At 37.2% G+C, this 205,000-nt stretch overlaps 8 protein-coding genes and 1 long non-coding RNA gene across 13 annotated transcripts; 3 read left to right on the top strand and 6 right to left on the bottom strand.

Annotated features, from left to right (window-relative positions):
* Positions 1–12,684: 12,684 nt before the first annotated feature.
* LOC114461305 (rheacalcin-1-like) lies at positions 12,685–15,809 on the bottom strand. The gene is made up of 8 exons (XM_028443304.1): positions 15,766–15,809; positions 15,083–15,140; positions 14,936–14,992; positions 13,611–13,664; positions 13,420–13,511; positions 13,220–13,345; positions 13,010–13,109; positions 12,685–12,938 (listed from the first exon to the last, which is right to left on the bottom strand). Exons 2-8 carry the CDS (start codon positions 15,135–15,137, stop codon positions 12,865–12,867), a joined length of 558 nt encoding a protein of 185 aa, XP_028299105.1. The 5' UTR covers positions 15,138–15,140; positions 15,766–15,809; the 3' UTR covers positions 12,685–12,864.
* A 14,400-nt stretch (positions 15,810–30,209) lies between these two features.
* ddt (D-dopachrome tautomerase) lies at positions 30,210–38,190 on the bottom strand. The gene is made up of 3 exons (XM_028443327.1): positions 38,035–38,190; positions 34,183–34,358; positions 30,210–30,425 (listed from the first exon to the last, which is right to left on the bottom strand). Exons 1-3 carry the CDS (start codon positions 38,140–38,142, stop codon positions 30,353–30,355), a joined length of 357 nt encoding a protein of 118 aa, XP_028299128.1. The 5' UTR covers positions 38,143–38,190; the 3' UTR covers positions 30,210–30,352.
* Positions 38,191–39,296: 1,106 nt separating this feature from the next.
* Positions 39,297–45,167, bottom strand: chchd10 (coiled-coil-helix-coiled-coil-helix domain containing 10). The gene is made up of 5 exons (XM_028460255.1): positions 45,126–45,167; positions 44,093–44,211; positions 43,240–43,468; positions 39,483–39,630; positions 39,297–39,397 (listed from the first exon to the last, which is right to left on the bottom strand). The coding sequence occupies exons 1-5, from the start codon at positions 45,165–45,167 to the stop codon at positions 39,378–39,380; spliced, it is 558 nt and encodes a 185-aa protein (XP_028316056.1). The 3' UTR covers positions 39,297–39,377.
* On the bottom strand, positions 42,353–43,233 carry LOC114461327 (uncharacterized). Its single transcript, XR_003673825.1, has 2 exons — positions 42,986–43,233; positions 42,353–42,941 (listed from the first exon to the last, which is right to left on the bottom strand). It is a non-coding gene; the product is annotated as an uncharacterized LOC114461327 (long non-coding RNA).
* A 10,781-nt stretch (positions 45,168–55,948) lies between the features above and the next one.
* On the top strand, positions 55,949–84,512 carry LOC114461247 (zinc finger and SCAN domain-containing protein 21-like). Of its 2 annotated transcripts, XM_028443214.1 has the most exons (7): positions 55,949–56,409; positions 60,144–60,265; positions 68,657–68,818; positions 71,324–71,390; positions 81,933–82,032; positions 83,402–83,525; positions 83,698–84,512. In XM_028443214.1, exons 1-7 carry the CDS (start codon positions 56,145–56,147, stop codon positions 84,340–84,342), a joined length of 1,485 nt encoding a protein of 494 aa, XP_028299015.1. In that variant the 5' UTR covers positions 55,949–56,144; the 3' UTR covers positions 84,343–84,512. The 2 variants fall into 2 exon arrangements, with proteins under 2 accessions (XP_028299015.1, XP_028299007.1); XM_028443206.1 differs by lacking the exons at positions 83,402–83,525; positions 83,698–84,512 and adding an exon at positions 77,482–78,580.
* A 3,556-nt stretch (positions 84,513–88,068) lies between these two features.
* LOC114461262 (zinc finger protein 358-like) lies at positions 88,069–97,042 on the top strand. The gene is made up of 4 exons (XM_028443224.1): positions 88,069–88,367; positions 88,533–88,609; positions 90,312–90,414; positions 94,581–97,042. The coding sequence occupies exons 1-4, from the start codon at positions 88,127–88,129 to the stop codon at positions 95,537–95,539; spliced, it is 1,380 nt and encodes a 459-aa protein (XP_028299025.1). The 5' UTR covers positions 88,069–88,126; the 3' UTR covers positions 95,540–97,042.
* Positions 97,043–102,419: 5,377 nt separating this feature from the next.
* LOC114461236 (zinc finger and BTB domain-containing protein 49) lies at positions 102,420–136,369 on the top strand. 3 transcript variants are annotated; one of them, XM_028443180.1, is made up of 8 exons: positions 102,420–102,901; positions 111,856–111,956; positions 112,044–112,140; positions 117,348–117,484; positions 122,985–123,075; positions 126,285–126,397; positions 133,721–134,072; positions 135,538–136,369. In XM_028443180.1, exons 1-8 carry the CDS (start codon positions 102,595–102,597, stop codon positions 136,044–136,046), a joined length of 1,707 nt encoding a protein of 568 aa, XP_028298981.1. In that variant the 5' UTR covers positions 102,420–102,594; the 3' UTR covers positions 136,047–136,369. The 3 variants fall into 3 exon arrangements, 2 of the variants coding, with proteins under 2 accessions (XP_028298981.1, XP_028298994.1); XM_028443193.1 differs by lacking the exon at positions 102,420–102,901 and adding an exon at positions 109,997–110,706; XR_003673820.1 differs by lacking the exons at positions 133,721–134,072; positions 135,538–136,369 and adding an exon at positions 130,133–130,571 and having other exon boundaries at positions 126,285–129,869.
* Positions 136,370–146,131: 9,762 nt separating this feature from the next.
* Positions 146,132–183,365, bottom strand: tmem132a (transmembrane protein 132A). The gene is made up of 14 exons (XM_028460175.1): positions 183,297–183,365; positions 168,807–169,013; positions 163,618–163,830; positions 163,407–163,555; positions 155,151–155,279; positions 154,242–154,484; positions 153,924–154,076; positions 152,493–152,688; positions 152,283–152,426; positions 149,860–150,062; positions 149,568–149,787; positions 147,618–147,809; positions 146,774–147,016; positions 146,132–146,743 (listed from the first exon to the last, which is right to left on the bottom strand). Exons 1-14 carry the CDS (start codon positions 183,363–183,365, stop codon positions 146,132–146,134), a joined length of 2,973 nt encoding a protein of 990 aa, XP_028315976.1.
* A 3,206-nt stretch (positions 183,366–186,571) lies between these two features.
* vps37c (VPS37C subunit of ESCRT-I) lies at positions 186,572–197,121 on the bottom strand. 2 transcript variants are annotated; one of them, XM_028443268.1, is made up of 5 exons: positions 196,997–197,121; positions 195,332–195,441; positions 193,636–193,807; positions 193,185–193,267; positions 186,572–189,238 (listed from the first exon to the last, which is right to left on the bottom strand). In XM_028443268.1, exons 2-5 carry the CDS (start codon positions 195,422–195,424, stop codon positions 188,537–188,539), a joined length of 1,050 nt encoding a protein of 349 aa, XP_028299069.1. In that variant the 5' UTR covers positions 195,425–195,441; positions 196,997–197,121; the 3' UTR covers positions 186,572–188,536. The 2 variants fall into 2 exon arrangements, with proteins under 2 accessions (XP_028299069.1, XP_028299059.1); XM_028443258.1 differs by lacking the exon at positions 196,997–197,121 and adding an exon at positions 195,726–196,300.
* Between the last annotated feature and the right edge of the window lie 7,879 nt (positions 197,122–205,000).

Raw genomic sequence — 205,000 nt, 5'->3', positions numbered from 1 at the left:
CTACTATTATACTACTATTACTACTATTACTATTATACTACTATTACTATTACTATTACTACTACTACTACTATTATACTACTATTACTACTACTACTACTACTATTACTACTACTATTACTACTATTACTATTACTACTACTACTACTACTACTACTACTACTACTACTACTATTATACTACTATTACTACTATTACTATTACTACTACTACTACTGTTACTACTACTATTATACTACTATTACTACTACTGTTACTATGACTATTACTACTACTATTACTATTACTACTACTACTACTACTACTACTACTACTACTACTATTATACTACTATTACTACTATTACTATTACTACTACTACTACTGTTACTACTACTATTACGACTACTATTACTACTACTACTACTATTACTATTACTACTACTACTACTACTACTACTATTACTACTACTGTTACTATGACTATTACTACTACTATTACTATTACTACTACTACTACTACTACTACTACTACTACTATTATACTACTATTACTACTATTACTATTACTACTACTACTGTTACTACTACTATTACGACTACTATTACTATTACTACTACTACTACTACTACTATTATAATACTATTACTACTATTACTATTACGACTACTACTACTACTACTACTGTTACTATGACTATTACTACTACTATTACTATTACTACTACTACTACTACTACTACTACTACTACTACTACTACTACTACTATTATACTGCTATTACTACTATTACTATTACTACTACTACTACTGTTACTACTACTATTACGACTACCATTACTATTACTACTACTACTACTACTATTATACTACTATTACTACTATTACTATTACTACTACTACTACTACTATTACTACTATTATTACGACTACTATTACTATTACTACTACTACTACTACTACTACTACTACTACTATTATACTACTATTACTACTATTACTATTACTACTAAGCCTACTACTGTTACTACTACTATTACGACTACTATTACTATTACTACTACTACTACTACTACTACTACTACTATTACTACTATTACTATTACTACTACTACTACTACTGTTACTATGACTATTACTACTACTATTACTATTACTACTACTACTACTACTACTACTATTATACTGCTATTACTACTATTACTATTACTACTACTACTACTGTTACTACTACTATTACGACTACTATTACTATTACTACTACTACTACTACTATTATACTACTATTACTACTATTACTATTACTACTACTACTACTGTTACTACTACTATTACGACTACTATTACTATTACTACTACTACTACTACTACTACTACTACTACTACTACTATTATACTACTATTACTACTATTACTTTTACTACTACTACTACTGTTACTACTACTATTACGACTACTATTACTATTACTACTACTACTACTATTATACTACTATTACTACTATTACTATTACTACTACTTCTGTTACTACGACTATTACTACTACTATTACTATTACTACTACTACTATTATACTGCTATTACTACTATTACTATTACTACTACTACTACTACTACTACTACTACTACTACTACTACTACTACTACTACTACTATTACTACTACTACTATTACTATTACTACTACTACTACTACTGTTACTACTACTATTACGACTACTATTACTATTACTACTACTACTACTACTACTACTATTATACTACTATTACTACTATTACTATTACTACTACTACTACTGTTACTACTACTATTTCGACTACTATTACTATTACTACTACTACTACTACTACTACTACTACTACTACTATTATACTACTATTACTACTATTACTATTACTACTACTACTACTGTTACTACTACTATTACGACTACTATTACTATTACTACTACTACTACTACTATTATACTACTATTACTACTATTACTATTACTACTACTACTTCTGTTACTACTACTACTACTACTACTATTACTACTACTGTTACTACTACTACTACTGTTACTACTACTATTACTACTACTATTACTATTACTACTACTACTACTACTACTACTACTACTACTACTACTATTACTACCTCTACTTCTACTACTACTACTATTACTACTATTACTACTACTACTATTACTACTACTATTACTATTACTACTACTACTACTACTACTATTACTACTACTACTATTATTACTACTACCTCTACTACTACTACTACAGGGCGACCGTGGCTCAGGTGGTAGAGGGTCATCTTCTGATTGAGAGGTTGGGGGTTCGATCCCAGTACCTGACTATGTGTCGAAGTGTCCTTGGGCAAGACACTGAACCCTAAGTTGCTCCCAGTGGTCGACTAGTGCCTTGCATGTCAGTCCTGTCCCACTGGTGTGTGAATGTGAGAGTGATTGGGTGAATGAGCTGATATGTAAAGCGCTTTGAGACTGTTTCAGTGGTGATAAAGCTCTATATAAATCAAGTCTATTTACCTACTACTACTACTACTACTACTACTAATGTTGTGTTGTGACTGAAAGAATAATCCCAGGAAATTACAACGTTACTTCTGTATGTGTCAGAATAAAGGCTGTGGTTGAATACATTCTGACACCACATTCAGACTTAAAAACATGAGTGGAATTTAAATTTTTCACTTTTTTGGCTTTAATAGAACAAAACATGCAACAGGTGATTGACCTGATAGATGATACAAGCAGCACCCTGGCCACTCTGTACTCCATATGTGTTTTAAAACACAGGTGTAAGGTGTACAAAATATGAGGCTGGGAGTGCTCACCTGGATTACAGAAAGTATGTTTTAGAACAGGAGCTCTTCAAGGTCCTTTTAGGGCCTAGCATGAGATAAAAGGTCAAAGGCACTTTGAAAGTGAAGCCTTTTTATTAAAGGACGACTGATCCGTGTAAAGGAAAGAATGAATGAGACCATGTATCGTGAGATTTTGAGTGAAAACCTTCTTCCATCAACAAGGACATTGAAGATGAAACGTGGCTGGGTCTTTCAGCACGACAATGATCCCAAACACATCGCCTAGGCAACAAAGGAGTGGCTTCATAAGAAGCATTTCAAGGTCCTGGAGTGGCCTAGCCAGTCTCCAGATCTTAACCCCATAGAAAATCTTTGGATGGAGTTGAAAGTCGGTGTTGCCTAGCGACAGCCCCAAAATATCACTGCTCTAGAGGAGATCTGCATGGAGGAATGGACCAAACTACCAGCAACAGTGTGTGAAAACCTTGTGAAGACTTACAGAAAACGTTTGACCTCTGTCATTGCCAACAAAGGGTACATTACAAAGTATTGAGATCATTTTTGTTATTGACCAAATACATATTTTTCACCATAATTTGCAAAATAATTCATAAAAAATCCTACAATGTGATTTTCTGGATTTTTTTTCTCATGTCTCTCATAGTTGAGGTTTACCTATGATGAAAATTACAGGCCTCTCATCTTTTTAAGTGGGAGAATTTACACAATTGGTTGCTGAATAAATACTTTTTTGCCCCACTGTACATATATATATATACATATATTCATAACCTAAGTACCAAAGTTCTATCCTCAGCATTGAGGTCATTCAGCTTCTAGATGAAAACGTCTGGATTCTTCTTCAGCTTTACTTGCAGCCAACAAACACACATTCAGCTTAGACCCCCCCACAAGTGTGTGTGTGTGTGTGTGTGTGTGTGTGTGTGTGTGTGTGTGTGTGTGTGGTGTGTGTGTGTGTGTGTGTGTGTGTGTGGAATGCTTTGCTTTCTGGCGTCCAATCACAAACTGTGGAATTTGGGCTGATATGAAAATAAATGCGTGTCTTTGGCTCAGACGTTACTTCAGACGTGCCGTGTTTGTCTTTCCACTGATTTAGAAATAAAAAATGTGCTAAAGCTCAGTTTCACTATGACGACGTATCGTTTCCTCTGTGTTTATCTACCTGGTGACTCCTACATGGTTCCTCACATCATACGTCATGTTTTTCACTGGTGTTGTGGTGAAACAATGAAGGAATTTTTAAAAAATGTTTTGAAAAGGAAATTGCTCGTAACTTTTTAATTTATTTGTTCCTGGAAGTTTGTGACCCCAAAGAACAAAAAACCTCCCCCGCCATGCTATTTCCTTTAAAGAACCGTCTTTCTGAGCTTAAAACACTCATAGATATAGATACAGAGATGAGAAACACGTCATCAACCTTTACATTAGCATTTAAAATAATGAGAAATCTGAGCAACAAAGTGTGGTGTGTTAGTCTTTGTTTTTTGATTCTTCTGTGTTATGTGTTTTTATTTTTATTTAGTGAATTTTTGTTTGTGTCTATTTTTCTGTGGGTTTATGTGGTTTTAGAGTAATTTTGTGTGTTTTCAAAGTCATTCAATGTATTTTTCTTGTCATTCTGTGTATCTTTCTCATTTTTTGCAGGATTTTGAGTCTTTTTGCATATTTTTCTTATCATTTTGTGTTTTCAAAGTCTTTTTGTGTGCTTTGTATATTGTTACAATGCTCTCTGTTCTGTCCCTCCTAAATGAACTAATAAATGAATAAATATTTTCTGTTTTCTGTCGTGTCAAAATAAATTCTCGGATTACAATTTTTGGGAAGATTTGGGTTATAAAAAATGCTCCAATCATTTCACACCCACCACACAATTCACTGCTTCATGTAAAAATACAAAATGCTCCCTTATGTATTAATCCAACCAGATTAGATTACTGTAACTCTTTACTGTCAGGACTTCATTTGGGGTCACGAGACACTGGGAGGGATGTCGCCAAATTCCTTCAAGAAACTAAGGATATTTTTGTACCAATTAAAGCCCATTTTTGCTTATTTTTCCTCTTTTTCTGCAACTCCACCAAATTCACCATATTTTACCGTTGTTTCATCATTTTTTCTTGCCATATTTTTGCTCCTTTTAATGTATTTTTGCTACATTATTACCATTTCTGACACTTCTACATCACATTTTAATGTATTTTCTACACATTTTTCCACTTTCCAGACATGTTCAGCACTTATAAACCCTTTCTACCACTTTTACACCTAATGTCACATATGATCCATTATTGTCACTTTTAACCTCTTTTCACCAGATTTCATACTTATATTTGCCAGTTTAACCACATTTATGATTTGTCATGCCCGTTATAACTAAACTGGACAATAATAATAATTCCATTTCACCTCCTTTTCCACCATTTTTGGTCACTTTGAACCATTTTATTAGTGATTAAAACCAGGATTTCCATCTTTAAGATGACTATAATAATAATAATAATAAATGTTCCTGGATAACAGTGGATATTATTCAGATGAATAAATAAATGTGGTTATCACAGATTCATAGAACAATGGACCATCATTTTACTGACTTTATGGATGGACCCCAAAAAAATCTCTCCTTTATTCCCCCTTATAGATGGTCCTGTCTCCACATGACTGTTCTTCAATGTTCATGTCTGTGTTCAACCACCTTCAGCTACAGTGGGGGTCCCTGGTCTCTGGAACCTTTATTTTGGGGGGTCCCTGGTCTCTGGGACCTTTATTTTGGGGGGTGAACAGGTTGAAAACCACTGCTTTAAAATGACGAAAATGTAATGAGGAATTAATTGGAGTGTGGACAGAAGTCAAAGGTGTTTGAATGTGTTGTTCTGGGATCCTGTTGTTGTGTGTTTCCTCTATATATTCACCTTTGTATAGTTGGATTATAGCTCATCAATATTTCACAGTTTGAATTAATACAGGTTCCTTCATCTCTAATCTCACTGCTAAACTAACAGTGACACCTGGTGGTCAACTGACACACATGCAGTTCAAACCAGGCCTTTCTTTCACTTATAAATGACTAACTTGGATAATTCCTACATGTAAATGTTGTGACAGAATTTTTAGTTAAACTTGTCCCTGATCTGAGGTAATCTGCACATTTAATTCAACACTTATTTGGTTTTCATTTCTCCCAAAGTGTCTGAATAGTAGCAGAGATATGAATGGAATCCCAAAACTAGTTTGTGAACAATAATATTTTTATAATGAAAAAAACAGGCTGTAAACTGCCAATAGTAACAGCCTTCTGATACCAAATGATATAATAAGAACAAATCATGCACATACAGCCCGTAGAACAGCAGCCTGTTGGTTAAACCTATAATTAGATCAAACAAAGGAAACATTTAATTAAGACGTTAAAGATAAAAACACAAACATCACTTCTTCAAGGATCTAGAATAAAAAAACACTTTAAAACATGAAGAATATAAAAAGATGAATGTAGTAGTAAATAAAGCTGGTGTTCCTCAGCAGCTGAACAGGTTCTTGGAGCAGATGAAGGGGAGACCACTGCTACACACAGTGTTACTCCAACCAGCTGCAATTACACACACTCACACACACACACACACACACACACACACACACACAGACACACACACACTGTGTGGTTGACTTACTGCTAGATCTTAAGTAGATACATGAGTGTGTGGTGGAGGACGCCTGAGAAGACCAATAGTTGTAGTAGAAACCCTGGCGGTCAATCCACATCCAGCGACCCTGAGACACACGTTAAAAATACTGCTTTACACAACCTTTACAGCCCCCAGGGACCCCCAAAATAAAGGTTCCAGAGCCCAGGGACCCGCACTGAATAATATCCACTGTTATCCAGGAACGTTTATTATTATTATAGTCATCTTAAAGATGGAAATCCTGGTTTTAATCACTAATAAAATGGTTCAAAGTGATCAAAAATGGTGGAAAAGGAGGTGAAATGGAATTTTAAAAACCACAGAAACTGGTTGCAAATTATAGTGAATAAAAACAGACAGAAAAAGTCGAAACAATTAGTTTAAACTGGCAAATAATGGGCCTGACAAATGGTGAATGTGAATAATTGGCAAAAATAATCATGAAATCTGGTGAAAAGAAGTTAAAAGTGACAATAATGGGCCAACATACAGTATGTGATATTAGGTGTAAAAGTGGTGGAAATGGTTTATAAGTGCTGAACATGTCTGGAAAGTGGAAAAAATGTGTAGAAAAGTCATTAAAATGTGATGTAGAAGTGTCAGAAAGGGGAGAAATGTAGAAAAATACATTAAAAGGAGCAAAAATATGGCATGAAAAAATGTTTACCTGCAGGGCGAAGCCCCCCAACCACACATTGGGTGATTTGCTGGAGGTAGTTGTATTCCTGTGGGTTGGTGACGGAGGCCAGGTGGCCCCCCATATTGTTACAGTTTTCCTGTTGGAAGAATTAAACATTATTATTATTGTTATTATTGTTGTTGAGTAGTCTTGTTTTCCAGCCTGTGGTCTGTGGCCCTGGATGCTTTGTGTGAACCAGCGCATAGAAGAGCTGATGAACCTGAAGCAGCGAGAGCCATAACTGATCCAGCCTTGACCACACAAGTTCAAAGGAGCTGCAGAGGAGGGAAAGGTTTAGCTCAATTCATCTAAATCTAAATGTTAAATCTAAATCACATTCTCCTCTGAACCAACACCATGAAGGACTAAGCTGTGACCATGGCTTCTAGTAGCCTCAGTGATGAGAGAGGAACACCTACCATCCTCAGCAAGTGGTTCCTCCTCAGATACAATATTTAAAATTTAGATTTAGATTTTACATTTAGATTTAACATTTAGATTTCACAATTAGATTTAACATTTAGATTTTACAAAAAGATTTAACATATAGATTTAGATGTAACATTTAACAGGAACACCTACCAGCAGCAGCTGCTGCATCCTCAACCCCCGGTTCCTCCTCAGATACAAGGCCTGCACACAGAGACACCTAGACATGAACATGAGCTCCTCCACTCTTTCTATCTAACACAGATCTTTAATCGAAATGTTACATGTTTAATCTAAATGTTAAATATTCAATCTAAATGTTAAATCTAATTCTAGATCTAAATCTTAATTGTAAATTTAAATGTCAACGGTGAAACTAGATAAATAGCTAATATTAGCTATATTAGCTAAATATTTACTTTCACCTTTGACGTTTAGATTTAACATTTAACATATAGATGTAACATTTAACTGGAACACCTACCAAAAGGAGCTGCTGCGGCCTCAACCACTGGTTCCTCCTCAGATACAAGGCCTGCACACAGAGACACCTACACATGAACATTAGAGCTCCTCCTCTCTTTCTATCTAACACACAGTGACGTGCCGTCAGGGTAGGCACAGTGCCTACCCAAGGGTGAATTGATATTTTGATTATTTGTTTTAATTATAATATAATTCTAAATTATTCATTTTTCCATTTCCAATAGCCTACAGTACCTATAGGTTTGAAAGTGTCTGCATTTTGTTCATTTCATAGTCCAAATTACTAAACATCACTATTTCCTGGAACAGCTGCAGTCTTTTTTTTTTTTTTCACTCCGCTGTAAGGCAGAGGGAGGCCACGCCCCCTCCCAAAGGCACGTTGCTCCTCTGCCTCTGTTCCCATTGCGTGTTTTTACGTGTTCGTGCATGCGCAGTCAGTTCCCCAAGATGAAAACCATTTACGTCCAAAGGCAGCATAGAGAGCTGCCTTTGGATGTAACTGCGCTATGCTAAATGCTATAAGTTCACAGTACATTAGTGAATAGATGACACGTGACCGCTGCTGTTACGTTCTCTAGCTAGTGGGCGGGATAACACTACAGTCAGGATGACAGCACTAGAGATGATAGAGAAACTTTGTTTTGAGGAAAAACAACAGTTTTTAAAAGATGGAGACCAACACCTGAGCTACCAGAGCTTCAGCAAAGGTAAAGTCAGAACATTGTTGGTACTTTCTACAGTGAATGGAACAAAAGGAAGGATTGACTTTGTGGATGATCCTCACTGAGGATGTTCTGAGTTGTTGTTGTTGTCATTTTCTCCATGTTTCTGTGTTTCCAACACAAACAACAGATGTGCTGTCGTGTCATGAGATATATGTTGTTGGGAGAGTATGGAGGCTATATTAAATAATTGTTTATGTTTCTTTAATGGTGTTTATGATGTTGATTTTGTTAGATGATAAATACTTGTTCATGTGGATCTTGTTGGGTTTTTTCTTTCTTATTATGAATTTTATATTTTGATAAGCACATTGAGATGACTTTGTTGTAAATTGCTTTATACAAATAAAATTGATTTGAATTGAATTAACACTTGACAGCAGAAACATATGAAATTGTCATTGGTGGTCTCGATTTGCAACGTGCCTACCCAGCCCTAGTGGTCACGGTACATCACTGCAGATGTTTAATCTAAATGTTAAATGTTTATTCTAAATGTTGATTTGTTGAAAGTAACATAAACAGTTTTACATATGTTTTTTAAACATAATTTTTTGCTAAATGTTGTTGTTTATTTGAGCATGTGCAGCTTTCCAATCAGCGTCCCATAACTCTGAGACACAATGTAATTTCAATTACGACAGCAACAGATTTTTAAAAATTACAATTAAAATTATGATGATACGCCATTATTGTCATTAATTATCAATTACATGCTTACAATTATAATTGATCCCAACCCTGACACACACACACACACACACACACACACACTGCTGAGTCATGAATAGTGTGAACCAGAAGAAAAGGAAACAGGATGGAGGAGCTGCACCTTCTACTACAGCCACGTCTAACATCGGGGACTCTACGGCTGCCTCTGAGGAATCAAACAGCAGAGCAGCTGTTACACAAGTGAAGCTCTTTGTGTGTGAACGTCTACATCACAGCAAACTCACCTGCAGCTGTTTGGAGTTCAGCTGGAGCTGCAGAGACAAAACATGTGTGTGAGGAAGAGGAAGAGGAAGAGGAAGAGGTTGGAGGCTCTGGAGTAGAGCTGTAGCTCCTGATGATCTCACCTGCAGATGCAGCCCAGAGGAGAGCAGACAGGAGCAGGATGTTCTTCATGGTGATGATCACAGGATGATGTGTGTGATGTTCAGCTATCAGCTGCTCTTATATACACACCCTGAGCTGACTCAGCACAACTCACCCTCCCAGTCGTATGTCATTGGTTTATAAGTGCTGACAGTGTCTGGAAATGTGATGTAGAAGTGTCAGAAATGGGAGTAATGGAGCAAAAATACATTAAAAGGAGCAAAACTACGGCAAGAAAAAGTGATGAAAATAGGTTAAAATATGGTGAGTTTTGTGTAGTTGCAGAAAAATGGTAAAATAAGAAAAAATGAGCTGAAGTCAGCATAATGGGAACATTTTAAATCCTTTTCTTTAGTTCTTGTGACTGACAGAGAGACTTTGGATCATTTACTGTTTAATGTTCAGTAAATGCTGCACCTTTAACCATGTGACGCACATTGAATGTCTTTGTGTATGAAATGTGTTGCACTAATAAATCAGCCTTTTTTCCTTTTATTATTTTTAATCTCTGTGATAAGAATGTGTTTAACATGAGCTTAAAGATCAGACTTTGCTCTCCTGCTGAATAACAGTGCACACCTTACTGTAAACATGACTTATTATCAGGCTTTGGTTTCATATCTACAGTATTCACATAAACCATAAAGAAACATTTGGCCTCACATAGATTAAAGTAAAAAGCATGCATGTTAAACCAACACATTGGTAGTTCATTAAATATTTCACACACATAAAATCTCTTTCTTCCAGAATATTCTAAGAGTTTATAGAATACACTTATTGTACAATGTGATTTATTTTTAGCTTGACAAATTGTGTCAATATCATTTATTATTAATACCCTCTGTTAGAATAAAAAAAAAGATTATTTTAATATGTTTAATAGCTATAAGGAGCCATTGCAATAGAGTCAAAGAGCCACATGAGGCTCCAGAGCCGCAGGTTGAAGACCACTGGACTAAACCATGAAGAAGAATTCAAACAAGGAAACAGATCCAGCCCTCTGATTGGTCAAATAAATCAATGAAAACTTTCACTTTTTTCACATTCACTGTTTTAATAAAAGTGTTGATTTAGTTTTTCATCATGTTTTTCACAATGATGTTGTTCAGATAAACTTAAAGTTATTAAACGTCTTTCTTCTCTAGACGTGTAGTTAGTGCACATAACAGGAAATGACTTGTTTATAGAAATACAAAAATAATTTAAAACACGTCACTGACATATAGACAATCTGAACAGATCATAGAAGTACATTAGTTAAAAAATGTAATCATGGGAAATGAGGAAAAATGTTGTAAATGCACGCTTATTCAGCAAGTATGAAAAATAATTGAATGAGTACCTTATTGATTATTGTTTACTGAAATTGCTCTGTTTTGCCCTTTATTATAAATGTAATTTTGAGTTCTTGCAAAAAACATGTTTTTGTTGCTCACAACTGTACATTAATTGCTCATAAATGTGGCACAAAAATAACGGAATAGAGACGAGAAGGTCTGCAGAGTCAGGGCTTCTTCTACAGTCACACGTTTATAGCACTTATCATAGACAGCGCCACCTACTGCCACAGGTCATCACACAAGCCAAAAATAGTAGCACATGCAAACCCCTATGATGCAGACCCCTATGATGCAGACCCCTATGATGAGGACCCCTATGATGCAGACCCCTATGATGTGGACCCCTATGATGATGACCCCTATGATGCAGACCCCTATGATGAGGACCCCTATGATGAGGACCCCTATGATGCAGACCCCTATGATGAGGACCCCTATGATGCAGACCCCTATGATGAGGACCCCTATGATGTGGACCCCTATGATGTGGACCCCTATGATGAGGACCCCTATGATGCAGACCCCTATGATGCAGACCCCTATGATGAGGACCCCTATGATGCAGACCCCTATGATGTGGACCCCTATGATGAGGACCCCTATGATGTGGACCCCTATGATGTGGGCATGAAAATGTTTTTATCGTGTTATTATCAAATCCTTTATCATTGATCATTGATAAGTGTAGATTCTGATATTGTTGAAAAGGATGTTAATAATGTTTAGGATGTAAACTCGTTAAAATCAGTTACAACCCTTACTTACACTGAATGGTACAGTAGTACCAGTGTTAGGAAGTGACATCATATTTTTTACAGCGGGAGTCACATACAATTTATAGTTATTTTTGTGTGTTCAGCTTCTTTTTTTATGATTGTATAAAATGTATTTTCTCATTCCTGTATTTCCAACTGTCATGTTTGAAATAAACCACAAAGGCCATTAAATATGATTCCACTATTATTTTACCTGATAATTACACAATTTGTATAAATGCCATTCTCAGCAACCAAGGCATGATTTTATAATATTAATAATTACTATTTGGGTGAATTAAACCTTTAAAATTGTAGGTAGAATATGAGTCGTACGTTAGTGAAGTGTAGTAAAGCCTCAGCTCTGTAGACAAACTAGGGTTAGAAATGACAGTTTAATACTCGCTGAATAAGCCTTTTCAATTCTAAGTATACAATATTTTGAGTGACATCATCCTTTAGTAACTCTGTGATTTAAAGTGACATTGTTTATGAAAATGTGTCCTTTATTCTGTTTCCTTCTAAACTCTATCATTCAGTGGGATTTCAGTGTAAAGGTTAAAGGTCATATTTACATGACCTATAAATGTTCTATAACTCACAGTCAGTGATGCACACAGAGGCCTTTAAATAGTACTTTATTAAATACACAATTAATGTAGTGCGGTAGTTACTTATTGATTTACATACAAAATTTAAAATAAAAACTGCTGACAATATTTAAAAATGTAGAAAATGAGTTTAGAAGACGGAACAACAAAAACACTTCATAAATAAGTGAAACGTGGATTAGATAACTGTGTATGTTAGAAATGACAGAATAAAGAGATTAAGATGGAGGTGTAACTGTAACTAACAGAACAGTTTCCGTTTACAGACAAAAGGAAGACGTGTAGTGCAGTCGTCACCGGACCAGCCGCTTTGAGCTGAAACAAGAACAGAAATTACTGTGTATGTTAACGTTAACGTTAACGTGATTAAATGAGATGTTTCATACCGTCAGAGGCCATAGACAGACACTGGTGAACACTGCTGTGGCTCATGTTCTCAAAGTCATAGAAACTGAAGAAAGAACCGTCCTCCCATCTCCACTCACGCTGGAGAAAAGGAACGTTAGTGTGTGTGTGTGTGTGTGTGTGTGTGTGTGTGTGTGTGTGTGTGTGTGTGTGTGTGTGTGTGTGTGTGTGTGTGTGTGTGTGTGTGTTACCTGGAAATAAAAGCCTCCAGTCCAGGCGAAGTCATAGTCTGCAGTCCTTAGCAGTCTCTTAATGAAGCTCTGTTCCCATTGGTTGGTTATAGAGACCAAACTACTGTCATAGTCTGAACAATGTCTCTGTAGAACGACAAAGAGACAGAGATAGTGATGCACTTTCCACTTCTTCTCTCTTTTCTTTTCTTCAACACTACCTCAGCGCTGGTCCAGCTCTGAGCGTTGTTCACTAAGAAGTAACAGTTTCCTCTGTCAAACAACCAATCATCGAGACAGGAACTGAAACGAGCTGAAAGAGGAAAAACATCAACCAAATAAAATCATTTCTTTCAGAATAAAACTGGCGACTCTGCTCATGTTTGGTTTTCATTCCAAAGGTTTTCGTTACCTTGAGGAAAAACATCAGGATTTCCAGATGTTGCCGTAGCGTTAGCCTCCACCTCTGGAAGAGCACACACAGCTGTTAGCTTAGCATCAGACGTAGCATTAAACAAAGGAATGAGGAATGACTTTAGGAATCAAAGCTCTGAACGTTTTGGACTAAAACTAAAAACTGATAATGAGTTTTTCTTCACTAACAGTGAGTGAGCCGTGCACCAGAACACTTTACTAGTGAAGCCAAAAGTGTCACTAGTTCTAATAGTTAGCATCATATGCTAATAAGGGGGCGGGGAAAAGCAAATTCAGGCTTACCATTGGCTTTCAAAAATGTAATAACCAATCAGAGTGCTGGATTTGGTTGTAATCCCTCCTACTTCTTTTACATTAGTTCTACTAGTGAGTCTGTAATCTTTAATAATACTACTAGTAAACTAAAAACTCTGTACTAGTTGTACTAGTACAGAGTTTGAGTTTACTGGTAGTTTGTATGTTAACCTTATTAGTTAAACAAATCATTAACTAGCAGACATTTTTATGTTACTATTGTTTTATGTTGTGCTAGTGAAGCTTTGGTATTTAAGTCTACTTACTAGTAGATTTAAATATCTTAAATATCTCACATAGTACAAATATACAAATGACGTAGGGATTAGAACCAAGTACTAGTGAATGGAACCAGTTTGAGCATTAATGTGATATCAATGATATAAACCATTATTAAGCTCAGTTCTACTAGTGAGATATTATAAGTGTACTAGTAGTAGTAGAAAACAAAAACATTGTTTTACTAATAAAGGCTTTTACTAGTACTAGTGCATGAGTAGACTTTAAAAATCATCTACTAGTAGACCTGAAATATGGTACTAGTATAAAAGCTTTACTAGGACTACTAGTAATACTAGTTATAGTAGTTATAGTTTACTAGTTAATGATTTTTGCTTTACTCATAAAGTCTACTCACACCAAAAAGCTTTAAAACAATGTTTTATTTACTAGTAGTACTAGTAGACCTATGTAAATGAAGTAGGAGGGATTAGAACCAAATCCAGCTCTCTGATTGGTTGGAAAATGATCTAAAGCCATTAGCAAGCCTGGATATCCTTTCCCCGCCCCCTTATTAGCATATGATGCTAACTAACGACACTTTTAGATAACCTAAATTGAGTACGTGTACTCTAATGTTGAGCACTAGTAGGTCTTAATAATGATTTATATATCTATATCTAAGATCAACTATTTCTATAAATCTAGTAAAATCTTTGACTAAACCTGGTTTGTGATCAGATCATTGTTTGATAATAATATAATTATTAATCTCATGTAATGTCTGACCTGTATCTACAGATGGTTCTTCTGAACGTTGCGTCACATGTTCCTCTGTTGGAAACACTGAAGGAATAAAACACAACATCCTGTAGGTTTTACTCATCAATAATCATCATTTCAGCTGAGATACAGTCCATGTTCATTCATTCCTACCTGTAGCTGCATCCGTGAAGAAAGCAGCAGAAAGAAGAAAAAGCAGGATGTTCATGATCTGTAGGAGCAGAAAAATCATTTCATATTTATTCCTCCTTCCATCCAGGACAGGTGTACTGGGACAAAACATCAGCTGTGGTATTTTCGATCCAGATTAATGTAGAAGTCAGTGATTCTCAACATGTGGTTCTTTATGTCTTCATTTTAATTATTATTACCCCAGAAAACCTTACACTTTTTTTCAGATTTTAGCTCCTTATGCCAATAAATATCCTGTTTTTTCCCATTTTTGGTCCATTTTTTAATTATTTTGGCCATTTTTCATCCATTTAAGCTACCTTTGGCCCAATAAATACCACTTCTTTCCTTTTTTAACTCCATTTTGCCTCTATTTGTTCCACATTTTTTCCCTTTTCACAATTGTTTAGCTCCTTAAATCTATTATATACCACATGGTTCCTCTTTATTTGCCCATTTTGTGGCCATTCTTTGTCCATTTTAGTCATTTTTCACTCTTTTCTTGCCACTTTTGGACCATTTTTGACCATCTGTTACCATGTCTGCCTCCACTCGCTCATAAAGGAAATAAAAATAAATAAAAATGTAGCAGTCAGTTATTGAACAAAAATGACCAATCACTGAGGGAGAACATGCAAACTGTCCCACATGTGTACACATCTCACCTGCAGCAGCGTTGGACGGTTCAGTGGACGTTCCTCAGAGATGTTTGATGATGGAAGAGTTCTGCAGTGATGGAACGAGCCTGTGTTTAAATGCAGAGCTTTGACCAATCACAGCTGGTTTCACTCCTGGACTTTGTCTCCTGTGTGTTGGTGTTTCCCTGAGTGATGAACGTTACCAGTAAACGTACTGGAGACTTCCTGTACACAAAACATCTAGGTCAGTAATTAGTATGTGTGTGTGTGTGTGTGTGTGTGTGTGTGTGTGTGTGTGTGTGTGTGTGTGTGCGTGTGTGTGTGTGTGTGTGTGTGCGTGTGTGTGCGTGTGTGTGCGTGTGTGTGCGTGTGTGTGTGTGTGTGTGTGTGTGCGTGTGTGCGTGTGTGTGTGTGTGTTAAGGCGTATAATCATAATTGTATTTGTAATTTTTATAATCTGTTGCTGTCATAATTGTAATTAAATTGTAATTGAGTTCAGATAATTGACTTTGTAATTGTAATTGCCATGAAAATTCTATAAAATATAATTGCACTGGTGAACTGTTCCAGTTCTATGTAGAGTTCTGCACATATGTAGTTAATAATTATTACAATATGTTTCATATCAAGCTTTCACATATTTTACCATGAAAATAATTTAAATCTATGGGTATAGTGACACAAAAAAGGCTCAGACGCCCACACCATAAATATTAAAACCTATATTTTCATTGATTAGGAAGCCTAACAAGGTAATCAATAGATAGGAAATAAATCAGATGATAGATATTAGTTTTTATTGTATTTTATAGTTGATTTAAGACCCGTTAGAATTAGAGATGCTAACTGAAAGCTTTTTTTAGGTTATTTATTTCAGGCTCAGTAGTTGTGATTAATTGTAATTGAATGTTTGTAATTAAGAATTAAAAATCAGAAATCAGAAAAGTTTATTTTGCCAAGTACAGTTTTAAAAAACAGCACAGGGAGTTTGACTTGGTAGTTGGATAAAGGATATAATGTAATTGTAATTGACTTTCAGAGGATTCAAAAACTATTGTTATTTATATGTACAGTATGGTCACTGTAGTCATAATTGAATTGTAATTGAACATGGGTAATTGAAAACGTAATTGTATCTGAAAAATGCGTAATTGACTCCAACCCTGGAGTGTGTGTGTTGACAGTACACTTTGGGGGTCACAAACACATGACTTGTGTGGCCCCTCATTTTTTAATCCATGTTCTTTTATTACATCCAAACAGAACAAAGTGAGTGACTTTAATATATTTTGTTCCTGTTCAGGGTCAAAGGTCAATGGAAGCTGGACACAGTAAACAGAACCATCACCACATGACACGACACAATAATATTAGTCATTTATCTGGACAGAGCCAAGTTTGGTTCAGGTCTGAACCAGAACAAAGAGGTCAGAACACATTACACTGGCTCCCAGTCAGCCTCAGAGGAGACTGTAAAGTTCTGCTGCTGGTTATAAATGTGTGAATGGGTTTGGTCCAGAATACATCAGTGAGATGTTAGTCAGGTATGAACCCAGCAGGTCTCTGAGATCTATGGACACAGGTCAGATAGTGGAGCCCAGAGCTCACAGTAACCATGGTGATGCTGTGTTTAGTTGTTATGCTGCAAAGAAGTGGAACAAACTGCAGCAGAGCTGAAGTCAGCATCACATGTGAACATTTTTAAAGGAACTTTTTTTCTCTACTGCGTATGATTGACAGAGAGATTTATGGTCACGTTGTTGTTGATGTCATGTGTTTGTTGATGATTTTAAATTATTTTAATGATGATTTTAAATCTTATTGATTTTAAGCTGTTGAATGTTTTCTGTTGCACTTTTTGATCATGTAAAACACATTGAGTTCAGTTGCCTTGTGTATGAAATGCATTATACAAATAATAATTTGCCTTGCCTTACATTCTCACCATTTCACTGTCATCATATCCATATTTCACTGGTCTCTACTAACTTTAAATCATCATAAAACATGTAACATGTTTGTATAATGTAACCATTTTGTTATATGTAATACTTTACAACCCATACACCTAATCTGTGACATCTAAAAACATTTGTCAGAATATTTTAATGAAAATAAAGATTTAAAGATGGTTGATTTAATACTAAAACGTATAAAGTGTGTAACTCTACTAAGGCTCTGACTACGTCTGCATTTATCTGCGTGGGTTTGAATCCTGGAAAGCCTGAGGGCCCCTCACATGGTCCATGAAGGCCACCTGGTGCCCACAGGCACCATGTTGGTGACCCCTGTCGGCCCTATAAGTTCCCAAAGTGGGTTACGGCAACACCCAGGTGTGAGTCAGATTATTCTGGATTTAATGATCACTTTTTAATTCCCTTTAATCTCTCAGTAAAACATCACATGATTGGCTCCTCCCTCTGTGACGTGTTTTGGACTCATTTAATCAGAATATCAGTAAACTCCTCCTTCTTTCTATTATTGAAACATATTTAATCTCCTTCTATAATAACCAGGTCTGTTTTTATCAAGTTTTCATTTTCTGTGTTTGAACTTTTCTAGTTTGTGTACGTCTATGATTGATAGAACGTTATCTTCTGGTGTTTCAGTAAATGTCCACGGGGCGTGATTAGTTTAGTTTATAAAGTGATGATGTTATTTGACACACATGTGACTCACTGATAACACACACACTTCCTTCAGGGAAACGTGTTCCACTTCTTTATCTGATCGTTAGTGAAGAAGGAAGTGGAAAAGACATTTAGCCCTGACTTATTTTAGCTCATTTTAAATCTTCAATTGTTCAAAAAACTCAATTTTCCTCAAATTATTTCACATAATTATCCACAAATTAAATCAAAATTGGTCACAGAACCAATAGAATAATAGAACTAATATTTGTCACTTATTGACAGGACATTGTTGGTGCTTTATACAAACTTCATGTATCATTTATGTCCAACTGTAACCTGCCGACCAATCAGATTAAACGTAACATTATTTTATTTAAAATATAATTGTACATTTTGTCAAGGCTTTTATTTTATACAGATGCCTTTGTGGAAAATAAATGAAGTTCTAATTGTGGTAAATTGTGTCTCTTTCTTTATAAGTTTCTACATGAGATGTTTACTGTATGTAAGGGACCCGTACCAAGATTTATTACCAACAATAATCTAAAGTAACCAGTAACTTTTACTATTAGTACTATTTAATTGAGCTTTTTTTACTTGTACTTGAGTATCATTTTAATCTAGTAACAGTACTTCTACTTTAGTAGATATATCTTTACTAATGATTACATTATTTAACTAATGTCTATGATCTGTTCAGTTTGTCTATAACTATCACCATGTTGAACATTTTAGATTTTCTGTTTTTATTGAATGTAACACGTCTGTAACGTGTTATTATTATTATTATTTCTGTATTTGTCCAAAGCCTTGATTATAAATAAATAAAGGTTCATTTCCTCTCCTGTTATGTGCAATAACTACACATCCAGAGAAGAAATACAGTCTGAAAGTCTTTTATTTGGTGAACAAAGTTCAGTTTAATAACTTTAAGTTTATTTAAACAACATTATTGTGTCTAATTCTAACTCACATAATCTTAATCATCCTCTGCACAACAGCGACATCTGGTGGAGAAAGAATTTATATTTAAAAATCAACCATTTGCTATCAACAATATATGTATTTTTTATTATTGCCTGAGTATGATTTGTTTTTGAAGTACATAACATTTATGATGCTAATCCTGCTGTATATTCTAGAGAACCATCCATCCATCATCCATCCATCAGTAAATCTAAAGACTCCAACCAACCTACCCTTGTGTTGTTGGATTGTGGAGGAAACCCACGCAGCACAGAAAGGACCAAAGTGTCCACCCCAGGAATTGAACCCAGGACCTTCTGCTGCTCTGTTCCTTTTGATTTGTTCCAAAGTGGGTGTTTTTTGTTATTTTTTAAAGTTTTTCTTCTGCCATTATTTCTGTTGACTTTTTTATATTTATGAATTCATTTTGTGTATTTTTTGTTGTTTCATTTACTTTAGTTGTTGTGTGTGTTTTTAGAGTTATTTTGTGTGATTTTATTGACTTTTGATATCGTTCATTTTGTTTGGGGGCCAAAGTTGGCCCCATATCTGCTCTATTGTGAGACGTTAATATTTAATCCCAATAATTACAGTTAAACAACTTAGAAACAAAGACTGAAAAACTAAATCAACACTTTTATTGAAACAGTGAAGGTGAAAAAGGTGAAAGTTTTTATTGATTTGTTATTGGACCAATCAGAGGGCTGGATCTGTTTCCTCATGGGGAATGAAACCAAAGCCTGATAATAAGTCATAGTTACAGTAAGGTGTGCAGTATTATTCAGCAGGAGAGCAAAGTCTGATCTTTAAGCTCATGTTAAACACATTATTATCACATAGATGAAAATTAACACATTTCATACACAAAGACATTCAATATGCGTCACATGGTTAAAGGTGCAGCATTTAGAGAACATTATGTTTAATGTTTGGAATCAACATTACAATATTTCATGAACAATTTGAGCCCATTTTTGCTCCTTTTAATGTATTTGTGCCACATTTCTTCCATTTCTTACACTTCTACATCACATTTTAATGACTTTTCTGCTCATTTTTTCACTCTCAAGTACAGAAGCTTATTACATTCACAGAAGTTTTGGTTTTTCGGAATTGATTAAATAAAAACAAGTAAATAAAAGAAATTGCCCTGTTTTTCTGTTTTTAAATGAAATATTTTTTGAAGTTAATGAGATAAGTTTTAATTTGTTGTAGGTTTAGGAGAAATGCTCTTTCAGCTGCTTGTTTGATATCATGTCCCATCATCTTAGTTGTGTAGTGACTTCCCCAGGTGATGATGTGGATGATGAAAAAGGTGTAGTGTGGAAAAAAGGTTGTCGATGAAACTGGCTCGCATATTAACACAAAGTTTATTAAAACAAGCAGAATCAAAAAACCAGGCCAGAGACAAAAACCAAGGAGGTCAAATCATGTTCTCAGGCCAAAACAGGAGAAAGGCAGAACTCCTGTGAGAGCACTGATGGCCAAAGTGTACTCTGAAGAAATCCAGCTTGGTGATCACATATACAGGCTGACGAGAAATTTGAAACCAACAAGTGAAGATAAAGACAGGAAGCCACAAATGTTTATCGGTGGAAGAAAGCAAAGAAAGCTAAAGTTAGACTGTTTTTGATATTCTGCTGTCAAGGAGGAAAGATAAGTCTGGTACCAGGCAACTTTCAAGGTTCACAAGTCAATCAACATTCCAACAGCAGAGCTACAGAGAAACTGGCTGAGATTGTAAACCCTATATGTTGAAGCCATCTGTTGAAGGCCTATACTCAGCTTTAAGTGAAAAGGTATATTGCATAGAATGAATATCATATTGGCTCAGTCAATACACCTCAGTTGTAACTGCTTTTATTCTCAGTTGGGATTAAGACGTTGGGAAATCCTTGTTTGTCTAAATAATTTAGATGTTATTATCGACTCTGCATAGACACCTCAAAGCTATGCAGTTATTCAGAAGAAAGGAAGCATCTGATTTGCTGGACATTCCACTGTTTCTTCTGGATCAGATGAGCCAGCATGGCCTGGTTCATGGATGTAGAATGATGCATCTGAAATGCATTCCAGTTAACTTTGTGGTTAATCAAGATACAATCAGGCATTTATTGGAAATACTTGATCCCCACAGAGTAGAGCTATGGCGTCGGAATCACCTCCACCGAAGAAGGTACACAAACCCAGGTCCAAACTTCTTATGGCACATAGACTTATATAACAAGTTAAAACTACTGTATTTGGGATCTGCATTCATGGTGTGATTTTCAAGAATGGTGATGTGGCTCCATGTTTACTCTGCTAGTAGTGAACGATCCCAAGGTCATCTCAGGATACGCTATGGAGGAGGCACTGCTACTCGTATATGATCTGATTGAGGGACAGAGAACCGTTATGTGGAACAGATGCAATGTTTCATGAGATATGACCATAACGACCAATATTCCAGAAGATGTTATTTGTATGGCTCAACCAATGGATAGAGCAGTGCTGGATCAATACATTTCAGCATTTAAAAGACAATCAATACTTTTCTGGTGACTTCCTCGACAAAAGCCTGATACAGTCCACATTAAAATAATGACGGTAAGATACATTTAAAGGTTTTGTTTCATGATAACATTTTTGCATAACTCCACACAGAATGATTAAAGGTGCACTGCCTCCCAGGGTGTTTTAACTCTATGGACTCTGAGGCTAAATAATACCCAGTGCATCACTGTGGTGCCTGTAAACAAAGCTAATGCCCTAATAATGCAGTTACTGTATGTTTAGTTGTAATACTGAGACAGAAAAATGCTTACATCGGACTAACACTAAGAAATGTATGATACCGAGTACATTAATCAAGTTTCATACCCAATAATATTATAATACCCTGTGATAACATATTCAAACTTGTATTTTTCAGCGAGAGCTTTAAGATGTTGCTCACCTGTGGAACACATGTATCCCAACAGAAGATACAGACATGCAGGAGGACAGCATCCCTGTGATGATACTGTGTTTGAAATGTGTTGCCATGGCAGAACATGGCCTCTATCACCTCCCTGTGCAGAAGAAGCTATTGAACTTTACAATTTTCTAAATGTTTACAATAAAAAAACACAATAAAACGTCTGTAGGTTCTTCAAGTGCATTCAGTAGGCCATAACACGTTCTATTGATTTATATTTATTAATTGTTGGCTGTGACAGCAAATTCAAGGTTGTAATTTTTACATATTTAATAATAATTGTGGTTTACCCAGTTTTTCCTTTTGCCAACATGTCACTTGAGTAATATAAGACATTAAAAACAAAAAGGATTGTCTTTCATCTGAATTATTTTGTTTACACAACAATAAATAAAATGTTTATTCTTTAATTGTGTAAGACATTTTTTTTTTAGGATTTTATTATGAATAACTTTAGAACCACTTTTGAGAGCAAGTCCTGTCAATTAAATCAACTTCCACAATGATTTAAAAGTGATATAACTTTTATTATACATTACAATAAAGGGGTGCTATTAATAAATGTTATGAACAAACCGGCTAGAAACATGTCATTATACAAACTATAAAGTGACATACTTTTGAAAATTGAAGCAGGCCTTTAAAATAAAAGTTAAAAATCTATGGCAGAAAAAAAATACATCAAAAGTCTAAGCACATTAATAATAAAACTTTGTCTTAAAAAAGGCCAGTTTCATACATTAAAATCTAACAACAATTAAAATATAAAAACTTGTGTGAGAAATTTAGGGTGTGTCTATGGTATACAGTAAAGGAATAAGAAATATCCTGCATTCAATCTTTATAAACAACTACCTTTTTATGTAAACAACTGCTTGAGACATCATTCAACAAGTGAAACATTGACATGTTTTCAACATTGAAACTTTAAACAATGAATGCAAATATTTTCCATCTGTAAAGATTATCAGTCACAGCATGACTTTTCAAATAGTGAGTCAGTGAACTCTAAATAATATCCATTCATAGTATTATTATTATTATAACATATAGTACAGCCTCCATCTCAGCTCTAAGCTCTGGATAACTGTTATAAGTAGATGGTATTTCCAAAGTTGGGCAGCATGTGGAACGCTGTCCCAGCCCTTCTAAGCACGTGAAAGTAACTTCAAAGTCTTTAACATGGATGACATCAGATCCTGTTACAAATCTTAACATCTTACGGAGGCTTGTTTCATCCAATCCCCTGATGTACTGGGTCAAGAAATGCTAACTTTGGATCTCTGCTGGATTGGCAGGAGAAGCATTGATCAGTTTTAAAACCTTTTGTGTTGTTGGTTTCAGATCATCAAACTTTATTTTTATATCAAGAGCTTCCTGAGATATGGCCCTGCAACTGTTGCAATGTTGTCAACAGCATATTTTGGTTCCTGAATTAATTGCTTGTGGGTCACTTGGAGAAGAACAACTTTCAAATTCTCATGCGTTGGCAGTGTTGTGATAGTTACTGAAAAAAAAGTAACTATTTACCATTCCTAGTTACTTCATCCACCAAGTAACTCAGTTACTATTTTAATTACTTACACCAAAAAGTAATGCGTTACTGGAAAAAGTAACATTTGAGTTACTTATAATTAAAGAATGTATAATTTATTTTGGGTCATTTGTGTCCATACAGCTTCATATTAGTGCTGTAATAATATAATAATCCACTGTTGATCAACTGCTATAAAACAACCATAAATGATGTGCATATAAAGCACAAAACAGCTGCTCCAAAATTAAAACAGTAATTTTTCAGCCTTAACACAGTAATGTACAGTAAGCTGTGCATATTCCAGGTGCACATTCTGCTGTTAAAAATGTTATAAAAATAAGTGTGGAAAAACTAATTCACAGCATTTTTCTCAGCTACACAATGCTAAACATATCAGGCTAATGAGCTGCTGTTAGCAGTGACTCAGCAGTAGCGACAGGCTGCATATTTACAACAACATACCGTGCAATAGTTTAGCTGACCTGTCCCTGGATAACAGTCACAGTCCGTTAAAATCCAGTCGTAGCGTTAGCTTAGCTTCACTGATGCATCTTTTGAAGGCAAAAATAATACGTGTATTTCCACTCTGAGAAGCTCGTCCTGTTCTTGCATTGACTCGCAATGATTGGTGCATGTGATGTAAACAGAAACACGCTGACGATGCTTCTTCTTCTACTGTTTTACCGTGTTTGGCACGGCATACCGCGAAAATATGTAGCGCCACTGTAAACAGGAAGTACACTGCAGCTAGCAAAGTAATGGACAAACGCACCATATTGTAACGGTAACGGCGTTATTTCTTTAGAAAAATATTGCGTTACATTACTAGTTACTGTCAAAAGTGACGTGGTCGTGATACAAGTATATAAGTCAGGCCACTTCCGGCCCTCCGTTTAATTTATTGCGGCTCCCAAAGTAAATGTACAAAGTGACAGAAAAATACACAAAACATGAGCAAGAATAAATAAAATAAAAAAATAGAATTAAAACATGGCAGGAAAATACAGCAAAAGACCAGAGAAACACAGAAAATACTCCAAAAACACACAAAACTAATAGAAAAATGAACAAAACAACAGTAATACACAAAATGCCTCAGAAAAATATACAAAATTACAGAAAATGACAACTAAAGTACACCAAAAAACAAGAAAAAAAACTCAGCAAACCCACAACACTAACAATAAAGCAAGACAATAAAAATTACTCCAAAAACACATGGCAGCACAAATACACAATATGACTCTGAAAAACATATTTTACGGAAAAATACACAAAATGCCTCCTGTGATAATGCTCAGATCACTCATTATTCTAAACTAGTACAGTGTCTGTTGGAAGTATGCATTCATGTGGGAGCATAAGGGGTATATTTGCGGGTGCAATTTTCCTGGTTTAATTCTATGGGACATGTGCATGACTTCATCATCACTTTTATATTTTTTTGTTCTGTGTATTTTTTTTGCATTTTTGTGTATTTTTGTATCTTTTTTAGTGTAGTTTTGTGCATTTCTGTTGTTATTTTGTGTATTTTTGTATAAATATTTAGTTTTGTGTATTTAGAATCATTTTCATATTTTTGTTGTTTGGTGTATTTTTCTGTAATGTATGTTTTTTGGAGTCATGTGTATTTTTTATTCTTTCAGTTGTCTTTTTGTGCATTTGTTGTGTTTTATTTTACTCATTTAGTATTAGTATATTTAAATAAATAAATACCGTGTGTGTGTGTTCCCATGAAATGTTTGAGACGCTGATAACCAAACTCCATAGACATTGTAGTGCCAATCAGAAAAGTAACAAAACTGCGCAAAACAAAACGTAAAACCCCAAACTACATGAGTGAGTAAGTAAATTAAAGTATTATCTACTATTCGGCTGCCTTTTAAAAAAATACAAAAATATTTTTTTACCTTTGAACCGAGTGGTCAGAGCTTAGCTTCCATGCACGGCACCACAGAGAATCTGCAGTTTACCAGATGGAGAATTGAACAGGTTGAGGTCAAAACCGACTCTAGTGAAACAGTGCGTTATTGAACAACAGTAACGTGTCTGTAAAAGACTCACCAGTGGCTGATGGTTTCAAATGATCTATTCAGAGAGCTCTATGTCTCAGTCTAAACTATCTTCTTCTCTATCGCTCGTGTGTTTACAGTCTGTGTCTGCTTGGCTGTGTGCGCAGCGATTGGCTCTGGCCGCACATGTGACTCTTGCTCGGGTGAGGAGCTGTGCAGTGAAATAGATATAGATGGTGCGCTAGCGCCCCCTCACAATCTGAGGTCAAAAGTTGAAAAGGTTTCATTTCGGGGACGTCCAGAAGTGAAATAAAATTAAAATAAACATTTTGAAATGACCAAATTACTCCAAAATAACAGATACACATACTTGGGGTATTTGGAACCCGTCGACCAAGTTTCAGGTCGAACTCGCACCGCGTCGGGGAGATATTTGCTCCACACACACACACACACACACACACACACACACACACACACACACGCACACACACACACAGACGTCCCTTGCTTTTATAGGTAGATGCTGACATTAATGTTGATCATGTGACCCTCTGATCAAATGCATTTTTGTGGCCCCGCTGTGATAAAAGTTGTCTACCTCTGATATAAGTAAAGAACAACATATTAATCACTAGAGTTCAATAGGGGAAAAATAAAAACACTTACCACCACTAAAAGTAGGAGATTGTGGTTCCACAAATGAGGAGATTGAGGTCTGAAGAGGCTGAAGGCTGAAGACTCTTCCGCGTAGTTAGAAAAATGTGGAGGCGCTCTACACGAAAATGTTTCCGCATAGAGTGCCCACGCGGGGGGGGGGGGGGACTCTTCATTACAGCTGGCATGAAGTGGGTTAATCAACCCTGAGTACGTAAACCTTGGGTTACTGACGTGCATGTGTGCGATAAAAAGCCATCATCAATGAATCAGAGAATACTCAAACTGCCATGACAACCAAACAGAAAATAGTGATTTATTCACCGTAATGGTGAAATAAGCCGGTGTTAGAGGAATATGAGCCTGTTCTAAAGGTGTGTTCAGTCTTCAGTGATTATAGTGACTTACATCACCCATAATTAGTCACACTTTTTGGTCATGTCATCAGTTTATTGCTTCAGTGACGTGACAAGTGGTGAATAATATGAATAAAATGTGTCTGAGGAGACGTGTCAGCAGCATAGGATGTCTGCATAGAGAGTCCTCCTGTTACACTGGATATAAACACAGTGACTGCTGCTTCATATCTAATCATTTATATTCTTCCTGAAAAATGTCATAAAAAAAACACTGAAGCGGGACATGAACCCACGACCTGTCATTTCCAAGAGCAGCATCACAATTCACTGCACCATCATATCTTCAAAGATGTCTGAATTACAGCTTTAACTGTATAATAATATAAAACAACAATTGAGCCTTAAAAGTGTATTAATTTAAATGATCATCTCCTCCTTTATATTATCCACAGGTTTGTATTCAGTGAACTTTACTACAGACGTCAGTAGATGTTTTAATGTAGATCAACCTCTCAGTGTGTTTCACTTAATGATCTACATCTACAATGTTAGAAAGAAAACTACCGTTTGATAAAAAAATAAAAAAACATAAATCAACACAACATTAGTAATGATGTGAACACGTCTGTGGTGTGTGATGTCACTAATGTGTTTCAGAGAAAAGTGTTAAAGTTTATTAAAGTGTTCAGGTGGGCGGAGCCAGGTAGAAACCCAGGGTTTCTTTGATAAAACCTGCCAGTGACCAGGTTTAGTTCACGGACAATGTTGCCATGGTAACATACTCAGAAGATCATACCTCACGTTTAGGAATGAGATACTCAGAGTTTTCCTCATTTGAGCCTGAACATACTCAGAGTTTGAACATAACCTGCTTTATGGAATAAACCCACAGACCATACGCTGGGTAACAAGATATTTCAACAACAATAATAATAATAATAAGTCATACTTTGCACTTCCTCATTTAAGTAAAGTATTTAAAACAGCGACAATATCAGTGCACTAAGTGACAGATTTCAGTCTAATAATGATAGCAATAATACTAATGCAAGGTTAGTGCTAATGCTAGGTTCACGAGTTGGCTAATGCTATTGCTAAGTGACTGCTAATGTTTGGTTAGTGCTCATGCTAGGTTGCTTGGTTAGTGTTATTGCTAGGCTAATGCTAATGCTTGGCAAATGTTAATACTGAGTTAGTGTTAATGCTAGGTATTGCTATTATTAGGCTAATGCTATTGCTAGGTCAATGCTAATGCCACATCAATGCTAATGCTAGGTTAATGCTGAAGCAATGCTAATGCTAATACTAAAGCTAGCTAATGCTAATCCAAGCTAATGCAAGTTAATGTTAATGCTAGTTGATGCTTATGCTAGTTAATGCTAAGCTAATGCAGTGTGACGCAAGCCAGCACCTGCATCCTCACTTGTATTTTTTTCAGGAAATGCAAATATTCTCATTGTTATTTAATTTAGGGAATTTTGTGGAATATTTTGAGTAAAATTGAAAGATTTTTGAAAAAAGTTTGATTTTTTTTCACAATTTAGGTTTTAAAAATGATTACCATCATGTGAGCACTGGAAAATATTGTGTATTTGGAGGGACTGAGATATCTACAAAGGAATTAGTTGTAATTTACACACTAGGACTCAAAGGCTCTGCCTGAGTCAAAGTCACCTGACAATAAGAGTTCACTAAAAGCTCTTATTTTCTATATTTAACCATCAAAAATAGAACAAGGAAAAAGTTTACTTACTACTAATTTTACTTAGTTACTAATTAAAAATAAATCATGATTGACTTTAACAAAAACTGTTAATTTTCTTTTCAAAGTATTTTCTTACAATATTTTCTTACTCCCAGGCGTGACGGAGGGCTTGCACTCCCAAATTTTAGGCGATACTACTGGGCAGCCAACATCCAGAAACTCCTATACTGGATGGATGGAGGCTCCAAGCCCCACCCCGCCTGGGTGCACCTCGAAACGGCAACCTTACATTTCTCACTACGCTCTGTCCTATGTTCATCACTTCCTCTCCCTTTAAAACTTAAAGGTGTTAACACTATGATGTTGATCTCCATGAGAATATGGTGCCAGCTCAGGAAATACTTGGGTTTACAGGGCCCCTCCATACTGACCCCGCTACTTAAAAACCACTTATTTAAACCTTCCCGCACTGACCCCACATTCATAACTTGGCATCACTGTGGTATTGCCGCTGTGAAAGACCTCTACAGAGATGGAATCTTCTCATCTTTTGCGGAGCTCTCCTCTAAATTTAATTTGCCAAACTCCCACCTTTTTCGTTTTTTTCAGGCGAGAGACTTCGTTAAGAAGCTGTTTCCACACTTTCCAAACCATCCTCCGGAAACTCTGATCGATATTTTGCTATGGGCCCCAATCATAAAAAAAGTATCTCTGTGCTATACACCTCCTTAGGTTCAGTTGCCCCGAACTCTCTATCATTAATAAGAGCCTCGTGGGAGAGCGATTTAAGTATGAACATATCTGATCAAATCTGGTTCATTCCTCCTCGATGTGTGCCCACCATAGCCTTATTCAATGCAAAGTCCTCCATAAAGTTCACTACACTAATGCAAAATTATCCAAAATCTAAGCCACTGTCAGCAATACCTGCAATAGATGCAAACACTACCCTGCCAATCATATTCATATGTTCTGGTCATTTTTGACACAATAGGAAGGGCATACGGCCAGACCACCCCACCTAATCCACTATCAGCCATTTTCAGCGTTTCCCCTGATATCACCTTCTCTGTGTCACTAAAACACGCTATTGCGTTTACGACACTGCTGGCCAGGCGATTAATCTTGTTCAATTGGAAGCTGGCACGCCCCCCATCACATGGTCATTGGATTAAAGAAGTTCTTTATAATCTAAAACTGGAAAAACTTAGGTTCTCGCTAAAAGGCTCTGCTAAAGCATTTCAGAGCTCATGGAGTCCCTTCCTGTCGTATGTCAACTCTCTTGATTTATCTTCAGATCCCGATGGGGAATAGTTTCCCCTTCTGTTCTCTCAGCCTATGTCTGTCTCCTGCGTTGTGTGTGTGTGTGTGTTTTATTTATTTATTTATTTTATTGTGCCGTATGTCCCTGGTTGATTTGACCTGAGCGGGGTGGGCGGGACAAGGGAGGGGGCGTAAGGGTTTTATCAAACTTCAGAAATGTACCATTCCTATTTGCACTTGTTTTTGTACTGCCTAAAAAAAGTCAATAAAAAGAGTTAGATTAAAAAAAACTGCAAAAGTGGATTTTTCATAATATGTCCCCTTTAAAATGAATGGAATGTCCCTTTATTTAAATGTCAAATGGCAAAGAAACACATAAAAAGGGTTAAAAAAGAGATTTATTTTCTGCTCTGCAACACAATGAGAAATAATGTGTGTGTGTGTCACTAACATGGTGTGTTTTCATAGGAGTACTCCAGCTTCTGATGTTTAGACGTAAGAACTCAGAACGTTCCTTCAGCTTCTACAGGAAACTCATGACGGTTCCTTTCTTTCCAACCTGATGAAGCTGCAGAGCGTGGAACACAATCACAATCCTGAAATGACATCACACTTCATGAACCAATGGGAAAGCAGACGATAAGAAGACGTCATTACATGGTTGTTGATGGACAGGTTTGATGTGAAAGTGTAAAAACACACACCCAACATCTCACACACACACTGCTCTCCTGTCATCACTTTTTCTCACCATATTTTAACATATTTTAATGTATTTTTGCTACATTTCTCCCATTTCTGACACTTCTACATCACATTTTAATGACTTTTCTACACATTTTTTCCACTTTCCAGACATGTTCATCACTTATAAACCCTTTCTACCACTTTTACACCTAATGTCACATATGTTGACCCATTATTGTCCCTTTTAACCTCTTCACCATATTTCATGATTATTTTTGTCAATGTAAAGACATTTATGGTATGTCATGCTCATCTATCTACAAAGCAAGGAATCTCTGTCTGTCTGTCTGTGTGTCTGTGGCTCAAATATCTGCGGTTCAGGGGCAGAGCTGAGAATTTCAACATGGCTGCTGCTTGGTTCAATAGTGTGCAATGTCGAATTTGTTTGGACGCCCCATCATACTGCTCACACTGCTTCCACCCCTAGATCATTACATGTGACCAGTAGAAGATGAAACCTTGTCTGTAATGGTAACATTTCAGAACATGGAGGATACTGCCAGATGTTTAATATTAATCTAACCACTAGGAACGAGTGTATCATAGTGTATCATGTTGTTCTGCAGTCTGTGTCTTCTCCTCTCCCACTGAGGGTTCTCTTTTCTGTTTCAGGTGTTTTGATGCTGGAGCTGGTGGTTCCTGATCAATGGTTCATAGCTCTACTAGTCTAGAACACTCTGATGGTCTATCCTTCTATTCTATTCTGTTTGTCCTTCTGTTCACTAACCCCAACCAGTAGAACCAGATGTTCTCCACCTCTGAATCTGGTTCTAATGGAGATTTTTTCCTATAACAAAGAGGGAGTTTTTTCTTCCGAATGTTGCTAAATGTTTGTTTATGTGGATGTTGTTGGATTCTTTCTTTCTTACTATGACTTTATATTTTGTTCAGTGCTTTGAGATGATTTTGTGGCATTTTGCACTATATAAATAAAGTTGAATTGAATTGAACCTTTGTGTGTGTTGACGGCTGCCGTTAGTTGCTAGCGGTAATATAACGTACAAAATAAATATATATTTGCTGCCCTCCAAAAAGCTGTGTAATTGTTTTTGCAAAAGTGTCAAAGGGTAGAATTTCTAACATCTATTTGACTGTAGCAGGAGATGATAGACTGACCATGGGTGAGTAAAAGACAGGACAAGTAATCAGTGAAAGAATGAGACCAGACAAAAACAGGACATCTGGAACATCTGTAATCAGTCTACATTTGATCATACATAATAAAATGTTTGATCCAAAATAATATGATTTCAGTAGCTGGTATTTTTAAGATGACATTATAGCAATGCTTTTATGGTGAAATAATAAAAAGATTAAAAAAATAATAATTATCGCATTAGTTTTTAAAATCTCAATGAGCTTATCCAAATAAGTAATAAGAAAACGTTTGACCTCTTTGACAACAAAGGGTACATTACAAAGTATTGAGATCAACTTTTGTTATTGACCAAATACTTAAATACATTCATTCATTTATTAATTATTAATAAATGAATTAATTGTGATTTTCCATGATTATAGATGGAAAAAAACCAGATCACGTTCTGAAATTAAAAAAATCAATCATCCCGTCTTTTTCTCTCTTTATTTAAAATCAGGCTTTAATAAGACACAGAAACGCCTCACATGGATGTTTAAGAACAATATCACACATTTACATGACCAAAAACTGGTGATACAATGTCTAGAAAAGCTGACAAACAAATTTTACTCATAATAATGTTAAAAATCTAACACTCCATGTCATGGTTCCACGAGTGATCATGTTATTCTGTGACTGAACTTCATCTGAAGTGTGTTTTTAATGGCTCACATTATTATGGTTTATCTGATGGTGTATTAGCTGGACTGGTGATCAGTTTACCTGGTGACATGTCACAGCAGAAACATCTCCAATCACACACTGATGGTGATTCTCCATTAAGTCATTCAAAGTCTCATAATGTTTTAGGATCATATCACACATTTCTGTTATTTTACAAAGGTGGTTCTCAAACTGTTTTTGGGAGTATTTCCCACTTTGAATGAACGTGAACTTTTAAAAAATACAGGAATTAAAGAAACATCTACTTATAAAAGCAAGAAAGTTCTGTGTGTGTGTGTGTGTGTGTGTGTGTGTTGGTTTTTCTACCCTGGTTGGGTCCACCTCCTGAAATATCACTCACACCGTGGGGGCCGAAAATTCAGGTTTGAACTTTTTCAGTGAGTGTTAGATGTTTCAAGTGATTTGTGTGTTCCCTTAAATTTTTCATGATTTTAGAAGTTAAAATCAGATCTGTATGACCTTCAGAAAGGGTGGATCCCATAAGACACCATTCTGTTATCACGGTGTGATAAAAACGGGTGTGTGTGTGTGTGTGTGTGTGTGTGTGCATGTGTGTGTGTGTGTGTGTGTGTAGCGAATATCTCCCCGGCGCGGTGCGAGTTCGACCTGAAACTTAGTCAATGGCTTCCAAATACCACAAGTGTGTGTATCCATTATTTTGGAGTAATTTGGTGTTGCAAAACATTCACAATGTTCATTTTAATTTTAAGATTACAGCTCCCTCTTGGTATTGCGTGCGCTACTTCTGGTTCCGGTTCACCGGTTCATGACGTCACTGTGTCGCAGTTTGTTTGGGTTTAAAAAAGATCACTATTAAAAACGTTTTTGTACTGCTAAAAGTTATTAAGTTAATATTTCATGGTTATTTGAAATTTTTCCCGTAATCCCAATTTTCCTTTAAATCGTGGGTCACGGACTTTACTTCCTCCTCCATCTCCAGAGGAATGTAACGTTTTTGTGAGCAGATGGGTCCACAACACGGTATGATTATCATTTGTTCTGCACAAGGGTGAGTGTTTCTTCTTATATTATTCTGTGTTAAGATGCTAACAGCTAGCAGTAACAGCTATAATGTGCGTTACGCACACAAGCACGCACACACAGTATTTATAATAAAAATATACTAAATTAGTCAAATAAAACAAAAAACAATTACAATATTTATACAAAAATACACAAAACAACAAAAGAACAAAAATATACAAAAAGGCTCCAAAAAACATTACAGAAAAATACACCAAATGACAACAAAAATATGAAAATGACTCAAAATAATACAAAACTAAATATTTACGTATACAAAAAATACACAAAATGACAACAAAAATGCACAAAATTACACCAAAAAAATACAAAAATACACGGAATAAAAAATCCAAAATCACACAACAATGGCAACAAAAAACAATAACTGTACAAAAAATGCACAAAAAGACAACAGAAAGATAGAAAAATACACATAATGAAAACATACATGACAGAAAAATACACCAAACAAAAAAATATATGAAAATGAGTAACAAAAAAAACAAACACATTAATCATGTTCATGTCTCATAGAATTAAACCAGATAAATCACACACACTATTTTACACCCACAAATAAACCCTTTATAACACTACAGAGTACAGAGTATGTACACCTCTATGTACATCCAACCTTCAAACACAAACACATTTGGCCATAATTGACAACTCTACTTAAGCTCCTCCCACTATATATATCAGGGGCCGCGCCCCACACTTTGAGAAGCAGTGGTTTACAACCATGGTTCGCTCACCTGTCCTCGGTCAGGTTCAATTCTTTGGTCAGGAACTCAAACAACTTGGCGCTGTGTTGTTTGTTCTTTTCTGCAGAATCAGTCACAGCTACAGCTGACACTGATAACATGACACATGGAGAACAGGAACCAGAGATCAGCATCGCTAGGTCAGGCTTCACCACCACGTTCATCCTCTGGAACACAAACATTACAGTTTTTAACAAAATAAAAAGGATATTTCTAAAGTTTCCACAAAGTCTAATGCGTGTTTGAAGGTGTTTCCATTGATTTACATTTAGAATTTAGATTTAACATTTATATTTAAATGTAACATTTAGCATTTAGATTTTTCCATCCATCCATCTTCTGCCGCTTATCTATAATCGGGTCGCGGGGGGCAGCATCCTTAGCATCCTTAGCAGGGATGATTTAATTGAGATTTAACATTTATATTTAACTGTAACATTTAGATTCAACATTTAGCATTTAGATTTACCATTTAGATTCAACATCTAGCATTTCGATTTAACATTTATATTTAAATGTGATATTTAGATTCAACATTTAGCATTTAGATTTAACATTTATATTTAAATGTGACATTTAGATTCAACATTTAGCATTTAGATTTAACATTTATATTTGAATGTAATATTTATATTTGAATGTAACATTGATATTTAAATGCAACATTTATATTCAAATGTAACATTTACATTCAACATTTAGCATTTAGATTCAACATCTAGCATTTAGATTTAACATTTATATTTAAATGTGACATTTAAATTCAACATTTAGCATTTAGATTTAACATTTACATTCAACATTTATATTTCAATGTAACATTCAGATTTAACATTTAGCATTTAGATTTATCCATCCATCCATCTTCTGCTGCTTATCCATAGTTGGGTCGCGGGGGCAGCATCCTTAGAAGGGTTGATAAAAATGAGATTTAACATTTATATTAAAATGCAACATTTAGAATCAACATTTAGCATTTAGATTTATCCATCCATCCATCCATCTTCTGCCGCTCACCCATAGCTGGGTCGCGGGGGCAGCATCCTTAGCTGGGATGATTAGATTTAGATTTAACATTTATATCTAAATGTAACATTTAGATTCAACATTTATCATTTAGATTCAACATTTAGCATTTAGATTCAACATTTAGATTTTGATTTAACACATATTTTTACGAGAAAAATAAATATCACAAATATCGCTGTAAATCTGGTCAAAAGAAACGTTCCACACATACCGTGCCATATTTTCTCAGAGAAGTTGTCATGTGACCAGGTATTACATAATTGTTAAAAAAGTGTTTCCATCATTAACCATATATTTAATATGGAAACATTTGAAAAACCTTCTCATGGAAAAATAAAAACTTTTTAGTGATAATTTAATGCTTTTTTTTTCTAATTTCAGGTGTTTCCATCACTAGCTTTTATTGAAAAATATTTGATTTTCCACATTTCCAAGAGTAATGGAAACACAGAACTGTTTCACCATAAACAGAAGTTTAGTGACAACACGGGCTGGTATTCAGTGTGTGTGTGTGTGTGTGTGTGTGTGTGTGTGTGTGTGTGTGTGTGTCCCAACATTTATTAACTACAGTCAAAGTGTGAGCTTTGACTTTACTACACATCTTATGTGGTTACACTATCACACTGTTTTCACCCTGCAGCAGTTTTTACATCCTGACTTTCAATAAGTTAGCAAAACAGCTAAAACTGTTGTAAATAATAACAAGTAGAATGTTTATTTTGTAAAGTTCTTAAATTATTATTTTTTAATTAACCTATCAAAGTGTCCAGTATGTGTTATGTAAATAAAGCTTAAAGTCATAGAGAGTGAGGTTGTTTAAAAGGTCTGATGGTGCGTTCACTGTCATCTAGTGACTGGGAGTTCATGTGCTATGCTAATGTTAGCGACATTAAACGTTGTTTCTTTAAAACATGATTAAAAAATCCGATTTGGACACTTATGGGATCAATACGATAATCGTGCAGTGAAACATTGCGACATATGTGAACATTTCAATTTAACTATTTCAGATGTTTGTAATAAAAATAAACTTAAAAAGTACCAGTACTAGTGTTGAATTTAACATCAAATGTGCACATTTATTTTTGATTGTTTTTAAAAAGGAAGTACTTTACTGCATTGAGACGGTCACACTTCATAGTGATACAGATCAATCAACCTGATATTGGATGATATTAATGTTTGTAAACACACACACAGACGCATGCACACGCAAAGATCACATGATCACATGAGTTCTGATTGGATTACGTCAGGTCCCATGAGACGATAAGGGATCGAATGATATCTGGTTTTTTTTTTAGGGCCGGTGCCGATACCAATTTTTTTCCCATCAGCCTTAGCGGATGACCGATACGGACCGCCAACTTTCTTTAGCCGACATTACTTTTGCTCCTTCAATTTACATCATAAAAATTACACAAAGATTATAACAAATGGTACAAGTCTCAATTTTAAAAAAGGAACATTTATTGAAATTAACAAAGATGAACGACAGGTGATATAATAAAAACAGGGGATGTAGAACAAAAATATTTAACAAATAATAAAAAAAAATAAAAAAAGGGAATGTAGAACAAGTAAAAAATAAAGTCAGACATCTCATGAAATATTATGAAAGAACTGTTCGTCCTTGTCCTGAAAATAACTTTGACAAAAGTTTGTCTGACTGAAGTCCAGGAAAACTAATCGATCTGAAGGATCAAGCTGAGGTCCAACCCACTAGCTTTGATTGACAGAACAAAGTCATTCTGCTGAAAAACGACATAATGAAATAAAAAGACCGTTGTGGAAATAGATATTTAAGAATAAAACGTATTTCATAATAATATTATCTTATTTAACAATTTAATGGCCATATTATATATTTGTTTGTTATTTATCAATATGGTATTATTTCAAAATGTTGTTTTTATTTATTTAATTATGACTCTTTTGGGCTTCCATAGTTATTGTCCCTTTAGAAAAAATGTAGTCGACAAAAACTATGATAAAAATATTTTCTGTTAAGAATGTTAAAATTGGCGTTCAATCGCAACAAAAGTTCAACAAAACTGGCAAAATTTTAAAATGTAACCTTTATTAAAAAGGTAAAAACAATAGTGACTAAACTTCTTCAAAACTCATAGAAATAACATAAAATGTGCAATTACAAATTTAAGAACTGTAATAATAAAGATTTTTGAGTGAAAAGAAAAAAGTATTTTTTGTTCTTACACAAAAGGACAAGGATTTGGAATTTTCATGAAACATTTTATACAAAAATTTAGATTCTTAACAATTTCCTTAGATTTTAAAGCATTTCAAATTTATTTTAACTTTTTTAAGTCATTGAAAACATTACAAAACAGAAGTCCTTATGTTGTATTGTTTACTTATTTTTTTGCTGCTTGGATACGTGGATTGATTTATTATTGATGTTTGATTGTTTTTCTTTTTTTTAAAGGTCTACACTGGTGTGATGTTTAAATATTAATGTTAAAATACTTGATTCTTAATAAAGCATCAAAAATGTATTACATGAACAACAGTTTGTTTTTTTTTTTTACTATTTTATGGACCTCCAAGGTGGGGCTTGAGGACCCCTGAGAGTCCTCGGACCCCAGTTTGAGAACGCCTGGTTGTCTGTTTTAGAAAAGTTTAATGACTTTGTAGCTCAGACACTAAAGCAGCAGTTATTAATATTAATGTTAATAAGTATGAAGTTCCTTTCAGTTGTGAGAGTTTCACACGTGCAGCAGTCTGCGGACCCTGGTGGTCCTGGTCCTGGTCGAGGTCTCCATCCACAGGTTGAGGATCAGTTTCTAATCTTACCTCCTCAGGTTTCCCCAGAGCCTCCGCAGCACAGGAGCTCAGTCTGCGGACAAAGTCCTCCTGGAAGAGGGCCAAGGGAAGGTTGGTCTGGAGCTCGATGAACGGCATCTTCTTCTTCTACGACTTCTTTTTACAGTCTATGGGAAGGACAGCCACTTCCGGTAGGAAGCCGTAAAAAAGTGCACTGCTTCCGGTTTCAACTTTCAGAATAATATACTGAAGTAGTAGGACCCCATTGGGATCGCGAGACACTAGGAGGGGGTCGCCAGATGCTTTTAAAATTACAACTTTATTCTTGAAATATTACAACATTAATTTTGAATATTATGACTTTAATCTCGTACAGACCTAAATGGTTTCTATTAAAAGCCTGTTCTCTAATGCAGGGGTTCTCACCCTTGGGGTCAGCACCCCATTTGGGGTCACTAGACACTGGGAGGGGGTCATCAGATGCCTTCAAGAAACTAAGAATATTTTCTGGATATTTTTACCCTTTTTTCTGCAACTCCTCCAAAAGTTCCATGTTTCAACCGATTTCATCACTTTTTCATGTCATATTTTTGCTACATTTCTCCCATTTCTGACACTTCTACATCACATTTTAATGACTTTTCTACACATTTTTTCCACTTTCCAGACATGTTCAGCACTTATAACCCTTTCTACCACTTTTACACTTAATGTCACATATGTTGACCATTATTGTCACTTTTAACCTCTTTTCACCATATTTCATGATTATTTTTGCTAATTTAACCACATTCACCATTTTTCATATTCATTATTTTTGTTTCAACTAATTGTTCTAATAACAATTTTTTTTTTAAATCATATTTCACCACCTTTTCCCCCATTTTGCTAACTTTCAACCCCTTTTATTTCTGAGTAAAACAAGGATTTGCATCTTTAACATGACTATATACTATGGCCCACATCACAAATGTCCTGCCTTTTCTCCACAAAAAAGTAGACTAGGGGCCACATGTGGCCCCTGGACCACCAGTTACTGGTGTCTGATCTATTGGGCTTCCAACACACAGTGATGTGGAAACCTCTGAGGCTGATGTTTGTCATTTCTTTCCAGATGTGTTTCCTCCTCCACATCTGTCCATGTGAGAATATCTTAGCTGACAGTTTTAACTCCTGATGATTGTTTCATCATTACTCTGTGGGTCAGTGGATTATAAAGAGGCACCTTTAAAACTTAAAAGTGCTGCTAAAACTAAGAAATGATCCTGTCCATAAAAAACACACAAAAGACAAAGAAATAGCAGCTGTTTATTAAAAGGTATTCAGTGTAAATAATCAGAAGTGTCCACGGCCTCATGTCTTCTTTGTCAGGGTCACACCAATGATGTAACACCTGGAAGATATGAAGGTGATGATGATGATAATGATGATGATGGTGATGATCTAGTTTCCTGATTAAAGACAGGCCCTGAACTCACCGTGGGAAAACTTGCACTGTTTGAGCGCCTCATTGAAGCCCTCACACAGAGTCAGGTCCGTCTGGTTAGTAGCACAGTCCAGGAACTGTTTCACCTCATAGTGACAGGGACCAGGGGGGGGCGGGGCTAGGGCTGGGCGGGGGGGCTCCTGGAAACACAACACACAGAGAAAGAAACAAAGAGGGGCCACTTTAACAGTTTATCAGTGCAGGGACTTCACATTAATTGCGATTAATTAATTACAGAAAAATAATGCACGATAAAAAACAAAATCAAAGTTAATCACTTTTTTTGCAATCCAAACTGCACGAAACTTCTAACAACTAAACATGTAACAGCTAGCACCTAAATGTTAAACATTTAGCAGCTAGCACTTCAATGTTAGACATGTAGCTGCTAGCACCTCAATGCTAACATGTTAGCTAATGCCTCAATGCTAAACATGTAGCAGCTAGCATCTCAATGCTAACAAGTAGCAGCTAGAACCTCAATGGTAACCATATAGCAGCTAGCCCCTCAATGCAAACCATGTAGCAGCTAGCACCTCAATGTTAGCATGTAACAGCTATCACCTCAATGCTAACATGTGTTAGCTAAAACCTCAATGCTAACATGTAGCAGCTAACACCTCAATGCTAACATGTAGCAGCTAGCACCTCAATGCAAACCATATAGCAGCTATCACCTCAATGCTAAGTTGTAGCAGCTATCACCTCAATGCTAACATGTTGTAGCTATTACCTCAATGCTAACATGTAGCAGCTAGCACCTCAATGTTAACATGTAGCAGCAAACACCTCAATGCTAGCATGTAGCAGCTATCACCTCAAAGCTAACATGTGTTAGTTAACACATCAATGCTAACATGTAGCAGTAAGCACCTCAATGCTAACATGTAGCAGCTAGCAACTCAATGCAACCATGTAGCAGCTATCACCTCAATGCTAACATGTATTAGTTAGCACCTCAATGCTAACATGTAACAGGAAGCACCTCAATGCTAACATGTAACAGCTAACATATCAATGCTAACATGTAGCAGTAATCACCTCAATGCTAACATGTAACAGCTAGCACCTCAATGCTAACATGTAGTAGCTAGCATCAATGCTAACATGTAGCAGCTAGCACCTCAATGCTAACATGTAGCAGCTAGCACCTCAATGCTAACATGTAACAGCTAGCACCTCAATGCTAACATGTAACAGCTAGCACCTCAATGCTAACATGTAGTAGCTAGCATCAATGCTAACATGTAGCAGCTAGCACCTCAATGCTAACATGTAGCAGCTAACACCTCAATGCTAACATGTAGTAGCTAACACCTCAATGCTAACATGTAGCAGCTAGCAGGGACAATGGTCCTAGTGGAGCAGACAGTGTCTCTAATCCACACTGACACTCAGACAGGGTTCAGAACCAAAATGAATAAATCCATGAGTAACAAATGAACAAAGTCAGTGATAAATGATTGTAGTGGACAGTAGAGGATGTGGGCGGGGCTAGAAGCGCTTCTACAGATAGCAGAAAATGAAAAAAACAATTTCAAACTAAATTCATCTTCATCAGTTGCTCTGTTAATTTCATGATATCCACAGATATTCTACTTATTTTACACTGTTAAGTTTATATTTCTCTGGAATATTCTGGACTAAGTGATGTTTTTATTTTAATACAAAAACACATTTGTTTTAGAAAGTATTTTTGTTTTTGTCATTAGGCTCGAGCGCCACAAGTTGGCGAAGGGCCTCTTGCTCTCAAAGTGGCCACACTACAAGGGAAGGGGCGGAGCCTATGCGAAGGCCCGTCAGTGACCAGGGACCCTTGTCATGCCGTAGACACGCCCCCGCACTTTCCAAGAATGTATAGTTCATGGTATTCAAAAAGGGGGAAACACTGTTATTGGGTTGGATTATTTTTCTTTCTTTCTTTGTGTCTGAACAACTACTTTTCACACACTGAACTATTATGTAGAGTCACAAAAAATCTAACAAAAGTAAATCGCCTGCTTTTCTAATTTCTTTCTAAAAAAAAAAAGGGCAAAAATTTCACGCACCAGCGCCCAAAGTACGCTAAAAATGCATTACGAAATAGGAATTGCCAAAAAATTAATTCATCGTAGAATTATGAAAATTGACACAGAAGTCGACCATGACAAGACAAGTAAAAAATATTATTAAGACCACACCAAAAAACACACAGGAAGTCTAGAATCTTGAATTGAAAATTGCTATTTTCGCTCATGTATTTTAACGCATTTCTCCTACGGGCGTTTCACTGACAGGGTTAAAAATCACTGGAGATCATCTAGAGACGTGGGACATCAAAATAATCCATGGATTTTTGGTAACTTTTATGGTGTTTTGTGGGGCGGAGCCGTGAATTTTGGGCAAAAATTAGAAAATATTACATTTTTGGAAAATGCTCCCATTTGCACATACTAACTCCGATTTGCGTCAAATTTGAATCAGTTGTTAAATTCCTGGGACGTTAGCGCCCCCTACAGAGTGAAGAGAATTTAAGGCAGGACAAATGTCCTATTTTAACGCACTTCTCCAAGGGTTATATTATTGTATGTCTTTGTATGAGCTTGAGGCAGCGTGGCAAAGGCAGCACAACAAAGGCCGTGAAGGCAAGGGCCATTTATCGCCGCTTGCGGCTTTATTCTATTGTTTTCATTAATTCAGTGATATACCAAAATAAATTTAAATTTAAAAATGTTGCTTCTTGTGTCAAATATTGTTAAGCCATTAATTTAGATTAATCAATTACAGAGTCTGAAAAAGTTGCTAAATGAGCTAAAAAGAAGGCTGAATATTTCACTCTACCTGGTATATGTGTTTCCTGGTGTGTGTGTTTCCTGGTGCGTGTGTTTCCTGGTGCGTGTGTTTCCTGGTACGTGTGTTTCCTGGTACGTGTGTTTCCTGGTGCGTGTGTTTCCTGGTGCGTGTGTTTCCTGGTGCGTGTGTTTCCTGGTACGTGTGTTTCCTACCTGGTACGTGTGTTTCCTACCTGGTACGTGTGTTTCCTACCTGGTACGTGTGTTTCCTGGTACGTGTGTTTCCTGGTACGTGTGTTTCCTGGAACGTGTGTTTCCTGGTACGTGTGTTTCCTAGTACGTGTGTTTCCTACCTGGTACGTGTGTTTCCTGGTGCGTGTGTTTCCTGGTACGTGTGTTTCCTGGTACGTGTGTTTCCTGGTACGTGTGTTTCCTGGTACGTGTGTTTCCTACCTGGTACGTGTGTTTCCTACCTGGTACGTGTGTTTCCTACCTGGTACGTGTGTTTCCTGGTACGTGTGTTTCCTACCTGGTACGTGTGTTTCCTGGTACGTGTGTTTCTACCTGGTACGTGTGTTTCCTGGTGCGTGTGTTTCCTGGTACGTGTGTTTCCTGGTACGTGTGTTTCCTGGTACGTGTGTTTCCTGGTACGTGTGTTTCCTACCTGGTACGTGTGTTTCCTACCTGGTACGTGTGTTTCCTACCTGGTACGTGTGTTTCCTACCTGGTACGTGTGTTTCCTACCTGGTACGTGTGTTTCCTGGTACGTGTGTTTCCTACCTGGTACGTGTGTTTCCTGGTACGTGTGTTTCCTGGTACGTGTGTTTCCTGGTAAGTGTGCTTCCTGGTACGTGTGTTTCCTGGTGCGTGTTTCCTGGTAAGTGTGCTTCCTGGTATGTGTGTTTCCTGGTACGTGTGTTTCCTACCTGGTACGTGTGTTTCCTGGTAAGTGTGTTTCCTGGTACGTGTGTTTCTTACCTGGTACGTCTGCTTTGCTGGCTCTGCACTGGTACTACTTCCTCCACTAAACACGTTGGTCAGAGCTCCGCCCACAACGTGACCCACGGCCGAGCCGACCGCCACCCCTGCTGCTGTCGTGGCCATCTGGGCCATGAGGCCGGGACCCTGGGAGGGGGCTGTGGGTGGGGCTGGGGCCAGAGATGCAGGAGGTGGATGAGAAGGGGCCGGAGCATGGGAAGAAGGTGGGCTACAAGTCAGAATAACAAGAACACAGAGGAACATGTTACAGCTGTTTTATAGACGTGAACTGACTTATATACATGAAGGTTTACAGCCTGAGTTACCCACGTTAGTCAACATTTTTGCAGATGACTCAAATATTTTATGTTGTAGAGAGAAAAAGACTAAAGATGTGGGATTTGACGCAAATCCGACTTCGTATGTGCAAATGGGAGCATTCTCTAGATGATCTCCAGTGATTTTAAACCAATCAGTGAAACGCTCTATAGGAGAAATGCGTTAAATTACAACGTGAGCTAAAATAGCAATTTTCCATTTTCAATTCAAGATTCTGGACTTCCTGTGTGTTTTTTGCGTGGTCTTAATATTTTTTACTTGTCCTTGTCATGATTCTACAATGAATAATTTTGGCAATTCCTATCTCGTAATGCATTTTTGGTGTAGTTATGGACGCTGGTGCATCAAATTTTTGTATTTTAAAACTGGAAGTAGTCGTAAATTAGAGAAGCGTGCGATTGAATTTAGTTTGAATTTTTAATACTCTACATAATGGTTCAGTGGGTGAAAAGTGTGTGAGTTGGTTCCGAAAAATATTCCAGCACAATAACAGTGTTTCCCTCTTTTTGAGTACCATTCACTATACATTTTCAGAAAGCGCGGGGGCGTGTCTACGACATGGCAAAAGTCCCTGGTCACTGACGGGCATGTGGCGTATTCATAGGCTCCGCCCCTTCCCTCGTAGTGTGGCCACTACAAGAGCAAGAGGCCCTTCACCAGCTTGTGGCGCTCGGACCTAACTATGTATATAATGGTATAAATATATTAATACTTAAACATAATAAAAGGTTTTTGTTCATTTATATATTGCCACTCTAAATTGATGAAATTTGTGTCGTAGATATGAAATAGTATAATATTAATATTATGTAGATGTCATAAACATGTATGTCTATGTATGTATATGTGTGTACATATGTATATCTGTTTGATGTGAATGTATAAACTGTATATATAAAACTTGTGCAGAATATGTATTGAATGCCTATAACTTATAAGGTCCGTACAAGGACTAGAATATGATGGTAGGTGGACATGTGGATGTTGATGTTATGTAAGTAGGTAGGCCTATGAATGCTTGTTTTTGTTTAAATTTGTGTGTATTTATAAATATGTATATGTATATGTATGCATGTATGCATTTGCCCAAATGTCATAATTTTGTTCTGAGTGAAAAAGCTTGGAAGTAGGGGCCTCAAACATTGCTGGGGCTCTTTTACGTGAGCAATGGTTGCTTTATATTGTTTTATGTTTGAGATAGATAAATAAATAAATAAATAAATAAATAAGTAAATAAATAAATAAATAAAACAATGTAAATGCAAAGAATTCTCTCGTTGTATTTTTTTTTATTTTTTTTTAATCTGTATTAAAGTTGAGAACACGTGCCACCGTTTGTCCTCTTTCACTTTCAATAAAACAGATTTAAATAAATTAATTAATTAAAATAAAATAAATGACGCAACAATGTCAAAGTTTCCCTCCGGAGTCCAATAAGTGACGCACACAGTGTCCTTGTTGTGTAACATGTAACATGTCGCACTGATTCTAACATGTAACGTGTGTTTAATAAAGTGTAACTATGTATAAAGTTTGGTTAATAATACCTGGATGATGGAGCTGATGACGGCTACGGCTCCTCTGGCCATGTTTACCCCACCACAGATACGCTTGTGGTCGGATCAGAGAGAAACGGAGAGTCGCTGTTTAGCACCCAGCTCTCACGCACGGACACGCACGCGCTGACCTTGTGAGGACCAGACTCGTATTATCGCGCTTACACACCGGAAACATCGCGATATCTTATATTTAAATACAGCAGTTGGTTCCAAACTTTTCATCCAGTCCCATACTCCTTCAGACTACAGTCATGTACACTGTAAATATGGATTATATCATGGTTTCTTTCTTTTTAACTTACTATAATTAAATAGATAATATTTAACTATAATAAAATATATTCAGGTCAACTTTCTCACAGTCTGGTTGTTTTTTGGAACAAACAGTTTGAGAACATCTGATATCAACTTAATCTAAATCTAAAGATAATACCAACCATGTACATTAGCAAAGAGACAAATCATATATAAAATAACTGGGGACACTCAGATTAACACTAAAAAACAGTTTTGAACAAAATCTAAATAATTAACAAATGAGAATATTTCTTTTCTAAATATTAAACTTAATAACACATTAAACAACTCATATACATATACCTAATAAATCAACACAATAGACCCCTAAACGATAAATAATAACAAATAAATCAATCAATAATCTTGAACATAATTGTGTTTTGCTTTAATCAGCAGTAAATGTCATCTTTATCTAACTATAATAACTGATTGTTTGATTCTTAAATGTTAAAAACATCTTCTTAATTAAAAGAATACTGTTAGATATAAACTTTATAAATCTATGCTTTGATCTATATAATTACTGTATGTTTTATCTTGATGAGCTCATGTTTGACCCTGACAATCATAAAAGTCTTAGTATATAATAAAAGAAAACACATGTGCAGCCATAAGAGGATAAACAATAGATAACAACATGGAATAAAAATGCTCAGAAAACTAGGTTCGAGGCCCAGGAGTGAGTCGACCCTGAGGTCCACAGCTGTGTGTTAGATGAGTGTCTGTTAGATTCTATTAACTTGATATTGTTATTGATTCATTTATGTTCATCTGTAATAATTGATTGATTGATTCAGCAAAACCTCTGATTATATCTGTGTGTATGTAATCTCAGAACTCTAACATGTCTCAACCACTACACACTTAAAAAAACATAATATGATGTACAAAATACTAAAGTGCTTAAATACTAAAAATGTATATATATTTTTATGTTTTAATTATTCTTCTTTTTAAAATGATAACACCACACACAAAACAATCTTAAATAACTGTTTTCTATACTTTCACTTTCTTAATTAAGAATCCAGTTAAAATAAAATGCAGTGTAAAAAATATCTGAGCTGTCACATCTTTGTGCACTAGTCCTGGCAACAACAAACATTTTTAAAGCTAATTCTAGAAAGAAAAAAGTCTCTGGAGAGGCCAAAAAAATGGTGATTTGAATTATTTTATTTTTTTTTACCATTTGTTCTGTGATTATTCAATATGTTTAGTTTGATCTGATCAATACTTTCTGAGATATGGAGTATTTGGGTCTGGAACACTTTTGGGTCTTCAGTAAACTACTTAGTATACTGTATATTTTACCAAACTCTTCTCCTACAAACCTCCACAGAGAGACGCCTTCACTCATGTCTCCCTTCAGTCTTTTTTAACACATACACATCATACAGTTCCTACAGGGAATCATTTTGGCAGAGGTGTAAAAAGTACTGGTATATTCTAAAGTACAAGTAAAAAGTAGCTCATTAAATAGTACTCAAAGTAAAAGTTACTAGTTACTTTCACCCCCATGTTTATTGTTGGTAATAAATCTTGGTACGGGTCCCTTCATACAGTAAACATCTCATGTAGAAACTTAAAAAGGAAGAAACACAATCTACAACAATTTGAACTTAATTTATTTTCCACAAAAGCTGTATAAAATGAAAGGTTTGTCAAAATGTACAATTACATTTTAAATAAAATAACACCAACTGGGCGAGCGAGCAGGCGATGGAGTAACGCGTGTTTTGTCAAGCTCTACTGAAAATTTTGTTTAAAAGCTGTAACGAGGAATTTTTTTTATCATCTTTGTTGACGTTATATCGCTTTAAGTGTCTCCTTTGTCCGTCGCTGCTCATTATTTTCTGCACCAATGGCTAATAACTTAAGAAAATACAAGTTCACCGGAGGATCCTCTGCTCCTGGGCCTAAAGCCACGGCCTCGGTTACTGATGCTGGCGGACGGAAGTCACCGCGACCGCATATGACCAAATGGACACGGAAGACATGAAAGCTGAAATACTTCGTTCATTGAAGAATGAAATAGTCGTGCTGCTTAAGTCGGAGCTGAAAACCGTGCTTGTTGAGGAGCTAGAAGTCATTAGAAATGACCGACAAGCTGTGAAATCGGAGGCGACTAGCAGCACGGCTACAATCCGGGATGAAAACAACCATATCCGAAATGGAACGTGGATTGTCAGCGTGTTCTGACGACGTGGCTTCACTGCAAACTAAAGGGACGGTTGGAGACTGAAGTAACCAGTTTGAAAGAAAAATGCCTCGACTTTGAGGGAAGGATGAGAGGCTCCAATATTCGGATCTTGAACGTGCCTGAAACACCCGGTTCTAGCCCTCCATCTGCTGAGAAAGGTGCTGAACATGGACAGAGACATTCTGATCGACCGGGGTCTGCCTGCAAAGAGATCAGATAAACCCCGCGCCATTGTAGCTAAGCTACATTATTATCAGGACTGTGTGGAGATTCTCCGCCGTGCTCAGGAAACCGGCCCGCTTCAAATCAACGGAGCTTCCGTCTATATATTCCCGGATCATCCCCCCAGCGTGGTGCAGCATTCACGGAGGTAAAGCGGCTGCTGCGGGGACCCCAAACATCCGATACGGCCTCTTCTACCCAGCGAGATTACGGATCACACACAAGGGGACGGAGAAGCAGTTTGTAAAAGCGGAGGAAGCCCTGGCTTATGTGAAGGCCAAAGTTCTACCAGAGACGTCACAAAACTGAACATGTCATGAAGATAAGTGACAATTTACCTCACAAATATGAACGCTATCATCTGTCCTGGTGAGTAGTAAAGACACGCTAGTTGTCATTGTAAGGACTCAACATGAAGATGCTTATATTTTGGCGGACATAAATATACTGTTAATATGATTAATGTCAGAAGATAAAATCTGAACGACACTTTAGGGGTTTGAATATACTTTCTCTAGTTACCTGTTTTACTAATGTTCCTGATAACCCATTTTCTGCTTGTTTTTTTTTGTTTCTTTTCTTTTTTTCTCTTTTCCCTTTATAAATACTTGAATATATCTTCTGATTAGTCCTAGTAACAATTCTTTGACCTCACAAAACTATTGTGGAACCTTTTCATCGAGTTTATCATTGCTTTAGCATTATTAAATCTTTTAAACTTTTTTTTTTTTTTTTTTAGTTAATTTTCCTTATTTTTATTTTATTTTTTTATTTAATTTCTGATTCTTAAACACTCAGTAAATAACTTAAAATATGTCATTAGATGCTTTATTCGTTTTTGCTGGTGTATAATTTACTTATCTTTAAGCTATCTTTTATCTTAAAATGTTTGTTTTTAATTAGGTCATTTAATTTATATTATTATTTTTTTACATTTCATTTATTGTTATAAATATTATTTAAATGACCATATACATCTAAAAAAATTTTTTTTATTGTTTTTACATTATCAATATTTCCAACCGTTGTTTCCTTTTATTTGATTATTATTATTTTTTTTTTTTATCTATCTAATTTTCTACTCATACGTATTTTTTTTTTTTTTTGTATTTTCTTTCTTTTATTTCCAACAAAAAGGAAATATGAATGGTTAAGCTGTTAAGTTTGAATACAATATTATAGTATCATTATTTTGTTCAGTCTACCTTATGCCTTTTATCAAGTGGTTTTATTTTATTTTTTGAACTCAGTAGAGCTTGTTCAGTAAGGTTAGTGGAGTTGCCCTAAAAACACTTAAATGTGTGTATATCATTGCAAAGGGGTTGGGGAACACCTCGTTCTAATGGGTGTTGGGGTTTGGGAATCTGATGTATCTAAGTCGAAGTTCTGTCTTTTTTTCTTTTTTTTTCTTCAGTGGGTAAATTATCAGCTCTCTTAAAACACAAGTCTATCCTGGAACAGAATGGTGATAATATTTTCTCTTATCTTATAAGATAATGACTACACACAATCTTTCAAATGGACCAGTTGGCTGCGATGTAACCTTTATTAGTTGGAATGTGAAATCCTTGAATCACCCTGTCAAACGCAAAAAGGTATTATCTCACCTGGAAAAGCTTAATGTAGGTATAGCCTACCTCCAGGAAATGCATTTGCGTACATTTGATCACTTTAGGCTCAGAGGTGGATGGACTGGTCAGTCATATCATTCAAATTTTCACCATAAGTCTAGAGGGGCAGCCATTCTTATCAATAAAAACATCCCATTTGTGATGTCAAAGGTTGAAACCGATTTTTCAGGTTGCTATATAATAGTGGTAGGCAGGCTTTATAACACTCCAGTCATCCTTGCTAATGTTTACGCCCCAAACTGGGATGATAGCTCTTTTTTCACAAAGTTCTTTTCTTACCTTCCAAACATGGACACGCATCATCTCATTCTGGGCGGGGACATGAACTGTGCTATGTCACCTGCTTTAGATCGCAGCTCATCTAGCGTTTCAATCAAATCCAAAACTGCTCATACAATTCAGTAGGGATGTAACGATTAATCGTAAGGCAGTTAAAAATCGATTCATAGGTATCACGGTTGATATCGATTTTCTGAAAATTGAATCACAGTACTTTTTTTAACCAGCAGAGGGCGCTATCCACAAGTGTAGGCGGCGGGCGGAGTCTGCTAATACTTTCTTTCTGGCCGCCTTCTACTCTTAAATATGTTAATAAATGATTCATTACCCCTTTAGCACCGAAATAATATCTGTAATATTACGTGAATATCTGTAAAAGTCACGTTTTTCTATTAGCTCTGTCTGCTAGCATAGCTTCTCTTCTTCACTGCAATATATCTGCATGCCAACCGATCACTAGGTTACCAGCGCCCTCTGCTGGTCCAAACAAATATGGCGTAAATCAGTGCAATGATGTTTTTTTTTTTTTTTTAAAGTCCAATTGTTAAGGCACAAAATACATTTTCAGTTGCACTTTTAAAAAGAAAAATAACTATTATGCAGTTTTGCATTGTTTATTATAGAACCAGAATTTAAATTAATAGGCTTCATTTTCATTTGTATTATTCCTTTATTTATTTCATTCAAGATTTATTTTTAGTTAAATTGCATTGTTTTGAATTGTTTATCAAGGAATTCTTTTGACAATGAAAAATAAAAGGAAAATAGTACAATATTTTCTAGTTTTTTTCCCAAAAAAAAAAATTTGTCTACAGTCCCATTTTGTAATATAAATCGTGAGAGAATCGTATCGTGAACCCAGTATTGTGAATCGAATCGTATCGGGAGTTGAGTGAATCGTTACATCCCTACAATTCAGTCATTCCTCGATATAAATGGAGTAGCTGATGCTTGGAGCTTCTTGAACCCCAAATCTAAGTGTTATTCTTTTTTTTCACCTGTCCATGGTACATATTCACGTATTGGTTATTGTTTTCTGGACAAAAGGCTTCTTCCATGGATAATTAAATGTGAATACAAAGCAATAGTCGTATCTGACCATGCTCCATTATTAGTAACTTTACGTGTGCCGACTTCTCATACTGCGTATCGTCCTTGAGGCCTCAACTCACTTTTATTATCTGACGAAAACTTTGTTAATTTTATATCATCAGAAATCCCAGGGATGTCAGCATCAATAGTTTGGGAGTCGATGAAGGCATATCTTAGAGGTCAAATTATTTCATACAGTGTGAAACTCAGAAAAAGTCACTACTCAAGACTGGAAAAGCTGACCAGTGATATTTTAAGTTTGGATAGAGTTCTCGCTGCTACTCCATCTAATGACTTATTTAAACAAAGATTAATCCTCCAAACTGAATTTAACCTTCTGTCGACAAGAAATATTGAAAATCTAATTCTCAAAACGCAGAGTAGAACTTTTGAATCTGGAGAGAAATCCGGAAAAATTCTTGCCCATCAGCTCCATCAGAAATCCTCAAATCGAATTATAGCAGAGGTGAATGATGAATTTGGGGTGAGGTAGGGCTGGGCGATATATCGAATATACTCGATATATCGCAGCTTGTAGTCTGTGCGGTGTTGAAAATGACCATACCGTTAAACTCGCGGACTTTTTTTTTTTTTTTTTTTTTTTTTTTTTTGAAATGTCATCTTAATGACAACATGCACAAAAGGGCACTATTTGTTTTAAAATATTGTAGTGGCATTATGTACAAAAAGTGCACTTTAATTTTGTGTTTTGAAATGCCATGTGAGTTGCATCCTGCACTATTGTCTTGTTTTGAAATGTCTCTGTGACAATTTTGCACAGAACGTGCACTTTCTGTTGACAATTTTATGTTTGAGCCACTCACTGTTTAATAAATACAGTTATGTCAACTTTGACTTAGTTGTGATATCCCCTTTTTTGCATGAAAGTTTAAAATTGGCATATATTAATGCAGTATGATCAAGAATGTTTTAATGTAGACATATAGAATCATCATACTGGTGTGATTTTGTGCATCAAAGTGTTAATTCAAGGGTAATGCAAAATATCGAGATATATATCGTGTATCGTGACATGGCCTAAAAATATCGCGGTATTTATAAAAGGCCATATCGCCCAGCTCTAGGGTGAGGCATAAAGATCATTTAGATATCAACACCTGCTTTCATAAATTTTATTCCAAATTCTATACTACAGAATCCCTGAAAGACGAGTCTTTGCTTAGTTCATTTTTTAAAGAATTAAAGATACCTAAAATTGATAATGAAGTTGCTACAGATTTGGAAAGACCGTTCTCCACAGCAGAAGTGATAAATGCTATAAATTCAATGCAAAATGGAAAGTCTCCAGGTCCTGATGGATTTCCTAGTGAATTTTATAAAAGGTTTGCTGCCCAGCTTGCCCCTGCTCTGCTCCCTGTGTTTGAGGAATCCTTTACCAACTCCTCACTTCCCCCTACGATGCGCCAGGCGGTTATATCGCTAATCCACAAAAAGGATAAAAATCCCTTGGAGTGTGGTTCGTATCGCCCTATTTCCCTTCTAAATGTGGACAGCAAGATTCTAGCCAAGATACTGGCATCTATGACCCCACTCCATCCAACATCACAGAGATAGTTTTATCCTTGGATGCTGAAAAAGCTTTTGACAGGGTGGAGTGGGATTATTTGTTCTATACCCTTAAACAATTCGGCTTTGGCTTCAAATTTATTTCATGGATAAAAGTGTTATACTCCTCTCCAACAGCTGCTGTACGTACGAACAATAATCTGTCTGCCTATTTTCCACTGTCACGTGGCACCAGACAGGGATGTCCACTATCGCCCCTATTATTCGCTGTAGCAGTTGAACCACTAGCTGTTGCATTACGTAGTAGAGCTGATATGAAGGGGATATGGCGAAATGGTTCGGAACATAGGATATCCCTTTACGCTGATGACATACTTTTATTCTTGTCTGAACCCATGACTGGCTTACCGATCATACTGAACACATTGGGAGAATTTGGCAAAATATCAGGGTTCAAAGTTAATTTACAAAAAAGCAAAATCATGCCACTTAATACTACTGCCAAATTGATTAATTTTGACCTTTTTTCCCTGAAAGCTAACACATGCAAATTTAAATATCTAGGAATCTGGATCACACATGATTTTAATGACATTTTCAAAGCTAATTTCCCCCCATTATTGTGTCATTTAAAACAAGACTTGGAACGGTGGAGTCTGCTGCCTTTATCATTAGGAGGTAGAATCAATATAATTAAAATGAATGTGCTGCCTAATTTTTGGTATGTTTTTCAGAGCATTCCTCTGTTCCTGTCGAGATCTTTTTTTCACATCAATTGATAAACTAATGTCAGAGTTCATTTGGAATAAGAAAACACCTAGAATACGTAAAAATATCTTACAACGCCATTGTCAAAATGGTGGATTTTCCCTCCCGAACTTTCAACAATACTACTGGGCTGCTAATATACGAAATATACTCTACTGGAAAGGATCCCAAAACTCTGATTCAACCCCTAAATGGCTTCAATTGGAACATTTGTCCTGTCATTCTACCTCTTTAGATGCATTGCTTTATACAAATCTTCCTTTACCTAAACGTATATCTGAATATTCTTCAAATCCAATAATTAAACACTCTTTTAAGATATGGACGCAATTTCGAAGAGTTTTTTCATTAAAAGATATTTCAATCCACGCCCCTATGACAAAAAACCATCTCTTCAAACTATCAATCATGGACAAAGCGTTCGATGTCTGGGTTAAAGGAGGAGCCACTACAATTGGAAATATGTTTATTAACGACACTTTTGCATCTTTTGATCAATTGACATCAAAATTCAATATTCCAAGGTCACATTTCTTCCGATATCTTCAGATTCGTAATTTTGTATCAACATTTATCTCCTCTTTTCCATCCACACAGACCAGCTCTCTCCTAGACTCCATTTTGAAACTGAACCCATGTTCTAAAGGCTCCATTGGACTTGTTTATTCTTTAATTAACACTCACGACTTGAAACCTTTGATCAGGTTGAAAAACTGTTGGGAGGAAGAATTGGGGTTAGAACTTTCTGAGAGAATCTGGGAAGAAGCTGTGGTAAATATACACTGTTCTTCCATTTGTTTAAGACACGCCGTGATCCAATTTAAGGTTCTGCATCGCCTCTATTGGTCCAAAATCAAACTGTCTAAAATGTTTCCTGATATTGATCCCTTGTGTGACCGTTGTAGGCAAGCACCAGGCACTCTTACACACATGTTTTGGTCCTGTCCAAAACTGGATGGGTTTTGGAAACTGATATTTTCAACATTTACAGATGTCATAAAAACGTCATTAAAACCCACTCCCATAGCGGCAATATTTGGGGTCATACCACCTGACTTGCATCTCAGTCGTCGGGCCAAAACTATGGTTGCTTTTGGTTCTCTCTTGGCACGCCGACTGATTGTTTAAATGGAAGGACAAACATCCTCCGAGTTTTCAATCATGGCTAAATGATATTGTTCATTTCTTGAAATATGAGAAAATACGATACACCACAAGGGGCAGTGCCCAGAAATTTTATACTAACTGGCGACCTTTTCTCACTTACATAGAGAAAATGGAATCTAAGGATACTGTAAATTAGAGCTGATGATTCCACCACTTTTTGGGTAAATTATTTATTTTGTTGTTCACTCATTTTTTTTCAATTCGTTTTTAGTTTATGTATGCATATATGTGGGCATGTGTGTATGCATATATTTATTTTGTATATTTTAAATACTTTCTTTAATTTACCCTTTCTCAGCATGTTTGAACTTCCGTTATTGTTTATAAAACATGAGAATAGCTCAGCTGGAGCTATGGGGTGGGGGATGTTTCACTGTTCTTAAATGAAACATCATTGATGTTAATGTTTTTGTTTATATGTATGTATAATTGAAAAAGTAACAATAACAATAAAAAAATAACACCAATTAATTCAATTCAAAATGAATAAAAATAAAGTAAAAATACTGATTTAAAAATATACTCAAAAAAGTACAAGTACCAATAAAAGCAACTCAGTTACAGTAACTTGATTATTTGTAATATGTTACTTTCACATTAGGAATAATTAGTTTAAACTGACAAATAATGGACATGATGAATGGTGAATGTGGTTAAATTGGCAACATATGTGACATTAGGTGTAAAAGTGTTAGAAAGGGTTTATCAGTGCTGAACATGTCTGGAAAGTGGAAAAAATGTGTAGAAAAGTCATTAAAATATGATGTAGAAATGTAGCAAAAATACATTAAAAGGAGCAAAAATATGGGAATAAAAAGCAATGAAATTAGATTAAAATATGGTGAGTTTGGTGCAGTTGTAGAAAAAAGGTAAAAATAAGCAAAAAAAAATAAAATTTTGACTTTATTCTTGACATACCGGTAATATTTTAACTTTAATCATGTTTAATATCGTGTTTTTGCCTTTAATCTCAACATTATATTTCAATTTCTTTCATTTGGACATTTTGAGTTTTTCTTGAAATTTGAACTTTATTTACAAAATTTCAACTTTAATCTCATCTTTTCGACTTTATTCTTGTTTTTTTTTTTACTCTAATATCTTTTTTTTTAATTTTTTACATTAAAATTTCAACTTTATTCTCAACGTTTCAATTTCACTCTCAACATTTCAATTTTAATCTAATTTTTCGACTAATCTCGAAATTGAATTTAAACAGAAATGGGAGAAATGTAGCAAAAATGCAGTAAAAGGAGCAAAAATATAGCAAGAAAAAAGTGATGAAAATAGGTTAAAATATTGTGAGTTGCAAAAAAACGGTAGAAATAAGCAAAAATTGTCTCAAATTGTCAAAAAAGAAAAAAAAATATTTATCTTGTTTTATTTCTTGTACATTTGTGTTTAATCCTAATTCAATCAACAGTCTTTTACTTAATTATGTACATTTTTCTTTCTCTTTCTATGTTTAATGTTCATTCTTTTTATTTGAAATACTTATTGAGCTTCTGTACCGAAAGTATTTCCCCCTGGGGTAAATAAAGTACTTCTGATTCTGATATGTGGGGACAGTCCTCTCGTGCAGCAGGGGGCGCTGCTTCCTGTCCTTTACCGGAAGTCCCGCCACCACTTCCTGTTTGGCTTTACGATACAAAGAAATCTTGTTAAGAGCCAAAGATTCGTCTCAGATTTACTTCTCAGCGCGTTGTGCGTTTAAAACAAGGTGTAGAACCTTAGTGACCACTTGTTTTATCATCCCTAGTGTTTGTGAAGGAGAACTTAGCGCTGTTTGGAGGACGGAAGTGTGTTTTTCAAGCTGTTAGGATGTCGACAGCGGTGGACTTCCACTCCCAGGTCGCCTCCATCATGGAGGTTCTGGCCAACGCGGCCGTGGTGGAGATCTGTAAGGTGGTGGATGAGAGCTACGCGGTGGTCCAGATGGAGGTGTCCCGGAGCCAGAAGGAGAGCGAGGCCCTGCGGAGGAGGGTGAAGCTGCTGGAGCTGCAGATATCCCGGTACCGGGCCGAGAGAGGGAGGGCCACGGAGGGAGGGAGGCTCCTCAGCCGGAACAGCAGGGACCCCCCAGCCGGTAGGAGAACCCCTGCATACATACACAACCACAGGTGTCAAGAGTACTAATATATCTATTCTAGTACAAGTACTGGTACTTGATTGAAATTGTACTTAAGTACAAGTAAGTCATACATGAAATACTGAAGGACAAGTAAAAAGTAGCTCAATAAATAATACTCAGTAAAAGTTACTACTAGTTACTTTCATCCCCATGTTTATTGTTGGTAATAAATCTTGGTACGGTTCCCTTCATACAGTAAATATCTCATGTAGAAACAGTTTCTATTTCATTTTGTACATTATTCTGTCATTTTGTGGTTTTTTTTTTTAATAATTTACTGTTTCATTTGGTGGGTTTTTTGGAGTCATGTTGTTTGAATTCCAAGTAATTGGTACATTTTTGTTGTCATATATTTTTTTTTTAGCCATTTAGTGTTTTGTAGTCCATGTGTGTTTTTATTATAGACATTTTTGTGTATTTTTGTTGTTGTTTTGTTGATTTTCCCTCTTTTTCCTGTGTTTTGGAGTCGTTTTTCCTTTGTGCCTCCAGTGTCCCGCAGAGTAAAAAGTACTGATGTACCCTACTCAAGTAGAAGTACCGTTATTTGATTGAAATTGAACGAAAGTACAAGTAAAAAGTAACTAAATAAATAGTATGGTTCCCTGAAAAGGTTTGTCAAAATGTACAATTATTTTTATAAATAAAATAACACCATAAATTCAAAATAAACAGATTCTCAGGATCTAAATATAGATACATTTATGAACTCTAAAACTGAGAAAATAACCTCCATTCAATGCTGTTTTAGTGGCATGCATTATGTTTAATCTGATTGGTTGGCTATAATGTGATGCATTTGATTGTTTTCTGGTCATTTCATTTTTTTGTAGTTTCACAATGTCTGTTGATCATTTAAAAATAATAAATAATAATGTACTCTTAAAAGATTTTATAACGTGCAAAATAAACTGCCCGTAAAACAGTTTTTTGTAAAATTTTCCTCACGTCAGCCTCACAGTTGATAGTCAGTCACCAGATTATCTGGATACTGTTTGGATTGTAACACCGCGAAACAAAACATAAATGTGAGCAGCTTTTTACGAGCTAAAACATCCACAAACTGAATGAAAACATGAGCAGAACCAGAAAACTGCTGAAATAAATCCTAAACAGTCCTATCGTGTAAGGAGACGTCCTGGACCTGGTGGGGGGGACAAAACGAGGTGCAGCACTTCTCTAGAAAGTCCCCTAACAGCCTCTGTCTACAACTTTAACCCATTTACTCAGAGTCATTGGACACAGAAGAAGTGTGAGAACATGAGTTTGAGCTGGAGCTGATACGATTGAAAAGATCACACAGTGTCTGTCTGTCTTTACCTCTTCTGTCTCCAACGATATAAATGACTACAAAGATGGCGTCTGGGTTTTTCATATATATATATATATTAAGTCTCATATATATATATATATATTATTTCCTGAACGGCTTGCCATAATATATATATATATATATATATATATATATACGTGTTATGTGAAGTTTCAAGTCCCACATGTGCCCATTGCCCCCAAATAATCCTGACAAATAACACGTTAAAATGTGTTGAACCATCAGGGAACAAGTAATATAATATTTCATAATAAATCAAAAACTAAATTGGCACTAAAAAGATTGGCATGAAATTGAAAATGTCCACCTGTCATGTCTCCATTCTTTACCACATACTGTGAGAAGCTCTGCTCTACTAACAGGCCTGTCTCTCCTTAAATGTACAAACATTTCTTTAGAATTGGGGATAAATTTGGGTGAAAGTTGCAAATCTGTAACGCATATGGTTGAATTGTTATGAAATTTTATAAATTTGAACTTTAGACAAGAAGAAGCAGAATGTATGTATGCATCTGGTGCTGGCCCCGCCCATCTGTCAATTTTAAAAAGTCCATGTGACCCCGGAGCCTAAAAGTTTGCCCACCTCTGGTTTACTCTATGGTCGTATGTTGGATGCACATGACATGTTTGTGTGTAATTCATTTTCCCACTGGGTTTTCTGAGTTTGTCTTTGCCAAAGGAGGGTCTAAAGGACAGATGATACACCGGGACATTTATTTTCTATTTGTTTAAGTCCAGCAAACATTGGTACAAACTTTATTTATCAATATATCATATTCATGTCTCATAAAATTAAACCAGATAAATCTCACACACTATTTTATTTTACACCCACAAATAAACCCTTTATAACACTACAGACTACAGTATGTACACCTCTATGTACATCCAACCTTCAAACACATACTCATTTTGGACATAATTGACAACTCTACTTAAGCTCCTCCCACTATATGAATACATACTTCTGACGGGCGCTGGACTAGTGCGCGTGCGTGCGTGTGACTCAAAGACGAGCTGTATGATTGTAGAGCATCGATGGTTTCCTGGAATTTAGTGAACAAAACAGAGTGTTTTTATAACTGATAATAATATGTATGCAAAGACTGTCTGAACTATAAATGTATAATTATGTGTCTAGACATAAAACCTCCACACACACTGGTTATCATCAGCATTAGCACACTGCTCACATTCACACTGTGCAGCTCTGATTCTAACATGTTAAACACTAAGTTTGACCACGTAAAACATATGATAAATTATCACATTTTCTCACTTTATATCCTTTGTTAGTTTAAAACATGTAGAAATGAATAAAACGACTCCAAAGCCAAACAACACAACATGGAAACTTGTTTGAATGCTACAATGGCTTCATGTAAAATATTTTCAGTATTCACAATAAATGGTGAAATAACCCAAAGTTTGGGTCCAAAATAAACTAAAAAAGTCACATCAAAAAAATAGTTTTATATCCCAATAAAGAGTAACGTTTATACTATAAAGTAAAACAGATCAGATGTTTTCTTTCCCACATGCAGTTATGGGCCAATGAAAATAGTAAATAAAGTATATGTTCATATTTACAGAGTGTGTGAGCCTCGAACCAATGCATATCTGTGACAAATCATTAGTGATGTGAACAGTCTATGTTCATAGCTCTAAGCTGATCACATTACAGGGAGCTGAGACATATGCTAAGTAGTTTACTGAACATGTTCCAGACCCAAACACACACTGACTTTGTGACTATATATATATATATATATATATATATATATATATATATATATATAGGCTGAACAAACATGACATCATAACCTAGAATAACCAGTGTAACAGAATCACCACAGTCTCATTATAGAGGCTATAATTATCAGACTTAATTCATGAAATACTGGAATTAATACAATTCATTTTAAAAATTCTTGGTTTTACTGTTTTAACATTCTTATATTTCTTTTTCCCCCAACTGAAATAACTGATGATTAATGGATGATTAAAATGTATTTCAGGAGGATGTAATAAACATGTATAAACATGAATAGAATACCGTTCCTTTAATTATGTCTTAATGTAACTGAACTAATGTTCAGCTAAAATAATTGAGGTTGTTGCTAAAGCATAGCTAGAAAATAAACTACCATAAATGTTCACTTTAAAAACATCGACTTTAGTTTATCTTTCTTATTATCAATATTAATCATTTCAGGAATGTTTTTTAGAGAACAGACTTTATTCATCCTAAACCTTTTCACGGTTCCTGTAATTGACATATTCACTGTGCGTATGATACAATGATGAGGTAATTGGTCATTGAACTTGTCCTGTGTGTACCCCCCCCCCCCCCCCCCAGGCCCCTCCCCACAGGGCAGGACTAAGTTCCTGAACAGAGGACCTGGAGCTGTGCAGAAAGACCACAATATAACCCTGGACCAGGACCCTGACCAGGAAGTGGTCACCACCACCAAAACTGAGGTAATGTCTTTTTTTTTACAGTAGGGACAGTACATATAATTTCTATCTGTTGTTCCGAGACAGGCTGATGTAAGAACATGTTACACTTAACAATGAAACATAGTGAGACACAAAACAATCTACAAAAGGATTATATATAGGCCAGTATGGTGAGAGGAAGGATGATCATTTCTATATTTAAAGGGGACACATCATGTTAAATCCACTTTTTTAGCCCTTAAATGCATTTTGTTGTATATTTAGAGTGCTTAGAAGTACAGAAAAGTTTAAATTAATCTCTTCAGGTGCTCCGTAGATATCTTTATATTCTGTTTTGGTCATATTTTTCAATCTGTTTCGATTTTTCGATTCTCTATTACTTTTTTGAACAATAACGTCACAGTATTTGCAGCAGAACTGCCAAATTAGTTCATCAACTCCAGGCCCAACACTTCGAGCAATCCACCATTTTTATTTCTGGCTTTTATTTTGTAGTCCAAGCTCCAGGATGCAGAAGTTACGAGAGGATAAGTCAAAATGTTGGGTTGTTGGATGTAGTAACCCACACGCTTCATTACACCGTCTCCCAGCATCAGAACCTTTTCAAAGTGTCTGGTTGAGTTTTATTTTTTATAGAAATGTACCACATCTGTGGATAAGGTCATTTTTGTGTGTGTGAAGCACTTCAATGATGATAAGTGTGATGATAAGACGTCCCTGTCATTGTTTTGTTAGCATTAGCAGTTGCACCGTCTTCATATGTTAGCGCTGTGTGCTCGTTTTAGATCCTTGATGATATGGCCTACGTGATTTAATTTAAGTCTAAAGTTTTCATTAGTCATTTCATTTTGACGTTTTTGTTTCAGAAAAAACTGTATTAAAATGCATTTAGCTTGGTGCTAGCGTTAGCTCGGTGCTTGTGTTAGCTCACTTGTTAGGGTTCTGCAGGTTCATCATCTTCATTTTCATCTCACTCCACTGGGTCAGACTCTGGCTGGAACATGTAAGGCTGGATGGACAAGTCTTCTGTAAATAACGTGTGAATAAAAAGTTTCTGCGCCGCTACATAGCCGTATCTCTTCTCTCAAACTACAAAAATGGCCGAACAGGGTGGAGTTGAACCAAGTGTCACCTCTGCAACCTGGAGAGGGGGCGGGGTATGAAGTGTCTCATTTGCATTTAAAGAGACAGCACCAAAACGAGTTGCTCTCAGAAGCACATCAGAAAAGGGTAGAAAAGGGGTGGAGCTATAATAATGAGGAATTCATACCCAAGCATTGCAGTTCTGCTTTATATAAACCATAACTGTATGATTTATATGTAAAAAGGAAGGATTTAAAACTATGATATGTCCCCTTTAACATGTTTTGTCATTTGAAGAAGAGCTTCATAAAGTATCTAGATGTCTACTCTGTATTTATAACACACTTTAATAAACATGAGTAAAAAGTTATTCGAGAAAAAAAATGTCTGCGATCGTTTGACATTTGTGATATCAGAATGGAGTCATGGGAACTTCTGGGTTAATGTGAAGAAAAAAGAAAGCTTATAATAATAATAATAACGCTAGAATACTAATATAGTTTCAGACAAAGAAAAATTGTAGATACAGTAGGAGCCCAACAAGATGGTTGGGGCCCAAAATATGGTGCTACACCCCTGGACATACACAGCACCTGGTCACATGACCACTTCTTAATAATGATTAGTGATTATTAAACTTAAAAATAATTAGTGATTATTAGACTTAATATTGATTAGTGATTATTAGACTTAATAATCATTAGTGATTATTAGACTTAATAATGATTAGTGATTATTAGACTTAATAATGATTAGTGATTATTAGACTTAATAGTGATTAGTGATTATCAGACTTAATAATAATTAGTGATTATCAGACTTAATAATGATTAGTGATTATCAGACTTAATAATGATTAGTGATTATTAGACTTAATAATAATTAGTGATTATTAGACTTAATCATAATTAGTGATTATTAGACTTAATAGTGATTAGTGATTATTAGACTTAATAATGATTAGTGATTATTAGACTTAATAATAATTAGTGATTATTAGACTTAATAGTAATTAGTGATTATTAGACTTAATAATAATTAGTGATTATTAGACTTAATATTGATTAGTGATTATTAGACTTAATAATAATTAGTGATTATTAGACTTAATAATAATTAGTGATTATTAGACTTAATATTGATTAGTGATTATTAGACTTAATAATCTTTCGTGATTATTAGACTTAATAATGATTAGTGATTATTAGACTTAATAATAATTAGTGATTATCAGACTTAATAATAATTAGTGATTATCAGACTTAATAATAATTAGTGATTATTAGACTTAATAATAATTAGTGATTATTAGACTTAATATTGATTAGTGATTATTAGACTTAATAGTAATTAGTGATTATTAGACTTAATAATAATTAGTGATTATTAGACTTAATAATCATTAGTGATTATTAGACTTAATAATGATTAGTGATTATTAGACTTAATAGTGATTAGTGATTATCAGACTTAATAGTAATTAGTGATTATCAGACTTAATAATGATTAGTGATTATCAGACTTAATAATGATTAGTGATTATCAGACTTAATAATAATTAGTGATTATTAGACTTAATAATAATTAGTGATTATTAGACTTAATAATAATTAGTGATTATTAGACTTAATAATAATTAGTGATTATTAGACTTAATAATAATTAGTGATTATCAGACTTAATAATAATTAGTGATTATTAGACTTAATAATAATTAGTGATTATTAGACTTAATAATAATTAGTGATTATCAGACTTAATAATGATTAGTGATTATTAGACTTAATAATGATTAGTGATTATCAGACTTAATAATGATTAGTGATTATTAGACTTAATAATGATTAGTGATTATCAGACTTAATAATGATTAGTGATTATCAGACTTAATAATGATTAGTGATTATCAGACTTAATAATAATAAGTGATTATTAGACCTAATGATTAGTGATTATCAGACTTAATAATGATTAGTGATTATTAGACTTAATCATAATTAGTGATTATTAGACTTAATCATAATTAGTGATTATTAGACTTAATAATCATTAGTGATTATTAGACTTAATAATGATTAGTGATTATTAGACTTAATAGTGATTAGTGATTATCAGACTTAATAGTAATTAGTGATTATTAGACTTAATAATAATTAGTGATTATTAGACTTAATATTGATTAGTGATTATTAGACTTAATAATAATTAGTGATTATTAGACTTAATAATAATTAGTGATTATTAGACTTAATATTGATTAGTGATTATTAGACTTAATAATCTTTCGTGATTATTAGACTTAATAATGATTAGTGATTATTAGACTTAATAATAATTAGTGATTATTAGACTTAATAATAATTAGTGATTATCAGACTTAATAATAATTAGTGATTATTAGACTTAATAATAATTAGTGATTATTAGACTTAATAATAATTAGTGATTATCAGACTTAATAATGATTAGTGATTATTAGACTTAATAATAATTAGTGATTATTAGACTTAATAATAATTAGTGATTATTAGACTTAATAATGATTAGTGATTATCAGACTTAATAATGATTAGTGATTATCAGACTTAATAATAATTAGTGATTATTAGACTTAATAATGATTAGTGATTATCAGACTTAATAATGATTAGTGATTATTAGACTTAATAATGATTAGTGATTATCAGACTTAATAATGATTAGTGATTATCAGACTTAATAATGATTAGTGATTATCAGACTTAATAATAAGTGATTATTAGACCTAATGATTAGTGATTATCAGACTTAATAATGATTAGTGATTATTAGACTTAATAATAATAAGTGATTATTAGACTTAATAATGATTAGTGATTATTAGACTTAATAATGATTAGTGATTATCAGACTTAATAATGATTAGTGATTATCAGACTTAATAATAATAAGTGATTATTAGACCTAATGATTAGTGATTATTAGACTTAATAATGATTAGTGATTATCAGACTTAATAATGATTAGTGATTATTAGACTTAATAATAATAAGTGATTATTAGACTTAATAATGATTAGTGATTATTAGACTTAATAATGATTAGTGATTATCAGACTTAATAATGATTAGTGATTATTAGACTTAATAATAATAAGTGATTATTAGACTTAATAATGATTAGTGATTATCAGACTTAATAATGATTAGTGATTATCAGACTTAATAATGATTAGTGATTATCAGACTTAATAATGATTAGTGATTATTAGACTTAATAGTGATTAGTGATTATTAGACTTAATAATGATTAGTGATTATTAGACTTAATAGTGATTAGTGATTATTAGACTTAATAGTGATTAGTGATTATTAGACTTAAAAATAATTAGTGATTATTAGACTTAATATTGATTAGTGATTATTAGACTTAATAATCATTAGTGATTATTAGACTTAATAATGATTAGTGATTATTAGACTTAATAATGATTAGTGATTATTAGACTTAATAGTGATTAGTGATTATCAGACTTAATAATAATTAGTGATTATCAGACTTAATAATGATTAGTGATTATCAGACTTAATAATGATTAGTGATTATTAGACTTAATAATAATTAGTGATTATTAGACTTAATCATAATTAGTGATTATTAGACTTAATAGTGATTAGTGATTATTAGACTTAATAATGATTAGTGATTATTAGACTTAATAATAATTAGTGATTATTAGACTTAATAGTAATTAGTGATTATTAGACTTAATAATAATTAGTGATTATTAGACTTAATATTGATTAGTGATTATTAGACTTAATAATAATTAGTGATTATTAGACTTAATAATAATTAGTGATTATTAGACTTAATATTGATTAGTGATTATTAGACTTAATAATCTTTCGTGATTATTAGACTTAATAATGATTAGTGATTATTAGACTTAATAATAATTAGTGATTATCAGACTTAATAATAATTAGTGATTATCAGACTTAATAATAATTAGTGATTATTAGACTTAATAATAATTAGTGATTATTAGACTTAATATTGATTAGTGATTATTAGACTTAATAGTAATTAGTGATTATTAGACTTAATAATAATTAGTGATTATTAGACTTAATAATCATTAGTGATTATTAGACTTAATAATGATTAGTGATTATTAGACTTAATAGTGATTAGTGATTATCAGACTTAATAGTAATTAGTGATTATCAGACTTAATAATGATTAGTGATTATCAGACTTAATAATGATTAGTGATTATCAGACTTAATAATAATTAGTGATTATTAGACTTAATAATAATTAGTGATTATTAGACTTAATAATAATTAGTGATTATTAGACTTAATAATAATTAGTGATTATTAGACTTAATAATAATTAGTGATTATCAGACTTAATAATAATTAGTGATTATTAGACTTAATAATAATTAGTGATTATTAGACTTAATAATAATTAGTGATTATCAGACTTAATAATGATTAGTGATTATTAGACTTAATAATGATTAGTGATTATCAGACTTAATAATGATTAGTGATTATTAGACTTAATAATGATTAGTGATTATCAGACTTAATAATGATTAGTGATTATCAGACTTAATAATGATTAGTGATTATCAGACTTAATAATAATAAGTGATTATTAGACCTAATGATTAGTGATTATCAGACTTAATAATGATTAGTGATTATTAGACTTAATCATAATTAGTGATTATTAGACTTAATCATAATTAGTGATTATTAGACTTAATAATCATTAGTGATTATTAGACTTAATAATGATTAGTGATTATTAGACTTAATAGTGATTAGTGATTATCAGACTTAATAGTAATTAGTGATTATTAGACTTAATAATAATTAGTGATTATTAGACTTAATATTGATTAGTGATTATTAGACTTAATAATAATTAGTGATTATTAGACTTAATAATAATTAGTGATTATTAGACTTAATATTGATTAGTGATTATTAGACTTAATAATCTTTCGTGATTATTAGACTTAATAATGATTAGTGATTATTAGACTTAATAATAATTAGTGATTATTAGACTTAATAATAATTAGTGATTATCAGACTTAATAATAATTAGTGATTATTAGACTTAATAATAATTAGTGATTATTAGACTTAATAATAATTAGTGATTATCAGACTTAATAATGATTAGTGATTATTAGACTTAATAATAATTAGTGATTATTAGACTTAATAATAATTAGTGATTATTAGACTTAATAATGATTAGTGATTATCAGACTTAATAATGATTAGTGATTATCAGACTTAATAATAATTAGTGATTATTAGACTTAATAATGATTAGTGATTATCAGACTTAATAATGATTAGTGATTATTAGACTTAATAATGATTAGTGATTATCAGACTTAATAATGATTAGTGATTATCAGACTTAATAATGATTAGTGATTATCAGACTTAATAATAAGTGATTATTAGACCTAATGATTAGTGATTATCAGACTTAATAATGATTAGTGATTATTAGACTTAATAATAATAAGTGATTATTAGACTTAATAATGATTAGTGATTATTAGACTTAATAATGATTAGTGATTATCAGACTTAATAATGATTAGTGATTATCAGACTTAATAATAATAAGTGATTATTAGACCTAATGATTAGTGATTATTAGACTTAATAATGATTAGTGATTATCAGACTTAATAATGATTAGTGATTATTAGACTTAATAATAATAAGTGATTATTAGACTTAATAATGATTAGTGATTATTAGACTTAATAATGATTAGTGATTATCAGACTTAATAATGATTAGTGATTATTAGACTTAATAATAATAAGTGATTATTAGACTTAATAATGATTAGTGATTATCAGACTTAATAATGATTAGTGATTATCAGACTTAATAATGATTAGTGATTATCAGACTTAATAATGATTAGTGATTATTAGACTTAATAGTGATTAGTGATTATTAGACTTAATAATGATTAGTGATTATTAGACTTAATAGTGATTAGTGATTATTAGACTTAATAGTGATTAGTGATTATTAGACTTAATAGTGATTAGTGATTATTAGACTTAATAGTGATTAGTGATTATTAGACTTAATAGTGATTAGTGATTATCAGACTTAATAGTGATTAGTAGACTTAATAATTAGTGATTATTAGACTTAATAGTGATTAGTGATTATTAGACTTAATAATGATTAGTGATTAATAGACTTAATAATGATTAGTGATTATTAGACTTAATAATGATTAGTGATTATTAGACTTAATAATGATTAGTACCACATTAGAACAAAATGTTATAAGAAGGTTCTACGCGTCCATCTTCCTGCAGAGAAATCTCACAGGATGAGATTTCACCAGAGTTACAGGCTCCACCCCCAAAACAACTTTCAGTGGAAACCCGTTGAAAGTTCACTTACACTTTATTGACATTTAGAAATTTTACTTTTATTTTGTGAAAATCTGTAATGGAAACCCAGCTATTGTCACACTTTCACAGGTAAACTCAGCATTTCAGGAAGTTGTAGGTATACGACAGAGCGTGCACGACCACGTGCACAGCTTACCATCTTCATAGGTTAGTGAAAGGTGCAGCGCATCAAACAGCTTTCCACTGCAGTCTGTTACAGACACACAGACACTGCTGTGAGTCAGTACATAGACAGTGCATCAAGTTTGTTACGGTCCATGTACCGGTACATGCATTCATTTTCACTCAGATATATACATATAAACATTTAAATCCATGTTCACATCTGACACGCAGCAGGCTCAGGTATGATTATATGGATCAATAACTCTGATATGTGAACACAATAAATGTATGAGATGAATCTCTACACGTTTCCAGGTTCAGAGTTAGAGCACCAGTGCCACATTCTTTTTTTATAAATCACAACTTGCAAAGTGGTGGAAGCTTTGTAAAAGATGGTCTTCTGAAGACGTACACATTTACACATTGTTAGTTTGTTTTTAAAGGGATCCTATACTGTTTTTACAAATGTGTCCTAAAACCTTTGAAATGTTTTTATTAGTAGATATATGTCTAATTAAACACATTATTTTGCACCATATTTGTTTTATTAACTTTTAAAAATGGGATTAGTTTACCGTTTGAGAGCTTGTGCACTGCCATGTTGAAATGACGTCGTTGATGACGCCAATCGTCCCTTCAGTCCGTTGAGTTTTATATGAGGTGAAGCATTGTTGAGCTTTGGGTTGCTCTAAAAATCAGTAAAAGTTAAAAAAAGTGTCAGTATGAGTGCGTGTGGTTAAGTCCATGTGTTCTTTCAGGCCATAGAGACCAAAGAGGAGAACGAGGCAGAGCTGGTGATCATCAAGGTGGAGGAAGCAACAGAAAGTAGAGCTGAGGTCCCTCCAGTGCTAGGCCCCGCCCCCGATGACACCACCACCAGCACCATCAACCAGCTGAGCTCACAGCGCACGGAATGGGAGGTCAGTGGATCTGATGTCATCACTGACTGCATCAATGTGGATGTCCCTGGTTTATCACAGCAGCAAACACAAAGTCATATCTGTGACGATGCGTATCAGAGCTTCACACCTCCTATGATAGTCCTTGTTGGAAAGGAGGCCATAAGTAATGGGACGGTGAACGCAGGTCAGACCAACACTGGGAAAGAGAAAGTGATACAGTGTGTGAACCTGGAGTCCACAGACGTCCAATCAGAACCTGCTCCAAACGAGCCTTTAGGATCCGTTGGTTACGAGTTATTTAACCCTCCTCATCATCATCCTCAGCAGGAGAGTTCCCAGCATGCATTTCCCCACGCTGCTGTCTTGGAGCGCCCGTACAGCTGCCCCCGCTGCCCCAAACGCTTCTTCCTGGAATTTGACCTGAACAGACACCTCTCCCGTCACGACAGGCAGCGCTCCTTCATCTGTGCTCTGTGCAGGAAGAGCTTTGTGTGTCAGAGTCACCTGGACATCCACCAGAACGTGCACACGGGGGAGCGGCCTTTCAGCTGCTCTGTCTGCGACAAACGCTTCTCTGACCCCAGCAACCTGAAGAGACACCAGAAGATCAAGCACTGATTCACCCCCCCTGACCTGGGACAGAACCACGTTAACCACAGGACAAGAGACTCTAACTGGGACTATGGTTTAACCCACCAATCAGTGCGCACCACACACACACACAGACACACACACACACACACACACAGTATTTTTGCACCATATTCATACTTTACAGTTTTAGAGCCTGTGTTCCTCCATCTTGAAATCATGTGATTGATGATGTCACACGGCCTCACTGCCTGTAAACATCCCATTTTTTCTATTGTGATGAAACATTTAGCCGGATTTATAGATTATTTAGAAGATTTTTGATAATTTAACAGCTTTTTCAGTCACAATGTCAACTTGTGCTGTTTTTAGTTGCTCTAAAAATCTGGGAAAATTTAAAGAGCATAAGAGAATAAAAACAGGACACCCACCCACCCAAACGTCCTTCTATCCTCAGGGTTTACTCTCTAACTTCAGCCACCAGAGCGTGTCAGCACATTGTTAAAGAGTAAAGGTCTGGTAGGAGAGCTTTTCTTCCCTGCTTCATTGTCTACAACCAAACCTCAGTGTGTGAACTGTCGCCCCCTTGCGGTCATAACTGTTTTCATCCTCTGTGTGGCCTTCGCTACCATCGGGAAATCAATGAGATATTTGTATTGACAGTTTTCATATAAAATTATTTTACCAAAATAAAGTGTAATTTTTCTTGGGTTCATGGTCATGTCATTAAAAATGTTACAGTATTCCATTAAAATGGCATTAAATGAATTTACATTTGGCCGACTGATTTCTGCAGAAACCCTGTCCTAGGTATCCGCCCCATCAATAATCAATACAGTCTGAGCTACTGTACTTTTCTCTCTATTAGTAATGTGAATGTTTGAATTGATTTTCATGTAGGTTGGTTTTTTTCAGGCTCTTGATTTTAAATCTGTCATATCTCATACTTAAACCAGTTTAATATTAGATTCCGTACTTCTGCTCTCCCCTGAGCGACTGGGCCTGAGTTATGCTGCTGTCTGCAGACTTTCTTTGTGTGAAGTCACTGAATGTTGTTAATTGTATTTGGTAATTGAAAATTGCACAAATGCATTGTTCTTGTAGGAGTTTTTATTATTTTTCTTCCACAACTTATTTGTCGTGGAACTCCTCCTAGGCTATTAACGCAGCACTAATGACATGTATGTCAACTCATACGGACAATGTCAAAGTCACGTGACGGGTCAAAAACCAAAATTATCCATATCTCTACGAATGTTTATCATACAGGTTTAATGCTTATATTTATGAAAAGCTCATCTCAAGTAGATTATTTTATTTCATTGGACCAAAGTTGTACGACCTACCAGTAAAAAGATTGATTTATGTCAAAGTTCATGACATCACACAAAAACAGCTTTTTTCCCTATAACTAGGTTGTTATTTTTTCAATTGCCAAATACATATTTGCTTTGTGAATACGCCTTGCCTAGTTTACATTTTATACCATCACGGTGCTTTATTTTCTAAATACAAGAGTTGTTCCTTTTTCTTATGACATAATAAAAACCAATGGCACACACTATCTTTCAGTAATGGATAATAAATTCAGCCTATCGGCATGTTTTAATTGTCTAGAGGATTCTTTTGCATGTTGAAAAAAATGGAAATCATTGATTGTTAAGCAACATGCTCGTAGTTGAGTTTAAAGTATCTTAAATCTGTATTTCACTTGTGATTTGTCAGGGCTCTATATTGTTTAGATTTCACCTTTTTATCCCTGAAAAATACTTGACAAATTATGTGTTGGTCCATATGTGACCCTGGAACTAAATGACACGTATCGATCCGTACTGGGACACGTGTAGGTGTAAATGTGAGTCTTTTCTGGTTGGATGCAGTAGAAGGTTGGATGATATTTCCACCTGCTGAACACTTCCTTCTTCTTTCCAGGACCAGGGATGTTTGTTGGACACAAGCGCCCCACAGGGCCCGGATCTAAAGACTGGTAAAGTACAAGGTATCACCTGATTTTATTTCTCCGCATCATCATCAGTGACATTCAGCTACATTTCAGCATCCAAGAAATACCCAAATATTTCTCTATATTCTTGGGGTTTATTTGTGTCCCAAAAACGAGCTTTGAATAATATGGTTGTGGTTAGGCAATTTTTGGCACAATTGGGTAATTTTAAACAACAAGCAGAATGTAGCAAGATGAAAAAAGATGGCAATCATTCTACTTAAGTTTAGACTTGAACTCACAGTTTCTGGCTCAGACAGACAACTCTGCGGTACATGTGTTTAAAACTTTTATCCTCCTAACACTCAAATCTTTGGTTGGCTAGACCAGGGGTTCTCAACTTTGGGGTTTTTTCTGAACAATTTCAGCCCATTTTTGGTTATTTTTACCCTTTGTCTGCAACTGCACCGAACTTGCCAATTTTTAACATATTTTTATCACTTTTTCTTGCCATATTTTTTGCTCCTTTTAATGTATTTTTGCCACATTTCTCCCATTTCTGACACTTCTACATCAGATTCCAATGTCTTTTCTACACATTGTTTCTACCTTCAAGACATGTTAAGCACTTATAAACCCTTTCTACCTAATGTCACATACAGTGGGTACAGAAAGTATTCTGAGCCTTTTACATTTTTCACTCTTTGTTTTATTCCAGCCATTTGCTAAAATCAAAAAAGTACATTTTATTTCTCATTAATGCACACTCAGCACCACATCTTGACAGAAAAAAACAGAAATGTAGAAATTTTAGCAAATTTATTAAAAAATAAAAAGTGAAATATCACTTGGTCATAAGTATTCAGACCCTTTGCTCATATTTAACTCACATACTGTCCATTTCTTCTGATCCTCCTTGAGATGGTTCTGCTCCTTCATTGGAGTCCAGCTGTGTTTAATGAAACTGATTGATTGATTAGGAAAGGCCACATCTGTCTATATAAGACCTTACAGCTCACAGTGCATGTCAGAGCAAATGAGAATCATGAGGTTGAAGGAACTGCCCAAGGAGCTCAGAGACAGAATTGTAGCAACACACAGATCTGGACAAAGTTACAAAATAATTTCTGCTGCACTCAAGGTTCCTAAGAGCACAGTGGCCTCCATAATCCTTAAATAGAAGAAGTTTGGGACCACCAGAACTCTTCCTAGACCTGGTCGTCCAGACAAACTGAGCAATCATGGGAGAAGAGCCTTGGTGAGAGAGGTAAAGAAGAACCCAAAGATCACTGTGGCTGAGCTCCAGAGATGCAGTAGGGAGATAGAAGAAGGTTCCACAAAGTCAACTATCACTGCAGCCCTCCACCAGTCAGGGCTTTATGGCAGAGTGACCCAACAGAAGCTTCTCCTCAGAGTAAGACATGAAAGCCTGCATAGAGTTTGTCAAAAAACACATGAAGAACTCCCAGACTATGAGAAATAAGATTCTCTGATCAGACAAAGATTGAACTTTCTGACATTAATTCTAACTGATATTTGTGGAGAAAACCAGGCACTGCTCGTCATTGAGGGGAGTGGCCTAGTGGTTAGGGCGCCGTAAAATGGCTGCTGACTGCTCCCCAGGGATGGGTTAAATTGCAGAGGACAAATTTCAATATATATGTGTAACAACATATATACATGACTAATTAATTTAATTTAATCACCTGCCCAATACAATCCCAACAGTGAAACATGGTGGTGGTAGCATCATGCTATGGGGGTGTTTTTCAGCTGCAGGGACAGGACCAAGTACAGAGATATCCTGGAATAAAACCTCTTCCAGAGATCTCAGGTCCTCAGACTGGGCTGAAGGTTCACCTTCCAACAAGACAATGACCCTAAGCACACAGCTACAATAACAAAGGAGTGGCTTCAGAACAACTCTGTGACCATTGTTGACTGGTCCAACCAGAGTCCTGACCTAAACCCTACTGAGCATCTCTGGAGAGACCTGAAAATGTCTGTCCACCAACGTTCACCATCCAACCTGACAGAACTGGAGAAGATCTACAAGAAGAATGGCAGAGGATCCCCAAATCCTGGTGTGAAAAACGTGTTGCATCAGTCCCAAGAAGACTCATGGCTGTACGAGCTTAGAAGATGTTTCTACTCAATACTGAGCAAAGGGTCTGAATACTTATGACCATGTGATGTTTCACTTTTTCTCTTTTAATACATTTGCAAAAAAATCTACATTTCTGGTTTTATCTGTCAAGATGAGGTGCTGAGTGTGCATTAATAAGAAATAAATTAACTTTTTTGATTTTAGCAAATGGCTGCAATAAAACGGAGTGAAAGATTTAAACCCATTATTTTCACTTTTAACATCTTTTCATCATATTTCATGATCATTTTTGCCAATTTAACCACAATCATTTTTCATGCCCATTATTTCCCAGTTTAAACAAATAGTTTCAATATTGATACTTTGAACCCCTTTTACTGCTTTTTCTCTCCATTTTCTCATCCACTCTAATTTGAAATCAAATTTCTGTGGTTTTTAAAATCTCATTTCACCTCCTTTTCCACCATTTTATTAGTGATTAAAACCAGGATTTCCATCTTTAAGATGACTATAATAATAAACATTCCTGGATAACAGTCAATAGACTGAAAGGTGCACAGGGTAAATTAGTTCATTTTTAAAAGTTAATAAAACAAATATTGTGCAATATAATGTGTTATGTTAGACATAGATCTATTAATAAGGACATTTCAAAGGTTTTAGGAAACATTTGTATAAACAGTGGAGGATCACTTTAAGATGACTATATACTATGGCACAGATAATACTAAAATTCCAGACACTTCTACATCACATTTTAATGCCTTTTAGACATTTTCAGCATTTATTAACCATTTCCACCACTTTTCCCACCTAATGTTGCATATATTGACCTATTATTGTCACTTTTAACCTCTTTTCACCATATTTTACATGTATTTTTGCCAATTTAACCACATTCAAGGTTTATACTGCTCATATTTTGCCAGTTCAAACTAATTGTCTCTACATTTTTAAATTCCATACCCACAATTTGCAAATTTTAACCAATTTCTGGGTTTTTTTTTTAAATCCCATTTCACCACTTTTTCCACCATTTTTGGTCACTTTGAATCATTTAATTAGTGATTAAAACTAGGATTTCCATCTTTAAGATGACTATAATAATAATAATAATAAACATTCCTGGATAACAGTGGATATTATTCAGATGAATAAATAAATGTGGTTATCACAGATTCATAGAACAATGGACCATCATTTTACTGACTTTATGGATGGACCCCAAAAATCTCTCCTTTATTCCCCCTTATAGATGGTCCTGTCTCCACATGACTGTTCTTCAATGTTCATGTCTGTGTTCAACCACCTTTAGCTACAGTGGGGGTCCCTGCTCTCTGGGACCTTTATTTTGGAGGGTCCCTGCTCTTTGGGACCTTTATTTTGGAGGGTCCCCGCTCTTTGGGACCTTTATTTTGGAGGGTCCCCGCTCTTTGGGACCTTTATTTTGGGGGTCACAGCTTGGAAAAATTGAGAACCACTGATCTAGACCAGAGGTTCCTGACTTGTTTAGTCCTGTGTACCACTTGACTGTTTTGTCAAGTCGTACCCCTGGTTGGGAATCATTGGTCTAGACCACAGGACAAAATGTTGCTCTACAAGGGGCTGCTGTCCACATAAAGCCAATAAAATGTCATTTAAATGCTGACTCAACTGTTTGGATTGTCTTACTTTGGAATGTGAGATTTTTGTTGGCGTTGAAAAGATTGATTTGAAGATGTGGTTTAGTGACTATAGTCTTTATAGACCTGTAGGAACAGTTTATTTGCAGAGAACTTAGACAGGAAAGATATTTAAAGAACATTGTTGGTGCTTTTAGGTCAGGGGTCTTAAACTTGGATTTACCTGGGGGGCACTGGAGGCACATTCTGGGTGAGGCTGGGCCTCGTTGAGTTTTTTCCAATACCGATTATCCTGTAATTAAAAACTTTAAAATATTTGTGCAGAATCTGTACTAAATGTGTGTGAGTGCCAGGAATCTCAAGATGTGCTGTGCCAAAAATATTCTGATTGATCAAACTGTGCTGAGCTCACCTGATCACTACTTATTATAGATCACAGCCCACTGTGCATCAGGATAAATAAATCAGACAAAGCCGATCAAATACCACCACTCGTTCATTTTTTACTAACCTGGGGGGGCGAGCCCACCGACGGGCTCTCAATTCTGGTGTCAAGCGCCTGGCCTGACCCGTTTTGGGGACAGTGGTAGGTTCACGGGACGCCGTCAACAGCTCATCACCATCTCCCTACGTCTCCAAAATCTCTGTGTACCATTTTACAAATCAGTTTGATTATAGAAATTTCAGGCTCCTTGAAAGCAACACCTTAAATATGAAAATAGATTCATAACGCACACACTGGACTGGGACTTTCATCACACATCCATAAGGCGTGGCACTGGCGGCGTCTGTCCATGTGTTTGGCACCGTGTCACAGAGTTAGTCAAACTTTCAGCTTTTGAATATGCGACGTGTCACGTGTGTGCACCAGTTGTGTGTTGCGTGCTGCCGCAGTCAGTAGCTGCGTTTCCATTACCCTAAATCTAAATAGTGCAATGGAAACACCCTAACTCTGAAAAAACACTCGTATCTCTAAAAACGTTTTTACACTCTCATGAGGAGGTTTTTCAGACGTTTCAATATTGAAATGTGTTGCAAAAGCAGGACGTGACGTACCTGGTCACATGACCACTTCTCTGTGACAAAACATGACGCTGTGCGTGTGGACAGAAGAGGAGACCCAGATATTTCTTAGAATTAGACTTAATAATGATTATTGATTTTTAGACTTAATTATGATTAGTGCCACATTAGACGTGAAACAACCTATAAATACAGAATGTTCTAAGGAGGTTCTAAGCGTACATCTTCCTACAGAGTCTCACAGGATGAGATTTCACCAGAGTTACCGGGCTCCTCCCCCAAAACACCTTTCAATGGAAACACCTTCAAATACACATTAGACTTTGTGTAAACTTTAGAAATATTAATCTTAATTTGATAAAAAATGTAATGGAAACACATCTAGTGACAGACATAAAGGTCCTCTCTTGCATCAAGACCGGCCGTAGGACTGCCCCTAGGAGCCACCTACCCCACTGTGATTGGTAGGTTTGTTCTGCTCCAGCGTACGCATTAAAGGGACTTTCACAAAGTGCTATTCACAGAAAACTTGCAGGCCGTACGAACATTAAACTTTTATATCAGTGTGGGGTACAAACTATCATCCTGCAGGCCGTGTGTTTGAGACCCCTGTTTTAGGTGAACCATCTGCATTAAGATCAATTTATATAAACAAACATCTCAAAGTTTCTCTGAAATATTTTGACTGTTGCCCTTTGACCCCCTCAAACAGAACCAGCTTTAACCTCTTCTGTAGTTGGGGTCATCTTCACACACAATCAAGGAACCTTTTCATTCATCATCGGTAATGAAAACTGATGAAACTGCAAAAATGAACTGCTGCCAGCGCATTGAAAACCAGGAGGAGGTGGTCAGCTATGACTGAACAAATGTTCTTAGAGAGTTTGTTGGTCTTCAAGCTCATCTTGACCACATTCTCGATTTGGAAACAAAACCACAGTTCCCAGAACATCAGCACACATGTCACTGAAGAGGTTGGCACAACCACAGAAATGCCGGTGGAGGACTCCACCCAGCCAGAGAACATCAAAGGAAGATATCAAAGAGCAGATACTTCCTAGGGAGAAAAATATCAAAGGACACAGACCAAGAGTGAGGTGGCCCAAAGCTGCAGAGAGGAGAGAATGGGAAACAGTTAGAAGACACAAGCTCAGGCTGTGTTAAATGATTCAGATGTTCACTAAAAGTCATCTATTAGTTAGCTCAGAAACAATGTCTAAAGCAAGACTGCTGATAAAAGGATGTCACATTAGTTCTGTTACACAAAAGCGTTGTTGCGTGTTACAGCATTAAACAGTTAACTTTCACGTACAACCTCGTTGTGCCCCCAGTCCACATCTGTTCCAGAGGTTCTGTACTTCACGCTTTGCTCTGATTTCTTTTGTTTGTGTACCAGACGACGCTTCAAAGATGAACGTGTGTCCCCCAAAGCAGCAGCAGGAGTGGAAGAAGAAGAGCGAAAACGATGTGGAGAAACCGGCGTGCTCCACGTTCCGAGCTGAAAACTCGTCCCAGAACCGAAACCAAAGAGTTGTGACTCCTGCTTTCTTTCCCGTCTCCACAAAGCCTCAGAGCAACCCAAACCTCCTAGCCATCCTGTCCCACCCCCCGTCTGAGGGGGGCCGAGGGGACGATGAGTCTGATGAAGAGAAGCTTGTTTTCAGGCTGACGTCCCCGTACCAGCCAACACTCAGTGAACAAGTTCGAGAGACTACTAGAGACGTGAAGCTGAAAAGTAACGCAGCACATGGTGATGGAGATGCAGCTCCTGTTGGAAACAACCCCGACTTCTCCCAGTGTCAAGTTCTACCTTCATGGTCTAGAAACCAGGTGTTGGACAGCGGTGCAGTCCTGGACGTCCCCCAGCAGGCGTCCAGCAGTCACCACCTAGAGATGAGGTCAGAACCAAGCCTTCGCTTCGCCTGCACCTTCTGCCCTCGCCGCTTCACGCACCTCTCTGAGCTGCTCACCCACGAGCGCATCCACACCGGGGAGAAACCGTTCCACTGCACCCAGTGCGGGAAGAACTTCAGCCAGTCCAGCAGCCTCAAACGACACCAGAGGGTCCACACGGGGGAGAGGCCCTTCCCCTGCCCATTTTGCTGTAAGCAGTTCACCAACTCAGCCAGCCTTAAGCTGCACCTGAGGGTTCACACGGGGGAGCGACCGTTCCCCTGCCCTCACTGTGGGAAACAGTTTGCCAACTCCGCCAACCTTAAGGCCCACCAGACGGTCCACACCGGGGAGAAGAAGTTTCACTGCTACAAGTGTGGCAAAAGCTTCTCCTTCCAAAGCAACCTGAGCAGGCACCACACGGTGCAGCACGCCGCCGACCTGAAGGAGGATGAGGGGAGGGACTTGTCTGCCCAGGCAGCCTATCAGAGCACACAGCACGGAAACCCTCCAGGGATTGTGTAGATGGACTTAGTAGAACTGGAGACACTTGTTGGAGATGATTTTGGTCTAGATCGTCAGTTTCTCAGCAAAGGCCGACAGTGAGACACTCACAAAGCTTGCACACGCTGCTAGCATGTGCTGCTAGCATGCGCTGCTAGCCTCTTGTTAGATTGAAATTACATGAAATGTTAAATCATCCATGTAGTTGTTTAATTAGTGCATGTGCAGTTAAAAAGATGGATGATGGTCTAAAGCAGTGGTTCTCAACCTTTTCAGCCCCCGACCCCCAAAATAAAGGTCCCAGAGAGCGGAGACCCTCCAAAAATAAAGGTTCCAGAGAGTGGGGACCCCCACTGTAGCTGAAGGTGGTTGAACACAGACATGAACATTGAAGAACAGTCATGTGGAGACAGGACCATCTATAAGGGGGAATAAAGGAGAGAGATTTTTGGGGTCCATCCATAAAGTCAGTAAAATGATGGTCCATTGTTCTATGAATCTGTGATAACCACATTTATTTATTCATCTGAATAATATTCACTGTTATCCAGGAACATTTATTATTATTATTATAGTCATCTTAAAGATGGAAATCCTGGTTTTAATCACTAATAAAATGGTTCAAAGAGACCAAAAATGGTGAAATGGAATTTTAAAAAAAACACAGAAATTGGTTAAAATTTGCTAATTTGAGTGGAAAAAGACATACAGAAAAAAAGTGGTCAAAAGGGTTTAAAGTGTCAATATTGGAACAATTAGTTTAAACTGGCAAATAATGGGCATGAAAAATGGTGAATGTGGTTAAATTTGTAAAAAATAATCATGAAATCTGGTGAAAAGAGGTTAAAAGTGACAATAATGGGTCAACATATGTGACATTAGGTGTAAAAGTGGTGGAAAGGGTTTATAAGTGCTGAACATGTCTGGAAAGTGGAAAAAATGTGTAGAAAAGTCATTAAAATATGATGAAGTGTCAGAAATGGGAGAAATGTAGCAAAAATACATTAAAAGGAGCAAAAATATGGCATGAAAAAGTGATGAAAATAGGTTAAAATATGGTGAGTTTGTTGGCTTAAATTGTTCAAGAAACCTTATGTTTCTTGAAGGAATCTGACGACCCCCTCCCAGTGTTTTGCCACCCCAAATGGGGTCCTGACCCTAAGGTTGAGAACCCCTGTTCTAGTAGTGTATTCCAAATTCCAACCAGGAAGATGTTATTAAATAATATTTGATGTCTTTAAGGATATTTCCAATTGGACTACAGTACATACTCCTGAATAAATTCATTAGACCAGGGGAATTTTTATAGTACGCGTGTGCACATAAAAGGGGTGGAGTTTGCAGCATCTTACCAATCAATGGAGAACCTGTCAGAGCGAGCGTGTTCACAGGAGGAACAGTTTATGATCTTAAATAAATATAATGAATATAAATCCATGATGACAGTGAAGAGCAACAGTGTTAGTGCAGCGCACAGCAGGAGGCGGAGCTTTTGTACTCGCTCAGATCTGATCTACTTCATAACTTGGTACTGACCAGGTTGCTGAAGTTTAAAATGATGAATAATTAAATCCATAAATCAGACCAAAAATAACTGTTGTTACAGAAAAGACAGGAATGAAAGAACCCAGACATGAAGCTGCTGATACTGTTCATGTGTAAAAGTGTGAGATTATTTATGATATTAATCCATTAGATGGGATATCCCATCTAATGGATTAATATCATAAATAATGTGAGGCTGATGAAGCCTATGTCTCGATCATATGCGCGGACGAGTGAAATCATATATTAATTCATTCTTATATGACTTCACCTCTCCGTGCATATGAAGACACAGGCTTCATCAGCTGACTGTAGATCAGTCCATCAGATATAAATCTATATTTCCTAAAAGATGTCATTGGTAAATGAAAGGATCAGAATCAGAATGCCTTATTTACCAGGTACAGTTTAGAACAATACGAGGAATTTATCTTGGTAGTTGCAGCGACAGATACACATCAACACACCAGAGCAGCCATTTGGGTGAAAAAGAGATAAACAACAGGAGGAGAGGTGAGGGGAAAATGACCAGTTTGAGACTGGTTCCCTAAACAGAGAAGACAGAGTAAAACCAGGAAAAAAATCTGCCTCTGTAAACATAAATGTAAGCAGGACACAGTCAAAGAACACGAGATAAGACACGTGGGTAGGGTTGGTAGAGGTAGGGTCTAAATATTCTCTCTCCTGTCAACGTCAGATCTTTCATTGGACAGCTTGTTTTCTAAGAGATCTCATTGGTCAGGAGGCGGGACTTTAACACTCGCTCAGATCCCAGCGAGAGCAAAACCTGCTCCCGACCAGGTTAATTGTCCAGCTTAAGTTACCATGGTGATTTTTCGCCGTAACACGTTAGCGAGCTTCGTAATTCAATTCAACTTAATTTGTATAGCAAAGTAATTTCAATGTGCTATAAATAAATGAATATAAAATTCGTAATAAGAAAGAAAAAACCCAACAAGATCCACATGAACAAGTATTTATCATCTAACAAAATCAACATCATAAACACCATTAAAGAAACATTAACAATTATTTATTATAGCCTCCACACTCTCCCAACAACATATATCTCATGACACGGCAACACATCTGTTGTTTGTGTTGGAAACACAGAAACATGGAGAAAATGACAACAACAACAACTCAGAACATCCTCAGTGAGGAGCATCCACAAAGTCAATCCTTCCTTTTGTTCCATTCACTGTAGAAAGAACAAAACAATGTTCTGATCTTACCTTTGCTGAAGGTCTGGTAGCTCAGGTGTTGGTCTCCATCTTTTAAAAGCTTTTTTATCGTCTCTAGCGCTGTCATCCTGACTGTAGTGTTACCCCGCCCACTAGCTGTAGAACGTAGCAGCAGCCATGCTGGATCAATTCAATTATACTGTTGGTACTGTAGGCTGTTGGAATTGGAAAAATAACTAATTTATAATATATTATAATTAAAACAAATAATCAAAATATCAATTCACCTTTGGGTAGGCACTGCCTACCTTGCCTACCCTGACGGCACATCACTGGACAGACCCCCTAAAAAGCCAAGGGGTTTAAATAAGTAGCAGGAACAACGTTATAGTGGTTTTAAATTCAATGCTTGCTCGTTTTTTTAGTCTCTTTACATTTCAGAGCTCTATCTAAAACCCAGTGGTGATACACGGGAGGAAACTAAAGCACTTTTTCCATATCATTTCCCCTGGTCTTCATGAGTATTTTATATAGTTCAGGTCTTATTACATGTGCAGTAGGAGGGAGGTAGAATGCTTTCAGACTCATGCTGTGTGCTCATTTATTGATTGTTCCTGCTCTACAGTGTGATAGTCAATGTATATGATCATATATGGAAGTGAAATCTGTGCAAACTAAAAAAAAGGTCCTAAATTAATGAGATGACTTGAACTCGTCTCAGAAGTCCCGTCTCGTCCGGAGGATTCCACGTTACAATCAGGAGCCGCTCACACCGACCGTCCCCGTGGTCCCCGAAATACAGCAGTGGGCCCCAAAGTGTGGTGAGTTACTTTAAATCACTGATTACATGCTGAGTCACCGATTATGTGCTGAGTCACTGATTAAATACTGAGTTCTGCTGTTTATTTGCATGTTTTAGGGAAACTCTTACAGATAGTTTTGGGCAGATAAAATCTGAATGATGGGAATAAGTCTAAAAAAATTCTGAATTATTTACCAATTGTTCTTTAATTAATCAATATTTACACTGTAAATGTTGAGTTTGATCTGATGAGATTTTTTTGAAATATGAACAATGTAGTGAGGGGGTGTGTCCTTATTATTCTTCCCTGTTCATTTTCCAATATATCAGGAAGTCCATCACATAGGAAAGGTAAATGTGGTTTTGTAATAAGCTCCGCCTACTCTCAGAATATAGAAAAATATCTGCTATACATCCTATCTGGTGGACATGTCGGGTGTGCTGTGTGATTTTGTAACAACCATACATCATTATTTAGGGCCCTACAAAATCCACAGAATCACAGACGAATCACGGAATAGACCTATGGAAACAGTTAAACGCTGAAATGGATAGAATCAGCATGAAACACCGTCACCGTGAGGAAAAGGAGGTTTTTTTATGGGGACCACTCATTAGATGCACTGCCCGCCCCCTTAAACACCATCTTAACTGGCAAAAATCATCCCTGACTCATAAATCCGAGCCACCAGTGTTTGTTTAACTTTACTGTGTCTGTGAAACTCAGTCTGTTTCTCATGTAGCGCTGCATCGCTCTATGAAAACATGAGTCAGCATTAATCAGCTTCACCTGCTCAGAGCGTTTAAACATCTCATCAGAGCTACAGAAGATCTGTGGATAAAGTTGTTCTGTTGTTGTGGACGAGATCATCAATACCAGGGATTGTAAAACATGTTTTAGTGGGCCCTAATTATTACAATATACAACTACACAAAAATAAAAACCATCAGAAAAACATTTATTTTTGAAAACGATTATTTCTGAACAAATTTCTCATGTTCTACATTTTCTTTTTTTGGGGCGTTTTTTTTCTTGTTCATTCTCTGTGAGGTACAGCTTCTCGTGATGGAAACACAACATAGTATTTTTAAGGAAATGTAGAACATGATAAATTTGTACATAATTAATTTTATGTTTTAAAAAATAAATGTTTTCTGATGTAATGGTTTTTATATTTTTTATGTTACTAGTGATTTGTTCTCGTGCCTACGACCAGTGCTGATATTTCAGCACAACAGCACTCCCTCACCTGTATATTTGAATTGCCTTGTATATTAAACGCTCTATACAAATACATTGTCTTTGCCTTGGGTCAGACAAAAACAATCCATAACATTTACATCAATGATTGATTTTAGTTTGTATTTTTTTCTGATTGTTTCTGTAGTTCAACTGATCCAAATGTTACTGCTTGTGCTGAAAGGTCGCTCGTCCAAAACGACAATGTGTGGGTGTTTTCTCATAGCAGTGGAACTCCTGAAGGAGGAACTTTACAAATGCACCAGAACCACGTAAGACACAATGGGTTTTCCTCTGGAATATTTAGTTTAAATTAAAAAGTTCTCATTTTGTCATTGAATTTTTGTTGTTTTTTTTAGATGTTCCTTCTATGGCTTCTCTGTAAAACATGTAGAGAATGTGAGTCGATCATGTGCTGATATCATTTTCTGTCACTTTTTTCAGATTGATCATTTGATCAATGGAGGAGTGGATAACGTTAGCACAGCTAACAGCGCTAACATTGCTAAGATGAGTCTTTATATGGGAGAAAGAAGTGATCAAAGACCGTCTTTACTTCAGAAGCTGAAAAGGAAGTGGCCCAAAGCGAGCTACAGGGATAACAATGATTACATGATGATGATGAAGCCGTCTGATCAGAGAAGATTTCACTTATTAAACAACACATGTGCGTCAAAGATGACCAGAAAGATCGAACTGGGCTGGATTCATGAGAAGAAGCAGGTGAGAAAGCGCAGAGGAGGAGGAACCATGCGTCTGGATCTTTCTAAAGCTGCCACTAAGACGGACATCCTGGCTCACGCTCAGAACCTGTTCTTCCCCAACATGGCGTCCAGTAAAGGAACGTGGGACCAGTTCTGTCACGACATCGTCGACTTCCAGGAGACGCCACTGATGGACGGCGTGACTGTTGGAGAGCTGTACGACAGCCATAGAGGAGGAATGTTGAGGTTCTACCTGATGACAGAGAGTCTCAGTGAGGGAGACCATGTGTTCTCATTAAATAAAGTCACATTAGATCAGCTGATGGAACAGGAAGAAGATCCTCACACAGATGATCTGCAGAGCTCTGCTGTCTATTACTGCTGAACTTTAACCTTTGGTTATTTAAACCATCCAATGATCATCTTTAATCTTTAACTAAATGCTCTAAACTCTAACTACTGGAGCTCCTTGGTTTGATTCAAACACAATGAGGATTTCATTTCAACTGTTTACAGTTGGGATGTTGAACCCAAGTGTTTAGAAACACAGTTGAACTTTCTCTTACAGCTTTAAAAATGTTCCTTTTGGTTTTCCCTAATAAATGTTTTGCAATGATTTTACAAAAACAAATGTGCACCTGATTCTGCAGTCCACTTGATTTTACACATAGTTTATTTTGGTTTAAATACCCAAACATCCTCTTATTGTTACATTTTCATTTGGATTTTTCACCATGAAAGTCTATCTCTGCGCCGCAAAAATGGCTGCCCACTGCTCCTCAGGGATGGGTTAAATGCAGAGGACAAATTCCATGTATGTAACAACATTACATGGCCAATTAAAGGCGAAAGCCCCGATTTAATCTTTAATCTCTAGGACTACGGGTGCTTCACTAGTTACTTTGGACCGTCGTCAGCTCATTGGTATGTAGAAACAGCTAAAGCAACCTTATAACACTGGTAATAGGTGTTTAATGGGTGTGTTGTAATAATGCATTTATTCTGTTTCAAATTTATGACCTGTGGTCAATGAAGTTTGAATCAAAACTAACAAAGATAAACATGAGTTATGACTGTGTGCTGCCAGGCAGGCCTTTTCAGACGCCTGAAATCAAAGATCCGAACAGTCATAAACCAAGACCCAGTTCCAAGGGAATCTAGGAGCAAGGAAGACAGATGACCTGAATAGTCATTAAAGACTGCTTAACTTCTGACTGAAGCTAACAGCCCACCAATAAGGCTGTATGCTCATCTGTTAATCTACTAGCTGACGAATAAACAAGTGAAAGCCAAATAGAGGACTACAAGAGCCCATTGGCAGAAGAAAACTTATAAATTTGATAGATGCCAGAAAAGATAACATGATGGCTACAACAGAAGAGAAGCTGAAGAGGCTAAAGCAGAAGTGTTCAGCGGCTCAGTCTGTGCCGACCATCTCACTTCCAGAGTTAACGCATTGGAAGAACGTGAGATGAAAAGTGAGTGGGAAAATTTTAATATTGAGCATTCCAAAGTCAGAGATGCTGGGGTTGAGTGAAGAAGCTGAAAAGACTGATGAGATTAAACAAATTGTCCTGAGAAACTTCTGGACCAGGTTCACAGAAGAAGAAATAACCACCCTTACTAGAGAGCCATGGACCAAGCCGAAGCAGCCGCCCATCAGCAGATGAATTAATAAATAAACTAGAACGGAAGGTCCACCAGCTTGAAAGAGGATTGAATGAGTGGAAAGACTTCATTCCTAGAACCAAGGTAACTGAGTTCAGAGACCGTGCTAGAAAGCTAAAGGACCACCAAGAGGAGCTGTGGGATCAGTGGACATGGTAAGACTGGGACCGGTCTAAATACAAAGAGAAGCTGCACAAAGACAAAAGCGCCCGACTGCCTGTGACGTAGCACTACAAGAACTCCAACACATAACAGAAGATATGAAGTGGATGAAGTCACTCATCAAAGTAGAACAAGACCAGAACCAAGAGCATGTTGAAACCCCTGAGCAAGCAGCTGCTGTCAGTGCTCGGCCTGAACCTTACCAAAAGTACTCTACAGACTAGCATCCCCCTGTCAGCAGCTTCCAGCCCAGTCGGCCCCAAGGTCTCGACAACAATGTGCGCTAACTCTGGTTGTCAGCCAAAAGAGCACCCAGTCATAATGATGCTGCTAGAAGTAACAACAAACTCTGGCAATCGAGTTGGTACATTCATCGATCTTACCTCAGATACCAATTATATCTCCAATGAAGCTGCGGAGCGTCTCAAACTCAGTGGCAAGAACGTTAAGTTGGTCATCCAAGGTGTCAGAGATATGGAGAAAGCTGTTGCCACCAAAAGATATTCTCTAAGATTATGAGTACGAAGTTCCAAAGGCTTGGTGGTGGAGCATAAGCTCATCTGTTACGGCTTGGAAAACATTGCAAAGGTGAACCATTCAGCCACGCCACAGCAACTGAAAAAAATCTTCCCAGAAGTAGCACTTCAAAACTTAGTACGCCCTGAGAAGATCGACTATTGACTAGCCACAAGAAATCTCACCTGGTCTCACAGCCAATAAGAATGGTAGGAGACCCCGTCCTCTGAAATGGACCCCTGGGGAAAACCATAGGTGGATCTCATCCTGAGGCAAAGAAATGACCCTAGGAGAGGAACTACAAATGGAAAAGATTAGAGTGCCTCACCTATGTCCAAGCCGACAAACACAGCAAAATCCCTCACTGGGATGCTGCTTACCATTGGAAGGAGGACCCTGCAACACTAACAGACATGCAGTGGAAGCAACCTTTCGAAACACGGAAAGACGCCTCGAGAAAGAGCCGGAGTGGAAGGCTGCATTCAGAGAGCAAATCCATGAGATGGTCTCGAGAGGAGCTGCCAGTAAATTAACAGAGGAGATCAACAGTTGGAAGGGACCGAGGTGGTACATCAGCCACTTGGTAGCTGAAAACCCTCACTCGACCACTACCCCTGTAAGGATCGTTTGGAATAGTAGTCAAGAATTCATGAGAATAAGTTTGAACAACGGGTCAAAGTGGGAGGCCTGGAGCCACAGCTGAAACTACAACCAGTCTGAAAATCTGGTGTTACCCAACCAGATGCGAGACGAGGAAAGTAAAGCTCAAGGAGTCTGTTACAAACCAGAAACAACTTTGTGTGACGACGTCTATGAATTTCTCCAAAAAGAGAGGAAAGATGAGGATAGGACTGGATTTGTGTGAAGAGGAAGTCAAAAGTGACACTCCAAACCCCTTGACCCGTCAGATACTGCTAAACCAGATTGCTGGACTCTATGACCCCATTGGTCTTACTACACCTGTAAAACAGAAGGGAGTAATGCTTGTAAGAGAATCTTACCAAGAAACAAATAAAGGCAATCTCAATAAAAAAAACACTTGGGGAGTCCCACTCTCACCAAAACTTTAGGAGGCTTCCATACAGCTGCGTTCACACCAAATGCGATTCGGGTGTCAAAATTGTTCCTCACGCCCCTAGTTGGACACTTGGTGTTCATTGAACCAGTGAATTTGAATAAAAACTAACAGACAAACAAGTTATGACATTGTGCGCTGCCTGGCAAGCCTTTTCATAGGGTTGAAATCAAAAAACGTTTCCATCCTGGGAGTGAAACTCTGGACCTCTTTGCTTACTTTATTTATTTATTTATGTAATATCATTATTTTTTTATTATTTAAGGAGAAAAAACCCCCATAAAGGAGTTATTATATGAAGGTAGATTTGTTTTTATTCAATCAAAATTGCATATGATCACTTTTCTTTTTTGAAAAATGTTTTTTGGTTGAAGTGATATTTTTTTTTTATTAAAAAGTTTTTGTTTTTTTTATTGAAGTGATTTTATTTTTAAAAGTTATACATTTTTGATTGAAGTGATTTTTTTTTTTTATTGAAAAGTTTTTATTTTTGGTTGGTGATTTTCATTGTTTTTTTTTATTTAATTAAAGTGATTTATTCATTTATTTATATATATATATATAATTTTTTAATGTATAATAAAGACACAAACTACCTCATACTATTATAGTGTATGTCGGTGAAAGGCAGAGGTGAGCAGTAGACGCTATAAAACTAAACACTGACGTCATCATTGCGCGACCGCCGCCTTGGAGACGCAGACTTGACGCTGTGACACCGCCCGTTGCCGCTCCGAGCCCCGCGGTGATGGCGCAGGTAGCGGCTTTACAGGGTTTACAGACCCTCCAGGGCTTCCAGGCGCAGGTCGCCGCAGTCATGGAGACGTTGGCCAACGCGGCGGTGGTGGAGATCTGCCGCCTGGTGGAGGAGGACTACACCGCCCTGAGATCACAGGCCGACCGGGAGAAGGAGGCGCTGCGGACCCAGCTGAGGGACACGGAGGCCCGGCTACGGAGCTGTGAGAGGAGGCTGCGGAGACGGAGTGAAGGTAGGACACTGGGACACATGATGGAGATGATTCTACTGCTGAAGTCTCTGTAATGATGGTGACTGACAGAAGACATTAAGATGGTTTTATTCTGATGTTCTCTTCAGGCTCAGGGCTGTGACATATATTAATAAGTGTATGTGATGCTGTTCTGACTCATTTCAGGTCATGAAGACAGTTCGCCTTTAGTGACGTCACTTCCTGTTCCCTCAGAAGGAAAAGCCATGCAGCTCATTTCTAAGGTGAAGATGTAGCTGCTTTAATCTGACAGAGAAAAAGTTCAAAACTTATCCAATGAGCTCACACAATGTTAGGGAGTCTTCCCTCTAAAGCAGTGTTCTCAACCTCAGGGTCAGGATCCCATTTGGGGTCATGAGACACTGGTAGTGCGTCCCCAGATGCCTTCAAGCAACCAAGAGTATTTTTTGAACAATTTGAGCCCATTTTTAAAAAATATTTTTTACCCTTTTTCTGCAATTACACCAAACCAACGAGTGCAGAGCCAATAGGAAGTATGTATTGTTACAGTGGGAGGGTACGTAGCTTTCTCATGGATGGACAAATGAGGCTGTGTTTGAAGGTGGGCTTGATGACATCATCACAAGAGTGATGGTCTGACTGATGACATCATCACTGTAGAGGTAGGACTGATGACATCATCACTGTGGAGAATGATACCGTTAATAAATTATTTCATAAATGCTTTACAAATTTATTTTAATATTAACGTCATCATTGCAGTCCAAACAAATCAGACGTTGCACATCCTTGAACCAATCAGCAGCCATGTTGAAACTCTGAACAGTCTGATCCTGATCCACAGAGATATTTGAGACACACACACACACACACACACACACACACACACACACACACACACACACACACACACACACACACACAGATTCCTTGCTTTTATAGATAGATACAGAGAGAATGTTCTAGTGATGTGTAGAACTTAACATAGTGTTATGGAGTCTTTCCTCTATAGCAGAGGGTTGTCACCCTTTGGGTCAGGACCCCATCTGGGGTTGAGACACTGGCAGGGGGTCCCCAGATTCCTTCAAGAAACTAAGAATATTTTCTGAACAATTTGAGCCCATTTTTTTTTTTACCCTTTTTCTACAACTACACCAAACTTTCTATATTTTAACCTATTTTAATCACTTTTTCTTGCCATAAATTTGCCCTTTTAATGTATTTTTGCTACATTTCTCCCATTTCTGACACTTCATCATATTTTAATGACTTTTCTACACATTTTTCCACTTTCCAGACATGTTCATCACTTATAAACCATTTCTACCACTTTTACACCTAATGTCACATATGTTGACCCATTATTGTCACTTTTAACCTCTTTTCACCAGATTTCATGATTATTTTTGCCAATTTAGCCACATTCACCATTTGTCATGACCATTATTTACCAGTTTAAACTAATCGTTCCAATATTAACACTTTGAACCCTTTTTACCACTGGTTATGTCTGTTTATGGGGAGTGGTGGCCTAGTGGTTAAGGACGCTGGGCTTGTAATTGGAGGGTTGCTGGTTCAAGCCTCACCGGGGCCGTCACTGTGGGATGTTGAGCAAGTCCCTTAACCCCGAACTGCTCCCCAGGCGCCGCAAAATGGCTGCCGACTGCATCCTCAGGGATGGGTTAAGTGCAGAAGACAAATTCCAATAATGTACTAACATTACATGGCCAATTAAAGGCGAAAGCCCGATTTAATCTTAATCTTATCCATTCTATCTTATCCATTAAAAACCCATTTCTGTGGTTTTTAAAATCCCATTTCACCACCTTTTCCACGTTTTTTGGTCACTTTGAACCTATTTTTGATTAAAACCAGGATTTCCATCTTTAAGATGACTATAATAATAGTAAACTTTCTGGATAACAGTGGATATTATTCACATGATTTCTTGGTGCGTGTGTGCAGGAAGAAGCCAAAGTTCTTCCTCTGGTGAAGCAGGAGCGTGACGACTGTGACCTGAACCTTAAGGTGGAGCTGAACATCAGGGCAGAGTGCGGCTTCTCTGCAGGTGAGTCACTGTCGGCACTGGTGGGAGGAGCCTAATGTTGGCTTGAAACTGATCAGGACAAGCAGGTTTGGACCATGTAAACCAGATGAACACGTGTAAATCTCAAAGCTCGGGGAAGAAAACTAGTGTTGGGACTTTAGTGTTACTTAAAATTAATTAATTACAGAAGAATAATGCATTACTTCTACAGCTAGCACCACAATGCTAAACATATAGAATTAAGCACCTTAATGCTCAACATGTAGCAGCAAGCACCTCAATGCTAAACATGTAGTATCTAGCACCTCAATGCTAAACATGTAGTATCTAGCACCTGAATGCTAAACATGTAGCAGCAAGCAGCTCAATGCTAAACATGTAGTATCTAGCACCTCAATGCTAAACATGTAGTATCTAGCACCTGAATGCTAAACATGTAGCAGCAAGCAGCTCAATGCTAAACATGTAGTATCTGGCACCTCAATGCTAAATATGTAGCAGCTAGCACCTAAATGCTAACATGTAGCAGCTAGCACCTCAATGCTAACATGTAGCAGCTAGCACCTCAATGCTAACATGTAGCAGCTAGCACCTCAATGCTAACATGTAGCAGCTAGCACCTCAATGTTAACATGTAGCAGCTAGCACCTCAATGCTAACATGTAGCAGCTAACACCTCAATGCTAACATGTAGCAGCTAACACCTCAATGCTAACATGTAGCAGCTAACACCTCAATGCTAACATGTAGCAGCTAACACTTTAATGCTAACATGTAGCAGCTAACACTTCAATGCTAACATGTAGCAGCTAGCACCTCAATGCCAACATGTAGCAGCTAGCACCTCAATGCCAACATGTAGCAGCTAGCACCTCAATGCCAACATGTAGCAGCTAGCACCTCAATGCCAACATGTAGCAGCTAGCACCTCAATGCCAACATGTAGCAGCTAGCACCTCAATGTTAACATGTAACAGCTAGCACCTCAATGCTAACATGTAGCAGCTAGCACCTCAATGCTAACATGTAGCAGCTAGCACCTCAATGCTAACATGTAGCAGCTAGCACCTCAATGCTAGCATGTAGCAGCTAGCACCTCAATGCTAGCATGTAGCAGCTAGCACCTCGATGTTAGCATGTAGCAGCTAGCACCTCGATGTTAGCATGTAGCAGCTAGCACCTCGATGTTAGCATGTAGCAGCTAGCACCTCAATGTTAGCATGTAGCAGCTAGCACCTCGATGTTAACACGTAGCTGCTAGCACATCAATGCTAACACGTAGCATCTAGCATCTCAATGTCAACACGTAACAGTTAACACATCAATGCTAACACGTAGCAGCTAGCACCTCAATGTTAGCACGTAGCAGCTAGCATCTCAATGCTAGCACGTAGCAGCTAGCATCTCAATGTTAACACGTAGCAGCTAACACCTCAATGTTAACACGTAGCAGCTAACACCTCAATGTTAACACGTAGCAGCTAACACCTCAATGTTTACATGTAGCTGCTAGCATATCAATGCTAATACGTAGCATCTACCATCTCAATGTTAACACGTAACAGCTAACACCTCAATGCTAACACGTAGCAGCTAACACCTCAATGCTAACATGTAGCACAGGGGTCACCAACGCGGTGCCCGCAGGCACCAGGTTGCCCGTAAGGACCAGATGAGTCGCCCGCTGGCCTGTTCTAAAAATAGCTCAAATAGCAGCACTTACCAGTGAGCTTTTATAGATATAGATTTATTTATTTAGCTATTCTTGTTTAAATCACACTTACATGTAACTTAGAAATGACAATACATATATATAAACACTTAAAATGTAAAGTGTTTTTTGTGTTTAATACATACTTGCCAACCCTCCCGATTTTCTCCTGATTTCTGCCCGACATTGTCCGGGCGGACCATCCTTCACTGAGCGTCGTTTCCAGCCGGACAATAATAACGATTACACCGCATAAGAAGAGGAAGAAGACTCTTCTTCCTCTTCTTATGCGGTGTAATTATATTATTGTAATAATAATATTGTTGTAATAATAACGATTACACCGCATAAGAAGAGGTGTAATCGTTATTATTGTCCGCCCGGACAATGTCAGTGAGGAAATCGGGAGAAAATCAAATCCAACCATGTGTAGGGAAGTGTTTCTGTTATGGTTATAGCCGTTGTTGTATAGGCTATGTTTAATTTTCCTTTTGTTGATTATTTTTATTTCAAGCATACATTGCATAGATTGATGGATAATTTATACAATGTATGCCTTTTTTGCTTAATTTTATGTTATTTATTCTACTACTACCACCATCATTTACCATTTGCACGGGTACTGTGGAATTTGTTCTTTACTTTATATGTGTTTTTCAAATAAAAGAACACTGTGAAATTGAATTATTTCATTTTCTCTTTAAGAAGCAAACTACCCCCCCCCCCCCGCTTTATTTATTTAAGTGTGTATCAAACTGGTAGCCCTTCGCATTAATCAGTACCCAAGAAGTAGCTCTTGGTAACAAAAAGGTTGGTGACCCCTGATGTAGCAGCTAGCACCTCAATGCTAACATGTAGCAGCTAGCAGAGACAATGGTCCTAGTGGAGCAGACAGTGTCTCCAATCCACACTGACACTCAGACAGGGTTCAGAACCAATAATAAATAAATAAATGAGTGACAAATGAACAAAGTCAGTGATAAATGATTGTTGTTGTAGGAGGAAAAATAGTTTTAAAAATCATATTAAATATTATTATTTGTCACGAGTGCCATCTAGGATTGAGTAAAAGGGTTCTCGATCACTTATGATCTTATTAATTAATAATTTTTCCTTCTGATGAGTAAGTATAAATTGTGTATTTATTATACAAATGAGAACATTAATGATGTACAAGCATGATGATATAGTCAAAAGTTATTACTGGTTAAACTGGTATAACACTTTATATACATATACATGGGTGTTGATGTGACGCAAAAGGAAAAAGAAAAGAAAAGGTTCTGGTTCAAAAGAGGAAAAAGTTGCTTAGATTATTTGAAAATGCAAGATTGCTCAAAAATAAAAGTCAAATTAAAGTTGTTCAAACCACAGGTTTGAGCTGCAGGGCTTTAAGGTCAGACTGGAGACGTGGTCTGATTGGTTCAAGTCCCCATGCTCGTGTGCATGGATGGATAAGATCTTTAACAAATACTCAAAATGAATACTTAATGAATTTAATTTATCACACAAGAAGAAGGAAGGAGCACTCAGTAGATTAATAAAGGTGCATAATTTAATTTTTTAACATGTTTAACACATTTGGATTGTGTAATCTTAATTAATTTATGAACAGGAATGTTTCTATGATATAAAAGATGTAGCTACTTGTTTTTAATTTCTAACAAAACAAACCAACGCTAATGAACATTGATTAGTTTCCTCTTCACTCATAACCAGCATTTTGACTGACTTTTAAAGACCCACAGAATATTTTGTACTATGATAATCTAACACCAGATTCTGAAAGATTTTCTAATTTCATCAGAAAAAATAATTGTTTCTATCTTGTTTTGTTCTTCTGTAATCATCAGTTGAAGTTTCACACAAATCACCAGTTTGTGACAGAAAACTGAGAAAAAATGTCTTTTTCTGAAAAATCTATTAGTGACTGAAGCAATTATTTTTGTTTTAGTGAAACCTCATCATTGTTTCCTTCTATAAAACTATAAAAACAACAGAGACCAGGCTTTTGATGTTAACATTATTATTATTTTACTATCTATGTCAGAGTTGAATGGATTTCTTACTGTATTTTGGCGTTCCTCCAAGTCTCTCCCCCGTCAGTCTGCACAAACACAACTTCCTCCTCCTTCCAGACATGCTGAGTGTCACTGCTTGTCCCGTTTTTTTGGTTGTGGTCATTTCTGTTGTGTATAAAAGTTTACCATCTGTAGAAATCTCTTCATCCTACATCGTCCACTGGTGAAGGTTGTCGTCCTGTGTGTAGAGATGACAGGGTCATTGTAATTTTTTAAAGTTCCTAATGTGGTTGTAGGTCAGCGTGTGAGTCTAATCCAGTCCTACCTCTAATCCCTACATACTAATCTATTTTAGATGTGAATGCTAATGCTACGACTTTATGACGGGGGGAGGAGATGAGCTGAGTTAGACCTGATGTTTCCTCACTGATTGATCTTATTGGTTGTGTCTCCAGACTCAGGAGAAGAAGACCCTCCCACTGACATCGTCCTTGACACCAGTATCACTAACTTCAGCCCGTCCACCCCCCACTCCTCCTCCTCCCTCTCTGAGGCCACCATGGATCTGACCAGTAGACCTCGGTCCAAACGGAGAACGTGTAAGTCTGCAGGTAGCAGTGGGGGCGGGGCTTCCCACAGGGAGCGTTCAGGAGGCCTAACGGACGCCCCAGTAAAGACTGAACATCCTACTGAGGAAGACTTTCCTTCTCCACAGACGTCAACCCCTGTGGCGTCCAACGAGCCGAGCCCAGAGCGTCTGAGCAGCCTGGACCTGGCCTGGATGCAGGAACGAGTCAGCCACCTGGGGGCGGCGTACGCTGTGGCTCAGATGGGATTGGGTGGGGCGGACAGTGGGCCGGCCTCAGCCAGCTTCTCCTCACAGGGGGGGGATAGCCTGGACAGCCCCCCCACCATGCTCTTCAGTGGCAGCCACGACATGGCGGCGTTCGCTGCCTCCTTTGACCTGGCTGCAGCTGCTGCTGCTGTAGCCACGCCCACAGTAGCCACGTCCACTGCAGCCACGCCCACTGCCAACAGACGCCCCCACAGGAGCGGTGCTGCAGCTGTGAAAGACGCGGCAGCGTGTGCGGCGTGTGGCCGCCTGTTCCCCAGCGCAGCCGCCCTGGAGCTGCACCAGCGCGTGCACACGGGGGAAAGGCCGTACACCTGTCCACACTGTGGGAAAGGATTCGCTCAGCCCAACAACCTGCGCGTCCACCTGCTCATCCACACGGGGGAGAGACGCTACAGATGTTCACTGTGTGGGAAGAGTTTCATCTCCTCCAGTCACCTGAAGAGGCACCGAACCGTGCACACACAGGAGAAACCATACAGCTGTGCACGCTGCGGACAGGCCTTCAGCCAGATGTGTAGCGTCCGCAGACACCGGCAGCAGAGTCAGTGTGGTCTGTAGACTGGTTCCCACGGTCTGTAGACTGGGTCACATGGTCTGTAGATGTGATGTTTGTCTGTGAACTCAGCAGTAAATAAGGTTTCAGCAGCTCTGCATCTCCTCAACGTCTGAAGAACATCACACATGTGTCGTTAAGTGGCCGTTCACTGACTGATAAACATTTCCAGTGTGTTCGTTCCCGGGCTGACACCACCAATCAACTGCATTTGGAAGGACGTGAACCTATCATCTGAGGAGAAAGAAAAGGAACAGAAACAGCAGCTGGATCACGTGTGCAATGATCATTGTCCTAAATCCTGTCTACGGTGTAGATTTAGGACATCCTCAGGTCTCAGAGAGGTATCAGGTATCAGGAAAACCTCTGTCATTGGTCAGACCATTTGGACTCATGACTCAGCAAAACCTCCTTCAGATGAAACGGCATCAGACTTCAAAATAAGTCAAATAAGACTCAACGTTCTCAGGCCGTAAAACACGAAAGTACACATGACGAAGTAAGTTGAAAAGCTGTTCTTTACTTTTATTTTCTAAAAGTTAAGATATATCAACTTGGGGTGCACCGATTAAATCCTGACTGGCCAATACCGATTTTGGCCGATCCAATTTTTTTTTTTTTAAATAGAGCAAACACCTTGAATGTTCCAAACTTATTTTATTGTAATACATTGAACAATACAAACATGTTGTTTTAACTGCACATGAGGTCTGAAATATAAATTGAAAGTTTAGAACATTGCTGTCCAAAATTCTAAATGATATCACTTCCTTTAGTCTTTAATTTTTCACATTTTAAAAACGTGTGCGTGTGTTTGTTCCAATATTACTACAGGTCCCACATAGTACCTCATGTCAATTTGTAAAGCGCGTCTTGGAATCAGTTTTTTTAATCAAATGTTATGTGTTCAGCCCAGGGTTCTCACCAGGAATTTTTCACAGCATAGGGGGCGTGGCCTGCGAGTGAGCGCTGGCGGCGCAGGAAATTTTGAAATGTATAACTCTTTGAGGGCCAAACTTAGTGAAGTAAAGCTGTTTTTTAATCTTTGTTACTGCCTTTACTTTTAGGGGTGTGTCATCTAAGGGACCTCATGATTCCATTTCAATTCAGGGTGCTACGACTCGATTAAACAACGATTAATACGATAATAACGATTATCACAGGTTTTGATGCACTTTATTTTTCTTTTCCTCACTTTGTGACTATTTCATAGTTTTAAACAAAGTATGTTTGTCAGTATCGAATCATTAAAGTAACCAAACAAATGTATCACTAATCTTTATTTATATTAAATCACCAAATCCAACAGTAATAATCAGATTACAAAAGAAATAAATATATATATATATATATATATTACTAATATATTATATTGTTCAGATAATTCAATCTGATCTAACACAAAAGCTTATTCAGTAAAAATAAAGACTTCTAAACAAAACTTAAATGAGTAAATCACAAGAAACTAAACATGTAGCTGTGCACAATCAAAGCAGAACATATAAAAACTTATAAAACCTATAATATGAGTTCTCATAACACTTGTAGAATTTGGGTTTTTAAATAAAAGATAAAACAACACAATGAATTATTAATGCCAGGGACTGTAAGTGCAGCTACTCATCATCGTTGTCTTTACTTCTAAATGATTGTGTTAGAAAATGAGCTGATAGAATAGAATAGAATAGAATAGCCTTTTATTATCATTACATAACATGTAATGAGATAGAGCTCCCCATAAAAATACAAACATAAGAATAATAATAAGAATACAATATAAATAGATTTAAAAAAAAGTTCACACACTCATATCAGTATTAACATAATACTGTGCCAGCATATTGCATAGAAACTATTGCACATTACCCAGTATATTGCACCAGTTAGATAATATTGCATAACAGTGTATGGTATTGTAGATTTAGTGCATATGAGAGTTCAGAATGGTTATGCCTTTCGGAAAGAAACTGTTCTTGAGTCTGTTTGTTCTAGCTTTGATACATCTGTAGCGCCTACCAGAGGGCAACAGGTTGAACATGTGGAAACCAGGGTGTGAACTGTCCTTGATGATGCTATGTGCTCTGTTGAGGCAGCGTGAGGTGTAGATCATTCACTGTGTTCTGCTGTACAGTTAGTGTTTATCACCACTGTCATAAACAGGTCCCTGTGTCGGGGATGAGGGGGTGTAGTGTAGAATAAACCTACCGTGAAAGTTTCCTACGGTAGACACTGGGCATGCGCACCTGGCAAACTGCGAACGCGCGTCCGTCATTTAAAAAAAAAAAAAAAAAAAAGTCATAATCTTTCCTTTCATTTTTAGGGTTTGAGTTAGAATTAGGGTTTATCATAGTAGGACAAATATTGTAGGTATACGTGTAAATATTTACTACGCTATTAGTGTGCATGCGCCTGTAGGAGGCTTTCACGCATAGGATCATTTTTCACTACAGGGGCTCCGCCCCCACCGGAGAACGGAGAGGGCTCAGCGAGGTAACCATGTCAACAGCCCCGGTAAGCGGTGGGTTAGAAACCGGGCGTTGGGTTAGGAACCGGGCGGTGGGTTAGGAACCGGGTGGTGGGTTAGGAACCGGGCGTTGGGTTAGGAACCGGGCGTTGGGTTAGGAACCGGGCGGTGGGTTAGGAACCGGGCGTTGGGTTAGGAACCGGGCGTTGGGTTAGGAACCGGGCGGTGGGTTAGGAACCGGGTGCTTCCAGGCCTCGGTATGTTTGATCCTCCACACACAGCGGAATCCAGACTGTCCGCATTCCTCGTAGCTTGCATACGTAGACGGTTATTATGGTTATGTAAGTAGAGGATGCACACAGGCAGCATCAGGGGCAGCTAAAGGGCTGCAGAGGTCCTCAGGTAAGAAGCCAATAGCCTGTATTGATTAAAAAGAGTTTAAACAACCTGTGCACACCTGAGAGTCCCTTTAGTGTCATAATGTGCAACAGTTATTACAATAGTACCGATTAAATAAGGAAAAAACAGAAAACTATCCATACGTGGCTGGAAACTGAACATAGGGGGCGCCACTGCTCCATAGAGCTGGAGAACCCTGGTGTTGTCTCTACAGTGTGTGTGAGCATTTATTGGTGGAGGAACTAAATATATATGTATACTGTATATACCAAGCTTGAGTTACTATTACTACATTCATCATCATCATCTTCACCAATTAAACAATAACGTTTATCTTTAAGGTAAGGTTGGAACAAAAAAAAAACAAACAACTTTAGCTTTACTTCACTAAATTTGTCTGTTATACATTTCCAAATCGATCCCCCTATGCTGAGAACAATTCCTGGTGAGAACCCTGACATATCAAAACCTTTAAGAATAAATGGAAAATAACAGCTTTCAACTTTTCTCTCATATAAGAAGCAGAACATAGATGACGAGTATTTCCTTCAAAATAAAATGTCATGGTTTATGGCGTGAGGTGGTTTTATTAGAGGACATTCAGTCTGATGACTTATTTTGAAGCCTGAAAGTGTTTGGTCTGACCAATGACTGGTTTTCTTGGCACTTCCTGAATGCATTTTATTTCCACTCTAACATTTTCCTTAAAAACAAAACGTGAGAAGATGGACACAATGTTTGTTTCATTGTTGACCAAACATTCTAAAGTGCCGTAGATTGGTTTCAATCCCATACAGACAGTTAAAGCACCAGGAACTGGTCATTCCTAAAAGATGTCCAGTAACAGTGGAACCAGTGGAACCAGTGTTCAAGGGATCCTCCACTGTTTTTAAAAGTTTGGCCTAAAAATCTACTTATTAGAAGATCAGTGCGCTGACTCGCTCTGGTGGCTGAAGTTGGAGAGTAATCACAGACTGTTAAGACACACACACCCTGAGGATAGAAGTACTTTGATTTACTCTCTAACTTCAGCCACCAGAGCGTGTCAGCGTACTGTTTAAGGGAGAAACTAAAGGTCCCTTAGAAGAACTAAGGTAGGTAAAATCTACTAAATGATGTAAAAATCAGGCTGAATGTTTCACTCCAGTAGAAAACAATGGATGTTTACAGGCAGTGGGGCCGTGTGACATCATCAATCACATGATTTCAAGATGGAGGAACACAGACTGTAAAACTATCAAGTAGTCCTATTTGATAAAATGAATATGGTGCATAATAATGTATTTGTTAGACATAGATCTACTAATAAGGACATTTAGAAAAATGTAGGACATTTGTTAAAAAACTGGAGAATCCTTTTACACTGACAGGATGTGAGGTGGTTATCAGGCGTTAAGGCAGAGCTACGTGATCCTCGTCCATCAGATACTTTCATTAAAGCACTTTACATGTTCTCATTTCACTGCTCTTTCTTCTTCTCTTGGATTATTTATAAAGTGGCCTTCTGTGGAGCCCTTTGGAAAGTCATGGTTTTCTATTCAGCTTTGCACCTTCAGCATTACAAAAATGTTCCTGACACTAACCATGCTGTGTTTTGCACTGTTGTAACAGGCCTACACGTATTTACCCTGAGCCTGATGATGTGTGTTGGTCTTTTATAGTGTCCAATATTCTGTGTAGCCTGTTTAACATTGGAGGAAAAGAAAGATGTGTAAAAAAATGTGAGTTTTTCTGTGTTGTGTGGTCGTGGTCGACGTTGGAGCTCAACCGACGTGTTGCCTTTCAGCTGCTGCCTGAACACGTCAATAAATGTGATGATTTACAAGCTTCAGCCTGTCACGTCATTATCTATGGGTTTGTAATGTATGACATTACGACTTTAATCCAGAAATATTATGACTTTAATCTCGTACAGACCTAAATGGGTTCTATTAGAAGCATGTTCTCCAATGCAGGGGTTCTCAACCTTGGGGTCAGCACCCTATTTGGGGTCACTAGACACTGGGAGGGGGTTCTCAGATGCCTTCAAGAAACTAAGAATATTTTCTGAACAATTTTTGCCATTTTTGCTTATTTTTACCTTTTTTCTGCAACTTCACCAAACTCACCATATTTTAACCTATTTTAGTCACTTTTTCTTGCCATATTTTTGCTCCTTTTAATGTATTTTTGCTACATTTCTCCCATTTTTGACACTTTCTGCACTTTTTTCCACTTTCCAGACATGTTCAGCACTTATAAACCATTTCCACCACTTTTACACCCAATGTCACATATGTTGACCTGTTATTGTCACTTTTAACCTCTTTTCACCAGATTTCATGATTATTTTTGCCAATTATTCACATTCACCATTTTTATATTTACCACTTTGAACTAATTGTTCCTTCTTATTGTTCCTTTAGATTTTTTACTTATTTTGAATATGTAAACAAATAATAAGAAGCAAAGAAAACAAAACGATGCTCAACACAATTTCACATAAATGTGGAAAAATTGATTTTTAATAAACTGTCGACATGTAAACTTTTATTTTTAATTGAACAAGTACAGATACAAACAAAAAGGAATGTTTTCACATGAAAACAGATTATAGACAAAGTTAAAAGACTAAAACAAAAAAAGCTAATTAATGTACATAGAATCAAACAACAGATTGTGCTATTGAAATAAACCCAGTTTTTCATAAATGAAACAAGTCTAGAGGTATTTCTGCCATGAAGAAAAGATTAAAAAACTGGTAAAAAGTTTAAGCTTGTTCCTCTAGTGGGTAAAATTAGGCACAGATTTGAAGAAACATTTATGAATATAATAATTACCTAACAAAACAATGTTATTCACACAAAAAATCAACCATCTTATCATTAACAAACAAGCCAAATTTGACATCTGATACACAGTGAACATATAAAGTTGAATCCCTTTAGGTTGAAACCAAATCTGAAAATCCCTCCGAAAAATCTGCACTATGTCACAAAATACACAATAACCAACATTTAAGTTAAATCTCTGTCTCAGTAATTCTTTTGTGGGGTAAACATCATTAATAACCTTAAACTAAACTGAAGTACTTTCACTTTGGGCAAAACTGAATGAACTAATTATTTGCATCTTATCTTCTTCCTTTCATCAATTTTAAAATCTTAGAGGATGTACAGGTAATTAGTTAGTGGAACAGGAACTCAAATAAGTGTTTCTTATTAATGTGTTTTTACGTTTAAGGTTTCAAAATTCAACATAATTAATATAAAGCTGTCTTAATTTAGGGATAACTTTGGAATGTCTTGTTTATTCATGTTTAAAAATTTTGCTTACACTTGAAATAATGAAAATCAAACAGAAATATCTAAAACTAGTGTTTTCGTTCTCCAATATATCAATATATTGAGAGATTTTGAAGCTGGCCATGTAACTCTAATAATAACTAAATATTTAAAATCTCCACTCCTTCCAAAAGTTAAAGAATTCAACTTTAACATTTTAAATTAAATTTATCCGACTAATAATTTTATTAGACTTACAGTAAATTGAATGGAGAGGTGGAAGGCTGCACACTTGGAGAATCTTTTTTTTAATTGTTCTGTGGTTCGTACATTTTGGGAGGAATTATGGAGCTGGCTACGGCGAAAGGGAATAAACTTATCCCCTTTAACAGTTGATTGCATTCAATTTTGTCACTTTTCTAAAGATAAGAATATAGACTTTGCTGTTAATAATTTAATATTGACAGTCAAATTCTCCATACATAATATCCTAATTTCTTATTTTGGAAAAACGACTTTAATCTGCATGTCAAATCCCTGAAAATAATGAAAATTGAGTCTGCACTGAAACTATGTACACTGTTAGAGCAATTTATGTTAATATAATTTAAGTTATGTCCTGACCCCGTTACGTTATTGGTGTGATTTTTATTTATTTATTGTTTGTTTATTAGGTTTTTTTTAATTTATAATTTCTACCTCTTTTTGATCATGTGTGGTCAACCTGTGGCGATAGCATCACCGGAAATGATGCGTGCTACTTCCGGTTCCATAGGCTTGTGTCGAGCAGCTCCTGTGAGCCATCTTTGTTTGCTGAGGAGTGGATGTTATTGGGCTTTGTTTCGCTGCTGTAATGTTGTGACCTCCATCACATTAGGGAATTAATCCTCTCCTGCAGCCTCAGAGGAGTTGTTTAGCGCCGTGAAGGTGAACCATGTCCCGCCGTCTGGCCTTCCAGACCCAGCTAGCCTCCATCATGGAGGTGCTGGCTAATGCCGCCGTAGCAGAGATCTGCAAACTGGTGGACGACGACTACGCGGTGGTGAGCTTCCAGATGTCCCAGTGTCAGAGAGAGAACAAGGCCCTGAAGAGGAAGCTTCACCTACTGGAGCTGAAGCTGGCCCGGGGCACCGCGGAGAGGAGGCACCGGGACCTCACCGGGAACCACCCCGGGAACAGCAGCCGAGCGGCCGGACTCAGAGCTGCTGCTGAGCCGCTACAGGAGCCGCTGCCCCCCGCCGGTAAGAACCAGGAGACTCACTTACTTTTTATATCCTCCTAAAATAAAATGTTTCTTAACATTCCTTAGGGAGGGCTGGTGATGGTCACAGTTAACAAAACATGTATTTGTCTCTGAAAGATTGCACTTCTTTTACTGTTGACCTTTGACAACATGTGCAAAAAGAAAAAAAGAACCAGGAGATACTGTCCATCAGCAGTCTGATCATCACTGAAACATAACATTACAAAACAAACACTGGATCAACATTAAGTAAATACTGAACAAAGATGGAACTTCTGTCCATCTAATCTAATCTCAGCCATATTTAACTAACATTCCACTATTTTATCTCAGTCTGATCTCTACAGCACTGGTGTCAAACTCAAGGCCCGGGGACACGTTCAGGCCGTTGAGAGCAGTGTTTCTCAGTAGTGGTACGCATACCCTTAGAGATTCTCGATTGTACTACAGGGGGTATATATATATATATATATATATATATATATATATATATATATATATATATATATATATATATATATATATATATATATATATATTTGGGATGCACGGAAATGAAAATGAAAAGTTTTTCAATATTTTTTTTAAATAGTGCATAGATAGCATAGAGTACATTTTTAGACCTGTTTTTTTAAAGAAAGTAAATGTTTATTCAATATTATGACATTTTTTAAATATTCCAGTAGTCTTTACTTAGGGCGACCGTGGCTCAGGTGGTAGAGGGTCGTCTTCTGATCGAGAGGTTGGGGGTTCGATCCCAGTACCTGACTATGTGTCGAAGTGTCCTTGGGCAAGACACTGAACCCTAAGTTGCTCCCAGTGGTCGACTAGCGCCTTGCATGTCAGTCCTGTCCCACTGGTGTGTGAATGTGAGAGTGATTGGGTGAATGAGCTGATATGTAAAGCGCTTTGAGACTGCTTCAGTGTGGTTATAAGGCGCTATATAAAGTCAAGTCCATTTACTTTTCATAAAAAGCACAACAAAGTTTATCATTTATATTAGCCCTTCAAATAAAACAAAACATGCATTCCAAAAAAAAAAAATAAAGTGCATTAAAGGGGAGGTATGATGAAAAAATCATTTTCTAATGGTTTATCTACAGTGATAAACATCCTTTAGCCTCATTCAGAGGAAGTGTAAAAAGTTCTGTTTCCTCCCTTGTTATTACACATTTTGTAGAAAATCAGTTTTAAACGTGACAGTTGGATTTTGCCCACGTTGGCAGGTGACGTCACCTAACATGCCTCCTAGAATGTGAGCTCCTCCCTCTCCAACTATCTAACGGCTAAAACAACACTGGTTTAATATATAATATATTATACTTTATTACCATATATGTAAATTAGGGATGTAACGATTAATCGTAAGGCAGTTAAAAATTGATTCATAGGTATCACGGTTCACATGATGCTGTGAAAATTGAATCGCAGTACTTTTTTAAACAGCAGAGGGCGCTATCCAGAAGTGTTGGCGGCGGGCGGAATCTATTACTTTCTTTCTGACTGCCTACTGCTCTTAAACATGTTCATAAATGATTCCTTACCCGTTTAGCACTGAAAGAATGTCTGTAATATTACGTGAATATCTGTAAAAGTCACGTTTTTCTATTAGCTCTGTCTGCTAGCATAGCATCTCTTCTTCACTGCAAGGATATCTGCATGCCAACCGACCACTGGGTTACCAGCGCCCTCTGCTGGTCCAAATAAATATCTGACGTAAATCAGTGCAATAAGTGTTTTTTTTTTTTTTGTCCAATTGTTAAGGCACAAAATACATTTTCAGTTGCACTTTTAAAAAGAAAAAGAACTATTATGCAGTTTTGCATTGTTTACTATAGAACCAGAATTTAAATTAATAGGCTTTTTCTTCATTTGTATTATTCCTTTATTTATTTCATTCAAGATTTATTTTTAGTTAAATTGCATTGTTTTGAATAGTTTATCAAGGGATTCTTTTGACAATGAAAAATAAAAGGAAAATAGTACAGTATTTCCCCCCCCAAAAAAATAAAGGAATACTTTTCAGTCATTTATGTACAGTCCCGTTTTGTAAAATAAATCGTGAGAGAATCGTAACATGAACCCAGTATCGTGAATCGAATCATATCGGGAGTTGAGTGAATCATTACATCCCTAATGTAAATACAAACTGCACTAATTTTTCTGCTGCTGATTGTGTTGGAAGTCACTGTTTGGAGCTACGGACCCATTGTTTACACACATCAGCTGTTAGCACTCTGTGCTAATGCTACACCAGCCTATGCAGTGAGACCTGGTGTAGTGTAAGGAGGAAACGATGGAGATGTTTACGGATTCGTGGCTCACAGCGCTAACAACGAACTCTGTTTAAAGCTGACTTTTAACAAATTGTGGAATAACAAGGGAGGAAACACAACTTTTTCCAATATGTACCTCTGAATGAGGCTAAAGGATGTATATTACTGTGTGATTTTAAGCCCATTTAGAGCCGATTGGTTTAGACAATCCTATCCTTTACAAGATAAAACGTTACTGCTTTGGTAACATTAGGCCTGGGTGATATGGACCAATATTCATATCTATATTTTTCCTCAAAATGGCATTAGGTGATATAAACTACATTTATTATTTATTTATTTTTTATCAATAGTTTTGCAATAAAAACAATAATGGGTCAAAGTCATTGGAGCCACAAAGACCCTTTTATTAATCACTAGCAACATTTTGTGTCACTTTTGACTTTTTCCTTCATTAATGCTGAAATGTGATTAAATGATGTAGTGTTGATTTTTCAGGGCAGCTCTGGGTTGTTGAAAGTAGTTTTTAAAGTAAATCACATTCAGGACACTGTCTCTTTAAGAATGTGTAAACAGCCCCGTTAGCTGCAGCAGCAGCAGATCTCTGCGACAGATAGTTATAGAAGAGAAACACATGCAGTGTTTCCTCAAACATACTGTATTTCAGTGCTTCAACACTCAGAACTGATAGTTTAACAGACAGACAGACATCTGCACTGAGCCTCTGACAGACAGTCACTGACACAGAGGAAGCAGCACAGCAAACTCTGTCTGTGCAATGGGGGGGGGGGGGGGGCATACTTCTGCTCTGTTTAAGCACTGCCTTTTTATTTTTTAATGAATGCTACCTCTGACTCTGAATGCATTATTTTGTAGTTTTATATTCTTACTGAACTTTATTTTGGAATTTTGAGTTGAAGAGCAATACACATATATTCCTATGTTAAGGAATTTGTTTTTTTTTTTTTTCATTTTAGATATATAAATCAACACGTATAAATTACTTTTAGTCAGTTAATGTGGAGATAATCGAGTCGAATCGAACTGGAAAAATGAATTATTAGATTAATTGATGCATCAATAAAATAATTGCTAGATGAATTGTTTAAAGGTAATTGTTTATCCCAGCCCTAATAGTTAACATTATTAATTATTAACTTTCTGGACCTGTTCATTTTGTTAAGTGACCTTGAGCCAAAAAATTGTTGAAATGTCTTTTTTTTTCCAGCCTATGGTCTGTGGCCCACTTCAGATCATTAGTGGTCCTTATTTGGCCCCTGAATTAAAATGAATTTGACAGCCCTGGTTTACAAACAGACTTCACTTGATTTAACCTGATTTATGATGGAAAGATGTTGATTTTCTATCTGTCTTTTTTTTAATCTAAACATGAGTCTGACTGCACACACACACACACACACACACTGCCATAAATCTGGCGATATGATTCACGATTGGAATGTCACAATACGATATCCCGATGCTAATCAATACGATATAAATCACAATATCAATAATGTCAAATGTCACCTTTACAAGTACACGATGGTATGAAATATAATTTACTTCATTTTTTTTTTTAAACTTGTGAGAACAAGTAAATGGTAACTAACTGTAATTCAAGCACAAAAATCAAAAACAAATGGAATGTTTATCAAACTGTGAAATTACATTTATATTACCAAAAAAATATCATTTCTCAAAAAAGTTAAACTTTAGCTTCACTAACATATTCTGATTCTGTTAAGTTCTTATTGTTTAATAAAAACTAAGCACATATATCTATCAAAGTGTCCACTATGTTTAATGAAAATAAAGCTAAAAGTCATAGAGGAGTGAGGTAGTTTAACAAGGTCTGATGGTGCGTTCACTGACACCTAGTGACCAGGAGTTTACGTGCTATGCTAATGGTAATTCAATTACATAGTTTTTATGTAAAAAAACAAAAACATGATTTACAAAAATACGTTTGGACATTTTTTGGATCGATGTAATAATCGTGCAGTGAAATATCGTGATATATTAGCGAATCAATTTTTTCTCACACACACACACACACATTAGGAAGGACGCATAAATAGTAGACTCAAAGAGAACATGTAAACTGCACAGAGCAGACGTATTGTCCAAACTGTTGCATGTCTTCTTCCTGGTTGATTAGTCATGAAACATGAACATGTGAGCAAGCAGAGCCGATGATGATGATAATAATATTAATAATAATAATAATAATAATAATAATGCTTCCATGCCTACAGAATCAGTGTGTGAAAAGATTTCATTTAAAGAGCTCGTTGTGTCCTGATGTTTGAAAGAAGTGATGGTACGACTGCTGCTCGTCTAACTATTCATAAAGCCAACCACAACACATCAGTGTGCCAGTAGACACACACACACACATACATCCATCTGTTGACTGAAAGACAAGATGTTCAAACTGTCTCTATTAAAGCTCCACAGAAATGGGATTTCATTTTAGGGGCTAATATTGTAGTTTTTATACAGCGTTATAACTGATTTATGAAATAAGAACATTGATTTACACACCTATCCTAAGGGTGTGTGATTTGACGATATTATATCATTGAGGATTAAAACATGACAATGATCTGCCAAATCAAGGAGATGGTAGAACTGTCTGTCGTGCACATTTCATCCCTCGCAGTACCATGTCTGTGCCATATGTCTGTTGTCTATACACAACATATCTAAAGGGTTTTAATGTGCCAAATCACACCATTTACTAATCAGGCTCATATCAGCAGTACAGACACAATAATTATTAAACACTCACAGAAAGTACATTCCCCCTCCCCCCAGTGCACAGACACACAGCTGTGCTACTTCCTGTGTGCTAGCGGCTGCCTGTCGGAGGCTCAGTGCAGATGTCCGTCTGTAAAACTGTTAAACTCCATCAGTTCTGTGAGACGGTTGAGTTAACATGGCATGTTTCTCTTCTGTAACTAACTAAACTCTACTCACAGGGCTGTTTACACACTTCTTAAAGGGACCACATCCTGAATGTGGTTTCACAACACTACAGAATTTAATCACGCATTTCAGCATTAATGAAGGAAAAAGTCAAAAGTGCCTGAAAATGTTGATGTTGAGCTGCTAGTGATTAATAAAAGGCTCTTTGTGGCATTTTTATTCACCATTATTGTTTTTCTTGTAAAACTATATTGGGAAAAAACTTAAATAATTCTAGTTTAAGTCACCTATTACCATTTTGAGGAAAACTATAGAGATATGAATATTGGTCCATATCACCCAGGCTTAATGTAACCAAAGAAGTAATGATTTATCTTGTAAAGGATATGATTGTCTAAACTGTGTGAAATGAGGCGTTCAAACAATGCTTAGAGTAGGATTTTATTAACATGGGTGTGTTACCTAAAAAACTAATGGAAATCACTAGACTGATATGCTGCCTTGTTATGTAGCAAGTGATGCTAATGCTAATGCAACACCACTTTAGTTAAAGTATAAATACTGGTTGTGGCTAAAACTACACATCAGCCTTTTTGTTTAATGTTAATTGTATTTATAACCAGTTTTGATAAATTGCTACATACATTTTTAAAAATGTTTGAAAAGTGCCCTGACTTGAATTGGTTTGTTTTATTGGTAAATAACTTGAAAATAGTCAAAATGATCTGATGGAAAAAAATCATAATAAAAATCGTGATCGATATTTTACCAAAAAAAAAAACGGGATTTTTTTTTTTTTCTTTTTTTTCTTCCCCATATTGTCCATCACTAATATTTACTGTATATCACGTGTGTCAAACTCATGGCCCGGGGGCCAAATCTGGCCCTTTACAGCATCCAATTTGGCCCACAGAAAGTTAAAATGACAGAGAAAACATGAATTAATGTGTAAATTACTAACTACTTCAGATATCTCAGTCCATACAAATGCACAAATTCAATGACACTGCACAATATTTACAACGCCCAATGTTTAGATTCCATGATGGCAGTCATTTTTAAAGTCAAATTGTTGAAAGAACTCTCAATTTTCCCCAAATCCTGCAATTTTCCTCAAATTTTTCTAAATAAACAGTTGGTCACAAAATAAAGGAACTGTAAGTACAGATGCTTTGCTGACTGATATCTGCTTGGATATTGTTGGTGCCTTACATACCATATACATCTTTTGTCAAACTCAAGGCCCGGGGGCCAAATCTGGCCCTTTAGCCTCCTAGGACCTGGCGTCCACATACGTTGACCCAACATTTTCAGTTGTCTAGACCACAATATTACATTTTGCTCTACAAGGGCCTGGTGTCCACTTGGGAGGACATTATACTGCTACTTAGTGGTGAAAGAAGAGTATAACACATTACAGGTTAGCTTCAAGATGGCTGACAACACACCCGGATGTTCAGTCGGCCACTCCCGATCCAAAAGTCGACCAGGTAAGAAATGAAATCAAATTTCATGGCTGATTCTTGTTCAGATATGTATATAAGTGTTCAATGTTCGTTAGTGAAGTTAAATTTTACAAAAGTTAGTAACTGTAACGAAATACCATGCGGTTAAACATGAGGTACACGTTTGTGGACAGAACTACTTAGTTCTGATAGTTTGTTGAACATGTCCCCAAATGTGGACAAAGGAAGTGAGTTTTGAAATTGTGATTTTGGCAGAAAAAAAGGTTACTACAGTACAAGCAGATATGGCATATTTTATAAATAAATCTACATAGATTTTTACAAGAATTTTCTCATGATGGTTGTTTTTTCCAGAGCGTTATTCTGCGTCACAAGTACTGGAGTTGCTGGGGTTAATTGGTGGAGACAAGTCAGAGGTGGAAGATTTGTCAGACACCGATGATCCCGTGAGGGATGCTGATTATCAGCCCCCACGACAGGAGCCAAGCAGCAGTGAGGAGGACAGTAGTGGGTGTGAGGACCCCATTCCACAGCCCTCTCAGCCTATCAGAGGACGTAAACGTCTCCATGATGAATATCAAGGATATCGTTCGGATCGTGACAATGACCGATCACGCACTCCCAGGCGTCGCTCTCAGGAACAGCAGGATGTCTCAACCAATGTCCCAGAAGAGACAACACCAGGACTAAGCCATCAAGAACAGTCCAAGAAAGGGCATGGGGTGCGATGGAGGGCTTCTCCACTGACACCAAATCAAGCCCAGTTTGAGCATGAGGAGGACACTGTGGATGACAGAGAGGGCTGGACCCCACTGGACTATGTAGAACAGTATATTGATAAAGATTTGATGAAATTGATCATTGATTGCTCTAATGCTATACCACTGGCCAGAAGTGGGGATGCACTCAACACATCAACTGATGAAATATTTCATTTTTTTGGTGCTTCTATTTTGATGTCTTGTGTCCCATATCCTGCAGTCAAGATGTACTGGTCCAGAGCTTTGAGATTTCCTGCCATCACTGAAAAGTTCACACGTGACAGATTCTTCAGACTGAGGAAATCACTCAAAGTGGTCGTTGATGATGATGTTCCAGAAGATCTGAAAGAGTGTGATAAATTCTGGAAGGTGAGGCCTTTTCTTAACCGCATTCTGAAAGGTTGCAAGTCTCAGGCTCGACCAGATGGGACAAGAAACTGAAACGATACGTGACCATCTCACGACCAAATATGGTCCAACTCCAAGATGGGTGGAGTTGACCTTGTCGATAGAATGATGAGTTACTATCGCATGAATGGCCGTACAAAGAAATGGACACTACGGATGCTAATGCACCAATAGCTGGTTACTGTACCGTAAAGACCTCAGTGTATTTGGCACTTCAAAGAAGAATGTCATGCAGTTCCTTGAGTTTCATATGGAAGTGGCCATGACCTTCTTGGGTCAGCATGACAATGACAACTTAAAAAATGAGGGATTTTCTCCTACTTTGGTTTTGCACTAAGAAAAAATGCACAATTGTTGTTTCCCAGTTTGTTTTGTTATGTTTGCACAAGTGTTGCCATGTTCAGGCACCAAATAAAGAGTTTTGTACATCATTACTCAATTGTGACTATATTGTGTCATATCGGAATTTAAAACGAATGTCCAGATATGTGGACATCATATTTCTCAGAAACTACATTATGTAATAAGATAATTCTCTGTATTCACACTCATCAGGTCCCAATTAGCCCAAATAGCAAAGAGAAATTTAAATTGCATGCCATTTAAGAGTTCGGGTCTTAGGAGGTTAGAGCATCTAACATGGATACATTTAAAATGAGTGACTTTCATTATTCACTACTGGTGAATGTAAAGTCTAAAAATTATTCATCCATTGATTTCACATTAGCGCACCTGTGTCAAACTCAAGGCCCGGGGGCCACATCAGACCCTTTAAAGCTACCAATTCGGCCCACAGAAGAAAGTAAAAATGACTTTTTGTGTAAACTACCAACTCAGTAGAAGATATCTCACTACCTCCAAATACACACAATTAATGAAACGGCACATTTTTTTCCAGGGATCAACAGTTTTCCTATTTTTTTTAATCACACGATCATTTTAACTTCAAATTGTTGTAAGAACTCGAAATTTTTAAAAAAAAATCTTACAATTTTCCTTAAATTATTCCCCAAATAAAATGAAGATTGGTCACAAAATCAATGACATTGAGTAGATTGAGTAGGATTATGGATTAATGGGAGTGGCTCTACTCTCTACCTGTTTGTGCAGGTGACGTGTTTGTGCAGCATATGGAGGAGGCTCTGTGGTCGTCCAGATCAATAGGAGAAGAAGCAGCTGTTCCCATCCTCTCTGACAACATCCAACCTCTGGTAAATTGAGAACATGAAGTGAAGAACGTTCTGTGTCTCTGTGAACACCTGAAACTAAATGTTCTAACCAAGCCTGTGGTGCTCCAGTCCCCAGATGTGGAGCTGGTGAAGGAGGAGAAGATGGAGGCCAACATGGTTCCAGATGCAGATCCAGAGGAAGGTTTACGACTCATTGGAGATGATGGTAGGTTTCATCAGTGTGATGGTATAAAGGCTGAGATTAAAGATTAGACATGGAGCCACGTACAATAAAAACAATTTTTGGGGGTGAGGGCTGGGCAGAGAGGGGGAGAGGGTATCCAGCCGCTAGGGGGCACGGGCGAGCAGCCAGTGGCTGGGGGGGGAGTGTCATATCTGTAAACATCCCTGGTGAAATTGAACATATCCGGACGTGTTGGGGGAGGCCAATTGTTGATAATGAGTTGTTTTCTTTTCAGGCTAGCATTCTTTCCAATAGCCTTGAAAGTCCTGGTCACAGTAATCCAATAGTGTGGGATCAAACAGCAATTGGCCGAGACACCCTCTCCATTCTTTCCAAGATCGATTTAATTCCATGCAAACGTTCAAAAGTAGCCTCTTGCTTCCTTCTGAGTCCGTTTATCATGATATTCTGAGAGTTCAGTGCCCTGCCCCATCCTTCATAGATGACTGGCAGCCTTCCCAAAACAGCTGCCACAGGCTTAACGATAGATCAGATAGGCGCCAGCTCCAATTAGCAGCATCCCTCCCCAATCATGTAAATATCCTCGACCTTCCACTGGCCCCAGGAATCCATCGTGTATCCGACTGCAAACGTTCCTTAGGACACGCAGGCTCACCTCGGCCTTTCTCACCTTGAGAAAATTTGGTCAATAGCACTAAGTGATTTGGATGAATACAAAGAGAGTCTCCTATTAGCTTCACAAGACAGCAGACAAAACAAGCAGGGCAGATAGGGGGAGGAAAGCAGGAGCAGAAAAATGTGACCGCCTTCACGAGAAGCAGAAGAGAAAAATGTACAGTGCCTTGCGAAAGTATTCGGCCCCCTTGAACTTTTCGACCTTTTGCCACATTTCAGCCTTCAAACTTAAAGATATAAAACTGTAATTTTTTGTGAAGAATCAACAACAAGTAAGACACAATCATGAAGTGAAACAAAATTTATTGGATATTTCAAACATTTTTAACAAATAAAAAACTGAAAAATTAAGCGTGCAAAATTTCAAGGGGGCCGAATACTTTCGCAAGGCACTGTATGTGAAAATAAAAAGTTAAAACCATAGGTAAGCTCCAATTCAATGAAGATATATAGGAATGCAACAAAATTTCCCAAAATCAAAAAACAACGATATAAAATTTAAAAGTGCACGGAATAAAGCCATGAAAAATGTTTTTAAAAAGTGCAGGGACGCGATGGCATTTGATCCTCCTGCTTCCAGTAGCAGCTACGCTGCAGTGTTTACAAGATGGCGGAAAACGTTTTGCTTTGTCGACTCAAAGATCTGTATGTAGTGATGCACTGAAAAAACAACCTGGCTGAAATAGCGAACGAGCGGTCAGTGCACGCATGTCCTTAGAGCGGCCGTATTCCAACACATTGCTTGTTCAAAGCAGAGGTTGAGACGGATCATGGAGTGAAAACAGTGATGTGTTCACTATCTGGTGCTGCTCAAAGCTACACAATAGTTAGAGCCACAACATTTAGACCATGGTTGGGAAATGAGTCCAAAGTATATAGGCCCTCAGACTAAAGATTTACTAACTTTTATGTTACACAAATAATAATTATAATAATAAACACAGTTGGATTGGTACATTTGTTTTTATTCTTTACTAGTACAGTGCCTGTCGGAAGTATGTATTTATATAGTGGGAGGAGCTTAAGTAGAGTTGTCAATTATGACCAAATGAGTATGTGTTTGAAGGTTGTATGTACATAGAGGTGTACATACTCTGTACTCTGTAGTGTTATAAAGGGTTTATTTGTGGGTTCAAAGTAAAATCGTGTGTGTGATTTATCTGGTCTAATTCTATGGGACATGTACATGATGATTTTTTTTTTACTCATTTTAATTTTTTTTCTTCGTTTGGTGTATTTTTCTGTAATGTATGTTTTTTGGAGTCGTGTATTTTTGTATCTCTCTGTTGTCTTTTTGTGCATTTTTTGTATTATTATTGTTTTTTGTTGTCATTGTAGTGTGATTCTGGAGTCTTTTTGTGTATTTATTTTTATAAATGTTTTTTTGGTGTGTATTTTGAGTCATTTTCATACTTTTTTTGTTGTTCGGTGTATTTTTCTGTAATGTATGTTTTGAGTCATTTTGTGTGTTTTTGTGCTTTTCTGTTGTCGTTTTGTGTACTTTTTGTATAAATATTGTTTAGTTTTGTTTTATTTCACTCATTTAGGGTTCTATTCTCCCATTTGGACTGAAGCGCTTTTTTGCGTGCCTGCAGTTATGTACTTCTCTCCTATGCGTATTTTCTGGTCCAGGCTGCTGACACGCCCACCATGCGTAAGGAGCCACAAAGCGCATATGTGTGAATGAAGGTGGGCTGAAGGAAAGGAGGCGGTGATGTCATTTTTCGGGCTGTCTAGAAATGACAGAACCTAGAGTTTCCCCAACGCTTGTAAATGTCATTGAAATCCGTGAAAATGATAAAGTTCACTTTTAATTTGAAACGTCTTCATTGATAAAACAGGTTGATTTGATCAGATTATTGATCAGATTATTGCAGTGTGACTGAGTTACAGTTTAAATCTCTTTCCTTGATCATCATCATCATCATCACTGTAAAGCGTGACAGTTAGATGATGGAGATATGAGGAAATAACGCGTCCACATATCATCCTGCTTTAATACAGAGGGATGTTTACAGTGAAACAGAATTATTAACTTCTATAATACACAGTTTTAATTATAAATAGTTTAAAGTGACCTGAGCTGAGCCTCATTAAAATATGTGTGTGAACAGTTTGTGTTCCATCCTCATCTGCATATGACAGCTTGTTTCATTCTGTAGTGGATCAAACTGTGACTTTACGTTGACAGTATGAAAATAGTTGAATCACTGTGACCAACGTGGACAGAAGTCTGTGTCTGTCACAGTTTTAATTAATCGTGCTCAATAACGCGCTCATTACCGAGATGGCCGTAATCTTAAAATGAACGTTTTGCAACACCAAATTACTCAAAAATAACAGATGCACACACTTGTGATATTTGGAAACCGTTGACTAAGTTTCAGGTCGAACTCATACCACGTCAGGAAGATATTCTACACACTCACACACACACACACACACGCACACAGACCTTATTTGCTTTATAGATAGATTTGTGAAGCTGAACACTCCCACACACTGTCTCACACAGTTGAGATATATTTATTTTATTTCTGTATTTTTCAATGTTAGTCTATTGTAGCCTCTGACACTCTGGACTTTGTTGGTAACCAGCATATAGCGTAAGCAACAGACACACACACTGTGCACTGTTCATATAACTCCAAGGTCATGATGCATTCGGTTGGACTGGATCATGGCGATAAATAGCCAAACACCTTTGTTCCAGCCTCCCCCATTGTACTCACACCCCCTCCCAGAGCACATAGAAGACTCTAAAAACTGTATACACACACACACACACACACACACACACTTGCTTGTGATTCTCACCATGTGTGATCTGTTAGCAGGAGCAGCAGGCCTGCTAAAAACTTTCCTTGTGACTAATTAGAATAAACACAACTGAGAAATGATGTTACTCTTGTCATCTGTCCTCAGAGCTGTTCAATTCAAAGATCCGGAAGAAGCTAGAGGAAAACCTTACAGTCAAATAGTTTTCATCAACAAAGATTTGTTATTTATTTGTTTCTCTTCATTGGGATTTTTTTCCATTTGTTTACTATCGATTTCCACCAATATAAACATTCTGTCCACGGTTTTGTTAACATGGAAATTATCGGGCCTTAGGGGGTGGCCCAGCAAGTTCCGTGTTTTGCGCTGCACATTGTGTTTACTTAATGAAGTCACTCGCATCATTTTGTAATGTAAGATCGAGGCAAATGCCTTTGCTTTCTGTAGCAAAACGAATGAGCATTCTAGATGCTCTAGTTTATATTGAACGATGCGGACAGAGGGGAGGGGTCAGGCCGCCCGCGTTAAACTCAAGGTCCGTTTGCCAAATCCGGCCCTTTAAAACACTCAAATCAGCCCACAGGGAGCAGTAAAAAATTACTGTGAAAACATGAATCATTGTGTGAATTTTCATATAATGCAGTAGTGGATATATCTCAGTAGGGTTGTAAAGGGGCATTAAGTATCTGGCAATTTTTCGTGGGAACTTAAGCTCAGGATTTTTTACATAAAAAAATAGAAACTTTTGGTGTGAGTTATTTATTGAAATTAAGCAGAAATTGGGAGAAATTTTAAATCACTGTATCATATCCAAACATACATATTGAACATGGAACTTTACAGTTAGAAAGTTTCATCGAATTTGTGGGTTCACCATGGTTTTCCCATGCTCGTAGAACACCATGGAAGTCATTTTTACTGTAAGATTGTTGAAAGAAAACTTTTTCCTAAATCCTGCACAAACTTCAAATTAATTGACAACATTTCCCCAAATTAAATAATACTAGTGCAGTGCCCGTAGGAAGCATATCTTACTATAGAAAAATGGGAGGTTAAGTAGCTTTTTCATGGATGGTTTACATGGGAGCTTTAATTCAGAATAAAAGTTTAATTATCTTTAAACTGACCTTGTAAACACTTCATTCCTAATGCAAATTGAATTCTGAATTACACACACACACCCGCACGGACTGCGCCCCGGGCTGTTGCGGCGCCTTTGCCCGGGACAGGCTGCCCCTTCCGGACACCGTCCGCCCTCTGCCCAACTGCCCACAGAGTGTTTGGTTCTGGTGCGCCCACAGGTTGCCTCTAACCCGGTCAACTGTGCCTCGTGATCAAAGCCAGCAAAGGGTCAATCCACAGTGATGTCATCAGTTCTAAAATTTGATGAAATTGTCCGCTCACGGTGAACAATTTTATGAAATAATTCATTAACGATATCATTGCAGTCCAAACAAATCCGACGTTGCACACCATTGAACCAACAGCAGCCATGTTGAAAGTATCGGGTCACTCTGAGCCTGATTTGCAGAGATACCTGAGGAACACACACAGACAGACAGACAGACATTGCTTTTTAGATAGATATTGTCAACCTCTGTGTCCTACTTGACATCAAACGTGTCTGTATTTGGCCCCTGAACTAAAATGAGTTCAAAACCCCTGCCTTAAGGGTTAAAATGTTTGATGTTTCCTGAAGAAACACCAGGACAGAGGTAGTACCATGCCATGCAGGCAGTCGTTCTAACGTGCGTTTCCTCTTCCTGTCTTTCCAGGTGTGCTGGAGTGTTCCCCTGCTGGAGCTGGAGCTGCATCTCAGAAATGTGACCTGGAGCAGAAAGACTGTCAGTCCCATTCCAAGAGTCAGATCCAGAGCAGCCCGACGAAGCCCGTCAGCAGCAGAGGAGTGGAGGTCAGTGGCTCCTCTCCTCCTCTAGTGTGTGAACCTGGTGCCCAGCACTCTGACATGCTGCAGGAAGCAGGGAACCCACCGCGGGACATGGGCGACTGTGACTCGCACTTTGACTTGTGTCAAGATAAAAGTACAAACTCACTGGTTGAGGAGATTTTTGACGGGACCTCTCATCTGGAAGGCCCCGCCCCCTCTTGTTCTTACTCACTGGCGGCTGCTGATTTTCCGTCGACGTCGTCCAGCGTTAACGGGCGGACTCGCCCCGACCCTTTGTTCCCGCTGCCGCCGGACTTTAGCGACAACGCCAACGCGCTCCTACGAACCGGCAAGGAGCGAGTGTTTGCATGCAGCTATTGTGGCAAACTTTTTAACCGGCCCAAAAAGGTGGAGATCCACCAGCGCACGCACACGGGCGAGAAGCCGTTCCGCTGCTCCGTCTGCGGGAAGATGTTCTCAGAGGCTGGAAACCTGAAGAAACACCAGCGGGTGCACACGGGCCAGAAACCCTACACCTGTGGCATGTGTGGCCAGGGCTTCGCCTGGATCAGAAACCTGAAAATGCACTACATGAAGAGCCACCCCGACGTGTACACGGAAGGCGGACCCAGTGTTCAGAAGTGATCGGAACGTGAGCGAAACTGTCCAAGCGTCATTCAGAGCAGTGGCAGGCGGCGCACCACGTTGTGTTGTCTTTGTGTTACACATATGGCAGCTGGAGCGTTTTAACCAACACAGAGAGAAAGGTGCTCAACACTAGTCTTAAACTATGGTCACAACATTTCATATGCACCGATGTGTTCTGTGAGCTATGGAAGCTTTTAGAAAACGGACCAACAGCCTAAACTAAGAAGGGAAAGCACTTTAATAATAATTTTTTTTTTATGTTGATTTGCTGATAATTAGTATTAATTAATCTCACAGATTTCATGACGATGACTGTGACCAAAGCCAACATGATGAAGATGTTTCTCTGCTGTGTTTAAGCACTTATTAATAATTCATAATAGGGTTAAGGTGTGAATTCTTCTCAAACTACTCTTCTATAACAAAACAATATTAATAACATGACAAATGGTTAAGTTTAAGCATTTATTATCAACAAGTAAATATTTATACAGCCAACACTACAGAGCACTAAACTAAAGCTAATTACGTCTGAAGTACTCAGTTGATTTCACTTCTATCTTTGCTCTTTTCAAGCTCTGTTTTTTTATTTCATGTACTCGAGTAATTAGCATTAGTGTAGCGCTCTGTACTGTATAAATATGAACTTGTGTCATAATAAATGCTTAAACTAAATCATTTGTCTGTGGTTCATGTATTAAGGTATTGTTTTGCTATAGGAGAGTAGATAGTTCGACACCCTGAGATATTATGAATTATTAACTGCTAAACAGTTTTATTATTCTTTTAGAGGTGCCACCCCCAAAATATTAAATGTATGAATCCATAATAAAACTTACTAAACCCACTACAATTGTGTCAAAATGCACAAATGGTTTGTTCAAAGTTTGTTCAGATCAGGTTGACATTATGTTTCCTTTAGATTACAGATTTAGCTCCTTAACGTATTTATGAGGTCTGCTGCAGTATTTCTATAGTCTGTACTGGGGACCAGTCGACTCGAGCTCTGACCATTAATGCAGTGACAGAATTCTACACGTGTTTTACTGGGACTTGGTTTAAAAAAGAAAACCTTAAAAGTATCTGGAATATGAACCAATCTGTGTTTATTGGACTTGAACACGAATCACTAGAGGGAAGTCTCTTTAAAGTGATCCTCCACCATTTTTACAAATGTGGCCTAAAATCTTTTAAATGTACTCATTAGTAGATCTATGTCTAACAAAACACATTATGCACCATATTCATTTTAATTGTCTTTTATAAATAGGACTACTTTACAGTTTTAGAGCCTGTGTTCCTTCATCTTGAAATCATGTGATTGATGATGTCACACGGCCCCACTGCCTGTAAACATCCATTGTTTTCTATTGGAGTGAAACATTCAGCCTGATTTTTGGATCATTTAGCAGCTTTTAAGTCAAAATGACAACTTGTGCTACTTTTGGTTGCTCTAAAAAACCAGGAAAAGTTAAAGATGCCGGTGACAACTATTTTTATCCTCTTTCTGTAAATAAAAGACAATAAAAAAAACAGTTGGGATCCCCCCCAAAAAAATCTGAGACCGCAGAGGGTGACAGTTCAAATTCTGAGGTTTGGTAGTAACACAATGCAGCAGAGAGGAAGAGCTCTCCTAAGTGACCTATACTCTCCCTTAAACGGTGCACTGCCACCGACGCGCTCTGGTGGCTGAAGTAAGCAAATAATCAAAGACTGTTGAAGGACTCCCACCCAAAAGGACTTCTATGTGTCTTCAACAGTTTGTGATTTACTCTCTAACTTCAGCCACCAGAGCGTGTCAGCGCACTGTTTCTGCTTCATTGTCTACTACCATACCTCAGAGTTGGAACTGTCGCTCCCTGCGGTCACAGATTTGTCAACTGTTTTTATCCTCTTTCTGTAAACAAAGGTTTACATCAACATCTTTAACTTTTCCTGGTTTTTTAAAGCAACCAAAAGCAGCACAAGTTATTTTGACTGAAAAAGCTACTAAATGATGTAAAAAGCTGCTAAATGATGTAAAAAGCTACTAAATGATGTAAAAAGCTGCTAAATGATGTAAAAAGCTACTAAATGATGTAAAAAGCTGGCTGAATGTTTACAGGCAATGACAATAATGTGTTTTGTCAAACAGATTTACTAATAAGTACATTTCAAAGGTTTTAGAAACAGTGGTGGAAACGATGAGGTGGTGCTGGTAGTGAAAGCACAGTCACACTAAACTAAACTTAACTTAAAGAACTTAAAACCAATGCTCAACACTTCCTCACTTTCCTCATCATTGTCGGTCTCTCGTGGAATCGTCGTCTCTACGATCCAACGAAGCCAACGTGAACCCATCACTGAAACACTAACAATAATACATTAATCCTGTGAATGGATAAAAATCGAATGAATCTTTCTTTATTATTGAGTCTTAAAGATATTTTAAACCATAAAAGGGAACAATTGTTTGTCTTTTTAACCAGTGTTAGTTAACTATACCTCATTTAGTCGTCATTGCATGTCTTCATGGGAATGATCAAACAAACACCATTAACTCATGGTCGCTGTATAGACAACATAAATACTCCTTCTAAACTATACTTTTTTAAAGAAAGAAAATCAGGATCAAGTATTCTGACATTTTGATAAATCAGCTGTTTTCTGTTGAACAACTTCAGGCGTAGATGTTTAAGGAAAACCAGCAGACGTTAGCATCGCATTAACGCAATCTTTGTCTGATAAAAGGAGCTGATTGGGTGCTAAGCTACAGTTTAAACTCGGCATGATCTCAGAGCTCACTAATGTTATATTGACTGTATATAAAATGTCTATCTTATAGTAATATAATTCACCTTTCAACTGTTTGTTCTCCTGAGCTAAAGGATAATGGCGTTTGTGTATACATGTATGTATAGATGGTCATTTGAACCTTATTCTTGAACCAATATTTTTCTGTTCAAGCATTGACCCCACCCCCTTCTGTAAGTGACTCGTGCAGGACTTGAAGCTCCGCCCACGTTGCTAATGAACACAGTGTGTGTGGAGCATGTTGGTAGAACGTGTTGCCTGTTGCACGGTGGTGTGTTTAAGAGGTTCTGAACATGTGTGTGTGTTTGGACGTTATTTAAGGAAACTTTGTTTTTATTGTGGAATACGTGACACATGGTGTAAAAATAAATAAAAACTGTACATTTCACATCTGTGGGATGGTGGTGTTTTTTACACTGATGCTGATGTGTGGGAATAAGTTGAACCAGTAAAACTTCATTAATGACGATGGTCAACTACATATTCAATTATCAATGTTTAATTATGTCTGTAATTAAGTCTGACAGAATCAGGGTCATTTATAATTATAAATGTGTAATTAATAACATATTGCAATTATGGTATAATTATTATATATATATATTATAATTAACTTTGTAATTGTTATTGGCATGGAAATTCTATCAAAATTGTTTAATTGTTAATTACAATTTTAATTAAGTGCAAAACTGTTACAGTTAACACATATGTAGTTAACAATTATTAAAATATGTTTCAGATCAAGTTATTTTGTCACTACCTGTCAGTGAATCTTTACAACTGTACAGGTGGTAATAATGGTTAGTGGGTTAGAGTTAGGATATATACAGTAATAGAGTTTTATTTAAAAAGAGACGATACAATTCAATCCACAAATTATTCATATTTTTTTTAACAAAAGTACAGCTGGCACTTTCATTTAGGGGTTCATTTTGTATGTTTGATAAAATAAAATAAAAACTTGATTTGAGACATCGCTGTCATTTGTACTTTTTGTTTTCTTTAAAACGTAGGAGGAAAATCTGGAAAAATCAGACTTTTATTTTTTGGCCATATTGCCCAGCCCTAGTAATGATACTGTGACTGTAACTGATGTTTTGTACAAACAGTTTATAGTTCTTGATAACTAGTTGGGCTTTTATTTAAGATTTATTATTATTATAATTATTATAAATACAATACAAAGTATATGTAAAGATGTTAAAACATAAAATATAAACTATAAATTAAAATTTTATTGTACTTGTCGTACTGACGTACTGACTCATACACACACATTCAGTCTGTGATTCAACCTATGGTTCAGTTTCAGACAAACACAGCCTTACATCACCTGTGTATAGATAACAGTTTCCATGGTAACTAATGGATGGACTGTTTTGCTAGCTCAGTATTGTAAACAAGCTATTTTTTAATGTAGATTTACTGATAATTAATAAAAGTTCAGCTCAACTCTCTGACGACTGTGACCAAAACCAACATGAAGATGTTTATCTGCTGTGTTTAAGCAGCTCATGGGATTAGAGAGAGAGAGAGATGTTAAATAAAGGCGTGTCTCTCACTAACACCTGCTTATAGGTTAATCTACCTGTGGTCATACACCAACCAGGGTTGGGCTCAATTATATTTTAAAATTACAATTACATATCCAATTATCTATGTTCAATTACAACTTTATGTTTACGTTGACCATTATTTTTTTCCAATTACAATTATTATTTCACCCCAGAATGTCACTTACAATTATGTTCTCAAATACTAAGTTCAAATTACATTTATTACAATTACTGAGCCTTTAATAAATACACCTTTAATAAAAGTTAACCTTCCTCTTGTGTTAGCTTTCTGTTAGCATCTCTAATGCTAACGGGTCAGTGTGACCCATGTCTTAAAGTACCTGTAAAATACATTAATAAATATTATCTATCATTCAATTAGTTTCTCATCTATTGATTACCTTGTTAGGCTTCATAATCAATGAATATATTGGCATTAATATTATGGTGTTATTTCTCCTGTTGGTGTTTTACAGACACATTTTAAGCTCCTCCCACATCACTTCCTCTATTTACTGTGTTTACAGGAGGAGGAGCCAGATGTGGTGTTGGTGAAGGTGGAGGAGGCGGGGCCAACAGCGAGGACTCGGAGCCAAACAGGCCTCAACATTCAGGAAGGTTAGCACAACATATTAATGTTTAACACTTTACAATCTAGTGTGAACTTTGTCTTAGTTTATGGTTTTTACTCCTTTTCATTTTTTTAGACTAGTATGTGTATTTAAATTCAAAATGATCATTTCTGATTAACTCGTCTAATGTCATGCTCCGCCCCTTCACACTAACTCTTTACGAAATTATGTGTAGAAAAAGTCTTTATTAGAATGTCATCTAGTTTTTATTTATTGATTAGGAAGTATTTACGTCACTCTCTTAGTCATCCTGCCTTTGTTACTTTTTAGTCATTAATAAATAAAAATAATTATTTCTTGTCATCGTATTCCTATTTTTCTTAATTGAACACGACCTGGGGTTAAATTTATACTTTTCACCTGTTAAAGTGAACCTATAATGAGTTTAAACTGCAGCTTTATCAAAGCTAATATATATATATATATATATATATATATATATATATATATATATATATATATATATATAATGAGGAACATAATTATTTGAGCAATTTTGCATATTCTCCCACTTAGAAATTATGGAGGGGTCTAAATTAATATTGTAGGTTTATTTTCACTGTGAGAGGCAGAATTAAAAATAAATCAGGAAATCTCATTGTACGCGTGTGCGTGTGCCCGCCCCACCTTTGCTGTACACCTGTGAATACGGACTATATCGCAGGTTTTGCGATGCCACAGTCAGTAATTGTGTTTGCTGCTAATGCTGATGGAGGCTTCACGTAGTTTCAGTGTGGTCTGCCTCCACAGCTTCATCTCCAACTCTCTGTAGTTGCTCCTCAGCAGTCACTGAGTATGACACGGGACTCCGCTTTAATTCAACAGCTGCAACGTTTATTTACCCAACACCAAAGAGCTGTCAAAAGACACCAGAGACTCAATAGCTGACCTCCACAAAGCTGGAAAGGGCTACGAGGCAATTGCCAAGCAGCTTGGTGAAAATAGATCAACTGTTGGAGCAACTGTTAGAAAATGGAAGAGGCTAAAGATGACTGTCAGTCTCCCTCGGACTGGGGCTCCATGCTACATCTGACCTCGTGGGGCATCACTGATGATAGGAAAGGTGAGGAATCACCCCAGAACTACAGGGGAGGAGCTGGTCAATGATCTGAAGAGTTTCAAAGGTTACTGTCAGTAGAACACTACGCCTCCATGGGTTAAAAACATTTCCCTGCTCAAGTCAGCACATGTCCAGGCCCGTCTGAAGTTTGCCAATGACCATCTGGATGAAGAAGAAGGATGAGTACCATCCCAAGATCACCATTCCTACTGTGAAGCATGGGGGCGGAAACATCATGCTTTGGGGGTGCTTTTCTGCTAAGGGGACAGGACGACTGCACTGACAGTCACAGCATTGAAGATGGGTCGTGGCTGAGTCTCCAACATGACAATGACCCAAAGCACAGTCAGGATAACCAAGGAGCTGCTCCGTAAGAAGCAGATCAAGGTTCTGGAGTGGCCAAGCCAGTCTCCACACCTACATCACATAGAAGTTCTTTAGAGGGTTGTGTTGCTCAGCAACAGCCCCTAAACCTGACAGATCTAGAGAAGATCTGTGTGGAGGTGTGGACCAACCCTGGTGAAGAACTACAGGAAACCTCTGGAATTACAAACAAAGCTTCTGTACCAAATATTAACACTGATTTTCTCAGGTGTTCATATACCTATGTGCAGCAATAAAATACAAATAAATGATTCAAAAATCATACAATGTGATTTCCTGATTTATTTTTAATTCTGAAAATGCACCTACGATGTAAATTTCAGAGCCCTCCATAATTTCTAAGTGGGAGAACTTGCAAAATTGCAGGGTGCTCAAATACTTATGTTCCTCGTATATAAATATGTTTCCTTTAACAGTCCTCATAGAGCAGCAGCAGCAGGAGGAAAACTGGGTCCTTGGGGAGACACGGTAGCCGCCGTTATTCCCCAAATCGTAGACTGGTGTTGTGACAAAATCTGTGACCTGACCAAATAGTAGTCGGCAGATAAAAAAATCCGTCCTGTGTGCGATGTCAGCGTAAATGATTTATTGGTTGTTGTTTATCCTGCTCAATGTCAAACCTGTTGTGGTTCTGTAGGTTCACTGTGTAATTGTTCACTGACCAATTGGAGCAACGCATAAAGTCACATGACTTGTGAAACGTTATGAATACATCAATAAATCACAATAAAATCTGTAGATTAAAGGAACCAGATGTGGTGTTATAAATCTACTGGTGCTCCTCGTTGCTTGTGATTAATTCCCAAGTGTTGATTGCTGCAGTTCTACGTATTAAAACAGGGAAAATATAAGTGACGTGGTTGCAGCGGGACTCTTTTCAACAACATGGGGAAATGTAAATGTTATGAAAACTGGATGTCCAATGAAGATTTTTCTTCATTTTTCTTCATTTTTGTTGTTTTATAGATTTCTGCCTATTTTTGTAGTCATCTTGTGTGTTTTTGGAGGGATTTTGAGTATGTTGGTGTTTTTTACTGTAATTTTGTGTGTTTACTTTGGGTACCACCAGTTACACGTCTGCACTCAGCGGTGATAAGTAATAAAGTACAAATACTTTGTTACTGTGCTTAAGTAGTTTTTTCTGGTATCTGTACTTTACTTATTTATTTTTTAGTTTTTTTACTTTTAGTCCTTCCTTTTTTAACAAATACCTTTACTTTCTACTCCCTACGTTTTAAAAATGAGCTCATTCTTTCTAAGACCTTCTAAGATGACGTCGCGACTTAAAAAGATGGAAAATGTTATTTTTGAGCTTTTTTCTGTTAGACAGGTCCATTAGTTTTATGCTAATATTTTCAAGTTTTTAGTGAAACTCAAAGCTGCTCTGGGTTTAATTAAGCATTTGCACTATTTTCACACGTTGTATTCATAAATTGTATTTATTATTAGTCCTAAATTCTCCAGGTGTTTAAAGGTAAGAGATTTCATTTATTTTTTTACAAGTTCTTTAAAAAAATGAAAGATATGGTTTAAAAACCCTGTCTTATTATTGAAGGGACATTTGTTTGACTTTTTTACTTTTTTACTTTTACTCCAGTAAGGGAACAACTTTAATACTATTACTTTTATACCAGAGTCATTTTTCATTAAAGTATCTATACTGACTACTTGAGTAGTGAAGACGAGTACTTTTGCCACCTCTGGCAGAATGCGACCATGACTCTTGTGGGCGTCTGTCTGTCCTTCTCCAGGATTGGTCGAGTCCAGCACAGACGACTACAGAGGAGCCGCGCAATTGGACGAAACCACACCCACCTCAGATCCTCCATCTGACCTCCAGGAGTGTGGGCGGGGCTTCTCAGAGGTCAGCTATGGCCATTCTTCGTTGTGGACTAACAGTGGGGGTTGTTATAGTGACGGCCTCGAAGGAGGGCGTGTCTCTTTTCTGCCCGGCTTTCTGATTGGAGCAGACCCTGGCTGCTCTGAAAGTGGATTGGCTGCTGAGAACGCTGCTGAGTCACCGTTGGCCTCAGAAAGCCTTCAGAGCTTTTCGTTAGAGCAGCAGATTCCAGTTATTGATCTGTCAGAGGACACCACTCCCATGTCCCGATCCCTGAGTTCAGGGCCAAACCGCGCCACCCTGAAGAGCTCCGCCCCCGACAAGAAGCTGTGCACGTGTAGTTTCTGTGGGAAAGGCTTCCGCGCTCCCGCTAACTTAGCGTCCCACATGAGGACGCACACAGGTGAGAAACCATTCGGCTGCACCGTGTGTGGGAGAAAGTTCTCCCAGTTCTGGAACCTGAAGATTCACAGGAACATTCACACAGGGGAGAGACCGTACCAGTGCACGCTGTGCCCTGAACGCTTCTCAGACCCAAGCAACCTCAAAAAACACCAGAAAAGGCAACACCCACCTGCTACGTCATTGCTAGATACGCTAGGGAAGTTAGCACGTCCAAAATGAACAAATCATATCCTTTAAATATCGAGCCAGAAGCAAAGTAAATAATACAAACAGTGTTCTTTAGTCTGTGTTACTTTTTAATAACCTACAGTAAACCTTTGTAATGAGCTGCTCTATCATGTGCTAACATTTGACTTAAAAACACTTAATCCTGTAGAAAGACAAACAACACAAGGACAAATATCATTATCTTATCATTTGGAAAACGCATCAAGAAAAACTACAAAAACCAAATTATGGCCACTTTACAAATCAATAACTAACAGGGTTCTCACCAGGAATTTTTCACAGCATCGAGGTATCGCAAGGCGCCGCTGGCACCGACAATTGTAAAATGTATAACTTTCTGAAGGACAAATTTAGTGATGTACAAGTTTAGTTTGGTTTTGTTGTTTTTTTAATATTTGTTCCAGCTTTACCTTAAAGCTAAAAGTTATTAGTTGAATTGGTGAAGGTGATGATAAATGTAGTTAGAGAGTTAATCATACTTGGTATATATATATATATATATATATATATATATATATATATATATATACACACACATATATAGGTCCTCCACTAATAAATTCTCACACACTGTAGAAACAAGAAATCAAAAGACTGATTTCAAAATGTGCTTTTCAAATATGAATGTGGGACCTGCAGTAACATTGGAACACACACACACACACACACACACACACACACAGCTTCAATCTGACCAGAATGAAGCTGATGTCTCTTTAAGCCTGAACACGCTCGATCATGTAGAATGATCTGTTGAGTTTAAACATGAGGAGCAGCTTCATGCGTGCTACATGCTACGTCTGGTTGAAGCTACACCGTTTCTATTGGACGGTGAATACGTTACCAAGCGGAGTAAGTCCACAGGCAGCATCAGGGGCAGCTAAGTGGTGGCAGGGGTCCTCTGGTACAGATGGGGGCAGCCGAGCAGATCGCCTGTATTAAATTGACGGTGCGGCTGATGTATGTGTTATGGAGATTAAAAAGAAAGTTTAAACATTCCGTGCACGCCTGGAAGTGTCTTTAGTGTCCAAGTGTGCAACTATTGATACGACTGTACCGATTAAAAAAGGAACTAGAACAACAGAAAATCACCTACTTTGCTGAAAACTGAACGTAGGGGGCGCCATTGTTGCAGAATTACAACGTTAGGGCCCCTACGCTCAACAGCGCTTGCGAGAACCCTGACAAACAACCATTAGAACAAACTGCCACATCAGCACTTCTGCAAACATATGATCTGCCATGTTTGATGGTGAATAAAAGCTCTCATTGGTCGACCAATGAAAACAGTTTATCTGAGTGATGTAGAACCATCACTTTGTTTACATTCCTCTATAGAAACTCTTCTGTTCATCATTAATTGTGGTACATCATTAAGATGTTTAATATCAGTAAATATTAGCAGGTGTAGCGCTGAAGAATAAAGTTACTACTTTAATTTGTGGCTCTGAAATCATCAGCTGAAATTTTTCTCAACTGTCCAGGTGTCGCTCTCTGATTGGTCGTCTGTTCCCATCAATGGATGCCTACAGGTGTCTATCTGGGACAGCAGGGGGCGGAGTCAAGGCTGTGATTAGTTGTTCTGTGCCTGAACAGTGTTGGGGAGTATCTGATTACATGTAACGCCGTTACATGTAATCAGATTACAGATTATGAGTAACTGTAATCCGTTACAGTTAGTGTTAGTTGGTAATCGGATACATTGTTAAAATCAATGGATTAGACGACGTTACTTCTCAGTTTCACGTTTATTCACTACCGTGTGTGTGTGTGTGTGTGTGTGTGTGTGTGTGTGTGTGTGTGTGTGTGTGTGTGTGTGTGTGTGTGTGTGTGTGTGTGTGTGTGTGTGTGTGTGTGTGTGTGTGTGTGTGTGTGTGTGTGTGTGTGTGTGTGTGTGTGTGTGTGTGTGTGTGTGAGATAATAATTCCACAGCTGCTCTGTTTTATGATGAAGTAGTAAAAGCTTTATGTTGTGTTCAGTAACAGTAGGAAATGTCACACTTCTCTTATTCTACGTTTCTCTGTTTAATTAAAATGTGATGCCTGAACATGTTCAGAGCTGAACAGTAACTCTGATAACTGATTCATTATTTGTTTTTTTTATAGTTGCCATTTTAATGCAATTGTTGATCACATTGATTATTGATCAATATTATTGCTTCTGCCTGTTGGACTGTTTATTGTCCAAATATTTGTACGTTTTAAACTAAAGAAATGCTTGAAAATATCACACATTGATTCCAGAGCTCATTGGTTTGTTTTCAGTGTGATTTTCTTCCTTTGATTCATCCTGAGGAGATACTTTGATGTTCATCAGCTGCTCGTTTCTCACAGTGTGAACATCTCACTAGTATTTAAACTAATAACTAGTTATACAGAGGATGTTTTCAGATAAATATTAAATGCATACAATATTATTAAAGACAGTGAATTGACCTTGTGGATTATTTTTGTTTAAATTGAACTTTTCTAGAAGAACCTTGTGTAATAAACTAGTCACTAGTAAATAAAGAAACATCCCTAATCTCTATTTATATGTGTAGTTACAGACACCCTACTGTCTACAGTTAGCGCTATGCTACTGTCTACAATTAGCGCTATGCTACTGTCTACAGTTAACGCTAGGCTACCATCTACAGTTAGCGCTAGGCTACTGTCTACAGTTATCGCTATGCTACTGTCTACAGTTAGCACTAGGCTACCATCTACAGTTAGCGCTAGGCTACTGTCTACAGTTAGTGCTGGGCTACTGTCTACAGTTAGCGCTGGGCTACCGTCTACAGTTAGCACTAGATTATCGTCTACTGTTAGCGCTAGGCTACCGTCTACTGTTAGCGCTAGTCTACCATCTACAGTTAGCGCTAGTCTACCGTCTACAGTTGGTGCTAGGCTACCGTCTACAGTTAGCGCTAGCTACTGTTTACAGTTAGCGCTATGCTACCGTCTACAGTTAGCGCTAGGCTACCGTCTACAGTTAGCGCTAGCTACTGTCTGCAGTTAGCGCTATGCTACTGTCTGCAGTTAGCGCTATGCTACTGTCTACAGTTAGCGCTAGGCTACCGTCTACAGTTAGCGCTAGGCTACCGTCTACAGTTATCGCTATGCTACTGTCTACAGTTAGCGCTAGGCTACTGTCTACAGTTAGCGCTAGCTACCGTCTACAGTTAGCGCTAGGCTACCGTCTACAGTTAGCGCTAGGCTACTGTCTATGTTTCCTTATATACCAAGTCCTCCATGATGTGCTAACATTGTTGACTAGACTCGTAGACTTCACACATTACTTTTATTATGTGTTATTACTGTGTAATATCACCATCAGCACCTAGAGTTGTTGTATTTACAATAGTTTTTATTCTATTCAATGACGGCTGCGTTCATACACTTAAGAAATCTAAATTAATGTAGAAGTAATCCAAGTAATCAGATTACAGTACTCTGATTGAGTGATGTAAGGGTTGCTGATTACATTTTCAAAGTAATCTTCCCAACACTGTGGCTGATGCAGCTGATCAATACATGATTGATTATATATCATATCACTGAGGAGATGATGTTTGGACTGTAACGGAGGGATCATGTGATGTGGTGATGATGTCACTTTTACACTCATGTATTGTGTCACAGTTTTGTAAAAGTGACACAATGTCACATTTTTAATTTTTTTAAGTCATTCATTAAACTTTTCTAAAATTAACTTGTGCTTTTGTGTTTTTATTGTATATGTATATATGTATGTGTATATATATATATATATATTCTACAAAGCTGTGACACAATATCAGCAAACATCAACCAGGGTTGAGGACAATTACATTTTTCAGTTATCCATGTTCAACTACAATTCAATTACAATTACAGTGACCAGATTTTTTTCCATTTACAACTAAATTACAATGATTTCTTATACACAGAAAGTCAATTACAATTACATTCTCAATTACTAAAGTTTAATTACAGATATCACAATTATTGAGCTTGAAATAAATAACCTAATAAAACTCTTGTGTTAGCATCTCTAATGCTAACGGGTCCTAAATCAGCTGTAAAATACACTAAAAACAAATGAGCCTTTTTTCTGTCATGATACCCATAAATTTATATTAAATACAATAAATAAATAAAATGATCCTAAAGAGAAGTGACAGGTATTTTAATAATTATTAACTACGTACTGTATGTATAATAGAACTGTAACAGGTTTGTGTTCAATTAAATGGTAAATTAGTTTATATAGAATTTCAATGACAATTACAATTACAAAATTCAATTATGATTACAACAGCAAAAGATTTTTCACAATTCCGATTTCAATTATTATAATTGTAATTAATTACACAATTATAATTGACTCAAACCATGGTACAAAGTCTGCCACGATCCAGTTTGATTCTAACGCCTTCAATTAGATTATATTATTTTATATTATACAATCAGTTACATTTCACTCAAAGCTATAAAAAAAACACTTCTGATGTTTTCATAGTTTTATTATTGAACATTTAAGACTTAAATAAAAGTCATTATTTTAAACAAAATAAAATAAAAGCCTGTGCTGTGCTTCACTCACAGGATCAATAGTTTCAGTTTCCATCAATTTCATTGAACCGTTGCTTAACCAAACGATCCAGAATCAGTAGAGGTTCTCAACCTTGGGGTCAGGAGCCCATTTGGGGTCCCAAGACACTGGGAGGGGGTTTCCAGATTCATTCAAGACACTTAAGAATGTTTTTTTAACAGTTTAAACCCATTTTTCTACAACTTCACCAAACTCACCATATTTTAACCTATTTTCATCACTTTTTCTTGTCATATTTTTGCTCCTTTTAATGTATTTTTGCTACATTTCTCCCATTTTTGATACATGTTCATCACTTATAAACCCTTTCTACCACTTTTACACCTAATGTCACATATATTGACCTATTATTGTCACTTTTAACCTCTTTTCACCAGATTTCATGACTAGTTTTTTATTTTTGACAATTTAACCACATTCACCATTTGTCATGTCCATTATTTCCCAGTTTAAACTAATTGTTTTAATATTAACACTTTGAACCTTTTTACCACTTTTTCTGTCTGTTTTTGTCCTCTTTTAATTTGCAACTTTTATTCAATTTCTGTGGTTTTTTAAATCCCATTTTACCACCTTTTCTACCATTTTTGGTCACTTTGAACCATTTTATTAATAATTAAAACAAGGATTTCCATATTTAAAGTGATCCTCCACTGTTTTTACAAATGTGTTCTAAAACCTTTGAAATGTCCTTATTAGTAGATCTTTGTCTAATTATTTGTTTAATTAACTTTTAAAAATGGGACTAATTTACCGTTTGAGAGTCTGTGCGTCGCCATGTTGAAATGACGTCATTGATGACGCCAATCGTCGCTTTCAGTCCATTGAGTTCTATATGAGGTGAAGCATTCAGGATCATTTAACAGCTTTTTCAGTCAAAATAATAACTTGTGCTGCTTTGCTCTAAAAATCAGTAAAAGTTAAAAAAGTCGATGTAAACCTCTTGTTTATTGAAATTTGATAAAATCCATGAGCCGAAAAAATCTGTGCCCCCAGGGGGCGACAGTTCCATCTCTGCTGCTTTCTGACTAGAACACAGTTCTTTGCATCAGACAGATTTTACTTGGGTCAGCATTAATGAGCAGCAGTGGATCCTGGTTGTCTGTATTTACATGCACAGAGCTCTTCTTCTCTTCTTCATGTCGTCTATGAAACAGCAGAGATGGAACTGTCGCCCCCTGTGGCCACAGATTTTTTTTTTTTTAAATCAAATTTTGATGAAAAAAAAAAGAGGTTTACATCATTTTTTTTTTTTTTAACTTTGACTGATTTTTAGATCAACCCAAAGATGTTATTTTGACTGAAAAAGCTGATAAATCATCCTGAATGTTTCACCTCCTATTGAACTCAATAGACTGAAAGGTGCACAGGGTAAATGAGTTCATTTTTAAAAGTTAATAAAACAAATATTGTGCAATATAATGTGTTATGTTAGACATAGATCTATTAATAAGGACATTTCAAAGGTTTTAGAAAACATTTGTATAAACAGTGGAGGATCACTTTAAGATGACTATATACTATGGCACAGATAATACTAAAATTCCAGACACTTCTACATCACATTTTAATGCCTTTTAGACATTTTCAGCATTTATTAACCATTTCCACCACTTTTCCCACCTAATGTTGCATATATTGACCTATTATTGTCACTTTTAACCTCTTTTCACCATATTTTACATGTATTTTTGCCAATTTAACCACATTCAAGGTTTATACTGCTCATATTTTGCCAGTTCAAACTAATTTTCTCTACATTTTTAAATTCCATACCCACAATTTGCAAATTTTAACCAATTTCTGGGTTTTTTTTAAAAATCCCATTTCACCACTTTTTCCACCATTTTTGGTCACTTTGAACCATTTTATTAGTGATTAAAACCAGGATTTCCATCTTTAAGATGATTATAATAATAATAATAATAATAAACGTTCCTGGATAACAGTGGATATTATTCAGATGAATAAATAAATGTGGTTATCACAGATTCATAGAACAATGGACCATCATTTTACTGACTTTATGGATGGACCCCAAAGATCCCCTTATAGATGGTCCTGTCTTTGGTACAGTGGGGCTGACGTGTGACTTCCTGTAAACAGAACAGTGATGTTCCTTCTCTTTGTTCTCCACAGTCTGCAGGTGGGGTGCGGGCGTGGTCCTCTGAGGACAGCAGCAGCACGGCTGAGGTCCAGCTGAGAATCGCTCACAGCAACGGTTCATCTAAAGCTCATTCCCAGCAGAGGAATAGCTCCTCCCACAGCTCAGAGTTAGCTCTGTTTGAGCTGGAGACCTTCTTTACCCGCTGGGCCCCTGAGAGGGACGTCCCATCGGCCCCCAGTGAGACCTCCTGCTCTGGGACCTCAGACGAGGCCCCTGAACCTGATCCAGTAGAAAGCATGGCGACGTCCCATCATGCACTGCAGCTTCCGTCCACGTCCAGGAAAAGTAACAGCCTGACTTTGTCTGAAGATTCTGCTTCACAAGGTGATACAAACGGATGATTGTGATTGGTGCAGACATCAAAGGCTTTTAAAAAAACACGCTCCAGTCATCAAAGTCATTGAGTTTCTCATATTTGGGGAGATTTGTCTCAAATATATTCACAAATAATATCTACAATTTTCACATGTGTTTTTCACATGCGTAATGTGTGTTGATGACGTTAATAAAAAGCACTTGGAAATCTAAAAAACACGTAAAAATCTATAAAGTAAACGTGGAAATCTAAAAAAACATGTGAAAATCTAAAAATGGGGTCACGACCTGAAAAAGGCACTGATTTAGCCTGTGATGTTAGCTGCTAACTGCACTGGTTGAACTCAGTATGTAAAGTGTACCTGTAGTGAAAATATATTCAACAAAAAATGTGTTTAATGTATGTAGGTAAAGCCAATGGTTGCTATGACAACAAACATTTTTTAGCGTCTCTGAGCCAAATAACGACACTAAGTCAGGGGCTAAGCTAACGGGCTAAGCTAATGGACAGAATTCCTTCACAGAAAGTTGTTGAATGCAGCTTGTAAACGTACTTGTTCAGATCACTACTAAGTCTCTGCTAACGCTTCCACCCCCCACAGGGGGTACTATGGGGGTGTCATGGCACTAACCACACCCACACCACATTGTTCCCTCTATTTCCTTGTGTCTAAATGTTGAACTCTGTCAGGAGAACTTACCTTTTGGCAAAGGTGGAAAGTAATGAATTACATTTCTTCTCGTTACTGTAATTGAGTAGCTTTTTTGTGTACTTCTACTTTTTAAAATCTGTAATTTTACTTTTACTTAAGTAATTTATGTTTCAAGTAACAGTACTTTGTTACGTTTGAAATAGAATCCGTTACAGAGTAAAATAAATCCCACACACGGACTAGAGTCTGCTACATTTGTGCTAAAATTAAGTAATGTTTACATTGAGTACATTTTAAATGAGCTACTTTTTACTTTTACTCGAGTAGATTTTTACACCAGTAACTTTACTTTTACATTAAGTAAAATGTACTCAAAGTAACAGTACTTTTACTTAAGTAGATGTTTTCTGTACTCTTTCCACCCCTGCCTGTTGCTTCAGGTGTTGACCATCATCCAATCAATGAACAGATATCCTTTCACGCTGCTTTCATCACAGTTTCTAACCAGATTGTATTTGTGCACTTCCATCATCTAACTACTCAGCCATGGCTCGTTTCTGCTGCTAACAACGGCTCTGTTAGCCCGTGAGGCTAACAGTGGGTGCAGGGAGGCTCATTGGTAATACATTAAACATTTATTTTGTTATATACATTTTCACTACAGGTACACTTTAAGTGTTTTAAATATTTGTGACGTTTAAAACATGTTTTAAGTCATTTTAACCTTTGCTTTGTAATGTTTGTTAGTCTGAGGACCTAAAGGTTCATCTCTGATGTTCTCACATCAACATGTGTTCACACTCTCTCTCTTTGTGTTCCAGGTCCGTCTTCGTTAAAGTTGGAGTCCAGACCACAGACTCCGCCCAGACCACAGACTCCACCCCAACTCGTGAACAGAGCAGCTGTGGTGCTCCAACAGACTCAGGCACCTGTCAGAGGATCCGTCTCCATGGTAACAGACCTTCAAGTGGCCTTTGCCGGGCAGCATGGAGCTAGCCTGTTAGCCCGCTATGCTAACAGCCCTCCCACTCTGGCCACGCCCACTGAGCGTAGCAGACGGTACATGTGTAGAATGTGTGGTAAGGCTTTCTCAGGCGTCTCTAACCTAGAGGCCCATAAGAGGGTCCACACGGGGGAGAAACCGTTTCGCTGTGACACCTGTGGGAAACATTTCTCTGAGGCCGGAAACCTGAAGAAACACCAGCGCGTTCACACGGGGGAGAAACCATTCCGCTGTGAGCACTGTGGGAAGAGGTTTGCCTGGATCTGTAATCTAAGGACACACCAGCAGTCGTCCACATGCTGCAGTTCACTATCTATGAACCTTTAGCTATAGCTCTACAATCATATAGATCATCTTTATATATTTATGTCTGTGTTTAAACCTGAAGCTGGAACGTTTGTCATCAGTGACTGACCATAGAGAGGCATCGCGAGCACAGTCTAGATTTATAATATCTATAGACTGCACAGATTCTGCATTTATAACATTCTGTTCTTTGGACGTTTGTTACCTTTGAGTTTAATAGATGTTCACATCTGTTTAGTATCTCTTTGCACTGTGGGATTTTTGGGGTCCATCCATAAAGTCAGTAAAATGATGGTCTATTGTTCTATGAATCTGTGATAACCACATTTATTTATTCATCTGAATAATATCCACTGTTATCCAGGAACGTTTATTATTATTATTATAATCATCTTAAAGATGGAAATCCTGGTTTTAATCACTAATAAAATGGTTCAAAGTGACCAAAAATGGTGGAAAAGGAGGTGAAATGAGATTTAAAAAACCACAGAAATTGGTTAAAAGTTGTAAATTAGAGTGAATAAAAACAGACATAAAAAGTGTCAATATTAGCATAAAAGAGCGAGAAATGGGGGGAGGGGGAGGGGTAATGTAATCTAAAAAGTAGGAATAATTAGATTAGGAAATAATGGACATGATAAATCATGAATGTGGTTAAATTGGCAAAAATAATCATGAAATCTGGTGAAAAGAGGTTAAAAGTGACAACAATGTGTCAACACATGTGACATTAGGTGTAAAAGTGGTAGAAAGGGTTTATAAGTGCTGAACATGTCTGGAAAGTAGAAAAATGTGCAGAAGAGACATAGATGATGTAGAAGTATCAGAAATTGGAGAAATGTAGCAAAAATACATGAAAAGGAGCAAAAATATGGCCAGAAAAAGTGATAAAATAGGTTAAAATATGGTGAGTTTTGGTGGAGTTGCAGAAAAAAGGTAAAAAAAATGACGATATTAAAATATTTTTAGTTTCTTGAAAGCATCTGACGTTCCCCTCCCAGTGTCTCACGACCCCAAATAAGGTCCCGACCCCAAGGTTGAGAACACCTGAATTACACACTCACACACACACTGGGAGAACATGCAAACTCCACATGCACGCACGCACGCACGCACACACACACACACACACACACACACACACACAAAGGACCAGAGTGTTTTAAACTATTTTTTTTTAGGATGAAGTGTTTGTAAAAGTGATTTTAATCAATCAGGGATCAATAGTCATCAACAGTAGTAAAACTGACCCATTTGTTATAAACACATTTTAACCTACAATTAAAGTAAATAGATTAATTCATTGAAGACCCTGAAAAAAACTTAGATCCAATAAAAAAATATTTCATATTTTAAGACGAGTGTTAATTTCTCTGATTCTCTAGTTTCTCTGACTGATCAATATAAAGGAAAAGTAACATCAGAATAGATTTGTATGTTTTATTAACTTCATCCTTTCCAACACGGTTTGTTTAACATTCATCTGAACACTTTGTATATTTTATGTATTTCTTCTTTTTTTCTCCAACCTTTTTCAATTAATAAATGAAAAAAAAACTGGTGATTGAAAAACCTGGATTTAGAAGAAAAACACTGATATCTATAAAAATAGTTTTTATTCTTTCATGAGGATGTTTTTTTCACACGTTTCCATATTAAATGTATGGTTAAAGATCAATGAAACACTTTTTACACAATTACACGTCACAAGACTTGACGAACCTGGTCACGTGACCACTTCTCTGTGAATAAACATAAGAGAAGCCATTTCTTATTATTAGATTTAATTATTATTAGTGCCACATTACAATAAAAATGAATCTACAAGATTAAAGTCATTATATTCTGAGAACAAATTCATCATTTTATGACAATAAAGTCGTATCTTTATAAACGTGTAATATCACAGCGCTCAGAATTCCCAGTTGAATTGAACACAACTAACGTTGATATCTCGACCACTTCCTCCTTTCCTCCTCCACAATAAAAGAGGCCATATCAGTCTGGTTCTTTAGAACAAACACAAACGTGTTTAAAGTGATAACAGGTGATGATTGTATTTCATCAGGTGTGAAACATAAATTAAATCTCACTAAATGTTCCACATTCTCTAGAAAGCACTAGTGACCACAACATCCTGTTTGATTTTACATTTTATTCTCACAAAATGACCACTTTAATCTCCAAAGATATGACTTTGATCTTGAAATATTACTTTTTGTTTAATTTTTTTGCTTTATTTATTGAGCCTCTTAGTCACTACATATACGGCAAAATAATAAATGTATATGAAAATGATCAGAAAATGTCCCTTTTTGATGACAATATTTTCATTTATTTAGGCCAACCTACATTAATGATGATATTAGAAGAATTTGGATCCTTATCAGGCTATAAACTAAATATTAAAAAACCTTTAACTACCAACCCACAATTGAATTAGAAAACAAGTAAAACCTAAAATGGGACAAAGATTACATGAAGTACCATGGGGTGATATGATGTAGAGATGTTAAAAAGCTTCTTGAAAAGAAGGCCATGATAGCTGACCTCTGGATAGAATCAACGGTTAAGATTTGGAATACGGTTTGCAAGGAAAATAAATTGATGTTAAGATGTTGAGTGTTTGATACACAGTTTCTAAACAACTCTAATGATATTAGATTTCAACAATGGACATCAAGGGGCCTTACCTCCTATTTCACTTTTAACCACAAGGGGGAGCTGGTGGGTTTCCAAACTCCATCCATCCATCCATTTTCATACCCGCTTATTCCCGTTTAACAGGGTCGCGGGGGTCTGCCGGTGCTAATCTCTGGCTCTCATAGGGCGCTGGGCGGGGGTACACCCTGGACAGGGCGCCAGTCCATCACAGGGCAACACAGACAGACAACCATTCACTCTCTCCTATGGGCAATTTAGAGACTCCAATCAACCTTACAGTCATGTTTTTGGATTGTGGGAGGAAGCCGGAGGACCCGGAAGAAACTCACGCAGCACGGGGAGAACATGCAAACTCCACACAGAAAGGACCCAAGTCCACCCCAGGGCTTGAACCCAGGACCTTCTTGCTGTGAGGCGGACGTGTTAACCACTAAGCCATCGTGCGCCCGGTTTCCAAACTCTTCAGGCAAAACATGGCTTTAACGATCAAGATTTTTATAGATACCTGCAGATGATAAACATATAATGAAATTGTTGGGACCAGTGTTGAGACTAAGGATAACAACATTTTAAATATATTTCAAATGGCCTATGACACAAACCAATGATTTCATGTAAACAAATCTATCAATACTTTGTATGTTAAAAAGAAATGGGATAAAGAAACAGGCTCATTAATGGATGGTGGAAACTGTGAATTCACGTGTAAAATACAATGGAAAACCACCTGTTCATCTAATAGGCCAGAATGTAAATGTAATATACTTATATTTATTACCCCAGCCCAGAAAAACATCAACATTTATAGTTTCTGGACACTATGTGGTAATCTGAAAGCTAATCATTACCATCTATTTTGGTCCAAAAGTTACCCCATTTCGACAAAAAGTTCACAAATGTTTGGAAATGTTTCTTTGTACCTGAATTCCCTTTGATTTTTTGTATTTGTACCTAAGCCTAGAAATCCCAAATACACCCATACTCAACAGATAAATATTTAATGAGAATTATTTTAATAACAGCTAAAAAACAAACCTTGACTAGAAAATGGCTCCAAGCAGACATAACAGGAATTCAAGAACTGTACAAAACCATATAACACATGTTTGTGATGAACAGACTCACACTGTCTCTGAGGCTTCAAAGGAATAAATATAGCATGTATTGGTCACATGGACCCAGAATATTAAAGAGTTAATACGTGATTTTGTCTAAATAATTATTTCACCTTAAGAAATATTAGGAGAGGGAAAAATTGCATCAAGATTATATTTGTCATAACTGTTTTCATTTGTCCAACCATTATTATTATTATTATTATTATTATTATTATTATTATTGCAATCACTTACATTGCTACAATTTGAAGTGTCTGAAATTATTTTCCATTAATGTTAAACTCCAGTGTTTCAATATTATTACATACAACAGTACTATGCATAAAAATGTTTGTAATTTTTGAATAGTTTACAGCTCCTAATGTAAATATGTGCAAAATCAATAAAAATACAAAATGTTAAAAAAATAATAATATTACAGTTTAATCCTGTAATGCCCAGATTATTGTTTTATTTTAATGTGGTACTAATACGCCGTCGCAGCAAACATAAAAGGAATGCAGAGTGTTCTAAAGAGGTTAAAGAGTAAAAATTATACTTTGTGGAAACTTTAGAAATATTGCTTTTATTTTGGTAAAAAGCTTCCACACACACACACACACACACACACACACAGTCAGCTGATCACTACACTTATATGAATAGTGTCAATAGTATGAATAGATGAATAGTATGTGTGTGCATCACTGAGGGCTGATCTTCTACAGTCGTACGTAGGGATGGGAATTGATAAGAATTTAGCGATTCCGATTCCATTATTGATACTGCTTATTGATTCGATTCCTTAGCGATTCTCTTATTTCTCATTGGGTGAGGGAATGAAATAATACAAATGAATTTGTTTTCTTTAACTCTATTATATTATTTTTGTCTCTTTAATTTCCTACAGCTCTCTTTTAATCCACCAGGTATGAATTGTTTTCACTGGATAATAATATATACAAAAGCGCTATATAAAATTGATGAATTATTATTATTATTATTATTATTACAACAAATTCAGTCTGGCTTTAGAGCCAATCACAGCACAGAGACTGTCTTAGTAAAAGTAACCAATCATCTCCTCTCAGCCTCAGACAGAGGGTTGGTCTCAGTTCAGAGGTTTATTCCATAAAACAGGTTATGTTCAAACTCTGAGTATCTCATTCCTAAACGTGAGGTATGTTCTTCTCTGAGTATGTTACCATGGTAACATTGTCCATGAACTAAACCTGGTCACTGACAGGTTTTATCAAAGAAACCCTGGGTTTCTACCTGGCTCCGCCCACCTGAACACTTTAATGAACTTTAACACTTTTCTCTGAAACACATTAGTAACATCACACACCACAGACGTGTTCACATCATTACTAATGTTGTGTTGCTTTACATTTTTTTTTTTTTTTTTTTGTGCAAACGGTAATTTTCTTTCTAACATTGTAGATGTAGATCATTTAGTGAAAGTCACTGAGAGGTTGATCTACATTAAAACATCTACTGACGTCTGTAGTAAAGTTCACTGAATACAAACCTGTGGATAATATAAAGGAGGAGATGATCATTTAAATTAATACACTTTTAAGGCTCAATGGTTGTTTTATATTATTATACAGTTAAGTCTGTAATTCAGACATCTTTGAAGATATGATGACAGTGAAGTGTGACACTGCTCTTGAACATGATGGGTCGTGGGTTCATGTCCCGCTTCATTGTTTTTTATGACATTTTTTAGGACGTTGAGATGAATCTGGCGACAATATTACATTAAAAATCAATATAAATGATTAGATATGAAGCAGCATTTACTGTGTTTATATCCAGTGTAACAGGAGGACTCTCTATGCAGCCACGTCTTCTCAGACACACTTTATTCATATTATTCACCGCTCGTCACGTCACTGAAGAGATAAAGTGATGAAGTCACCAAAAAGTGTGACTAATTACAGGTGATTTAATCCACTATAATCACTGAAGACTGAACACACCTTTAGAACAGGATCATATTCATCAAACACCGACTTATTTCACCATCAGGGTGAATAAATCACTATCTTCCGTTTGGTTGTCATGGCAGTTTTAGTATTCTCTGATTCATTGATGATGGCTTTTTATCGCACGCGTGCACGTAAGTAACCCAAGGTTTACATACTCAGGGTTGATTAACCCACTTCATACCAGCTGTAATGAATCAGATACCCAGAGTTTCCCATCGTGGGGTATGTTGACCCAGAGTTTATGGATAGACTTAGAGTTTGTTAAGCCTCCTTTATGGAACACACCTCTGGTGATCTTAGATCTCAGTGCAGCCTTTGATACAGTGGATCATCATCTACTGCTGCAGAGACTGGAAAGTGTTTTTGGGATTAAAGAAACAGCGCTGGGTTGGTTTAAATCCTAACAATCAGACAGAACCCACTTTGTTCATGTTAATAATCTGTCCTCAGCCAGAGTTAATCATGGAGTTCCACAAGGTTCAGTTTTAGGACCAATACTCTTTACATTATATATGCTTCCACTAGGTAACATTATCAGAGAACATAATATACATTTCTATTGCTATGCAGATGATACACAGCTTTATCTCTCAATGAAATCAGATGAAACTCATCAGTTATTAAAACTCCAGGCTTGTCTTAATGACATCACATCCTGGATGAGTCGTAACTTTCTCCTTCTTAACCAGGATAAAACCAAAGTGATTTTATTTGGTCCAAAACACCTCAGAGATAAATTATCAGAATAAATAGTGTCTCTAGATGACATCACTCTGCCACCCAGCACCACAGTAATAAACATAGACATTATCTTTGATACTGACTTATCCTTTAATTCTCATATTAAACAAATCACAATAACAACCTTCTTCTACCTCTGTAATATCTATAAAATCAGGAATATCTTGACCCAGAGTGATGCTGAAAAATTAATCCATGCATGTGTTACATCTAGATTAGATTATTGTAACTCTATACTGTCAGGATGTTCTAGTAACTCACTAAAAAGTCTCCAGTTAATTCAGAATGCTGCAGCTAGAATACTAACAGGTACTAACAGGAGAGAACATATTTCTACAGTAATGGCTTCTCTTCATTGGCTTCCTGTAAAATCTAGAATAGAGTTTAAAATCCTCCTGTTAGCATACAAAGCTCTACATGATCTAGCTCCTGTGTATCTTAAATATATATATATATATATATTTATTTATTTTATTTTTTTCTTCTTTTCTTTCTGCAGTCTGTGTCTTCTCCTCGCCCTCCGCTCTATTTTTTGTTTCAGGTGTCTTGATGTTGGAGCTGGTGGTTCCAGATGGATGGATCACAGCTCAACTAATCTGGGACACTCTGATGGTCTATCCTTCTATTCTATCCTATTTGCCCTTCTGTTCACTAACCTCAACCAGGGGAAGCGGATGTTCTCCACCTCAGAACCTGGTTCTAACGGAGATTTATTCCTATACAAAAGTTTTTTCTTCCCACTGTCACTAAATGCTTGTTCATGTGGATCTTATTGGGTTCTTTGTTTTTTACTATGGACTTTATATTTTGTTCAGCGCTTTGAGATGACTTTGTTGTATTTTGCGCTATATAAATAAAGTTGGATTAAATTTAATTGAACAAATGACACATTTTGGCTACAAACATTTGAGAATATTTACTGTGCTCCTTTTGAACTTGAACAACTTGATCCAAAATTAATTCAGACATAAAACAAATAATTATTCTGTCATATATCAACCAAAAGAACAGCTGCACTTATTGTTATGTATTTAAATGGTAAAGCTTTAGTTTAGCCTTTCTTTACATTTCTATAAATGGACCTTCAGAGACGCCGTCCCCGTTGTTACATGTGACGTCATCAGCTGTGTGTGTGTGTGTGTGTGTGTGTGTGTGTGTGTGTGTGTGTGTGTGTGTGTGTGTGTGTATGTGTGTGTGAGTGTGTGTGCGTGTGTGTGTGTGTGTGTGTGTGTGTGTGTGTGTGTGTGTGTGTGTGTGTGTGTGTGTGTGTGTGTGTGTGTGTGTGTGTGTGTGTGTGTGTGAGTGTGTGTGCGTGTGTGTGCGTGTGTGTGTGTGTGTGTGTGTGCGTGTGTGTGAAAGAACGAACTAAAGACAACCATCAGTACCAGTCCGTCTCCTGTGTCTGATTACTTGTTATGAGGACATAAACTGGTGACGAGGTGTGTGTTCATGTGGAACTTAGTTGTTTTCAGAAGAAAAGTCGGTGCAAGAAGCAACTTTAGCGGAAGTGTACAGAACCTGGAAGTGATTAGCGTAGCAACAGAGATGCTACAAACACAGCACGGAGGACAGCACCTGGTAGCCATTAAACTTACGGCAGCAATGGAGAAAGTTGCGAGATGGCTACATGACTCAAGTCTCACGTTAAATATTAAGAAAACGGCAACAATGTACTTTGTAAACAAATATAAAACGTCATCCTTTCCAAGCATAACTGTAAACAGGGAAACAATACAAAATGTCAGCGAATATCGTTACCTGGGCGTCACTTTAGACACAAATCTTAGCTTTAAAAAACACATCAAACAAATGTGCCAGAGTCTCAGGTACAACATAAAAACATTCAAATGTATTAGAAACTCGCTAACAATGGAGGCAGCCCAAACCTACTTTAACTCAGTGATTATGTCTCGGTTTTATTATTGTATAACATGCTGGTCCCAGGCCAGCAAAAGCACTATGAGGCCGTTAGAAAGCTTACACAAACAATCACTCAAAATCCTTGATCAAAAACCACGACAACACCATCACTGTTTAGTCCTTAGAAAATACAGACTGTTAAGTTTCCACAATATTCAAAGATTTGCTTCAATACGATTGGCCCATAGAATCCTAAATAACACTGCACCAACACCACTTAAGCGTTTTATCCAGTACACGTCTGCTATGACAACTAGAACCACACGAGCCTCCTTCATGGGGCAGTGTAGTATACCCATACATAAAACTGTTTTTGCACAATCGGCTTTTTCATATAAAGCAATAAAGGAATGGAACGAGCTCACAACGGTCCTGAAAAGTCAAACAGACCATCTTCTGTTCACAGTAGAGCTTAAAAAGTGGCTTTGGAGCACTCAGCGCTGTTCACACTGAGGTGGACACTGAACCACAGGACAACTTACAGTATGTGTATATATCCATGTACGAGAACATTTTTACCATGAAATCTGAAATGTATTATTGAATTTGTGTTTAGTGATTACAAATGTGAATGAGAAGCAGAAATTGAGAGGTGTGGCTGCACTCTACAGGTGTGATGCTGTGTATGTGTGGGTGCGTGTCAGTGAGAGGGCACGTTCTGATTGCTTATTCATTGCATGCTATTGTTTTTATGTATTCTTGTTTTTACCTGTACTTTGACTTGTATATTATTTATGTAATCAGGGACTGCAGATGGAAACTAGCTATTCAGCTAGCAGAACATATCTGTCTTTGAGCTTAATGTCTCTGTGCACTGTCCCTTCAATAAATACTACTACTACTACTACCGTTGTGGGTAGAGGAGGTAGATTCTCCGGGGTGGACAGCAAACCACTATATGGTGGGAGGAGCTTCACTTGGTGCTAGCATAAACAGGAGGAGTTTATTGTGCATTATTGCAGCGTAAAAGAAACTGATAAGCAGAATTGACAGGCAAGCAAACAAACAATCTCTAGGAATAGGATTACTGGGAACCGGTTCTCAGAAAGAATCGTTTTTTGATTCCCATCCCTAGTTGTACGTTTACAGCACTTATCGTTGGTAAGTTGTACTTACGGTTTAAATGATCAACTTACAGAGTTATTAAAGGATGAGTTCACTCAAAATATACTTAAAATGTAAAAGGTTTAACCAAGGAGTATTCCACTTTCGTTTGGCCCCAGTAAGTAGAGGTAGAGAGTGTACAGCCATCTCAGTGCAGCCTCAGCTCGACACACAGTGATGACGTAAAGAGAAACTTGTCACTGATTGGATGTCCCGACACAGCGTCACTCAAAGTTGCTTGAAAAGTTCAAATTTTTCAACTTTGAGTGACTTCCAGTGACAAAGTCGCTAGAATTGCGTGAGTTGCATCGCTTGAAGAGCGGTTATTTGATGTTGTGTCATTTACATTGATTTGTAATGTAATCACCAGAGTCACTTAAGAAATGTTTGGTGTGAACATTAACAAGCACCATCATTAAAACCACGCCCACTTTTTGTTTTTGACCAATCACACAGTTATCTCTCGCACATGTCCAGCTGTCTTGGACCTGTGGGTTCTACAGCATCTCACTGACTCTGGTTGGAGTCGAACTTTTCTCCATCTAAAAACTTCTTACTTTCTTAATGAAGAAGCTGATGATGTCATTTAACAAATGATCTCTACTTGTGGAAGTTCCTCCTCAGTTTTGGTTCTTAGGTTCTTCTGATCTTCATCGTGGACCTTTTCTTCTTCCTCCACATTGGTTTCTTCTCCCATCTCTTCCTCCTGCTCTCCCTCCCTGTTTCTCTCCATCCTGGTCCTGTTCTTACCTCTTAAAGCACTGGGCAGACAGTTGGCCAGGAACAGGACACAGAAGAGGCCGAACAGAGCCAGGACGGCGCTGATGATGATCTCCAGCTCTTGTCTTCCTTGTGTCTCCTCTTCCTCACTCCTGTCCTCCACGGTAGACGAGAAGTAAAGTGTGTCCTCCATCAGGCTTGGCATCAGCGCGGCTCGTTCCAGAGTGTTCCTCCTGACCATGTCCTTGTTGACCACCTCCGTCCACCTGCCTTTAATCCTTTCATTGTAGGCCCTAGCCAGGCTCACGCTCTGGTTTTCATCCTTTGATGTGTAAATGTCACTGTCTCCTTCAATCAGCATGTCTGAAATATCAAAGTCAAACTCCTCCTCCTCCTCCTCCTCGTCTTTTCCCAGAAAGTCTAGATCGAGGTAGACCCTCACCCACCCAGAGCCTCTGGCCAGAACTGTGGGGTGACCCTCTACCTCCTGCTTGTTCCCCATCAGCACTGGGCTGTTAATAGCATTGGAGGAGATCTTCTGGTCATCACAGGTAGAAACCAGGAGCTCAGCTCTCAGTAAAGGTCCGCCTCCATCACCCTGGGCTAAGATACGTTGTTTGGGACTGGGCGTCACCAAGACAACTGTCTCAGCCAATGAAGAGAGATGCAGGAAGAAAGGGAGGTCGGTGAAAGTGGAGAGAAGAGATGCCGTGTCATCGTTGAACTGGAGCCAAACACTGATGGATGCTTCCTGCAGACAACCAGAACTAGGGTTGGGTCAAATACATTTTAAAATTACAATTACTTCTATTATCATCCATGTTCAATTACAATTCAATTATGATTAGTGACCAATATTTTTTCCAATTACAATTATTGTACAATATTTTATTAATCTCAGAAACTCAATTACAATTATGTTCTCAATTACTAAAGTTAAATTACAACTAATCACAATTACTGATTACTGAGTTTATTTAAAAACATCCATACATCCATTTTCAAACCCACATACTCCCGTCTCACAGGGTCGCGGGGGTCTGCCGGTGCCAATCTCTGGCTCTCATTGGGTGCAGGGTGAGGGAACACCAGTCCATCACAGGGCAACACAGACAAACAACCACTCACTCTCATTCACTCCTATGGGCAATTTAGAGACCCCAACCTTACAGTCATGTTTTTGGATTGTGGGAGGAAGCCGGAGTACCCGGAGGAAACCCATGGGGAGAACATGCAAACTCCACACAGACTCCAGGGCTTGAACCCAGAACTTTCTTGCTGTGAGGAGGCCGTGCTAACCACTAATCCACCGTGCGCCCTATTTAGAAACAATAAGTATTAAAAGACGTCACCTGGTGATGGTTATATAAGACGTTATAGGCCATCACTGTCGATGTGATGATGGAGGAGTGGGCGGGGTTAGCAGTGATGGACACGCCCAGTCCACTGACCACCTGCACTGAAAGGTCACCCAGGCTGACGGGGTCAGAGGTCACGGTGAGGTCACATCGACCCAGGAAACCATCCCACTGCTCAGAGACCACCTGTTACAGACATCACAGACATCACAGACAGTCACAGACAATCTCTGGTCACAAATCTCTGGTTTTTGGAGGGAGCAGACGTGTTTTCATTTTCTCCGATAACACGACCTTGGCTACAGCTGAACAGCCTGAAAAATTGGGCCCAAGACTGAAGGAAAATGGTAAAAAAACCGCAGGGAGGCCCTTCAGAACCCAACTCGGGTTTGGAAGAGGTCAAGGAGATGATACGCGAGGGTCTACGAAACCTATCTGCCGAGATAAAGTCGTTGGAAAAGACGCTGGAAAACTCACTGGAAAACCTACAAAGCGAAGCAAAGGTACTGAAAGAAAAGAATGAAAGAAATGCTGAAGAGATAAAATTGTTGAATGCCAGGGTTGAACAGCTGGAACAAAAGGAAAAGAGAGAAAGATGTCATCATCACAGGCCTAAAGATAAAACCCAGGAGTTACGCGAGTGACGAAAAAACAAAATCGATTGAACAACAGGTCATTGACTACCTGAAGTCGAAGGACATTGTCCTGAACCCTGACAACATCAACTCCTGCCATCTCCTGCCAAAGAAAAATGATAACAGAGCTGTAAAAATAACCTTCACGAATATGAAATTCAAAGGAGAACTACTGAATTTGTGAATTTCTCTTGGAGATGAATAAAGTATCTATCTATCTATCTATCTATCTGAAGCAAGGAAGAAAGCTGAAGGAAACGAAGGTTTTTATTAATGAAAGCCTGACAAAAAAAAATGCAAGCATCGCATGGAAGGCACGCCAAATAAAAGAAGGAGGAAAGATTCTAAAGATGTGGACAATAAACTGCAGGATTTACATCACACCACTGGGAAAAGAGAACGGAAAACCAATCCTCATCAAAACGATGGAAGACTTGGGAAAATACGAAGGATCCACCTAAACAACAACATTACTGATGGTAATCATGGATATGGACCCAGATCTATATAAACACTGGAAACAAAACTCAGACTGTGATTATTTTACGGAGACTGAATTAAATGTGGAAACCAAGAGTAAAAAAGGTCTGTCATTTATTCATTTCAATTGCTAGGTGGTGGGGTGATTAAGGATTACATTAAATTTAAATTCAAAGTGTTTATTGTCATATGTGCAGTTAGAAACACGTTTTCCTGTACAATGAAATTACTACCTTGCTTATGAACTAAGATATAATAATGTGTTTATACAAGTTAAATCAAACAGTGGAAAATACAACACTGCCAATAGAACTAACAACAGCTGGATTAACCTTGATGTAGAGACAAAACAAGCTGCAAACTTGTGTGTCCAAAAGAGACATTCCCGAGTGGTGACATTATGGATGAAAAGGGAAAAACCTTCCAAACACCTTCGAAAGAGGAACTATTCTTGAACTGGAGGAATGCTAACAACGTCTGGCAGGGAACAAGGCCAACACGAACAATGATAGAGAGGACGAGGAATAAAAGAAAAAAAATAAATAAAGACAACACTGACTACAGATGAGAATACACAAAAAAGGACTGTTCAGAACAATTCAAGAATGTTTGACCAGAGAGACATGTAAACCCATGTAAATTTGCGATGGTAAAACAGGGGACGGGACCCAGATAAGCAAACTGCTTCTCTCGTCTCCTTTTTCGGCATGTAAAAAAAAAAAAATGTAAAAAAAAAAAAAGTGAATGGAACCATGTCGGAAATAAACTGAATAAATAAATAAATCACAGACGTCACAGACAATCACAGACAATCACTTCCATCTCTTACGTGCACAGACGTCTTTCCTGGCCGTAAACCAATCAGGATGTTCTGAGGGTTTAGTGAAGCTATTTGTGGGTCTTCAACCCTCAGCCAATCATGGACCAGCTGTGTTACATCCACGAACCAATCAGAGGAGCCCAGGAGATGAATAGTTCTGCTCTGTTTGTCTCGAGCTGTGAACTGAGTAAGAACCTGAACCAAAGAACGTTGGTAGACCGGCTCACACCTGGAACACAACAGCAGAGGGTGAACAAGGAGCAGAGGGTGAACAATGAGCAGACGGGGAAATGGTCCAAACCCGTGGTCTGTGGACTTGTGCCAGCCCTGGATGGTGTTGAGAACAGGGTCGGACAGGGACAGTCTCAGAGGCAGGGATGGAACCCACACCTTCAGACTGATGGACGCTCTCAGAGCTCCAAGCTGGAACAGAACCTGAGCGCAGGTACTACCCAGACCGGACTCACTGCCATCCACGAAGAGCAGCGAGCAGTTCCTGGAAACCTGACACACAAACAGTTCCATATGCATCACGTGCTACAGCTGATCACATCACTACATGTAGAAAAGACCAGATGAAGAAGAGGACAGTAGGAGTCGTCAGAAGGCTTTGGACATGTTCTGTCAGTGCTTTAGAACCCTGTCTGTCTGTTACAGACTGATAATGAGGAACAGACAAAACACATTTTACTTACTTTACTTTAAAATACAAGTTACACTGCTTTATTACACATTGTTTGACAATTTTAGCAATTGAGAATTATGTAAATGTATGCTATGGTCTCGCTCGCCATAATCTGGCGTTGTCGACAGAACAGGGTTTTGTTCTTTTTTCCCCACCTTCTGTACTGTGGCCCTCAGGCCAGGATTAGGGTCAATTACATTTTTTCAATTGCAATTACACCTTCAATTAACCATGTTCAATTACAACTCAATTATGATTACAATGACCGGCATTTTTTTCCAATTCAAATTACAATTCAAATTCAAATTATTATTTTCCTCCTGAAAGTCAATCACAATTTCATTCTCAACTACTAAAGTTCAATTACAATTCATCACAATTACTGAGCCTGAAATAAATAACCCCATGAAACGTAACCTTCCTCTTCCACTTCATCTACCGCCAATTTCAAAGCCCGTTTCTGGCTCAATTTTCATTTTCACATAAAACATGGCTGATCCTACCACTGGACTTGTACAAAATCCAGAAACAATGGAGGACTAGGCGTTTTCAGCAGTGTTTCAGGGTGACTGTAGCCCAGTTTGTAGGGAAAAAGTAGTTGCCGATTGGTTGTAGTGACACAGCGTTACTCGAAATTGCTTAAAAAGTTCAACATTTTCAATTTTGAGCAACTTCCAGCTACTCAGGTGGCGTGAGTCTTGTCGCTTGAAGAAAGGTGACTTGACTTGACGTCATTGACATTAATTTAGAATGAAATCTAGTCTCTAGAGTTGCTGAAGTTGCGTTTGGTGTGAACGTACTTTAAGGATTGTATATGAATTATGTCTAGGGATGGGTACTAAATTCAGTACTTTACTGAATTCCGACCGAATTCCTTCAGTGCTACCTGGTACAAAATCACGTAAAGTTAAACGCTACTATGTTTTGGTACCTAAACGCATCATTGTGACTGTGAGGGAGTGGAAGAGTAGGAGATTTTTCCTGCAGTACCTGAACACAACATTGTGCGCACAAGAGTGTAATGACATCAGTAGTTATGGGTTCAGCAAATACTGATAGATAGAAGTCTAAAGTAAGGTCCAGCTTTTGAAATATAAATAGCACCAAACGTGAACTTGGTTCTTTTGGCCGAAAAGGTGTCACTGAAACGCTGACTCAGGAATTCAAGTTCTGAATTTAGAGCGGCTGTTTTTTACTTTGTGCATCTTTTAAAAAACAAAGGAAACAAACACTATTTAGTTGTAGCTCAGGGTTTTCATGATGTGAAACAAATGTTGCTACAATACAAGCATTTGGATATTTGTTAAAGGTTGTTGTTATTATTATTATTATTATTATTATTATTATTATTATTATTAATAACATTATTATTATGATAGATAAATAAATGTGGTAAATTAGAACATTTTGAGATTTCATTATTTACCATTTATTACCACACAAATGTACCAAAAATTGGTACAGTTGAGTACCGATACTGACTCACAGTTACTAAGTATCTGTTAAAATGTGAAAGGTCCTCATCCCTAATCATGACCATTACTTGTTTATGTAGAAGAGAACAGGCCTTTATTTCTTCTTTCTTGATTATTGGTGTGTTGCAGCCAACTTGAATGGGTGCATATCACCACCTACTGTACATGTTATATTTCATTACTTTCAACGTTCCATTCCAAATGGCGCCTCTAGTATAGATAGTTTCCAGATGTGTAAAGATCATGTAACGACTGAAGGAGAGGTCAGTTAACATAGAGGGTGATAGATCGGTAAAAGTACAGGACAAGTAGGATGTAGCTATATGGAAAATCATCAGTTTGGTGACCAGACGTATGAAAGCTATGTACATGCCTGATTGGAGAAGAATGCTGAAATATTAGAGAATACACTTTTTGTATTTAACAAAAACCTCTTTTTATTTACTACAAACACTAAACCACGCCTATAGGAAGGACCATCAGATGTTCTCACAGCAGTACATCTCCAAAATCTCCTCCTCAAACAACTCCATTATCTGGTAAAACCAGAGGAACGTGTGGAACCTTGATGGTGTTGTCGTTGGTGGAGTGACATGTGACGGCTGAGGTAACATCTGCCATCTTCTCATGGAGGCCGACTGCCAGTACGATGACGGGCAGAGACACGGGTTGGCTGCTCAGTATGGCTGTGTTGATGATGGTGTTGGTCTGGGGGCAGAAAGAGTCAGCAAGTCTCCTCCCTCTGAGTGTGATGTGATTGTGCCGTGCTACTACCTCTGTGATGGCGGAGATGCCAAAGATGCGTCGATCGGCAAATGAGAAGAAGCTGACGGCTGTTCCATGCCGTGATTGACTATTCCTGGGCCCAGGGTACTCCACCCACCAATCAGCAGATACCGTCATAGCCACGTCAAAGCTTCGCCGCACGCCCTGCACGGAGAGACACACGATCTGCTGCAGCGGAGACGAACTACAAAGGACAAAAGATCAAAGTCAGAGGATTTACTGCAGCATCACAAGCTTTGGGGTTGGGGGTTGGGGTCGGTGGCGGGGTGAGCTGGGTTCTCGGCTCCTTGGGGCTTTCTCGGGTGTGTATGTGGGGGGCGGGGGCTGCCTCTCGGCCTGGGATCTCTAGGGCGTCATTGGGGGCTGCTCGGTCGTAGGGGGGTGGCCTGTTGTTTCTGCCGGCCTGGCTGCATCTTTGGGCCCGGGGTGGCGCTTGGGTTCTCAGAAGAGGTTCTTGCACAAACATTGGTCATTGATGCACTGTCCTTGGGCTGTCGGATAAACTCGTACTGGGCTTAACCTTAGATATGTTGATCCTAAATACCAGTTTTAGGTATAACCATTCACTCCTTCCACCATTTTACTTAACCCAAACCCAGCACAATATACACAACTATAACATCACATCTCATTATCACTATAAAGCTGTGAACTCTTCTCCACCCCTTCCATTTCTTACCCTGACTCCCTCTTCCCTGTTCCCTTCCCCTCACCTAGGTGTAACACTGCCCTCTCTTTCTTTAACCTCCCTATAATAAAGTGTTACAAAGTGTAACAAAACATGCATTGTTGTCTTTAAAAAATATTGCACTTCTTGTCGTGTTGAACTTTGACAACATGTGCAAACAAAGAAAAAAAAGAGAAAAAAATGTTTCAGAATTTAAGAACTTAACAGAATCAGAATCTGTTGTCGAAGCAAAAGTTAAACTTTTGTGAAAATTATAATTTTACACTTTGATAAACATACCACTTGTTTTATACTTGAATAATGTACTTATATTTGTTACCATTTGTACTTGTAAAGGTGACATTTGTAATTATTGATATTGCAATATATCGCGATATATATATATATATATATATATGTTTACTCTGGGAAAAACATAAAGATATACAATATGCACATGTGATCAGATCATGTGACGGATTTTGGACAAACGTAAATATTACATGTTTCGTAGTGAATCCAGGCTGAGTGTCGTACATGTTCACATGTCAGAGCGACTCACTGACTTGTGATGTGTTGTTTTATTGGAACTATAACTCGTATATTGTTTATTGAAATGCTTGATTTAATTTTTGTTTTTACACAAAGAAACTAAGGGAAATAAAATATTGGTTATTGGTTATTATTTAATCTTAATATCAGTGGAATCAGCACAGTATGGTAATGTGAACATAGCATTGTACTCTACGTACTGGTGCAATGGCGTCTGTGAGCTGTATCTGTGGAAGTAAATGGACGTCCCCTCATATTTGGACCCTTGGTTCTTCTCCAGGGTCACTGACCACAGCTTGGAGCTCAAGGTTCTCTGAGCGACCATTGACACCAAACCTTTCTTCAACTTCATCCTGCACACACACACACACACACTCACACACACACACACACACACACACACACACACACACACACACACACACACACACACACACACACACACACACACACAGGTGTGTAGTTAGTGTGAGTGTGGTGGTGGGTGATCCCTAAGGGCTGCTGTGATTGGTTAATACCTGATGACAGCAAGCTGAGCCGTGAGATTTGATCTGAGACTCACAGACACTCTGATTGGCTGACCAATTAGGACCGGCCCTCTGTGATAGCGAATCAGAACGTTGGAGTCCAGCCAAAGCTCCTCCCCTTCCTGTTCCCTCAGACAGACTTCCTTTTCCTGACTCCTCCTATTCTGTTGCACCATCACCGCTCGCAGGTAGAGGAGCTGCTTCTGGGATGAAGCCACGCCCCCCTGGACACACCTGAGAAACAAAGAGATCCAATGAGAGCGTCTGTGATCCAGTAACATCCAGCATAACTTTTAGCTAGGGCTGCACCCATTCCAATTTTCTGGTCGATCACTGATTACCAATTTCTAAAAAGCCTGACCGCCCTATTCTGATTTTTGACATTAATCACCTTGAATGTTCCAATTTATTGTACAACATTGAACAATCTTTGCTCCGCTAGCTTTAGCATTAGCTTGATTGCTAGCTTCAAATTCTGCATACTCAGTGGTGTGGTGGTATATTTAATGGTAAATTAGGAAACGTTTTGTTTGTTTGTTGAATCAAAACTTATTTCCACGTTACACAAATTACAAATTGTGATCCTTTACTCTCTTTTTTGTGTAAATCTGTCAAATTGCAGACATGTTACGTTGTGTAGCAGATGTGTGATCATGTGCACACATGACCTGGTGGGCGGAGCATGTCAGTCATCTCACAGCAGAAGGGGGCAGTAGCTGACTTTAAGATCTTTATGGAGGTAGAAAAGATCGGTTTAATATGCAAGGATCAGCCGATTCCCCGAAATCAGGGAGATCGGCGCTGATCGATCGGTGCATCCTTACTTTTAGCGTTTCCCTTCGGTCAGACACTGTGCTCCTAACTTGTCAAATGAACAAAGCAGACAGATTATGCTCGTACTCTGCTGCTGTTGTCTTCTGGTCGGCCTCAGTGTTGTAGGAGGAGTAGTAAAGCTGGATCTGACCGCTCTTGATGCTCCGCTGGAGCGTGGAGGCCTTTGGAACATTCCCGTCTACATCTGAATGGTACCTGAGGGAAACATGAGAACATGTGATACACAGCATCATCTGACTAACACACAGCTTTCCAGTAGCGGAACAAATCAGAGCCTGGCCGGGGGCGGGGCTAATGACTGGGTCCTTTAAACTTAAAGGGGACATATCATGGTTTTAAATCCTTCCTTTTTACATATAAATCATACAGTTGAGGTCTATATAAAGCAGAACTGCAATGCTTGGGTCTGAATTCCTCATTATTATAGCTCCACCCCTTTTCTACCCCTTTTCTGATGTGCTTCTGAGAGCAACTCGTTTTTGTGCTGTCTCTTTAAATGCAAATGAGACACTTCATACCCCGCCCCCTCTCGGTTCAACTCCACCCTGCTCGGCCATTTTTGTAGTTTGATAGAAGAGATACGGCTATGTAGCGGAGCACAAACTTTTTATTCAGAGGTTATTTACAAAATGTCAACAACAGAAGACTTGTCCATCCAGCCTTACATGTTCCAGCCAGAGTCTGACCCAGCGGAGCGAGATGAAAATGAAGATTTAGCATCATATGTCCCCTTTAAATAATAAAGCTCATGGCAACATAATTTTACTTGTTTTTTTTTTCTTGTCTGCACATGCTGTCAAAGGTCAACACTACAAGAAGTGTAATCTTTTTATGACAGCAATGTATGTTTTGTTATTGCAATGAAATAAATTAAATAATTTTATTGCTTAATTGTGACCATCACCAGCCCTCCCTAAGGAAGGGTAAGAAATCTTTTATTATAGGGAGGATATAAAAAGGGAGAGCAGTGTTACACCTAAGTGGAGGGGGAGGGGGAGGGGAAAGGGAGCAGGGAGGATAGACTCAAGGTAGGAAATAGAAAGGGTGGGGACAAATAGATTGTTATACAGTGAGGGTGAGATGTGAAGTAGTAGAATATATTGTGCTTATTATGTTGTGTAATCAAGCCAGTATAGTGACTAGTGTGAAGCTTAGCTATAATGGTGGTGGCTGTGGACAGGGGGAATGAGTGAGTGGTAGTACCTAAAGGTATTTGGGATTAACGTGTCTAAAGTTAAGCCCAGTATGAGTTTTATCCCACATCTCAAGGCATGCCAGTGCATCGTAGACCAGTATATGTGCCTAAAACCGCTACCGCACACCCAGGAACTGCCCCAGGCCCACAGATGCAGCCAGACCAGCAGAAAAAGCGGGGGCCACCCCCCCCAGGCCCCCCTGACGCCCCCGAGATCCCAAGCCGAGAAGCAGCCACCGCCCCCCACACACACATCCGAGGAAGCCCCAAGCAGCCGAGCACCCAGGGCATCCCGCCACCAACCCCAACTCCCAACCCCACTGTGCTCCTCAACTGGTTTTTAATTAATTTTAACTTGGAGAATGAGCGGGACACGTGACTGACGTGCGAGTGCATACTCGTACAGTAAATAGTTTATAATATTTAGAAAGTTTGTCACCTGAGGACTCGACCGCTTATTTAGCGAAACTCACTTTAAGTACAGGTGAATGATTGTGGGACACATGCAGCGTTCCTGAAAACAAGTGTTCATCAGATGTGTGCTCCTGTCCAGATGTTCATTAAACAGACATTGATACATATCTGATAAAAAAATCTCAGTGTATAAACAATAGAAAACCTAAAAGCATTAAGTCTGTAGATGTTTAGAACTGTTATGAACAGGCAGGTAGGACGGCTGCTGTACTGTTACTGAAGGTTTCCATGCATTTCTGTGTATTCTGATCAGTTTCAACGGATGAGTTTCCATGACTATATTAAGTCTTCTCCTCACTGCTCCACGTCTGCATATCAGCCCATTTACAGCTTTTTATGGTCATTTTTTACTGGATCCAGACTGAGATAACGCTCTGTCCGCTCCCGTGCACCATTGTCTCGCAGTCCTCCGGTTGTTATTCACCTAATTTCATATGCATACGTCACAACATGGATCTATACCCCTGTATAAATCTGCATGATGGGTGACTGTCTATACTCTGTGAGTCTCTGGGCACAAGTCATGGACGGCCCGCCTTCTCCATCTCCCTTAAGCTGTGGTAGAGGCCTGGTTTCCTTAAGTTCTACCTCCTATCTGGGCCCCTGTGAGGCTCGGGCTGGGGGCATGCCACCCCTGAAGCCCCGCCCCTGCAGCTTTCCTCATTCGCTGCTTTAATAATGTTCACAAACTCCTTCCTTCTCCATTTGTTCTTTACCAACAATCAACAAGTTGTCCAGCTTTTCCTGGTTTTAAAGCTCTGGTTCGGGCCCTCATCGGCTTTCCTGATTACCCACAATGCCCTGTACTCTACGTCATCTCTGATACTTCCTGTTTTTAGTCCGCTCTTAGAGCTTTTGTGTTCACACTTTCCTATGTGACGTAGTTCCTGAGATATTGGAAGCTGAAAATGGAAGAAAAATAAGGACACACCCCCTTCACTGAATTGTCCATATCTCAGAAGTGTTCATCAGATCAAAAACTAAAAATGTACAGTGTGAATATTGGATAATTAAGGAACAAATGGTAAAAATTCCAGAATTTTTTGAGACAAAAGTGTGTCTCAAAAAATCATTCTTCCTGAGCCAAGGAAGGGAGAAGACGTGTTTTCAGAGCTCTCCGGGAAAACTATACTCCCGTCTGATAACGCGACCTTGACTACCAGCGAGCAGCGACCAGCTGCATCTGAAGAGAGAAAACTGGGCCCAGACATGCCAACAAAAATGGAAGAGAACTTTAAGCTATTCAAAGAAGAGCTTAAAGAAATGATTAAGGACATGAAACAGGAGATGAGACAGGATCTCATGTCCTTAAGACAAGAACTATCTACGAAGATGGAGAACATGACGAATGCCTTGGAGAAATCATTGAAAATACTGGAGAATGATGTCAAGGTACTGAAAGAAGAAAATGTAAAGAATGCAGAAAAGATAAAAACATTGGATGCGAGGGTTGAAGATCTGTAAAGAAAAGAAAGAGAAAAGGATGTCATCATCACGGGCCTAAAGATAAGGCCAAGGAGCTACGCCAGTGCAACAAGACAAACAGAGGATCTGACCAGCGAAGACGAAAAATCGATTGAAGAACAAGTGATTGATTACCTGGACTCGAAAGGCATTGAAGTGAACCCAGACAACATCAACTACTGCCAGCTGCTGCCAAAACGCAAAGACACCAGAGATGTGAAAATTACATTCACCAACGTGAAATATAAAGCTGAAATAATGAAACAAGGAAGAAAACTGGCGGGAACGATGGTGTTTATGAACGAGAACCTGACGAAGCAGAATGCAAGTATCGCATGGAAAGCACGCCAACTGAAGAAAGGAGGAAAAATTGTGAAAAACTGGACCAGAGGCTGCAGGATTTACATCACACCTCCAGGAGGAGAAAATGGAAAACCCGTTCTAGTCCAAAGGATGGAAGACCTGGAAAAATACGAATGAGGTGCCTAAAAGTCAAGAACACTGATAAAAGTCATGGATATGGACAGAATCACTAAAAATCATCCACAACATCATCAACATCAACAACGGGAGATTAATCAAGTAGACGAAGTGGACCCAAACAACTTTTCACATTGGAAACAATACACGAACAGCCATTACTACACAGAGAATGACTTCAAAGTGGAAAATAAGAAGGAAAAAGGTCTGTCACTTGTTCACTGTAATTGTCGCAGTATGTATGCAAATTTTGAAGACATTAAGGATTACATCTCTACTTTGTATAGGTTTGACATAATAGCACTATCAGAAACTTGGATGAATGAAAAAAAAGGCATGGATTTTATGATAAAATGATATAAATTTGTCTATAAGAACAGATTACATAAGCCAGGAGGAGGTGTAGCACTATTCATAAAAGAAAATATAGATATGGAGATAATAGAGTCTTTGAGTTTAACTGTGGAAGAAGTAATGGAATGTATAACAGTGAAAATTACAAGTCCAGAGGGACGTAAGATAATAATCTGCTGTTTGTATCGTGCACCTGACTGTAAAATAGACATATTTAATGAGAAACTAACCAAAATGATAGAAGAAATCAAAAATAAGAGATTACTGATATGTGGAGACTTCAATATAAACATTTTAAATCCTTTAAAAAATACACACATTGAAGACTTTGCCAATTGCATGTACACAAATGGATTAAAACCTCTCATAACGCAACCAACCAGAATTAATAAACACAGCTCAACACTGATAGATAACATCTTCACAAACATACAAAACACAGATGTAAAGAGTGGTATATTAATAAATGACATCTCTGATCATTTACCAATATTTATGATACTAAACGCAAAAGAGAAGAAGAACCGTGAAAATCATAACACACAGACATACAGGAGACTGGAAGGAGAAAAACAACTAGAAAACTTTAAACAACAGATAAAAAGACAGACGTGGGAAAGTGTCTTCAAGGAAGAAGACGTGAACGTAGCGTATGACACATTTACAGACACAATAACGACAACATACGATAAATGCTGCCCTTTGAAACAAATAACAACCAAAAGTAAAATAAACAATGTACCATGGATTAATAAGAAAATAGCCAACGTATGCAAAAAGAAAAACATACTATATAAAAAATATATAACAGAAAAAACATTAAAAGCAGAAATACGTTATAAAAAATACAGAAACAAAGTCAATAATTTACTTAGAGAAAAAAAAAGGGAATATTATGAAAAACAATTAAAAGAGAATAAAAACAAAAACAAAAAATTGTGGGAAATAATAAACAACATAACCATGCGCAAATGCAAAGAAAAAAATGCAGACCATTTTATAATAAACAATGTAAAAGAACACAATAAAAACATAATAGCACAAGAACTCAACAGTTTTTTCATAAATACTGGAAAAGACATAGAGAAAGAGATAAATAAACACCCAACACTTAAATGGAACCATTTTGACAATGAGAAGAAAGACATTGATAAGTATCTTGTACTCGAAGAAGTAACAGAAGCAGAGGTGGACAGAATAATCACTACCTGTACCTCAAAAAAATCCAGAGACGTTAATAATCTAACTATGAGTCTAATAAAAACCATAACAGCTGAAATAACCCCGCCACTAACATATATAAGTAATCTATCATTCAAGAATGGGGTATTCCCAGAAAAAATGAAAATTGCAAAAATCAGACCGATTTACAAGGGTGGAGAAAAATGTAATTTCACTAATTATCGACCTATATCAATATTACCACAACTATCAAAAATTCTGGAAAAACTGTTCATGAACAGACTCGACAAATTTATAGAAGACAATAATATACTACATGAAGGACAATATGGATTTAGAAAAGGACGTTCAACAGCAATGGCTATAATTGACATCACGGAGAATATAAGAGAAGCATTAAAAAAAAACTATTTGTATTCGGAATTTTTCTGGACCTAAAAAAAGCCTTTGACACAATTAATCATGATATTCTAGAAGAAAAACTTCAAAATTACGGAATAAAGCGCAACGCCTTAAAATGGATTAAAAGCTATATGACAAATAGAAGACAATATGTTGACTTTGAAGAACATACATCAAAATGCCAAACCATACAATGTGGTGTTCCACAGGGTTCAATTTTGGGGCCAAAACTGTTCATTCTATACATAAACGACATTTTCAAAGTCACAAATTGCCTAAAACTAACATTGTTTGCAGATGATACAACCACTCTATGCTCAGGCAAAGACATTAACACTTTAATAGAGTCAACAAATGAAGAACTATTAAAAATTCAAACATGGTTAGATGTAAATAAACTAGCCCTAAACGTCAGTAAAACAAAATTCATTAACTTTGGAAAGAGAAAAAAAACAGGAGATATAAGACTGAAACTAAACATGGAAATAATAGAAGAAGTAAAAGAATATAGAGCACTTGGAGTGTGGATGGACGACAAGCTGACCTGGAAAAAACATATACAAATAGTTAAAAACAAAGTGGCCAAAAGCAGTTACATCCTATGGAAGCTTCAACAAATCCTACATACCAAATCACTTAAAACAATCTATTCTTCACTCATAGCATCGCACTTAAATTACTGCTCAGAAATATGGGGTAATAACTACAAAACGTATCTTGAACCACTATTTAAACAACAAAAAAAAGCTATAAGAATTTTACATAAAGTACCACACAACACACACACAAACGATTTATATGAGAAGTCAAAATACCTAAAACTGCAAGAAATAATACACTATAACACACAAATACACGCATTTAGGGCTTCATCAAAAAAATTACCACATCAAATCCAAAAACGTTTCACATACAATCAAAATCCCTATGAATTCAGACATAATAATGTGTTTAGACCAAACAGGATCATATCAAACGTTGGCAAACATAGTACTGTGTATAGAGCCATGAACCTCTGGAACAGCCTTGAGGCAGAGACACAACAGTCAGATAATCTGAAACAATTTAAGGAGAAAACGAGGAGGACATTTCTACATGCATACAGATCTCAAGACAACTCTCCATTGAACTCTACAGCGACGACATGGAACTCATCAACTGGTCATTGAGCACCATTGACAAAATCTTCTCAACGAGGCAATTGCTTCAGCACGAAATACCGTGTCCAAAGGACACATACCCAAGTGGATATGTCGTGGACGCACGAGGGAGAAGCCAGATGCTCTGTCTCTCCCAGCTGAAAGTGGAAGATGTGGAGGACATCTATCTGCTAGGGGTCATGATCTTTGGCCTGCTAATGATGGGGGTATGTGTCTGTGCATGTGCCTTCCGGATGGATCGTAAGCTGAGGCGACTCTCAGAGGATATGAAGGTTCTCAGAGAGAAGAAGAACTTCACGTTTGGAGAGTTGGAGGAACGTAAACAACGACTGGAAAAGAAAGCTCGTGGAAATACGGGGGAAAAAGACTGTGATGAGGAGTAACAGCAGGAACAATGACTGCAGACGAGAACACATCACATAAAAAAAAAAAAAAAAAAAAAAAAGGGAAGAAACGAGGTTGGATGTAAAATTATCTGTGTTCAAATTAGGGGACGGATCTAGATAAGCATAATGCTTTTTTCCGTCGCCCTTTCCGGCATGAAAAAAGACAAAAAAAAGAAAAAAAAAAAAAAAAAACAATGATGTGATTTTGCTCTGAATGTCAAATGAATTTCTGTGAATGCAACCATGTCGGAAATGAACTGAATAAATAAATAAATAAAAAAAAACATTTGTTGAAATAAAATGGAATGACCCAGTTCCAGTGTAAATCAAAGGTGAACTCTACAACCTTCTTGGTTAAACTGGGTGAATTGGTCCTTCCATCCTGACTGTACTCATACATCATGTATCAGGAACATGAACAGAGTTCTGTCGCAGCTGGAATCCTGTGAAAACTCTGACCAATCCCTACCATTCAGTCTCAATAGAAAGAGCCAATCAGATGCTGCAAAAGGACGATTCAGTGACTGATAAGAATAAAATCACCACTTCATCCTTATCTTCTGTCAGCCTGTGGCCATTAGCAGTACAAACTCAGATTGTATCTCTAACAATTTTGGAGAACAGCAAAAAAATCAGCGTTAAATGCTCTTCAACGAAGAAACGATGAGTGCATCGTCAACCTGGACAAAGATCAAAACCTGATGTCATCTAAGGGATACGGGACAGACACTAAGGTTCCTGCTGAGCTGGCTCTGGGTTATCACTCCATCCTTTATACGCCTTAAACTGGGTGCTGAGTCACCACCTCACATTTACACGCTTGTCACCAGACTGGCTGAACTGATTACACAACACAATGAGCACAATATGCACAACTATATCAACAACAACACATCTTACTCTCTCTTTAAAACAGTCGACTCTTCTCCACCTCTTCCGTTGTTCTACCCTGACTCCCTCTTCCCTCTTCCATTCCCCCTCACCTAGGTGTAACACTGCTCTCCCTTTTTATATCCTCCCTATAATAAAGTGTTTCTTACCCTTTCTTAGGGAGGGCTGGTGATGGTCACAATTAAGCAATAAAATTATTTAATTTATTTCATTGCAATAACAAAACATACATTGCTGTTGTAAAAAGATTACACTTCTTGTAGTGTTGACCTTTGACAGCATGTGCAGACAAAAAAGAGAAAAAAGAGTGAAGTCACCACTGGGAGGAAATCACCTTTGGTGGTTGATGTTGTTGTCATGGCGATGCCATCCTTTCCTGTGAAGGTGACGATGAGGCTGTGAGTCCATGTGGAGGACGTTAGAATTCTGTTGGAACCATGTGGTGGGAAGGATCAGACTGACCACACACAGGCCTAGAGGAGGCTGGAGCAGAGAGAAGAAGAATGATGATGATGTCCTAAGGAGAAGGAGGAGGAGCTCCTCACCTGTGGGACACACCAGCCTCTGTGCTCCTCCGTTTCCTGGAACGCGTGCAGAGAGATACAGGTGTGCCGGTTTATGATGTCACTATGCTGATGGAACAAGACCTGAACCCTGAAGATCTGCTGACCTTCATCATCCTCCTCTACCTCCACACCCTCAGAGAGAAGGGAGGCTGAAAGGAGGGAGGACGAAGGAAGGAGGGTCTGAGGGATGAGCTGTGGAGAAGAGAAGAGCTGAGCTTAGGAGAAACCATCATCTCACCATGTTTATACTTCCATAGTCACTGAGTTTCTACTTCCTTCTCTTACCTTAGTCACTGAGTTTCTACTTCCTTCTCTTTCCTTAGTCACTGAGTTTCTACTTCCTTCTCTTACCTTAGTCACTGAGTTTCTACTTCCTTTTCTAACCTTAGTCACTGAGTTTCTACTTCCTTCTCTTACCTTAGTCACTGAGTTTCTACTACCTTCTCTTACCTTAGTCACTGAGTTTCAACTTCCTTCTGTTACCTTAATCGCTGCGTTTCTATTTCCTTCTCTTAACTTAGTCACTGAGTTTCTACTTCCTTATCTTAACTTAGTCACTGAGTTTCTACTTCCTTGTCTTAACTTAGTCACTGAGTTTCTACTTCCTTCTTTTTCCTTAGTCACTGAGTTTCTACTTCCTTCTCTTACCTTAGTCACTGAGTTTCTACTTCCTTCTGTTACCTTAGTCACTGAGTTTCTACTTCCTTCTCTTACCTTAGTCACTGAGTTTCAACTTCCTTCTGTTACCTTAATCGCTACGTTTCTATTTCCTTCTCTTAACTTAGTCACTGAGTTTCTACTTCCTTATCTTAACTTAGTCACTGAGTTTCTACTTCCTTGTCTTAACTTAGTCACTGAGTTTCTACTTCCTTGTCTTAACTTAGTCACTGAGTTTCTACTTCCTTCTCTTTCCATAGTCACTGAGTTTCTACTTCCTTCTCTTACCTTAGTCACTGAGTTTCTACTTCCTTCTCTTATCTTAGTCACTGAGTTTCTACTTCCTTCTCTTACCTTAGTCACTGAGTTTCTACTTCCTTCTCTTATCTTAGTCACTGAGTTTCTATTTCCTTCTCTTAACTTAGTCACTGAGTTTCTACTTCCTTATCTTAACTTGGTCACTGAGTTTCTACTTCCTTCTGTTACCTTAATCATTGCGTTTCTATTTCCTTCTCTTAACTTAGTCACTGAGTTTCTACTTCCTTATCTTAACTTAGTCACTGAGTTTCTACTTCCTTGTCTTAACTTAGTCACTGAGTTTCTACTTCCTTCTCTTACCTTAGTCACTGAGTTTCTACTTCCTTCTCTTATCTTAGTCACTGAGTTTCTACTTCCTTCTCTTACTTTAGTCACTGAGTTTCTACTTCCTTCTCTTATCTTAGTCACTGAGTTTCTATTTCCTTCTCTTAACTTAGTCACTGAGTTTCTACTTCCTTATCTTAACTTAGTCACTGAGTTTCTACTTCCTTCTCTTAACTTAGTCACTGAGTTTCTACTTCCTTATCTTAACTTTGTCACTGAGTTTCTACTTCCTTGTCTTAACTTAGTCACTGAGTTTCTACTTCCTTCTCTTTCCTTAGTCACTGAGTTTCTACTTCCTTCTCTTACCTTAGTCACTGAGGTTCTACTTCCTTCTTTTACCTTAGTCACTGAGTTTCTACTTCCTTCTCTTACCTTAGTCACTGAGTTTCTACTTCCTTCTGTTACCTTAATCATTGCGTTTCTATTTCCTTCTCTTAACTTAGTCACTGAGTTTCTATTTCCTTCTCTTAACTTAGTCACTGAGTTTCTACTTCCTTATCTTAACTTTGTCACTGAGTTTCTACTTCCTTATCTTAACTTTGTCACTGAGTTTCTACTTCCTTGTCTTAACTTAGTCACTGAGTTTCTACTTCCTTCTCTTTCCTTTGTCACTGAGTTTCTACTTCCTTCTCTTATCTTAGTCACTGAGTTTCTACTTCCTTCTCTTACCTTAGTCACTGAGTTTCTACTTCCTTCTCTCATCTTAGTCACTGAGTTTCTACTTCCTTCTCTTAACTTAGTCACTGAGTTTCTACTTCCTTCTCTTACCTTAGTCACTGAGTTTCTACTTCCTTCTCTTTCCTTAGTCACTGAGTTTCTACTTCCTTCTCTTTCCTTAGTCACTGAGTTTCTACTTCCTTCTCTTACCTTAGTCACTGAGGTTCTACTTCTTTCTTTTACCTTAGTCACTGAGTTTCTACTTCCTTCTCTTACCTTAGTCACTGAGTTTCTACTTCCTTCTGTTACCTTAATCACTGAGTTTCTATTTCCTTCTCTTAACTTAGTCACTGAGTTTCTATTTCCTTCTCTTAACTTAGTCACTGAGTTTCTACTTCCTTATCTTAACTTTGTCACTGAGTTTCTACTTCCTTCTCTTACCTTAGTCACTGAGTTTCTACTTCCTTCTCTTATCTTAGTCACTGAGTTTCTACTTCCTTCTCTTACTTTAGTCACTGAGTTTCTACTTCCTTCTCTTATCTTAGTCACTGAGTTTCTACTTCCTTCTCTTACTTTAGTCACTGAGTTTCTACTTCCTTCTCTTATCTTAGTCACTGAGTTTCTATTTCCTTCTCTTAACTTAGTCACTGAGTTTCTACTTCCTTATCTTAACTTAGTCACTGAGTTTCTACTTCCTTGTCTTAACTTAGTCACTGAGTTTCTACTTCCTTATCTTAACTTTGTCACTGAGTTTCTACTTCCTTGTCTTAACTTAGTCACTGAGTTTCTACTTCCTTCTCTTTCCTTAGTCACTGAGTTTCTACTTCCTTCTCTTACCTTAGTCACTGAGGTTCTACTTCCTTCTTTTACCTTAGTCACTGAGTTTCTACTTCCTTCTCTTACCTTAGTCACTGAGTTTCTACTTCCTTCTGTTACCTTAATCATTGCGTTTCTATTTCCTTCTCTTAACTTAGTCACTGAGTTTCTATTTCCTTCTCTTAACTTAGTCACTGAGTTCTACTTCCTTATCTTAACTTTGTCACTGAGTTTCTACTTCCTTATCTTAACTTTGTCACTGAGTTTCTACTTCCTTGTCTTAACTTAGTCACTGAGTTTCTACTTCCTTCTCTTTCCTTTGTCACTGAGTTTCTACTTCCTTCTCTTATCTTAGTCACTGAGTTTCTACTTCCTTCTCTTACCTTAGTCACTGAGTTTCTACTTCCTTCTCTCATCTTAGTCACTGAGTTTCTACCTCCTTCTCTTAACTTAGTCACTGAGTTTCTACTTCCTTCTCTTACCTTAGTCACTGAGTTTCTACTTCCTTCTCTTTCCTTAGTCACTGAGTTTCTACTTCCTTCTCTTTCCTTAGTCACTGAGTTTCTACTTCCTTCTCTTACCTTAGTCACTGAGGTTCTACTTCTTTCTTTTACCTTAGTCACTGAGTTTCTACTTCCTTCTCTTACCTTAGTCACTGAGTTTCTACTTCCTTCTGTTACCTTAATCACTGAGTTTCTATTTCCTTCTCTTAACTTAGTCACTGAGTTTCTATTTCCTTCTCTTAACTTAGTCACTGAGTTTCTACTTCCTTATCTTAACTTTGTCACTGAGTTTCTACTTCCTTATCTTAACTTTGTCACTGAGTTTCTACTTCCTTCTCTTATCTTTGTCACTGAGTTTCTACTTCCTTCTCTTACCTTAGTCACTGAGTTTCTACTTCTTTCTCTCATCTTAGTCACTGAGTTTCTACTTCCTTCTCTTAACTTAGTCACTGAGTTTCTACTTCCTTCTCTTACCTTAGTCACTGAGTTTCTACTTCCTTCTCTTTCCTTTGTCACTGAGTTTCTACTTCCTTCTCTTATCTTAGTCACTGAGTTTCTACTTCCTTCTCTTACCTTAGTCACTGAGTTTCTACTTCCTTCTCTCATCTTAGTCACTGAGTTTCTACTTCCTTCTCTTAACTTAGTCACTGAGTTTCTACTTCCTTCTCTTACCTTAGTCACTGAGTTTCTACTTCCTTCTCTTACCTTAGTCACTGAGTTTCTACTTCCTTCTCTTACCTTAGTCACTGAGTTTCTACTTCCTTATCTTAACTTTGTCACTGAGTCTCTACTTCCTTATCTTAACTTTGTCACTGAGTTTCTACTTCCGTGTCTTAACTTAGTCACTGAGTTTCTACTTCCTTCTCTTTCCTTTGTCACTGAGTTTCTACTTCCTTCTCTTATCTTAGTCACTGAGTTTCTACTTCCTTCTCTTATCTTAGTCACTGAGTTTCTACTTCCTTCTCTTACCTTAGTCACTGAGTTTCTACTTCCTTCTCTCATCTTAGTCACTGAGTTTCTACTTCCTTCTCTTAACTTAGTCACTGAGTTTCTACTTCCTTCTCTTACCTTAGTCACTGAGTTTCTACTTCCTTCTCTTTCCTTAGTCACTGAGTTTCTACTTCCTTCTCTTTCCTTAGTCACTGAGTTTCTACTTCCTTCTCTTACCTTAGTCACTGAGGTTCTACTTCTTTCTTTTACCTTAGTCACTGAGTTTCTACTTCCTTCTCTTACCTTAGTCACTGAGTTTCTACTTCCTTCTGTTACCTTAATCATTGCGTTTCTATTTCCTTCTCTTAACTTAGTCACTGAGTTTCTATTTCCTTCTCTTAACTTAGTCACTGAGTTTCTACTTCCTTATCTTAACTTTGTCACTGAGTTTCTACTTCCTTATCTTAACTTTGTCACTGAGTTTCTACTTCCTTCTCTTATCTTAGTCACTGAGTTTCTACTTCCTTCTCTTACCTTAGTCACTGAGTTTCTACTTCTTTCTCTTACCTTAGTCACTGAGTTTCTACTTCCTTCTCTTTCCTTTGTCACTGAGTTTCTACTTCCTTCTCTTATCTTAGTCACTGAGTTTCTACTTCCTTCTCTTACCTTAGTCACTGAGTTTCTACTTCTTTCTCTCATCTTAGTCACTGAGTTTCTACTTCCTTCTCTTAACTTAGTCACTGAGTTTCTACTTCCTTCTCTTACCTTAGTCACTGAGTTTCTACTTCCTTCTCTTACCTTAGTCACTGAGTTTCTACTTCCTTCTCTTACCTTAGTCACTGAGTTTCTACTTCCTTCTCTCATCTTAGTCACTGAGTTTCTACTTCCTTCTCTTAACTTAGTCACTGAGTTTCTACTTCCTTCTCTTAACTTAGTCACTGAGTTTCTACTTCCTTCTCTTACCTTAGTCACTACGTGAGGGCCAAATGAGGCTTGCACAGATGGTTTGAGGACCTCATGCGGACCAGGAAGTATGAAGATGCTCTGAGAGAAGGAAAAGGGACTAGAGTTGGAGAAAAGAGGACCAAGTTCTGCCTGAGTCAGAGGAAGGAAGCTCCAGGATGGAGGAAGAGCTGACATGTGGACAGGAAGTGAGAGAGGAAGAGAATGCTGTAGGACAGAGACAGGAACTGATGGAAGGATGGAAGGAAGAAATGAGAGGAAGAATGACGGAAAGAGGAGGAAGGAAGGAAGGAAGAAAGGAAGGAGGGAAGGAAGAAGAAGAAGAGGGAGAAGAACAGAAAGGGGAGGGAGGAAAGAAGGAAGGTAGGACAGAAAGGGGAAAGAGAGAGGAAGGACGGAGGGAGAGAAAGGAAAAAGGATGGAAGGAAGTAGAGAGCAGAGGCAGAAACATCTACATTAGTTTATTATCAAAGATTTTCTACATCTTTGATTTTTTTTAATTAAACCAAGTTTTAATGATAGAAACCCTGAGATTTATCAGTTACAGTCAGAACCTAAACCTACACTGAGGCATTGGTTTATAAATGAATCAGGAAGTAACAGTGAAGAAGCTCTCTGATTGGTCAGCATCAGTGATGATGTTCTTGTTATTTCAGAGTTAGTCACAGATAATAAAGTGTGTAGTTTCTCACCCAGTGAACAGATCAGGATCAGAACCAGTTCTCCTCTGGTTCCCAACAACAACCCATCAGAACATGTGATACGTGCCATCACGTCACAGCTCCTGCAGGAAGTAAGAACCACATCATTCACTCATTTGGTCTGTAGAGTGTGCATGCAGTACAGCAGCTCTCCAGGAACAGGTACAGCCCAGAGAAACTAAAAGGAATGTCCAGACTTTGAATAGAATAGAATAAAATACAGTAGAATAGAATACAATACAATAGAGTATGCCCTTTATTGATCCCCAGAGAGGAAATTCACTTTTGCAGCAACACAATAAAAATACAGTAAAAATCAAAAATAAATATTAACATAAAATAATAGTGCAAATGTAAGAACTGTAGGTCAGACATGAATTAGTTAAAGAACAATAAAAAAACAACGTGCAGGTTTAATCTGTCGACCAGAACAATTGTCATTTATTTCAGATGAAACGGCACATTCTGAGCTGAGTATGTGTTCTACACAAATAAAGCTTTATATGTCATTAAATACAGGATATAATGAAGTAATGATCTTTAACAGATAGTTTGTTAATAGATAAGTGTCAGCAACACAAATAGGCTTAAATAAGTAGAAGGTTAAACTTGTGGTGCGTTGCCAACGCTGCGCTCTGATGACGTGCGACACCTAAGAAAATTAACAAAACTGATGCTATGGTGACTTTTAGTGTAATTGTGGCTTTTCTTCATATTTGTAGCACTTTTCTTATCATGATGTATTTTCTCACCTAGTTTTTGTTTGCATGCAATTACAAAAATCTGGTATCCATGGTAGCGATGACAAATAATTGAGCATCATCATCAGTTTACCTCTTTCCAGTGTAAAATGTACCAACTTATAGTATAGCAGTAGTATGGGGGCGTGGTCTGGTACTGGAACATATCTGTATGATTTACATCATTTATGTGTGGTTTGACTGTAGTTGGTTTTGGTAAAATATTTAGTTGTATCAATGCATATTAATATTCATAATATATCTAACACAAGCACATTCACATTCATAATATATCTTACATATAACCTTATATTTGTGATTTTCAAAACCCAGTACCCTGAACAAAGGACTTTTAATTCATTATATTGATCATGAATGTTTAAAAAAAAAAAAAAAACATAATTCCACAGAGAATTTTCAAATTTGGTCCGTGAATTATTCTTAACAGCGACTCTTTTCTTTGTTTAATCTTTATTAAAGATAATATTTATTTAATTTAATTCAGTAATGTTGTGAATGTTAAGCTTTATTATATTATTCAGGAAATGTTTAGACAGAATGATTGTTTTCCTTCAGTTACAGCCGCCAGATATTAGTTTAGACCAGCAGAGGGCGCTGGTAACCCAGTGTTTGGTTGGGATGCAGATATTCTGTGCAGTGAAGAAGAGATGCTATGCTAGCAGACAGAGCTAATAGAAAAACTTGACTTTTGCAGATATTCACGTTATATTACAGATATTTTTGCGGTGTGTTAGCATGAGGATGAATGTTAAGGTGATCAGAAGGCTGCGTCTACGTGTCCTTTGTGTTTGATCCTGAGAACAGTTTGTTCAGAAACGACAGATGACAATGATTCAGAAACTAGATAATTAACCTGTGAACACAGACTGAAGTATTTAGGCCAAACCAACTAGATTAACAACAGCTCAAATCTCATAATAATTATGAATAGAACCATATGTATATTACCTTCTTTCAGAATATCTACAGCATAACAAAATGTATTCAACCAATCAATCTTTAGACATAAAAGGAACTTCATACAAAGAAAATAACCCAAAATACATTACAAAAGCTTTTTAAAATAAATCTACTCCCTTTGATAATCCTATAAACCACTCCTAATCATATTAAGAATAATTAACTCCATAATGATAATAAGGTAAAAATAATTATATAACAACCTGCAATACCAATCAGTGTTCTACATGTTTAGAACTGTCACTGTAAATATAAAAATATCTAGAAAGCAGTAAGATCATTAGTATTAGTTGTAGAACATGACATTTAAAACAATCTAAAAGACAGAACTGGTTTGTATTCAGCACTGATATGTTACACTTTGACTGGTCACCATGGTAGCAGCAGTAAAACACTAAAAATAGAATAAAAGAATAGAAACAAAAAGAAATAGATTGTGCGTCTTGTCATGTCATAAGGCTTTAGGTTACATTCTAGTTGTTTCTAGCTCTATGTGTTTCATATGAATAGGTCTAGACTTTAATATTTACCATATCTTTATCATAACTTACCAGACTTTTTTGATTCATTGTTACTCATTGTTCCATGAGCCTTCACTGTACATATTATATATAGTTGTTAGTCATTATGTTATATCACATCACTGGATATATAATCAGCTGTAATAAACTATATTTTAGCATTTTAGAATGTTATTCATACTTCTGTGGTTATTTTGGTGAAAGTAACTCAAACGTAGTGTAACACATTACATTTCAGAGACAGTTATATTGTAACGTAACTGATTACTTTTAAATGACAGTAACTACTAATATGTAATGTATTATATTTTGAAAGTAACTTGCTCAACACTGTTAGTGTCTATGTTCATAGCTCTAAGCTGATCACATTACAGGGAGATGAGACACATATGCTAAGTAGTTTACTGTAGTTCCTGAAATATTGGAAGATGAAAATGGAAGATGAACATTTAACCATTTAAAAAATAATACATAAATCTATACTGACAAGAACAAGTCTCACACGCCCACACTATAAATATTAAAACCCATATTTTAGGTAATCAATAGACAGGAAATAAATTAGATGATAGATATTGGTTTTTAGTGTATTTTACAACTGATTTAAGATCCGTTAGCATTAGAGATGCTAACAGAAAGCTAACACAAGAGGAAGGTTAACTTTTTTGAGGTTATGTATTTCAGGCTCAGTAATTGTGATTAATTATAGATGTAAAATATTGACTGACCTTCGTCTTCGCTTCAGTTTCCATCGTTTTCTCATGAGAGAATTAAACAGTCAGACATTATCAATCGAGGAAAGAATTGAGAAATGAGAAGAAAATGCGTGTGGGTTCTAGTCCTGATGGTTCTAACCTACCCCCCCCCCCCCCCCCCCCCCCCCCCCCCCCAACAATACAGATGAATTGCTTTTAACAGTAAATAATCCTGCAGGGTTTATGTTTCTAACTGTGAGTATTAGTCACTAAGCTCTGAGCATTAACATGATCATTTATAAAGAGCTACACTCACTCTTAAAATAATATAAACATTACAAACATTATAAACTTTATAAACATTACAAACATTATATACATTATAAACATTATAAACTTTATTAACATTATATACATTATAACCATTATAACCATTATAAACATTATAACCATTATAAACATTATATACATTATAAACATTATAAACATTATAACCATTATAAACATTATATACATTATAAACATTATAACCATTATAAACATTATAAACATTATAACCATTATAAACATTATATACATTATAACCATTATAACCATTATAAACATTATAACCATTATAAACATTATATACATTATAAACATTATAAACATTATAACCATTATAAACATTATATACATTATAAACATTATAACCATTATAAACATTATAAACATTATAACCATTATAAACATTATATACATTATAAACATTATAAACATTATAAACATTATATACATTATAACCATTATAACCATTATAACCATTATAACCATTATAAACATTATAAACATTATAACCATTATAAACATTATATACATTATAAACATTATAAACATTATATACATTATAAACATTATAAACATTATAACCATTATAAACATTATATACATTACAAACATTATAAACATTATAAACTTTATAAACATTATATACATTATAACCATTATAACCATTATAAACATTATAAACTTTATAAACATTATAACCATTATAAACATTATAAACTTCATAAACATTATATACATTATATACATTATAAACATTATAAACTTTATGAACATTATACACTTTATAAACATTATATACATTATAAACATTATATACATTATAAACAATATAAACATTATATACATTATAAACATTATATACATTATAAACATTATAAACATTATAAACTTTATAAACATTTTATACATTATAACCATTATAACCATTATGAACATTATAAACTTTAAAAACATTATAACCATTATAAACATTATAAACATTATAAACTTTATAAACATTATTGACATTATAAACTTTATTTACATTATGTACATTATAAACATTAGAAACATTGTAAACATTAGAAACCTTTTTAACATTATAAACATTAAAAACTTTATAAACATTATAAACATTATAAACATTATATACATTATAACCATTATAACCATTATAAACATTATAAACTTTATAAACATTACAACCATTATAAACATTATAAACTTCATAAACATTATATACATTATATACATTATAAACATTATAAACTTTATGAACATTATACACTTTATAAACATTATATACATTATAAACATTATAAACATTATATACATTATAAACATTATAAACATTATAAACTTTATAAACATTTTATACATTATAACCATTATAACCATTATGAACATTATAACTTTAAAAACATTATAACCATTATAAACATTATAAACTTTATAAACATTATAAACTTTATAAACATTACAAACATTATATACATTATAAACATTATAAACTTTATTAACATTATATACATTATAACCATTATAACCATTATAAACATTATAACCATTATAAACATTATATACATTATAAACATTATAAACATTATAACCATTATAAACATTATAAACACTATAAACATTATAAACATTATAAACACTATAAACATTATAAACACTATAAACATTATAAACACTATAAACATTATAAACATTATAAACATTATAAACACTATAAACACTATAAACACTATAAACATTATAAACATTATAAACACTATAAACATTATAAACACTATAAACATTATAAACATTATAAACACTATAAACATTATAAACATTATAACCATTATAAACATTATATACATTACAAACATTATAAACATTATAAACTTTATAAACATTATATACATTATAACCATTATAACCATTATAAACATTATAAACTTTATAAACATTATAACCATTATAAACATTATAAACATTATAAACTTTATGAACATTATACACTTTATAAACATTATATACATTATAAACATTATATACATTATAAACATTATAAACATTATATACATTATAAACATTATATACATTACAAACATTATAAACATTATAAACTTTATAAACATTATAAACTTCATAAACATTATATACATTATATACATTATAAACATTATAAACTTTATGAACATTATACACTTTATAAACATTATATACATTATAAACATTATATACATTATAAACATTATAAACATTATATACATTATAAACATTATATACATTATAAACATTATAAACATTATAAACTTTATAAACATTTTATACATTATAACCATTATAACCATTATGAACATTATAAACTTTAAAAACATTATAACCATTATAAACATTATAAACTTTATAAACATTATAAACATTATATACATTATAAACATTATTGACATTATAAACTTTATTTACATTATATACATTATAAACATTAGAAACATTGTAAACATTAGAAACCTTTTTAACATTATAAACATTAAAAACTTTATAAACATTATAAACTTTATAAACATTATATACATTATAACCATTATAACCATTATAAACATTATAAACTTTATAAACATTACAACCATTATAAACATTATAAACTTCATAAACATTATATACATTATATACATTATAAACATTATAAACTTTATGAACATTATACACTTTATAAACATTATATACATTATAAACTTTATATACATTATAAACATTATAAACATTATATACATTATAAACATTATAAACATTATAAACTTTATAAACATTTTATACATTATAACCATTATAACCATTATGAACATTATAAACTTTAAAAACATTATAACCATTATAAACATTATAAACTTTATAAACATTATAAACATTATATACATTATAAACATTATTGACATTATAAACTTTATTTACATTATATACATTATAAACATTAGAAACATTGTAAACATTAGAAACCTTTTTAACATTATAAACATTAAAAACTTTATAAACATTATAAACTTTATAAACATTATATACATTTTAAACATTCTAAACATTATTTACATTGTATACATTATAAACATTATAAACATTATTTACATTGTATACTGTACATTATATACATTATAAACATTGTAAAAATTATAAACATTATAAACATTATAAACATTATGAACCTTTAAGACATTATAAACATTATATACATTATAAACATTATAAACATTGTAAAAATTATAAACATTATAAACATCCTAAACATTATAAACATCCTAAACATTATAAACATTATAAACATTATAGACATTATAAACATTATAAAAATGATTTACATTATATACATAATAAACGTTATAAACCTTTTAAACATTATAAACATCGTAAACCTTTAAGAGATAATTACAAACATTATAAACATGATAAACATGATAATCATTATAAACATGATAAACATTATAAACATTATAAACATGATAAACATGATAAACATGATAAACATGATAAACATTATAAACATCCTAATCATTATAAACATTATAAACCTTTTAAACATTATTGACATTATAAACATTATAAACATCTTACACATGCGTTATAAACACGAAAGCTCTCAGTTTCACATGGTTTTAACTTTCCTATTATCCTCAAATATTACCAACACATTTTACGCGTGGGGTCAATCTGACCCCAGGGATGTTTGCCTCCAGAAAACCATTTGATAAGCCATTGATAATGAAACCTTGACTTTTAGTCTTGCGCCAAACTTTTAAATCAGAATTTTTTTTCATCCATCCATCTTCATACCAGCTTATTCCCGTTTAACAGGGTCGCAGGGGTCTGCCGGTGCCAATAGCCGGCTCTCATAGGGCACTGGGCGGGGGTACACCCTGGACAGGGCGCCAGTCCATCACAGGGCAACACAGACACAGACAACCATTCACTCTCTCATTCACTCCTATGGGCAATTTAGAGACTCCAACCAACCTTACAGTCATGTTTTTGGATTGTGGGAGGAAGCCGGAGGACCCGGAGGAAACCCACGCAGCACGGGGAGAACATGCAAACTCCACACAGAAAGGACCCAAGTCCACCCCAGGGCTTGAACCCAGGACCTTCTTGCTGCGAGGCAGACGTGCAAACCACTAAACCACCGTGCTTAGAATTTTTTTTTATCGTTATTAATTTAATTTTCATGTGCGTGTTATTAGTAATTTTTGTATTTTTGTCATAATCTTGTTTGTTTATCTAAACAAAGTTCTCTTATTTTTGTGATATTCTTTTTTTCTTTTCATTTTGTATATTTTTCTGGTCATTTTGTATCATCTCATCAAAGGTCAAAAATTACTGTTCAGTTTTCATTAAGTGACAATTCAGTCATTTTTTATTTTTGTCGTCATTTTGTGTGTTTTTCAATTATTTTAATTTTGTTTCTACATTTGAATAAAGTTATCTTGTTTTGTGTGCATTTTATATTTTGTGCTTTATTTTAAATGTATTTAATTTTTTACATTTTCTGGTCAAGTTGTGTGTCTGTTGTTGTGTTGTGTGTTTACAGAGTCAATTTGTGTATTTTTGTGTAGTTCAAATAAAATGCAGTGAAAAAAAAATCTGTCACTAATCGTGGCTGCTCTGTATTTGTAATAAATTATAACAATATTGTAGAAAAAGGTTGTGAATCACTGTTTTATATAAGAAACACTTTAGTGAAGTGGTTTAAGGTTTCTGTCAGTTTGCCTGATTTAATCTGTCTTTGTTCTTCCTCTTCTGTGCCCCCCCCCCCCCCACACACACACACACACACACATCAGCCCTCTGATGGATAATCTGCTCATGTAATCTGGACTCATCTGTCTTTGTTTTTATGCATGGAATTCACAACGAGGCCAGATTATCATCTCTGACAAAATACACACACACACACACACACACTAAACCTCGTACAGGAAGCAATAAATGATCGTGTAAAGAAAAAACCCAACAAGATCCACATGAACAAGCATTTAGTGACAGTGAGAAGAAACTTCCTTTTAACAGGAATAAATCTCCGTTAGAACCAGGTTCAGAGGTGGCAGCCATCTGCGTGGACTGGTTGTGGTTAGTAGACAGAAGGACCAACAGAACAGGATAGAGAGATAGAACATCAGAATGTTCCAGACTAGTTGAGCCGTGAACCACAGATCAGGAAGTGACATCATCAGCTTCACCTGAAACAGAGCAGAGAGAGAGGGACGAGGAGAAGACACTGACTGCAGAAAAACATTATACATTATTATCAAGTCAGTCTGTCTTGGCCTTGGGCCTCACTCCTAGTGCTTATTCAGCACTTATTATAAAGGTGATCAATCTCTTCCTGTTTATTGGTAAGATAACAGTGACTCTAAGGTCTGTAAATGTGACCGTTTATAGACGAGCCCATGTCTGCTTTAGTGGTTATGTTATGTTATGTCATGTCATGTCATGTCAATCAGAACATCAAGGTTTTTGACTTGGTCTTTATCTTCTAAAGATCCAGACTCAGATACTTGCTGACAGCAGTCCTCTTTTCATTGTTACCAAAGACAATCACCTCCATCTTGTCATGGTTTAGTTGAAGGAAGTTTTCACTCATCCAGCAGTTTACTTTTTCTAAACAGTCACACAACACCTCAATGGGACCATGGTCATCTGGGTTCAGTGATAGATATAGTTGTGTGTCATCTGCGTAGCTCTGATAATCGACCTTACAGTTGTGTAAAATGTGTCCTAAAGGAAGCATATAAAGGCTAAACAGAAGAGGTCCAAGAACAGATCCCTGAGGAACCCCACAGGACATTGGTAATCTGTCAGATTCAAAGTTTACAATGTTTACAAAATAACTTTGATCCTCCAAGTAGAACTTAAACCATTACTTTAACATTTAGTCCAACCCATGTTTACAATCTGTGCAACAAAATTGTATGATCTACAGTGTCAAATGCAGACTTAGATCCAATAGAATGAGAACCGATACTTTTCCTGAATCAGTGTTCAACCTTATGTCATTGATCACTTTGATCAGATCAGTTTCTGTGCTGTGATGAGAACCAAAACCTGACTGAAATTTCTCAAATATTTTGTTGAATGTTAAGAATTGACTCAGTTGGTTGAAGACCACCTTCTCAATGATCTTGGCCATGTATGGAAGGTTCTGATTGGTCTATAGTTAGCCAGTATAGAGGCATCCAGTGTTCTCTTTTTTAACAGAGGTTTAACAGCAGCTACTTTCAGGGATTTTGGTACGGTGCCTGATTGGAATGAACAGTTAATTATCTGACACAAATCAGTGACAATTGACTTTACAACAGTTTTAAAGAAGTTTGAGGGTTTGTGTCAAGGCAACACGTTGATGGATTCAGCTGCTGAACAGTCTCCTCTATTGTTTTTGATAATCAATCTAATTGTTGATTGATTGATTGATTGATTGATTGATTGATTGTAGTTTATTAATCAGATAGGGTTAGTTATTTACAATCACATATAACATGGAGGAACAGGAACAGGAGAACTGTGGCACAGCCAGCAGCAGGGCAGAGTTCTGTTTCTTAGATGAGAAATATGGACCAGTGGGTAAGAAGAAGAGGTGGCGCTGCCCTTAATGTAGGAGTGTCTGCTGCTGCAGTCTCTCAACAGTTCGTCTCAATGCCAATGACGTGGGATGGCGTTGGCATTGAGACGAACTCGAGAGTTTGTTTGCTGAGCCAGATCCCAGGTGTTCATGGGAAAGTGAAATATAGGTCAGAGCATCAAATCAACATACCCATTAAAGAGTGTGAGAAAAAACAGACCTTGACAACAGTCTGTTCATCTCACGAGCCAGTTGAGATAAGAGAAGTTGTTTTCAGACGGGCTAGACACAACATTGACTGCAGCCCTTTTGTTCCTGGTCATTCCAATAATCCAATAATGTGACCTTTTCCCTTGACAAGAACTCTCCACTCCTCTTAAAGTTCACACGGTGGGATCCATCTGAGAGTTCTGAGAGTTCGGCCCCATTGCCCTTGGCTCTCCCATTACCCAACCTCCTCGTTGAATGATCTGACCAATAGCGTATAAAGACCAGCTGATCAATTCCATGATTTAGATTTAGGGTCAGGATGCAGATAGAGGCTCCTGTAGATTAATATAAGACAAAGGGAAAAGGAGGGAGCGAGGTGAAAGAGTCCGTCTTCTCAGAGAGCAAGGTGGAATGGACAATGTCTGAAAGGAGCATATTCATCTTTATGGTTTCTACTCTTCTGTGTATATAGAGTAAGTGACTAAGATATGTATTTATCGCACTGATTATTATAGTTTATGCCAGTCATTTAGGGTGGTTGGTATGTCGATGTCTAGATATTCTATCCCTTACAATGTCTCATATTCAGTTTATATCCTGAACATTTTCCATATCTTTCACCAAAGGCAGGCCTGACGTATGAATATTTAGGGATATATAATAATGCATCATCTGCGTATAAGGTGATAATATGCTCTACTTTCCCCTATTTTAATACCTTTGATGCTCTGCTTAGTTCTGATGAGCTTCATTAAAGGAGCGGATTTATCTTTAGTTGTTTGAATTCCTTACGTTGACCTGGATTTACATCAAATCTGAAGGTTTTCTGTTCTTAACAGAACAGTTTGTGATTTCACTGCTTTCTGTATTTGGTGGAAGGAGTTACTGTGCTTTGATTGTTGATGCTCCAATTTAAATTGTGTGCGTGTGTGTGTGTGTGTGTGTGTGTGTGTGTGTGTGTGTGTGTGTGTGTGTGTGTGTGTGTGTGTGTGTGTGTGTGTGTGTGTGTTTGTGCGTGAGTGCGTGTGTGCGTAGACAGACTACTTCTCTCTTCATTAGAACAGCAGAACATTTTGGATTTAAAAGTCTTGGCTTTTCTTGGAAATAATCTTTAATCTGATCTCTACTCTGATCATATTAATGTGTGTGTGTGTGTGTGTGTGTGTGTGTGTGTGTGGTATTTTCTAGCAGGGTTTTTAAAGTTAATCTACGTTCCATGGTTACAGTCTGGTTACAGCTACATCCACCTGCTACATTAAAGTGAATCTCCAGAATTTACTGACTTAAATGTCTTTAACAAAACTCATTGTCAAGCACCGTATTCATTGTATTTCCTTTTAAAAATGTGACTACTTTACAGTTTTAGAGCCTGTGTTCCTCCATCTTGAAATCATGTGATTGATGATGTCACACAGCCCCACTGCCTGTAAACATCCCATTGTTTTCTATTGTAGTGAAACATTCAGACTGATTTTTAGATCATTTATCAGATTTTTCAGTCTCAATAACAACTTGTGATGCCTTTTGTTGCTCTAAAAAACAGGAAAAGTTAAAGATGTTTTTATCCTCTTTCTGTAAATAAAATACAATAAAAAACGGTTGTGATCTCTTGTTTACAGAAAAAAGATAAAAAATAACACTAACCCTAACTTTCCAACTCTGAGGGTTTTGTAGTAGACGATGAAGCTGAGAAGAAGAGCTCAGTGTGCTGACACGCTCTGGTGGCTGAAGTTAGAGAGTAAATCAGAAACTGTTGTTTTGAAGGACTTCTATGCTTGGGGTTTGTGCGTTATTAACAGATATGTAATAGACACAGAATCAACTGCGCTTTAAAAAATAAATAAATAAATAAATAAAAATAAAAAACAATATCATTTGTTGCCATTGCTAATTTGATTCTAAAACCGATCAGAAATAAACCGTTTCTTAGTATTTTGTATTTCCATTTTCCAGTTTCTGGTTTTAAATTAATGGGAAAAAAAAATAATAATAATTTATTTGGTTTTGTAACAAAATGACCAATCTTTCTTTCTTTCTGTATTTCCGTTTTTGTTCTAAATCAGTCAAACCAAATTTTGAATTTTGAAGTTTTTGAACCAGATATAAAAAGAATGGATGATACTTACGTAATACTTACGTAAATGTGATTTCTTAGTTTTCTGTGACTTTTCTGGGTCGATCATCTCCATCATCAGATTTGTGTTTTTTGTTTTGTTTTTTAATACAAATTTGAAAATACCTTTTCACATAACCCAACAAAATAGCCTCCATGTAGCTATGTGGGTGTATATTATCTTTATGAATGAACTCTTGCATGTAATGATGGGATGGTGAGTTCACTGTCCTGTCTTTCCTGCCTTTTTCCTGAAGGAGGCGCCATTAGTTTAGCTAGAAAAGTGTTTTTTGTTTTTTTTTCTAACACCCTGCAGTGTCAAACTCACATTTACAGTTTGTCCAATCAGTTGTCACATTTAAAACTCTAAACATAATTACCACAGCATCAGTCTTTTGTGTCCATACCATTCACACATTTTATGTCGTTTTCACACAATATGCAGTCAGTGAACACATTTCCACAATCCTTACATTTTCTTAATAGACATATCAACAAAATGATGGATTGTTTTTGTATTATTTACCAATGTCAACACACCACATCCCACAATAGCAAAAACAATATTCCAAACCTCTACTTCTGCAATAATATCAGTTCAAAAACAATACATCTCAGCTGATAATAAACAAAAAATGTAATAATTGACACACAGCTGATTTATGTTGGGCTTAGACTCAGTGGCAGGGGTTAAAAGGAGGACTTTGAGGAGTGACGTGTTTAGAAACAGAAAAAGACAAACACTGTAATGTCTGGATGAGGAAGAGGAAGAGGAAGAGGAAGAGGAAGGGGTCCAGGGAGAAGAGCAGACCCAGTGAGAGGACAAGGTAGAGGTATAATAATGTGTGGTGGTGACGTTCTAAAGGATGTAAGTGATTAGTAAGTGTTAGTGATGAAATTCACTCCTCTATCATTGATCATGTGATCAACCACGTCTTTCACTAAGAGAAGCTGGTGAACGAGTGCAGCTCAATATGAGGCGATCAACGGTTGCCTTCAACAAACCAACAGGTACAGTACGTATTGTATTCTACATCTTCACATGTCAATAAGGCCATACAGTAAAGCATATTTGTCCCTCTGAGGAAAAGGAAAGCTCCTCAATAATGATCAACAGCTTGTTAGAAATGGTTGTTTTACATAATGCAATAAAACTGCATGAAATTCAAACTGAAATTGTGGATGAGATATTTGACACTATTGATAGCATCAGCCTCACAACCATGACGTAGACACACACACTGTTCTCTGTGAGAGGAAGTGTGAAAGTCATGGAGATATGACAACAAGAACCAGGTAAAGTACAGTATATTCTATTCAATGTCCAGTTCTATAAGCTTTGCACTTTGAAAGTAGGTAATCTACACAGTAATAGGTTACAGTACAGTATGATATACAGTAATGAGATTTACATAAACTTTGTTTCAGAGAGTTATGGAATTGCAGGCCAACCAGGTCTCTCATGAATTGATGTACATACAGTAGATGAGGCCAAAAGGCGTTGACGTGGATGGAATGTAATTAGAAAAAGGGCAACAGTAGATGTTCCAGGACAAAGAGGGACAAGCATTACCATGTGTACAGTAATAGCAAATACAAGATTCACAGACGTCTATAATACCAAGCACCTCCTTGTCTTTCTCAATGATCTCCATCAGTGCCTGGTTCCAGAGCAGGATCAGGACCTTTGTAATCATCTGGGACAATGTGGCTTTTTATCATTCATAAGCAATAATAAGTTCACCTCTTCCTTCCACCTTATTCACCTTAGAACAACCACATAGAGGAGATCTTTTCTGGATGAAGGTGGAAGGTTTATGACCATCAGTCACATGACCAGATGTCCCTCCTTGAAGCCATGGGTGCAGTCATTTTGTGCTTTGTTTTATCCCCCCCCCCCCCCCCCCCCCCCCGTTTTGCTATTGTTGTTTTTGTTCAGAATGCTCATGTGTTTTTGTTCACTGTAAGCAATACTGTAAACCATTTTCTGTTCTATCATGTTGTAAATAGTATTTCTACTGTAGTAAACAGTAATGGAACAAAAAACTGATTTGCTTGTTACTGGAATGCTTTTTAATGTGAACATTACATGTGAACTTACAGTTCCCAACCTAGACATTCAGTGTAAAAACGATGAATTGCATGACTGTATGTATCTTGTGAAGTGAAAACAAGTGTTATTCTTTGACAGGATCATTTCTTTCTCAATCAGGTTTCCAGTGTTTTGGTAAAGTTAGTGTGCAGAGAAAGACGTGTTCTATTTTGAAATAAAGAGTTAGTTTATATTTAACAAAATGTGTTTTTGGGAAGAAAATTATCCATTTGGCTGATTGTGTTTTATAGGTGGGAGTCTGTGTTAAGAGTTTAGAAAAAGTATCTGAAATATGGGTAAAAAACTGTAATCTCACTGTTACAACTGGTAAAAATGTCTGTTTTTTAAACTGAAGTTTGTGGAATGTTCTGAAAATTTGCTGAAATAACGTGAAATGACTCACCAGGAATTTTATGGTCTCAAATGTTTTACTTCAAATTTACGTAAAAAAAAAAATTGGTAATATATATATATATATATATATATATTATTTATGTTTTTTCTACGGTGACTTTACTGTTTGATATGAAGGGCAATGGTTTTTAAACCTTTTGAGTCTTTGTTTTTTGCAATGTTATAATATGTTTAAAATGCAACATGATTCAAAATGCACAAAAAAAAAAAAAAAAAAAACACTCCCATTAAAGATTTGGAATCAATCTGTTTATTATTTTGAACCCAAAAAGCAAACCAAAGAGAAAACAGTCGACAGTCATCAAGGTGATCGACGTTTGATCACCACAAAACGTGCTTTAATGTCACACTCCCATCAATCCCATTAATCCCTGGCATCAGCCAATAGGAGGCCGACTTCCCTCAAACTGAGGAAAAGCTTTCAAATCATCCTTTTTTATCAGGATTCAGCAAAGATAGAACAAACAAATGTACATTTCTACATCAATAAACTGTTCTATGTGAAAGTAAAGCAAAGGTTCTAATCAGACTGAACTTTAGGAGTCAGTGAATTAAAGTCATTCATTAAACTATGGAGCTGATGGTCGTGAATAAAATCAACCATTGATCAATTAAACCTTTTATTCAGGCTTTAAAACACTGGTCGGCCTAAAATCACCTCGTCCTAAACAACATGAAACAAAGAACCCGTTAGTAAGGACGACAGCGTGATGATGATGCTAACAGAAAGGGGGCGGAGCCTTCATGAATGACTGTGCAGTCTGCACAACAACCAAACATCTCTGGAAATACTGCAGCGTCCCACTGGAAGGTCCGTTACCATGACGACAACCCTGAACCACAGTTTAAAAACACCTGCTCATGTGTCACCAGGGTTGGGGTCAATTATAATTGATCATTAATTACAATTATGATACAGTTATAACTGTAATTTTAAAAATCTGTTACTGTTGTAATCGTAATTTAATTGTAATTAAGTTCATATTATGAACTTGTAATTGTAATTGGCATGGAAATGATATCTATCCATTTTCAGACCCGCTTGTTCCTGTTATTCAGGGTCGTGGGGGTCTGCCGGTCACACTAGGTGCTAGGTGGAGGTACACCCTGGACAGGGCGCCAGTTCATCATGCAACACACACAACCAACCACACACGTTCACACTCACTCCTACAGGCAATTTAGAGACTCCAATCAATCCAACAGTCATGTTTTTGGATTGTGGGAGGAAACCGGAGTACCCGGAGGAAACCCACGCAGCACGGGGGGGGGGGCACTTCTCTTCTGCTACTTGGTGGAGGCGGTCGCATTCTCTCCCGCTTGTTTTGTCTGCTATCTTCTGTCTTGTGGATCTAACAGGAGTCTCTCTGCATTTATCCAAAAATTGAAATCATGGAATTGGACAGGTGGTCTCTTAATGCTATCGATAAAATGTTTTCAACAAAGAAACTGGGCCGAGGTGAGCCCACGTGTTCGAACGGAACATTTGCGGCCGGATACGCGATGGATTCCTGTCGTGTCTGTCCATGCTTTCCGTAGAGGACATCTACATGATTGAACTTATGGTAGCAGGAATGCTGCTGATTGGAGCTGGCAGCTTTCTGATTTATCACAAAGTCTGTGTTACATTGGCAGCTGTTTTGAGAAAGCTGCCAGTCATTTCTGAAGGATGGGGTTGAACACTCAACACTCAGACTGATGTGATGAGAAGCTTAGTGCTGAAAGTCACCGAAACAGTGCTAGCCTGAAACCAAAACAATCACCCATTGGCCTCCCCCACATGCCAGCTCAAGGTTGTCTCTATTTCACCATGGATAATGTGCAGATTTCACGCTCCGTCCCCCTCCCCTCCCCCCATCGCCACCAGGACCTTTGTCTTCTGAACCACCCCCACCCCCACCCCCCGAGCTACAGGGAAGGTGTCGAGGAATACCCAGACGAGGCAGCATGCCTGCGCCCCCCAGTGGCTAAAAATCGCCTCAGCCCTGCACTTATATATATAAAAACTTTAATTTACTAAGTGATTAAACTCAAACCTGGTGAACCATGTTACAGTCCTATGTCTTACACATACATAATTATTAAAATATGTTTCAGATCAACTTTTTCTAATACCTGTTACTTCTCTTTAAGATCATTTTAACTTTTAAGAACACATTTAAATCTATGGGTATAATGACAGAGAAATGCCCATACCGTAAATATTAATACCAATATATTCATTGAATATGAAGCCTAACATGGTAACCAAGAGATGAGAAACTAATTAGATGATAGATAATATTTATTAGTGTTTTTTACAGATGATTTAATACATGGGTCAAACTGACCCATTAGCATTAGAGATGCTAACAGAAAGCTAACACAAGAGGAAGGCTACATTATTAAATGCTCAGTAACTATGACTAATTGTAATTGAACTTTAGTAATTGGGAACATAATTGTAATTAACTTTCAGGGTAAAATAACAATAATTTCAGTTTTAATTGGAAAAAAAATGCTGGTAATCATAATTTAGTTGTAGTTGAACACGGATAATGGAAGACATAGTTATAATTGAAAAATGAAATTGACCCCAACCCTGCACTTCCCTGTGTGTAATAATAATACATGTGTAACCTTAGACACACAACAACAAATGTTTGAGTTTTTTCTCCAAATCAAAACCAGTTTTAAAGTCTTTTCATACATCGTCTATTTTCACTTGTATAACAGGTGAAAAGTTATTTTACAGACAATTAACAAAAGTCATGAATGATGACTTTTCCTCCAAGTCTAAAGTGATGCTAACGTTGTCATGGTAATGTTACCGTTGTCATGGTGATGCAGTAACACCAGAGACAGATATTAAACAATTGTCCCTAAACACTCAGCAGCTAACTCACCAACCTGAACGACCCAAACCAGCTAACGCTAGAGTGCAAACGCAGGGCGAAGGCTCCAAGGGGCCCAGAGGAGGAGCACACACTGTACCATGTTGATGTAAACTGTCAGCGAGGGAAATCTGCTCAGAGCTGAGCATCATTCTCCCAAACGTTGGCGTGGGAACAGAAAAAGGAGGGGCTTGCACTCTCAAACGCTGACAGAGGAGGAGGAGTCAGAGGTGGTTAAAGATTGGGGACGATTTTCCCAAAGTTTAGAAAAGAAATGCCCTCTGCACATGCGCAAAACGCTACCTGCTCTAGAGGGAACGCCTACGTGTGCAAGAGAGCGTGCACGAGTCCATATTTCCTCGTGCACAGCGCTGTTTACAAGTTGGAGTCGGCTTCGGTCATACACGCTTACCTTCAAAAATAAGATTTGCACTTTTCCAACTGTCAGACTCGTCACCAGTAAGTGAAAATCCATTTTCAATGGACCCGATGCGCACCAGGCACGAGCACGTACGACTGCCTTACGTAAACATTATCATAATGATTGACAACTAGGAGGACCAATAGTTAAGATAATCCACCCAGAATTTGAAGCCAAAATAACATCGTCCACAATACCTTTAAGACACGCACACACACGCACTATGGTGGTTGGAGCCATTCTAAATTAATGCGCACCAGTCTATCGAACGCGTAATCAACCGCGTACCCTGCACCTCCACGTCTGAACTACATTTTCTCTAGACTTAGAATGGGTACACGGGCACAATGCACAAGTCACGTCCACGTGTGCTTGCAGACGTGTTAACACGTGACGTGTAAACAGTGTTTACATGTCACGCAGATGGTGTTACTTAGTGCAGCTTCAGTCACGTCACACCTAAATACTTATATTAAGTAAATTTAATGAAAGTTAGGCAGGCAGGTACACGTGCAAAAGACTGGTGCGCATGAATTTAGAAGTGATACAGTACGCCCCCCCATACACTCACGCTGCGTCTTCATCAGATGTGCTCAAACATTGAAGCCCAAATGTTTCTTTAGTAAATGAAAACCAAGTGTGATTGATGGATTGATTGTTGCAGTGACATCACACAGTTTATTAACTCCGCCCCCTTTTACGCTACAAACAACTGTGATGTGCGTGGGTGGTTTGATTTGACTTTTATTTGCATGTTTTACAGCATGCGGTGATAAAACGAGACAAATATGACATTTGTGAATGCGTGCATTCACTGGACTAACCATATGCACACGTGTGCAATGGAGGACAAACGAGGGAGTGAGTGCACGACAACAGGCCAGATTAGAAACGCTTCGACACGACAACCTGAGACTAGAGTGAAGAGGTGGAGTGATACATAGAGTTTTAGTGCAACAGAGAAGTCACGCAAACCAGCTTCAAGTCTGAGACGAGGAAAAAAAGGATCAGGTGGACAGGGAGACAAAGGAAATAAAGTGGGCGGGGCAGAGGGAGGGGGAGGAGCATTTAGGAGTAGGGCTGTGGGACGCCGTAGCCCGGTCTGTACATGGGCCTCCCTGTTGGCGACTGGGAGCTGGAGAAGGCGGGGCCTACTGGGTAACTGTAGCCCCCGTAGCTGTAGGAGGCTGGATAGGGGGCGGGGCCAGTGGGGGGGTTGCCGCTGGGGTTATACTGACCGAACGCCGAGCCCGGGTGAGGCGTGGGGAAGGAAGGCTGGGCGGGGTAAGGACAGGCCCCCGCAGATTGAGGCCCAAAGGCCGGCCGGGGCCCAGAGAACCCTCCTGTTGGCGTGAAGGAAGAGCCGGGGGAGGGGTACGGACAGAACTGAGGCTTAGGGTGGCCCGGAACAGAACCAACTGCCACTGCAGCGGGGGGAGGGTTGGGGGCGGTGACGGGGTAGGGGCTGTATGGAAGCCCAGAGGAGGCGGAGCTTCCTGCTGCTGAGGAGGAGTCCTGGTAGCTGTTTGGATTGGCTGTAGATGAGGACGTGGTGGTCGTATTCCACGGAGAGGGTGTGGGGGCGGGGTCTTGGGTGTCGCCTACCGATGACGTCATGGCATTGAGGTTGCCCTCGCTTCTCTGTCGCAGGATGTCCTGGAGCTTCTCTATCCTCACACGACGCTTGTGAGCGAGCAGACGAAGAGACAGGAAGCGCTCGAGGAAGGAGTCCAGAGGTAGGGAACCCTCCAGGAAGTCGTCGGCCAATGCCTGCGCACGCACAGAAAGATGCACGTTCACAACCACAAACAACTCCTAACTTCAGTGTTCCAGAAAGGTCTTTAGTTTTTTAACTCAGAAAACTTTTTTCAGGAAATGTACTTTGATCTCCTGGAGATGAAAAAATGTTTCGTTTCGATTTCCTGGAGATCAAAGTAAATTTCCTGAACATAACTTCTGATTTCTAATATTTCATAAAAACATGTTAAAATGCTCAAAAATATTTTATCTCTACCAACCTGTGTGAAACTGTTAGCTCCTATAAACATAACTACTGTGTTAAACACTTCTTAAATACTAAAGGTGTACAGTTACACTTTAATTAAAGGGTAGAATAATGAAGGAAAACTAGCAGTAACTTGAAAAATTGTTCATTACATTTCACAAGAAATCATGTTTCTTTTTTACTTTAACAATTACATAATTATACAATATTTCAAAAATCCCCTTGGCGATTTTTTTAAAAACACAATCTCACAAACCAAACACCAAATCTGCAGCATTTTCTTTTTTTCTTGTATTTCTTTCTTTTTACAAAAAAAGTCAAGTCAATCTGCGACATTGGCCACGTTTACATGGGAGCTTTAATTCCTCTTTAAAGTGGAATAAAAGTGAATTCCTCTTTAACCAGACCTTGTAAACACAGAATTCCTAATGATAATTTAATTCCGAATTAAAGTTAATTCCAAATTAGGTGGCTGGTTTATTCTGTTTTTAATTCTGAATTAGATAATTCCTCTTTCTTGTAAACACTTAACTTGGTTAAAGTGACTTTAAGTTAATTTGTATCGTTTTGCACATGCGCGACTTGCGGCGATGACGCGTTGGTGACGACATTTCACACAGACTTATTAAACACACACGGACCTCGGTAAACACGGTAAACAGAACAGACTTTACCAGACGGCTGGCACTAGGACCCAGAGGCAGAGTAAGTGCGTCCCTGTACTGCATGTACAGGCTGTGATATCATCAGTTTATCATTTTACCAGTTGTTAGAGCTACTGTCGTTACCAGGGAGATAATATTTATTACTGGTGATGGTTTTTTACCAGTGATTAGTTCATATTTCTACTTACGCTCTGTGGTCCAAACTGAGACCATGTGTTATTGTTGAGCTGCTGATTGAAAACTAGGATCAAAATAAGGTGAAAATAGTTCTAATGTGTGGTGTTCTGTGTTATAGCCAATAATAAAAGGTTTGTTGTGTGTTTTTCCTGATAGACGTGATACGTCACGTTCTCCACTGTCCAATCAGAGCCTTCCCCAGGCTTAAAGCAGAATAAACCTGTTTTCCATGTAAACCTCGTTCAGGAATTACCATTTACATGTAAACACGAAGCACAACAATAAATAATAAATAATAAATAATTCCGAAATAAAATCATCATGTAACCGTGGCCATTAAAGTGTACATGTAGTGTAAATGTAAATAACAAAAAACATGTTAAAGGGGACATATCATGGTTTTAAATCCTTCCTTTTTACATATAAATCATACAGTTATGGTTTATATAAAGCAGAACTGCAATGCTTGGGTCTGAATTCCTCATTATTATAGCTCCACCCCTTTTCTACCCTTTTCTGATGTGCTTCTGAGAGCAACTCGTTTTGGTGCTGTCTCTCTAAATGCAAATGAGACACTTCATACCCCGCCCACTCTCCAGGTTACAGAGGTGACGCTCGGTTCAACTCCACCCTGTTCGGCCATTTTTGTAGTTTGATAGAAGAGATACGGCTATGTAGCGGCGCAGAAAATGTTTTTTCACACATTATTTACAAAATGTCAACAACGTTAGACTTGTCCATCCAGCCTTACATGTTCCAGCCAGAGTCTGACCCAGTGGAGCGAGATGAAAATGAAGATGATGAACCTGCAGAACCCTAACAAGTGAGCTAACACAAGCACCGAGCTAACGCTAGCACCAAGCTAAAGTCACGAAATGCATTTTAATACTGTCTTTTCAGAGACAAAAACGGCAAAATGAAATGACTAATGAAAACTTTAGACTTAAATTAAATCACGTAGGCCATATCATCAAGGATCTAAAACGAGCACACAGCGCTAACATATGAAGACGGTGCAACTGCTAATGCTAACAAAACAATGACAGGGACGTCTTATCATCACACTTATCATCATTGAAGTGCTTCACACACACAAAAATGACCTTATCCACAGATGTGGTACATTTCTATAAAAAATAAAACTCAACCAGACACTTTGAAAAGGTTCTGATGCTGGGAGACGGTGTAATGAAGCGTGTGGGTTACTACATCCAACAACCCAACATTTTGACTTATCCTCTCGTAACTTCTGCATCCTGGAGCTTGGACTACAAAATAAAAGCCAGAAATAAAAATGGCGGATTGCTCGAAGTGTTGGGCCTGGAGTTGATGAACTAATTTGGCAGTTCTGCTGCAAATACTGTGACGTTATTGTTCAAAAAACGTAATAGAGAATAGAAAAATCAAAACAGATTGAAAAATATGGTCAAAACAGAAAATAAAGATATTAACGGAGCATCTGAAGAGACTAATTAGAACTTTAATGTACTTCTAAACACTCTAAAAACAAATTGCATTTAAGGGCTAAAAAAGTGGATTTAACATGTCCCCTTTAATGTATTACCAATAAACAAAATATGTGCACCTTTTAATAAAAAAAAACAACAATTTTATACCTTGGGACATAAACTCAACATGACAATTTCATCAGAATGTGACAAGTTGGTTGATGGTCTCGACCTGTGTCTATAAATAACTGGTGCATTGTGGCAAGGTTTTCCTTGCCGCCATGATGAATTCATGTTGGGTGTGGGATACATATGTATGTGTATATACGTATATATGCATATGTGTGTATCCATAAAATGAAGAGTCCGTCCTTAAGACTGCTCTACTGTAAAGTGCCTAGAGATACCATTGGTTATGATTTGGCGCTATACAAATAAAGATTGATTGATTGATTGAAGTGTAGTTTTTCTGTTGTTATGGTTACGAGTGGCTCTCATAAAGAGCAGCATCCAGGTTGTATGTTAGGATTAAAAATCACTTTCTCACCAACTTCCTGCTTCTTGTGAACCTCCCTGCACCCACTCAGAATCACAATTAGCCGTTGTTAGCAGCAGAAACGAGCCATGGCTGAGTAGTTAGGTGTTGGAAGTGCACAAATATGGTTAGAAAATGTGATGAAAGCTGCGTGAAAGGATGTGTTCATTGATTGGATGAAGCGCCGTAAAGTAAAGATAAAAGCTCAACATTTAGCGACAAGGAAATAGAGGGAACAATGTGGTGGGGGTGTGGTTAGTGCCATGACTTAGTGTTGCAATTTGACTCTGAGATGCTACACAAATGTTTCTGTTGTTGTCATAGCAACCATTAGCTTTACACTCCGCCATTGTTCAGAAACTGTAGACCAACAGAACACTGTTGCCTAGCAACAGCTAACAGGAGTCAACGTGTGTCATATCCTCACCAAAATGGTGGCTCTCCATAGTTTTTGACCTAAGGTATAAAATCGTTCTAAAAAGTCCTTTAATGTGTTTTTTAATGAAATGGTGCACACAAAACACGTAACATGTTTGTTATATACAGTACATGTCCACCACAGATACCATTTAAACACATTTCGTGACAACGTTTCAGTGAAAACAAACATTTAAAGATGTTAATTTAATACAAAACATATCAAGTGTAGCTGTATTCACCTCTAGTGACGCTCTACCACTTTTATCTTTATGATTTTATACGGAGCTCATTGGTGATTAGCGCCACTGTTAGAACAGGTCTGAGGGCCTCTCACATGGTCCATGTGGGCTACCTGCTGCACGCAGACCCCATGTTGGGGACCACTGCTCTAAACTATATGAAGCCCTGTCTGACTCCAGCCCCTCAGAGCATTAATTACTGCATGTTCCAGAATGTTCTCACTGACCTCAGACTGTGCCTCAGTGCTTCCTCCCTCAGTCTGAAGGCGGGACAACAGGGCCTCAGGAGAAACCTGACCAGCCATTCCATCTGAGCAGAAACGGGGGAGAGGTCACATGTAGCAAAGTCTTTATTCATTGTTACAACAGAGCATATAAAGAGACATTTTAACACAATGAAAGCTACGACTAACATCCTGTCTGACGTGAACAGGTTCTAAGCCCACTTGAAAGCACCAGAACAAACACAGAGGGATTATAGAAATAGATAGTCAGACTGAGGCCTGTTCACAGGAAATAAAGCATTTACTCTGTACCAATGTTCTGAGTTAGTGTCGGATCAGTAACAGAAGCTTGCAGGGTACACCCTGGTTCATACTGGTTCCTATCGGCTCCTACTCATTCCTACTGGTTCCTTCTGTTTACTTCTGGTTCATACTGGTTCCTACTGGTTCCTACCTCTCACAGAGCAGTGTTCTCTGTAGGCCTCTCTGGCACCCTCCAGGTGTGAATACCTCTCCACCAACACCTCCTTCTGAGACTCCAGACGAGGTTTCATGTCCAGGTTCTGCTCAGCCAGGCTTCGGTTTGAGGCCAGGGCCATTTCTCTCTCCAGCTGGATGTTCTGGATCTACAGAACCACAGACAGAGACATGGTGAGTGGAGCATCAGACACAGGACGAGGACCTAAACCAGGCATGGACAACTGACGGCCCTCGGTCTAGAGTGGCCCCAGAAGTGAATGCACAAAATGACAGAAAAATACACTAAACAAAAGCAAGAATACATTGAAAAATACCAAGAATTACAACATTGCAGGAAAAAACAGTAAAAGACAAGAAACACACAAAACAACAACAATACAAAAAATATACAAAAGAAAAGAAAATGACAACAAAAGCACACAAAAGTACAAGAAAAACAAAAAATGACTTTGCAAACAAGCAAAACGACAAAAGAAATACACAACAATGACACCATAAATACACAACATGACTCCAAAAAGACAAGAGAAATGCACAAAATGCCTCATAACAAGCAAGGCGACAACACAGAATGAGAGAAAACAGGCGCCAAAAAAATTCCTGGTAAAAACCTTGATTTTATTAGATTATTAATTTTGCTGCTGGACAGTCTTTATTAAACCAATTGCAAATGTCTTATTTTTATAATGCTGACACCTGTGTATGCTCAAGGGTTTTATATTCCACAGAACATGGCCTTTGTATTTGCATGTTGACCTTTAAATTAAAAAATGTGCTTTCCAGGAATAATGGTTTCCTAGCAGTTAAAAAACATGAACGTTAAATTCACTGGAGACATGTAAACTTGGTTCACATGAGACCAAATTAAAGTCATTTTAATGTAAAACGCAGCTAATAACTTGTAATAATATAATTAAAAAGACAAAGTAGCTTTGGTATGGGTAAAGGAGTGTATAAAAATGTGGTTTTATGTACAATATAGGTAAAATCTCCACCTTTATTAATTTAATCATTGTTGTGCTCATATGTATATAGGTATATTATAATTAAAAGTTGAATATGGGTAGTTTATAATATTACTGTATGTACATATTAAGGCTGTAAGAAAAAATTGATTCAGCAATATATCGCGATATTTCGATCCAAAAAATGTCCAAATCAATTTTATTTGTCATGTTTTTTAACAAAAAAACCATTTAATGTCACTAACACATCAGCATAGCACGTAAACTCCCGGTCACTAGGTGAAAGGTGAATGCACTCGTTAAAAACACTTTTTTTTAAGAATTTAAGAACTTAACAGAATCAGAATCTGTTGTAGAAGCAAAAGTGAAACATAAAAAAAATTAAATAGAAAGTATTTCATATCATTTTATACTTGTAAAGGTGAAATTATTGTGATATCAATATATGTATATCGCAATATATATCGTATTATAGTTAAATTGGTTATACTGGTTATAAAAAGGCTAGAATTAAATAAGTCAGACTTTTTCCTACGCTTTTTTTTAAAATGTGTAAATGTTTTATTGAAATCTTACTTTTTTATTTTTTTACTTATCGTTGAAATTCACCTGTTGTGTTTTACATGTTCAACAATAAATACATAAAATAAAATGAACGTAGCCACTGAATTAAAGTGATTTAAAAAGCAACAATTGTTGATTTACCTCGTCAGACTCCAGGGCCAAAGACTCCACCCTCTCTGGGTTGTCCAGGAACTCCTGCAGCTCTGATTGGCTGAGGTCCTGGAGCTTCTCCATGTGATTGGCCAGGATGGCTGTCCGTCATAGAAAAAGCAGGAAACGAGTGTTAAAAACAATAATCGGAAAACAGAAAGTACAGACGCAAAATGTTCCCGATTTTCAATTCAACAATGTTTTAAATAGTTTAGAATAGTAACTAAACCGTTTGTGTGGACGATTGATAGAAATCCAGACAACAGAACCGCGGGGTGTTCCCTTCCTGTTACCGTGGGTTGTATAATAATAATAATAATACATTGAGTGTCACACAAACAGCAGCTAACCGTTATTAACCAGCCTGAGAAAGAAGAATACTCACACGACGCTAGCAAACCGAGCCAAAGTGCCGCTGGCCGCCGGGTGACATCCAACACCGCCCTGTGCCCACACCGAGGCCTAAAGCTAGCCCTCCAACCCTAGCTTTCCCTAGCCTCCACCCAAACAAACAGCCAATCCACACCGGGCTCTTCGCGCTGAGCAGCCCGCTGACAGCAGCCTCTGCTCCGGTGTCAAACACAGGCTGCCTCCGCTAACTTGTACGGATCTCTGCGGGTCCGCGGGCCGCACTTTCCGACACAACTCGGTCCTGCTAACTCTGTGTGGTCCGATAGTTGTTTCTACGATCACATCAAAATGACCACAGCCGGGTGAAACTGTCAGGAAATACTGATATTCTGTCTTAAATGTTCAAAGTTACACTCCAGCCTGACAGAATAGGCCGCCATTTTTGGAAGCGTCCATGGTTTGAGGACGAAAGACTGGACTGAACAGAACTCTACAACAGCAATTACCTCCTATTACACACGTATTCATGCGTTATTTACATTATCAGTCTGACAAAAACCTATTTTATTAGTCGGAATAAAATACAGTTGTTTGGTTTGAGGCCTTTTATATTTTCTGACCCCTCTAACACCTGCTAATGGTTCCGTCCAACTCTCAGCTGATGTGAGGGAAACCCCCACGTGACACTTCATCTGACGCAAATTAAGGAAAAGTCTGAGATTTTAGATTATATTATATTATATTTATTATATTATATTATATTATATTATATTTATTATATTATATTATATTATATTATATTATATTATATTATATTATATTAATTATATTAATTATATTATATTAGATTAGATTAGATTAGATAGATATAGATAGATAGATAGATAGATAGATAGATAGATAGATAGATAGATAGATAGATAGATAGATAGATAGATAGAGAGATAGAACTTCTTACCCCTTTTGAACATGAGTATCTTTAATGAGAAGATGATCAAATATGCTTTTATTTATTTTATTATTATTATTATTATTATTATTATTATTATTATTATTATTATTATTATTATAATCCTGCTGTATCACATGCATTCTGTGCAAATTGAAGTCAAACATCCTTATTTTATGTATTATACTGTATGTACACACACCTTAGGCTCTGAAAGACTCTCAAACTGTTCAAAACAGTATCATCTCCATAAAACATTCAACAGTTTTTTTCCCCAAGGAATAAAATATTCAATATATTAAAACCAGAGTAAAAATTTTCAAATGATAATTTGTATCATCTGTAAAGTGTTTTACCTGCAGCAGATGTTTCTTATCAGAAATTAAGCTTTTAAAATGCACAAATATTGTTTGTTTAACTTCTAAATACTCAGAACAGTAATAGAGTTTGTCCAACCAAATCACTAGCACTAATAGAAGCTATACTGAAGTCATCATTGTGTTTGGTTCCTTTTAACTTGCAACCATGGCAACCGTTTAGATGATGATGTCATGAAGCTGTTTCCTGAATTGTACATGCATACATTCAGTGTTGATAAATGAAGTAAAGGTACAAGGTCTTTTATAAAAACGATTTTAAATGTAGGCAGCGCACTGTTTTGTCCTCATTTACAAGCTTTGAAGTGACTTTATCTGAGGTGGGCCCTTCTGGTCTACCGACCACCCAAATATAACCAGGACTTTATAAATGACTTATCTGGTTTTCTGGCTGAATTTATGCCTAAATATGACCGTGCCCTTTTTCTCTGAGATTTTAACATTCACGTGTGCTGTCCTGTCAAGCGTCGGTGAAGGACTTTTTAAGCCTCATTGACTCGTTTAATTTGGTGTCGTGTGTCTCTGGTCCTACACATGAACATGGGCACACATTAGACCTTGTCCTCTCTTAAGGGGTATCTGTGTCAAACTTAGAGGTCTGTGACAATGTGTTTTCTGATCATATTTCTGTTTTGTTTGATGTTACTTTTTCCTGTGCCGTGGATAAATCTGGAGCTCCTGCTCATTGATGTCGTAGCTTTAACTCTTTAACTGCCGGTCAGGTCTCTGTGGCTTTTGATGAGCTCTGAGACCGCCCCCTCTCTGTTAATACAGGGGAGCTCAGCTATTGGTTTAACTCCTCCTGCTGAGCCATACTGGACTCTGTGGCTCTATAAATGTGTGAATGGGTTTGGTCCAGAATACATCAGTGAGATGTTATTCAGGTATGAACCCAGCTGGTCTCTGAGATCTATGGACACAGGTCAGATAGTGGAGCAATACAAATACATTAGCCTTGCTCCTTTAAAAACTGTCCAGCCCAAAGTTAAATCTGAGTCTTGGTTAAATGAGCGAACTCACAGGAGTGGCGTATAGCTGAGCATAAGTGGAAGAAGGACAAGCTTCAGGTTTTCTTCCAAAAAAAAAAAACAACCATTGATCAAAGTGACTTGTCCAATTATAGATCAATATCTAATCTCCCTTTTATTTACAAAATTCTTAAAAAAGTCATCACAGGTCAACTATGTGATCACCTACATAGGAACAATTTATAGAGAGCTTTCAGTCTGGCTTTAGAGCCAATCACAGCACAGAGACTGTCTTAGTAAAAGTAACCAATGATCTCCTCTTAGCCTCAGACAGAGGGTTGGTCTCAGTTCTGGTGATCTTAGATCTCAGTGCAGCCTTTGATACAGTGGATCATCATCTACTGCTGCAGAGACTGGAAAGTGTTTTTGGGATTAAAGAAACAGCGCTGGGTTGGTTTAAATCCTACCAATCAGACAGAACCCACTTTGTTCATGTTAATAATCTCTCCTCAGCCAGAGTTAATCATGGAGTTCCACAAGGTTCAGTTTTAGGACCAATACTCTTTACATTATATATGCTTCCACTAGGTAACATTATCAGAGAACATTATATACATTTTTATTGCTATGCAGATGATACACAGCTTTATCTCTCAATGAAATCAGATGAAACTCATCAGTTATTAAAACTCCAGGCTTGTCTTAATGACATCACATCCTGGATGAGTCGTAACTTTCTCCTTCTTAACCAGGATAAAACCAAAGTGATTTTATTTGGTCCAAAACACCTCAGAGATAAATTATCAGAGTAAATAGTGTCTCTAGATGACATCACTCTGCCACCCAGCACCACAGTAATAAACATAGACATTATCTTTGATACTGACTTATCCTTTAATTCTCATATTAAACAAATCACAATAACAACCTTCTTCTACCTCTGTAATATCTATAAAATCAGGAATATCTTGACCCAGAGTGATGCTGAAAAATTAATCCATGCATGTGTTACATCTAGATTAGATTATTGTAACTCTATACTGTCAGGATGTCCTAGTAACTCACTAAAAAGTCTCCAGTTAATTCAGAATGCTGCAGCTAGAATACTAACAGGTACTAACAGGAGAGAACATATTTCTACAGTATTGGCTTCTCTTCATTGGCTTCCTGTAAAATCTAGAATAGAGTTTAAACAGGGAACAGGGGGGTGAGACTCAAGGTAGGAATTGTAAAGGGTGGCAATAAAACATTTCAAACTAGTTTTCCTGAACTCGGTGAGTCAGAAGGTTTGAACTCTACAGGTGATGGTTTTCTTTCTTGGCATCTCTGCCCACCGTGCCTTCTCCACCTTTGGGCAGCTGCAGGGTCATCAGCTGGGACCACCGTTCACGGACGTTTCGCGCCCTTGTCAGTACATTTCCCGGTGGGGGGGAAGTGGCTTGCTGAGGACATCTCCCCGCCACTCCCTGCAGCTGCCCTCATTGGATTACCGACTTCCCCACGGGATGGATGGTTGCAGCCCAGCCTCCCTCTCTGCACTCTGCTGCAAGTTTGGGGTACATGAGCCACTTTAATTCATTGTCTGATGGTATTCCCTCCTCCCATGGCACAGTGAGTTCAATGATGAAAACCCTTTTGATGATCCCAGACCACATTACAATATCGGATCTTAATGAGGTCTGTGTGATCATGGTCGGCACACATTTCCCATTTCTGTCCAGGAGTAAGTAGAGATGTTGATCTAATTGCCAGGGCTGCTGATTTGTGTCCCACCTCTCCTTGTTGTTGTGAGTCTGGGGAGTTGTTTGCATCAATCTCTCCAACTGCTCTGCCAACTTCTTCAGCATCTGATTGTGCTGCCTCTTAAGGCGGCCTTGGTTCAGTATGTGCTGGAGCCCTGTGCTGACTTTACTGCACCGTGGGCATTTCTCCTCATGTCCAAACCATTGTGAGAGGTTTTGGGGACAAGGAAGCATCTCGTATGCTGCCCTGACAAGAAAGCTGAGCCGTGACTGTTCCAGATGTTTGCCCAGGTCAGGACCCTGTCGATTATGTCTTCCCAGCGAGTCCACGCTCCTTTTTTCTCCTGGGAGACCGCCTTGATAAGGTATCGTTCTGCTCCACTCGCAAGACCTCTTCCACCACCATTGTCTTCTTCTGCTCTCTTGTGGCTTTGGACCAAAACTCCACTGGCTCCCCATAGCCCCGCCCTGCTCGGTTATGTTGTACTCCACAAAGTAAAACAGCCAACGCTGATTTAAACATGTTAACAATGTAAGAAACCACAAAGAAATCAAAGCCACGCCCACATCTGTAAATCTTTCATCATCACTAACGTGTGATTATGACGGAGCGGATCACCATAATGATCACCATAATGATCACCATAATGATCACCATAATGATCACCATAATGATCACCATAATGATCACCATAATGATTTAATGTCACACTTGTTTTGGCTATTTAAACATGTTTTAAACATGTTTTAAACATGTTTTAAACATGTTTTAGACGGAGCGGATCACAATAATGATCACATCCCCACACAAATGACTTTGCTTCTTTTAAAATGTATTGAAGTACAAATGAAATTACTGATTTAGAAATATACTCAAAAAAGTATAAGCACCCATAAGTGCAACTCAATTCCAGCAATACTTGTAATCTTCACCTCTGGGAGTTAGGGGGATTTACCCTGTCCTATACCTTTAAAGTAGATCTCACACCCACATCTGGAGCTAAAAGAGAAAAGTTTTATTTCATTTTAACATACAGTACTGTAGCCTTCCATGACCAGAAATGTCTTTTTCTGCTGTACAACACCTGTAGAATAACTCAGTTCATTACAGGAGAAACAATTAGAAGATAATGATGCTACAATCAATAGATTACAAACAGGAGGTACATACAACTCTGTACGTCATCCTGTGTAAAAAGTTAGAAACACTTAAAGAGCAAAAGGCAGGATGTATCAATCAGTCTCCATGGTAACACCAGTTTTAGTGTAACTATCAACTGTTTCTCACGGAGCTCAGCTGATTAGTTACTGTAACTAGAGGATGGATACCCGACCCAACCCTGACGGGACCGAATGGCACCGTACGGGTGGAGTTCAGACAGATGTCACATGGTGTGGTTAGCATGCAGCGATCTTCATTTCCTGCTGCAGCTGCTGTAGCTGAATAATGCAGCTTTAACTGTAACAGTGAGAACAGGAATCACTACATGGATTATCATCATCTTTCATTCATGGATTATATAAATACATCCCATGGGTGTATTATGTGCACTGCAGCCGTTTGTGTTTCACGTTCTCTTGTTACCCGTGGGCTGATCTGATGTTGACATAACAGTTGTTTGTTAATTAAATTGGTGCTTACCACTAAAACAAACGTACATACAGTATGTCATTTCTTTGAGAAAAAAAATGAGGTTTTCACTTTTGGGTCAAACTCAGAAGAGATAATGCGTTCCGATCCACACTCCAACTGTTACAGAATTTATTTACTCGCCGTTCATGTGACTGTTTACTGTAAAACCAGTGCACATGCCTCTGCGTACGTCTGTGGAACCATACAGTAGTTTAGTCCACTGTGCTTGTCTTCTTTCAGTCTCCAAGACGTCTGATTCTCATTCTTCTTTATTTCCGGTATTGGGACGCCTCTCCAAGCTGTTGAGAACGCACTCTAGCGTCATTTGACGTCACGTCTGCGCGGGAAATTTGTACCCAGAACAGCAGAACAAAATGTATCACACAATCTGTTCAAGGCTATAGGTAGAAAAGTGTGGTGACTCATTCTCTTTGGTTTAGAATGCTTCATCACCCATTAGCATTAAAAGACTTCAAATGAATGTTTATTTTTTTCACAAATCCTGCCCTATGCTCCTTTAACGTGCCAAAAAATATGCATTTTACAATGTTTTATATACTACAATGACCATTAACAAGCTCTTGTATCTGACTTGTGTTATATTCTTCATTCTATGTCATTTTCCATGCAGCTACAATCAGGGAATGTACACATTGACAATAAATGTATGAGCTTGGATCTCTCCCACTAGTGTTTGTCTATAACCCATGTTTCAAACTCAAGGCCCGGGGGCTAAATCCGGCCCTTCAGAGCAGCCAATTTGACCCGCTGGAGAAAGTGAAAATGACAAAGAAAACATTAACCATTGTGTAAACCACCAAATAACTCAATTATAAATTGCTTTTGAAAGAACTTTACATTTTGCCAAATTCCTACTTTTTTATCCAAATTATTCCACAAAATCTTGTGAGATTAAATAAAAATTGGTCAAAAAAATCAAAAGACATTTAAGTATCTATCACTTATTGCTTAGTTATTGTTGATGCTGTTCATACTTTAAAGCTGATATCCAGAGTTTCTGAGAAATGTCTCGATGTCCCGCCCTAAACAGCATCACTTCCTCCCACTGTCTCTGCAATCTACCAGAAGCCACGCCTCTACTTTTCTGCACACGCATTGCAGAATATAACAAGGTCACATTAATATATGTCTATGGGTCATGTAAGAGCCATAATCATATTTACCTGTTTGCTGTTGTGACGCACGGCCTTGTTTCCGTGCACAGTTCCACATTCACTTTGATTGACAGACTCAAAAACAGGAAGTGGAAGCCTATTGGCTGGGTGCACTCGGCAATTGTTTCCATTTGTACAGGAAAAAGATTCATACATAAACATAGATTTCTCAGAAACTCTGCATATCAGCTTTAAGTCTAAGTTATTAATTTTTTAACTTTTTTTTCTCTCTTTTTTTCCTCTTTTGTATTTCTTTGTTTTATTTTGCTTATTTTTTCTCTTTTGTGTCTAATTTATAAGTGGAAGTGCAAACTTGGGCACATTAATGCTGAAATTGTTTGTTTTCCTGCATAATCTGGGGCCCACTGGTGATCAAACTGGTCCATACTTGCTTCTTGAACTAAAATAAGTTTGACACCCCTCCTCTCTAATATCTGTTCTCAACTGGTGGGTCGGGACCCCAAAAGTGGGTTGCAGATGAACCTGCTGAAAATAATAAAAAAAATAAAAATAAAAAAATAAAATGTGTTTTTCCATGTAAGGGGACTAATTCATGAGGAATTTAAAAGTACTTTGTTGGTTTATGCATTTTTTAGAAAATGATAAACCTTTTAAATCTTTTTCTGATGCAATGGTTATTATATTTTTTCTGCTACTAGTGAAAAACTAATAAACAATAAATGATTATCAAGGATTTTCAATAATCATGAGTGTTGAAATAACTCAAAGTTGGGGTGAAAAATAAAAATGAAGAAGTCACATGAAGAAAAATGATTTTATATCCCAATAAAGAGTAAATTTTATACTATAAATTAAAACAGATTTTTTTTTACATTCCCACATGCAGTTATGGACCAATGAAAATAGTAAAAACAAAAGTATATGTTCATATTTCCAGAGCGTGTGAGCCGAGAACCAATGCATGTCTGTGACTAATCATTAGTGATGTGAACAGTCTATGTTCATAGCTCTAAGCTGATCTAATTACAAGGAGCTGAGACATATGCTAAGTAGTTTATCTATCAGATCAAACTAAACACTTACAGTGTGAATATTGAATAATAATGGAACAATTAGTAAAAATGTCAGAATGTGGGACGTTGTTAAATATCAGCTCAATGACAGTGTGTTTGATCTATTCATGTTTCAGGGTTCTGAGGGCCGACACACAGAGGAGGGAGTGTGTGAGAACCGCCCCCGTGTCACAGAGCAGCAGCAGCACCGTCACACTCCAGGAACACACCTGCAACACACAGAGCATCCAACAGCATCCATCAGTATCCATCAGCATCCAACAGCATCTATCAGCATCCATCAGCATCCATCAGCATCTATCAGCATCCAACAGCATCTATCAGCATCCAACAGCATCCAACAGCTTCCAACAGCATCTATCAGTATCCATCAGCATCTATCAGCATCCAACAACATCTATCAGCATCCAACAGCATCTATCAGCATCCAACAGCTTCCAACAGCATCTATCAGTATCCATCAGCATCTATCAGCATCCAACAGCATCTATCAGCATCCAACAGCATCTATCAGCATCCAACAGCATCTATCAGCATCCAACAGCATCCAACAGCATCTATCAGTATCCATCAGCATCTATCAGCATCCAACAACATCTATCAGCATCCAACAGCATCCAACAGCATCCAACAGCATCCATCAGCATCCAACAGCATCCATCAGTATCCATCAGCATCTATCAGCATCCAACAGCATCTATCAGCATCCAACAGCATCCAACAGCATCCAACAGCATCTATCAGTATCCATCAGCATCCAACAGCATCTATCAGCATCCAACAGCATCCATCAGCATCCAACAGCATCTATCAAAGTCCATCAGTTGGTTTTTATCTCTTATTCTTACCCATTGTTGTTATCCCATTTCTTATCTAAATAAGGGGCGCCGCCCTTTACGCCCATGTCAATAACGTTATGTGTGATTGTCTTTTCATGTTTTCTTGGATGAGATGAAACTGAAATGTAATTGTGTTGCTCTGTTGCTTTTTAACATGTGCAATGACAAATAAACTCATCATCATCATCATCATCATCATCATCATCATCATCAGCAGCAGCAGCATCCATCAGTATCCAACAGTATCCATCAGAGTGCACACACATGCTATGAGTGAAGAGAGAAGAGGAGAACTACTGACCCTGAGGTGTTCAGGAGGACATCTGTTTAAACGGTGTCTATAGTCGTAGAGGTAGTAGTAGTAGGGCTGGTCCTCTAAGGTGGAGGAGGAGCACTCATACTGCTGAGAGTTCATAGAGCTCAGACTGTAGAAGTAGATACAGAGAGACAGCAGCGCCACCATCAGGCCCACCATGTTACTGCAGACACATCCATGGAGCTGATGGAGAGAACAGACTCTATTACTGGGGTTCCACTGGATACGTCTCCGCTGCGCTACGGCACTGATCCGGTTTTTCACCGCTGTCCGCCT

The sequence above is a fragment of the Gouania willdenowi genome, chromosome 1 (genome assembly GCF_900634775.1).
Source record: "Gouania willdenowi chromosome 1, fGouWil2.1, whole genome shotgun sequence".
In the NCBI taxonomy this organism is placed as follows: domain Eukaryota; kingdom Metazoa; phylum Chordata; class Actinopteri; order Blenniiformes; family Gobiesocidae; genus Gouania; species Gouania willdenowi.
This window is presented reverse-complemented; position numbering and strand designations above follow the sequence as displayed.

Coding starts and splice junctions, on each gene's coding strand:
- LOC114461305 (XM_028443304.1), bottom strand. CDS start 15,137: ATGAACATCCTGCTTTTTCTTCTTTCTGCTGCTTTCTTCACGGATGCA. Junction 14,993..15,082: donor CTTCACGGATGCAGCTACAG/GTAGGAATGAAT, acceptor TTATTCCTTCAG/TGTTTCCAACAGAGGAACAT. Junction 12,939..13,009: donor TCTGTCTATGGCCTCTGACG/GTATGAAACATC, acceptor TTCTTGTTTCAG/CTCAAAGCGGCTGGTCCGGT.
- LOC114461247 (XM_028443206.1), top strand. CDS start 56,145: ATGTCGACAGCGGTGGACTTCCACTCCCAGGTCGCCTCCATCATGGAG. Junction 60,266..68,656: donor TCACCACCACCAAAACTGAG/GTAATGTCTTTT, acceptor GTGTTCTTTCAG/GCCATAGAGACCAAAGAGGA. Junction 71,391..77,481: donor AAAGACTGGTAAAGTACAAG/GTATCACCTGAT, acceptor TTTGTGTACCAG/ACGACGCTTCAAAGATGAAC.
- chchd10 (XM_028460255.1), bottom strand. CDS start 45,167: ATGGCCAGAGGAGCCGTAGCCGTCATCAGCTCCATCATCCAG. Junction 44,212..45,125: donor TCATCAGCTCCATCATCCAG/GTATTATTAACC, acceptor TTGCTCTTGTAG/TGGCCACACTACGAGGGAAG. Junction 43,469..44,092: donor CTGAAAATGTATAGTGAATG/GTACTCAAAAAG, acceptor TCTGACTTGTAG/CCCACCTTCTTCCCATGCTC.
- LOC114461236 (XM_028443180.1), top strand. CDS start 102,595: ATGTCCCGCCGTCTGGCCTTCCAGACCCAGCTAGCCTCCATCATGGAG. Junction 117,485..122,984: donor TCAGCAGCAGAGGAGTGGAG/GTCAGTGGCTCC, acceptor CTGTGTTTACAG/GAGGAGGAGCCAGATGTGGT. Junction 134,073..135,537: donor TGAAGATTCTGCTTCACAAG/GTGATACAAACG, acceptor TTTGTGTTCCAG/GTCCGTCTTCGTTAAAGTTG.
- vps37c (XM_028443268.1), bottom strand. CDS start 195,424: ATGGAGAAGCTCCAGGACCTCAGCCAATCAGAGCTGCAGGAGTTCCTG. Junction 193,808..195,331: donor TGGCCCTGGAGTCTGACGAG/GTAAATCAACAA, acceptor GTGGTTCTGTAG/ATCCAGAACATCCAGCTGGA. Junction 193,268..193,635: donor AGAACACTGCTCTGTGAGAG/GTAGGAACCAGT, acceptor GTTTCTGCTCAG/ATGGAATGGCTGGTCAGGTT.
- tmem132a (XM_028460175.1), bottom strand. CDS start 183,365: ATGATTACAAAGGTCCTGATCCTGCTCTGGAACCAGGCACTGATGGAG. Junction 163,556..163,617: donor GAGGCTGGTGTGTCCCACAG/GTGAGGAGCTCC, acceptor TCTCTGCTCCAG/CCTCCTCTAGGCCTGTGTGT. Junction 155,280..163,406: donor AACAACATCAACCACCAAAG/GTGATTTCCTCC, acceptor TGTTTCCCTCAG/GTACCATTCAGATGTAGACG.
- LOC114461262 (XM_028443224.1), top strand. CDS start 88,127: ATGGCGCAGGTAGCGGCTTTACAGGGTTTACAGACCCTCCAGGGCTTC. Junction 88,368..88,532: donor GCTGCGGAGACGGAGTGAAG/GTAGGACACTGG, acceptor GACTCATTTCAG/GTCATGAAGACAGTTCGCCT. Junction 90,415..94,580: donor AGAGTGCGGCTTCTCTGCAG/GTGAGTCACTGT, acceptor TTGTGTCTCCAG/ACTCAGGAGAAGAAGACCCT.
- ddt (XM_028443327.1), bottom strand. CDS start 38,142: ATGCCGTTCATCGAGCTCCAGACCAACCTTCCCTTGGCCCTCTTCCAG. Junction 34,359..38,034: donor CTCTGGGGAAACCTGAGGAG/GTAAGATTAGAA, acceptor TTTGTGTTCCAG/AGGATGAACGTGGTGGTGAA. Junction 30,426..34,182: donor TTGAACCTGACCGAGGACAG/GTGAGCGAACCA, acceptor ATGTCATTTCAG/GATTGTGATTGTGTTCCACG.